The sequence below is a fragment of the Bacillus rossius genome, chromosome 14 (assembly GCF_032445375.1).
Source record: "Bacillus rossius redtenbacheri isolate Brsri chromosome 14, Brsri_v3, whole genome shotgun sequence".
Taxonomy (NCBI): Eukaryota; Metazoa; Arthropoda; class Insecta; order Phasmatodea; family Bacillidae; genus Bacillus; species Bacillus rossius.
This window is the reverse complement of record NC_086341.1, coordinates 27,416,244-27,660,036: the sequence shown is the minus strand read 5'-3', so window position 1 is coordinate 27,660,036 and position 243,793 is coordinate 27,416,244. Positions and strand designations below refer to the sequence as shown.

General features: G+C 36.6%; 4 protein-coding genes across 8 annotated transcripts; 3 read left to right on the top strand and 1 right to left on the bottom strand.

Moving 5' to 3' along the window:
• The first annotated feature begins 228 nt into the window (after positions 1–228).
• Positions 229–9,537, top strand: LOC134538746 (centromere protein S-like). The gene is made up of 4 exons (XM_063380222.1): positions 229–347; positions 6,017–6,174; positions 7,274–7,340; positions 9,387–9,537. The coding sequence occupies exons 1-4, from the start codon at positions 324–326 to the stop codon at positions 9,513–9,515; spliced, it is 378 nt and encodes a 125-aa protein (XP_063236292.1). The 5' UTR covers positions 229–323; the 3' UTR covers positions 9,516–9,537.
• A 3,965-nt stretch (positions 9,538–13,502) lies between these two features.
• LOC134538744 (unconventional myosin ID) lies at positions 13,503–121,441 on the bottom strand. The gene is made up of 18 exons (XM_063380215.1): positions 121,190–121,441; positions 107,504–107,610; positions 92,894–93,089; positions 90,472–90,691; positions 90,008–90,223; positions 68,462–68,665; positions 66,424–66,619; positions 63,444–63,613; positions 56,709–56,818; positions 54,566–54,716; positions 51,272–51,516; positions 44,729–44,891; positions 40,990–41,156; positions 39,231–39,396; positions 34,354–34,509; positions 31,249–31,389; positions 28,935–29,086; positions 13,503–17,085 (listed from the first exon to the last, which is right to left on the bottom strand). Exons 1-18 carry the CDS (start codon positions 121,276–121,278, stop codon positions 16,872–16,874), a joined length of 3,063 nt encoding a protein of 1,020 aa, XP_063236285.1. The 5' UTR covers positions 121,279–121,441; the 3' UTR covers positions 13,503–16,871.
• Positions 121,437–230,627, top strand: LOC134538745 (tRNA endonuclease ANKZF1-like). Of its 5 annotated transcripts, XM_063380217.1 has the most exons (13): positions 121,438–121,736; positions 137,784–138,149; positions 149,054–149,170; positions 151,104–151,307; positions 154,858–155,144; positions 156,189–156,303; positions 156,526–156,680; positions 169,339–169,561; positions 179,388–179,870; positions 186,272–186,482; positions 190,609–190,750; positions 206,238–206,411; positions 227,630–230,627. In XM_063380217.1, exons 3-13 carry the CDS (start codon positions 149,068–149,070, stop codon positions 227,822–227,824), a joined length of 2,292 nt encoding a protein of 763 aa, XP_063236287.1. In that variant the 5' UTR covers positions 121,438–121,736; positions 137,784–138,149; positions 149,054–149,067; the 3' UTR covers positions 227,825–230,627. The 5 variants fall into 5 exon arrangements, with proteins under 5 accessions (XP_063236291.1, XP_063236287.1, XP_063236289.1 ...); XM_063380219.1 differs by lacking the exon at positions 137,784–138,149 and having other exon boundaries at positions 186,284–186,482; XM_063380218.1 differs by lacking the exon at positions 137,784–138,149 and having other exon boundaries at positions 186,275–186,482.
• Positions 121,719–133,190, top strand: LOC134538747 (ADP-ribosylation factor-like protein 6-interacting protein 6). Its single transcript, XM_063380223.1, has 3 exons — positions 121,719–122,155; positions 122,944–123,154; positions 129,412–133,190. The coding sequence occupies exons 1-3, from the start codon at positions 121,969–121,971 to the stop codon at positions 129,506–129,508; spliced, it is 495 nt and encodes a 164-aa protein (XP_063236293.1). The 5' UTR covers positions 121,719–121,968; the 3' UTR covers positions 129,509–133,190.
• Positions 230,628–243,793: the final 13,166 nt, after the last annotated feature.

Below are 243,793 nucleotides of genomic sequence, written 5' to 3'. Positions count from 1 at the left end.
ACAGGTCAAGCTCTTGGATTGCTGTAAATATGTGCCCAACATCCTCTTATGGCTGCCAATTAAGTCACCCTTACTTTTTACATACTCTGCGGTGCGCCTTTTGATCACGGGTGGTTATGTTTTGTCCCCGCCTCAACCTTGTGTGAGTACAGCGCAGCAAGCCGAACACAGTCAGTTTAAGGGAATTTTATTTTGCTTTAAAATTTTGTTGGTGTTACAGGATGCAAAATTTATTTTTAAAAGAAAAAAAAAACCAACAGCGGGATGCATGAAAGATGCTTTAGAAAGTCAATTTTTTTTCTTAACTGTGTTGGTTGATTACAATGGAAAATTTAACTACCGAACAGGTAATACATTGGGAAACTTGGTAAATTGTATGTCTAGGAACTCTTGTTCTGGGTTCGTATCAAGAGAATGGAAATTAGTTTTTATGTAAAATTAATATGAACCTAACCTAATAACTGTAAATTTTGGGTAGATCAGGGACGGCTTGGGTAATTGTAATTTTTTATGACTTAGTAGAAGGCTGTGAGTATATTGCGAACTCACAAGCAAACCTAAATCAAGGTAGTACTGTTGTGATGTCATTCAAAAAATAAAAATAAAAGGAAACGGTAAATATTTACAAGCGCGGTAGATGCCAAAAAAAATGCTAAAAATCCGAAAATACTTTTATTCTATGCTCTTTCACTTCCTCTTTTCAAATCAACCGGCGGAGATAAGAAATTCCAAATACTTTAGGAGATATCGAATTTTTTAATTTCATGATATGTAGAGTCGCGGTAGATGCCAAAAAAAATGTAAAAAATCCTAAAATACCTTTATCATATATGCTCTTCAACTTCCTCTTTTCATTAAAAGCGGCGGAGATAAGAAATTCCAAATACTTTAGGAGATATCGAATTTTTTAATTTTGCAATACAAGACCTGTGGAACCATTCGAGCGGCGCCATTTTTGTTATTTTGCCGTGTGTTCGTGAATACGTGAATCGTGAATGCGTAATTAATAAAATGGTTGATTAGGTCAGGTCAGTTACATTATTAATACTTTCAAACTAAGCCGACATTAAAAATTATTTTGTGAATTAATTTTAATGGCTGTTTAGTTTTAAAATATTTATAATGTAACTGACCTGACCAAACAAACCCGGACAGAGGGTGAACAGTAAACTAAAATGGTCGATTAGGTCAGGTCAGTTACATTATAAATACTTTAAAACTAAGGTGATATTAAAAATAATGTGAATTAATTTTAATTATTCTTTAGTTTTAAATTATTTATAATGTAACTGACCTTACCTAACAAACCCGTAACAAAGGATGTACAATAACAACTCACGTAAATTTTTTTTTTACTTATTACTTGCGCAGCAATATCAAAATAACAAATAAGACTATAAAATTAGAAACGTTAAAAACTCACGTAAGTTGGAGGCGGTAATTAAACACCGTTTTAAACAATAATTGAACTAAATAATCACGGGTAAATATGTATTGTACGGATTAGCGCCAAAAAAAATCGTACAAAAATGAAATAACTTTAATTATATGCTATCTTACGTCCTCTTTTCAGAACCGCCTGCGGAGATAAAAAATTCCAATTACTTTTGGAGATATGGAATTTTTTAATATTCATTTTTTGGCGATTTTTTTAAAAAAAAAATTTAAAAATCCGAAAATACCTTTATTCTGTGCTCTTTAACTTCCTCTTTTCAGTAAACCCGGCGGAGATCAGAAATTCCAAATACTTTAGGAGATATGGAATTTTTTAATTTTCATGCTGTGCACTGATGCGTCCCTTCAGCGGGAAGCCTACGATTCACACGTCCTTCTGGACATACCCGAATACTCACGTTGGCAAGCCTTCTTTTCTTAAAATTAGCAAGAAGTAATTAAAAATACTTTAAAACATTGTGGATGGTTGGTTATATTAGGTAAGTATAGCTTCATTAAAAAAACTGTAAAATCATTTTATGGTTGCTTAGCCAATAACTTTTTAATGTGTAGCTATCCAGCGCTAGGAAACCGTTTACATGATTTCACAGTATTTTTAATGTAGCTATCCTAACCAAATCAACCATCCACAATGTTTTCAAGTATTTATAATGTAGCTAACATAACCTAATTGACCATTAGTTTTCATGAGTTGCATATTTATTTACAATAAACAAAAAAAAAACCGAAGATGCACGATCGGGCGTTTGCCTCTCGTCTGTTGAAAGAAGGCTTGCCAACGTGAGTATTCGGGTATGTCCAGAAGGATGAGTGAATCGTAGGCTTCCCGCGTTCCCATTGTTGCTTGTTTACAAGTATGATTTTTTTTTTTTTTCGCGACGTAGTTGAACGACTACATCACGTAAAAAGAAAATTACGTGAGTTCCTACTGTTCATCCTTTTTCCCGGTTTGTTAGGTCAGGTCAGCTACATTATAAATACTTTAAAACCAAACAACCATTAAAATTAATTTTTATTATTTTTAATGTCCGTTCAGTTTCAAAGTATTTATACTGTAGCTGACCTGACCTAATCTACCTTTGTCCCGTTTTGTTAGGTCAGGTCAGTTACATTATAAATACTTAAAACTATACAAGTAAAATTTATTGATATTATTTTTAATTTCCGTTTATTTTGAAGTATTTATCATGTAACTAACCTTACCTAATGGAAAATTTCTGTTATTTATGCATTCACGCACACACAGCAAAATATAAAATGGCGTCTGTTGAATGATTACATAGGGCTTGTATTGCAAAATAAGAACGGCGATATCTCCAAAAGTAATTGGAATTTTTAATCTCCGCAGGCGGGTTTGAAAAGAGGACGTAAAAGAGCATTTAATGAAAGTTATTTCATATTTGTACGATTTTTTTTGGCGCTAATCCGTACAATACATATTTACCTAATCACGTATTAGTTCATTTGAATTCTGGCCTATCACGAACAATCACGTGACATCATTATCCAATAAAAAAATAGATACTCGTACGTAAACAAGAAACAATGGTGCACGCACGCCACAGGAATGCGCTGGTTTTGTGCTGAAATTTAAAAATTCGATATCTCCTAAAGTATTTGGAATTTCTAATCTCCGCCGCTTTTAATGAAAAGAGGAAGTTGAAGAGCATATAATAAAGGTATTTTCAGATGTTTAGAATTTTTTTTTGGCATATACCGCGACTCTACATATGATGAAATTAAAAAATTCGATATCTCCTAAAGTATTTGGAATTTCTTACCTCCGCCGGTTGTTTTGAAAAGAGGAAGTGAAAGGGCACAGAATAAAAGTATTTTCAGATTTTTAGCATTTTTTTTGGCATCTACCGCGATTGTAAATATTTACCAAGGAAACACCTGAAAATATATTTATTCAGGTATTTGTTTTATTGTTGATGATTCTGTTGAGGCGTATTTAGATATTTTCAAGAACTTCACATGCAATTATTTATTTTTTTCACCTGTGAATAGGCTGCCGCAATGCTTGACTTATGGTAAATGTTGAATACTATTATTCCAGCCACATGTAAAACATGTTATTTTCGGGTTAAGCTGGACTTACAGTGATCCGTCGCATCCGCCCTTTACTCGTATCACGTGATCACATGATCTGAAAAATTTCATCAGTCTATTCGGACGTTAAAAACTTACCAAGCTTTAATGTTCGTAGGAACGACAGATGAAATTATAACCTCAAAAATTTTTGAAAGGCATTATCTTTATTTCAAGGAATAATTTTTTTAGTTGTTTATTTGTTTCCGCATTTTGTTTTTAATTTGCCTATGTACATGTTGACAGTTTGATATTTGAAACAAAAATTGACTGAGAGACAAAAGTGTTATTAATAATGCATAATAATTAAAAAATATCTCTAAATTAATATTATAGAGCTAGTTTTAATAATTTATAGGTACTTAGCGTATGTGATCATCAATTTTATTAAACATTAACAAATACATTTTTCTGAATGGTTTGTTGACGGACAGACGTTGCGACGGATCATTGTGTGACCAGCTTTAAGGGTTGGTGTAAAATTATTTTAAATATTACCTGTCATGTAAATAAATTGATGTAAATGCATGTTATGCTTTAATAGTGTAGCCAAGACTGTTTTCAATGAGAAGAGTCCCCTGGTTTTTGTCGCCATCCTACTGTTTTTTTTGATAATAGCTGCAATTAGATCCTCTGGTTATCCATAAATCCTTATGAATTTAAAGTAGCCAAGGTTGTTGTAAGAAAGACAGGGAGTATTAATGTCAGTGTGTTAAGGCCAGGATCAACCCTGTTTTCCACCTTAATTTTTTTTCCATATCAAGTTAAATTTATTTTTTATTATTGCTCAATATTCTACAATAATCACTTAAAATTGAAAACAAATTAGGGTGAAAAACAGTCTTCGACCCTTTCTATAACATACTGACATTAAACATTCCTGCCTGATTGAAAACAGGCTCGGCTATGGTATATTACTAAAGATCTCTGGATCAGTGTGCAGTTAATATCAAGAAAACAGTGGGACTGCGACAACAGGATCAGGGATATCTCTTGTTGAAAACAGTCTGGCCTACACTATTAAAGCACAAAACAAATTTATATCACTATATTTACATTACAGTATTTTTACACCATCCCTTAACCCGAAAATACCATTTAACGTTCACCTGGATTCGAGTATGGCGTCAGCTGATTTACCGCACAGGCGAATGTAAAATGGTTCATTACATATGAAGTTCTTGAAAATATTTGAATGTGTCTCAACAGAATCATTAGAAATAAAACAAGGAACTAAATAAATCTGTTTTTGGGCATTTCCTTTTTATTTCATTTATTGTAGCACCTCTACACTAGACAATTACCTAAATCAGTTGTTTCGTGGCAGCACAGAGGATTTCCTGTTAAATGCACATTGTTGGTTTTGCTATGTTAGTAATTATTTTTAAGGGGTAATTGGGCCAAATAGTGTTTGTTCATGATTGTGGTAATTTTGTTTTGGTGCAGCTTTTGTGACAATTTTAAAATCTATGGGAATCTTACATTTAATTTTTCTCACTATATGTGATTCTGTTAAATGGTTTTATGATATTACAGTAATTTATCGTTTAAATGTTAGACATCAAAAATATTATATAACGTAATGAACGGATGGTTAGGTAAGGTTGACAACATTTAAAATCATAAATAACATTTTGTAAGACATTCAAGGAACATTACATAAAAAATTTTTTTTTGTAATTTTTTAACAGAAAAACCACACTATGCAGAAATTGTTTTCACTTGGTAACAATATGTATTTGAATTTATATATCTTTTTTCGCCCAGTTATTACGGATGAAAACAAAAAACCAAGGTGTTTGTGTAATGCTGGAATTACAACCCAAAGGGCACGATGCAATGGATGCAAATCATTTTCTGGAATCACGTTCAACATATCTGTGATGTCACAGTGACGAAAATGGTGGTCACAGCAGCTTTTCTGATTAGAAATTAACTAATTACCATCACGTCGCAGATGCAACATTACAGAAGTTAATGTCACTTTTTTTTCTTTCGGAAAATGGTTAAACTGGTGTGTTTGTGAAACTATTATTATTCGTGTATTTTTGAAGTGTTTGTTCTTTAAATTTATTAGTGAAATCTCTGAATTGTGTTTACACATGCTTGTTTTTCTAATTGAATATTAAATTTAATCATGCATGTTAATCTCAAACATGTTGATTTAATAAAAACTTGCAAGCATTAATGGCTGTTATATGTTTGGTGTGTAGGAAATGCGAAGAAACATTTTTTAAATTTTTATGTAATCGTTTATTTTCTCTTTGTCGCGCGGTGAAAACTGCAGGTTCACATTAAAGCAATGTTTTGCGTTTGCATCACATTCTTTGCGCTGCGAAGCCGCTATTTTCGGCGTTCAGTGCTGTTCACGAGAGGCAGCGTTGGGTGGTGTAATCTTCTGACAGTTAGTTGGTACGCTTGTCATGCTCGTGGGAGCAGGCCTGAACGCGCGAGTGCTCCGGGGTTGCAGAAGCTGAAGGCGACGGTCATCTACGACGTGCGGAAGGTGTGCTCCGAGGCGCTGCAGGGCTCCGGCTTCACGGCTGATCGGGAGCTGAAGGATCTTGTCGCCGAGCTGGTGTGGAAGAAGCTGCAGATCATGGCCCAGGACCTGGAGCTGTTTGCGAAGTGAGTCACATCCTTCCCCCAATTCCTGGTTGAACAAATATCGAGTCAGTCTGTTTAGTCTCAAAACAGTAAAGAATTGTGGAAATAATCATGAAAGTCTCGCAAGCGCCCTGCCTACATGAGCACTCATACGGTGTGAAAAAACCACGTGATATTGAAAACTGCTCAAGATATACGAGTATTTATGAAAAGCATTAAAGAATAATTTGAGGTCAGAGATCTGTTAAAATGTATTTTTAGGAGAGTGAAACTGGCTAAAAATGCATGTTTTCAGAATAATTTTTACATGTGACAATCCTGGTGAAGATTCTTGAAACAACTCAAGGGTCTTGCATTACACCTTTATCTTCATTTCCATGCCACATAATATTACGGTAACTGCTCGAAACTCAATGTTGCCCTATTCAGGACAAGAAGACTGTGTGCCAGTTCACAACCTTGCACCGCGCTAGAAGCACCAGCGAGCGTCGCACTTATTATCCCACTCCACCAACACACCTGTAACTCTTCTTCCTGAAACAATCGCAAATTAAAGATTTTTTCTCTTTAGTTGTCTTAAATTGCTAAAATAGTCTAAAAAAAAATCATTTTAGTTCCTAAAGTTACAATTGTACAAAAGGTTCACAATGTCACGTTAACTGTCACCATTTGTACAAGAGGTCAAGAAAGTCACTAAAATTTTAATACTTTTCAATGTTGTCTAATGTTGTGGTAATCTTGATTGAAACGTATTGAATAACCTTATGATAGCAAGTAGTTTAAGTGTCGATGCCTTTTATTTTTAAGTAAGAAGGCAGTTTTTACTACAAATCACATTTTAAAATAGAATTTAAATAAAAATAACAGTTATTTTCCAGGGGGACAGATGCATTATTGATTGCTGATCTTTGCTATGTTTGCATCAGTTTCATGTTTAATTATTTATACATGTAAATGTTATTAAAAATCATTAATTTCTATTCCTGCAATTCTGTAAACATTATGGTTAAGACATGATAGCTATGTTACTTCTGTTGAGCAGCAAGTGAATTATAAAAAAGACTTTTATTAAAAGTTTTAACAAAAATTGTTCATTAATAGTTAAAAATTTTCTGTGCAGACATGGCAAGCGGTTGAAAGTGAACGCAGATGACGTGAAGCTTGCACTGAGAGGTCTGCCATCGTTAGTAAGTACCTAGATGCTAGCCATTTGTAATTTTTGTGCTGTTTTTGATGCGAGGTGGTATTGTTTGTATATACGTGGTAATATACTGGCCTTTTATTGCAATTTTTTTTATGAATCTCTTTTGGAATGTTTTGTTAGTCCTTTTAAGCTCAGTCATGCACAACAAGTTGATTTTTTCCCCAAGGGATGGGCCAGTCAAATCAAATAGTTTTATACCATAAAAATCTCAGTTTTCGAGGAAAAAGATTTGAAGAAGGGAGAATTCAAAAATTCCAACACTAGCACCCATGTAGTTATATTATCCTATTTATCTCTGCAGAAGTTATCAAATATGTAAATGTTTGTGTCTGTCACCAGCTAAATGTTCTGTGAGCATTTTGACACAAAAATAATTTTTTTAAAATCCTGAATGTAAATATTAATCAAATCCTAATACCATTGAGTCTCTAGTATTTGAAAGATATGAGATTTAAAGAATAATATTAGCAGCAAATGTAGTAAATCGAAAAATTCTACATTGACAAGGCTAATTTTTTCCATGTTCATATTATTACCATTCCCAAATATACTATAAATTTGATATTTAATTATCTAATAAAATTGTTATATATTTTTATTCTGCAATATTATTGAACAAACATTTTAAAGGTTGAATGTTTCAGTGCCATAGTTAATATTTTTAATTCTTATACTTTTTTTTGACTTGACACCTAAATTTGGATTCAAGAGATTCGAGTTACTTGTTTTTGAGATTCAAATTATAAAGTATTGGGATTCGACGCAGCACTGATTTTCTTGTTGCTACTATTAATTAAGGCCTGTTTGTGTTATTTATTGTGATATCTCTCTTGCATTTGTTGTTGTCACAATGTTTTCAACGAATATTTACAAAGGTAATAAATATCGTTGGTGTAAGAGGTCGCACAAATGATAATAATTATGAACACTTGTAAATATCAGTTGAAAATATTTGTGACAGAACAAATGCTAGAGAAATTTTGTGTTAAAATTTACAGAAATAGCACTAAGAAATTTCATAAAATGCAGAAATCACCCTTTCCTTGTGAGACCGAAGATTAAGGTGTTTGGGTTAAAATATATTTTTGTCATCCTCACTTACTGCTTCAGTATTTTTGAAGTGAAACGTCTTCACAGCCGATAGTGTGAGTCGAGGCAATGTAAAGTGCAACAATTAGGAGTGGGTTATTCAATGGCAAAGGGGAAAGGGGACACTCAATGCCATGTTTCCATTATAGCATGTTTGCACATTCATATACTTACTTGCATTCATGCTAAATTGCTGGCAGCAATGCACCCATTTTTTTTTTAAAGTATTGTATAGTGTTAGATCATTTGCCTCCCACTACTGTAATTTGGATTTGACTGCAAGTGGTGTTAAATCTTGTAAGTGGAAAATAATGGCGAACATTGTGAACTGCTTTTTTCCCCCCCCTAATGAATCCTAAACTTATCATGCGCAATGACTGTGATATTTATGACCTTGAGATACAGTTAATTTATTCCTTTTTGCTCTGCACTAACTTTGCAGCGAAAAGGGACAGAAGAGGGAGGCTAGCAAAGGAAGAAAGGTCGCACTAATATCTTATGCTAGTTAATGTCAGTACGTCCTTTCATCCCCATATGCAGGTTGTGGGTAGAGCAATCTGTCGGGGCTATCTTCGACTGAAACTAGAATGGACTGCAATCTCAGTGAAGCAGACGACTAAAAGATTTCAAGAGAAAAATCTGAAGCTTCTGTTTAAAGCTGTAAGGTGTGGTTTATTGTTTTGAAAAATCATGTAGAGAAAATGAAAAGAAAAAAATATTTAAATACTAGTGTAATCTGACATGAACTATCGCAGTTCTGTATGTGTAATATATGCGTTCGTACCATAATTATTGTTTAACACTGAGGCCATATTTTATAACTGATTCTGTATACAGCCTTTTGTCATTATTTGCAAGTTGTATTTTAAGTTTCATACGATGTGTTGCAGATAAGTATTCTTAGGCAGCAAATAGTTTAATTCATTACTGTTGTTTCCAGAAAGCAACCATAACCCAAATGGCTGATGAACATGTGAAGAAGAAGCAGCAGCAGTCAAATCCTGCTCCAGAAACATCAAAGGAAATTGAGAAATCTGAAATTAATAAGGATGTTGTAACACTTGATTGAATATAAGTCATTGAATAATGTTTTCAGCTGTTGTTAGACATCAGCAAATTGAAGGTCTTTTTGAGCGAGCTCAAGAGTAACAAATGTGTGGTATCACTGAACTCAGCCCAACGATCAACAAATGGCAGATACAGCCGATAGTCAAACTAGCCAAACAGAAAAATGGCAGGCTCTTGGACAACAGGGCTAGCCATGACATCAATTTGTACACCTCGGCACATTTTTATCATCATGACACTCACTGTCACGAAAGAATTAGTACAGTCCAAACTATTAACTAAAATACCAGCAGTCACTGGTATTAATAACACCATGCGTCATTTAAAAATTTTTGGAACAATATTTTGAGACAGGTGATTTTAGAAGTATTTTTTATGCTGTTGTCAAATATGATTTTACTTTTCCTGTATCACATATAACTTTTAAACAATTGAATTCAATATTGAGTTGTTTTATTTAAGGGGCGTAAGACACCCCTGGCCTTATCAAGTGTTTTCGGATGCTCAGTTGCGCATAACTTCTTTAATACTTTGTTTAAAATGACGATTGTGGCACATAATTTAGATACCAATAATGTAAATGAATTTTTAAAACTAAAACCATTAAAAAATGGTCCGTTGCAAGAGAGAAAATTGCTGAACACTTAAAATTAAGTAGTGTATTTTATAACCCAGTATGAAATTGCAATGTTCTTGCATTACAGTGGACAATAGTATAATATATTATACTCACTTTAAAATCCTATGATTGTTACGAAAACAAAACGGTATGTGACAATTTAATGTTGTCTTCGTTGATTTCATGTCAAGATCTGTCTGACGTGGATTGAAACTTCTCTTCCTCGATTGTCTTCCTTCAGCAGTGCCATTTTTTTAAGCATGAAGCAGAGTAGTTCGCCATCATCTTTACAGCCCACCTTCCCTGGTATCTTTTTCCAAGTCCTTTATGTCCTGGTGAAAACGTTCTCCTTGTTCTTCACTGACATCGCCGGGATTCCCAGGGAAAAAATCATTATGTGAATGTAAGAAGTGAAGTTTCACACTCATGTTACATCCTAATTTCATGAAATCCTCCAACCTTTCTGTAACAATGTAACAATTTTGTACTCTGGATGTTTTTTTTGCTACCTAAAATGTTGGCCACAACTTCTTAAAAAAAAAAGCCAGGCCTTTTATCTACAGGATTCATTGTATTTTCGAACATACTATCTTTCATTAATTTCCTGATCTGTGTTCCCACAAAGACCCCTTTCAGTTTCGCATGAGATATTTTCGGAAATTTTGTTACCAAATACTGGAAGCAGTCACCTTCTTTTGGAAGTGCTTTAGTGAACTGCTTCATTATTTCGATGTTTAATGTGCCTTAATGTACCTTTCTTTGTTGTTGAACAAGTGGTACATTTATTATGTTCTGTGAACCGGGTTGTACAGTTTTCTTTTGGGCCAGTCTGTCTGCTTCCAATGTTTGTCTTTGGCTCTGCTGTACCAATTCACAAATAAAACAGTGCATTTTTGTGTAGCCAGATGTTAGACCAAGTAGCATACCAACAACTTTTAAATCACCGCAAATTGTCCAAGAATGTTTTTCATAGTGCACACATTTGAGTGAAACTATGAGATTTTCATGTGTTTCCTTGAGATGCACGTGCAATGGGTAATGAACCAAAGAAATTCCATTATGTAAAATTATACATTTGAGACTACTTTTGGATGAGTCTATAAATAACCTCCACACACTTGGATTGTAAGTGACGTTAATGAAATTCAATAAACCAGAGTCTTCTTCTTTAAAGAATTTTGTTAATTCCTTCTCTAGTCCTATACCAAGAGAACGAAACTCCAGGTAGTAGGAGATTTTTTTGTTTTCAATCGTGATACAAGAAATTGCGCAGCATCCTTTGTCAGATTTAAGTCATGAGTTTCATTAATTTCATTTTGTGTGAATAATTTGGGCGCAGAATTTTCTTTGGACTTGTAATCATCAGCATTATCATATTTATTTCCTGAACTGCTCTCCAGTAGCACATTTTCGAGGACGGGGGAATTGGGATAGGAAGAGATTCACAATGTATAACTGGTCGTATGGCCGAAGGAATGTTTGGTTATTGTATTTCCTTCTTAGGTTTTGCATTATGACCTTGAACGTTAACCATGCAGAAATAACAGTCTTTAATATGAATTTGTGTCCCCCTCTAAACCATTAGAATTGCAAAGGGCATTGATTTTTTTGCACCAATTTTCCACAGTCAGTCCCTTGACACATGTACGACATACTGTGTGTGGTGCCCAGCTTCTGTCTTGACCACCAAGCGTTATGCCGAAATAAGCATAATAGACATTTCTCTCAAAACTTCTGATAGCTTGTTTTTGCGTAGCAGTTACATAACTACCACAAATATAACGGAACACGTTTGGGTTATTAAAGCACTCGCTGAAACTCATTTCTCAAATATAACCTCACACTCAGCAATGAATTACTGTTTCCCTCCTAAAGCCAGCTGGGCATAACAAGTGTTGCCAACTATTCCCTTTTACCAAAATCAAATTTCCCCTGTAAAATTTATGTTTAATTGTATTAAATCATGTTGCATAGTGACAACCAACATTAAGCTTCACGCACTTCACATTACTTAGGTAGACCTGGCTAAGCAACCTAGAATAATAAGACATTTAAAAATTTATATTTATATACAGTGGTTTTGAAATTCTGTTTTAGGTTTGTCTTATTGCCAACATTGAATATTATTTTTTTTTCTTAAGAGAATAATTAGTGTTTAGTTTTCTTACAATAAGAGTTTTTTTTTAAAGCAGTCTTGTTATATTATTACTTCTTAAATAAAACAGATGCAGATCACAACTTGCACAAGTCCAGAGGATATTTGACACTTATTCACTGTAACTCGTTGCTCAATAACAAAAAGAATTAAAGTCCCCTTGTTTGATGTTGAACAAAGTACAATATCCCGCGGAATATTTTCGGAAGGGTGACGAAAGTCACTCTGGGCCGATTCCGATGCCTGGGGTCGAATTTCTAGTTAAACGTCCAAAAACTAATAACTGGTCCCGACCAGCAGGCGTGAAATTCTCTCTTCACAACTTTATCACATTTTTCGTGAGCTGTCGACGACGCGACAGCACGCGGTGACAGTCGAGCAACAACTGCATAGTTTAACAACGAATTTGTCTTCCCTTACAAAGGGGAGGCAACCCCATGTGTCAACTGACCAATCACAACACAAAACCAGAAATACGACCATATAAGGAATAATACTAGAAAAAACATTTTTCTCTGCAAGTTTGGAAAGACACACCACCACATGGCTCGCCCCGATTGGCTGGCGAGACAGCATTCAGCGAATGTTCTAGTACATTGCTGCACAGTCATGAGCCTATGCACTGGGTTTTCCAACAACGCACTAACTTGCTGCGGACAGTGTCACGCCTGTGTCTTCCTTTCTTTTTAAACCTCCTCGAATGTTACAGCCCCCTAACCAAAATATGCTTTAAAATGGCAAAAATGTAATTAATACAAATTATAGTGAAAAAAATTAATGAAACAAACATCATTCTGCTTTATGTAAAACAAAACCAAACACCAATTAATAATTAAGTACACACAAAATACCTTAAATATCTAATGTCTATGCACAATAGAAGAACATGAAGGCATCAGTAACAACACACTCATTTCATATATTATCAATAGAATGGGGGGCAGGAATAATGCTATGTTACGACATACACAACAGTGTGAGACTTTCTGGCGTCAAACATAAATACTTACCGTAAATACATAATAAATTTTTAATATTCAATTGAAATTTCTTTTTGAATAATCAATGCTGCTTGGTCTTCTTATTGTGTACATTTTAAAAATTTTACCAATAAATCTAGTTGTCAGTTCTAGTTACTGGAAGATTTCTACTGTGAAGGATATAGTATTTGCTAATTTGTAGTTGGAAAGGACATGGAATAAAATGGTCAAATATGATTGGAGGAAATTTTTTTAATTTCATTTCCATTCAATATGTTACACAAAGTGGAATCAAACATGGTTCACACAGCCTTCAACAATTTCTCTACTCATAACAATACTTTAAGTGCACTTTTAAATAAGATGGAAACAAAATTATTTGCAAAACTTTTTACACACAAATGTATAATTTAAGCAAGCTGTCTGAACCTTAAGTACAATATCATTGCTATGTACATGTGGATGGCACATTGAAAATAAGCTATACTAATTTACAAATTTAGATGAGTATGATTGTTATATTCTGATTTTTGTTCATACAATGCAAAAACATTTTAATTGTGAATTTTTATTTTTAACAATTTTGTTTTATTAAAAAAAATGAAAGGTATCATATGTTTGTAAAGATAACTATTGTTTTAGAGGTGTTTGATGTTGCATTGTGCTGTAAATACAATCAAGACAAACTCATGTGCAATATGTTATGCAAATATGTTTTAGGGAAGATGGAAATTAAATAGTGCGACAAAATCGGATTTCACAGATACTAAAAACCACCTCCACAGCTCTGGTGTTATTGACCCTTTAAGCCTCGAACAGTGTGCCATCCGACAGTTTGCTTCAGCACTTGTCAGCATTGTCGGAACAGCTGACGCTACTGTGTTACTGAAACCACTGGTAAGTGAAATTTCCCACCGACTGTATGGCAGCACAAGATGTGCTGAGAGAGACTAGGTAGAAGTACAGGCACACGAATCACAGCCATTCAGTGCAAATGCGTCTTGAATGGCCCAGCCAAATAGGGCAATGGTTTTCGCAACAGATACAATAGTGTCTCTCTTATCCGACAAACTGGCCGACAGAACATCGGATAAGCGAAAAAGTTGGATGATAGGAAGGTGTTGAGAAAAAGCATATTAAATGTCTAGTCCTGTGGAGTTCTTGTTGGCAACTGATACAGTTTTATTTTTGTGGTGGGATGTCAGTTAATACAAATGTCACATAAGCAAAGGTAGGATAAACAAGACACTGGTGTACTAATTGGGTATACAGTACAACAAACTATGCATGCTAAAAAAAATACACTCAGTTGTTTTGAGCAAAAATGACCATAACATTTAATGTTTCTATACTACTTTATAGCCAATCTTGTGTTTTCAATTCCAGTTCATTTGGTTATTAAAATTATTTAATTCACAATCATAGCTTACATGAATACTGAGCAACTGTTTAAACACAGCACATTTTACTGACTGTTAGCATATCATTTGGCAGTCAATTAAAATCAAATTTTCTCCAGTCAAACACACAAAAACTTTACTATTTCTCTTATGTAATAACATTTATACACTCATTTAAATGCAATCAAATTCTAGCTATTTTTCAACAATATAGTTTTAACATATACATACATCACTTTTTAAAAATATATAAATAAATTACAAATTAATTATTCTATAAGTAGAAATATAAAAATTTAAGTAATTATTTATTGTTCGTTTATCTCACTGATACAGGCCATTGTCATGGTATGACAATATTTTAATTTATATATTTCTAGTTAACATAAATTACTGTGGTAGTAAAAAAATTAACAGGTAATATGTTTCCCCCCCCCCCCCCCCCCCTTAATAAACGTGTTCAGTATGGAAGTATCATAGCCTAACTTTTTGAGAAAAACTTTTTTTTTATAAAATTAATACTCATATTTTGTTTGAAATTTGTTTACTAAAATTTACAAAAATATTATGTAACATGACTCATATATTTGAAAATACTCCAATACAACCTTGTACTTTAACTCATTTCTCTTGTATGAGTAAAATTGCATTAAACTTTGAGAGTTCCATGATGAGTCTAAAAATAAAGCAGATTGCCAGCACATATAGTAATGCAATACTTTTTATACAAGATTGTGATATATATATATATATTTCATTGTATGTATGTAGTGGTAATGCATATGACTAATGTTGGATGAATCATATTAAGCAACAGTATGTATAATTAGAGACAAGATTTTACACTGAATTATGATCAAATTATGAAATGATTTCAAAACTCGACTAAATAAAATTTTACCTGCAAACATCTGAAATTCAATATAATTTAGTTTTATTCCAATAATTTATGAACTAAGGTTATTGCGGAAAAAGCTTTGTTTTATTATTCATATATTACCAACATATTATTGTACAAGTTCTTACTTTAGTCTACAAATGTATCTTTATAAAATAAATTCAGTTAACACAAAAATCTTGCAGTTTTAAAACTAAAGTGAGTTAAAAATACCACTACACAAGTCTCCAACACTAACTACCGTGTAATTATAAAAACTGAACTTGCTAACAAAACTGGAGTTTATATCAATGTCAAATCTTATTAAATTTATATATAACATTGTTCGATATTGATACTGTAATGCATTAGCAAAACAGTGTAAAATATTATCTGCACTTGTGATTTAAGTTTATTTTAAACATGTTTTAGCAGTGCAAATACTTATTTTTTTCAGTCAAATGCAACCACAAACACCTAACTTGAAGCACACCTATGTACACATGTTATTTACAATATGATGTACAAAATATTTTCTAGTGCCCGAAAGCTAGGCTACTGCTAGGTAGTGATGAATAAAATTTGTTAAATTTCCGATATTTACAAACAAGATTTAATCCTGTGCAATACCTCTGGTGTGAGGGAATGTTTACAAACCACCAACAGAGGCTTCTAACATAAAATAAAGAACTTTAATAGAAGTAAAGTTAAACAACAAGCAAACATATTATGGTACATTAAACTTAACCAAAAGTCACAATTTTTTTTTGTTAATTTTAAGTTGCATGGTCCATACTTTAGATAAGCATTTCCTTAGTTTGCCAATGCACATGTGAATTCTTTATTTATATATATATAATATATAAAATAATTAATATATTTTATTTTAAGAGAAAAAAAAAGGAGGGGGGGGGGGGGGGGGGGGGTTAGGATACGACAACTTCACATTCATGGTATCCTACGTGTTGGATTATACTTTTTCTGCTCGGGCTGGTAAGCTAATTTAACTGTATGTCTTTGAATTGCAACAAAATATGTTTGCCACAGATAAACATACAACTACTAAAGCTTAACTTAGTAACATAAAACTTATAACGTGTTTAATGATATAAAAATAAATAATGTCTGAATATTTTGCATGGCCGTGACTCATTCCAGAATAAAAAAACTTTTGGTTTTGATAATGAAGCCGTAGCTCATATATAGAAACTCAAAGCAGCGTGCAAAAAAAAATTGCAGAACAATACAAAAAAGTAACAATCATTTAGCCTAACATAATTATAACTGTAAAAATATTTATCATATACATGACTTATTGCATCTGCATCATGCCTTGCCCGTCTTGTTCGAATGCAGCTGTCCGTTCTGCTCGACGACGGCAAAGCTGGGCGGCAGCGTGAACACTATGGCGTCGCCGTCGCGCCTGAACGCGGGCCCCTGCGCGTCGGCCGACACCTCCACGCGCAGTTGGCGGGACTTGTGCCCCAGCATGCACTGGAACCTGCTCGCCACCGTCACGCCCAGCTCCATCCGCCTCAGCCTGGAGCAAGCACCCGCGGTTCACTTTGTTGTCTTTTTCCTTTTTGTATTTGGCGGAAATCCACACAGGAGAAAAACTCATTTTGAGTAATAAAAAAATACTACTTATGTTGATTTAGAAGGATGTCTATTGGGAATGAATTCCTTCCTTAATAATGTTCGCTGGCTTTCACGGCCATTGTCTGAAGTAGCTTGGCTTCTGGGTTGTAGCCACGTCCTTGGCAAATAATTCACCGACGTTTCGGTCGACATTGCAGTCGCCATCATCGGGGAGCAGTTATCTGAGTAGGTAACTGCTCCCCGATGATGGCGACTGCAATGTCGACTGAAACGTCGGTGAATTATTTGCCAAGGACGTGGCTACAACCCAGAAGCCAAGCTAATTCAAATATTTCCTTAGAAGACTATATCGTATATCAAAAATTATTGAACCACCAAAACAAATGAAACACCAACATTATAGAGAACTAGACTGGTTGCGGCGGCGGATGAAACTTTAATCAATGATGTCTTGACGGGAGCCAGAAAATACATAACAAAAAGAAATAGGGCTTGACTTTGAGTACTTAGTTCAAAATCTCTAGTTTTAAGGTCAGAAGGAAAGGAAGGAGGAAAGGAAGTAAGGTTCATAGAAAATAAATAGTTTGAAAATTTGAGCCTAGTGGCTAAGGATCGGCGCGGGCAGAGTACAAACTGCGTTTGCGTTTAATTGGTGGAATGCCAGGGCCAGAAGGATGAAAGGAAGAGCAGCTGCAGTGTCTTGACAAAACTAGAAACTAATCTACCGATGCCAAGTGAGGATATACTAAAAATGAAACTTTCTGGCTGAAAGGCTTGAACTTATTAAAGTAAAATACATATAAACATTTAATATTAAAAATTAATTAAGTTGAATTCCACGAAAAATTACAACTTATATTTGTCACAGCTGACAAATAATTGAATGATTTTCAAAAAAAGTAAATTTACTAAATCCAGATCTAATTAATTATTCTGCTTCTCTTTTGTGTAAACACAGCAACACAACTTCAAATTCAGTTGGTTAAAGAACATGTTTTCTACCATAATCATTGCACATTTTATTCTAAAATCAAGCTTGAAAAGTAGGGGTGCGACAATTATGCGAGAATTTTTTTTTATAGATAAAGTTATTTATGAAAACAAAACCCATTCATGGAAAGTATGTTTATATAAAAAATGAAGTTTAAAGGAGCATGCCAAACAATTTCAATTATAAAGTCGTGCAACAAAAACCTTTCTTCAACTTTAAATAGAAAAACCAAAACTCACATCGCGACGATGCAAATGAATAACCTTTAAAAACGTCTTTAAAAGAAAAATTTACACGTCAGACAAATTTGTAAATACAGTGGAACCTCGTTACTACGATAGCTGACGATGGCGGCAAAAATTCTTGTAACGAGTACTCGTTATAACCGAATATAAAAAATTTAAGTCAAGTTAGATTCTGGACCGTCAAAACAATCTTTAATTTCACACAGTAACTTGAAAACGGTGCACTATAGTGAAAAAACGTGTAGAATAAATGTTGTAGCAAATTAAATTACGAATAGAAAATGTCTCTATGGAATTTTTTGTACCTAAAACCATTTTTGATTTAATCGGGAACGAAATGGCCTGATACAAAGACCGGTGCCGTTCATATCCACGGTGGGAGGGTATGTGAAGCGGTGGAAAAAAAAAAGGAGCGAAGGAATAAAGGAAGGGTGTTGGCTGGTTTTTTTTAAGTTTACCCCTCCACCGACTTAGGAGGGGAAGCAACTGGCGCCGTCAACAGACAGAGAGAGGGAGGGAAAGAGAGAGAGCGCATGTTGTCACCAGTCCTTCCTCCCCTGAACCTTGCTTATACCTGCTAAGGACCCAGTCCATCTGGCACCCGCGTAGCCACGCAGCTGTGTTTACTGTATGAACATTATTTTTGACGTGACGTCTAATAAATCGATGCACGCTGGCTGCACGCACGAAAAAGTGTCCCTTAACGCACATTGTCCCGTTACGCTCATTGTCCACTCGATTGGAACCACCATCGATTTGACTTTTTCGAGGCACATTAAACTTGAAACACTCCTATTCATTTCTTACTTTTCCTATCATCGTACTATGCTTAACAGAATAACAAAGATTGGAAGAAGTTAAATAGCATACACGTATAAAACTTATAGTTAAAATAATCTCTTCGTTAATATAATAAACATATTTGAATGAGTGCAAATAAAAGTAAATTTATCAATTAAATTGTAGATTTCATTTCACTCCTTTGTATCCATACAAAATAATGATAATTCAATAAAAATGATTCAATTTTATTCATAAAAGTATGCAATCATTTCATCAATGTTTTGTTATGACGTCGTCACGTTAAACTATCGTCCGTAAACCGACTTTTCAGACAACCAATTTTTTTTATCAAGACTGTGTTTTTCCTATTTTGATGATGCCATTGAAATCACTCGTACTTACGAAAGGGCCAAAAAGGAGGCAAACGTAATAACCGGTTTAATTTGATATGATTTACGTAGTCAAACTGACAGTGCATTACAAAACTGTCGTAACAACGAAAGTCTCGTAGTATTTCGTACTCGTAATAACGAGGTTCCACTGTAAGTGGTAATGTCCGAATAAATATTAGATTTCTACTTTAAAATACATCGTTTTATACGGAAAAGATACCTACACAAAGCGGTCGGCATCTAATAGCAGGACCAAAAACAACATGCGACGTTTACGTGTGAAGTTATTTTTATCCCATATTTTACGGCCTAAAATATAGGTGCGACGATTACGCGATAAAGGAGGGTACACTCTGGTTATTTACATTTTCATTTTTCAAAAATTAAAGTGCACATTTGTGTATCATTGCTTGGTTCACATCAATCCTGTCAGGCCCCTGATTTTCATTGCACCATTCATTTAACAATCTTTACCATGTGAATCATCTGTTCATTTCTGTTCCGGTATCTAATGTCAAATATATTCCCACTAGTACAACTAACAGCATCAGACTTATATATAACTGTTTGATAGTCCTTATTTCGTACAATTGTGCGCACAGTTGACTTGCTTAAAACTAAAGTGTGGCCTTCATGACAATCTGCATGCCATAATAGAGTTTTGTCTAAAATACTTGAATATGAAGCATTATGCTCTCACTTGGAAGACATGATTCCACTATAATTCCAACTGCAGGCAGGGTTGGCACGTTTAAAACAAAATGTTTAAAACAATATGTTCAAAATTGTTTTAATCAATACACTCTGAATAAAACAAGTTTAAAACACAATGTTTAAAACATTCTTTTCTAAACATGTTTTTTATGTGTATTTTAAAAAAAGTTTTATTTCTTACGAAAATGAAAACTGCATATTGACATTTTCATCGCAAGCATCGCTGTCTCATTGTAAGTCACCAATTGTGATAAATATTCAGACTAGGATGAGAAGTTTTGAAGTGAAACACATTCCTCACGTAAACATAAAATACCAGCACTGCTTGGGGTCAAACCAGTCATACCTTTTAGGGTGCCAGTTCCACTAAGTTCATCTAACCTAATTAAAATCTGTTTTTGTTAGTTAAGTGCACAGAAAACAGTTACAAGTTTGGCAGCCTTCTCTATTCTTAGCCGGTTCCTTACAGTACTATGCACAAACCCGAATGTGGAGAAAAGATGTTCAATACCAGCTGACCAAGTCACTGCACTGTGTAACTGATGTGCCAGGTTCAAAGTTGCATGATGAGTACTTTTCTCCAAAGCCATCCACCATACTAGAGGTTTAATCTCTTTTAGTGTTACAGGACTGAATAAGTACTCCTTGAAAGGTGAACTTTTTGCCTTTTACTTAATAATATCCGGAATGGCTACAGTCAGGGAAAACCGGGCAATGTCAGGGAATTCCATATTCAAAAATGTGTAGCAATATACCTTACACCTGATGGGACTTCTGCTGAAACCATATGTGCAAAACATATTCTGGTGGTTTTGATTAAAATTAATATTAAAAACAAAAAAAAAAAGTTAAACTTAAAAAAAAACTCTTTAAAACATGACAAACTGTTTAAAACAAAAAAAAAAAAACAGTTTAAAACATTAAAAAACATGTTTTTTGATTTTTTTTTTAAAAAAAACTGTTTTTTTCCCAACCCTGACTGCAGGTGCTAATGCACGTACCTTTACCGGCAGACAGATGGGCAGACATTGCTTTGTGTTTGTGCAAGTTCCCTGCCACTGGCTTGACCTAGTTCATCACGGCCCAGTGTGAGGTCGGGAGACAACAGTACGGCACGGCGGCATAAGCGCGGGCGTAAAAACATTTGGTCCTTTACACCCAATAGCCACAACTTAACTTGCCATAGCTGATGTTTGTACAACGGCCGAAAGCGTAGTCAGACCTGCGCGCGCATCTCTTCCTCCCAGTGGCGTCTCGTCAGGGCAAGCAAGGCAAGCAGTGCTTGCCCAGGCAGTTTCCAGACATTGTATTTTTTAAATAAATATTTTATTCAGAATAGTATTTTACTTTGGCTCGTGCAGTTAGGTGTATGTATTTTTTACACTATCTTCTTGGGACCCAATACTGTGCGCTGTGCGCTATAAAAAAAGAACTCGTTGACACAAAAACATGCTGTTTTAGAAGCGTTGCTAGGTTTAGAAGCGCTGGTAGGATCGCTTTCAGCAGGAAGGCTGCCGCAGTAGTTTCCTTTCGGAAGGGGGGTGGCATGGTACAAAGGTTCAGGGAGGGGATTGGCTGGAAAAATACGCGGTAGAAGCTACGAAGGTAACGCTTTCTTGCCGAACTGGAGCGAACATGGCCGAAGCAGACGGTGGAATTTTTCCGCCGACTGCTTCGGCTATGTCCGGTACAGTTCGGCACGGCAGGTGGCGATGTCGCGTTTCAGTCGGCGGTCGTCTCTCGGGGCGCGCGCATCTCTCCCGCGGGCTGTTGGCTGGCAGTGCGTGGGGGATTTGTGGGCGTACGATGATTCTACACTCCCACTTAGTATATAAGTAATGTAGAGTAGGTATTTTTCTATCAGAATAATGTAAGTCAATCATTATTTTTCAAAAATAATGTATTTAAAATAAATGTCAATTTTTCTACCTGTGGAATAGTCAATGTTCAGTTAAGAAAACTACTTAAATAGCACCATTTTGTACCTTGAAATCCATATTTTCCCGGCGGAGGGCCCCCAGACCCCCCCCCCCCACCCCACCCCCAACCACATCATGTTTTCGTGTGAACGGAGTTATTGCTTCCCCTCATGTAAACCTCACGCCTCGCCACTGCTTCCTCCCTTGTATGGCTAACTGTATCCCACGGCACATCTGTTGTTTACGGAAGTTAAAACAATCTTTGTGGCGTCATACCTGACATTTTGTTTTGCCTGCAGAGATTTCGTGCTAACTGAAATTTACAGACATGCTATTCAAGACTGAGGCAGTAAAATTAACATCGCGCTAAATGAATTCACGCAATCTGAAGACATGCTAAGTGAGGGGATTGGTGCATTTTAGGTTAAATCCATAAACCAAAACTAAAAATTAAACTTGAAATTCTTATTATTAAATTACACAAGATAGTACCAAGTCATCGATGGAACTAACTAGTCATTTAACACTTCAGAAGCTTCTTTTTCGTGTACTTCTTGAATACATCTTGGAACAGTCCTTTTTAAACTCCAGCAATAATTTTCCATCATGTGCGTATCCCATTTTATTTGATAGCGGTCCTCCATAATTTTAATATCTCGATGAAATCTTTCACCTTGCTCCTCACTGCTGTCTCCTAAATTTTCAGGAAAACGATGCAGGTGGCTGTGTAAATAGTGCACCTTAATACTCATGTTGCACCTAAGGGATTTGAAATGTTTAAGCATCTCGTTTACCAGTTCAACATGGTTTTCTGCTTTTCATTGGCCTAGAAAATTTCAGATAACTGTCACAAATGAAGTCCAGGATTTTCGTTCAGGCTCATTCATGGAATTTACAAAGGTCCTTACTGAATTTTCTTATTTCTGGGCTGTTAAATATCCCTAATTTAATTTTTTCCTTATAAATGCAAAGCATGTTCTGTCCTTATCAATAGCCTTTACAAACTGTTTCATAAGGCCCAACTTGATATGCAGTAGAACAAAGATGATTTTCTCTCATCAACGGGTTCGTTAATGTTTTTTTTTCTCCAACGACCATGTCTTCTCTCTTAGGCCACTCTTGTCTAACACAGTGGTGTGTTTTGTCTCTGCTATCCCAGAGGCACAAGAAACAAGGATATTTGGTGTGGTCACTTTGCTGTCCGAATTTAAAAGTTTACCATTTTTAAGTGCACACAAATCACCCATTAATAGGGGCATGAACTTTTCGGTGTGTAAAAAAGTTGAAAAGCGGTGTTAAAAAAAACCAAAAGCGGTGAAAAGAATAGCCGAAAGCGGTGAAACATATTTTTGACCATTTAGCAAGAGAAAAATATTACATCAAGTAATATAACTAATAATGTAATAATCAAGTCTTCTGATGCATTTAATAACATAATACAATCAATCTAAAGTTGAACAACATAAAATAAGCAGAATTCACGTTTGTTCACTAACAAAAATTTGCAACTATATAATATAAACTGCAAATTATCAGTATATATAAAACCAATTAAGACAAAAAAAAATGGAATTTTTTCCGCAAGGAACAGATGCTAACAAAAACAGAGAAATGCAACTTTTTAACAATTCATTCATCATTCATGTTGCTCAAATGCCAGTGTCGTCATTAGTTCTGCATTTGTGTCCAACAGATTATGCCTCCTGTCTGTAACAACTGTATTGTATGATGAAAAAAAATCTCTCACTATCTACATTGGAGCATGGAATCCAGATACATTTTAGAAAAGCAGATGCAAACTCGGGGAATTCATTTTTCATAGCAAGAAGAATGTCCACCACCTCCGCTCGCGAATCTCGTGTTTTTTCTTTGACCAAGTCTTTCATTCGTGTGTAACTTCGAGCAATGTCCGTACACATGAGGTTCAAGTCTTTTATTCCTGGCAGAGTTGTGAAGAGCACAGTTAGTTCATTGTTGACCTCATTTAGCAGTATTCTTGAAGGGTCAAACAGCTTTCCCAGAGTTTCAAAAAACTTTTTGGCTGGATCTGTGGCCATTAACAGCTGCAATTTGTCCATGCATAACGATGCTGCACGTTGAAGTCCGTTCTTAACTTCAGCTTAACAGACTTTGTTGTCAATGTCCTTGAGTGCAGCAGCCGTCTCAGTATTAAAGATTCCTGAAGCAGCTAGAGACAAATCTTCTTTGATGAGTACAAGATTGTTGACCAGTGTGTGACTTGTGGCATATGTGGATGCTTCCAAGTGCTCAATCATTTTGATCAAACTTTGAAGATGCTCCTTCACAAAATTAGCTTGCACTATAATTTTTTTGTATCCACTTGTGACAAAGAATTGAAATATTCAATCCCTTAGTTTGGCAAATCTTGAATATCCTCGGAAGTAAAAAACTCAATCATGTCTGTAATATACTCAGAAGAGTATATCACAGATTGAAACCAACTGTTCCACCGAGTCAAGATGGGCAGGGGAAACTGAGTGACATTTTTCTCTCCGTTTGGATACTTCTCCATCAAAAATTTTGAATAGAGATGTTTCCTCTTCCTAGTGTTGAGGAATGCTGACTTAATCTTGCTGATTGCAGAGTTTAGTTCAGTCAACACTTAAGGCAGATGCTGCCAACGATGTTCAATTTGTGTGACCAGCACTGAATATGCAGCATCTGATCACCTAAAACTACAAAGTACTGCACTTTGTCATGTACCGAGCACTGTCACTTACAAATCCCACTACCGAATCATAATGTACATCATACTCTTTCATGGAGTCCAACACTGCTCGAGCACAGTGTGTTGCATTAGCTTGCTCAAGAAAATGTACCCCGGCCACAAAGGTCTTCTGTGTGTCTGTAGGCTCCAACAGACGAAACAGTACAACAAACACACACTTTCCTCTTCTGTCGGTAGTTTCGTCTGCTAAAATGCAAATGGACTTTCCATGAACTTCTTTTTTCAAACTTGCTGCTCTTTTCTCCTTTAATAAAGGGACGTATTTCTCTCTTAAAGTCTTTATAGATGGCAGATCTTCAGAACCTGTGGAAGACAAGCAAAAAATACAGTTGTTTAAAAACAGCATAAATAAGTAACGTACAATTAAAAAAAAGAGAATGCAGAAATATGGGTAAGTTAAGTGAGTTAATTTTTAACAGTTTTCACAAGTTGACACTTTTCATGTCCCAGACATCACATTTAAAATAACTTGCAGTTTAACTAAAATAATTCTTAGATAAATAAATAAGTGTACAAACCTTCAATATATTTATTCATCCAACTTGTAATACTAGGATTTTGTAGTTTTTCTAGTGGGATGTTTGCTTTTACGAATGCTTCTGTGGTTTCCATGGCAAAACAATCAGCATCCGTTTTCCTTTTTTTAGCTAACTGGGCACAGCTACCAATAGTTTGCTGAAGTGTCACAGTAGAATTAGAGGAAATGCGAGACTTCTTGTGTTTTTCACCATTAATGTGTTTTAATATTGAGTCTCTACGATCCCAGGTAACTCTGCAATTACAATACTTACAAAATAAAATCGATTTATCTGTAGAATACAGACCATCAGAAGAGAATTCTTTCCCCCTATCAATAGCAGTAATACCTTTTTTAGGCATGGTGATGCAAAATAAAAATTTACATCCGAATATATATACAGTTTTTATTCACATGCACTTAGGTATCACTCAAATAAACGTCCTGCTTAAACCATTATTTTTAAACAAACAAAATGTTTATGTTCAACCAACTAGTCAACGACCAAATGTTTGTTATTCTACAGACGCGCGCTACCTTTGTGTATGCGCGCGCTGTTTTGCGCTCGCGTTTAATCACATCACAGATAACACGCATGCAGGGGGCTGGTTGTTATTTTGAAATGGTATAGTGGCCTTTGCAATTCTGTAAAAAAATATGTTTGAAATTTCATTTCTGTGCGTGAAGGTACATGGTTGAATATCTAAAATAAATAATTTTACAAAGAATTGTTAACGTTTAAAAACGATTGTTACTGCAGTTAAACCCAACAAAAAGATTTCAAATTGTTCCACGATCTTTGACATGTTTGAAATAATTGATTTCTCTCGCCTACTCTTTGGCATATCCAACTACCGTCACGGCTAGCTAAAATGCAACGACTCTATGGTGCTGCATTGTGTTTGTTTTTGTATTTGTACGATGTAATGTAATGTATTGTATTATAACGATTACTATAGTACTTATAAGTATATACGGTAAGTAGAAGTGTGCTACAATAGTATTAGTTTCCCAATGGTAGTAATATAGCTAAATACATATAACTTTGGTGAATTGGGCGCCGTTGCTATACCATCCAAACGGGTCTATTATGTTGATTATGAGTATTGAACACATACATGAAAAAGAATATATGAATTAACGAATAATAATTAATTTTAATGATTCAGATGTATGCGGCTTGTGATTGTAACATAACACATATTAATTAAATACAAAACGACAACAATGATAACACATACCCTTAACTATAAACAAATACATACACAAACACAACACTTCAACTGAGAATAATCTGTAATTAAAAGGTGTTATTAAGGGGAAGTAAATATGGTGTAGATTGATAATAATGAAATTCTGGGTTGATATGGATTATTGTGGCTTTCCTGGTTATTTTTATGTTGTTTAATTTTCAGGATATACGTAGGCACAGATTTATATTCAACCAAAAGTTCGTCAATTTAAACTTATCATCACTCAAAAGTTCATGTATGATAAACAGTTCAGTGTTCAAACTCTTCAACTTATTTAAAATTATCGTAGCTCAGTGTTATAAAAAAATCTAAGTGCAATAAATATCTTAGAATTTATTTATTATATAATGTTTTCACCTCGGCTGTAGCTCAGGGTTTGCAGGAGTTCTGCTCTAAGACCACTGAGTAGAATGAACTGTAAAGGACACTGAAATAAAAATATTAATTTATAATACTATTCCATCAGATGTTAAAAATGTACTTAATATGGGTAATTAACTTTGCAATAATCATCAGTCTCAACATTAACATTGCATAAAGGTCCGTACCAAGGACGCTACCAAGATCACAATGGCTACCTTTGGCTTATAGCATAAGCCTCAACTTAATTTGTTGGTAACTTATCTTTTTACCGTCTGATACTGCTGCAAACACTCACGTTCGTAGCTATCACCATACCAATTAATATTAAGTCACTGAATTTACTTAATCTTTTAAGATTATGCCAAAAATGCTAATTTAGATAAGGCCGGCGTCGGGATAGGCCCTGACGAAGAGACGCCTATTCTTACTTCTTTTTACATAACATAATTCACGGACGCATTTCCGCCCACGGCGGTATGCTATTTTAGAAGATAGCCTGCGGCTGTAAACAATGCAGCCAAGAACAGACAAAATAATGTGGGTGATTAACAATCACCTCAAAACAATATGTAAACACAATTAAATATAAAATACTTGTGGTGAGACAAAAATTACAATAAATAACAGAAGTGAAATTACAACAATGAGTTAAATATGGAATCAGGTTAGGTTTGATGATCGTATAGTCAGTTCAATGTTTATGAATGCTAAGCTGTAGCATGACAGTTCCGTAGTTTGAAGGTTCGACATATTACATTAGAAGGTTAAACAACAACATAGTATCATAACTAATAAAGAAATACATATATGATAATAAAACAATTAATAAATAGTCTTATGTTGCTGTACGCGGTACCATGTACCCGTACAACGAACTAAAATAAGTTCGCTATTGTAAATTGTTAAAAAGAGACGTAAGTAACTTAACCCTGCATTATCAAACAACAGGAAAATAAAACCAACAAGAAATTAACATACTTCTGAATTCACACGATCACAACATGATTAGGCCTACTTGTCGGTTACAGAGTGAGGTTATGAACAGTGTTACGGACGAACGATACGAGTGTTTACTTTGGCGGCAGAATTTTCTTGTGGCGTTTTCTCTCACTTATTTTATTTCTTGACATTTCGGTGTTAAATCACGGATTTTGAATATATCTTATATCATGTAACAAAGCTCCGAAAGAAGAAAACTAACCAAATTTGTGGCAAAATCGCGACCAAATTGCAGAAAAGGACAAAATTCGCGATTTCTCAAAAAAAAGGTCAAAAATCACGAAATATGTTTCGCGATCGCGAAAAGTTCATGTCTCTACCCATTAATGTTCACGATACCTTATCTTCTCCAAGATGTAGCAAAACACATCAGGTTGATTTACACAACTTATTTTACTGGAACTCATTTTTTTATCATCTTCGATATATCCTGCATGGCTACAACTCACAAACAGACCTCAAATTTAGTAGAAGCATTGAAATGAAGGATGGGATTCTAATCCTGGGGTATCCCTGCAACTAAGAGGCTTGAGTCAAGCAAGTGTTTTATTTATTTTTTCATACTTTTCTCAAAAAGGTAGAGCTTATAAAAAAAATTTCATATTTAGATACAGTGCCCCAAATACAGCTAAAATCAGTTCCAAAATCATAGGCACAAAAAAAAAAACTTTTTTTTTTTCTTGTTGGCCTGTGTGATAGACTACTGTCAAAAAGTGTGTTACAAAATTTTTATTAACAGAAATACGTAAGGGTAAAACACCTTTCATAAGTTAATCAAGAGAGTGTACAATGATTGTAAAGTGGCAGTGCTAGTTAAAGTGTCAAGTTACAGGCAGTTTAACGAGGTGTTGTCCTGGAAGCATACCTGGAGTAGAGGTTGGAGAGAATGGCAACCAGCTCGCCCACCCTGTCTTCGTCGGGGTTCGCGGGAACCAGCGACACCACCAGGTCGTTCCCCGTGCTGGAGTGGATCACGACCAGCTGATCCCGCCCGGGGCTGACACTCACTCCCGTCACCTGCAACGCCACGACTGGTGACACTGCCGCGCTTCCCGTGTCGTCTCAGCACCGTGTGCTTGCCGACACATCTGAGCTCGTCCGACTGCGGTCCCGAGTCAGTGCCCACTGCAGGGTTCCCACACTCTGCTGTGACCGTCATCTGAGTGATTCTTTCAGTACTAACCTCGGTAACTAGCAACTTAATGTGTTCTCGTCTTGTAAATATGAAACTCTGACACTATATTAACCTAGAATTCTTTAAAACAATGCTGAGCGTAATATACAGTAAAAGTCCGTTATAAAGTAAATTTATAACGGCGCCAAAAGTTTATGTTATAGCAAATTTTCGTTATAGCCAAAATTTTAAAAAAAATCTTATTTTTGTAGCATTTTTAAAATATATTATTTCCCACTTGTTTTTACTATGGAAATTCACAACAAAAGTAAAGGAAATATACATAAAACTAACTAAAATAACATTTTTAAGCTATATCAGCACTTGCCGACTGCGAAATGAGACCGCGTGGCCGTGATAAGGCCGTCACGCACATCGTGGTTAAGCGCACAGCTGTTTGTTTACATGGAGACGGGCGGGCGGAGTCATCCAAGGTGATGCCGGCCGCTTCCTGTCGCTTTGACCGCAGTTGGTTTGCTGGAGACATGTGCGCTAAGCTGATGATATCGGGTGCATATTTGCGGAGTTTTGAATGCTTACTAACAATATGTAAACTCAAAGATGTAGTGAAATATTACTCACATTGACACCTATGAAAAATGTCAAACACAAAAATTTTTTTTTAAAAATCTCTAATTACGTTGGACAACCATACAAATTATATAAAATAATTTTTCTGACAGTTGGTCAGTAACACAAAAATAATCACTCGTACAGACCCTTGGAAAATAACAAAAAATTAAAAATAACTTTTTTAAAAAAAATCAATTTTCTTTGCCTTGATTTCACTAGACTTGCGGACAAAATAAATGACTGGACCTCTTGGAAGTTCATAAAATCTTTCATTGAAGCATTTGTATGCGTATAAAAACAACTGATTGTATCAAGTGCCTCCATCATTGCCGTTTTTGACGGAACAGATACGTCACTTGGTTCGTCGTCATTATTTTCATCATGTTCAGATGCCGCTTTGTTTTGATTAGAAGAGACGAGCTCGAAAAGTTCTGTGTTCGTCAACTCCCCGTAACTACACCCATAGAATAAAGACTACACCGTACGCAACGCTTACGATGCAAGTGTGAGATGAGTTATGCTAATTTATGGGCTACAGTCGGCGTGATTCTAATTAAGTAATGCTCGCAGCGGGGCCCTGTCGCAGTGGGTTAACGACACTTGCTTTCGTCGACGCAAGGCAAGCTATGCTCGCTGTGGGGCCCCACCTTGTGAGGTGTTGCCAAGACGGCCACATCATGCGCGCTGTTTCATTTGCTGGACGCGTGGAATTGTGCGAAGCTGTTTCTCATTTATTAAGGAAATTGTAGATGTTTTCTCATTGTTTTAGAGCAAAATTACAGGTGTGTAATCTATCGCTATAGCGAAAATGAGCCCACGCTGCATTAGTTATTTCCTAAATTTTTATCCTACGCAGCATATGCAAAACTGATGGTGCCGATGACAATTATCTTTATAGCGGACTTTACGTTATAGACCGTATTCGCTACAACGGACTTTCACTGTATATACAAAAATTGTATTGTCAGCATTTCTTGATGCTAATCACAAGCAGTTTCTGCACCTGCTCCCAGAATTTGCTGCTGGAACAGATATGCAGACCATTAAATAATTTGATTTTCAGAGAGAAAGATTAAACTATATAATGAAACTGCTCCGATAAAAACGAAAAATACTTGAAAAAAAAACTAAACACTTTCCTTCGACTTGATTTTTGCCAAGTTATTTTATTAAAATACTGCCCATCATGTTAAAATTCACTTAACAGTTAATTCTATAAAGTTTCATTTGGCTTTGTGAACTTTGGTTTGTCCCATTCGCCACAGATAGCAGCACCTTGGTCACACATTTCTGTTCCATGTGACTTCAGTTCCATTTACAAAATTAGTCCTACCAAATACTGTATACCGAGAGTTAAGATGTTACACATAAAGAAGTAGATTTTAAATAAATACAATACAATGCAAATTTTTTATAAACATGTATGTAGTACCTCTTCAATAGGGGATCCTTTTCGCATAGCTTTGAACTTGACGGAATCCAGCTTGTAAATGGCCTTTTCTGTGACTAGAAGCACACGGTTCGCTGACTTGTTGAACCTGTTAGTTTTGCAAATGTACGATGAGAACAATACCTGAAAAGAAAACAAATTACTGAATTTACAATGAAATTAAACATACAAAAATATGGTAATGTTTTACAGACACATGAACATTAAATCAAAATGGTTATAGATTAGTTACTTATACTTATTCCTACATTAAACTCTACAGTTGGGACTTCTAGTATTGGAACGATTCCAATGGAATCTAATTCAGAATACAATGGTTTTGGAATCAAAGTGGATAAATTCTTCCCTATAGTAAAATCTCAAAATGGTTAGTTTTGTGTTATTTTACGACACTTATCAAAACAGATTCTTCAATACTACATTCAATTTAGATTTTCCCCCAATTAATTGCAATTTTTCTAATTGGGCATTTCACTAATTAGTTAGGCTAGTGGGTGTTTTTAATATGAGTCTTATTCTATTTATTTTGTATTGATCATCTATAAAAGAACATTTTCAAATAATTGGAATAATTTTCAGTACCAATATTTTTTTGTTCATAAATGTTTACTGAAGGAAAGCTGTCATTATCGCACTAATTTAAATAAAGTTTATTTATAGCGTTAATGACCAAATTATTACACATGACATTTTCATACTTCACAGCGAAAGTTTTTGTAATTATGAATGTCTTTATAACAACATATTTTACTACAAGTGCAGGGGTGAAATTGGGGGGAGCTAAAATGGCAGATAAATGTTAACATAACGACAGCATTGAGAATTTTCCTCATAATACCTGTCTTGGTCACCTCAAATAAAGGAGTTTTAGCAAATTAAAGATCATAAAAAATTACCCCAGAAACTTAACAGGACAACATCGACTAACCACCATGAGCATCATATCAATAGGGCGCAAGTAGGTTTCAAAGCTGACTTTTGAGGACATTATAAAAAGGTCTGCAGAAAAAAAAAAAAAAAGGTCAGTTAATTTTTTGTCCAAGATGTCTGTGTTTAAATTAATTTTTCTCACACTTTCTCAATAGAGATTAAAAGATTGTGTAAAATCTAAGGATAATACTCAAGATAACAACTTGGGTAAAACCTGCTATTCCTAATATTAGCACTATTTATCATATTTTTCATAATTGAATACCTTGTTCTGTCTGTTGATTCAGCACACACACATATTCCAACATCATTTGATAAACATTTTCATTTCATTTGCATCATTTATGATAAGCGTGAAAGAATATACCAAACATGCTATCCTAAAATTATTTTTCAATTAAATATCTTAGAATTGATTTAGTATTTTATCTAATACTAAAAATTAACTGACTGCAAATACATCTATTTATTTACAATCAAATTGGTGTCAATATAAGGTGCTCCCAGGAAGAGCTTTGGTTTGGAAAAATGCGGTGGGGGTGTGTGGGGGCTAGATGAGTTCTCGCCCTGGGTGAAAACTAGTCTAGTTAAGTGCCATAACAATACAAAAAATTACATTATATTTCTAGGAAGGTTCCACCCGGTAACAATCTAGACCTCAGGCTAACTGACTGGTCAAGACTGTACATATGTAATAACACTCAACAAATTTATTTTAGTGCTGAATAAATATATTCCAAATAAAAAAAAAGTTACTTTAAATAATTTATGATGGTAAAGTCTCTCCAAAACAAGTACTGATTTTAACTGTTTTAAACTGTTTTAATTATCCTTGTTTAAGAATTCACATACCACAATGGCGTCATCTTCCGATCAAAGCATTGTTCCAGATTATCCACCAAAACGTTACCAACAAATTTTGCTGCTTCTAATACAATATCATCAATATTAAAATCCAGTGGTTACACACGAACTCACGGTACATACCAAGGACTCACATGACTAATGGAAAACCCAACTTCCTCCACCCACAAAGGAAGATGGTTACGTGTTCCCCACAACCAATCAAACACAAGTTTGAAACAAACTTTAAAAAAATCAGCCAATCAAGGCACAAGTTACAATACATGAAAAAACTCTGCACATATATATATAATCAGGGACTTTCCCTTTTCTGTCACTTTCTAATTCTGTTGCTACATTTGTCCTCGAGTTCCCACGCTCGGTGAGGAACTACAGTTTCTGTCTCTTTTGCAGTTAACATCACATTGTATCATTATGTTTTTGGACAAAGGATAATACAAGTAAAATAAGTAAAGAAAAATACATGATTATACCTGAAAACTTAACCAACCATAAAAGTAGGTAATAAAAATAACAACTTTCAGCACAAGTTAAACCATCAGAAAAAGTTAAAAACACTGAAAAATGTCAAATATGATCAAAAAAAGCACATTGCTAACCTATAATTATCTTTGAAAAATTATTTAGATGTTACTTACAGTGAACCAGAAATACTACCCAAGTTAGCAAATATGATCAGAAAAGTAATAAAATTATTTATGTCAATGTTTTATATGTTGAGAGGGTAAGGGCCTGCATTGCTACAACCCCAATTTGTAATTTATATTAAATTGCCAAAATGAAATTTTTGTCATGGTATAAAAGTACATAAATATGAATTATGTTGTTATGTTACTTAATTTTTTTGTTGAATATATTTTAAAATAAATTACAATGATTTGAGTTTTATTGCTCAGCTTAAACAACACCACAAACAAGTTAATTTCTTATTGGGTTCTCAGGTAACCTACGCTTTCTACTATTATTATTTGTAACTGTAAAAGAAAAAACATAAAAAAAATTGTGGGCTCTAAAGAACTATCTGGGATAGTAGTAGGTCATGAAAATTATACAGAATTTTAAAATTGACTTTTTATTTAATGAACCACAATTAACTGAAGTGAAACGTCAAATAAAACCTGCTAGAAATTAACGTTTTGTGACTTCCGCAATGTTACTATTTCGGGACTTTTTTGTGTAATTCATTTTCACTCATTACTATTTCATGAACCCAAACTTTCACGACCTGCAAACACCGTGGCCAACTGCACAATCGTGGTCCCTGGGAATCACAACTTAAACGCGGCAACATACCGTTTTGAAGTCGTCGGCGTTCCGCAGGTTGTTGACGCTGGCGGTGAAAGAAGCGCTGAGGGAGTTCTCATCGGGGCAGGCCAGGTAGTTGCCCAGCCACTTCCTGCCCTGGCCCCACGACGCTCGCTTCCCCCCCAGGGCCGACACCGCGATGATCTGCACAGTGCGTACACTCACATGCCGTGAGGCTACACTACGCACTAGTGATGAGTGATGTGGATAAGAATCAATACCGGTCCAACTACAGATACATTTCTTTAAGAGCCAGACACCAGATACAAAACTGATTCAATATTTTTTTGTAAATAATCACAGCACAAGTCCCCTGAAACACAATATTTTTTATGTAATCAGTCAGTGGCTTAATAGAATATTATTTATTATAAGTAGGGATGGGCCGGTCGAATCCTCGAATCCCACCGAACCTCTAGTATTCGAAAGATTCGAAATTAGAGGGAAAAGATTCGGGATTCGAGAAAAAATATTGATGTAAATGTAGTACTTTAAAAACTTAAATGCTTACAATTTACTTGGCCTGTTTACGTTTTCCTTGGAACACATCCTATTGAGGTACAGTAGAACCTCGTTAATACGTGATGGTCAGGACCGAGATAATCACGGATTACCGAATTTCACGGACTAGCGATTAAAAGCCCGGAAGGTCTTGTCAAGCTTCTCAGACACCGGCGTGCAGCTGGTTTAAGGTCGTTCACGGTAAGGGCCGACCGTCTTCGAATTAGTGTCTCGGCTTAAAAAAATACAGCACTGCCTAGCCATTAGTTCACGGTCATTTACAACAGACGAAGAGAGAAAGATAAGATCGTGCTGACCTTGCACCCTCCCCCCTCGCCCACTTCGTACAGCCGAATGCCAGCCAGACACGTCACTCGCCAGGCGCCTGCCGTGCGTTGGCGGGTGGAAACAAACAAAGGGAGACGGGAAGCAGAAGTCAGGACATCCCCCTCAAGTTTAAAGAGTGACAAATGTGACAGCTGAAAGGGGGGCGACACAAAGGGTCGGTACAAACAGCGTTGCAGAGTTTGGCGGCCCACACAGGGCTTGTAGTGTTTGCCGGCCGCCTGCCCGCATGACGTTAATTAATTTTAAGCGCTGACAATTTTTACTTCTTTTTTTTCTTCTCTTTTAAATCGTCCCGGATTATCTGATTCCCGAATTAGCGCATCACGGATTAACGAGGTTCTACTGTATTGTACTTTTAATTCGTTATTATATAAAAAAAATTATGAAGCATGTACTGATTTGGGAAACTTACTTTATATTCATGAACATGGATGCATTGTCGCTACATTGGCATTAAATAAGGCATAAATCACGTATGTATTCTCAGAATATGCTAAAAAATAAAATAAAGCACATTTAGGATCTAGACTAAATATGTAAATATGAATTTTTTTTTTTAAATAACTTTAACGAGAAATCTGTTACTTAGTAATACAACAATAATGCCGACTTTCATCACAAGTTACGGTCGCACATGTAGTAATAACAATGAAATAATGAATGACAAAAATTAATACATTATACAATTATTATTTTAATCGCAATTCAATTTTAAATATTCTGATACACATTCTATGCATGAATTTTTTTAGGACCAAGTTTGGTTTGTGTAGACTATCAATGTTAAAATATGTATTATCTGAGAATTCCATGATAGCCAACCAATGAATTTGTTAGCCAATCATTTTGAGCAACATAAAAAATAACTAATATTAATATAAAAAAAATAATGGGTAAACTAGAGAAAACACCCCGTCACTTTTAACTTCGGGCATATTAATCACTATGCTTTAGTGAGGCTTAATTTTAAAAGATGCACAACAATATTTGTTATCTTTAAAAGATTTGTGCAATGGGAGTGCATGACTTGATGTAAGTTTTTGGACGTACGCCATTGCTAAGAACTTTTTCTGTTGAAGAAAAACTAATAAATAAAATAAATAAATAAAAATACCCAAAAAAGACAAAAAAACACACAAAATTAAGCAAACAATTGCTGTTGTCAACAAGGATATGAACACCACAAAACATTCCGAAACAGGAATATGGTCAACAAACAAAGAAAAATGTACTAAGAGAACAAAAAAAAACCCACAAATGATGACAACACAAAAATATTGAACCCAAAATAATTCAGCACAACAGTTGAAACGAGACAAAAACACGACATAACGAAAAGACAAACAAATACAATAGTTTTACCAAAACAGAAACAAGCGACGTTTCGGGAACTGCTATCTGCTCCCGTCCTCAGGCAGAGACGCACATGGTACGGAAACACAGGTGCGACTCAGAGCAATTGTTTGCTTAATTTTGTGTGTTTTTTTGTCTTTTTTGGGTATTTTTATTTATTTATTTTATTTATTAGTTTTTCTTCAACAGAAAAAGTTCTTAGCAATGGCGTACGTCCAAAAACTTACATCAAGTAACAACAATATTTCTTATGGCCTAAAACCATTGAAGCCAAGATGGCGCCTTTCAGTTTCCATTACATATTTCAGGAAAGTGTTTACCTTCATTTGGGACTTTAAACAAATGTCAAGTTGGTAACTACAAAATATTGTTCCGTCGGATGTTGAATTTCGTTTTCCGATTTCCGTGGATACATGAATCACTGTACTCACAGATAATGCCTGAATGCCTTAAATCCACCAAGTCGGATTCTACAGCAATTGATGAAGTGACCAGATTCTTACGTGATCCTACAGTTAACCCAGAAATAAACATCCTCGAATACTGGAAAACTCAGTCTGCGTGTTCACCCAGGCTACATAAACTGTCCAAAAAATATTTGTGTTCACCACCTGCGACAGTGTTCTCTGAACGTTTGCTCAGCACTGCAGGAAACATATGTGACCAAAAACGGAATCGTCTTGATCCAGACCGTGTCAAAATCCTTGTTTTTTTAAATAAAAATTTAAGGGGTTAAATAATTCTGCATAATGTTTAATTTTTTCTCTTAACTTATAAATTATTTTATAATTAACCCTTGAGAACTGGATTCGGATTCGAGGGGTGGATTCGAGGTACTGTTTGGGATTCGGATTCGAACCATAACTAATTATAAGGATTTTTAGTAGATGACAAAAAAATGTATTTTACTACATAAAATTTAGGCATAGCACAATACACATTATGCCTTTGACTAATTAACTAACACAGCATTCAAGTATAGCCTTAAATTACAGAAAAATTGATGTAAAGAATGCCTATGGAACTATAAAAAGTTAAGTAAGAAATATGAGTGACACTGACTGGTTGAAATTATTGAACTTTTTTCATGGGTATCAGTTTTTGTAACTATTGGTTGGCTACGATTATATCGGAACTCTAGAACATTGGGAATACCGGCTGATGCAGATACTGAAATTGATCACATCGGTACATCGCCAGTACGCACTAAATTTCGATTCTCGATTCCGAGTCATTCCAGTTTTAGATTCCTGGTAATTCTGGTCACATAATTAAAACTACTTAAGAATTGAATGCATTATGTAATGATAATAACATGCATAAAGGATAATTATAAACTCAGGATTAAATGTTCAGGTTTTTTTTTCAACTACCAGTGAAGAAGCATCTTCACATAAAGTTTATTTGCTAGTACTAGGCTGTGCACAAAAATGTTCAACATTTAGACAGGGTTCTTTAACAGGCGATGCCGATAACATAACATCTTTGTTCAAAATGGGTTCAAAGGTAGCACTACTTTTTTTCTGTGGTACCTTTTGACTTGGTTGGTGAGTGCTGTAAACAAAAGTTTACTCTGTTTTTCTGGTAGTAATGTGTGCCGGGATTTCAAATGCTTCATTAAATTGGTTATAAATTGACCACCCCGTGAAATTTGCGCACTACATTGATTACAAATTGCATATTTGTCATTTTCACTATTGCGAAAATGTTGCCAAACTTTAAACATGTTGATACAATATCAGACCATTCGCCACGTAATTTGAAACGACAGTTGGCGAACATTAATTTTACTAACAAACTAGCAATACACTTGAAATAGTTTTAGCAAAACAATATTTGTGCCAAATAAATAGCATAATATTATGCGAAACAATTCACAGTAACCTCAATAGCACGACGGTGAATTACTGTTTTCCTTTGCAAGTAATAAACACGAGCCTCTGTTGGCGGTATGGCCAGAGAATTCTTTAAAATCGATTGCTGCTATCATTATACAATTTGTCCCGTACGTAACGAATAGATACGTTTCGACTTGACTGTTTTATGGGCACCATAGGTTTTGTGTAGGCCATCATCCTTGAATGAATCACAACTAAAATGGTTACGACACGTGATGTGATCTCGTTTCATAACCGTCACTTTCTTCACAAAAAACAATGTACTTTTCTTAACTGTAAATAAAAATTAATCTTTTTACAATTTATTTACTTCCAATACATGAGTGAGGAATAAAGTTCTTCGATCGTGGAGTTCTAATTAGAGGTTAAACATGCCCGGTAACATTGTTTTAATTTTTTATTTTTATTTGTATAAAATTAATATTTAATAATAATGAGCATTATTAGGAATTTTATGTGCATACGGCAGGTAAGATATATTAAAATATGTAAGAAAAGCTCAGACGAAAATATATTACTACTGTATTTATTTGCTTAATTAACTTAACCAATACCTAACCTACCTTGCCCTATTTTAGTACCCGATACTGAGTACCCAAATTTTTTAATAATCGGTGGTATCGAGGAATCGGAGAATCGAATCGACCCATCCCTACACTAATCAGAATACTTTCTGCATCGTGAAGTACAGATTTTAAGATGACCCGGTGAGGCATGTATGATACGAGTATTTGGTACAGCAGAATAAGCACAGAGTGAACCGACCTTGAGCCTGAGCTGCGGCCACTCCTCCCGTGGCACGGAGCGGAGGATCATGGACGCCCGCCAGTGGTTGAAGATCCTCTCGATCAGTGGGACGGCGGGCCTCACTGCCAGCGGTGGCGGCGGCCACTTCAGGTTCTTCCCGTAGTCTGGCATGTTCCTGGCATTCCTGGAACACCACAGCGATCATGCAAGTAAACTATATGTTCGTTGTTTGTGTTTTGATTTGGGTGTTGAGGCGCCCGCCTAGTCATGAGTGTATTTGTGTTAAGTGAGGTGGGATGATTTGCGACACTGGCTCGGTTTCTGGCACGGTATCGCCTCTAAGCACAAGGCTATGAGATTTGAGCGGTAACCATGGTGTGTTAGACTGAGCCTGAAACGCTCTTCGTAATCATACACCTATGATTGTACGGTTTGTAAATGGCACTTCTACACCCGGAACTCTACGCGCCGTTTGGCCAGGCGTACACCTTAAAGTCAGTCTTCCTGAAAGTAACTAATTAAGTAATTATGTTAATCTCTCGACAGTTTTAAGCAAGCTCTAAGGGCAACACCGACATGTACAGCATGTGCTCAGCCGCCTCTGTGTGCATGTCTTCTTGTCATGCATAGGACTATGAGATTTGAGTGGCAACCATAACATGTGCCGGAGGAATGAAGATGAAGGTGTAATGCAAGTCCCTCGAGTGCTATCAAGAATCTCTACCTGGTGTTTCATACCTAAAAATTACTCTGGAAACATGTGTTTTACCCATTTCCACAATCCAAAAAATAAATGTTTTAAAACAAAATAGGGCAATAGAACTACTTATCCACCATCAGCGTATTTTTAAATGCTGTTTGTAAACAGACCCCACTCAGATACCTCAACTAGTTTTTAAATTGCGTGGTTTCTTCCGAGGCTCCGCACACCTTGTGTGTGATAAGGTAGACAAGGCCCTTAACAGAGAAGTGCAAGTGCTCAGGCAGTGAACACTTTAAACATTTCATAATATTCATGCTGCAGTGCACAGGACATGAATTTGAGCTTTTTTTTATGACTAAAAGTAGTGATATTTAGATAAAGGTGGTGTTATTTTCACCAATAATTTTGATCATTTACATCAAAATATTAACATAAACACTGAAAAATTTTTCTTTTTAAAATGCATAAACAATACCACATAACACTTTAAAACCTATAAACAGCATCAAATTGTTTTATAATGAATTATAAAAGCATATGAGTTTTTACAATCTTGATTAAAAAGTCAAAGTTATATTCCCTGCAAATTACAAAATTTGTGTGCATCCTCTACACATTATGTCAAGCATTTGTTTACAATAACAATTAAGATGATCATGGATGATGAATGAGTGTTTCAAGTACATTTACTGATGTATCCCACATCACATTTCCATAACCGTGCAGTTAATTTGGAACTTTGTGAACGACTTTGATGTCAATAGGGTCATTACAGACAACAAAATGGAGAGAAATTAGAGTATCCCAGAAAAAAAAACATACAGGATCACTAAAACAACCCAGGTCTCCTTGGTGGGAGGCAAATGATTGCCCCCTAAACTACTGTAGAACCTTGAGAATGGAAACCAGAAATGTATTTTTAGGTATATACTGGTTGATGCAACCACACTTTGCCTCTCCTCGTGGAGAGGAGAAGAATGGAACAGAGTGAAGGACGAGGAATGGCAGAGTGACAGGGGAATGTTGCAGGCTGATGATGGTGACTGACGATGACCGTCACGGAGGAGGCCTCACCTGAAGGTGACCTGAAGCTGGTTGATGTACTTCCTGATCTTGCACTGGCGGTAGAACTTCATGATCTTGAGGGCAGCCTTCATCTTCCTGTAGCGTATCCTGCACATAGTGCCTCGCCACAGCTTCTGCAGCAGGATGACGATCCCCGGGATCATCTTGCTGCGGGCCTGCACGGCACACAAACCAGTGTCGGCGCTGCGAGGTGAGACAACTTCACACTTTACAATCCGTACTTTGATAGTGTCTACTCTTTTTAAATACACGTTATCTTAGTATGTTTTTGTAATAATTTGCGTTACTCTGGTTTGTGTGTGTACATGTGTTATTTTGTTGTCTTGGTTATGATTCTCTTGTAGTCTTTTAAGTTTTGTCCCTTAGCAGGTGGTGTCTACCTGTATGTTGATGTAGTGACCACCGTATAAGCAGTGTCTGCCTCAAGTTTAGCCTTGTTATTTAGTGTTATGCAAAGCTGGGTGCACAATTGAAAAAGTAACTTTGGGTCGTGTGCACAAGATTTAATTGCCATGTTTTCCGACCTACTGATTCACAATAGCGCATAGGATGGTCGTGTGCACGGAAGATACGTTGGGCGCATGGAAGGGAAATGAATATATTATATTTAAATTATGGATGCATGATGCAACAGCCATGAAAGAAGAGTATGACGCTGTTTTAGTCCGTTTATAATTATCAATAATAATGTGGCAAGAAATTGTCGCGATATTACAATGCTCAGGTGCATTTAATTCCTGCTTTAGAAAATAGTTATTGCTATTACTTATAAAAAGTCACTAGCAAATAATGAAAACAAAAAATAAAAGTGTTTCATGGTTAGAATGGTAGAATAAAAATTTTACATAACCCAAGTTCATTTATATAGCCTATTGAAAAACTGCTTTCTCAAATTGCTGGTCAGATGTCGTGGGATAATCATTTGGTAATTAAAATAGTCATTTACTAACACTACCAACATATCTCGGATACATTGCAAAATTTCATTGGCTGAAATTAACAGCAAGATATAAATTGTGAACTGATTTTGCACAGAACGTGTGCATAGACATGTGCTTGGCCTGCTATGCACTCGCTTATGTTTTTTAAATGGGAACCCAGTTTAACTATTGGTAGGCATGTTCATTAAAAATTTATATAAATATCTGTGAGGTGATGTAAAATAATGGCTGTTTAATCCAGCATGTTTGAAACCACGGCCATACAGGATTAGTGATTCTGGTAGAGAATCGAATATCAATACTATTTTAACCCAAATATTAAATAAAGTTTAATACATACTATAAAATTATATTTAAAATTAAGATTAAATAAGTACGGCTGTTATTGGCGATGCTATATGAATAAATAATTGAAACTTTTTTTTAGTATGTTCTACACAGTCATTATGTTTTCTCTAAATCTAAAATCAAAGCAAGTTTTGAAAATAGTGCATTAGCATTTTATAACTATGCACTTAAAAACTTAAATCACCTGACTTAAACCCCACTGAAAATTTGTGGGACATGTAGGAACAACAGGTAAAACACTACATCAGCATCCTGCAATCTGGTGGAACTGTGCGATCAAATCCTCAGCGAGTGGTTTACCTGGCTGCGATGTTCCTGCACAACCTTGAGGACTCACTTCCTAACCGAATACAGGCGGTTATCAAGTCCAGAGGCGGAGACGCACAGTATTAAATGACGCTTGTAAGGATTTTTGCCAAACGGAAGCCACAGGCAATTGCAAACCAGTTGGCTCTGGAGCCTGCACAGTGGTTGTAAGGTCTAGAGTGCTGGTTTAGTTTGTCATCTCTCTAGTTATATGCATTGAGAAACTAAACTATCACTATGTAACACACGCTATGTACTCACTATGGAACACAACAACGTAACATTGCTTTTATTTCATTTACTTTCTGGAAGTTGACCTGCTAAGTATAATTTTAAATTTTAAATGAATAAACCAAAAATTGAACAAAACTCAATTTAAGATAATTTTCTCAATTTTAGACCCCAAAATTGACACATATTTTTCCATATCGGCAACAACAATTAGTACATACTTTGAACTGCTTCAGTAGGGGCTTTTGAAGTTTTTTATCTTCCGAAGAAAAATAATATTTATATTTAGCATCTAAACGCAATAATGTTAGTGCCCATTGTATCACTGTCAAGACCACATATTTCCGAATCATTATACATACAATTCCTGCCCATTTTATTTTTATTTAAATTACTAACAGCAAAGATTGAGTGCGAAAATTTTTAGAAAAACATTTTGTTCTGAAAATTTTTAAAAAAAATATAACCATGTTATTTTTTAAAAAAAAATTTTGCTATTTTAAATTACCAACATAAATTTACATTATTGTTAATATATGTTAAACAAAAAATTTATTTTCCGCAAATTAGCAGGCATTGTTTAAACAATTTTTTGTTCCTGAGTTAGTAGCAGGTAGCATGGGTCCTTCGCAACACTCAAATGCTAAGTCAGTTATTAGAAGGTAAAGAAAGAAAAAAAATGTATGCATGTATTTTATTTAGTACTGTTTGAAAAAAAAAAAAAAAATATTTTTCTGTGAAAGTAAACTCATTGTAAAAATGTTTCAGGAAATTACCAAAACACATCTCCAAAAATACTTTACTGAAAAACATCTCTACCTCACAGCTTTAAGAAATAAATACACCAGCCCCTCAAAGTAACACCATAATTCGTTCCAGGAAAATACAGCGCTAATCAAATACGTTTTTGCCATAAGAGTGCATGTTATTCATAATAATTGGTTCTCCAGCCACTGAAATCCGTTTGTTTACCATTCCTTATATGACATTTATTTCGTTTAAATGTATGTATGTATTTACATACTGTTAACACATCTAAATACAATTTAAGAAAAATATAAATGCATAAATTGCAATTAAAGTTCAAATAACCTAAAATAATACTATATTTAAATCACAGGCGGCATAATTGAACTGTACATAGCCTACTAACCTCATATTTTCTTACAAAGCACATGTATACGTCACATTTTTTAGTTAAAAATAATAGTATTTTTAAGATATAAGCTCTGTTTGAATATTTAAGAATAGAGAAGAATAAATTTTATATTTTCTATTAAAAAAATTCTATGTTAAAACAATAGCGTAAATAATAGTATAAAACGAGCGCAGCCTATCATGCAAGATGTGAACTAGCCTCGAAAGCTTCCCACTAGAGCTGCTACTGAGTTGCAAGACGGCATGGTATGTATAAACATTAGCTAAACACACACGTAGGTGTCGGAAAATGTATTTACGAAAAATTATTTACTGTACAATTTTAATTAGGCTTTAAAAATATGCGATGGAAGCGAATAACTATTACATAAAAAGGTAATATCTTTTTTAATGTGTATGTTACACAAGTGCCGTCTTATTTTTAATTTGTTGCATTTTGTTTGTTACATTGTGCACGCATGAAAATAAAATAAATTATGTGGACGAGAAAGAGCGCTACTTCGAATATATGACCGTGCTACTTCAAATCATGCCCTAATTAATTGGCGTCGTTACTTCAAAACAGCGCTAATCGAACAGCGTTACTTCGAGGGGCTGGTGTATCTTTACTAGGCTCACATGGATAGGAACAAATCCCAGCTAAGGTTACTTACTATGTGGAGGGCCTTAACCATAGTGACTTAAGTGTTAATTCTAAACAAAAGCAAAATACAATAGTAAAAAAAAATTTGGAGAAGTCCTACCTCTTCAAGCTTCGCCAGAGTAGTCGGAGAGCGAATGAAAATCTTTGTGTGGCCGTACTTCACATCATGAGAAAACCCTCCTTCGTCAATTAGCACTCTCGTTCCATCTTTGTCTGATCCTGCTCGGAAATTCGGCCAAGTGAACTGAGAAATCATTTTGTACCTGTAAAATTTAATCAATTAGAAAATCCGCCAAACTGACGTATTAAATACCTAAGTTCAAAGATTATACATATTAAAAAAAACAGTGTATACAAACTATAGTATCAAAATACAGAAAGTCAACTTATTTGAACAGTACATACGTAGAGCAAACACCAATAACTAAGACCAAATTGAGGAGGAAAGTAGTCAAGTTACTACATGGCTATTATAGGGACAGGAAAATGTCAAAGTTACTCCTAAACATTACATCAGGGTGGCCACTCAATTTAAGATACAAAATTCCAGGTTTTCATTAAGATTTTCCAGTTTTCACAATAAGAAGTAAAAAATAACTTTTTCAAAAATATTTTTGTAATGTATGATAGAAAGCACAAGCACCAATAACCGAGGTACACTGCCAGTATGTAATTGGCTAACAAAACAGCATGAGTGATAATAATTGAGTGATAATAATTGAGTGTGTGCTAGTTTTTTCCAGCTATTGAAAATACAGTGACACTGAAATGATGATGATCACCGCTTCAAAATCGCAGCTACATTGTGTTTAACAATAACAAAACTCTGTACCACAGAATATGTTTCTTAATCACCATGAATGGAAAGTAAAAAAAAATATTTTATACAGTACAGTATCGTTTATCTGAACATCCAAACACGGGAAATATTTAAAATGAGTTATTTATTTATTTTAATTTATTTAGAAGGCTGTATATTTTCGCGCAGTCATCATAAACTCTGCTAGGCGAGAAAGAGAGAGAGAGAGAGAGAGTGCATGGCTAGGTCCGTGACTGGCTGCTGCTGGGAGAGGAAGGAAGTGAACGGGTCTCTGATGACGGCTGTCGCTTGATGGCAAGAAGGAAAAACTGAAAATAAGCTAGTCAGAGTTGTGTGTGTGTGTGTGTATGCATTTTGAGAGTGTGCGTGACCATATCTCGACCAATGCTGATGGGTTCTCCCCCCTCCCTCCCTTTCCGTCCAAAGTTTTATTGCCCGAGAACTGGCAAGACCTGCAATCATCGTGTCTATCTCGACAGGTTTTGTGACACATGTAAAGCGTATTCCATGTGCCCCTCGCTCTGAACTTTGCCTCAACAAAGTTGTCTTTGCGTGTTCATTACCGGGCTATTATTGACAGCATTGCATGCATAACACTGCAACTAATGTTTTGCAATTTGTGCATGTAAAATTCTCCAGTTTTAGCATAATAGCATCCGAGTTTCCCCTCCATTACAAATTTCCGTCAACATATAATTTCCCTTGTGGCAGTTCGGGACAGAAGTGTGCGAGTGCCCCCCCCCCCCCAAATCATTTTGCATAATCTTTAATGTTTCTATTTACTATGGTTAGGCCTAATGTTTTTTTTTAGATATTATATTACTAAATTTAAGTGAACACTGCACTACCAATGCTACAGGTACGTTAATGCCGAAGGTTTTTCGGCCAGCCTCAACACACGGCTGCCAATATACGTAGGAAAGGCGCGATGGTGTGAGTCAGTATGATTATTTGATAGTTTATTGCTGAACGACTGATAAGGGGCTGTCTCACACAGCTAACCAATTGGACGCCACTAGTATAAATTAAAGAAATAAAAGTGCATACGTAAACTTTATCTTTATTACTGGAAGCATTAGCTGTGGCTTGTAAATGCTCCCCTACCCATCGTATCAATCTTGAAACTTTTAAGGCATGTCTAGCATCTCGCCTTGCTTCTGTCTTTCGCATCCTCGGAGGCCCATGGAAACTCAGTCATTGTGTCAGGAATACCTAGTGGACATGTACAGTGTAAGACTGGTACTAAATAGAGCAAGTCAGAACAAGAACGTGCCGTGCCACGCCGGGTGCCAGTTTGGTTCCCCTCCCCCTCTTTCCAGAGTAGTAATGTATTGTCTATGAAACGAGGAAAACCATACACGTCCGGGAACACTCCAGTCGCTGCCAACATGACACTGTATCCCTACATTCGCTGCCGGATTATTTTCAGATACTACGATGTATGTCTAATGTAAAATTGTACAAATTCCACACGCAGCATTTTCCCAGGAAAGGAGTAACATTCCAGACAGTTTCCCCATTTGTTTTCCGGGGCCCTTTCACATTCACAATTTCCCGTTTTTTGGTGGCCACCCTTATCATATTACATTGAAATCGCATTATAAAGTACCTGAAAAAAATCCAAAGTTTAGTTTTTTAAAAATGGAAATGCTTTATACTGAACTGTTACTACTACTACTGTAGGGTTCTAAGAATTTACTTCAAACTAAAGTGAGAAATCCTTGAAAGTGCTGTACTTTGTAATGAGTTTTCACTGTATATCTATAGAATGTTCAAACTGAATGGATACTGAATGCTCTAATAAAATATTTTTTGTTTTCGGAACTGGCAACTCGCAAGCAAGGTGAATTTTATCTGCAAACCTGCATGAATATAGGTATTACTTATTTACAAATGATACACACATAAACTTGTGCTCTTTTTTTTTCTATCATCTAACTGTACTGCCTGAAAAAGATTTTTGCTCAAAATTTAGAGTTCTACGATTTTAGTGCCAGAACTTGGAGAAGACTCCTCTAATAGCCAACTGCACAATTATACTTCAAGCATGAACCAGTTTCTTAAACTGATTTCATCATGGTTCAAACACATTTTCCGTTGCACCATTGTGTTCTGAGTGCTGAATGAAGATCATTGGGAACTTGATGATGAACTTATTGAACAGTGGTTCATACGATGATCTCAGAATAACAAATCAAAAGCAGACATTTCTTGAATCCATACAAATTCCATGTAGGTTATTTTTGTAATTTTAAAAAAATTTGAAGAATGATCTACAAAATTTCAGCTCATGTAAGAATAATACTTTTTCTAGCATTATAACCACTGCAAGTGTTTGCAATATTCATTAGTTTAGTTTAATGCTTTTAATTTTATCCTTATTAATTTTCATATTAAAATAGTTTTTTTTTAACAAGACATATTCATATTTCAGACTGTTAAGTTCAGTAATACCTTTAAAAACCAATATGTAATTTTCAGTCATTAAAAATACAGACATAAGGCAGCAACCTCATGAACTGTCACCTCATCAACAATTTGCTCATTTCAGGATGTCGAAAGAGGCAGCCAACTTCATGCATTTCAAGTACTGACATAAATCAGAAAATTCTTTAACCAATAAAATTGGCTTTTATTCCAGCCAACAGAAATGAGCCTAACTTTCCTCAACACTTTTGCTGCTTTGTACAATTGAACGAACTTACTTTCATACCATCTTTGGCGAAGGAATCCCAGTTTATTTTGGCACAATGTTCGACGATTAATCTTAACATAATTTTCTAACAAAGATCCGCAAAATTCAGTTCAGAATCACAATGGCACAATGACCATAAGCCACTCGATTGGTAGTCTGGCCTGGGAGTTGTCTGGTTTATGTGGAATCCGGTCAGGGAAACAGTCGTGCCGTAGTGATGTAGGCAGTATTACAGGCTGACTTGACTCATGATGGTCTCTGTGTGGTGATGTTCATGATTACAACTGGAGAAGGTGAGAGGGGACTTTCAGATAAGCGACGACAAAGGTAGCTCCTAGCTCCCTGGCAGAGTTGCCGGTGTGATTTGAACACCAAGGGTCTCTATTAGGGGTGCATGATTGGGGTAACATTATCTGATCAAATATGCTATGTCTGGTGTTGCTTCTATTCGTTGTGCACCAGTTCCTTTGCCTCCACGGAAGCCACTGACGGGTTTTAAACCCAAGGAATCAATGTGGCACAATTCTACGTGGGTTTAACAACTCTCAAAATTTGCCAGACAGGATTTTCGTTAAGTCCATGTAAATTTAATATATTATATTAGGAAATAAAATTTTTCGAAGTACATAATATCTGTACAGTGGTAAAAATTTTAAAATTCTGTGGGCTGTTAAATGCACTTCTCTTTAATAAGGACTAAAAAGGTATGGAAAACCTTCTTCCTCTTTTTTCTTCTTCTTAATTTCAAAAATGTTTGTTAGGCCCCATTTAGCCAAAAACTCAAGCGTTTAACAAAAATAAAGTTACTGGTCTTTTTCTCTCAGTTTTGGCACCCTTGCCAAATAAAGGGAATTTCATAGGATCCTAATCTTCACCTACGAAAGAACAACAGGACAAAAATAATTTAAACATCTTCAAAAAAAAATTGTTATTTTTAGAACCATGCTTAACATTCAGCTTGCAACTATCTACTTTGCAGTGAATAAGACTCTCTGAAAGTCAATGTAAAGCAATGGAAAAATACGAGTGCAAAAATGTCCTGTCTAAAGGTACCAGACCAAAAGGATGTGAAGATATGGCTAGCACAAATCACCAAAATGCAGATAAACTTTTATACTAATGTAGGGGTGTGCGAATCCTTGATTTTCAGTTCGGTTCGAATCCGATTCGAATCCCTGACAATATTTTAGATATGAATCCGATTCCGAATATTAAGCACAGATTAATTAAAAATAACTGATTAATTTAAAAATAATGTGTGTTCTCTTTTTTCTAACTGTAACTACCGGCAATTATTTATTACACTGAGATTGAAATGTTTATAATTATGTAAACTTAATTAAAAATAAACACTTTAAAATATGAAAACAAAAACATATTCGATTCTCCAACTCAATTGAAATAAACTGCACGCCACAGGGAAATCACAGTTTTATAAACGTTTCAGCAAACGAAACCATTTTTTCTCCAATAAATAGCCAAGACATTTTTTTCTTGTAGGTATGTAATTGTTTTTAGTTTATAGTTTGCTATACGACGAAATTCGTAATCATAGGTAGTTTAAGCTCTCGAAATCTCGAAATTCTTTTAATGTCACTGTGTTAATTATTTAATTTACATATCTTTCTTTGATACATCATATTATAAATACTTATGTAATAGTAGCCTAATTTTATTTTTCACTGCTAGTATTTTTGAGCCGTATTAAATTAATTTATAACTTTTGTGAATATTCTTAATACTGTTCGAATCCATGTACGTACAATTTCGAGTTCGGGTAATTGTGGATTCGAACCGTACCAGAAAATATCGGGTACTTGCACATCCCTATAAGTTACCAATGCTGAAAGGATAAAAACAACAATTTTCATGCATACACCTGTATCAACACTGTTACAAAACATACAAAAATGTGGGAATGGGACAAAAAAAACTTCTAATGAAACACCACAATGCAGAAGTATTCACAAGTGAGTTGCAATGCATCACCACTCACCACATTTGCAGAATTACAGTTTTCTCGATATTGTGCATGAACACGTTTTTAACTTGTGACATCTGAAAAAGCATATGCAGTAATCAGTTTGGGATGCTAACAGAATGTACCTACATATATCAAATTACTATCCAACTTGCAATTTTCACAAGATATTTTCTGAGCAGAGACTGCCACCTTCCTGCTTTCTGCTCTGGAAATACATAAAATATGGTGTTATTTTCAGAAACAGTGGTATATCACAAAATACCACCCCTACACCATCCAAATATAAATAGCAATAATTAAATGCTGAGCAGTTCCAACATCCCAACCACAAAAACAGACTTGACCTTAGTTTTACAATAAGGGGCATACAGCAAAGCTAGCACGAGGTAGTTGTTACAGTTATTTGTATGACTAACAAATTTTTTTAAAATCTTTTTCCTTTAAGAATCAAACATTTAAGTTTTATATATAATAATAATAATAAAAAAAAAAAAAAAAAAAAAAACCACAATGCTGATAAATAAATATTAAAATCGTGTTTTGTGAATTTCAGTATTTTTAGAACTGAACAAGATGGTCTTTTCAATAAATTTTTAGAAAGTTGTACTCACATTCTGAAGTACCCGGGCTCTAATATTGGCGAAAACACCCTGATTTCAGCTCTCCAACGTTTCCCAAGACTGCACAAGGCAAATTCTGATATGGTTCCGTCTAATAGGACAGGGTCGATTCCTTCACCAAATTCTGACGTGCCACGTTAGTCCGTCTTTAATGATACCATCGGTGTGACCAGATGTACAAAAAAGAGGAAGCGATAAGAAAAGAAAGAGAAGGAAAGAGAGAAGAGTCAGAAGGAAAACACCAGGAGAAAAAGGAAAGAGAATAAAATCTAAGATAAGAGAAATAAAAGAGTGTAGGTAAGAGAGAAGGAAAGAGGGAGAAGGAAAGAGAAAATAAGGGGGAGAGAGTGGTAAAGAGAAGGAAAGAGAGAAAGTGAGAACGTGATCCTCTTAAGCAGAGGTTGCTAATACACCACGCTCCTGCGGCGAGGGTCATCAACAAAACTCTTGGGAGGTCCTGTTGCTGTGCAGCACTGAACCCAAAACAACGAGAGAGAGAGAGAGACGTAGAACGCAACGCTCACCTCTTGAGGAACCTGTCGTAGCGCTGGCGGTACGCGAACCCCGCCCGCCTGACGCGCACGTTCTCTACCAGGCCCAGGTAGCGCACCTGGTGCTCGACCCGCTCCGAGTCGAACACGCTGGCCGACTTCACCTCGTTGGGCTTGACGCAGCGCACATAGAACGGCTCCTTGCTCGTCAGGGTCTTCACCAGCGCTATCATGGAGTTGCGGAACAGGGTGCCCGCAGTCAGGGGCCGCTTGGTCGTCTGCGGGACAGTTGCATGCAAATATGACTCGCCTTGTAGAAATTAAATTAACACTCTCCAAAATGGTTCGGAAATCCCCACAGAAAAGAAACAGGTACATATTTTAAAAGTTTCCATACAGAGACTACTTACAGTGTTTAATCGCATAATCGTCGCACATTTTATACTAAAATCAAGTTGGAAAAGTAGGGGTGCGACGTTTATGCGAAACTTTTTTTTTGTTAAGTAAAGTTATTTATAAAAACTAGTGGTGCACCGTTATGACTTTACCGATTACCGATTATGAGAGCAATAATTGGCAGATACCGATTCAGTTACCGATTATAATGAACAAATTTTTTTAAGTGTAATAATGCACACCAAATTTTTTATTCCCATGTAAATTTAATAACAAGATTAGGTAAAATTGAGAACACAGTTATAACAACAGTATAAAAATATATAAAATACACTATTAAGTCATTGCAAAGTGTCAATTAAATTAACTTCTATTTATATTTGTAATTGTAAACAACTTGAACTACAGTATATTAATTGTAATTTACAATGGGTAAGTTTTTGTTGCGGAAAACTAGCATTATTATTGACTATCACATAAGGTTGCACATCTTCACTAATCATTTCAGCTATAAACTGTGTCAGTTCTAATGCTCTTGGGTCATTCACATAATACAGTATTTTCTTTTCCATGATGTCTTTTTTTTGTTTGAGCCATTTTCATTACTTTTCTTGGAACCCCATCTGTATCACAATCATTTGTGGTTACATTAGCACACTTCTCCACTAATTTATCAGGATGCATTTGCTTGATGTGGTTCCATAGGTTAGTAGTAGTGTATCCCTGCTGATTGGTCAGTCCACTACCACCACCACGAGAAATTACCGGTTAACAATGTAAACATGTTGCTTTATTTTGTTAACTTGAGTTTATAGAAAAATGTTTCCACACTTCACTTTTTTTCTCCCTACTCGCCATTTCACTATAATTATATAAAAATGACACAAAACCAATTCTAGCACATGTGATTTTATTTATGTTGACGGAATATATAAAATTATAAATATTTTATCACTTTTCACGTCACATACAAACAACACAACAACGGATAATGTTACCAAAGATGCCCATAACGAGTTGGTAAAACGCAGTGATAAACTCTAGAAGGTATCGGGACCACAATTTTGAACCGCTACTACGACTCGAAAAGATCGATTGTCATAGTATCCACTGCAACTGCTTGTGGTATTTTGATTGCGTGCCATCTATTTTACATCTCTGGTTATAGGTAATGTACAAGGCCACTAAACAAAAGACGAAACGTAAATAAACGTGTAGGAAAAATGTTTTTTTATTTTTCGAGGCAATGAGATTTATTTAACTTAACAAAATATATGTAATCAAGATCTGACAGAGTTAGATGAATACACAAATATTACAGTATTTCGTCCTAAAATGTGTAAAAAAATATTACACGGTAAAAACCTACTTAATTACGCCGGGACGTAGATAATTGGCAAAGTAATCGTTACGATAATCGCCGATTACGATTAATCGGTATCCGCATCGGTGCACCACTAATAAAAACAAAACCCATTCATGGAAAGTACAGTACGTTTATTTAAAAAGTGAAGTATAAAAGAGCACGACAAACAATTTAAATTAATAAGTCATGCAACAAAAACTTTTTTTCAACTTCAAATAAAAAAACAAAATCTGTGACCTGAATGCGAGCCTGAACGAATGCATAATAATCGTCGTAGTGCACATTTACCACAAAAAAGTGCGGGCCATCAAATGTTGTTAACTCGGTGCTCAACAGGTGAGCGCATGTTGCATGTAATCTGCGAGATATAGATATTTGACTACTTGTGCGCGCTCTAGCCACATAACCAAACATGAATGATGCCAACTAGCGCTGGCTACATTCTTGTAAGTGGTACACCGCGGCAACGCAAACGAACAGATAAAGGTTATAACGTTTAAATACGTCTTTAAAAGAAAATTTACACATCAGACAACTTCGTATTTCTGTTAAATAAATAAGTAAGTGGTAATGTCCGAATTAATATTAGATTTATACTTTAAAATACATAGTTTTTACGGAAAAAATACCTTCACATAACGCTCTGAATCTAATAGCGAGATCAGAAACATCATGCAACGATTACGAGAGAGGTTTTTTTTTTAATCCAAATTTTGACGCCCTAAAGCCTAAAACAGAGGTGCAATGATTATGCGATAAAAATTTTTTTCTTTGTGGCATCTACAGGTAGCTTCTAGCGGTGTGGAGGGTATAATAGGGTAATGTTTCCTGTATGGTCCAAATACGTTATTTACTTAAATTGCCAAGTGAAATTTTGATAACTTATGATAGTGCATGTGATGCATGGTATTGACTGTTACTTTGTTTTAGATAAAGGTACATACACCCCTGACAACAGACTTGGCTCTAGTTTTCGAGTCTCAGCCCCATATATAACTTTATTCCTGAACTACATAACACATACAAAAAATATAAACATATAATAACTAGAGACAAGCTATTATGGTTTTATTTTGAGTCCAATTTAGTTTTTAAAGTACAGGATTATGGTGTAATTGTTTTTATTTTTATAAAAGCTGTTTTATAATTTTTACTCCACTAAAATAGTGGTAAAATTTATATGCTGCACTTATACAATAAAATAATAAGTGTTAAATTGGTCTAAAACAAATACATTCAGAATAAAAATTATTTGCGACTATTTGTGAATGGATTCAATAAGAGATACACAATAAAATAAATTTTTCTGATCCATTCACTTTGGTACAAATTTTGTATGGAAATAATGGCAGTACTTGACTTCCAAACATTAAAGGACTGCAATTTTTTGATTTTAATTAAGTTTTGGTTAAATACTACTTAATTCCATTATTTAACTTGGATTTTGGTACTATATTGTGTATTAACTTGCACTTCGGTGCTATATGGTGTACTGAGATGCTTTTCGGTGTTATTTAGGTTTAATCGCAATTCACTATATAATCTTGTCCCTAACAGTAAGTTACTTTGGTAATGTCCATCGATCCTTCGGGCCACATGTCGCTGATCATCTTGTTCTTCGAGTGGTACAGCAACCTCTTGAAGTCCTGGAACAAGGTGTCCTTATTCTTGTCCAGGAAGCCCATAATGCTGTACACCACATCTCCAGCGTAGTGTCTGCAATGGAGGGGGAATTAAACACACAAAACATGATTATTACAAGTGAACAGTGGGCAAATAAATGGCTTATTGAGTTACTTTTATTGCTCGATAGGATATACACTTTGCAGTCACCAACCCAGGCTTAAAGCGACATAACCTACAAAATAACACTTGACTCCAAACCAATGGGTACTGACTCGGTGCTCATAAATTAAGTCATCAGGCTGCCAACAAATACCTGGTGAACCAATTGCAGGATATTTTCACGACATTTTAATAAAATTAATTTACAACTTTTTTTTATCACCGGATAATTTTTGATATTCATAATAAACAAAATTAAACATAGCCAAAAGTCATTTTATTTTTAACTCATTTCTGAGATAGTTTCCACAAGTTTTGAGTGGTCAGTCTCGAACTAGTAGGTACTTATATTTAATGTGAGACTTTAACCTTGAGGAAAAAAAGACAGATGAGAAGCATGTTTAGTGATTTCAGCAGCACACCTACCATTTTATTTCAGGACTTCATCGTGACTTTCATGATTAGTCATTCAGTTTTGTTACTTTTGACGTGATAACGTCTTATAAATCGATGAACGCTGGCAACACGCATGAAAAAGCATGACTCATTGACACATTCCGCCTGAGTAGAGCGTGCAAGCGAGAGTGCGGAACAAGTGATAGAGAGGAACAATCTGCCTAAGCGTTCAGCTTGTGACGCATCTATCTCTATTCCGCTCGTATGGCGTTTTCAATTAACTCCTTCTTTGTATTATACAAACTAATGATAATTCAGTGATAATAATTCAATTCAATTCATTAAAGTATGCAATTTTTCATCAATGTTTTCTTATGACGTTATCACGTAAAATTATCGTCCGTAAACCGACTTTACAGACAACCCCTCTTTTCTTTCATGACCTGCAGATCCCTCGCCATGTCAGGATTTTGGGACAGAACTCACAATCCTCGTTACAGGATCGCGACGCATTGGCAATCACTACCAAGGACCTCTTAAAATAGCTTGTGAGTTACTGTTCAGGCAATCTTGACTTTCGTGGCCCACATGGTTAACCTAAAAATTTCACTGTCTAGTGACTTAAATAAAATATTTTACAATTACATGCCCAATAAGCACAACACAAGCAGGGATACCACCGTCATGTATTCCTCTTTGTAATCTTACAAAAATTTATTATTATTTGTTTTCATGCTTAAAGTGGGGGTCTCACACGCCATATTGAGTTTTTCAATTACTCGACATTACTGTTATCTAAGGGCTATTTCTGTAAATTTAACACTATACCTCTCTTGCATTATTGTTCTATCACTAATATTTCCAAGAGACATTTATCCAGTGTTACATAATAGGTGTAAAAAGTGATGCAAGTGTTTGTAATTGTTATCACTGTGCAACTTTTTACAGCAACTGTTATTGTGTAATCATGAGGTTGGTACTAGTGTATGTAGACTAGCGGTTCTTGATGTTTCATGGAAGTGTTTATAGGAGAACTATGTTAAGTGTGAGATTAAACAAGTATTAAAGAGTGTGACTTTCAGTCTGCCCATACTCTGAAAGATATCTAAAACAGCAATTACATAACACTTAAAAATATCTCTTGAAAATATTTGTGACAGAACAAGAAATGCAAGAGAGGCATAGTGTTAAATATAGAGAAGAATTTGTAGATGAAATTAAATGATGAAAATGTGAAAAATAATAAATAAATAAACATGGCTAGTGAGATCTCACCTTAAAACACTTTAGCTTAGATTCGGCCCCCTCTACCCATAAATAAATTTTGTATACGCCTACTGTCTGCTGGAACCGAGTGATGAGCGTGGAATCATGGAATGTCGAAGCTCTACACTGGGCATTGTGATGGACAGAAGAAGAAAGAAAGAGCCAGACTGCCTGAAGGAACCTAAACCAAGCCATTGACAGAGCAACATAAAGTCAACCGCACACGTTTCGGGTTCAGCATACAATACAAAGACAAATTACCTTATTCTGAATTCTTCTTTGTGCTTCAACTGCTTGTCCGTGGGCCTCAACTGTCTACTTGTATAATGTTCGTGGTTAGCCAGCTTCTTGTCCATAGCTTCGAGTAACATCTGTAAGTGAATGCAAAGAACAATCAAACACCCTAAATATGATGAATTATACTAATTAAGAGAATGAAAGTAAAATCTAAATGAACACAATATACACAACTTCTAGTAAAGAAACTAATATATTAAATTTAATATACCATAAATGTTTTTTAGTAGATAAGAGGACTAAAAATAAATTACCTCTATGATGAATTATTGGCTCTGAAAAAATATTTGCTACCAATTTATAAAAAGGGCTGGTTAGATACCCTGTTTTACGAACCAATTCTTGACACCTTGATACCTCACCACCGCTACCTTATACTAAAATCAACATTTACAATTACTGCCACAGTATTACAAATAAATAATTGAAACATAATTTTTTATAAATATATTCGAGAATGTTTTGTTTTAACTAACATTTAAATTTGAAGCAAGTTTATTGGAAATTGCGCATCACTAACTCATTAAGGTAACCATCTTCATTTTTATTTACTTGTAGGTAGTTAAACAGTGCCTCAGTTAATATATATATATACATACACACACACACACACACACACACATATACATACACACACACACACACACACTTTGACTGTGTCTCAACACTGAAGATAGACAGATGGAAAACACACAACACGGGCCAAGGCCTATTGTAGGACATCATACCAGCTTTTTCCTGGAAGTAAATATGGAAAAACCATGAAAAACCAGTCAGGATGGCCTAACCAGCATTCAACCCCAGATCCTCCAGGAGTCCAGTGTCTCACGCTTGTGTCACCGCTCTCAACATCAGGTATAAACAATTGATTTAGGTCAACAACACTAGAAGAATTATCATAACACTTCTACATTCAAATAATGCAGTCATTATGTTCAGCACAGTGTAATGAAAAATGATGTAAAAATTATACTAATAAACATAAAACATCAATTTAATAGATAAATAAATAACAAAATATTAAAACTAGAGGTGACGATACTACACTTTCGATACTCGATTCTGTATTGTTTTTTTCAGTTCGATACTTTCGATACTCCAGGGAGAAATATTTTCTCATTAAGTAACAATTATTACAAATAACAAATTAGTTTTAAAAAATATAAATTCCCTCTTTATTACAAAAATACAAACTGCAAACAACTCTAAAGACTTGAGTATAAAAATCAATATAAAAAATAGAAGCAAAATACAAACTATCTTCAAGAGAGTTAGCCCTTTATTTCCCAGTACACATTTTTTTCCTGCGAACAAATGTTATCTGGAATGGCATCAACTTAACAGATACTGAAAAAATTGAAAGTATTCAAAATAAAGTTATAGATTTAATTATTACGAGGAACCTCCCATGCCCCACTTGGACACCCCTGGTAGACCGTAGGGCCTATCATGATGCTCTTTTTGTTCATAATTGTTACATTCATAAATTCAGATGTTCTTATTTTCTTGACAATACTGCCTTAAGAATTCCTCAATTCAATTCCCGCTTACACTCCACTCTGTGTACTCTTCATAATCATAATTATATTATTTATAGACTTATAACAACCTACAATAATCTATATTTGAATTCCAACAGTGTTTAATTATAAATTCTGATTTATGTCTGTCATATCTATATTATTTTTCCTTCAATTCTTCTCTTAACATTTAATAATATGATTTTACCTATATGTTTTATGTGTTATGTGTTATGGTTCTTTAACCTTTGTTAGTGTTTTGTCTGTTTTGTTATTATCACTGCTAGTGTGTGGTACTCTTGCTCTCGTTTGCTGGCCATCTGTAGATGTTTTCCGCCTAAGGTACCGACGGAGGTGGGAGTCCATACACTGGTAGTGATAACTGTGTTCCTGTTATTACATGTAGTGCCCACCACTAAAGTCTACAACTGTTGGTGGGCATGTGACAAATTCCAAATAAAAAAAAAATAGCGCTCTCTTAAATAAAATTGCAGCAAACAATGATAGTTCACGCTGGTGGCGCCAATTTACGTCACTATACGACCGCAGCAATTGAAAACATTCATAATATTGATACAAATCTCTGGTACTTGCCATACTCGAGAGACGAGACATGTACTTACTCTACGATGTTGACTGTTATTACTAGGCGTGTTATTGTTACTATTGCGACGGATTGCGAGTGGAGTCAATTAATGTGAATTTTAAGTGCTCGATATTTCTACAATTTTTTTTTCAAATTTCCTGTGAATTCGTCAGAAGTGTTACGTATGAAAAACGTAACTTCTTGACACGAAACAAAAACAACTTAACCTTACTTTACCGTTTGTTTACTATTGGCAAGTTGCAGTAACGACTTATATAATTATAATTTATTCTGATGTAAGCCTATTGGTTATCATAATTACGGCTAATAAGCTGTTCTAGTACAGTAGAACCCCTGTCATACACTTTTCAACGGAGGGCACAAAAATGGTGTATGATGCGGGAAAGTGTATGAAAAGGGAATGGCAATAATAAATTTTTTTTTTCAATCTAGCATACCAGCACAATGTCAGATTAAACTAAAATACATAATGTGTAAATAATTACATTATATTAATGAAAGATATGAATTCAGCATTATATACATATAATAAAACTACCAGAAATGTAAAATACAGTCTATAATCAAGTAAAGATGACTTGAGAAACAGTGGCCTTACAAAATGTTATGAAGTCCTTTCTTGGGGGGGGGGGGGGGGGGGGGGGGGAAAGTCACCAAGCCTAAATTAGAAATAAAAAAAATTACGCTATTGTAAAAAGAAAATCAGAAATTTTTGCTTGTTTGTTTCATTTTACAAACAACTTTATGCAACAGAACAATTTTCAATAAAATTTTAACTTGAGAAACGTAAAATACAAAACAATCCGATCGTAAGAAAACAATAACAAACAGGTATATTCAGTTCAAAGATTAATGAATGTACAAAATATGAGATCCGTGCCTTGGTAAAGCGCGTGCACCATTTTCATAATCATTGCTAGTTTGCGCCACTAGTCTCGCTTGGTGCTGGCTATAGATGCTACTAGCGAAGTGCACAGTCTTCCTGATACTATCCATATCTACAATGAACGCTTTTCAAAATAAAAGTATTAAAACGTAGTTTATCAGGAGGAATATAACAAAAAAATTGTGAATTTAAGGACTTTTCCGCTTCGTAAAAACGTATGAAACGGGAAATTAATGATTTTATAAGTGTATCTTCCGGGAAAGTAAACCATTGTAAATATAGTACTTTCGGCGGGACCAAAATTAATCGGTGTATGACACGAGAAAATGTATGAAACAGGAACGTATCATCGAGGTTCTACTGTAGTTGTATTTTGTGCGATGGCGACTCAAAACTTAATTCAATACAAATGAACAACCATTCTGGTATCGAAAAAAGGTATCGAACTTACAGTTTCGATACTCGATACTTTGTGATACCGTCAAGAATCGAAGTATTGAAAATCCCATCACTAATTAAAACACTTGTATGTACCATTAAATGCAAAAATTTCATTCAAAAATGATAATTTTATGTATAAAGTAGCACAAAAGTTACAGTATTAAAAGTTCCATGTAAATTATTATTTTTTACTTATATTTGATTTAATTTAATAGTTTGTTAATGATGATTGACTACATATGCAGATACAAAAAAGTGTCAAAATTAGCTAAAACCCAGTCTGCAACTTAGCTTAACAGCTAACGTCCAGCAAGGCAGTGCTTTTACTATTTCGAAGAAAATTTCACAGAATAGTTGAGCTATACTCTAACTTCTAATAGTCTAATAGTTAACAAGGTCATCAGAGAAAGGTTCACATATACGATTAGGAATATTTAGAAATTAATCGGTCATGGCTAGGTACAAGATTATATGGTGAATTGCGATAAAATTGAAATAACGCCGCAAATCATGTCACTAAAACATATTTCACCGAAATGTCAGTTAATACACCATTTAGCATCAAAATTGAAGTAACAACATTAAATAAATCAGTTTTTGATAAAAATTACTCAATGTTTTATCATGATAAAATCACTGAATGTAATTTATTTAGCATGAATTTTGTACTAAAATGTATGACCTAAGTGTGTTAGAAAAAAATTAATATTATATTGGATGATCTTGCATGTTACATTAGAAACACATTTTTTTACATTAATGACGGCACATGTTTCAAATGCACAAACATGTCAGATTAACATTTATTTTCCTTCGTACATAGTTATGTTCTCGACATGCTTATTCTATTACTAATGATTTACTGTACAAATGCATCAGGTGTCAATCCAAATGAGGCTATTTTGGTAAAATATGTATTGAAAATATTTTAGTTTCATATTTGTTGAATAATACACATTTTTAAATGAATAAAGACAATATATAAAAACAAAAATAATAACTCAGGAATTTCCTGTTTTGAAAAAATATATATATATATTCTTAGGAATAAAACCATAAAATCTTGTGCCTAGTCATGGCGTTTAGTAACCAACCATCACAAGGGAGTGATCTCAGGAGATCATAAGATAGTTAAAATCAGGATGGCTTGAATAAGATTCGAATCAGTGTGAGTAGTATCTTACCACTGCACTATCTCAAACTGTTCCAAAGCGAACACTGTTTATCAGTTGTATTACAGAAACACTTTTGTCAGCATTTGTGTTTTACATTTAAAACATGAAAACCAATCATAGAAAAATCTAATTAAATATACAAGAAAACATAAATGCTCTTTGCAAACTTGACGTTTTATTGAAATCCTTACAATTGTGCTCCTATAGATTGAATTACCAATAGAGGTGTATAGTTGGTTCTTAAGTTATTTATCCAAAAAAATGATAAAATTATTTCAAGACAGACAAACAAATGTATGTACTGTAAGTACTCAGTTTTAAAACAAACAACTTTAGGAAAAATAAACTTAGAACAAATGATTTGAGACCATTGGATGCAAGACAAACAGTTTTAGGATAAATGATAGGGTAATCTTAGGCACGAATGGTTTGGTTTTGTTAGCTTAGATTAGCTTGATAACTTTTGTCGTTATCACCTAAAGGAGTTCTTTTTATCTACCATCATCTGTCCTAAAGTCGTTTATCTTATGTTATGATATAATACAGTAGAACCCGTTTATAGTGAACCCGCCTATAATGAATTCCCGTTTATTGTGAATTTCCGTCTCGGTCCCGGCAAAATGATGTGAGGTTATGTATTAATTTATTGGATATAGCGCACAACTTTTGTCAATGTTGATACGTTTTCCCGTGTACCACGAACAAATTTTGCCCACATAATGCACATTTATCTCAAATATTTTCATATAATTACAAGTATTTTCACAAAACGTCTATTCTGGATCACATTAACGTTTTTCTCCGCAATATGCTACTCGATTGTCCACTGTTCATATTATAAACAAGTCGTAATCGAGTGGCCTCGGTAGGCTACGTGTAGCCAGAAATGGTGCTCAGTTTGGTGAAGATAAAAAATAGTTTTCCCTGCATAGTTAAAGAATGGGCGAACGCGTGTACATTTAATAAGTTATCAAAATTAAACATAAATTACCGCCACACAAATACGCATGTACATTATAGCAACAAATTCAATATTTTTCGTCTTATTTTTATCGTTCACGTTTCAGACATGTTGATCGAGTAAGGTTCGTAAGACTACCACTAGATAGAACTCTGTGGACTAAATTTTTCCATAGAAAATAAGAAATTTTCGTTCCAGCTTTAGCAACTGCGATACTAAATGATACGTAGTGATCTTTGATGCGCCAGACTCGTTATTTTTCGTTTATTTACTTTTGACGGTAAAAAGAATTTCGTGTTATTAAGCTGCAAATGTGCTTCAATAAGAAATACGCACATAAAAAAGGGTGAAAAACGCGTTAAAAAACGTAAGGCATTATCTATGCGAGATAAACTGGACATTATTAAAAAGGTAGACTCCAACCCCACTGTCCCGCACGTGTTAATATCAAAGGAACTGAGAATTGCAACATCCACATTAAATACAATATTAAACAAGCTGAACAATCTTCTTTCTCAAGCTGCCGCACATAAAAAAGGGTGAAAAACGCGTTAAAAAACGTAAGGCATTATCTGTGCGAGATAAACTGGACATTATTAAAAAGGTAGACTCCAACCCCACTGTCCCGCACGTGTTAATATCAAAGGAAGTGAGAATTGCAACATCCACATTAAATACAATATTAAACAAGCTGAACAATCTTCTTTCTCAAGCTGCGAATACGTCACAGAGTATTAAACGCCTGAAAAAAGGAAATGTCGAAGAACCATTAATAGAAAGTTTGTACATTTGTAGTGTATTAAAAATAATATCTGCATTTGCTCATAAAACTGTTGCTTTGAGTATTTTCATTCGTTCTTTTCTTGGCTTAGGCCTATGTGTAGTTAAGATTATGCTTTTGAGTATGTATTGCCAATATAAAAGTTTTCCCAGATATAAAGTTTCCCCTCTATAGTGAACATATAAACTACTCCCTTCAGATTCATTATAACAGGGTTCTACTGTACGTTTCAATTCTAGAAAAATCTGTTTTCTTTCCTTTAGGTCAATTATCTCTATTATAGTGTCAACAATTTTTAAGTAAAACAACTTGTGCTCATTCCAATTACCTCATCTGTGATTTTCCCCACGTTCAAGCAAGCCTCGTCCAGAATAGCAAGCACGCCCTTGTGAGGCTCCTCAACGAGATCGCAAATGATCTGGTTGTTGAAGTATTCAACATTTTTCCATTCGATTCCTTCCCGGAAGTACTCTTCTTGCTCCTGCTTCAGGACCAGTTCTAGAAAACAAGCAAATGAAAATTTTTTTTTTTAGAATTCACAGACATCAGTATTACCTATGAAAGAATGATGCTTCTGTAAAGAAAAAAAATAATGGATAGTCTACCAAGGCGACTGCAACTTTGTTACCTCACTGAACATTACACATGTCTTACATCTTGCTTCACACTTGGTTCTCTCAATCAAACGATGTAACAGAATGGACTGAGCTTAACACAGGGTGTCTACCCATGTTGGGTCACGGAATTCCTGTACAATTCCCGTACATTCCCATACACTAATAAAAAAGTTCATGTACATTTACAGCTTACACAATCACTAATTAGAATAATAGAAATGTTAAAAAAAATGTTCACAAAAAATATTTTTACCAAAAACTTGTATTTCAAGAAAATTTGTCACAGAAAAGTTAGGCCTACCTTTATGTTGATAAAATTTAGCTCATTCTAGGTTACTTTGCACTGCAGCCAAACTTTGCCACATGGCAACTGTCAAATTTTTAACTTTTATCTGTACCAGTTTTGTTTTTATTATTTTTGTTTCCCATGTCTGTATTTTTGGTATATTTAAGTTATTCTGTTTGTGTATTAACTTATATTTGTTGACGTGTCCTATACCATTTGTACAAATGTATGTATGGTCAAATGGATGAAAATAAAACTACACGCACCCAAAAAAATTGTGGCAGCAGCGCTGTTTTAGAAAGATGCATGTGACTCACATGACCTTGCGCATGATATGCCACTTGCCAAATGCCAATTTTGCCAACCAAGTTCCTGTCCCACAAAGTACAGTACACCCGCCCCTCGAAGTAACATGGTAATCTATCAAAAGAAAAATGGAGCACTAATCAAATACTTTTTAACATAAAAGAGTGCATGTTAAACAAATTAATTGGTATTGCCACCTTTGAAATATGTATGTTTACTGTACCATACTCCACATTAATCCCGTTTAAAAATTGGTTGTCTGTAAAGTCGGTTTATGGACGATAGTTTAACGTGACGACATAACAAAACATTGATGAAATGATTGCATACTTTTATGAATAAAATTGAATAATTTTTATTTTAATAATAAAGGAATGATAACTTTTCACTTCACTTTATAAACAGTCGAGTGGAAGAGAGATAGATGCGGCGAAAGTGTACAATGAGCGTAACGGGACACAGTGTAACGGAAGAATGTGCGCAACGGGACACTTTTTCGTGCGTGCAGCCGGCGTTCGATTTATTAGACGTTGTCACGTCAAAAATTTTTTTTTTTTGGAAACGTAATGCGCTGTCAACTTCAACTAGCGCAACCTAGCTTAAACATGGCTGTATAAACACGCTCCACGGATATATTAACGTAATTTTATTGCTTGTAAAACTTTTAACTAGACATAAGAAAACAGGCATCAAAAAATTTAATAACTATTATGGAAAAGGGAAAACTAAGGTTTTTTTCTAATTTGTTGTTTTATTAAAATTATACAAGTGCCGAGATTTATTATGTTGCATTGTGTTTGATACAAGAGTGCCGTTGCCTTTATGTGCGCGTGTAAATTAATAATTTTTGTGGACGAAAAAGAGCGCTACTTCAAAAAGAGCCCTAATTATTTGGCGCTAATCGAGCAGCGTTACTTCGAGGGGTGGATGTATACTCACACAGAGCAAGACTGGCTTGCAGCTGTCGCCGGCCGGCGCAATTAACTTTGTCATACGTGCTTAATTTTTACACACACGTGATAATGGTCGCTTGTATACAAAAATAATACGACACGGCATATAATATGATTTTTGATTCGTGACCACTGATATCAGCATAAAATTCTTGCATTATACGCCAGCAAATAGGATATATTTTGCAAGTATGTTGTCTACTTTCTTCCGATGTTCACGAAAACAATTTTTTAATAAAAAGATTTATCATAATAACTTCTGCACACACACAAAAAAACATTATTATTATTACTTACCATCCGGACAAACACTATATAACACGCAAAAATAAACTGGATGAAAATTTAAGCATGAGCAGGAACAACCATTAACGAACGACCACAGTATATATATAAAAAAAAAAACTGGGCGAGTCCACGCGCCTTACGCAAGTGGTTATTACGATTACGTGGCAACTTGTGTTGGTTGATCCCATCGTCTGCATTCAGCACTCTGCAGTAAAGCACTAGTATATTGTAGAGAAGCAATAATCACACGATCCACGATTGTGTGCAGTAAAATCTTCGCTTTTTAATATTAATATATAAATGTTGTTGACGGGCGGGGAAAAGTCAAAAGTTCCCGGACATTGGGATTAATTCCCGCACAATCCCCGTATTTTTCCCGGGCAGTATAATTCCTGTACAATTCCTGTACAATTCCCGTTTTTCCCGGTCTGTAGACACACTGTTAACACCACGTCGACATCGAGGTCATTAAGAGACGTTGAGCAGTGATGAGATGAGGATAGAGCATTCACAGAATCATTGGTGGGGGGAAACAGGAGTACTCTGAAAAAACCCACCGAAAAATCTGGGTTTGACTCCCATCGAGAATAAAACCAGACACCATGGAAATAGAGAGGGGGTAGGTAGCTTTCATAATAAACTCTCTTAAAAATTTTTTTGTGTAATAAAATTAAATTTTTTTGCAATAGATCTATAATTACATACAATTTTTACTATTTTAAAAATTTCCCCGTTAATACGTTATTATTTTTTAATACCTTGAGAAACTGCTTGACAGGGATTTAGTTTAATAAAAAAACTGTCAACTCAAAAGTAAACCTTAAGTTGCGATAATTTCAATGTGTTTATCCCGCTCACCGATGAACAGCTGCTGAAGTTTCTCATTGCAGTAGTTGATGCAGAACTGCTCAAAGCTGTTGTTGTCGAAAACCTCAAAGCCGTAAATGTCGAGGACGCCGATAACGGTGCCCATGTAAGTCTTCTTGGCATTGCCCAGGCCCAACACTTGGTTGATTTTCTCCACGATCCACGAGAACAGTCGATCGTAAACCGCCTACAAATCAAACAGGAGAATCTCACACAACAGTTCAAAACAGTATACATACTTATTCAGACAAAAAAATCCATTAAAATCTTTAAAGACAGTATTTGTATAAATAATTAACAGAATCTTGTAATCAGCCTATTAACTCACTCTAAAAGAAAACAAAGAATTTAAAAATAATTTAATTTTATAAATTAAGTTCTGCATATATAGTGGTAAGTAAACTTAACATTAAATTATTATTAGGCAGGATAAGACCCCAAGTTTGAATGCAATATGAAATCCAAATTTATATTTAGCCTACTTTAAGTTTGGTAAAATAAAATAATTTTCTTTTATTTTGCATCCCTTACATGACAATACTGAATAATCAGGTTATTATAAACCAAAACATCATATTAGCCAATCGAGAAAATTTTTTAGTATCTAATACCCCAAGAAATAACTTATAAGAACTAAAACTGAACAGAGAATCAGAAAAAAGTGAAGCAAACCCATTCCTTATTCATCAAACAACGAAAAAAAAAAAAAAAAAAAACTAAATGGAGATCTAAACAGGTGTATTTGTGATAGTGAAGTGGGCTAATGTGTGCGATGCTCGCTGGTGCTTCTAGCATGGTGTCGCCTCTAGATGCAAGGATGTGGACTTGCACGCAGTCCTCTCGTTGTGCATACGGAAACTATGAGATTTAAATGGCCAAGAAATGAATCTGTATCAGATGGTTCATGCCTAAAATTTATTCTGAAAACATGTGTTTTATCCAATTGCACTCTTCTAACAATATAGTTTTAAAATATAATTCGGAGACAGAACCAAATATCCGTCCTCAGCGTATCAAAAAATGCTTTTCGTAAACAGACACCACTTCAATATCATGATCAGTTTTTAATTACAGTAGAATCCCGCTGATGCGACCCCTCACGGTTTCCAGAAAAACGGACTTATAAAAACGGAATGGTCGCAATAGAGAATTTGGGCCAATTTTTACCCCCCCCCCCCCCCCCCAAATACATAAAAAATTGCCTTTGTTCACATAGATTTTATATTCGAATAGTCTATGGTGTAAAAAAGACAACTTTTCAAATCATATTACAGTATTTAAATAGCATGGTGTCTCCCGAAAAAAACGAAACCCTAGAAAGCAATATTGGAGCTCCCGTTGCCGAGAAAAAAAAAATTCAACATAGTGCAACGTGTCCATTTTCACCATCTTTGTATAGAAAAATCAGACGATTTAGTGTTGAAATGATAACTTTTTATTAAAGGTTTATTATGTCTCTTGCGGGCTGTATTAGTGTGGCGTTTGAAAGGTTGCGTCCCGTGACGCAATAGCAATATGTACGTGACGGGTGGTCTGGTGGCGCTTATCGGTCTGGTCCGTCCGGCTGACGTGCAGGAATGCGAGAAGTAGGGTAAGTATAGGAGGGGAGGGGTGTGGACGGGTAAGTGAGGGGAAGGAGAGCGGAGCTGCTGGCTGCACAGGCATCTACTAGGCAGTCTCTGTCGCCACTGTCTGGCGACACAGACACTTGTATTTTATTCACTGGCTGACGATGGAACGTAGCAAAGTAAATGTGTTTGCCGACTTGGGCAGGCAGTAAGTTGTTTAGGCACTAGGCCTGCGTGTCATATAGGCATGGTCGATCAGCGAAATTTGACTTCGGGCGGGCTCGGGTGGATAATTGTCCGAACTTTACAGGCTCGGGCAATCTCGGTCGGCCTTGAACACTACTTTGTGACTGAGCAGTGAGCATGCGCCGTGCGTGCGCGCGTGTGTGTGTGAAGTTTTGCTTAGTTCCAACAGGGTGTTTGCAAACTGTGTATTTGATGGGAAAGATGAGCTCCGTCACCTTGGCCAGGGCGTCCCGCCCGTACTCGGCCTCCGAGACAGTGTGCGTCTTCTGCATGACCTCGCCCCTGGCCGCGATGACGCGCTCGCTCAGCGCGCGGCTCAGTTCGCCAGGCGTGACCTCGAGCAGGGTCGCCACAGTGCCCACCACCTCCGGGTTGGCCGGGTGCGTCTCCTCCTCCTGGGACTTGAACTCCAGGTTGCCCTGCCGCATCGCCAAAACACCCTCGTTTCCATTTGTTATTTCATTTTATTTGAGAAAACAAGGTCATTAGTACACACACGACATCATGGGTTTTATTTTGAAAACAAATTTTTAAAATAGGAGAGTCTGTGTTGTTTTTTTTTTACAAATAATACACTAAGATATTTATTAATACTATTTTCACCAATATAGTGCCTTTTTGACTGATACAATAAGCACTTTAACAAAAAAAAAAAGTAATTTGTAATAAGTATGTTTGGGACAGAACTATTTGGAATAAATCATTGTAAGTTTGAAAAATATACTGATGTCAAAAATATACAAATGAGCTACTAATAAGAGAGACAAATTCCAAAAAAGTAAAATTAATTTATTCAGCTATACATGTCATTCAGTGTACTATATTATATTAAAAGATTATAATTTTGTGATTTGAGTTGAGTTTTGTTTAAATGCCGATTAATTTAATGATTATAGTTGCATTTTGGTGATTTATGGTGTACAGGATGGGAAAAAGGTGTAAATCAGTTTTGGAGGGCTGTTAAAAAATTCCAGAGCAACTTACAGAAATTAGGTTTATTTTATTGGAAACAGCATACATCCCAATTTTTTTTTTTTTTACCAAGTTCAGAAGATCATATCAGGAAGATGGTGGTTATCACCAGCGATTCATTGACGAAGGCGATTTCGGACTCTTCCGACTGCTTTCCAGCACATTTTGTGGGGTAGAGCAGTGATTTCCTCCCGAATTCACATCTTCAGTTCTTTCAAGGTGTGAGGATGATGTTATAAAATCTTTTACTTAAGGTAACCCCACAGGAAAAAGTCACAAATGCTCAAATGCTGCGAGTGCGTGGGCCACCCTACATCACTCCTCAGAGACACAAGGCCGCAAGGGACTGGGAGACATCTGGTTCCAACAGGGCGGTGCTACAGCCCACAAGGTTTCAATGGCAAAACTAAGACAGGTGTTTGTTCCCTGCACGCCTCGTCTCTCTAAGGAGTGGCATTTGAGCGTTTGTGACTTCTTCCTGTGGAGTTACCATAAGTAAAAAGGTTTTAAAACATCGTCCTCACATCTTGGAAGAAGCGAGTATGTGAATTCGGGAGGAAATCACTGCTCCACCCCTCAAAATGTGCTGGAAAGTGGTCGAAGAGTTCCGAAATCGCCTGTATCCATGCATCATTGCTGATGGCCACCATCTTCCTGATGTGATCTTTAAAACTTGATTAAAAAAAATGGGGATGTATATGAATTCCAACTGAATAAATCTCATTTCTATAAGTAGCTCTGTACTTTTTTTTAAATAGGCTTTCAAAACCGATACGTTCCTTTTGCCCCACCCTGTATTAACTTGCATTTCAGTATTTATGGTGCACTGACATGAATTTTGATGTTATTTCAGTTTTATTGCCATCCACCATATAATCTTGTCTCTAGTCATAAGAGACAGTAACAAACACTCCATGATGCAAGCCAGGGGTTATTATCGAAAAGGAATGAGCCCAAGAACAACCTCAGCATTTGTCTAGAATGATTGAAGTAAACTGCAGAAAATCGAGAAGAAGGGGGCCAGACCGGCATTTAAACCCATGTCCTCCGAGAGCCTTCTCGCTTCATAATGCATATTGATGTCGTCTAATAATCTTACACTAAAACAATTAGCTGTTTTGTCTTGTAGTGACTAATTGTTCTGCCCTGTTAGTGACAGTTGTGTGTCTGCAGTATCTGCACGTATGTAGTAGGCCTGTGAGAAGCTTCGACTAAGCGAATAAATCAAAGCGCTTTTTAATATTAGATTTGACTTTACCCGGAAATCTTCTATTTGTTTTATTTGAAGCTTTGGTTGTGATACAAAGCTTCGCGTCTGATGCGAGTTTTGAAACATTGGAAGCCTAAGATTAGCTCATGAAAATAAATAGTTTTGTATATGTTTTGCTTGAATTAAGTTGGTTGCTTAAAATATCCAAAGGTCGCAGTCCATTTGCTTTTACTAAATGCCCAATATTAATGTTATACATGGTTATTTGGTTAATCACTTAATTAGTTCGAACATTACAAATGTTACACAGCTTTTTTTTTAAAATCAATATTGTATTTTATAAAATAAGAACTATACAGCTTCGCCGAGAAAATACTTGCAATTTGATTCTACTTCGCGAGTATTTTAAAAATTTGATTTGATATTTGCTTCGCACCAAAAAACTAGTGTTTGCACAGGCCTAGTATGTAGTGCCTGCCTATACGCGGTGCCTACCTGCAGGCTGTGCTTTCCCTGCTTGTAGTGTCTACGTGCATGAGGTGCCTGCCAGCATCGGCCATTGTGTACCTGTATAGTCAATATGTATACGTACGCTATTTTATTGCATAATCGTCGCACTCGCATAATTGTCGTACCTTTATTTTAGGGTGTCAAAATTATGATAAAAAATCCTCTCGCGTAAACGTTGCATGATGTTTTTGGTCCCGCTAATAGTTTCCAAGGGCTTTGTGTGGGTATTTTTTCAGTATAAAACAATGTATTATAAAATTTAAATCTAATATTTATTCGGATATTACCACTTACTTATTTAATTAACGGAAATACGAAGTTGTCTGCTGTGTAATTTTTCTTTTAAAGATGTTTTCAAACGTTATAATCTTTATTGGTTCGTTTGAGTCGCCACGGTGTACCACTTATAAACATATAGCCAGCGCTAGTTGGCATCATTCATGTTTGGTTATGTTTTTTCCCTTATAGAGAGAGCACACATAGTCGAATATCGATATCTCGCCGATTGCATGCAACGTGCGCTCTCTGTTGAGTGCCGAGTTAACTGCATTTGATGGCCCACACTCTTTCGTAGTGTGTACTACTACGATAGTTATGCGTTCGTTCAGACTTGCATTCGCATCACAGAATTCGTTTTTCTATTTAAAGTTGAAGAAAGGTTTTTGTTGCATGACTTATTAATTTGAATTGTTTGACGTGCTCTTTTATACTTCACTTTTTAAATAAATGTACTTTCCATGAATGGGTTTTGTTTTTATGACTAACTTAACATTAAAATTTTTTTTCTCTCGCATAAACGTCGCACCCCCACTTTTCAAACTTTATTTAGTATAAAATGTGCAACGATTATGCGATAAAACATGGTATTTGTTTGGTTGTCTATGTTGTACACATCTCAGGAGTTTCTTAACTGTTGGTGGGCATGATACAAATAAATAAAACCCAAAACAATAACAAAGGTTTGTATTGTTATTAACATAAAAAACTTTAATCTTCAATATTAACTACATTTAAGGGCGTTGAAAGTTATTTTTCTCTTGAGGTCCTTGGAATTTAATAATTTTTTAGAGTGCTGAATGACAGATGAATTGGTGTGAATGAATTGTGCGCTTACCGGACCGTGACCATCTAGGTCATTGGAGGGAGACTAAGAGGTGTGAAGCAAAGAGACGAAGAGGCGTGAAGCAATATAAACAAAGCAACGACACAATTTGCAGGTGGGGAGACACAGGCACACCCAGAGAGACCCTACTGGCTAACAGTGATGTCTTCTACTTGTGAAAAACCCATGGATAAATGTTATCTGACCACTCAGTCACTGTGGCTTACTGAAATGCAACTAAAATCACAAAATTAATCAGCATTTATAACCTAAAATTAACTCAAATCACCAAATTCTAATCTTTTAATTCAATAAATATAATTTATTGAGCAGGCAGTTGTACCAAATTGTATATACTAAACATATTGGAAAACTTTACTTTTTTTGCATTTTGCAACTGTTATTAGTAACTCAGCCTTACATCGTGACAGCAGTGGCAGATTTAGAGGGAGCCACGAGGACATTTGCTCACTTACAGAAGGGTGCTGGATAATACGACTTCTGAAGTAATAAACAGGTCATTATACTAGGTCCAGACTACTGGAGCCCCCCCCCCCCCCCTCCGCCCCCTCAGAAGTCAATCCTGGGTCTGTCTCTGCATGGCGGTACATTTTACAAACACACAAATACTTGCCAATTTATTTTTGTTGTTTCAAATAGTTAAAAATACTTGTTAAAAACTATTTAATTGTAAAGTGCAATGTATATTAGTGAAAATCATTTAAGTGCCACATTTGTGTAATAATATTCTATTCTTATGAATAAACAGAATAAAAAAAAACTTTTGAAAACAAAATCACCCTAAAAATAAAACCATATAATCTTGTCACTACTAATAAGTTATAAGGCATAAAAATTATTTCTTTAACTTTATTACGGTAACTATTAAATCATAATTGTGCGATAATTATCAATTACTGCATGCAAGAAACAAAATGGAAGAGACAAATTAACTTTTCACTTGAGTAATGGCAACAGTAATGACTAAAGGTAGTTTATAAGTGCATAGTCAAGAATTTCTGAAATACACTTAAAAAAAAAAATCCAAATGTAACTGCATGATTTAACTTAAACAGAGCTTGGTATGCACATAATTGAGTTGGAAATATCTGTTTTTTTTATCAAATAGCCAATGAAAATGTTTTTCCCCTCTTAAAGTTGTACCTACTATATTTGTGTAGAATAGCTGAGTCACAGAGGAGATAAGAACCAGAGGCGAAATCAGCTGTGCACACCCAAACTCGCCGTGTTGACACATCGTAGGCTAGCCGCCATTTTTGTGGCAAGTATAATTATGGCATTGGTATAGCGTTTTAAACTTTGGGATGCTGCAGAGATCAGTTTTATGAAAATGAATGAGGTTCGTAAACGTTTTGGAGCCACTTGGTGCTCGGCACCAAACTGTTCAAACAACAGTGGTCAACCTGAAAAAAGAAGCTTCTTCAGATTTCCTAGAGATGAAATACTGTAAGTAAAAATAACGTGTCAACCTAGTACCTGTAAGTTCTGCAATGTTGATTCCACAACTTTCAAAATGTGGCTGTTACTTTCCATCCATTTGTTATCTTAATTATCAGTAATATTTTAGAGTGTAATGTGGGTTTGTTAACTTATGCAGTAAACGAATATAGGAATTATCGCGATTAAAATTGGCCTGGCGTGTTAAAATAAAATAGCTGCTTATAGACCTATAAGTATTCGAGTAAAACCATCAGAGTGCTTTAAAACATAAGTGATTGGCTAAAATTTTCATTTATATGTGCTTTTTTCATGTGGGTACATAGTGTTGAGTAATGATTTCATTAACATGAAACGTAATCAGTTGGGTTACCTAACCTGAGGTAAACCTAACCAAACGTAATTATAACCCTAACAAGTAAAAATTTGCAATATAATAATATTTATAATAATAAAAATTTGTTTACCTAGCAATTACGCTAGCATATTTAATTTTACCAATGCAAAAAAAGGGGCAATAATAAAAAAATTAAGTAATATTAGGCGGATGTCTAAAGTTCCAACCTCATAGTGTTACAACACGAGGGATTTTCAAAATCACCAAGGAACAAGTTTTGGACTACCTTATTTTGAATGATCCCAAACAGTAGGCCCTAATGCTCATCTTACATACTAGACAAACATAAGCCTAATATTAAAATAATTGACTACCTACCGCTATAAAAATAACTTCGACAAATTAATTTACAGTTGTTCATCACATTTCTAAAAGGGATTAATTTTTTGCTTAGAGTATTCTTGTGTGGCTAATAAATGAAATAATGAGCATTTGGTTGAATCGTGTTGTTATTCAATATGTTTATGAAATGTCTGCCTGTAGTCTTTGTAGGTTTTTTTTGTATTTAGTTTCTTAAAGCAAATATGGAAATGTAACTGTTTGGTTTAATTTTACTAGGTGCAGGAAATGGGTTGTTGCATGTAGGCGTACCGACCTTGATGATAAAAGTTCAGCATATCTGTACAAGAACTGCAGAATATGTAGCGACCACTTCGAAGAGAGAATGTTTTTGAACGATTTGAAGAACAGAAGACATAGTCATGCTGTCCCCACCCTCTTCAACATACCAAATCCTCCTCCGCGTATTTCTTCACTCTATATTTACATATTAATACATTAATACATATATAGTAACTAATTGGGGCAATTCAGTAAACAATAACAATATTTTTATTTTTTAGAAATAAAGATCTTTGAATCCTTTGTTACAAAACTAAATATGAATCTTTTCGACAATTCTTTAAGAAATTGACAATATCTTATAGCTGTAATTGTATACATGAGTTCAGGTGTTATTGTAATATCATATTGGCCATAAGTTTCCTACTTATGTACTTTATTTCTTGAAATTCATATTTACATAACTTCTGTTTGGTGAAATGTTGATTTTGTAAATAAGTTGCAAAAATGCTTAACGTTTTTTGATAATGTGTATATTGAGTCTGGATAATTTACTATAAGAATGGTTTTAGTTGCAGTGTTCACAGCATAAAAAAATTAATTTTCAATTTTAATACTTCTGTTTAACCTAAATGTTTTCTGTGTTGAACTGGGTTTTGTTATTGACCTCTTGATATTGTATGAACTTTATGCTTTTATTTATTAAGTTAAAGTGTAAATAAGGTGGTTCAATATAAATGTATATTTAGAATGTAGTAATGTACAATTGACTTGCTCCATACTGCAAATACAGGGGTCAAATGTAGTGAACTAAAATAAAATAAAATTAACATCTTTCTTTCAACCTAATTGTATATTGTAACAAAAGTGTTCATGTTTGTTTCTAACTCGTAATAGCCTGCCAAGTGTAATCATCTTGTATGTTCTCCACCTGGAGCAGAATGCTGCTCAGGGAGATAATTGTAACTGTGCTATATTTCTGCATCTAATCTTGAGAAATAAATAAATAAATTAGGTATGTCATATAGCCACTTAGCTCACTACGAAACAACATAGGTTCAAGTAATATTTGCCAGGTGTTTCAAAATTTCAGTAACTTTCCAGTAGCATTTTATGGAAATTAATTTCATTTATATTGGAATAAAAATTTCATCTTCAATATAAATAGCCTTGGTTTGAATTACTTAATTTTTGTTGTGGGTGGAATTTGTGTGCCTTTTAAATTAATGTGTACAAAATCAAGTTAGCTACATTTGTTTCTTCTAATTAAAAGTATCTACATTTCATTTTTATATTAATTTTTTTCTTTAACACAGTTTCAGATGGTTCCATTGGTGTGACAGCAATTTTTTTCTTAAACAAAGCTTCAGATGATTAAATTTTTGTCACAGCAATTTGTCTGAATTAATTTATGTGTACTTTTGTTTTTATTTTTGTAATCTGTACAGTTATAATTTTTATTCACGTAAATTTTATGTTTTATTCGATATAATTTGTAGAAAAAATTTGTAGTAAAGACATGTCCCTACAGTGACGTTATAGTTTTTCGTACATTTCATAAGAATCACAGGCTTCTTTGTTGCTTTCTTGTCCTGTTTAAATGCTACCTCTCTTGGTGTCAGTTGATGCAAACATATCGTTTAGGAGGTAGGCCTAATCGTCTTAGGCTGCAGGTAAGTCTCTTAATTGAATCAGTTTTTAACTATAACATATTAGTTTCACGGTGACTGGATTTGTGTGTTTTAGGTGTTCAAAGCGAGTGTAAATGGCTTTGTAGCACATGTTTCCCTTGGTTTATTATAATTTAGAGAAATCACGGATAGTTGGCACTTTCTTTTCTTGTTCTTATTACATGACTGTGTTAAGGTTGGGCAGATCTGGCCCGGATATGAGCTAGTGTACATTTTCTTATCCGTGATGTCATGTGGCCGAGATGTATAGTGTTGAGTAATGATTTCATAACATTAAAACATAATGAGTTGTTACCTAACCTAAGGTAAACCTAACCAAACATAATTTTAACGTAATAAACTGTAATCTAACCTTATACTTAACAAATGAGGGTAAATGTTCTGTATTGCGTATCCAGGTGTATCTAGATATACCTTTGATCCTGATGGCATGATCCTGTACAACTGAACCTGTGGTACATGATGGTTTTTTTAGCAGTGGGGATGAGCGTAGCGCCAATGCATTTTACAGTGAGAAAGCTGATATAAAAAATAAATTAATTACAAGGTAAATTACATCAGGTTAAGTTAGTTCTTTAGAAAAACAGGGATTTTTTTTTCCAAGACTTTTGCACGAGAAGCTATTCCTGATATTTACTATATAATTTGAATTTATTGCAACAGGTTGACTACCTACTGTCCTAGAACTAGGCCTAATACTTTTCATGCTTTACTCACTTAGATATGTACCAAAAGAAAGGAATTATAGTGTGCACGTCATTTGTGTATTTTTTTTTATATTTTAATATTTCTGGAGGATCAAATGCAACAAATTTGATATAGGTCTTCCCACTATTTTTTTTCTTGTATGCAGATATGGTCATGGATTTTGTGCTCTATAACCTCTGATTTCACGCAAATAAAATATTTCGTAAGTTGCCTATGCAAATACGCCGTCACACACGGACAAATAGGCTCGTCACTTAATTAAACACGCTCTAACATAACAAAAAATCACCGTCTCATAATACTTCAGCACTAGCCAATCTACGCATGAATCGTAACTGAATGCATTCGTTATGTATGGTCCACGCATTAAACCTTAATGGCAAATTGAATATAATTGTGTGTCGAGTAGAAATTTTACGGAATAATGATCCATACTTCAGGAAAACGTAGCAACCAACATGTGTTTATGAGCAGCGCACACGCCACAAACATGGCGGCCAACTTTTCGACTGTCTGCTGTCGAGTTCGCCAAGATCAAAGAGACCGCGCCTCTATTTCGTCTCTGGTTCACTTATATACTCTGTGGCTGAGTGCTTCACACAGGCTACAATCAATAGCAGTGAATAATTACAAGGTTGGTAGGAATGAGTATTTTTAAAACAAATTATCAGTGAAATTCTTGTCCCGAGCTACAATAAAGCTACAGTAAGGGCGCGGTTACACGGGACCCTGAACTACTTCAGGTGAACATGTTTAAGTAAACACGTTTACAAACGCGAAAGTGTGCGGTTACACGGTAGTTGCTGAAAAGTGTGTTTAGCTCTAAAACCGATTGTCTACTGTCAACGAATGACTGTGTTGTTGATCTCTATTTTTTAATTGCATCCAGAAAACGCGGGATTTTCTCACTTGTTTATACAGCAGTATCAGCAGAAATGAAATGTGTTTACATATTGCTCAATATTTTTTTACAAATCGGGAATTAAAACATGCACAGTAAAATTTTTAAACTTATTTATTATTATTTTTTGAGCGAGAGTACCTATCTCAGTTTTAAGAAAATTAAGGTCAGGATAAATTAAAAAATATATGTAATTATCTGTTGGTTTTTTTTTGTTGCATTCGGTAAAATATTACTCGAACTTGTGCCAGAAACACTTTCCATCTAGAATTTCTGCAAAAGACTGTTTATATTCTAACCAGCCAATCAGAGGCTAATGTAGAAGATATGTCGATCTGAACTACTTTGCCAACCTGTTTAAGTTAAATGAGAAATGGCCTCGAACGAAACATGTTCAGACTGTGTGTAACCGCACTCAACAGCTGAACATGTTCACCTGAAGTAGTTCAGACTCCCGTGTAACCGCGCCCTTAAACACCGTTTTAACGAACTTCATTAGAGCGAACAATTCATTAGTACGAACTATGCCTTTGGTCCCGTCAGACGTCCATATAACATAACGTAAATAATTTCACTAGTACGAATTTTCTCGCTCAAATTTTTAAAATATTCTATAAATATTCATTTGAACGAACACTTTTCTGCCCGGCACGGTAAACGACAAACGGATAAAATAGTCGCCATTCACCCACACATTGCCATTAGTGATGGGTCGTTCGTTAACGATTCGTTCAAAAAGAACGAATCTTTGAGAGAACGAAATCTTGCGATTCGTTCGCGATGTAAAGAACCGGCTCTTTGAGAGCCGGTACCTTGAAAGATTCGGTAGAACGAAAATGCGGAGAGAACGAGAGAACCAACCGGCTCTTTGAGAGCCGGTACCTTGAAAGATTCGGAAGAACGAAAACGCGGAGAGAACGAGAGAACGAGATGAGAGAACCGGCCACGCGCCCGGTCTGATTCGTTCGTGAAATGATTCATGACGTCAGGAGTCTGAAGAATTAGTAATCACAGCGTGAGCATGTTCATAAGAGCAAACGATAACTGATCAAATAAAATAGGGTAACATGAAAAGTATCTATACCTGAAAATGTCAACTGTTAAGTAGTGGTTTAAAATTGCGTTTTCACATTCACATACACAAATTTGGGGGGGAAAAAAACATGAATTAAAAATAACAGGGAAAGTAACTACAAATGTTCACACTTACCATTTAGGTGTTAATTAATGTACCTACTTCATTTTTCTCTCTTCATACTGAATCGCAGTAGTAGTATTCAATTTTTGTCTTTTTTTCTCTAAATGTGTTGGTCTACATGTAAACACTTTACTCTCTCTAGAGTGTAAATAGCCTGTATATTAATATTTGTAACTTAAAAAGTAATACAATATAAATAATCTTGTTTCATATACACAACTGTGATTCACTGGCTACGAAAAGCAATGTTCAAGTACTAGCTATAATAGTGCGATTACAAATTAAAGTTAAGAAAGATCACTTTCGTACCTAACATTCTTAGATTTAATGCTCCCGTATTATATAGAATCACTGCATGAAGCATTTGCAGCGATCAACAGTCAATAATTTTATAACAGTCAGTATACAACTAGACGTTTGAAATTTCATTTACCCATGCAGAGTAGATAAAGATAACCACCCACGCGATCCAGCCTCCTCTCGTTATCGGGTCACGCGATAACCAGGGGAGGCTGGAAGCAAACACGTAGCCAATACTCTAAAGGATGAACGAGTTACGACACCTGATAAAAGAGCCAGATCCTATTCACAGAAAAGAACGAAATGACCGAGATGAACGAATCGTTCTGAACGAATCTTTGACGGAACTGATCCGAAAGTACCGGTTCGGTCAAAAGAACCGTTCTGCCCATCACTAATTGCCATCATATTTATTTTAATACGCGCCATAGATGACTGCAGTGGACTAGTGTTGAAATTAATGCACAAAACTGGTGTAGCGACTAAAGCGCTGCATTGTGGTGTTCGCTGACATTACTCTTTGTTCTATGCTCGCACGTGTTCTACATCATAAAGTATTGCTACATACTTATCTCTGGACGTTTCCTTGTTTATTGTTTTGAGAAACGTGGCTATACTACGAGCAGCCCCGTGAAACTTATATGTGCAATTTGTGCACGATGTTGTGTTTCCTTGAGTGACAACTTGGAGCGCTTACTGTCAACGATTTATTATTATTATTATTATTATTTCTGTTGATATTTGAAAATGGCGGGTTTTCATGTTAGGTTAAGTTGAAAAGGGTTAACCTTATTTTCTATTTAAGCGAAATGGAAAAGAATTATTTGGATGGTAGGAAGTGTGCTGCTTTGGGATGTCCATCCAATTTCATGAATTCGAAATTATTTCGTTTTCATAGGAATTCGAAAGAGAGGTAACAAAACTAAATATTTTGTCGTGAAACTCATGATTGTATGTTCAAGAGGGTATAGAGAATAAGTTCACGCATGTGAAAAGTGAATTAATGTTGATTTTAAACCAACTTCGGGGGAAATATTTCCAAAAAATCTGAAAACTGTTTACGTACGAAAACGTATTAGATTCGAATCTAACTTCACCCCAGTTATGTTTCTGTACTTATCGTCAATGCTTTTTGTCGGAGGGTAACACAATATTTCACAGTACTTCTTTACTTGACGTACATTTTATTTCCGGCATAACAATTCTTTGATAGTTATGTTTTTTTTTATTTACATTAGAGATAAAGGTTTGGTTATGTACGGTCAGTTACATTAAGAATGCTGTTGTCTTAAGGTTCGATGAAAAGGAAAAATTGGTGGGTTGCATTGAAATTAAAAATTGTCGGGTTGGGTGAAATCTTCTATTTTCTAGCGTAAGCATTTTATTTCACCTAACTTAAGCATTTTTCCGTTATGTCTAGCATAAAACAATAGCATTCAAATGTAACTGACACTGACTGTACCTAATCAAACTCTTCACTTTAAATACATTAATAAACATGCCACTTAGCAATCTACATCACTTTTACATAAAAAAAAAAGTTCTTTAATTAATGAAGTACTCTAATTATTGCAATGTCCTTTCACCAGCACATTAAACATTTCTGAGAATTTTTTAAAACTTTTATGCTGAAAGTTTTACTCATAAAATTTTACTCCTGTAAATTATGTTTTATGATAATATTGTAATCATTTAACAATGTATAAATATATATTTTTAGGTACCAGAAACGGGCTGGCGTTGCAAAGAATCCTAAACTTGCTGTACAAAGTATGACATCTTCGTACCTTTGTGGGAACCACTTTGCAAGGAAATCAGTTTCGAGACGAGAACCAGACAACTCTGATTTTTGGAGCAGTACCTGTAGCAAAGGACAATTCTGGCTACTTGGATGATGATTTTCTCCCTGCAAATAGTGTCGTCTCGGACTCGTGGACACATTCAACGCCAAGAAACAAGCAAAGTTGTGCTACAAAATTGAAGTGAAAGGTTGGTTAGGTTAGGTCAGCTACATTTTAAATGCTTTGGCATTGTGATAGGAAAACAATATTGGCCAAAAATGGCATTCTTTATGGGTTACAGTCTTAATTTCAAAATGCCATTTTAAATTTTATTTATTTTTAGAAAAGCCACATTTGTGATGTTTTAGCAATTCCAAACACATATTATGTGTTGACCAAAGATTAGTGTTGTCTAAAACAAGTACTAAATCCTTACAATCATTTCTGCTGCCACCAGCTGATTAAAAGACATGGTTTACGTTAATGATATTAGTTACGATTCTCAAAAATTAATTTAGAGTTGAGGGAGGTTTTGCATTACAGGTCTTATCTTATTTTACTTTATTATTATTTAATATTTTTCACATTATAGTACTATCTCATAAACTTAAGCACTGTTCACAAGGATTGATTTTTAATTTTTTGTGTCTCTTATGTGATTATTTAAAGATGCTGAACAGCAATGATAGGTATTGTAAATTATAATTAAAATATTACAGCAGTGCAATGTACGTGATAACTCAGAAGTCATAATCACAATGTAGTGTTAATTTAATTTTACTAGGCGTATGAAAACTTAATACTTTGAAAAAATTTACAGTAGATGTGAATTGTACAAATTGAATACCTATGTAACATCCCACAATATTAGAGTGAAACACTTATTAATCCTATGTTGCAAGCAACTCTCATTTTTTTATCTGCTTTTTTAGAATTTTAGAACATGAGAATCATAATTCTATGTTTTGTGTGTGAAATAGGTTAAGAAAGATTCACGTTTTAAATTGTTTTTAAATGTTTTAGCATTAAAAATCTATTTGTAAAGCAGGGGTTATATTAGTGATTAGAAGCCATCACACCATTCATTTGCCATTGCTTCAAATGATATATGTGTGTGAGAAAAAACATGTTTTTTATAATAATTTAGTAATAACAGAATGGTGGATACTTTAGACTTTAGAGCAATAAATGAAATAACCATATACTAGTGCTTTTGAAGCAGCTAGTTTGATTTAGTAATACTTCTTCAAATTGTTATTTGAATGCAAAGAATTTGCATACCCTTGTATTTTGGCTGTTTTTGTTATGTTTATGCACATTGTATTTTTATTTTTTTAGAATACCTACATTTATATTTCTACTATATCATGTAAACCAGGATGAGTAACAAGGTATTTCAGCACTGTCGCTGATGGGATTATTATATTATTAGCCGATGTCAGGGTCTGCACTAAATGATGCTTCCAAATGCAGCCAATAAGCACACATGATAAATAAACTTAAAGTATCCAATATAACCACAAACACAGATGGCCATAATGTATCTAGTCATTATTTTTGAAAACATTATTGTGGTGGGACAGAACGAACAAATGCCTGTCTTTACAAGTTGTTCTTACTTTAGTTACCATCCTTGATACCACTATTTTAATTTGAATGAAAACAATGTTTCAATAAAACTATACATTTTTTTTATTACCTACCATCAGAATTCAGGATGCACCTGCAGGCACTCAGTTTTTGATTTTGGTTTTGTTTGAGGAATTAACTCAGAACCAATTTATATATACATATATTTTTTAATGTATACTTGTAAGAACCATGTATTATATCACTTGCTATAATTATACCATTATTGTTGAATAAGTCATGCCTAGGAAAACTAACTCTATATCTATTATGGGAGTGTATAACATACCTGTTTAGGGAGTGTTTAGCAATAAACACTCAGCAATGCTACTTCCCTGTTAATTTAGTGGGTAATTTTCTAGAGTAGGTGCTCAACCAAGGAAAAATATTGAAAATTCTGAAAATGGTGTTTTTGTTAACAACTAATGTTCCTTAAGATATTCTGAATCAGGTGTTCTCAAATTTTAAATAGGATACTCAAGAAAGTAATATTGGAGACTGGAGAGAATTATGAAGTCCGAGTAAATTGTGGTGTTCAACATGCACAAATGTTTCTTTTGTATTTTCTTTCCTTTATCAAATTATAAAGCTGTAAATAAATAAAGATTCAAAACTTGTGTTTTTCATTCAATTTAAGTTGTAATAAAAATTGAACGCATTGCTCTTATATTTTTGATTTGTCCAATTTTGAAGATGCAATACATTGACAACATATTCCTGTGATTCATCTGTTTGCCTAGCATAGAAACTTGATACTGGTATATTTTTATCAGTGCTTTCATTTTGTAAAAACAAATTTCCATATGATTTAACCTAGTTATAACCCAGTAATACACAATTTTTTGTTTTTCACAACAATTAATGTAAAGTTTTAATTCAAAATCTTAAATTTTTATGAGGTAAGCTAATAGTAGGTGGCAATTTTTTTATTTGATATTTTTTTCATTTGGTTTATTTACTGTAATTAAAAAGAGTATATATTATAAATTTAGAAATTGAATTAAATGTATGTGTGTATACACATTTTTATATCCCACACAGACTATGTTACAAAGCAAAACTTTTAGAGGAAATTAAACTAACAATTTTACTTTTACAGTTGAATATTCATATAAATAACTATACAAATAGTTCTACTTGTAGAATTGCTTGTTTAGTTTCCTTTGTAAAAGATATTCATCTGTCAAAGTAAATATGTTAGTTGAAATATTTCCGTAAAAAAATTTATTTTAAATAGACCACACATATGTCCACATTCAAATTTCCCGCCACCGGTTTTTTTTTTGTTAGTTCCGCGAGTGACAACTTGGAGCGCTAGGGTAGAACTAGTAGCATAATAAATAGCATTGAGTTTCCCATCTTTCCGTAGGTGGATAATCTTTGACTACGAGTATAATAGTGATGGGCAGAACCACGGTCTAAGAAGGGGAGGTCTGGACACTCGCCAGATAAAAGTGACCACTTACTGTCTCCATAGTTCGTTCGACGTCCGCTATTCAACTCTAGCGCTAGGTGTCTTGCGGTGGAAATATATCATTAGGCGTTATGATGATTTTGTCAATTCTCGTGAAAAACAAACAAGAGGTAAATAATATACGATACAACGATAGTTTAAAATCATCGCCGGAGGACGCACAGTAACGTGATAATCGGGCATAGGGCCACATTTCCGCAACCTAATTTGTTAATGTCTATAAAACTTTAAAAAATACACTCGTTTAAAAAGGTAATTTTTATGCAAATTACTGGAAATATCGCAATGCCGTTTTGCAGAATGATCAGGAATCATGTAAGGAAGTAAAATAAGTTTTGTTTTTACTTTTTTTATTTCCATGGTGGCCCTATACTCCATAATTACAAACGTAGAGAGTTACGACAGTATTTGATGCACTGCAATGAATTTTAATATAATTACACTATATTTTAACATTTAAAATTAAAGGCTGAATCAAATTACATAACTTGGCTGATTTACGTATTTGAATAACAATACCAAACCTGCATTTTCAATACATTATTTGCTACACAAATAAGTGCCATCGTCAATGTTTCGTGTCTCATGTCAAGTGTTGACGCTTCAGCTTGGGTGCATAGTAGGGACGTATTTTTTTAATTTTTTTTATTTACATTGCCTTACAATATCCAAATAAAAAATATATACGTTTTTATAAGTTGTCGAAAACAAACAAGACGCACATACACAGCAAACAAAAATAATTTTGATAGCCGCATGAATGCACAGGTATTGTAATGTAAATTACAAACTGCTATTACTCCTAAACGAGTTTGAATTCCGTATCTGCGCCTTTTAAGATAACAAAGGAAAGTTTAAAGCACTGAATAAAAGTATTTTGGGATTTTTATAATTTTTTTAAGGAAGAGATCGCACTCGTTTTGCAAATTTTGTATTTTAATAAAAAATGGTGTATTGTCAAACTACTTACAAACAGGTATTATCAGGGTTGTGCTGGTCATTAATAAAATTCGACATCATACATTCCATTTTTAAAAAAGTTGGGCCTATACAAAAATAAGTAATCTTTAGACTACATTCATACAAATAATAAAAATTAACTTACTATTCCAATGACGTTTCCGAACTGATCTTTGTGTTCCTTTTTTTGTGAGAATGTCGTCTTCCACAAAATGTTTTTCGCATACATAATGGGATCTTTTAAGTACAAACTTGTCTCATGGAATTGCTTTCTGCCACAATTGCCTAACATTGTCATCATTGGGAACTCGGAATATTGCAACTTTCTCGTCCGACTTTGCCTGATAATTTGTTTTGCACCCAGGTGCAACACAAAGGTTAGGCATTTTCACAATTAAAATAATATACGCTTATTCTCTTTACTAACAATCAATGCTCCTTGCTCACAATGAAGTTCCCGCCAATGCCAATGTGGAAACTATACTTCGTAACCTAATTGACCTAATTTATGAAATAATTCCCAAACTTATAAAAAATAAACACATCCAATTTAATACTGTATCGATATCTGGAGATTAATGCATTTTAAACATTTAAATGAAAATTTAAATGATTATTATGTTGAGTTGTTCATAACAACAAAGCTTAAAATACCACCGCAGAACAACCAGCGCTACACGTCAGATGGTGGAGCGGAGCGGAACTACGGAGACATTAGGTGTGCCACTTTTGCATGCTGGCCAGGTTGGGGAGTGTCCAGACCTCCCCTTCTTAGACCGTGGGCAGAACGGATCTTTTGACCGAATCGGTTCTTTTGGATCAGTTCCGTGGAATGATTCGTTCAGAACGATTCGTTCATCTCGGTCAATTCGTTCTTTTCTGTGTATGGGATCTGGCTCTTTTATCAGGTGTCGTAACTCGTTCTTCCTTTAGAGTACGTGTTTTTGTATTTGAATTTGAACATTGCTTTCCGTAGCCAGTGAATCACAGTTGCGTATATGAAACAAGATTATTTATATTTTATTACTTTTTAAGTTACAAATATTAATATATAGGCTATTTACACTCTAGTGACAAATATATTAGCAATAGCAGAAAATAAAAAAGAACTAATAACTAAAGTAAATTCTATACTAGAGGAAGCAAATAATTGGTTTATAAAAAATAAACTAGTACTAAATTTATCAAAATCCACTATATTACAATTTACACGAGTAAATAGTCTAGCCAGTAAACATGATTTTGCTACTGTAAATGGTAAACAAATTAACATGACTGACCATATTAAATTTTTAGGGCTACAGATAGATAAAAATTTAAATTGGCATATACATATAAATGCCATATACAAAAAATTGTGTTCAATGTGCTATGTTATACATACTATAAAAAAAAATCTGCTCTTTAGAAGTTGTAATGGCATTATACTTTGCAAATGTACAGTCTATATTAACATATGGAATTATTTTTTGGGGAAACGCATCACTGTTCAAAAAAGTGTTTAAAGTTCAAAAAAAGATAGTTAGAATAATAAATGGTAAGACACAAAGGACTCACTGCAAACCATTGTTTAAACAATTAAATATTATGACTTTTCCTTATATTTTTCATACTATACTTTACACAATGCGTAACTCCACAGTAATATCAAATAGTAATATACACAGTTATCAAACTAGAAATAGATGTGATTTACATTTAATCACACATAGAACAAAACTATTTTCACAAGGACCCTACTACAGTAGTATCAAACTAATTAATAAATTACCAACTGAAATTAAGGAAATTGTCCATTTAAATAGGTTTAAACAAGAACTAAAGAAATATTTGGTAAAAAAATCCTTTTATTCAGTTGAAGAATACCTTAGGGTATAAGCATTTTAATATGTTGGTTTTTGTATTTCAGCAGGTATGGTGGTTAGGATAATGACCTTGGGATGTATCAGCAACCTAAATAATATTGCCAAGACAAAGATTGTAGTATCCAGGAGTGTGGTTATGTTTTGTATTTAAGATTTGTGTTTGTTTATATGTTTTAATTTTTTGTTTGTATTTTGTATATTGACAACTCCCTTCTAGTATGTACTGGAGAAAACAGGAGGCAACCAAATAAAAAAAAAATAAAAAAAAAAGTGTTTACATGTAGACCAACACATTTAGAGAAAAAAGACAAAAATTTAATACTACTACTGCGATTCAGTATGAAGAGAAACAAATGAAGTACATTAATTAACCAAAAAATGGTAAGTGTGAAACATTTGTAGTTACTTTCCCTGTTATTTTTTAATTCATACGTTTTTTTTTTTTTTTTAGTTTTTTATTTCCAAATTTGTGTATGTGAATGTGAAAAAGCAATTTTAAACCATTACTTAACAGTTGACATTTTCAGGTATAGATACTTTTCATGTTACCCTATTTTATTTGATCAGTTATCGTTTGCTCTTGTGAACATGCGCACGCTGTGATTACTAATTCTTCAGACTCCTGACGTCATGAATCATTTCACGAACGAATCAGACCGGGCGCGTGGCCGGTTCTCTCATCTCGTTCTCTCGTTCTCTCGTTTTCTCCGCGTTTTCGTTCTTCCGAATCTTTCAAGGTACCGGCTCTCAAAGAGCCGGTTCTTTACATCGCGAACGAATCGCAAGATTTCGTTCTCTCAAAGATTCGTTCTTTTTGAACGAATCGTTCACGAACGACCCATCACTAGAGTATAACTTATTTTTACGGGAAGCCTATAACTCACATAGTTTCGGTTACCTGCAAGAATATCCGAAGATTTTCGAAGTTTTGCGTTTTGGTATTAACGCCACTTCAGCCGCTAAATCAGAAGTTTCCAATGAAAACAAGCATGTTGTGACTAACCTAACCTAACCCTTCGATTTTTTTAATTTCAATTTTTGAGAGAAATCCGAAGTTGCACGAACGTGCTAGGGAACCGAAACTACGTGAGTTGTAGGCTTCCCTATTTTTACAAAGTGTCGGGTCCATTTGTTTTTATAGTTTAAAAAACCGTACTACTGAACATGTCTTCTAGGAAACGAAAGGCGATTTATGTGAAACTTGAAATGTTAAAAGCAGTAGATAAAGGAAATAAAAAGACTGATGTGGCTAAAAAGTTCGGTATCTCCAAATCAATATTATCCACAATTCTCACCCAGCGATCCAGTTGGGAAGACAATAAAATGTAAAAAAATTTTCCTAACTTTTAAATTTTATATTTTTGATTTATTACAGCTTGTCTTGATTCCAAAGGTAGGCTTACTGTTTTGGCAAACAACTTACCTACATAGTATTTATGTATTGTACATATACATACTATACTAGTATGTATGTAGTACTTATGTATCTTGATCCCAAAGTATAACTGTTATAAAATTATTGATGCTTGTACCACTCATATTGGTATTAGATTTTCTACTTTGTTTTTTAACAAGATCGAATTATGTTAAAAACCCCAAATCAGGCAATCATCGTGATTTCGGTATAAAGAACTTCATTATAACAAACTGCCATAATTTTGGTCCCTTCATGTTCTTTATAATGAAGCTCTACTGTATATGTGACTCCACGTACACTGCTGTAAAAGCTCGAGAGTGCTTGGCACGTACATCAGATGTCAGGCAGGCGACACGACACGTAAGATAACACAGCCCTATCACCAAGGACAGCTCACCTGCATGCCGTAGGTCGTAGATAACGCCCTCGGCGACCACAGTAAAGGAATCAGGCTGAACACACAAATTTTTTACTGAACTGTTAAGTTCCACAACAAGGAAACCTACATAACTGTGACCAAAGCTGAACTACAATAATAACAATAATAATAATAATAATAATAATAATAAGATTTTGAAATATTGTTATTAATGCCAGACAAACAAAATCTACGTGTAATATATTAAAAAAAAAAAACATTTAACTGTGGTTACGCATGTCCCTTTCAAACATAAATCGGCTAACACCAATACTGAGCCAAGATATTTGTCTACTACTTCATACTTGTCCATACTGAAATTAAGATGCAAAGCTAAGAGGGAGAAATAGCAAACAAGAAATGCCAAATTGGTTTCAAAAAATTAAATACACTAATATATTTTTTTTCTTTTCTCTAATATATTGAAAATTTACCTTTGTTAAAGCAGAAAGAACACATTAAGAAAATTACACAGTCAATGACCAACTGTCTAAAGAAAAGATTATTACAATTAATTGTAGTCATTAAAAAAAAATTTAATACTAAACACTAATTCTGGGTCGAATACCAATTTTCTCAAAACCAATCTCAAATTAGAATCCCAAAGAGTACCTCGAATATACCCCTCAAATACAAAACTAGGTGTCAAGGGGTAAAAATAAAATGTTGTACAATAAATGAAAAATATTAACTATGGTGTTCAAATATTTTATAAAAGCAAAGCACACAGAATCACGATTGGGCACAAATGCACAAAACCGTCGCGATCGTACACGAGGTGACAACATCAAATGACTGCTCCAACTGCTTCATGAGCGGACAATCTGATGGCTGCAGAGTCGTGCTGTATGAGCATAAAGAAAGTGTCAACAGAGGCATGTTGTAGTGAATTTATAGCTGACAGTGAAATACAGTTTTTTTTATTGTTTCTTTGAGAAAATAAACTTGTAAAATATTTCAAATGATTTTTTTCTCAGCTGGAGTAGGGTGCAGATTGATTAGTATGATTAGTATGTTTATTACAGGAAAAACAAATTTTATATAATCCATCTTTGAAGGAGTATAACAACTACAAATTGATTTCAAGGATGTGGAAAGAAATAACTAAGGAAAATGCGGTGCTGAGGTGTCGCGAGTCATTGTGTGGTTTCGTGTCTGATTCTGTGTGTGCGCAGCCTAAAGTGTCTTCCCCCCAGCTCCGCCGCTCACCAGATGCAGAACGGCAGCCACGATCTTCCAGATGGTGTTGGTCTCGTCCGGCGTAAACCCCAGCACCTTGAACGCGGAGACAGTGGCCTTGTAGTCTGTCCTGTCGCTGATGGCCTCCACTTTGGACGCCTTCCCTTGCCTGGTGTAGTAGTACGCTTCGGGGTCACGCGTCAGCAGCAGCGTCCTGGTTTCCGCGTCGCCCGCTGCACTCAGCAGCTGTAACAGCAGCAGAGTAGCAACATGTAACAACACTGATTCGCAAAGTACCACACATAACACAACTTCCATCATCCTAGCAGTTGTAATTTTTGGAAAGAATAAAAAATAAAAATAAAAATAAACACACACTACAAAATTCTTTATGCAGTGTAAGATGGGGTAAATCGGCGATGGGTTGAATCAGAGGTACAATTTGATTTGTACTTGAGAGGCAAGCTGCAAACGCTGATGGATGCTCAACTCGCCTGGTAGAAGCTGTGGAAATTTCGCTCCCCGGGCTGCTGCAGTATCACCCGAGACTTCTCTAGCAGGTAGTTGTTGATGTGTCCGCCCACAGGGTCGCCTTTGAAGTCGAAATTTATGTCCATATACTTGCCGAACCTGGACGAATTGTCGTTGCGGTTGGTTTTGGCGTTTCCGAACGCCTCCAGTATGGCGTTCGATTGGAGCAGCACATTTTTTACTCTGAAAAGCAAGAAAAAGGATATATTATAAAGAATTTTACCTACATCAACTAGATACATTGTATGTCATCATAAAAAAACTCAGATAACAAAATTAATATTATTAGGTTGAACTACTTACATTCAAACTACTAAAAATAAAAATCTTAAAAATGTGTTAAATACAACATGTATTTTGTTGTATCAAACTAGTATGCATGGCAAGGATTTTCATCCCTCTATACAACATAACAATCACTTATTTCAATAAAAAATAATTTGCTTCATAACCAAGAAATTTAAACAACCCTTTTTGTTAAATATTAAACCCAAATTTTACAAGCTGTTTTTGGAAAGTTCCACTAACTACACAAATGTTCTAAGATCAATTCTGAGCAGTACACCAATCCCTCACTTAGCACGACTAATGCGTTCCTAAATATGTTCATGTTATTCAAAATACCATATTCTGAAGCATTAGTCTTCATAAATAGCAAAGCTAATTTAATTAATGTTACAAAATGTGTAGGGAAATATTCTTTATGTATAAAACACTCAACATGTAGAATAACACACACTGAGAAATATGTCACACCATTAATATTTATAAGCCTACCATTGACTACTTTGTACGACAAATACGTCCGAGCATAACGGGAGATAGGTGGTTATGTGCTTGTCAGTCGGCAGGTTGGCTTGCTCACCCGGGCGTGACCTTCAACTCACATAGCGTACCTTCCCCTCGAACTTTCCAAACCATCCTTTACTGGCAGTGAAACCAATATTACTGATTGGATAGTTACATTTTTATTTTTCAAAAATTAAAGCAGTTTATTCTTGTATAACCGCTTGGTTCACACCAATCCTGTCAGGCCCGTATTTTTTTTTTTCATTGCACCATTCATTTAACAACCTTTTCCATGTGAAATCACCTGTTTATTTCTGTTCCGGTATCAAATGTTAAATATATTCCAGTTAGTATAACCAACAGCATCAGTCTTATAATTATATAAATGTTTGATAGTCCTTATTTTGTACGACTGTGCGCTCAGTTGACTCCATAGTCGCAACTGAACTTGCCATAGCTGATGTTTGTACTACAGCCGATAGCGTAGATAGACCTACGCGCACATCTTTTCCTCCTTCGGTTTGCTAACTGTATGCTAAGGCACATCCGTTGTTTACCGAGTTGAAGCAGACTTCATGGCTTCATGCCCGCCTTTTTTTTTTTGCCTGTGGCAATTTCATGCTAACTGAAATTTACAGACGTGCTATTCATGACTGGGGCAGTGGAATTAACATTGTGTTAAATGAATTTGCGCAATTGGAAGACGTGCTAAGTGAGGGATTGGTGTACTCTACCACAAATGCTTGACAGTGTGTAGAAAACAGTGTAATGGAAGAGTGGAATACATAACTACAAACTTGTCGCAAATAAATTATTGTGTAGTAAAATAATTTTATTTATTAATTTGTTAAAACAGTCACACTTCGTGGCTACAAAGCTATTTCCCACCTACATTAGGGTGACATCTGGCATACTTAATAGCCAAAAATATAAAAGATAGTTTTTTTTAACAGTTTATACAAGAAAAAAATTATATCTTGAGCTTCTGGGTAGTATTCTAGTTCTCAATTAACTCTTATCACAACTATACCACAGGTTATTGAGGAAGAAACTCCAGGTAAACTAGAAAACACTGTTAATTGGTTATGTTCGACATTAGTGATTAAATCACAGTTATTAAATCAAATTATATGAGAAACAGTGAGTAAATTATGACTACTTATGAATTTATTTCCTTTCATCATTCACATCCATAAAAGAAAATCTTGAATTTTTTTTAAATCTATTCAGAAGCCAGGTCTTTTGATCTAAAAGATGATATCACCCTTTCTGCAAAATAAAAAGGAAACTGTTAAGTTAAATAATATTATTAATAACAACAACAACAATAAAAAACAAACGAGACAAACTTAATTACTGAAATTCTAATTTTTATTTCTTCCCAGATATTAGTTTTGACATTTAACACAATATGAATTTCACAACACTTTTGTGTCAAATGGAAGGAAGAAAACAACTTCTAAGTACTTGTACGTCCATTGGTTTCAGAGATTAAAAATTTGTCCATGGAAGATTGTGCTTGAAAAAAGGGTGAGGAAGGTAAAATTAATACCTACACATATCTTTTGTTACAACCTTATTTGAATTTTGACGCACCTTTCAACTTCCTGCCGACCACCAATATTTGTCACAGCAGCAATGTACTTCATGATGATTTTCGACGCCTCCGTTTTCCCACTGCCAGATTCTCCACTGATGACAATGCAGGTGTCGCGACCTTGCTGCTTCATTTCTTTGTGCGCGCAATCCGCAATCGCAAAGATGTGGGGAGGATTTTCAAACATTTCCCTACCTGAAATTGAAGGCATTTTTCAGAAGAAACATATTCCTATAATTACGAAACTTAAAACAAAACATATAATTTAAACCACTTTATTAGACAGGGTGTCTACACAAATGTGTAGTAAAATGTACCTGACTTTCTGTGATCAAAATTTCTGCCTATATTTACAAATAATTTACCTTTTTTTTAAATTTTCTAAACGAAATAAATACATCCAGCCCTCCACCATCCCCGTAATTGGCTCAGTTTTCTCTCCCACCTTTACTGCTTTTTTCCTTCGATAGAACCTTGCAGATACCCTTTTTTGGTGTTTCATTTGGACTAAAACACAATTATGACTTAATCTGTATTGATTACTTCACTATTTTTTTGACGTGATGTCTAATAAACCGATGAACGCTGGCTGCACGCACGAAAAATTGTCCCACTACGGATGTCCCACTACGGATGTGTCCTGTTTACGCATGTGTGGCATCTCTCTGGTATGTTGCGGACGGTACAGAGAACTCGGCCGGCACGTGGCGGCGTACTGGTTTGAGGTTATTGTTGTGCACCGCGCCACGGGAGTATATTCCCAAGGAAATGGCGTTCTTACAAGTACGTATTATTTTAATTACTAATTTAAATCAGTATATTTAAACAGTGTTGTATGAGTATTGTTTTAGCTGTGTAACTAAATATTTATTGCTGGTATGATACTTTTCACGCTTTAGTTTGGCATTGGTAATTATTTGTCATAAGTTATTATTTGATCAACTAAATCACACACCGTATTATAGTTATGAGCCCACGAGCGTGTAAATATTTCGAGTCCAACAGAGAATATGCTAGTTAAAAGAAATTCAAACAAATATCGTGCGTGGAATATTATTAATTTATACCATCTGAAACAATTATTCTCAATATAGTCTCGTGGCCGTGTGATAAACATGGATGACTTCCAATCCAAAGGTTATCGGTTCGAATCTCGGCAACTGCGAATTTTTTTTTGTACTTGTAAAAATAAATATGGCGCACGCAACATTTCAAAAGTAATAAATATATTTGAATTAATGTATGCAAATAAAAGTAAATTTACTAATTAAATTGTACATTTCATTTCACTCCTCCTTTGTATCCATACAAAATAGTGATAATTCAATAAAATTGATTCAATTTTATTCATAAAAGTATGCAGAAGTAGATTTTATCATACAAAAGATAGAAAAATTAAAAAAAAAAATTCTTCCTCAAAGAATATAATATTTTTAATGCCTAAATGGTTTGGTTGCAAAAACCTATTACGGCTCAGTCTCAGGCCGAATATGATATTTCCTTTTCTTCTGGATCAATCATTTCATCGATGTTTTGTTATGACGTCACGTTAAACTATCGTCCGTAAACCGACTTTACAGACAACCAATTTTTTTATTATGAATCCTGTTTAAGCTCTCAATATATTAAATATATATTTTTTTATTCATAAAAATGGTGTGTTATTTAACAAAATGAAACTAAAATATTTCCTAATGCTTATTTTACCAAAATATGCTAATTATGACTGACACATGATGCATTTATACAGTAAAATAATTTGTAATACACATGTCTCTTACAGCACTACTTAGAAAAATAAAAATAAATGGGCAAATTTTTGTGTTAGATAAATATGCCAATCTGATCAATGTAAAATGTGTAACTAATAATAAAAGATGTAAGATCAAACAAATTAAAATAATTTTTTTTTTTACAATCAATATAGTTAATATATTTTTGTATAAAATTCATGCTAAATAATAACATTTAATGAATTACCCATAATAAATGAAAATATTTAGTGGTTTGAATTCAGTTTTGTCAAATTAAAGATTGATTTACTGTGTGTAGTTACAATTTGGAGCTAAATGGTTTATTAACTTGCATTTTGATGTTACCTGTTATATTGAAATGTGCTGCGGTCTTTTTATGTTTTATGGCAATTCACCATATAATCTTGTCCCTAAAATGCATTTAAGGTAACATGAACACTTGTTGAATTTTCTATATGTAGTCTTTCAGCCAAGATGACTTTCAAATCTGCAGCTATTTGTCCTAATATATAGTAAGTTGTAAACAGGTGTACGACCGGCTGAGTGTAATTAAAATGTTTTTGCCATTTTTGACAAGAATGACTGTCAGAAATTGATTCCAAAATGTTTATATTAATCTCATAATGTACTCATACTTGGCACTTGGCAACAGAGATACATGATTGGTGCAGTTTTAAAATCAAGGAAGACTACAATAAAAAAAAACCAACCCATTGAAACTAAATTCTCAGGATGATTCCTAACAGAAACCCAAAACAAATTATGTGATAATACAAACATTACAAATAATAACTAGTAGATACTCAAAAGCAGAAACATTGAATGGTCATAAAACTTTAGATACTTGGTTTAATATTCTATGCCACAGTGTTTTCCTTAGTTAAGTTCTATCAACATGGCGGAGTTATCTGAGGTGGTGTAGATTTTATCTCCTCTGATAAGCAGTGTATTTACAAGGAAACTGATTCAGGCAAAACCAATAGGTTACATTATCTTATCTCGAGATGAAACGTAAATCCAATTGCACTGAAGAACATTCCATGAAGCATCTGAATTGCTAGTGGGCTTCCAACGTTGAAACGATTATTCTAACGAATGGGTCCTGGTTTACACTTGGAAAATCTGCAGTGTCTCGAATTAAAGTGTCCATTTGCACCGGTTACCTAAATACCCTTGTAAAGGTACATTAGACATTGCATTGTTACAAACATAAATATTTAAGGACTATGCCTAGCTGGAGGCTTAATTTTTTTAGACTCAACGAAAAGAAGAACTATTGATGAAGCTCGCTAATGTTACACGACTCGCAATTGTCTCTAATAACTGTCTAATTTTTCATGCAAATAATAATTATGGTTTTAGTCACTGATCCTTGCTATTTTGAAGAGCTCAAATTTTGCGTTTCGCAATCATAACAGACCACTGAATAATGGATTCTTCCAGGGATTCAGGGATAAATGTTATTTCAATAAATGCCTTGCGAACCAAATTCAGGAATCTTTCAGGACCATTAAGGCGTATTAGGCCCTCGGCCACTGGAATGCTTTTCCGATGCTAACACATCTGTGGGTGGTTTACAGAAACATCGGGCAGGAATGAGTAAAGATTTCAGCTGTGCTCCGTAGGATAGCGCTTCAGTCGCACGCCCTTCGGCTACGTCATTTTCTGCCTCCCTTGAGCCTTCCGCCCCTCCTTCCTACTCCCGATCTTCCCCGTTCACACACAGACGTCTAGCTCTTCCTCCGCCTACACGCCACCGCTGATAATCTTTTCAGTCCACCTCTTCATTGTTGCCAAATTGCAGACGGAGCGAGTGTTTGGCTTACAGTCTTCGGCGCGGTTCGTTTTCTGTGAAAATGCCAAAGTGGCGCCAAGGTGTTACAAAAGGGCGAAAACGTTCTAAACGCTCTTTATTAGCCAAGAAAATTAAATGTATCAAAAGCAAGAAGCAGTTGGCAAATTTGGAACTTACAACAACAGTGAAAAAACCTGAGTGAGTAAAAGAAACACATGTTTTTAAAAACATTATTAAAAATGGGCAAAAGGTTTCAGGAATATTGTATTTAATACTTTTTGTAGGCTGGAAGGACAAGAAACACATTTCCGTTTAGTATTGATATACGTATCTCAAAATTATTTTATCCGCGAGCTAATAAGCAGGGACATGCATTTTTCACGAAACAATGTGAACACTCATTAGACCACAATAAGGTATGCCCAGTTGCCGATGCTAGCTGTTTCTTCCTTGAAGTGTCCGTCTGCAAGAGAAGCCATTGTTACCTTACCTGACCAGGTCATTCAGGACGCGTTTACTTCGTACGGAATGGCCGTGAATCATGCACTAATAGCAAACTTGTGCCTGAACGAAACTGAAAAAATTACCAAACATAAACAATGCCACAGCTTTTTTTTTAAAAAAAAACTTTAAGCTTTCTTCGAAATATTTTCACGAAAAATGCATGCATTTAATGTGACAAGTATATTAACACCAGTTTAAAAAGTCTATATTTTATATTACAATGAATGAATCATTAGCTAAAGCCACTCGAAAATAATGACTGATACCCAATTTTTAACATTGGTTACTTACTTAAGTGAGTGATTTAGTATTTCATTTCATAGTATAACACTGCATTTTAATTTTTATTTAGGAATAAAACATTTACTAAAAACTTAGTCTTAAAGGTATCTATTAAATATTTTGTTCACAAGAACTTGATAAATGAAAATAAATAATAAATAACTTTTCCAGTATTCTAGGCATAAATGAACATCACCAAGAAAAAGAACATGAAGCTACAGAAACATGTATTACTGAACAGCTCCCAGTGGAAGATGACTTGGACACCGTGACTCATTTGACAGGTGCACAGAGAACATACTCAAAGAGTGCACCTGTTACTTGTACACAGCGTCAAGCACAAGTTCCGTTAGAGGATAATCTGGAAGCAAGGTAACCTTTGCGTGCACACTTATCTTGAGTTTATGAAGTACGGTACCTACTTACAAAATTGAATTTTCTGTAATAAAAACCTGTTTGTTTAGTTAATTTACGCACATGTATCTATTTATTTATTTCTTATTTTCAGCGATGAAGAGTTACCTCCACTTGTTATTGAAACAGAAAATAAACGTGCAACGTTTGAAATTGAAGGCCGCCGATTAGTAGATATTATGCATTTTATCAGGGAATATGATAAAATTGCAAACCACAAGTCTGTGTGTACAGGGGGGAAGTACATTTTGGAAAGGGAACTTCGGATTGGCTTGATAACCAAGTTACGTTTTCAGTGCGAAATGTGCAATAAAACGAGAATAATTACTACTGTGTCTGAAGAAAGCGAAAAAAACTTTAAACACAGCATTTGTATAGGGTGCTATAGCCACTGGAAGAGGCCACAGTCAAGCAGAGGAGTTTTTCTCTGTCATTGATGTTCCTGTTTTAGGCGCAAAACATTTCATGAAGCACGAGAAAAGGGTAGAAAAGGTGTGTAATATTTTTTTTGCACTCTCAGATTCTTATTTATTCTTCACTTTTTTTAGTTTTATTCCCACCATAATGCAAACTAAATTCTTCCTGAAATATTTTTGGCTTCCCATTCAGTAATTGACTAAACTTTATATATAGAAATTTAATTTATGCATACGTCTGTAGCATATAATTGGTTATCCTAGAAGTTTAAAATATTAATATGGTCACTCGGTATTTTATTTTTTGTGATTCATAAATTCAATGAGAATGTTTTGCAACGGCTCTGCTTGTTTAATTCTCTTAGATGAATTTTATTCGTGGCAAATATAAATCTTATATTTTTGTCCACAGACATGAATGCACTCATGTCTACAATTCAGTGTTATCAAATACATACATAATATGTTGCAACTAGCTTGCATTAAACTAAGGTTTTTCTGACCACTAGCCTGAATCCCATAACATTACATAAATTAGGCCTACACCTGTTTGCCTTCAACACTCCATATAATTAGGACTGCGATCATAGACATAAAATAGTTGATCAACAATTCTCAGAATTGTTTGTCTCCAAATTATATTGCTTTAAATAAAACGACATTTTGAAACAAAATGAAAACTATAAATGTATGTGCACAGTTACTCCTTTATCGCTCATGCATTCTTTCGTGAAACATGATACTAATGAAAATCATAATTTGTGTTGTTAGGTTTGGGAAGAAAAACTAACTAAGAAAATGGCTGAGGTGATAAATGAAGAGAAACGATTAGCAATAGAGAGTGGTGATATAGATGAAGGTTATCCTTTCATTACTGTCGACGTTGATGGTGGATGGCCAAAAAGATTGTATGGCCATGGATTCTCTTCGAACAGTGGGATGGTAAGCTCAGAAAATTTAGTTTTAGTTTTGAACCCCGCAGATTAATTACACATGTACATTATGGTTGAAAAAAGACTGTAATGAGCAATTATATTCGTGTCTTCAGACATAAAAATTTCTTAAAATTAGTTATTGTGAAATTTTCAGTGAAATATTCATCAGAACTTATATGAAGTGCAATTATTGCAAAAATAAATCAATACATAAAATAAATTTATAACAAATTGAATTGAGATCCCATTATAATTATAATTTTGGTGATTTTTACTCTCCTGCAGATAACATACTTTACGATTCCTTTGTTTGTGTATAGTAAAGCTCCGTCGCCACCAGTGACTTACGTAGGCCTATGTATTGGCCGGTTCGAGCTCAGATTCCAGTGTGATGTGCCAAGGTGCATAACGCCATCCTCTATTCGACGTCACGGTGGCCATCTTGGAAGACCTTGGCCATGATTTTTGACCTTCAACCAAAATTCCTAAAAAACTACTCAAAATTTCTTGAAATAACTAATAATTTTCTTAATTAGAGGGAAAAATTACCTTTTCGACTAATATGGACATATTAAATTTCGCCATTTTGTTTTCTATAAATTTCTGCAATTTATATTTTGTTTTCACGTCCACCTTTATGGCGCCATATTGAAAATCTACTATCCAAAAAATAGCAAAAATTTTAAGTTATAAATTTTTTTATTAAATTTATATTAAAAACGCATAAATGTCATGAAGCTTAGACACCTTGAAAATCACTTAAATGTATAACAAAAACATTTGTAGGAACTAACCACTTCTTATATATTCGAAAAATAAATGAATTTCGAAAATATCCGCAATGATAATAACCTTAACACTGTTAAGAAGATAAATATTCACTGTATCAGTTGGTCCACAAAATTTAACCAAAATTTCGGTGCCTTAGGTTACTTCTGACAGTAGTATGTATTGGCCAATTCACTCTAGGTTCCAGTGTAAGGAGCGAGGTGCCGACCGCCATACTGTATTTTGATGTCACGGCTGCCATCTTGGATAACCTTGGCTTTGACCTTGATGCCGGCGGCCTTTTTTGGTGTTAAAATTTATTAAAAACCGCGTGTACATAATGGAGCTTGGATGCGTGGGTTCGATTCAGTGATTCGTATAAGATACAAAAATTCTTTACAATAGTTTTGAGGAAAAAGTCTTATAATTTCAAAGTAAAGTTGTTCCTCCGTCAAGATGTCGCAGTGACAGATAACATATAAAAATAAATTGTGCTTTAAAAAGTATGTGGAGTGTATGTAAAACTTATTAATTTAAAAGATCAAAGTTCAAAGCCAATAGGATATGTTTCTTTGTTTACAGGCATGCATAATAGGCCAAAAAACAAATAAAGTATTGTACCTGGGCATCAAAAACAAATTCTGCTACAAATGTGTAGTTGGAAACGGGACAGAAAAGTTGGAGAAACATGAATGCAACATTAATTACTCTGGTCCAGCTACATCTATGGAACAGTGTGTAATTATTGAAGGACTTAACCATTTATTTAAATCTCATGGAGTATGGGCAAAGTTTCTCGTTGGTGATGGCGATTCAAGCGTTTACGCTCGTGTCCGAGAGAGGGCTCCGTTCGGTTGGAAAGTCACCAAGTTAGAATGTGCAAATCATGTTGCAAGGTGCTACACATCGAAACTACACCAGCTTGCTGCTAATGTCAATTACGACATACAGGCAAGAAAACTGTTGAAGCAGCATATTCCTCGGCTGTCTGCAGCTGCTCGTGGTGCTGTAAGAGAAAATTGTGGAAATCTACAACAACTGAGATGTGACCTTGAAAATGGGCCACGGCACGTGTTTGGTGACCATTGTAACTGTAGAGACTCATACTGCAAAAGGAAAGACACTGATAGTACTAGTGTTTTGCCATTGCTAGTTAATTCAAATCTGCTAGATCAAATTTATCAGTGTCTCGACATAGTGATGCGAAGGTCTGGACGATTGTTGAAAAACACAACTACAAACACTGCAGAAAATCTAATGTCCTTAGTATGTAAGTTTGTTGGTGGTAAACGAATTGATTTCTCAAGAAGTCATTCGATCCCAGCGCCGTTGTTACGGAGCAGCACTCACTCATTCAGATGGACCAAGTTACATTTTGAGTCCTTGGAAATTATTATGCGGAAAAAGTCCTGGGCAAACTGCAAATAACGTAATAATACAACGAGAAAAACGACGTTTAGCTAAACGGCTATGTTTTTCAGATGATAAGGACCCCCCAAGACACCGAAGTAAGAAACGTAAACTTCAGTATGGCCCGGATTTTGACTACGGTCCAGAAGCAGCGGAAGTAGACGTCGATGATGACGAATTGGAGAAACGTAAGACGGCTGTGTTAGAAAAACTGCAGAAAAAAACAGCAAGTGAAGAGAACTGCACGAAACTAGAAAGAAATACTGTAGGGCAGCACGATAATCCTTTGTGGATCGAAGCCCGCAGCAATCGCCTGACTGCTTCTAATTTCGGAACAGTATACAAGATGAGAGAAACCACTTCGTGCCACAACGTAGTAAAGAATATGTTAGTGCATAAGGAAATACATTCCAAAGCAGTTACTTATGGCCGCGTAAATGAAAAGAAAGCTATTTCTTTATACGAAGAGCAGAACACAGAAAAGGTAAAAGAATGTGGTCTGTTTGTGAGAATGGATTTGCCTTACTTGGGAGCTAGTCCGGACGGATTGGTGGGCGATACCGGACTCGTGGAGGTGAAATGTTTGCCATCAATCGGGAAAACCAAAATATCGGAAGCAACAAAAACAGGAAAAATTTGCATTAATACCGAAAAAGGGTCACTGAAACTAAAGAAAAATCATAAGTATTGGTATCAGATACAAGGTCAACTTATGATTAGTCGAAAACAGTATTGTGATGTCATTTTGTTTAGTGATAGTGGAATCGAAGTGTTGCGAGAAACACCAGATGAAAAGTTTTGGGAAGAAAAACTTCTCCCAAAACTGCACAGATTTTTCATGCGGTGTTTGTTACCTGAAATCGCAGACAGTCGCATTCTGAGAGGCATGAAAGTCCGGGAACCAGATTTTATTTTGGCAGCCAAGAAAAACAAAGAAAAGTAATAACCAATACGTAGATGATTATTTGTACAACATAAGATTATATTCTGGTTAATGTGTAGATGTGTAATAGGATAATAAGAAATGTTTTTGAGTTTGTCTGTATTATCTTGCTAAGAAGAATGTTTTGGTAACACATTTTGTCTTTAGTGTTCTACGATTTTTGTTTGTATACTTATGTTATAAATTTGATGTTACTTTGATTTTTGTTAGTGTTAAGAAATAACAAAGGTATTGTTCTAATAGTTCAGTGTTTTGAAATTTCAATGGTTCCACGTTTATACATTTTGTGTTTGTTAATTTAATGATTATGACGGAACAATTACATGCATTTAAGTGAATAGAAATTACAACAATGCTGCCAGTTATCAATATATTATGCAACAAGCATGTAGGTACTTATTACGCATTTAATTCTGTAAAATTATATTTGTAATAATAAGTGTGTGTGTGTATGCTCGGTTATACCTTACTGTTTGTAAATAACTTTTTTCGTTGAGAATACGAAATTTCATGCTATATTGCTGTTTCATAGTTTCGCTAGTGTTTTGCTTATCATATTTTAACCAACATTTGTGACTTTTTTTCATTTAAATACAATTTTGAGAACATTCATTTGTGGCTAGAGTCGTTAACCTATTCAGTTTTGTTAGTTCAAAAATTTTAAATTTCTTCACTAGTCGTCAGCAACTTTGCGTAAGTTTGGAAATATTGTCCTGATTCCAAACGATAGATAAGGAAGTATCAAATAATAGCGTAGCTGTGTGCACAAATGAAATAATGTACATAGGCCCTATCTTAAAATATTTAAATAATGTAAGTTTTGTCTGAACCAATTATATTCGTATTGTGTACGAGTCGTATAAAATTTACTTTCATTGGGTACTATTAAATTGTTTCAACAAAAATTTTGTACCAATTGTTCTTGAGTACAAGTTACAACCTGTTATGTACAATTTAATAATAGGCAAATCATGAAATAATTTATATATATTTTTTGGATTCCTAAATAATTTATTTTTAAGAAATAAATGCATTTTTAAAAGTAAACAGTAATGTTACCTAATATAAAATTGTTATCGAATTATTTTTTCCACATAATTCCACTATTTCACATTAGCTTATTACTTTATATATATTGTCAAACTTTTTCAAACAACTCGCACAACATCCTAAATCTGTGCGTTCTCGAGCTATATTTTTCCCACTTTGCCAATTGGTAATATTCCCCTATAAATTAGCAACAATGTTTCGGTGGCGTGTAACATCATGCGCGCATAGTGTAAAGCCTGTATCAGACGATGGAAAGTTTCGTTTGGATTCCGCTAGAAGCTTCCAACAAAACTGCTAGCTGGCAGCTAGAAAGGTATGTTTCTCTGAAAGAAACTATCACACACACGGCCTAATTCACTCGTGGTGAAATTTAATTGAAATGAAATTAAATAATGTTCAAAAGCCATCACGTTTTAAAAATATATAAACTATGTTTTATCTTCTACCTACAACACATCTCGTAATTTTAATATAGGCCTATGTCTAACTATACGATGGTCCAATTAGTTGAGTATTTAAAATTCACTTCAAATACTCTTATTAACATTCATAAAACAATCGAAAATGGGTGAGCATTTACATTACAAGTTTCAACAACAAAAGTTTTCGAATAATGCTTGCCGTAACTGCTTAGATTTCATTAGAAATATATGTTCACCATTATTTTAAAACAATCAAAACATTTCAGTTCCTCCAAAGTTAATTACAGATTTCAAAACTAGGGGCATTCATTCTGATTGGTTAAAATATTCATCAAGTACGAAACCATCCACATAAATTCGAACACGGCCGATTACAAAAACATCCATGATAACGGCCAGCGCTCTGCTATTTCAACTCCTAAACCATCCATACTAGCTGGCATGGATGACCTTCCAAGGAAACTGCCATCGTGTGATACGGGCTTAAGTCGTGAACATTCTTACTTCTTTGTTCTATTAAAATTGTACTATATATATATATATCATATACACACCCCCTTCCCTTCCCTGTGTCAACGATTATCATAAATAATACTTAATTAAAAAACACTGTACTCAATCAAGATGAATCAAGAAAAGTTTACTGCCATTTTTTTTTTGCATTAAGAGTTCTGAGGTTGTATTTCACTTTGAAAGATGGCGCATGGAGTGACTCGAGTCATTTGAAAATCTGCAAAGAAAAAATGTCCTTTCCAAACTGACATTATAATTGAACTGATTAGTACATATTTTTGTATTGAATGTCTTACACTTTTAGTATAACTAATTCATCTCATAACCATGTATATCTGACGAAGAAATTTCAGATGTTGCTTAGCATTAGGCCTATAGTTTTAAATTTAACCAATAAATACATTTATTTATTTACAGTTTTTGGGCGTTTGTCTCTTCCCTTTCCCCCTCCAGATGGACCCGTACAAGTTTGTAGTTAATAATATCTCAATATCATACATGTCATTACTACTTATCACAATATGTAAAAAAGAAATAACTCTTACAGCAATGTAAAACATAAAACGACTCTAAGCAAATACAAAAGTCGATAAAATTATCGAAGCAAGAAAAAAACCATTGCTTTTCCTTCATAAACTTATTTTTTGTTTGTTTTTGAACTTCAATTGATAACCTAAGTAATGAACGCAATGACTGATACAAAAATTTAATTGGTGTTTATTTAGTTAATTGTTTGATGTAAGCTGTAAGTTGTAAGTTTTCGCGATATCACAAATATTGACTTGTTAATTAGTTCATTATGAACTGTTCTCATTACCCGTTGCAAATTACGACCTCACACAAGATTAGTAAAAACTATTTTATATGCACAACGCCCCGTGCCCAGCATCGCTCGGAACTGCCGCTTGCCTTTCAGCAGTCTAGCCCTCGGCCGTACAGGCTCGTGACTGAGCTGTCCCGCTACAAGGACATCAGGCAACGCTGTTCTGTGCATTCCCTACCTTCCACCCTTCCCTCCAACCCGTCCACACATTATCACAAGCGAACAGAAGAAGTGATTCACCACCACCGACAGCGCGTCATGTTACAGTCTGGCTCCATTAAAACAACCATGATGACGGGGCAGAGGGTGAAGGCGTGGCGAGTCCAAGTAGTTCTTCTCTTTGGCGCGAGAGGGCTGCACTGCACGGTATTTGAATGTTAGATCTGTTTGAAGAATGCAAGCCTTTATCTTAGCATCTCCAGCAAGTAATTGAAGGAATTAAACTTCAGAATCCATGAATATATGTATTCGTTAAATGCTGAAGAATACTCTGAGCTTAAGTTTTTCTACCATTTTGATACATAACTCGTTTTAATTTAGTGTTGAAAGTTGTTGATTCTCAACTTGAAAAAGGAGATTTACAGAGGCATTTAAAACTAGATATTTTTACATTTTAAAGCACTATTTAAAGAAAATCATTTATCTCATGGCATTCCATATACTTTATTCTTAATAAAAATCAAGTTTCTACAAGAAAATTTTTCACCTGCTTAAAGCTGGAGTTTCCAGCAAAATATGAGTCAAATAACAATTAAAATGCTTAAAAAATATATTAAAAAAATGCTAATAAATTTTATTTTGTTAAAAGAACATACACTTTTAATGTAAGAAACACTTGAACGCAAGGCAAGCATTATCTGAGCACATTTAACTTGGGGATCAATACCCCTTAAATAAAATTTCCTTACAATTTTTTTAAACACAGGGTGATTTTTATGTATACATTAATTAAGCAATATTAAACATGAGTAATGGTTACACAAAACAAAACTGTGTTTCGCAGAACCATGCAGATATTTATATTAAAAAGCAATAACATTTTTGGGGATGATTTCTGCAAGATTTAAGTGGACTGTCTTCAAATATTTATATGTAATGTGAGACAGTAAAATGAAATGAGGAGTAAAAAAATCCAGGGTGTCCACATAAACCTAGTAAAATTTTCGTGAAATTTTCATGAACAAAACTACATAATTAAAAAAAAAACAACAGAGTCTGTTATTTCATGAAAGAAATACAAAATAATTCAGCCTCCATCATCTCCATAGCTGGCCAATCTCAAACATAACCATGTGTATAGCATTTTATAGTGTGTATGATTGTAAACCAAAAAACAATAAAAAAAATGCTTTCAGTCTCTGAGTAATGGCAGATGCAGCATGATATTTTCCCCTCAAATTAATATCAGTTGGGAATTTACATGACTTTTCCAGGATTTCAAGTAAATTCCCAGACTTTCCCTAACCGACTTAAAATTCGCTGACTTTCCAGAATGTGGACACACACCAAACACAAGTTAGCAGAAGGCTGCTTGCTGGAAGTTAGAGTGATATGCAGCACCATAACAATTTATTTAGGAAATTATTTAATTCTTTCATGACCAGTCCTTCAGTTTTCTTCGTTTTCAGTGACTTTCTTGAGCTGTAGTCACCTAGATATGCCAATAGACAAAGGTTTCAAATACAAACCAGTTGAACCAGGTAGCAGACATCCAAGATCTTACAGTATACTGTAGCATAGAAGATATGGTATGTGCCATTATATAACATCCTTTGAAAGACAAAATTTTATTTGATATTGGTACTTTAATTTTAAAAAGTCTTTCTACAATTTCTATAACATTATTCAAACATTACTAATGTGTTAATCAATAACCACTATATAATACTAACATGTGAAATATCAATGCAAAAAGCTCTAGTTATGAATAGGGACCGGAAAAATTCGCGGGTTCAATGACCGCTAGGATGAACTCCATAGTTCTACGTACACTCGGTCAAATGCCACCCACTCATTGGCTGCTGTCTTGTGAGATGTCCCAGCGTAGCAGCCTGTGATTCGATAAAGCTTTGGTCGGGTGTTTCTCATTGGCTCAGAGTCATCCAGGTGAATTGTGAGCCAATAGCAGAGGCAGCACTGAGGTGTAACTATTTGTATTTTAGCCTATCGCGAAATGAATTTGCGAATTTTTCCGGTCTCTAGTTTTGACTTATATACAGTATGAGGATCCACTACAAAATTTTTCAAGAATGGCAAACAAAATATATAATTTTTTTGAATAGTTTGCTATGATTTATACTCAATTGCATTATAAAATGCACATGAAGATTGCTTTAATTGAAAAGAAACTTGCATATAATTAATATTTTTTTATTAAATATTAAAAAATTACAAAAATAATAACATGCAATTATTATGGAAAAACAACTCCAGAAATTCTTTCTATTTAAAAAGCTATACTAACAAGTATTTAAAAATCATTATTCAACAAACATACTCACATCCAATATCCCACTGACATAGTTTTTCACAAGATTGCTTTATTGGAGCCTATGGTTTTTTCCCAAAACAATGTCTTACCTTTGTATTGAGAAATTTGTTCCGGGCCATAAATATTCATTGCACGATACGGATTCACAGACACACAAACTTCACCAATGTAAGTGTAAATTCTTCCTGCAGTAAACCTGGAAGAAAAAAAATACAAAAAGGATACCAGGAACCAAACTAGTACATTAGTGCTCTGGAAACGTTATATACTCATCACATTCACATGTAATTATAAACCATTTTCTCACTACAAGAAGGTGAATAATTGGGAGGTAAAAAAAAGTACAAATTTCTCACACCTTTTTAATGCTGTTAATTAATAACAATACAAAATAGAAAATAAAAAAAGCTTACTAAAACATTTAACTGAAAAGGACAAAGTTAATATGTTATGGTTTAAAATAATAAGCCTTATAGTAGTACCTACCATAATCTAAGGCTCAATGGAATAAATAAAAAAATATATAAATTATGACTTGCAGACCACATCATACTTATGTTACAATGCTGTATTTTACATCAATACATTTAAATTAAATGTATGCTAAGAAGTAAGAAAACGTTTACTTTTTTAATGTATTGGAAATGTTCCTGCGACAACTCAAGGACCATAAAAGTGATTCACACGTCATGGAATTTGTTTGTACCGTGCAAAATCTCACCATGAAAGTGATGAAACCACTTGACTCATCTACGGAGGACTGTTGTGCACCTTGACGGAAGGGCACAGAAGGCGTAGCGTAGACATAAGTAAGCAAGCAATGGCGTTCGGATGACAGCATTTCTCATGGCGCTCCAAGTTGCTCACATTCCCTCTCCATCAAATGCATTCCATCTCTCCTCTATTTCATTCATTTCACCGCTCATTCACGTTGCTGGTTTTTATGTCAGTGAAACAAGCTAGAAATTAAGCTGGGCGCACAATTAAAAAAATAACAGTGTCAGTACATCTGGTGCAAAATATTTAAACATCATGTTTTCCAACCTACTGATTCACAATAGCGCATATTAATATATTTTATTTCTGTTACGGACGCATGGCACAACAACCAATGATAGTTGATTAGGAAACTAATTTGGCAGGACTACAGAACTGTTTATGTTTATCGATCATATGGTGGCAAGAAATTGTTAAGACATTACAATGCTCAAGTGTAATTCCTGCTTTAAAAATTAAAGAATGCTATTACTTGTAAGCCACTAGCAAAAATTGTAAATAAAAAAAATTAGTTGTGGTTAAAATGGTAAACTAAAAAACCCTTATTTATTTATGTGTTGAAAAACTCTGCACACAAACTGCTGATCAGATGTCACGGGATAAACATTTGGTAGTTAATATGGTTACCTATTAACACAGCCAACATATGTGTCAGATACATTGTGTAATTTCATTGGCTGTAATCCACAGGTAGATTTCAATGTGAACCGACTTCGCACAGGCCGTGTGCATGGCTGCTGTGCACTCGCTTATGTTTTTTAATTGTGAACCCAGTCTTAATTTTGCCATGCAGCTGCATGACAAGAGCATGCATCCAGCCTGTACTCACTGGAGTTCAGTAATCTGGAGACGCTTGCAGCGCCCAAGTAACGTGTTAAATATTTGAAAAATTAATCAAAGAACATAAAAAATTTAAATAAATATATTGCAAAGATTATTCATTATTTTCTTATGTACAGTTGTAAACAGTAAATTTAATATGTGCACATAGGGCATACACAAATACCTGGTGAAACTATTTCAGAACCATATCAAAAATCTTTCTCAAAATTTTTTTAATGTTAAAGCTAAACTAAACATAATAAAAAATATATCTCAGTACCATCAGCAGGAAAATGCCAATTGTTTTTGTTACAAAACTGAAACTTTTTCAGAAATAACTTCCATATGATTTAAGGTGGACAGTCTGAATATTTTTATTTAATTCATGACTTATCAACTGAAGTGAAGTGTAAAAAAACCGAAATGCAAGTTTGCAAAAGACTTAACCTTGTGTGACTTTTCAGCCCTATTACTGTTTAATTTGGGACTCTTCAATTTTGATACTTTTTTATGACTTGAGACAAATAGACAGGAACGTACGCTAGAGTGGAGGGTTATTTGGGGAGCGGGGGGGGGGGGGGGGGGGGGGGAGATATAGATCCACCCCCTCTAAATCATCAAAAAAAACCTATTGTTTCAACCAACAAATTGAGAGAATTTGAATGCAAACAGCAGACTAAGTGGTTCTGTTCCCTCCTGCTATTGTCTGTCGACACCCTGACAGGCTTGTACGAATACCAGTTTTGATGCGAAGAAATTATGAAATTGAATGTTTAAACATTTGCAAAGTCATATCGATTTGCATTTATTTTTCTTAGCATGGCTTTATTAATTACACTTGTTTTATAAAAAAATGAAATGAAGCTAAAGAAATTTAACATTTGTTAATATTTGTTCATATTATAAAACCATTGGGACCTATAATTAACACTATTCAATAGATATTATATAATAACCACACATAAAATTAGTTTGGTGCATTGATTAAAGCAGACTTGTGTTTTGTCACAAACGCGAAGCTTCACATCAGACACAAATTTTTGCACCACATTCAAAGCTTTGAGTAAAATTAATAGCAAATTCCCTGATGAAGTCAGTATCAAAAAGAGCTTTCATTTCATTTGCTTAGTCAATTTTTCGCATAGGCTTACGGCCTGAATGTATTTAATAAGGTTTCCACAGAAAACGAACAAGTTTATGGTGAAAATAAATACTTAATTTGTTTTTACTGATGTCTTGAAACAATTTAACAGGTTTTGTTGTTTTGTGCTATTAAAAATGTTATAGCCACGAAAACTCAACACTTATAAAGTTGTACTTAACTATTCGCTGTTGCATTAGGCAATTATTTGGCTATTCCATAAATATGGTTATTTGAATTGGTCACAACCTGAATAAGTTTGGATTTGCAGGTCTCCACTGTGCTCTTAATCCAAAACAGACCATTTAAAATACATATATGAAATTTTTTTTAACTACAGTAAATTGATGTTCTTGTTACTGGAAGAAGTACTCGAGTCACTTCAACTAAATTGTACTACTGTAACTTGTGTAACTGCAACTTCTGCATTTGGGCATGGAATACTTCTACACTTGCCCAGGGGGTGGAGTGAAAGGCACAGAAGGTGTGGGCAATAGCAGTCATCTCTAATTTAAATACTGAGTAGCATTCTGACAGGGATTACACATAGCGAAATACGTATTTACACACTCTCCAGTTACTTATTATATGAGAAATAACTGTGGTAATAACTAATTCAAATATAAAAACTAAGTGTGTTACATTAAAAAGCAAATTCTTTTTTACATACATAATTTACAATAAAAAAAATTTATAATTTTTCTTTTATTTTTAAAGAATTTCTAAAATAAAGTAATTTTAGGTCTTTAGTAACAATAACTGTACAAACTTTAGTAAAATAATTTTTTTTTATTAGTATTAATGTTCAGTTGGAAATATTTACTCTCTTTGCACTTTATACACAGGCCATTTTCCCTCTACACCCTGTTCTTCAACCTATGAGAGCATTGCCTTTGTTTGTGTAGCAGGTATAAAGAGAAAGAAGATAGTTGTGGGTGTAGAAAATATAAAGGGTTAAAACTTTAAGTCCAGAACACATGTGATCTATTAAAATAATTTGATTTGATTAAAAAAACTAATAAGCTCTTATTTAATTTTATATTTGAAAAAAATTAACTGAACAATACAAAATGTGTTAAATCTGACAAAGGTCTCATCAGGCGGGTTAGAGTTTTGTAGTTTTCAGTATTATGCACCAATCTTCGAGATTCAAGATAGAAACACTGCTAGGGTCCATATCAGGGGTTGATGTTGCCGAAATGGCTTGAAAAGATTGTTCAATGTGTCTCTTAATGATTACAGAAACCTGCCCTGCTCAAAATAACCTGGATCCTGTACTTATATGTGGTCAATACAGAAGTGGGCTCTAAAGGCATACAAAATGCATTATGCATGTTGTGCCAACTCTCTCGCTTAATAAGGTTAAATGTGTCAAGTAGCTTCTATACTTAGGGGATCCACCTAGCCAGGGGTTTATTTGTGTTAGTGAGGTGGGATGATAAGCGAGATGCTATCTGGTGTTTCTAGCATGGTATTGCCTCAAAGCACAAAGCTGCATATGGCAACTTAGAGGTTTCAGTAGTAACCATTTCATTATATGACGGAGAAATTAAAATAAAGATGTAACGAAAAGCCAAGTGCTTTCAAGAATTTTCCATTTGGTTCATGTCTAAAAATAACTTTGAAAATATGCATTAGAGCCATTTATTTTCACTCGCCTGAGAATATGGTTTGAAAATGAATCATAGAAACATGAATATTCATTCGTCCTCAGCATGTTTATGATTGCTTTTCGTAAACAGATACTACTCTGATATCGTGAACAGATTTGTTAATCAAGTGTTTTTTTTTCTGAAGCTCTGCACACAGTATGTGTGTCTTGGGTGGCCGGGAGGGGGGGGGGGGGCTGTAACACTTATATTTAAAGCACACCACACTATTACAAATTAGTTAAAGCAGTACAAATTTTCTACAAACAATGTACAAGTTTAGTCGAGATACTGGACAATGCAATGTGGTTGGTCGACATATCGATGTAGCAGTCGAAGAGCAACCCGAAACAGGCTAGCCAGGCAACATGCGTGGGAACCCCCGCTAGGTGCAGCACAACATACATTTTTGAGCGTTTGTGTGCAACTAAAATTATGAATAATGATTTATCTTCTACTTATTATGAATTTTATTTTCAACTGTCAATTGTATGGGTAAAGCTAACTTAGCTGTGCATGTTCCTGCACTAAACACAGCTGCAGATACCATGAAGTTGCTGCTCTACATATGTATATTTTATATATTTTGGGACACAACAAAAATATAACAGTAATATTATTATTGCAGTGTTTGGTTAGCAACAAATTTGACCAAAATTTATATAATTATTTGGGTTATATGGTTCCAAAGAGTACTTAATCTGCAGCAGTTGCCGCCTCCCGGGCTAGCAGAGCGCTCCCTTCCCCTCCATCCTTTCCCCCTCTCCACCTTGCCCCAGCCTTCCCCTCCGCACTTCCCCTCCTTTCCCGAGGCTTCCCGTCTTCCCTTCTCCTCGTTTCTCGAACCTTCCCCTCCGCCGCTTTTCTCTATTGTTCTCGAAAGACAGCTCGCCTGTATATAAGGCCGCGAGTTTGCTTAGGCCGGCACTGTCTTCAGTCACTCTCGCTCGTAGGCAGTCCGCTGGGAGGAGGCCGCGCTACTTATGCTCATGGTTGATTAGTTATGTTAGAAGCTTCGCTTTAAATCCACTATGGATCTCTGCCTTGTAATTTCCGCGGGCATCAATGGTCTGTTTGCTCAAGTTTAACTTCTTTCTTACGAGCCTTCTGCTCTTGATTGAGTGGTCTAGATGGGTCTTGTACCTAATTTTGTTGGATGTTCCATTTATCGCCGACCTTAATTTACATGAGTGTTTGCTTGATTATTTGTTTTGCGCATTGGGCTTCCTCCCTGTCGTAATATTTTTTGTTTTAATGTCTTTTAACTGGGGTTCGCGATTCCCATTTAAATTTGCCATGAAAACTTATGTTGCGTGTAAACTTAATGCATAATTTAAAGCCTTAACATTTATACTTAATTTCTTGATAACGAATTTGCTCTGCGTGAGACTTTTATATGACTTTTGTCTGCTTGCTAAGGTCTTTTAAATGTACATTAATTAAAAGAATTTTCCTTATGCGCAGTACTTAAATACGTGTTACGTCAGGCACATTTTCATTGCGCAAATTGTTCATGATGCTCTCTTTTCAAGCATCTGTTTTATACTCATGTTTGTAAAACGATTAATGGGTGTTGTCTGCACATTTGTTATATCTATTTGTACCTTAATACATTATCATTTTTGTTTAATGAATAAAATATATTTTTTTCTACTTTCATTTTTTTTCTAATATAACAACATTTTTACAACTGCTGTTGTATCATACTGGAATGGTACACCATTGGTTCCCACTTAACCTGTTGAAGTTACATCGATCTCCCACTTCCACCTAGCTTCAACATCTGCGCAACTCTGCTTCGGCAGTTGTTACTTTGTTGTTTGTTCTCTGTTACCATGAGCCGCCCTGGAGTCACATGGATCTATCAGCTGCACCGGGATGAACTTGTCCGGTACTGTGAAGAAAATCAACTGCCTGCCAAGTCGGGCGACACTGTCATGACCTTGCGTGCCCGACTCGTTCGGTTTATGCGTGACAGCAGTGACGTCACACCTGTGAGGGGCGAGGTGGAAGCCTCACTGGAAGTAAGTCCTGCTCCCACTCATTCCTTTTCTCAAAAGTTGTTCTTTTCCTCTTTGAAGTGTATGCCCGCTCTTGACAGCAGTGAGCCTAAGCGTGTTCTTGAATTTTTTCATGAGGCTGAGCGCCTCATTAAGCTGAACCTGGTTCCTTCTGAGGCGTTTATGAAGGCGCTCTTAACTAAGTGTTCTGGTATATTTGTGAATAGGCTAACTGAGGCTATTGTGCAAAAGTCGGATTTTCACACATTTAAGTTATCCGTGCTGAAGGGAGTTTGCCCCCCCCCGGGTGTTGGACGCCTGCAGGAGAGACTTAGTCTTTCGCTTTCAGCGCCCTGATGAGTCGGTGACTCAGTACATTGATTCGGTACTTTCGTACGCGGATGTGTTGGAACTTGATACCCCCGAGGCGGAATTAGTTCAGCTCGTCTTAGGTAACTTTGCCCCTCGTGTTCTCAGTCTTGCTAGCATGTTAACTCCTCCTTCCACCCTTGATTCTTTACGAGCCTGGGGCAGTGAAATAGAGGCCCGTTTGTTAGCCGTCTCTAAATACGAGACGGAATTTCCATCGCGTCGTGACACTGATAGTAAGTGGCAACCTCGCGACTGTAAGTGCGAGGTTCGCCCGTTACCCACATTTCGCTCAGAGGCAAATGATAAGGCATGTCATTCTTATCGCCCCTCAAATCCTAGTCGGGGTGCATTCCGGCAACGCATTCAGTCACACAACACTGAACGCATTGGCGCGCCGGCAGCGGGCGCATTCTCCTCGCCTCGTGTAAGTGCTCCCGCCCATAGAGTAAGTAAAGGGAGAGGCGCCACTCCCATAGTAATGATCGTTTGCTTAAATTTGTAAACAAAACCCTTGCGATCATACCATTTCTTTGCAACTTGACAACGAAAAAATTACAGCCAGATACAACCTGAGAAAGGTTTAGCGCGTGATAGTTGGCACCTTTTGTAGTCACCATATTTTATTTTTTTTTTCGATAAAGGATACAGATATTGTGAAATTGCTTTATGTTAGTCCTTATAATGGGACGTTAAACTATTTCCGCAAAAGAAAAAAATTTCCGCAAGAAAAAAAAAAAGCCAAAGTTCAAGGTGGATTTGAACCCGCGAACACCAGGCCTATAATTCCTCGATATATTACGCCCTTACCCGCACGACCACCAGTTCATTTTAGAAAATTGTTATAAGTGTATGTAATTATGAAATATTTTTCTACACTAGTAAAGTCCAAATTATTTAGCCAGATTGAAACTGATGATCGTTTAGTAATGAATTTTAATTCTGTTTATTATATTTATTTTCCACTATTATATTTTTTTAATTTTCGACTTCAAAAACTACAGAAGTAGCTATCAGGTAATATGGAGAACGACAGGCCAACGTCCTCTAATTTTCGTTTTCGGCAATATGCCACGCAGCATCTAGTTTTAAGTGACATTTAAAAAATATAATCTTTCATTTTCAAATCCCATTATTACCACGAGACAATACAAAGATGGCCGTATGTAATTATAACAACTGGATATGTAATTAACTAAAGAGATCAAAATTTGTATTTTTTTTTCCGATGTTGGTGAAACATGGTATGATCCAATTTTTAAGGATTCAGTTCGTCCTATCTACTGTCACCCCCCTGCTCCCGCCCACCTTGCTGCCGCCTCCGCTCTTAAAGCCACAGGTAATGTACAGTGCGATCAAAGAAATGTACGCACTCGCTGTGCAAACTGTTGCATTTTTGGACATATTTCTAAAGACTGCGGTCAGCCATTCATACCGCACAATGACCGGAAATGTTTTTCCTGTAAGGGAACAGGGCATTACCGGGCTAAGTGTCCGGGAAACTCCGTCTGACGGGACGTAAGAGAGGTCGTTTCTGTCGGTTTGTTAAAAAATCCTCTGTGCCAGTCTATTTGCATTTTCTTCCAATTCATATTCAGGAGCATTCTTTTCCGGCTCTAGTTGACACTGGCGCCACCCATTCGGTTATTAGCGAAGGTTTTTTGCAGAATTTAATTAAAATGTTTCCTACTATTGCTTCACATGTGTATTGCAATGATCCAGTTAATATTTGTGTTGCAAATGGTGAATGCATTCGATCTAACAAGTCAGTCACCTTACATTTAAAGATTAAACATTTTTCCTGGAACTGGAAATTCGCTGTCATTTCTGATTTACACCCTGAATTTATTTTGGGTTTAGATTTTTTGGGCAGTTTTAAATTTTGGTCTTCATGAGCTTTCTTTTGGATTCGCACCTACTGTCAAAATCCCTTTAACTTTTGACTCTTCTAAGCCTGTCATTTTTGAATGTCGTGATAGTAACGACTCTCTACAGAAGCAAGCCGTTGCCAACCTTGCGCATAGATTTTCCGATGTCATTTCTCCTAAAATCGGACGCTGCGACATTTTGCCCTACAAGTTTTACTTGAAGGATGAAACTCCGGTTCGCAGTAAATATCACAAGGTTTCCCCTCCTAAACTTCAGGCCATGCATGATATCGTAGATAAGCTCTTGTCTGCTGGCGTTATTTCTCCTTCCACTTCTGATTTTAGCACTCCCACCTTCCTAGTGCGTAAGAAGGACGGGGTTAATTGGCGAATGGTTCACAACTACATTCCCTTGAATCGTAAAATAGCCATGGAGGATGTTTATCCCCTCCCTACTGTAGAAAGTGCCTTGCAGCACTTAGGCAAGGCCAAGGTGTTTTCAATTATTGATTTAAATCAAAGCTTCCATCAATGCCTCCTGGATCCTTCTTGTCGTAAATATACCGCCTTTTCCACCCCGTTTGGCCATTTTGAATTTAATCGCATACCCATGGGGGTTAATTTTGGCAGTCAGGCCATGAGTCGTGTTTTGGATCATGTACTAAAGGACCTTAAGTATAAATTTGTGTTTAATTATGTCGATGATATTATTGTGTATAGCGATACTCTTGACGATCACATTGCCCACTTAACAGAAGTTCTTACTCGTTTACGAGCTGCTCATCTGACGGTTAACCCTAATAAGGTCATTTTGGCAAAGACGTCAGTAAAATTCCTTGGCTATGTCATTTCTCAGGGAACCCTCCTCATGGATCCAGATAAAATTGCACCCATTGTACAGTTTCCTAAGCCTATCAACATTAAGGGAGTTCAGCGTTTTTTTAGGCATGCTGGGTTACTTTTCCAGATTTATCCATAATTTTGCTTCTCTAAGTGCTCCTTTAAATCACCTTCGAAAAAAGAATGTAGCTTTTGAGTGGGGTCCTGAACAAGAAAAATCTTTTCAGGCATTGAAGACTTGTATGGCCTCTCCTCCAGTTCTTATTTTACCCGATTTCAGTAGACGCTTCGCAGTTCAGGTTGACGCCTCTTCTATCGCCCTTGGAGCAGTTTTAGGTCATTTGGAAGAGGGTAAGATCAGACCCATCGCCTTTGCAAGCCGTTCTCTTTCGGAATCCGAGCAGCGCCTGGGTGTGTACGAGAAGGAGGCCCTTGGGTGCCTCTTTGCTCTTGAAAAATTCGAAAATTATTTGGATGCTAACGAGTTTGACCTATTTACCGACAACCAAGCCCTTAGTTGGCTATTTAACCACCCACACCAGCTGGGTAAGTTGGGTCGTTGGATCCTTCGGTTGTCGCGGTTCCGATTTTCCATTCATCACATCCCAGGTAGAGAAAACATTATTGCTGATTCTCTTTCCCGTATGTTTTGTACTGATGAGTTTGAGCCTGTTGATGAGGACTATTCTGAGAGAACTGAATTCCTCTCTGTTTGTAAAATTTTTCCAGAGTCATACTTAAATATTAGAGAATGTCAGAGCAATGACCCTTTTTGCCAGGAGATTCGTAGAGATCTTCATCACAAAAGGCCTGTGCCTTATATTGAAGAACAGGGTTTACTTTACTTTACTGGAACCTCAGGTAGAGCTCGCAAGGCAGTCGTTCCAGCCGCCTTAAGGGCCATGGTATTGGCTTATTTTCATTCTTCACTTCTAGGTGGCCATTTGGGTATTGAGAAAACCCAGCGCAGGATTTCCGCGCATTTATTCTGGCCCGAGCTACTGAGCGATGTTCGTAGCTATGTTCGCTCTTGTGTAGACTGTCAAGTATCAAAGCCCCCTCACAACTCCAAGGTAGGGCTCTATGCCGCCGATCCTCCTGTTGCTCCTTGGCACGCTTTACATATCGACATATTTGGGCCTCTTACCCGGTCCAAAAAGGGAAATATCTGTTTACAAGTGGTTCTGGACATTTTTTCGAAATTTGTCATTCTCCTTCCTCTCAAAAACATGAAGGCTGCTACGATCGTTAGGGTTCTTAGAGAACAGGTGTTTAAATTATTTGGTCCCCCTTGTATCATGGTTTCTGACAATGCTCCTTATTTCAGATCTTCTGTTTACAGTGATTTTCTTTTTGAATGGGCTGTGAAACCCATCTATAGCTCTGCTTACTTTCCTCAGGGTAACATGGTCGAACGAGTAAATAAGGTTTTGAAGAGCATCCTTATATACTTCTATCGTTCTGACCAAACTCTTTGGGATTCCGATTTGGATTATATTAACGTGGGTTTAAACTCTGCTACTCATTCCTCCTCTGGATTTCCTCCCTCTCTTCCCTTCCTTGGGCGTGAGCTCACTCATCCCTTACTTAACCAGTGGGGCCTCCCCCCTCTCGACTCCGCCCTCGATGCCTCGGGCCTTGACAGTGTGCTCGACTCGGTAGCTTGCAATTTACGTAAGGCCCGTCAGGCTGTCGCTGAATCTTATAACAAATCCAGATCCCCTCATGGTTACAAAGTCGGAGACCTTGTTCTCTGTCGCAGCTTCACCCTCCCTTCTTTGGCCAGTAAATTAAATGTGAAACTTTTGCCTCCCTATGAAGGACCTTATAGTGTGCATAGGATTTTGGCCGCTAATACCTTGTTACTTAAGTCATGTAAGTTTAAACATAAGTTTAAGAAGGCTCATGTGAGTCAAGTCAAGGCCTTTGTGAGTTAAAAGTACTTTGCTATTGTTACTTGAGAGTGTTTATTAAGCTTGCGTTTAGATAACTGTTTTATTATTAAGTTTTAGTGTTGTTTGTTTGTTGTGTTTGCTGTTGCGGCTCTCCCTTTTTTTTCTCTCTCTCCTTTTTAGTTTGGCGCGCCATCCTCTTCTCCCCTACCCTCGCTCTGCCGGCCCCGCATCTCTACGATCTTCACCAGCCTGCTTCTTCGCCTCGAGGAGAGACGTCTCTTCAGGGCGTCGTCGTCGTCTTCGCCTCCCCCCGCCGGGACGTGTCCCCCTGAGAGCAATCTTCGCTTCGACTTCTTGCCTGATGGCATGGCTCCTTCGCGGCGCCCGGATGCAGGCCCCCCTGTTGAGGTGACCTGTTGAGCGCCGGCAGTCTCCAGTTTGAACGCCTTCGCGCTCCTGTGAGCGCTCGGATGCTCCAGAGCCCATCAGAGGTGATCCCTCATCTACGACGATTGCCGCTCTGGATTGCCTGCCTCGGCACTTCGGTCTACGGCGGGTTCCGCTGGAGTCCCACCTAGGCCTGGGTGGTTGAGACTCGCGGATTCCCTGCACCAAGCGACACTGATGGCGTCTTCTGCCCCGCTTCTGGACTCGTCAACGTTTCGGCTCGAGCTGCGAGCCGCTAAAGATTTCTTCATGCTGGTGTTCCAGCATCCATGTTTTTGCAGCTTGCGTGGCTTCGCATTGTTCTTCGACTTCGTGATCTTATGCTCTCAGGGTAGGGCCACTTAAGGGGGGGGGGGGGTTGCAGCAGTTGCCGCCTCCCGGGCTAGCAGAGCGCTCCCTTCCCCTCCATCCTTTCCCCCTCTCCACCTTGCCCCAGCCTTCCCCTCCGCACTTCCCCTCCTTTCCCGAGGCTTCCCGTCTTCCCTTCTCCTCGTTTCTCGAACCTTCCCCTCCGCTGCTTTTCTCTATTGTTCTCGAAAGACAGCTCGCCTGTATATAAGGCCGCGAGTTTGCTTAGGCCGGCACTGTCTTCAGTCACTCTCGCTCGTAGGCAGTCCGCTGGGAGGAGGCCGCGCTACTTATGCTCATGGTTGATTAGTTATGTTAGAAGCTTCGCTTTAAATCCACTATGGATCTCTGCCTTGTAATTTCCGCGGGCATCAATGGTCTGTTTGCTCAAGTTTAACTTCTTTCTTACGAGCCTTCTGCTCTTGATTGAGTGGTCTAGATGGGTCTTGTACCTAATTTTGTTGGATGTTCCATTTATCGCCGACCTTAATTTACATGAGTGTTTGCTTGATTATTTGTTTTGCGCATTGGGCTTCCTCCCTGTCGTAATATTTTTTGTTTTAATGTCTTTTAGCTGGGGTTCGCGATTCCCATTTAAATTTGCCATGAAAACTTATGTTGCGTGTAAACTTAATGCATAATTTAAAGCCTTAACATTTATACTTAATTGCTTGATAACGAATTTGCTCTGCGTGAGACTTTTATATGACTTTTGTCTGCTTGCTAAGGTCTTTTAAATGTACATTAATTAAAAGAATTTTCCTTATGCGCAGTACTTAAATACGTGTTACGTCAGGCACATTTTCATTGCGCAAATTGTTCATGATGCTCTCTTTTCAAGCATCTGTTTTATACTCATGTTTGTAAAAACCATAATGATTAATGGGTGTTGTCTGCACATTTGTTATATCTATTTGTACCTTAATACATTATCATTTTTGTTTAATGAATAAAATATATTTTTTTATACTTTCATTTTTTTTCTAATATAACAACATTTTTACAACTGCTGTTGTATCATACTGGAATGGTACACCATTGGTTCCCACTTAACCTGTTGAAGTTACATTGATCTCCCACTTCCACCTAGCTTCAAATCAACATAACGTTTTTTCAATGAAAAAATAAGTATGTGGTTTTATATCGACCTAACTCGATTTTAAACCGGCCGCCGATTTTTAAAATTGGTTAAATTTTACCAAACCTTAGATTGATATCTATATAGATCATCTATGTACCTAGTACGTAAAACTTCTACTTTTCAGATTCGTTAGATAACCATAAACAACCGAACCAAAATATTTCTCTAGCAGATTTAACCTATGCTTCTATTTATGTACATGCCATCATTTCGCGTTATGACTCATCCTACAAATGACATTATGCAAAACCCGCTAGTTCCTTGGGATTATGTACTCTAGTCGTTTATTTATTTGATTCACAGTCACAAAACATCGTCGCTTTGCACAAAACTGGAATTAAAATCGGCAACCAAAAGGACAACAACCACCTGCAAGCCACGCCCTCTACACCACAGTTGCTAGGACACGAAAAATATAAACTGGCCTAGAGATCCGGCGGAAAATGACCGCTAAAATTATAACTTTCGGTGTACATACCTACGATGAAGGTTGTCCATAAATTTTTCGATGGTTATTTCGTCCAAAAGGACGAAATCAGGAATGCCCACTTCAGTTTGCGTCGCCATGACGTCTCGTACGTTAGACGAGCCACTACGATACGTAACACACAGTAACTTGCACGCTTGTGCCCCGCTACAAGCGAAACTGACGGGTGAGGCACAACTTGGGCTTATTGATGGGGGGAGGTGTGGCGTGCGGGGTGATGGCTACGGTAGTCAACAGGCGCGGGCGGCAGTGACTCATTCAGAGCGCTTTCAGAACTACTAACATTTTTTATTGAAGTTTCGTCTGCTTCGCTGGAACGTGACGGAGGGAGAAACTATAACTTGTAACAAGTTACGTAACTTCTTCATGTCATTCAACAAAGCATCTGGTTTATAATAAAACAAAAGTACGAACGTCTATTTAGCTTTTTTTTAAGGTTAATATATTTTTACAAGTTCAGTTGGCCGTGAATTCAGCAGTTGGTGTCATTGAGCATGAGCATTGCATCACCCAACCGACACCCATACTACAGGCTGAGGTGAGTTTATTTTGGTGCACATTCGTCATAAATCATTGGGTATTAAAATGGCATAATGCTCTAGTGCGAAAAGTATTCTGATTTTATATCGTGGCATTTCTGCGAAATAATTTGGTATTGCTAGACAACGGTTATTCTAGTCCGTGTTTTTACTCGCAGTGTCGTAACGCTACAAGTGCAGTGGTGCAATAGGGGTGGTTTCCACGATTTCAATCGGGTGAACTCGGTGATAATGTATCGACGAGAAGAAAATTTCTCATCTTCTAAGCGTTTCCTCAACACTAATATGAATAAAAATAACGAAATTTATTCATTCAAGCAAAATGTGTCACGTACTTTTACTGCAGAAACGAAGATCACTATGCTGATGCTTTGTTTTTCTCTTGGGATACTCTTTACGAAGATTGGGAATACATACGGTAAGTAGAGTAAAAAATAATTGTAATGTCTGTTTGTCCAAAATTTAATTCTTGGATGTCAGGATTTACAGCTGCTGTTGAATAACCCTTAAATGTTTAGTTCTTCATGGTGTGTGTCAACATCCAAGACTTAGGCAGTGCAAAATTGAGTTTGATCTCATCCACTTGCTAACGAGCTCCATATGGTGACGGGAAATTTCCACCACACGGCTTGTTGATCGAGGGAGCCTCCCTCTTTCCATCCTGCAAACTCTTAAGTTTCCGCTTATTACCTTTGTCCTTTGCAGCATATTCCCCTTCACTCCTGAACATAAATAATACCTTTTACAGATTTCTTCACTTCCCCCCTCTCCACCCTTCATCCCTTTAACATGCCTTCATCCCTTTAACATGGCCTGTCCAAGGACTCCAATCATGGATGGCCTCTCCGTATACAAATTTATGCTAGAAATAAAACTCCATTTTTTAAATACTTACAAATATACAACTTAACTATGTATTTTTTTTTTAAGTATTATGGTAGTAACACACTTTGCTGCATGGTTTTGTTGCATTTTTCCCTGTGTTGGTAGCGTATAGCTGTACTGTATTACCTAGTCTCTGTAATACTTCAGGGTAGTGGAAACTGGGAAATGACACTTGTAGTAACTAAAGTGCTTTGTATTTGTTAATATCTTACATATGTATATTTACAGTTAAAACTGGCTAAGTTATAAAGACTATCTATTGTAAAGGAAGCAAAATTAATCATATCTCAAGAGGTTCAAATTAAATGAATTTAATTCCAGGCCGTACAATCAGGAAGTTATCTCAGGCATGGTGGCTCAGACTCGAAGATGTGGTGAAGGTCCTCGTGGAACTTGTGGGCCAGTCAAGCTGGATCCTGGTGCCGTTCCTGACGGCAGTGCTGATAGTTGTCATCTCCTGGCTGGTGATATACATGGACAGCGCGGTTCCCGGGGTCTCGCCCCCCACGCCGCTGTCCCCTAAGCGCTACCGGTGAGTTGTGATCTATAGCTGGGTTCCAGCAGACAGGGAAAATCTGGTAAACAGGGAAATTGCCAGTATCAGTAATTTTTCATACTACACGGTATCTCAATGTCTTAAAACTGAACATATTTTCTTCATAAATACATTTGTTGCTAGTAATCCATATCCTATTTTTACTAAAATTAAGTTTAAGGGATACAAACAACTGAACTGTGTGTTAATTTGAAGGAGAATCAAATATTTGTAAGCATAGTCTTCAGTTAAACCACAATTGATAATGTATAGTTAGAAAGTTAGATCAAAGAAATGTATTCTTATATCTTTATCAGGTAAATATGTAGTTGGGCGATATGTGTTAAAAAATTTTTTTAAATCCGAAAATACTTTTATTCTATGCTCTTTAACTTACTCTTTTCATTAAACCCGGCGGAGATAAATTCCAAATACTTTAGGAGATAACAAATTTTTTAATTTTCATCACTATACCTGTGAATTCATGTGGCGCTCAACATTGTTTCTTGTTTAAGAGTATGATTTTTTTTTTTTATTGGAGAATGTTTTATTTGTTATTTGGATATTGTTGTGCAAGTTATTAGTAAAAAAAATACGTAAGTTCCTACTGTTCATCCTTTGTCCCGGTTTGTTAGTTCAGGTCAGTTATATTATAAATACTTTAAAACTAAACAACCATTAAAATTAATAAATATTATTTTTAATGTCCGCTTAGTTTGAAAGTATTTATAATGTAACTGACCTGACCTAATCGACCATTTTAATTAATTAGATATTCATGAACACATGGCAAAATAAAAAATCACGCCGGTCGAATGATTGCACAGGTCTTGTATTGCAAAATAAGAACGGCGATATCTCCTAAAGTATTTGTAATTTCTTATCTTCGCTGGGTTTTATGAAAAGAGGAAGTTAAAAAGCATAGAATAAAAGTATTTTTTGAATTTAAAATTTTTTTTTAACAAATATCGCCCAACTACATATTTACCCTTTATCAGACCAACTGTGTTGGTTACGCAGTGTTAGTCAAAATGACAACAGGACAAACTGTTAGTTATTTAGGAAAACATTTTATAATAAAATTTTTGTGCATGTTTGTTTGTTGAAACCTGTTTTGATAGTAATTTTAATTTCAGTATATCTATTATTTGGCCAGATAGACCTATGACAGGAAAAATTATCTTATATGGGACAGGAAGAACTCAGGAAAATAAGCTAAAGGAATACTATGCAAACCCTGCTATAGATGCCATGTTCAAAGAAATGTTGACAAATGTCTTTTGAGAGTTTGTTGAATACATATTGTAGTTTATAGGCGATCACAGAGTTATTCATTCATGCAGCAAATTTAATTTGGCTCAACAAGTCCTATCTTACAAGGAATTAGGGGCCAGACTTGCGTCCCATCAAGATGGTTTGGATTCGATCACCGAGCTGGGTCGAACCTGGATGTTTCATAAATGGATAACATGGCAGACGTTGCTGTGAGCCGCTGGGTTTTACTGAGGTACTCTCGTCCGATCACCCCCAATTACCTCTAGTCTAATAACCTCGATGTCTGCAAAACGTTAAGGTGGGGCTCTACAAATACCGGGCACCAGGTCGCCATGACGCCTAACTTTTCCTTGCTGGCGACTAACTTCTGGCAAGATAACTGAGATATAACTATACAGTGGTGTCAAAATAATCAGCAAATTTTGTTGTTAAAAAATCTTGTTTTGAAGAAATGACTTGGTCCGGGCAACGATGCATTTTTACAGCTAGCCCACAGTGCAACATGAAAACTTCTAGCATCAGGTGCGGCATTGCACTGGAACTGTGCTGCATGAGGTGTCATAAATATGTGATATAAATAAGCGGAAGACTGTAAGACTGGCTTCTAAACTTTCAGATATTTACAGAGGTCTGCGTTCAGGATTTATTTATTCTTACCGGAAATAAATCACTGTTCGTAAAAAAGAATTGTTTCTGTCTGGGAAAGTTTTCACCACTATGTTACTTTAACATTTTTTTAATGCAGATATGCTGTTAATGATTAATAACCATGCAATTTGCATGGATCTGAAACCAAGTAAGAACCTGATGGTCGACATTTGCCACCAGGAGTTTTAAGGCAGGGCATTTTCCGTTTTCGCCTGGCTGTACGTCATGATTGTTGGCGTTGTGTTTCTGCAAATTGTGGCGAGCTGCTGAACTTTCTCTGGGTACCCTCGTCTCCCCTGTACTGCAGCATCCTGTTTTCGCTCTGTATCCATCTCACGTCGTGCATTCTCCAGGTTTGGCTAAAGCAGTGGCGTAGCGTGCCATCTCGGCGCCTGGGGCGGGAGACCCATTTTGCCGCCCCCATTCTATAGGTGCTTAGTTAAAATTAAATTTCATATGCAATGATGTACCTTTTATTGAAGTTAAAATAGGATGAGCGGTTTTACAAGCGGATTCTACGGGCCTTATGAGCAGCGAAGTCAGAAATAACTTTGTCAAAATCAATATTGACAGCCAATTCTTGTTCTATCGACAATATAGCCAAGTTTGATAGTCTAGCGGAGCTCATAGTAGATCTGAGGTAATTTTTTATTAGCTTCAACTTTGAAAAACTTCTCTTACAACTTGCAACACTAATCGCCAAAGTCAAATATATACGAATCAAGATGACTATATTTGGAACCAAAATTCCGAGATTCAGTTATTAAATGAACTGGAGGAGCTCCAGTGGTCCTTTACCACTTATATCTTCCTCTGATTCAGAACAGGCAACAACAACAAACTGCTGAAGACGCTTCCGCTCCATCTGAAACTCGTCCTTGTCGATGTCTTCTAATACATGGGAAAGATCACACTCGAACTTGCTGTCCAAAAGTTTCGCTGGCATCAAAAATCCGAACTTGTCCGATATTTCTTGAATTTGCTGGAATCGAGTCGTCATTTCTTGAATGATCTTGTCGAATGATGCGATAATCTCTCGACGGATTTCCTGTTCGTGAGACAAAGCTGCATCTTCAGAAGATTCATCGCCATGCATGCGTTTTTTCCTGCGAATTCTTCTCGTTTTGAGTTCGATTCCGAGTTTTTCGCAGAGAGTCTTAGCAAAGTCAATTGCTTCTTGCACGAAACGGTCTCTACTTTCGACTAAGAGGGTTTTCAAAGCGCAGAGTTTCTGAGCACACTTATCCACACTTAGTCCTCGTTGCTGCAGGTAAATCTGTGCGTCATCTACTTCAGGTAGCACTGCAGCTTAAAAGCCAAGAAAAGTTAGGAAGTTAAATGACTGCATGGCTGTCAGGAGAAGACTGGCTCCCGATCTTGTTTCGGAAGTTTGAGATGAATCTGTTAATTGTTCCAGTACCTCAAGAACTACCTCAAACTTATTTTTAAGCATCTTGACAGCTCCATGTTGGTAATCGCTGCGCTAGACGGCGTGCGAGCAGAACAGCTGATTGTGTGACGTCAGGTGAGACGGGCGAGCGGAGTCGCCTGGTAGGCCCAGGCGGGCGCGCACGTGAAGTAAAACGCGGGTTGGCCATGGTGATGGTTCCACATCGAAGTAACTGTATACGAGTGTTCCTTTTTGAATATGAACGGGGTTCATATATATATAATTTAGAACGCTTTGGTACGATGAACGCGATTGGTTGGTGAGGCGTGTGTGAATATCGCGAGGATTTTCCAAGGATCAATTATGTGCGCCGAAATAAACTCCAAGACGGTATGGCGAAGGATTCGTCATATCCATACAATTACCTGCAGCTACGGTAACGTATAATGGCAAGGGTTTGCCATTAAAAACACTCGTGAGCAAACGAGTGTATTTGGTGACCAGACATCACGACGTCAAAAAGCCAGTAAGTGCCAGCCGTGCCACTGCCCCGTTGACCCCTTTGACCCCTGGTGCGAAACTATAATTTGTGGATTTTTGGGATTTAAATTAACGGACTAATAAAACTGAAACTGGGATTTTACGTTCAGCGTGTTTCACCCAATCCCTGCCAGACCTAGAAGAAAAAAGGCGTAGACCGTTAGAAAATGACTTAACTGAGAAGGGCTTGTAAACCCATAATTTGTAATTTGCTTAATTTTTGGTATATTTATTTGCATGTTAAGTTGTGTCAATTTTTTGCTAGATTTCGCCTATGTTAATTGGTATTTACAGCGGTCATACGCCCGGTGCGTATCTATTTTTGTATTTGTATTTGTATTAATATGTTCTTATATATTTTTAATGCCTTTTTGGAAATTATATTTAATTTTCGGAGCTCCGAAGTATATGATCAAATTATAATTTTTTGGGGGAATGGTTAAAGTATTTTTTTAGTATTATTATATAGCTATTTTTTTATAAGTAGTAATAGGTTATGTATTTTATGATGGATGCACCGATTTGTGATGAAACGATTTTATGATATATATATTTATTAAATGTTGTCATATAAATTTTGCGTCTTTTTAACTTGCTGCCTCCTCTCACTGTTCGCGACCTTATTAGTATTTTTAAGCCTGATATTAGTTTGGGTTTTAAAAATTTTTTGGATTTACCTGCGCTCGCGGTACGGGGCAATATAGGAGTTTTACTGTGTCCCGGTTTGCGGAAGTTGTTTGGTTTGCCCTGGGTTAAGGTCAAACTTTACAGTACAATGCGTAGTACTAAATTCAAAGAGAGGCATCGACACGGGCCGACGCGTGAAACAAAAGATTTTGTATGAGTAATGAACATAATAAGGAGTGCCGCTCAACTCGGCTCGCGCGCGCCGGGCGGCGCGGCGTGAAGCGATGTTGCCGTTCGTATGTAAACAAACAAACGTTATAAAGAGCTCTGTCAATGATTTTGCAGTTTTTCTTTTAAATAAATATTAAAAAATAGTTGGTGCGCAAAATTTTAGATAAAAATGGAACATTATAGTGTGTCTGACACATGTAATGAATGAATCATAGATCAGATCTCAACCCGCTTCACCGGCGACCCGCCCCCGCGGGCTGCCGCCCGGGGCGGGCCGCCCCCTCCACCCCACCCAAGCTACGCCACTGGGCTAAAGATAACATTTCTGTGTCTTGCGTGAGCTTGTTGGCCTTTATTCACCTCAGATTACTCTTCTTATTTTATTAATCTTCTGGGGCCTTCATGGCAGTTGGCTGACGTGGTGGCAACAGTCCTGATCCTCGGCGGGACCTGAGACCCGATTTAGTATCCGATTGTTTTGGAGACATATTGATTATTCTGTTAGAATAACTTACATCACGTGGCTTTGGAAGTATATTATTAATTTTTATTAATTTTATTTACAAAAAAAACACAGTTGCACTTATCAATTAACTGTAGGAATGGGACAATCAAATTCTCGAATACTCAAATATCATCATATCCTTAGTGTTTCATATTCAAGGAAATCAAATAAATTAAAAATTCAGTACTGATAATCTCTGAAGTTTATTTACTAGGTCAATTTTTTCTTCATACCTATCTTGTTTCCATTACCTAAGATTATACTTTTAAAAATGTATTTATATAAAAAAATTACAATATGTATTGATTCTGGAAACTTAGTTTGTGAAGAAAAAAAACACTTAAAGTGTTATTGAATGTTTCAACACCATTTCTGGTACATTATTTTTATTTTTTACCCTTGAGTACTAGATTCAGATTCGAGGGGTATATTTGAGATACCCTTTGGGATTCAAATTCAAAATTGGCATTTGAGAAAATTGGGATTTTCCCCATCACAAATTTATTGCATTAGTTAACCCTTTTGTTCTATTCGTCCACTGAAGTGGACAATTTATAACTCAATGAATGATACATGGAGTTTATCAAACTTTGAATGTGTTGTCATTATTGTACATTCTAGTTAACTTCATACTTTATGGCTATGTAAATAAAATTGTTTTACAATTTTATATATTGTAATATAATTATATATCAATGTTATAATTATAGCTTAAGTTTATTACTACGTAAAAAATAAAAAGAGTGTTAAAAAAAATTAATGTGCATATATTTGAACTGATGCATAGTGTTACAGATTTTTATTCATAAAATAATTACCAGCCATATTCATAATTTCTTAAATACTGACAATGTAGATTTAAGATTATTCTATGTGATATGATGTTTCTAGGTTGCACTCATTTGTTACTTTTTTTTCTCGATAGTGAGACAATTTTAAGTGTGTGGGTAAATTTCACTACTATTATCAGGATGAGTTAAGTTCTAAAGTATTTTTTGCAATCACAAATATTAATTATGTATTAATTTTATTTTGCAGGGTTGAATCTGGCCATACATTGCATTCTGGATATGCATTAGCAATCATTGGAGGTGTGATCATCTTCATCCTGATGCTGATTAACTGGAGCAGTTAGACTGTCAAGAATGAAGCCCATGACAGTTACTGACAACATGTAGCAGATTGGTGTTACATTCATCTATGTTTACGTACATAAGCTTGTTGGCATAGAATTGGTTATTTACTGTTTCTGTGTTGTATACCACACATTGGTATTTTTTTTTTTTAACCTCGAGTAATTTTGGAATGTCAACTATCCTAAAAGACTGTATTGTGTGTTCCCCACGTCATCGTCACATTTTAATTTTGTAAATTTGAACTGTCTCTGGCAGCTTTAATTTCAAGGTGCCAGCTATCAGATTTTTGATTACGTCTTGCCATGCTTATTTTTTTAAATTTTTTCGTCATTACATTTATTTAAGGGATATTTTTAAAAATCTTAACTCAATACCTTCCTTGCATATGTTGTTCGTTTACAAATATTTTCAACAGATATTCATTAATGTAATAGGTGTAAAAAGTTGTGCAAGTTATAATAATATTGAAGACTGAAGTGTCCTTTTACACTCATTATATTACTCTAAGTGAATAAATAAATGTTGAATATAGTTGTGACCGAATAACAAATACAAGGGAGGTATTGAGTTAGAAATTGTAATATGCCCTTAAAAAAATTATGACTAAAAAATAAAAAAGATCAACATGGCATGTGAGAAAGGACCTTAAGAAATGTTTCCTCTCCTGTGTTAGTAATTGTATAATGTTCAATGTACTTAAGGTTTATTTAGCTCTAGTTGATCGTTGCAAGAGTGCTTTAAAAGTGCAGAGTTGACGATTAAGGAACAGCTGTGTTTATAGTGGTCAAATCACTTGTCTCCCACCATGTTTGATTTCCGGCGGTCTAACCCGAATTTTTTACAAGTGGAAAACTTGGAGTCAGAAGTTTGTGAAATAGATTGCCTGAAAGCTACACCTTCGAGGACCTCTTGAGGCAGTGTTGCCCCCTTGACGGTGGTTGTCTCGCTAAATAAATATTTAATTTTAGTAAACACATGTAGAAAGGTACCTGTATTTAAGATTTCCCAGTACCGTTTCGTGAAAAATTTGATATTCAATACAAAATTTTGTTTTTGATTAATTTTTTTAGTTATTTGTTACCAATAAATAGGCCTGCACCATTTGTTACTCATTCACAAATATTTATTGAAAAATATGTGACATAAATATTTTGCTAAGATCTTTTACTGAGATGTTTAGATTTGCTAGTACATGCATGATTATTCACACATTGTTTTTATATTTAACAAATAATCATTGTTTAAACTAAAATTTTACTGGTTTAAGAAGATGCATTGCCAGGTTTTTTTAATTTGCCTTAAATTTCACACCTGTTTATTATGGTTCTATGTATAATACCTACTCTCTTTTTTATTTTACTATATCTTGGATCAATTTCTCTTGGACTTGCGTGAAGTGTGAAAAATAAGTTTCACTGTATGTTAAAATTTGAAGAAAAAATTTTTCAATGTTCGTGAATATTGTGATATTTGATTCATAATTTGTTTCAAAATTCAATTTTATTGAACAAAAACAGTACTCACAGAAGCCTAGTGGGTTTTCTTGAGGTGATACTCCATTTTTTCCACTCGGTCATTTAGTCAATGCTCCAATCTTATCTCACCCTTCTTTATCTCTGATCAATGAGACTTATAGTCCTATTTAATTCATATACTATACACCCAAGTGGATGATTAAGTGGCAGTATAGTTAGTTTAAGGTTTTCATTAATATTTTTTAGGGGAGACTTTGTTAACAATATTAAGAGAGGAGTCTTGATAGCGCTAAAATTATCTATTTTCAATGTATCATGTTTTAATAAAACCATCCTCCATTTTTCCACTTTACTGTTAAAATTGATGAATATGAAATAGTGTTTTGAGCCGATACAAATGGAATTAGTTGTGTGGAAATTTTTTTGTGATTGGGGATTATTTGATGGCAGTATGAGCAGTATAATCTAAAATTAATAGAATTTTTTTTTATTAAAACAATTTTGATGGATTCCTACAAAGAATAAATTCTTATATTTATCTTTGTTATGAACTGAAGTGAGTTTAGTAATTATTAAAAATTATTATTTTTCATCACATAAAAATTGAAACAGAGTACATCTTCCACTTTTTTCTGGAAGAGTAGGCATACTGTTTTCATTGTGAATATTAGACAAACCTATATTTAAAACTTAACTATCATGCTTTTCTTTCTACAAAATGGGTGCATTAAAATTCATAGCTTTAAGAAACTATCTTAACTATAAAGTAGATTGTAGTGTAATTTTTTAAATAGTGCCAATAGTGGCAATGATTTATTAGATATGAGAAAGTTTATACCAAAAATATATACCAATATTTGACATTTAGTGGGCTCAAGTCATCCAGTCACCCTAAATAAAAGGTTTGGTACATTTGAATATGTGTGCGATGCCACTAATTTTTGTATGTAAACTTCATACAGAAATCATTAAGGTACTGATAGGTACATAAGTTTCATGCAAATTAATAAGATTAAATTACTTTTGTGTTTGTATTCACTATTTCTATTTATGGCTGTGGTGAATCCTATTTAGTTCTCAATATTAGAGTTTTTAAGATACAAATATTTTGCTTTTTCTTTAGAATGTAACTATCATGTATAGTTAATTGAACAATCACCAGTTCTAATAATTGGTTGATCTAGATCTGAAGACTAGATTTCTGATCGAAATTGATTGACTTGCTGCTTTAATAGGTTTTTTTATGTAGTCAGCTTACATCCGACAATGATATGCTGATAACATTTTATACATTTACCAAGATTCTTCAAGACAGAGCATTATTATACTTGATTAGTGGTCACTATTTTGTGTTAACATATTTTTTTTTTTTTGTTTTAAATGATCACTGTAATATTATGAGTACATATTATGTTTTTTTTTATAGTTATAACAGTTGATTATCAGAAAGATACATATCTGCCATACTTAGACTAAAATTGGCTGTCATCTGACTATAATTGGCCGATAAAAATTTCAGACTGATACCACACAATTTTGTAAATGAAATATGTTAGTATAGTCTACTTTATGTACAAATTTTTCCAGATGGATTTAAAATAACCAAAAAATTAGTAAAACCTTATGAAATGAGATAAAATACAGCCAGCTATATTTTACTCACAAGATACAGGCTTTATATGAAGCTGGTATGTGATGTCTGAAATTGGAGATGTTTTTTTTATGATTGAAACATTTTTCAAAATTGTTATGAATTCAGCTAATAACTAATATGAATTTTTGTTCATAGGCATACACGTATTAATTTAAAAAAAAATGTTATTTGTTTAAAACAACTTAAGTTCTTTTTTTTATAGATATGAAGGTTTATTTTATTGATATGTAAAACGTTATGTAAATGTTAGCATTTCAGTTCAAATCCAATCCAAAGGAATGCTATTTAGAATTAAGCAGAGAAATTCTCAGTAGCTACATTTCTTATAAAGAAAGTCTACCCTACTATTTGTAAATGTCAATTCAATAATGTAGCACATAACTCTGCTGTTGTTATTTTTTGCATGATGTAAGCTGAAGGGTTAGTTTGCCTGTTTTTTAAAGTCTTATTATAGTTAGCATGCTTAAAGAGTGGTGGAGGTAGTCTTTGAAATAAAAAGTATTATCATGAATCATACTCATTCAGGGCCGCAACTAGGTGGGGGGGGGGGGGGGGGGGGCAAGCGTGGCATACGCCCCGGGCGCAAAGCTGTGGGGGGCGCCGAAATCACTTGCATATTAATTCCTACTACAACTGGTAACTGGTAAAAAGTTTTTGCATGGAAGTTACAGTAGAGCACAGAAACTGTTACATGTAGGTACGAAAAATGCTTAAATAGCACCATTTTTCCGTGGGAAAGCCCCCGGACATCCGCTTTATTGGTGTGGTATGTGCTAAAATAAGAAAGGGGGGGGGGGGGGGCATGAATCCATTCATGCCTCGGTTGCCAGAGAGACTAGTTGTGGCCCTGTACTCATTATTAAATTAGTTATAGTATTACAGTTCACAAAATGTATGGTCGAAACACAGAGGGGTTAGTGTAAATGGAATAAAAACAAGGAAATGTTTTGGACTGTGTGTAAGTAGCTATCTGTGCTACAATGGTATGCTCCATTTACTTCTGTAATTGATAGGTTTGGTATTTAGGTAATACAGTTTTTGAAGGGACTCACAAAAAAAATTGTTAAAAAAAATTAAAGTATGTATGCTGATCAAAAATTTTGTCCAGTACATTGTCACAAAGATGTAAGCTCTTCAAAAAATTAACATACACCATATTTATAAATTACTTAGGACAAGTATTTAGAGATCATTATTAAAATTGCTACCATTAGTAGAATGGCTTATCAAGTTGTTGCTTTTACATCTTGCACCAACTTACCGCCTAAATGTTTTATTTATAATATTACCAGCCATTATAGATTATGATAAAATAAATTAAATTAAAACCTTTAAACACAACACCGCTTGGCTTTCTTATGTCCGGACAGCTGATTAAATATCTTTGTCTTCCTCACTTCTAATTGTTTTTATCTGCTATCAACAACAGTAATGAATGCAGAAATCAGCATTATACATGTATATATCTATAGGTCAATGGATGAACTTTAAGATTTTACTAAAAAATGCTTATTTTGAATTTTATACTCTATAAATAAAGTAAACAAACTATATATAAGTACTATCATTGCTGATTGGATAAAGTATTTAATTGTCCTCAAATAAAATTATTTTCTTCATGTCAATACACTCAAGCTGATTCTACAATGAATCGTAGGTTGTAACAGCTGTGAAAGTTATTGTGATAATCTGAGTGCATTAAACGAAAGGTTTAAATTAGCTGGTTCGTAAGTATTTACAAAAACCAATAAAAAACCGGCAAAGCCAATATTAAACTAAGAATCATTCTTGCCTGAAAAAAATGATAATTTTCACAAGTGCTGCTGCTACATAACACAAAAACTAAGTTTAGTAAATTGTTTTGATCCTCATAGTGTCATAAGAGTGCTGATTGGCTAGTGGTGGCAGTCGTGGTTGTAACACTTGGATTTTATCCAAGTTTTGCGACAATCATTACGTGACTTTGTGAACCACCTTGCAAAACTCCTGTTGTGACCTTGACTGTGACCTACGACTCATTGTAGAACGAGCTTCAATTTTTAAGAGGAAGATAAAATATTTATGTTATATTTTTATCTGCAAATCACTGCCCAGAGTGACGTTACCGGCTTAAAGGATATTGAGTCCAACAATTATGACATCACAGTAGGATGTTGAAAGTAGTTTGACTTTTAAAGCGGACATGTTATCGAAGAATTGTTTCTTCTTTAGTAGTACGGATGTCTTTGGCTAAGAAAAAGGAATGGGTCATATCTCATATCTCGTGACAACTGCTGAAACTAGTGTTTGCAGTTTCAGTTTCAGTTGGTTGAACCTTTTGGTTGGTCCCACATAAGCAGAGATAGTGTACTTATTGCAGTATTTCAGGAGTCAGTGGTCACTAACCAAACTGGTTTAATGACAATATTTCATACTTATGTTGTTTTTCAGTGACCTCTTTTATTTAAATAAATAATGAACCATTTTAAATAAGTGTCGTTATGTACCAAATACCAAATACTAGTTTGTGATCTGATCATTGGAAAATACACACTTGGTGAAATAAAACTGTATATTAAATTGAAATAACTTTATATATAAATATATTTTTTTTGTTGTTTTTCTAAATTGTAGTTTTATGTTATTTTTAATTGTAGTTTATGTAATTTGTAACAATGATTTTTGCTGTTGCTTTTGACAAATTGAATTCATAGAATTTTTGATAGAAAACTTCTTTGAATTATGATCTATTGACTATTGTTGTAATTATTCTGTTTGTCTTTTTATTAACCTATGGCCTATTATTATAATCACAGACTGTTTTAGAGGCTATGTAACAGGTTTAGTGTTGTTTCATATGTAATCATGTTGGCTGCTTTATGTTTGGGAGCTAAGCTGTAATAAGCATTTATTCTATGGCATAAGACTAATTTGAATGTTACTAGATGTTATTTATTGTGTCTAAAAGTTTTAAAATGATTTGTGTATTGCTGTATGTATATGTATATTGTTATTAACATTCCGTTTGTGTTTAGTTTTCATTCATATAAACACACGTGAAAGGTGGTTGTGATAATTAGTACAAAGTTTAAGTCTGAAATTTATTAATTTTGTGGCAACTGCTTCTATTTATTTGTAACAGTTAGATTTTTATAGTTAGTTGAAGGGGAAATTTAAAAAAAAATACTTCAGTGTGTGCAAATCAAAAACATGCATCACATTAGGGGTGTCCAAACTACGGCCTGTAGACCAACACTGTCACGCGAGCACCACCAATCTGGCCCCACCGTGATTGTACTGTATCTCGGTGTGATGTAGGATTATTTTACAAGGAACATCTGTCTTAAAGATTTTGTTTGCTGTTAAAAAATGTTATTTCCTAATTATTTTTTTTTAGAGCAAAGTGGAGCAAAATAACTATTGCATAAAGATTTCTGCTGCAGCAGCTTAATTTTATAATACTGAGTTGCTCATTACAATCGTAGCTTTCTACCAAATAAATCTGAAGTGTTTTGTGGATTGAAGCAGTTAATTAAACAAGTTTCATTGTCACACATGTTTATTTTTATTGATAATTTTTTTATGTTGTAACTAATTAATGTTTGTGTGCCATGTTTAACACTAAAATGTGTAATAAAGACTTTTTTTTTAAATTTTTGAATTCTAAATCGTACTTTTTGTACCTGTAATGTATCGATGCATTCTGTATAGATATTTAGTTTTCGTAAATAAATGGGTAACAAAAGTTAAAGCCTGTGTCAATCTGTTCACAACGTGAGTAGTTGTTCTTGAAGAGAGTTAAAATTAGTGATGTGCGAGTCTCGGCATCATCGAGAACGAGTCGAGACAGAAATTTTCTCGATCTCGTCTCGAGATAATTTTTTTGGCTCGGAATTTTCGAGAATTTTTTAAACAAGAAATAGGTTAGGTAATATAATATATTGAGGCAGCATTTTGCGTTGCGTGTTGAAATAATTAACATATCTTCAACGTAACGTAGATCGAATAAAATAAAATATACTTGTTACGATAGTATACACGATAAGTTATTAAAAAGTTAAAAACTAACAACTTCCGTTCACAAGTCACTACATGAAACGGTAAACGTAAACAATGAATTGTGCTGTGGTTATCACATTAAATTACAGAAGAAAATGATTATTTTCCGTTAATAAAACCAACATTAAAGTTAAAAATAAATCATTTTCGTTATCAATATCAAGTATCAACGTAAATCGTTACGGTAAAAAATAAAAATATAAACATGACTGCAGAATTCTTCCGCGATTGCATTTTGTTTTATGGCCTTATGTTATACACACGGCCAGCAGTATATAACAAGCAACATGATGTTTAAATTGCGGTCCGTATCGATAGTGACATATCGATAGTGGTGAATGTTCAGACTTTCATGATCAAGTACCGTCCATGGCTCAAGGAAACTGTATAGACTATGGAATCAATAACGTATGTTTACAATTACATACGACAGTAGGCAAATAAACTGTTGAGTGTAAAGGTAAAGTTGTAGTTGCAATTGCAGTTGTGGATACTTGATAAAATGTATGTATGTTTGTCAGATTATTGAGTTTTACTTTTTTGGATCATATTATCCTGTTAACTAAAGTACAGATTTCTCGATCTCGACTCGATTCTCGAGAATTTTTAAATTGCTTTCTCGATCTCGTCTCGAATTCAAAAAAGTCTTTCTCGCACATGCCTAGTTAAAATGCCTACCAGTGGATTTAGTATCCAGATCCTTGTGGGTGGATGTAGTCGAACCTTACAGCCAAATTAAGGTGGGGGAAACAAACAATCAGTCGGTTTCTGCTTGGTGTCGGTTCTCTAACGGTCGCAACTTTTTTGTCATAAAAAGCCTTCTGTATTCACCCATGCTGTTGGCGTTGAGTTGTGCAGGTTATCTATTTAGTTAAGATTCAGTATTTGAGGAAAAAGATTGAAGAAAAATACTAGAGGAAATAAAGTAAATTAAAAAATGAACACTGATAAACCTCTGGATTTTTCCTTCATATCTTTCCTGTTACCATTCGCCATGAGATGGGGGGGGGGGGATATATTATACTTAACATATAATTATTTAAACAACATTACATTAAGTATTGATTGTTGTAACTTTGTGAAACATTTTGAATTCGTTCATACTAGGGTGCCAGGTGCATAGCATCAACCAGAGATGGATCTGCTTTACGATTACTTTGCATACGTCGATGACATGGACGAGGACCTCGAATTTCACGATGATTGCATAGAGCAGGAACTCTCGCAACAAGCCGAACAAGGCGACCAGCAGAAGTCCGAAGGATGAGGCTGCGAATACGCGCCCCCAACGGCTTCAACACAAGAGGAGGGAGCGCCAGCTAAGCGGAAGGAGTTACCCGCTCGAACCGAAATCGCCACGTGGCACACGGGTGACATGGGTGTCTGTGTGGCCTGCCCGGTGGGACGCCACCAAAAGAAGTATTGATTCTTGAAACTTTGTGAAACATTTGCAGGGTTCAATGTTTTGACACGGTAGGTAAAATATTAATTTCTTGTGCATTATTTTATTTTTATGACCTTTGACACCTAGATTCAGATTCAAGGGGTATATTTTAGGTATTCTTTGGGGTTTGAATTCGAGATTCAGATTAGAGAAAATGGGGATTTTTTCCATAATTTTATCGTTGAATTCGTCTTGAGTTTCACTATCTCTGAGGTTGTAGTTCTGCTGCCTTTACTGTCTTTGCTACTGTATCTACATTGACAACATTTTACAGGAGCTGACTGCTTGCTATCCAGGGTTTTTTGTATTCATCTTTGGTGTCCATTCTATAACTTTTTTCTATGATAACCAGTGTAAAGCAGAGGTGCCCACCCCCCCCAAACACTATGACTCACCCCCCTCCTAACCTAATGATGCGCCCCCCCCCCCCCCCCCACCGAAATTTTTTGTGCCATTTTCTCAATTATTTACTCAATTATTTTATATTATACTTTTTTAGTATTATATTTTGTCACATTTTGCATTAATTAAAACTTATTTTCTAATAATAATTTTGGTCTTATCAGGTAATATTTCCATCCTGAACTGCTTTTGTTGAGGAAAGTGCGGGGTCGCCAATTTGATATACAAGATCCCTTTCAACTATCAAAGCACCAGAAACGTATTTTAATATTAGAAGCTATAAGTATGTAAATAATATATACATTTTTCTCGTGTTTTAACAACCCCCCCACCCCCCACCCCCCCCTGAAATTTTAATGACGCAGTCTGCGTCGTTACCCCCCCCTTGTGGGCACCCCTGTGTAAAGCATCAGTGGCGTATGTACACGAAATTACTTCAAATAATTTTCCTCATTCCAAGAATTATTCAAAGAACATGGACATAAGTACATTGAGAAAATACCACGCATCACACTAATTTCACGCAACCACTATAGCCCTGGAAACAAATGGGGCAAATGTGATTCTCGGACACCGTGGGTGCAGTTCCATTCATGAATGATTGTTCTTACGTGCAAACTACTGGTAAATTTCTAACTTTGTGTTTTTTCTGTAAAAAATATATAAATAAATTAAGATTTTTTTTAAATACGTACTATAGAAGTTTCTCTATTTACCCTGAAATATTGTCAAAAATTCCTACTGGTTTTTGAGGAATAACTGTTGGTAGTTTACAAGAGGTAAACTGCACAATGATGTGGTTGTCGCCATGTTGTGCTTTATTTTTTGTTAGTGTAGCCAAGACTGTGATCAACAAGATATTGGCCTGATCACTTGTGTTTTCTATAGTGACGTAAAATTATTTTGTGCTTTTTTAGCATAGCCGAGACTGTTTCCCAGGAGGGATTGGCGTAGGGTGAAAAAAAGAAGTCTTGTGCCCAGCCATAATGTACCAACATTAAACATCCTTGCCTTTTAGAAACCAGTCGTGGCTATGCTGTATTCCTAAGGATCTCTGGAGGACTATATGATCAAGTTGCAGCTAGTATCAAGTAAACCATAGGGTGGCGACAATAGCATCAGGTATATCTCTCGTTGAAAACAGTCTCAGCTTCTCTATTAAAGTACAAAATGAATATACGCCACTATAGAGAGCACAGGAGATCATGCCGATATCTCGTGGAATACCGTTTTGGCTAAGCTTATTATAAATAAAGCACAACATGGTGATGGTCGCATCATTACGCTGACTAACTAATGTAACCTATGAACAATAATGTCTCAGAAACCAGTAGGAATTATGGAAAGCTCTTTTCAGGGTTAATAGAGGTACATCAACATCTGTATTGTTCAAAGAAACATTTGGAATTTTACTATTTTAGTCACGGAAAAGCCATGACGTTAGATATGTACCATTTCTAATTAAATAAAACATAAAAAAAATTTAAAAAAACTCCAACACTCTGTGAAATAAAGAAAGTGGGAAGAGGCCTAGGCCAGTTTTAGGGGTGGTGGAGGTTGGATTTCCGTTATTTCAGAAAATTTCAACATAGGTAAATTAGTTAAAGAAAAAAAGAAAGGTATGTGGTCTTATGTACATCCGTTAGAAGTTGTACTTCTTTTTGATTTAAGACACTGAACTTTTTGAATTTTACTGTAACAAAAATTATTTAAATTATACGCAGTATTCAATATTAATACAATCTTGAATATAAAGTTAATTATTTAATTTATTAAAATAAAATTTTTATGCTGAATGTTTATTATAATTGATTAATTATACTTATAAAACGATACGTGAAATAGTTTACAAACATAATATCTATTACTAATTACAATAAATAAATGTTTTTAAATGTATTTACCATTATTCAATATCACAAAATTTCTGCGACACACTCGTAGTTCCGCCCCGCCACTATAATTAGCAGCTGAGCCATTCCATTTCAATTCAGGCAGGAGCGTGTCAGGTCACCATCTTGGATTTGCTTTAAAAAATTACAGCAGTTACAACCAGTGCAGACAAGAAGTATGCCAAAAGGATTTTGTCCCAAAAAATTTTTTCCCCATGTTATAGCCTTTTGAAGTTGGTTCGAAATCAAAAAAGGTGGAAAAAGGGGTGTTTTTTAAATGAGCGACATTTCAAAACTATTATACTGATTTTGTTGATTTTTTTTTATTTTGTACCTATTATAGTGAACTACAGAGTGGAATAGTTCCAATGAGCCCAACGACAATATCTTTAAGGGGGGGAAACTAAAGAATTTGGCAAAAAATTTGAATTTTTTTGAATTTTCAAAAAACAATTTTTATGTGGAATAATCAATTTTCATAAAAAGTAATTCTGGTAATATGTGGACCTATTACAGTAGTTTTACAGGAAAAATTGTTTTTAATTCTATGATGCATGGAATTATTAAAATTTAACTTTAAAATTTTCAAAATTTGACAAAAGTGCCATTTTTGATTGAAAATTACTCAAAAATCCCATATTTTAAAAATCTGAAAATTTGTAACTTTGTAGTCCTCACCTTTAGTAATAGCATGCACTTTGTTGGATAGTGTGTTTTTGCCTGTAAACATTTCTAGAATTTTTTGAAAATGTAATTTTCTTACATTTTCTAAGGTCTGCACACTCAATTAACAAATGTTTTGTTAGTTTCCAAAAAGTGAGATGTAATTTGTAAATTGGGGAAACCTTGGGAATTACAAAAGGAGAGTCTGTGTATACATTATCACATTAACATAATATGCACAATACATATACACACATATAATACATATGCATACTCTTTAACTTGCATGAAAACCAAAATTTCAAAGTAAAATTGAAACCAACAATATGTACCTATAATTAATTATATGTAGACTGCTTACCCTTCCTCAACTATATGTAACATATATTGACAAACTTCCTAAAATATTATTTGGCTGATTAAAGACAGTAGATCTGCTGGATCTTCATCAACTCAGCTTTGTCGAAAGTGTGGAGTCTTGCTGATTGTCCAAGTGGAGTAGGATTGCTTACTGCTAACAAAACATTTTGTAGTGGCACCGGACATTCATCCTTCTTCTTTCCAGATTCCTGTGGCCACTGAAACCCTTTAGCTGGACCATGGGGATGCATAAAAGACACTGTCATGTCGTTCAACTCTTTAGATATACCAGTGATCTGTCCCATCCACCAATTCTGATCGTATACACAAGCAACGAACTGGCCTACTTGGAAATCATTTATTGAATAATGTGTTTTAATCTGGTTAGATTGTACAACTATTTCTATTTTATCTTTAATTGTGCGTCCCATGTATGTCTCATTTTTAATCAGCCAGTAATGTTTAGATTGTATTCCAACAACTGGTTTTACAGTAGCCCATTCTTTTTCCTTAGATGACCTATACGTTTGAATTGTTTTACTTTCAAGAGCCAATAGAGTTATCTTTGGTACAAGGTTACCTACTTCAGCAACAAATGAAGCAGAATCTCTAATGGCATTAACACACTCTGCCCGAAGATTGAACTTAGTTGCAAAGTGTTTACACAAACCACCTATTGCATCACATGCACTTTTGCCATGCCCTGTAGCAGAAAAAATCCATTTTTTTTTTCAACAGTTTGAGTATTTTTACATAGTTCATACAGCTGAAACCTATTTTTGAAATGTCCAGCTGCCCCATCTGTAATGTACACTATTGAACTCAAAAGTTCTAACTGACAAAATTTTGAAATTTCCAGTTTTATAACCTCTAAAGCACAGAGAACGTGAGCAGAGTCGTGAGCTATATCATCAGATACTATAACAAAACTTCTTATTTCCGCACCAAAGTATGCAACACAGGTAAACAGTGAAAGCTGATCAGTTTGCCAGTGGTAAGTTTGGATTTCATCAGGCAATACAACTGACCAGTTCTCAGCAAAATCAAAATGTAAAACAAGAGCATTATTTTGTTGGACAGAACTTCTTGCTTCAGCTATTCCTTCCCTTTGTATTTTCCTAATGTAACTGTGAGGAATAGCTTTTTTAACCCAATGCCTTACATGTTCCAGAAAATTATTTACAGATACAGTTTTTTTTATGAGGTCACCATGTTCCCAAATCGCAAATGTAACTTCTTCCCCTTCATCCAAGCCAAAGTTTTCAACAGTTAATGTTTCTGTGCCAGGACAGTCACCACACTCCTCGAGCCAGCAATCTTCATTCATTGTTTCGTCACACAAACACTTCAGTAGAAGATAGTCTTCATCAATTTGGTTATTTGTTACATTTCGAAGAGCTACACAGATAAGTTGCATGTTACTGCAGTAAATACAAGAACACACAGTCTGTTCTGGCTGAATTTTCACCCATCTTGGTCGTAAGGCATAAAACTTTGAAAGACTAATTTCTATAAGAGGATTATCTTTTTTGAATGCTTTGTATGCCTCTTTGATGGACCTTGTCATGAATCTTTTAACCTTTTTTACTTTCTGGCCATTACCATCCTTAATGCAAATAACATCTTTTTTGTTTGGACTTTCCCTTGAACAGTCTTTACTATCTTCTAGGTAATATGATAATGCTAGATCTTGTACCTGTGTAGGTAAAGGATGTCCACTATAGGGGTCAGGTTGAGCATAAATTCCCTTATTTTTTATAACTGTGCGACATTTATCAATGAGGTACTTTGACACTGAAGGTAATTTTTCCTTCAATACAGTTTTACTAAATGTTTGTGGTACCAATGTTAGTAGCTGTACTTTTCCATTGTAGTTACAAGTATGAAGAGCTGAGTCAATATTCGAAAACCATAGACTACAATTGACACACACAGGCATTTCATCATCAGACTCACTTGAAAGATGCACGTGATATATGTCTTGTAATTTGTTCACAGCAGAAGTTTTTAACTCATCAACTAATTTTATCTTCTTTTTCCTCGCATAACCTTCTCTCCTATCCAATCTCACCTCTGAAGGGGATTTCAATGGTGATACTTCTACATTTAATGTTTTAATGAGACTGCTATTTAAAACACTTACTAGTTCATCCTCCGGAATAAAATTCTCTGATGTGGATGTTTCTTCTGCATCTTCAGCAAGTTCCAGAAATTTCTTTTTATAAAAAGTAACACAGTTGCTACACAAAATATCATTTTTATTTACTGAAACAGATACACCCACAAACTTTTGAATATCATCTGCTAAATCATTCACCTTACACATCCTCACACATTTACTTTTATACACACTTTTTTTGTGCCTTTTAATGTAGTCCACACATTTAATTCTCTCCGTACTATGAAAGTCAGACATGATTTAGTTCACTAGCTGAACATCACCCATGAACACACACAACACAACTGTAACAGCAAAAGTTTGGGAATTCCCTTGTAGTCTTGTAGTTGATTCCCCCTATGGTCACCAGGGATTTCCCTCAAGCTACCAGGGATTCCCCTTACAGCAAGCGCCTGGGAATATTCAGATAGGGACTCCCCCTTCATATTTCCCAAGGTTTACCCTCATACAAAACCAGTTACAAATTATCACATACTATTTAGATACCAACAAAACATTTATTAATTGAGCATGCACAACATACAAAAGGTAATGACATTACATTTTCAAAAAATTCTAGAAATGTTTACAGGCAAAAACACACTATCCAACAAAGTGCATGCTATTAATAAAGGTGAGGACTACAAAGTTACAAATTTTCAGATTTTTAAAATATGGGGTTTTTCAGTAATTTTCAATCAAAAATGGCACTTTTGTCAAATTTTGAAAATTTTAAAGTTAAATTTTAATAATTCCATGCATCATAGAATTAAAAACAATTTTTCCTGTAAAACTACTGTAATAGGTCTACATATTACCAGAATTACTTTTTATGAAAATTGATTATTCCACATAATTTTTTTTTGAAAATCCAAAAAAATCTAAATTTTTTGCCAAATTTTTTAGTTTTACCCCCTTAAAGATATTGTCGTTGGGCTCATTGGAACTATTCCACTCTGTAGTTCACTATAATAGGTACAAAAAAAAAATCAACAAAATCAGTAAAATAGTTTTGAAATGCCGATCATTTAAAAAACACCCCTTTTTCCACCTTTTTTGATTTTGAACCAACTTCAAAAGGCTATAACATGGGGAAAAAAATTTTTGGGACAAAATCCTTTTGGCATACTTCTTGTCTGCACTGGTTGTAACTGCTGTAATTTTTTAAAGCAAATCTGAGATGGTGACCTGACACATTATCTTGCTAACTGCCTGAATTGAGGTGGAATGGCTCAGCTAAGTCAACTATCAAATCATTTGATTTGCAGAGCGAAAGGTTAAACTATGTAATGAAATGTCTTTGATCAAAATGAAAGCCTTGAAAAAATACTGAACCTTGGCTTGGACCATATTTTTGACAAACAATTTTATTAAAATACTGCCCACCTTGTTAAAATTCATTATCATAATTGAATACTGTATAGTTTCCGCACATGTTATATAACTATAAATTATAAAGTGTTAAAGGGTAGTAGTTCTATTATAAAGTTTTATTTTTATTACATATGCAAATCATGGACATTAATTTCCTAACAAATTTAATGAAAAGTAATATTTCTTTAAGTAAAAATAGAGGATATAGGCCTACCAACTATGAAATAAATCAATCCAAAGGACTGAGCTATGTATTTTATAATATTATAGCAATACAATAATCAAATATAATTTGTTCATACATATTTACTTAAAGCACAATTTATATAATCCTGTAATATGTAATTTAAAAAAGATAAAAAAAAATTTACTGCCAGTTTTGAACCACGTTCCTTTCATTAACCGCACACTATAACCACTGCGCTATGAAGCCGAACAGAAGATTGTAAGGAGAATATGTATTATAATTGTTGTAATACCAGTATTGTTAGTTTATTTTATAACTTGAAATTACTCTTTACTATGACTTTTTTAGTTCATCAAATATATTCAAGGGTAGTTTCACTATCATAAAGTTTCTTTTGGCACACCAATAAATTTGGTAGGTATGTCCCCTAATTTTTTATGAAAGTGACTATGGGTTTATGTTCATACACGTTGGTCTGCCATCATCCATTGAAAATTTTGTTGCATGTTGCGCTTGCATTTTTCGATAACACGCCTAAAGAAGTACCTATAACTTCAAAAAATTACTCGGGGAAATTGTAATGCAGACACTATTTTAAACAAAACAAATGACTGAATGACGCATAGTTATTCTGGATGCAAACAACTGAGTGTGCTGAGAAGTATAAACGGTGCATTACACGCTGCTAGCAACGCAGAGTTGGGGCATCATTGACATCACTTCCCAGACCCACAGTATGTCCGTTTCTAGGAAGCGCATACTATCCTGGTTCCCTGCCTCGTACCTCTCGTCTAGTGCTTCTGACATTAACGTCAAATATAAGAAGTTTGGTTGGGTGCTAAAATAATGCTTGCAATCTATATTTTAAAAAAAAAAATTGAGATTCATAATTATAACTTAAAATGCAATTGACTGCAAAAAAAGAGGGGGAAGTGGAGAGCATCAAAACATATTTTGGCTTGCTCATTCTCTAATCTCTAACTTTTATCTCTAACAGACTGACAAACGTGGATGATTCTATGATTAATACTATACTACTATTTTAAGAACTGTTACATGTGAAATTATTTATTGAGTTAGGTTCTCTTGGGTTTTGGTGCCCTTTCAACAATTTATATACACACTGAGTTAGAATTTGACAGACAGATTTTGCAGGTTCATCACAAAGAAAGAAATAGTATTACACGTTATGGTCCGAAGTGTTCTCCAATGCTGGTACATGCATGGTACATACATACATGTACATTGAAGTTTGAACCACACAAATTTTTTTTATTGAAAATAATAGAGAAAGTATATTTAAAATGGAACACCAAGCATCTCGATAATGTGAATCTCGACAAATCTCTCCAACCACGGCAAAACTTTAAAATTCTTTAAATTATTCATTTGAAATAATTGTGGGCAACACCATTATTTCCCATGCATTTTTCTGAATTGTGTTTACCTCCATTTATTTCAAAGAAATCATTTTACGACAGCGAAAAGTTTTGCGTGGGTAGTAGAAATTTGTTTGTTTAAACATTATCTAGACAATAGGTGTTTCATCTTAAATTCTTTCTGTATTTGCAATAAACCATTTCAATGGCTCCAATGATGGGAGTAGATCCCAAGAGGTCTGGAAGGGCCCGGGCCCCCTCTCATTGTGGGGGCCCGCTCGCGCTTCCAAAATCGTAATTGTGAAAGATTTATGAACATTATTCCCCCTTCCCCCTCCTGTGAATCTTACAGATTTTCACCCCTGGCTCTAACTTCAAAGGTGTGTACCATTCTTAGGAAGCACTTCAAAACATCATGATTCATAATTTATGTTTATATTTTTTTTTCTGTAATGAATCTGTAGTTCAATTTTGTTTGTTGAATGGTGACTCATTCTGTATGCATTTGAAGTAACCCCAAAAAAATTAACTTGTAAATGCAGATTGTGGAAGCCAGATTGTACAAGTGTGTATACATAAATGCATTCATGTTCTCTCTCATTTTAGGGCATAAGTTCTGTCCTCATTTAGTTATTGTAACATTTTTTCTTCTTCTTATTTTCTGTATTTCTGAACTCAATAAACATGTTGGAGCATAATCTTTTATTTGCACTTGATCATTGATATCTCTTTGCTTTTATAGTAGTGTCTGTTGCCTGGGTTTTACTTCATGCATTATCTCAGGATGGGCCTCGTATAATGTGTTTTCCAGTTAGTTTGCTATGCTCTGCTAACCGACATCTGATAGCACAGTCTTGTTAAAACCAGTGTGCTACTTTTTGTCCAAGTCACACATTTAATTTACAGATTTAGTATGTCATAAACTGTGACCGCAAGAACATTTTCATTCACTTAACTTTTCACCAAACTGACACATAGTTATACTTGTAATGTTATTCCAACAGTTGGTTGCTTCTGGTTGCTTGAGATATGTATTTAGGGCCCTCATAGCTAAGGTGAAATTTGTGCAAGATGAAGTAGTAATATGGTTGACCATGTACCATGTACAACCAGGCTGTAAGACTGCAACCTGGATATTAATAGCAAGTGATGTTGCTCTATATTAAAAGTGATGACCCTATTGTGTTAATGTTAAAAAAATCATCACAATTTGTAAGGTTTCTCTAAGATTTATATGTGTAAATATTTGTATATGTAAATTAAAAAAGGTACTTGGACTATCAACTATACTATTAAAATGAAGTTCGTGGATGAAAATTAAGATTCTTAAAAAAAATTCTTGCAGTTTTTTAATGAATGGCATGTGATTAAGACTTTTTTTTCCATTGAAAAGATGAAGTAACCTGAATAGCATTTTTTAAAATTTCAAATTTCCTTGTTTAATGGTTAACTGTTGGAAAAACAGTTGCAACCAACCCTCAAAACATGAACTGGCTTGTAGAAAATCTAGCTTTTGTGTCCTTTGAACATGTCAAATGTAATAAAAATAATTTATTGCAGAATGTAGTAAATGCCGTACGTACAGCTCAAAGTGGGTAGAGCTTCTGGCTGGTGGACCATAGGTCCCGGGTTCGATTCTGGCTGGGTCTGGGATATTTATATTATTCATATACTTTTTTTGACGTGACAACGTCTAATAAATCAATGAACGTCGGCTGCTCGCACGAAAAAGTGTCCCGTAACGCACATGTGTCCTGTTATGCTCATTGTACGCATGCGTGGCATCTGTCTTCCACTCGATTGGAAGAACCATCGATTTGACTTTTCAATCATATTTTCGTCGTTTGAATTATTAATATTATTTAATTTAACGATCGTCCACCAATTTTCAGCACAATCAGTGCGGTTATTAATTTCCCACCTACCACTATAAGAAATAAACATGGCGGACTACATACGTTTTTAAAACCTCCACAATAAAAAACAAATTTTTTATAAATATATATATAACATCTGAAACAGCGTGCGGTTAGCATCGCTGACTACCAATCCTAAGGTTGACGGATTGAATCCCGGCCGCTGCAATACTTTCATTTTTGTACTTGTAAAAAAAAATATGGTGCGCGCGACACTACAAAAGTAATAAATATATTTGAATTAATGAATGCAAATAAAAGTAAATTTATCGATTAAATTGTAGATTTCATTTCACTCCTTCTTTGTATCCATACAAAATAGTGATAATTCAATAAAAATGATTCAATTTTATTCATAAAAGTATGCAGAGGTAGATTTTATCATGCAAAAGATAGAAAAATTAAAAAAAAAATGTCTTCTTCAAAGAATATAATATTTTTAATGCCTAAACGGTTTGGTTGCAAAAACCTATCAGTGCTCAGGCCGATATATTTCATTTTCTTCTGGATAAATCATTTCATCAATATTTTGTTATGACGTTGTCACTTTAAACTATCGTCCGTAAACTGACTTTACAGACAACCAATCTTTTATGTTGCAGCAAGAAATTTAAATATGGATTACAAAACATACAAGATTTATGATGGTGAGAAGTTTGTGGATGTAACACGCGGCATTAAAGTGGCTCAATGCATGAAGTCTCCAGAATCCAACATAAGTAAGTGTATTTTAGTCAACTATGGTTTATGTAAAGCTAAGTATGATTGATTTTGTACTTTATTATGATAAGCATAGGCTTGTCTGCTAACAGGAGTTTCTGATTGGAACTTGATACTTTGAATAAATAAATATCTGGACATTATAGTATCCAGTTAGGAAGATATGAAACTTGGTTTACAGTAACACAATAATAAGAAAGAAAGTAAATGAAATATTTAATTCATCATTTTCATGATATTGATATCTTAAAGGCGCAAGATGTGTTTACGGATGCATTTGTAACAATATCTATGGATATAGATAGTTATCTGTAGATGTTGCATTTTTACAATAAAATTCACTGCTTATAGTGTAAAATTACTTTACTGTTGCATGTATTTAAGAATAAAAAAATTATAAGTATTTTTCTTATAGTTGGGACCTGCACAAATTGATTTCTTGCCCCATAAAACTGCTTTTCTGTGAATTTAACAGAAGAGCAGTTTTTAAGAGAGCTAATACATATACAATAATTACTTGTTTACTAGTCTGGTTATGGTATAATTGGAACATCTTTGATTAGCTTTTGTTTTATGATGCAGAAAACTTAGAAAACTCTTTTTTTTTTACGAGTGTATGGATTGTTTAATAGTCTCTAAAAGCCTAGCACACGGATGCGCTCATGTGATGAGGCCTTATCAGTGATGGTATGCATGCACTCTACTTTCAGCGTGACTCTTGAAGGTCATTGAGCACAGAACTTGTGGTCAAGTGGTGTTTTCCAACCCTGCCGCCATCATGGAAATTACCTCACTTTAAGCCTTTCTGATGATACTGACCGTGCACAATATTTCGTCTACCCTTTTAGTCTAGTGACAAGTGACTGGTGATTCAAAGTTCATAGGTTTGATTCCCAGCCATCTGGGAAACAGGGAACACTCAGGGAATTCAATAGGTGTCTTTAAGAGCTGGAAAAACACAGGGAAATTGTCAAAATGTTGTTACCAAACAGGATTAAATTCCTTTACTGTAAAACAGTATGTATTATAATCACAATTCCTAGTTTGTCTGAAAATCCATCTGTTTAAATAATTAATTTTAAGAGAAACAATCTATGAATCAACTATGTATTGATTTAATGATTTGAAGCACAATCAATTGTGGATAGTAATGCACCTGGTAATATTAGATCGCTAACCTCCCACTGAGTGATTCGAGTTACTTTGCCAGCAGGGTCCGACCCAGATTGTTTTGCAAGTGAGAAATGTGGCAGATGTTGCAGTGAGCCAGTAGGTTTTTCTTGTAGTTCTCACCCCTTCATTTCGTCAATGCTTCATCTTGATCTCATCACCTCTTGTGGTCTCTAACTAGCCTGACGTCATTGAAACGTGAAGCCATATTCCATTAATTCCTTAAATCAGCGATGGTCAACTTAACTCTTTTTCAGGGCCAGATATCATCCGAGAACCAGACAGTAAGAATTAAATATTAAATTTATTACAACAATTTTTTAATGTCACTGTTTTCCTATGCAAACCAATAAATAAAATGTGTGATGACGAAGTGAAAAATAATTTTCTTAAGTATAGCATCTACAAAAAAAAAATGGGATGTAGAACAATATCTGGAATTACAAAAATATCAATATTTATTTGAGAATATCATGGCTTCATAACAGTGTCTGCTGACAACATATTCTATATACAAAAATAAATACGGTTATCACATGGCAATATACTTTATGGTATTTCTTTGTTGACTGATTGTTGAGGCAGGCCGTGCAAAATGATGTTGCGGGCCGCTGGATTAGACATCTCTGCCTTAAATTCTTCGTTCATTTAAAATTTATTAATATGATATACCATTCATGTGTAGTTAAAATTATTCTGGCTCAGTGTTTGTACTTTGTGTTGAACATGGCAGTATTTTTGACGTGCTCGCGACTCTGTAAGGCGAAGGCGACGCAGCGAAAGTCCTGGCCAAGCTGGAGGACCTGAGCGTGTCGGAGACGCTGTTCTGCTCGTTTTGCGACGTTGGCTTCGGGGACCAGTCGCAGCAGCGGCTGCACTACAAGCTGGACTGGCACCGCTACAACCTGAAGCAGAGCCTGCTCGGCCGCAAGCACGTCTGCGAGGAGAGCTTCCTGCAGCTCGCCGGTGAGCTCATTGGTCCGCCGTCCCACGGCACGTTCTGCAACGGTGTTTGAAGTTATACTTCTAATGCTACTTCCGACAAGGTTGCGTTAAACGTTTAATGCTACCATGGAGGGGGTATGAAAGCACTGTCTATTTGTACGCGGTATTCTACAAAACTACTATACGAATTTTAATGGGGTTTTCAAGTTAACTTGAGTGTAGCAGAGAAAGAAATATAAGCTTTATATCATCAAAATTGGTTCAAGGAAAGAAAAGAAATGTTAATTTTATGACACAATATAATCATTACAAGAAGCCATTAAGTTTTGCTATTGTAAGGAACTAAGTAGAGAGTAAGAAAAAAATAAAGATCCTGACAGTTTGTAGTGTCGCCATATTTGTTTCAATTTTCAATACCCTTTTTGTATATTACAATTTAAATTGCAGAAAAAAAAACATTTTTCATAGACACATAAATAGTGAGTGTGTGTCATTTCTCTATGTCCATGAGGTCTCGCCGCTTCAATTTTCTCCTTGGGGCGAACCCGTCCGCTTAATTAAATAAACAGCTTTTATCGTTGAATGATTTCATGATTTATTTCATGAAAATCTGCTGTCATAAAAAAGTTAGTTTTATAGACATTGAAAAGGACTCTCTCTCTCTCTCTCTTTTTCTCTCTTTTTCTCTCTTTTTATCTTTCTCTCTTTCTCTTTTTTTCTCTCTCTTTCTCTCTTTCTCTTTCTCTCTCACTTTATCTCTCTATTTCTCTCTCTCTCTTTTTCTCTCTTTCTCCTTCTCTTTCTCTCTCTCTTTCTCTCTCTTTCTCTTTATCTCTTTCTTTTTCTCTTTTTCTCTTTCTCTTTTTCTCTATTCTCTCTTTCTCTCTCTCTCTTTCTCTCTCTCTTTCTCTCTCTCTCACTCTATTTCTCTCTCTCTTTCTCTCTCTCTCTTCTCTCTCTCTTCTATCTCTCTCTCTCTCTTCTCTCTCTCTTTCTCTCTCTCTTTCTCTCTCTCTTTCTCTCTCTATTTCTCTCTCTATTTCTCTCTCTATTTCTCTCTCTCTTTCTCTCTATCTTTCTTTCTCTCTTTCTCTCTCTTTCTCTTTCTCTCTTTTTTTTTTCTTTCTGAATATCAATCTATGAATCATTATAAATTTTTTTTTTTTTAGTTTGATTTGATACAATATGATTTTACTAAAAATCAATTTCTACCCCTTCCTATTTTCATTTCCACATTACTAAGTTTCACTTCTTCCGCGCGGAGGGACTCCACGCACTATTTTTGCATGCAATTAAAAACTATTTTTTAATAATGCCAAAGAAGTATAACTTCTCACGCGCGTACCTAAGTGCACTCACCCATTTTTTATTTTTATTGTTAGTCCAATTTAATTTTTAAAGCAGAATATTTTAGAGTTATTGTTTTTATGTACAGATATAGATTATATTTTGAAGTATTTATTAAAAAATAAAGTGTAATGTTGACTTGCTGCAGTTTTACGAATTTGTAATAATGTGACTAAAAACAGATACAGTCAGATAAATAAAAATAAATCAACAAGTATTTTTATTATAACTGTGATTCAATAAGAGATGTATGGTAAATAAATATTACTGATCTATGTGGTATGATTCAAACTTTATTTGAAAATAATGACACTCCTGGAATTTCAAACCATAAAAGATAACCTTCTTTGCAAAGTTAATCAAGTTTTGGTTAAATGCTGCTTAGTTTTATTTTGAACTTGCATTTTTGTGCTATATTGTGTTTTAACTTATGTCATACGGTATATTTATATGCTTTTGGGTGTTATTTCATTGAAGACCAATGCAGCTTATTACAATTTGTTTTAAGTACCATTTTAATGTGCATTAATTTTTCTTTGATATTCATGTTAAAACTGTATTGGCATTTGATGATCGAGAAAAATCACTCATTTGGCATGACTGAGTATTCAAACGTTTCAGATTTTAGACCTTCCGCTGCGGTTTGTTTGTCGACGTCGTATGGAAATGGAACCAGGTTCAGTTCCGCTGGTGGCGCCCCTCTTCTCCTTGATAGTTTCATGCCCATGAGTTCTTGTTACCAGGGATATGAGCGTTCCACTAGGAAGGTAGCTAGTGTCACGCCAGGAGTGACCGGGGCAGGAGGTGGGCCGGAACACACTGCCATGACCCGACACGACTCACCTGGCCTTGACGCTGCATGTAATCTTATAAAAAGACTCCGTAGAAGCAAAAGAGACAAGCACCAGGTGACACAGCTCACAGGATGTGTGCTTAGAACTTAGTCGAAGAGATGGCTTACAAACTTTGTAAGGTACAGTTGGTTGAAGGTAGTGCTGTGCAATGTGTCGACACTAGGTTGATATCATTTTGTTATTTGGTTCAATGTTTTAAGACCATTTTGTGGAGACATGTGCAGAGGTTTACATTTTGGAAACTGTCACCGATATTGAGGAGACTACATCAAATTGTCATAATACCTCCCACCCCCTCAAAAAATGATGATTCTTGTAGTAGACCTGATTGCTTTGCCATTGGCCTTCACTCTTCATTCCAACTCGCTTCCTGAATACCTTTTTTGTAAATTTCACTCACCAGACATGAATATTAATCCTCAGAAATGAGAGGTATAACTGATCCCGAATGGACAATTTTGCAGAATTAAAAGAAAAATAATAATCCAACATTAGAATCAGCACTTAATGAATACATGGCCACAGAAACAAAATATGAGTACTCAGATTTTTTAATTGATTTGTATGGTGTCTTATTTGTAAATTGGTTTAGTAAATGACTATTCAAACCAGATGATTTTGCTCATCATTAGTTGAAAGCCCAGCTTTAAACCTGCTTTCAGCTAACTGCACTTTTAGCTGCATGTTAAATTTGCCATCGCCCTAATTACCAAGCACGATTACAATCTTAACTACTCGACTCACATTTGGGAGTACCAGGGTGTCTGCAGGTCATGGAAGTCATGCAAAAGTCCTGAGATAAACATTAGTAGTGCTGCAAGTCACAAACTGAAATTTCCAGCAGTCTTGTGCTAACTGGTATTCCCTCCCTCCCTCCCCTCTCGGTACATGCATTATTAACCAGTAATTCTGACTGTTTCAGTATTTTTATACTCTTGCATTCCACCATTTCTCAACCTAACGTACGCACATCTGAAGAACTTTCGCGTGTTTGCTAGCTGCAACAAATCATACAGTTAGCTTTGAATCAAGTTTCAACTATAAAAAGATCTACTTCTGTAGATTTTTGTGAGCTGTGTTGAAAACACCAGTTAATGTTTGTGATAGAATATATAGAAGACCAGATGTCATGATACGTTTCTGAGATATGTGTGAGAAACTAAGAGGACCAAGGATACTTATATGTGTGTGTATGTGTATGTGTGGCGCAGCCTGTGATGAGTGGCGTGGCACAGCATGTGGTGTTGTGGCGTGGCTTGGGTGTGGTGTGACAGCATGTGTGTGGTATGGTAGCGTGATGGCATGTATGATGTGTGTGTTATGTGTGTATTTTTTTTCCCAATGCTCTTTAAAATCACGCGTTGTTTCAGACGACGTCTCGAGTATTTCGGGATCTGAATCTGAAACCGAAAGCGAAGATGGGACGGCAGACAGCTCTGGTGGCATGGGGCAGAGCGCCTTGGCCGGGAGGCAACCAAGGAAGAAAAGCAAAAGGATCCACTTGTCGAGCTCGTCAGACGAGGAAGGAGAGAAGATCGGACTCAACGCCACCGAGCGACAGACTTATAGGCACCCATCGAGGCATCCAAAAGTATTCTTTGAAAACGAGGATGGTAAAATATTCTCTTTGTACCGATGCCTGCTGCATGGGAAGAAGGTATGTCAGAGTGTAAGGCATTGTTACTTTTTAAAATGTATTGACCGACTTTCTTTCAGACATCATGTTGGTATTACCTTAAGGGGTTAGTATCCTAAATTATTTTTCTTCTGATATAGTTTTTAATAAATTTATAATAAGCTGTATTTAATTGTATTTGAAGGTTTGTTTCTAATAAACAAGTCCTCATTTAAGGTTTTTTTTTATGATTTTAATGAAATATTTATGTCATTGCTAGCATTTACTGAAAGCATGGAATCATGTTGTGTATAGGTTTTGATTAACTATTAATATGTAGCCTTAGTATTTTTTAGTATTTCATTTATTTAATCAATAAAAATTAGGTTTTCCAAAAACTATAGAACTCTGATATTTAAAAGTTTAACAAACAATTAAACATATTTATATAATGAAATTATTTAAAAAATTACCAGTAAAAATGTGAAATATTATAAGCCATGTTGATTTTTAGGTTGGTTTTTCTTTAACTGCATATTTTTATCAAAATTGGTTTTAAAAATGCATATTTTAGCCAGCTGTGTAAATGCAGAACATTAACTTTTAGTGAGTGATCACAATGCTGTTAATTTGTTTAGCAAAAATTTCTAGTTATGAATTTTTGCCTGATTTTATTCAGCTGTCAGTTAGTTTACAAAATCCTCTACTTCAAATCCTTGAATATGAACATTTCAAAAATTACTCGGCTTAGCAAAGTTGGTAAAGATGTTATTCAATAATAACGTTACAAGAATAGTTATCTCTGGTATCCTCCAAGTATATGGGAAAAAATGCAAGGTTGTATCAAAGCACTTAAATAGGCTGTAAACAGATGATAATCTAATATGAAGAATTAAAACAGAAGTTAAAATTATATTTAATTTGAAATATCACTACTCAAAATTACACACAACACATTTTTTATGTGAAAATTGTTTTGTTTTAAATTTTTTTTGGTACTTTTCAGGAATGGTAGTAGTATTTTTGCTATGTCATTTTATGATTTTGAAGTTTTATGTGTGTGTGTGTGTGTGTGTGTGTGTGCAGAATGTTCAGGAGAAAGATGACGCGCTTGTTTCGTTAGCGCTTCAGAGGTACGAAAAAAGCACCTGGCTCATCATTATGCTGGGAGGCGGGCATTTTGCCGCGGCTGTGTTTCAAGGTGGGTGCAGGTCATAGCCACGAGAGGAGGGGGTCGTATCGCGATAGTTCCCCACCAAATAGAGTTACTCTTTGCTTCCGTAGTGTTATTTCAAATACTGTGAAGTTAGCACAAAATACCATTCTCCTACCCTTTTCAACCTGCATAAATAATCCTGGCTTTGCCCCAGAATGGCATTCATCTTCAGACTGGCTGATCAGAGGCACTGTAACTGTTTTGCAGGCAGCCTCGTGCTGGCCCACAAGACATTCCACTCGTACACGGTGCGCGCGAGCCAGGGAGGCACGCAGAGCTCTCGGGACGCCTGCAGCCGGGGCAGCCACCCCAAGAGCGCGGGGGCCAGCATGCGCAGGTACAACGAGATGGCTCTTGCACAGGTGAGCTTCTTTCTGTTTGTCGAGCCGCGTGCTGCTCCTAAATCTTTTTTTTATATTTTTTTTGTTCTGGAACAGTTGTTCTTAAACTTTTTTTTTGAAGTCCTACAAGGTGCACCATATAAAAATTTCTGTAAAATTTGACTAATGTAATTTTTTTTTTATATAAAAATTAACCAATAAATAAAAAATAACTTCAGAAATCTCTCATTATGTTTTATAAAGTTTAAAATTAAAATGAGCAATTCAAGATAAAATATAACATTGTTTCAGAAAAAAATCAATGATAAAAAAGTTAAAAATTAATATTTAAGGGAAAAAGATACAAGTACATCTATCTCTCTTCCACTCGATTGGAACAACCATCGATTTGACTTTTCAATCATGTTTTCGTCGTTTGAATTATTAATATTATGTAATTTAACGATTGTCCACCGATTTTCAGCACAATCGGTACGGTTATTTAAAAGTAGAGGTGGGACGATACCACACTTTCGATACTCGATTCTGTATTGTTTTTTCAGTTCGATACTTTCGATACTTAGATACTTTTGATTCTCCAGGAAAAAATATTTTCCCATTAAGTAACAATTATTACAAATAACATAAATTAGTTTTAAACTATATAAATTCCCTCTTTATTACAAAAATACAAACTGCAAAAAACTTTAAATACTTGAGTATAAAAAATAGAAGCTAAATACAAACTATCTTCAAGAGAGTTAGCCCTTTATTTTCCAGTACACTTTTTTTTACCACGAAAAAATGTAAATAAAAAGAAAATCAGAAATTTTTTCTTGTTTGTTTCATTTTACAAACAACTTAATGCAACAGAACAATTTTAAATAAAATATTAACGTGAGAAACGTAAAAAACAAAACAATCCGATCGTAAGAAAACAATAACAAACGGGTATATTCAGTTCAAAGATAATGAATGCACAAAATATGAGTTCCGTGCCTTGGTAAAGCACGTGCACCATTTTCATAATCATTGCTAGTTTGCGCCACTAGTCTCGCTTGGTGCTGGCCATAGATGCTACTATCGAAGTGCACAGTCTTCCTGATAGTGTACTATCCACATCTATGGTGCGATAAAGTTATTTTTCTAAGTTTGCAAAGGTAAACAATGAACTTTTTCAAAATAAAAGCATTAAAACGTAGTTTATCAGGAGGAATATAACAAAAAAATTTGTGAATTTTAGGACTTTTCCGCTTCGTAAAAACGTATGAAACGGGAAATTAATTATTTTATAAGTGTATGTTCCGGGAAAGTAAACCATTGTAAATATAGTACTTTCGGCGGGACCAAAATTAATTCGCGTATGACACGGGAAAATGTATGAAACGGGAACGTATCATCGAGGTACTACTGTAGTTGTATTTTGTACGATGGTGACTCAAAACTTAATTCAATAAATGAACAAGCATTCTGGTATCCAAAAAATGTATCGAACTTACAGTTTCGATACTCGATACTTTGCGATACCGTCAAGTAACGAAGGTATCGAGGTATCGAAGTATCGAAAATCCCATCACTATTTAAAAGTAATGTTAAATTTTCAAATACGTTTTTGTACGAACAATGGTGTTTTACAGTTACACATAATAATTCAAATTACACCAGGGATCTTTTGCACAATGTTTTAAAAAATATTGTAACACATTATTTTTAAGTTTGGTGTATTTAAGATGCATATTTGTTATAAAATCGTATTATAGAAACAAAATATTATTCCCCGACGGTGCTGTCATCTACGGTGACGGACGCGAACCGAACGTATCGCGCTATCTACCCGCAACTGCAAGGGCATTTTTATTCAATTCTACGTTTAATTAAACGATGAACAAACTTCGTCGTTAAATGTGTAATTGCAAAAAAGCGTAAAACATTCTCAACGATCTTGAAGTTAAATAGCAAACATGTATAAAAGTTATAGTTTAATTAATCTCTTCGTTAAAGTAATAAACATATTTGAATTAATGAGTGCAAATAAAAGTAAATTTATCAATTAAATTGTAGATTTCATGTTACCCCTTCTTTGTATCCATACAAAATGGTGATAATTCAATAAAAATTATTCAATTTTATTCATAAAAGTATGCAATCATTTCATCAATGTTTTGTTATGACGTCACATTAAAATATCGTCCGTAAACCGACTTTACAGACAACCAATTTTTTTTTAAGTGGCCTTTCAAAACAGATACACACATTTTTTATTTTTAATTTTCCAGAAAGAATAACTACAATTTTTGAAAGCAAATGTTAAACTTTCTCTGAAATTGTTTTATGAAATGTTTGCCAATGGAATAGTCTGCGAAGTTCCTATACTCTGAACTCCGTTTATCCGAAAATCTGGCTGATTTCAAACAATTTTCAGAAAAGAAATTAAAAAATTTGAATTGTTTTCTATTCTAAAAAAAAAATAATTTTGGTGTGTTGACCCAATTATCAACAGTCAGTAATTTCAAGCTTTATAAGTGTTATAGACTGTGTTACATGATAACTTAATGCTTATAGAGACGTATTTTTCAACATGCTGTTCCATTACAGTGATTTTTTTGCTAACCCGAAAATATGGTAATCCGAACAGGTCTCAGTCCCAATTAGTTCTAGCAGGATTGTACTGTTACAGAAACAAAATAGGATGAAATAAAATGGACCATGCCATAAAATTATTCAGGCTTGTTTACAAACATTTAAGAGTGACTTCAGCACAGTACTGAACTAAACAACTGTTCGAGTAAAACCTGTAGAACAATTCAAATACATAATGATATGTTAACAAAAATAGTGGTATATGGGTCATTCCATGAGATTTCAACCAGGGTTGGTTGCTGCACATTTTTTAAAAATTCTGAGGATTTATACACTCATTGGTACATGTTTTGAGAGATCAAAACAAATTTTATAAAAATTTATTTCCTATAATTTTTGCGTAGGCACCTGTTTGAAGATGGTGGCGTGTGAAGATTTCAGCATTTTCAAGCATTTACGAAAAATGCTGTAGCTCCTTCAATTTTTATCGTAACAACTTTTTAAAACATACATTTTACTCAGCTCTAAATGCTGTTTAATTTTCGTTATAAGCATTTCCTGCTGTGATAATTAACATATTTTCTGTTATTTTTCAAAGTTTATCAACAAAATTGACTTTTCTTCCAACTTTAAGCCTAAAACCTTCCATGAAGGACATAAAACATTCCAATGATTTCTTGTATGTGTATACTACAGTATTAGTATTATGTGGCAGATAGGTGAAAATTGGGGTGTTTTGAGTCCTTTCATATTTACAGACTGTTAAAAATTGAATATTTCTGAAATTTGCAATTTTCACCGTGATTTTTTACGGTGTGGGACACATGTGAAAAATTTAAAATTTACACAGAATGTAGTTCTATTGAGGTACTTTAACATACATAAAATTGGTGAGGGTGTTTTGCAAATTAAAACCAACAAAAAATCTTGAATTTAGTAAAAAAATCAATATTCACAATACTCTAAAACATTGTGGAAGATCTCGAAATAGACAACACAATGTATTTAACTCAATAGAAAATCCATAAACATAGACCCTAAATAAAATTGTTTGTTCATATTCTCATTATGTTAGCAGTGTGTATAACGTTTTAGTCAATTTTGACAAGTCATAATGTTATTGCCAAACCTAGGAAATGTTCATTAGCACAACTTTAGGAAAACATTTGTTACCAGTCTATTTCTTGAAATATTTTTTTCTGGATTGTAGTCTGTGTGCCAAAACTTCAGTCACTTCATTTCCAACATTTGCATCAAGGCGTCTTCCTCTTCCTGTCATAACTGAAAATTCACAAACTGTTAAAACACGTAGGATGTTGTCGAAAGGCATCCGAACTTGGTCGTTTCTCGATTTAAAAAATGAAGCAGCTGGACCATGAGGATGGTAGAAATGAACATCACAGTCGTCCTCATCCATGTTCACTTGCACAACCTCGGCAACCCACCAGTTTTCATCGTAGATGCATGCAACAAAAGCTCCTTCTTTAATTCCCTGTGGTTTCACCGGGATGAACTGGGAGTCAAATGTATGCTCGACCTTCACATCCTCGTATTTGACTGATTTGGATGTGATAAAACATCTAATACATCCTCGAACTTCAAATGGTAAAAATCTATGCTTCTGTCTTGTTCCTGGGACTGTTTTAGCATTTTTGAATCTATTTTCCAAAAATGCCTCATTTGAAACTATTTCTTTGTTTTTCACATATAAGAAGGCAATTCCATTAATATTTTCTTGACAAAATGCGAACATATCTTCTGCAGTTAATATCTGACCCGTTGTGGTTCTTTGCAAGGAGGCCTTTGAAACAAGGCGTTTGACGGTCCCGCCAATGCCATCGCATGGACTTTTACCATGTGATGTACCAAAGAAGTTCCATTCAGCTTGAAGGTGGAAGTCAATCTCATGATAGCAGAGGTTTATAAGGTTTTTTCTATTTTTGTACTGGGCCCCTGCACCATCCGAAAAGTATATAATTTTATTTATTTGTGGAAAATCCTCTTTCAATTTAGCGATCAGTTTTTGTTGAAAAGCATAAACAGTAGCTGTTGTATGCTCCAAACAGTCACTTATGAAGCAAAAACATTTGGATTCCACTGAGCCTTTCATCTGATCCCTGTAATATAAGATAAAAGGGTGAAGGGTAGCCTGATCATTCACCCAATGGAATCCTTGAATGGCATCTTGCACAAGAAAGGAAAAATTCTCTGCAAAATCTGCAAGAACAATTCCTTCAGTCAAATCCAAGTTCTCTATTTTGGTTTTGAGGTAAGCAGATTGAGTTTTTGCTACAAAATGATGTCTCTTTAGGTTCGTCAGCTTTGTAATTAGATCCTCAATATACTCATCATTAGTTTTAGTAACACTTATGAGATCTGCCCTGTCTGTGTTCACCCACTGTTTGTAAGTGTAAGTGACACTCTCTATAAAGTCATCATTATTGCTACACTCACCACTTTTTTCTTCATCTTCACTTCCACTAAATTCAGAGCCTTCATTCATGGCTTTCAGTTCCATTTGCAACAAATCTGTTAACACCTCTGGTCCAGGGCAGCTGTCACATTCACTAAGCATGCATTCTTCCTTTTCTACATCACACACAATAGATTCAAGTAAATCCTTGTAATTTATGTTGAGCTTTGCCCCATCTAACATCAACTTAATGTTCTGATGAGCAAGGCAGACACAGACAGAGTGAGTGCCACTTCCACCAGCCAACACACACCACCTAGGCCTAAGCTCTGCAAATTTAGAAAATCCAATTTTGTGATTTGTGTATTCACTGCGGAAGCTTGCATACAGCTCTTTCAAGTTACAAAGAACTAGCCTTTTCTGTTTGTGCTCTTTTTGTCCTTGCTCATTTCTTATGGAAATGTACTCTTTTTTACCTGAACAGATTCTGCTGTTGTCATTCTGTTCGTAGAAGTTCACAACCTCTTTGACTGTTTCATTAGTTAGTCTGTTACACTTCTTGTGATCCGTGCCAGGTAGAATTCCATGCTTCTTGACAAGTTTCCTAGTAGTTTTGACAAGGTAAGGGGTAGCATCAAAATATTCACATGTTTTAGCAATCGACCAGGATTTTGGTGCCAAACTTAGAATCTTTACCTTTTCAGAAAAAGAGGATGGTTGCTTGAACTTTTCTTTTAAACAGTTCAACAAAGTACTGTAATCGTCCTCTGGTGGTAGTGTTTCACTTTCCTCCACTGTGCAGATTTCAAGAGAAGTGGAGATTTTTTTCTTGAAAGCTGAAGAAATTTTGTTGGCTTTTGTGTCTAAGGCTCGAGGTCGGTTTTCAATGCTGAGTTTTTGTATTTTAACAGGTGACACACCCAATGTCTCGCAGATCAAATTTGCCTCAACTAAAGTTTCTTCAACAGGATGATAGAGATCATCTTCAGATGATTCCTCTTGACATGTTTGTAAATCCACTATTCTTTTCTTGCAGGAAATGCACAAACTTTTACCAGGAATCAATTTTAGACTTGGATTAAGTATTGAATACCTTGTTGAAAAATTCAGAGATATTTCTTTGAGACCCTTAGAAATGACTTTTTTATGTACACTGAATGGATCTGAACAAGTTTTCCCAAACAGGTGAGAGAATTTTTCCAAATACTTCTTCTCATGGAAAGTACAGATTGTTTCAATGTCACATTGTTGTAATCTTAGATTCAAAAGGCTTTGATTCTTCTCACTTAACTCACTAAACCTTTTTAAATGGTCTGTAATATTTCTACCATAGTCTTTCTTGTGGCAGTCTTCACTCAAATAATGTCCAATTGAACACTTCATTTTAACACAATCATGTAAAATAATAGAAAAACTCACTGTAGGATTTTCATTTCATACATCATCCAAAACAATGCACCTATAGCTATATAAAAAACAAAACAAACACTAATATCATAGATTAAGCATTATGTAAAAGAGTTGCGACAATAAAAAATTGCAAACTTTCATAGAGATTACATTCCTCAACTGGCATTATTACTACCTCACACTTCTTATTTTTTTTCTTTCTGTTTGACAATCTCATTGCTTTGCTGAATGAGAATAAAAACACGCCCTATAGCAATATTTTTATATTTGAAGGAATAACATCACTTATTACAGAGCCACTCCTGTTGTAGAAGTTTTCCTTGTGTGTTAATTACCAGTAGCTTTAGAAAGATTTTACAGAAGAGACATTATGCATTCTCATTAGGTGTTTCAATTTTCAGTGCAGATAACATTAATTACTGTTATTATTTTATTTATACACTGCATTGTATATAAGTGTTCGCAGATCATCTTAAGCATTGTGTTTTCTTATTTGTGTATTGTTAAATTAGCAATTCCCAATCTAAATAAATTCTAATTTTGAGTCAGTGAATAGTGATTTTCTGCTAAATTCAAAATTTTTTTTTGGTTTTAATTTGCAAAACACCCTCACCAATTTTATATATGCTAAAGTACCTCAATAGAACTACATTCTGTGTAAATGTTAAATTTTTCACATGTGTCCCACACCGTAAAAAATTACGCTGAAAATGGAAAATTTCAGAAATATTCCATTTTTAACAGCCTGTAAATATGAAAGGACTCAAAACACCCCAATTTTCACCTATCTGCCACATAATACTAATACTGTAGTATACACATACAAGAAATCATTGGAATGTTTTATGTCCTTCATGGAAGGTTTTAGGCTTAAAGTTGGAAAAAAAGTCAATTTTGTTGGTAAACTTTGAAAAATAACAGAAAATATGTTAATTATCACAGCAGGAAATGCTTATAACAAAAATTAAACAGCATTTAGAGCTGAGTAAAATGTATGTTTTAAAAAGTTGTTACGATAAAAATTGAAGGAGATATAGCATTTTTCGTAAATGCTTGAAAATGCTGAAATCTTCATACGCCGCCATCTTCAAACAGGTGCCTAGACAAAAATTAAAGAAAATAATTTTTTATAAAATTGGTTTTGATCTCTCAAAACATGAACCAATGAATGGACAAATCTTCGGAATTTTTGAAAAACATGCAGCAACCAAATATTTTTTATTTGGTTGAAATCTCATGGAATGACCCATATCTGTAGCAAAATGGTGTAATAGAGTAACTTTATTAATTTTTATCCGCAACCGTCCAGAGTGCACCAGTGTGCTCTGGACTTTCTTTGATGACTACTTTTCCATATCATAGGCTCTCGTGACCTGGTGACAAACAGCTTCTTGGCTGCCATGAGACAAGACTCCTATTCTACTCTGACCAAGCCCATTGTAGTGTAAATAATTTCAAAAACAGCCACAAATTAATCAAATGAATAACATTAACAGAGATGGGTACAGATTAAGTAGTATCAATTCTTCGTTCCGCCATGATCATTAATGGTCACCGTCTAAGAATTGGCCACAGTCAAGCCTGCTACACCTACTAACAAGTCGTGTGTGCCAGCCTTCTGCAAGGAAAGCCCATTTCTTATTTAGCGGTTCATTCAGGACACATTCCTTGCTTCCTCTTATAATTGCTGTGATTCATGTACAGACAGCACCTAAAAGAAATTTGACCTTCCACAAAACACTCACAATGCTTCAGGGTCATTCCATGTCAAATCAACACACTTTTAATAAAATTTTTACCTCACCATCTCAGATTTTGATGAAATTTTGCACAGATGTTACCTTCATACAGACTAACAAAAGTATACAATTTTAGAATGATATATCCATCCATTTTGAAAATATTGCTTTGTACATTTTCGAAAAAAAACACTCAAAAACGCAGGACAGGCATATTTTAAAATTACCATAACTCTTCTCCAAATTAAGTTAGAAAGGTGAGACAGGTGTCATTTTGCAGCATTTGGTATGGCCTTTCATGTGATATGTAACACAATAATGTCTAGAAAAAAAATAATTTTCAAAATAATTTTTAAAATTTAAATTTAAAATTTTGGAAAAAGTGCATTTTTAATTTTTTTCAAAAAATTCTATAAAATTTTTTGTACAAATATTAAATTGTCTACAAAGTTTCAAAGTGGAGAGTTAATGGTTTATAGTAAAATTAATTGGTAATTGTAACCATATTTATACTTTACTTTACCCAATTATGATATTTAACCATTTTTATGATTATAATAAGTTATTTTGAAAGTATAAACACATGAAATTGATTAAAAATTACTAATAACACAATTGTAATTAATTCTAGTGCTACACTTTGCTTGTCTCTGATACAGGATTTCAAAGATTAGTTCAGACAAGCATGATGAACACTGGGGATTCCCCTCAATTTGCTTTGGGATTTCCCTAGATTTGGGATTCCCCTTACTTTGGGATTCTCCTTGCATTGCCTTGGGATTCCCTTAGCTCTGTGATACTCTTGCTTTGCCCTGGGATTCCCCCCTAGCTCTTTCAGAGTACTGTACAGTAGTGGTTTCAGCTAGTTTATGCTAGGAGTCTGTATTGTTCTGATGTAGTATCAAAGTTGTTAGTACAAGTATCAGTGCTACGCCTATATAAAAAGTGACCATTTGATTCATATTATTAGTGGAGTTTATGCATTCTGAATTGAGAATGTTGATATTTATTTTAAAAAAGGTAATGTGTTCATCATGATAGTGACTGAAACCCTATGAAAAGGTGGGCAGTTTACGGTAAGAAATGGCCCTCAGTGAAAGGGAGCAAAAATTTGTGATAGCTGTAGAATATAAATTACAACATTACAAACTGCTTCTTCTTCTTATTCTTCTTATACTCACCAGGATAACGAATCAAGTTCAGATTCTGATAAAGATCCCAGTTTTTCTGCATCCTCAGAGGTGATTGGTTCATTAAATATTTCACTACAAGGGCTAGGAGAATCTCCTATTAATAGGAAAAAAATTCAAATCAAAAAGTTATGCAACCAGAAAAATTAAAACAATTGACTCCACAATCAGAAGGAAACTTTTTGAGTTGCCAGATAATTTCTCTGAGGATGATAGTGAAGATTTAGAAGAATCAGTTTTGCAAAACCTCAAAGCCAATTTCTTGAGTTCTACTAGTAGGAGCAAGAAGTTAATGATATTAACCTGTTTACCACCGAATTGGGGAGTTAAAAAATTAATGCGAGAGTTTGATGCGCCAAACTGAAACTACATGGTATGACAATCAAAAAAACTCTTGGCTGAAAAAGGAATGTTAGAAAGTCCTAACCCCAAACCAGGCAAACACCTCTTAGAAGATGTAGTTGAAGCTGTCCATTTATTTTATGAAAATGATGAAGTCAGTAGAGCGATGCCTGGTGTTAGAGACTGAACCTAATAAAAATAAATCAAAAATATCAAAAAGACTTATTTTGTGCAATCTGAAAGAGGGATACACTTTATTCAAGGAGAAATGTCCAAATATTAAAATAGGTTTTTCAAAATTTGCGGAGCTTGGTCCAAAGCATTGTATTTTAGCGGGTTCTAGTGGGACACATGCAGTGTGTGTATGTACATTCCATCAAAATGTCAAATTGATAATTGAAAATGCAAGATTAGGTGATTTAACAAATGGAGATTTCAAAACCTACAAACATTGCCTACCAAAAATGGTATGCAATCCGCCAACAATAGATTGCAATATTGGACATTGTACATATTGTGCTGGTACTGCAGCAATATGGACCGTCCTTGAGAAGTCAATTGAAGAGCACCTGATATAAAAGATCACATTTCGGCAGTGGTTTTCAGTTGACCGTTGCAATTTAGAGACACTGCAGAAATCATCAGCAGATTTCATAGATTTACTCTGTGACAAGCTGTCACTCTTAGTCCACCACGACTTTATTGCAAAACAACAGACCTCTTTCATGAATAATTTAAAGGAAAATTTAAAATAATCTGAATTCGCCATCACACTCGACTTTTCAGAAAACTACAGTATGGTTGTACAAGATGAAGCCCAGACTTACCACTGGACTAAGGGACATGCCACAGTTCACCCGTTTGTGATATATTATAAAGGAGAAAAAAGAATTGAACATTTGAACTACGTTGTAATTTCTGACTGCCTAGAGCACAATACAGTTGCTGTTTACACATTTCAAAGAAATTTGGTTGCTTTTTTGATTACAAAATTTAAAAACGTTCCTCATAAGTTCTTTTACTTTTCAGATGGGTCTGCTGCCCAATATAAAAATAAGAGAAATTTCATCAATTTGTGTTTTCACAAGCAAGACTTCAACATATCAGCTGAATGGCTTTTTTCAGCCACAGCTCACGGTAAAGGACCTTGCGATGGAGTTGGAGGTACGGTTAAGAGATCAGCGGCTAAAGCTAGCTTGCAACGGCCCTACGAAAACCAGATCTTGACCCCTTTCAAGCTTTATGAATGGGCAGTAGAAAATATTTCTGGTATTAATTTCACTTTTAGTACACAAGAGGATTACATAGTCAGAAATATTTTTAAAAGATCATTTCAATCAGGCAATTACCATCCAAGAAACTCAGCAATATCATGCATTTATACTCAAGTACATCAAAAATTACTGTGAAAATATTTTCTGGAGCTACACATTCATCACAAGTAACTGTTACAAGATCACTAGACAAACCGCAAATAGGAGACGTAAAGGGCTATACTGCAGTTGTATGTGACAAGAACTGGTGGCTAGCTTATGTTATGGAGAAAAACGAAGAAATTGTTGAAGTGAAAGTAACATTTCTCCACCCTGCTGGACCATCACCATCCTTTTCTTATCCAGGGCAACCAGATGTATTATGGATTCCTCTCACAGATGTGTTATGTACAGTAAATCCTGTGACACCAACTGGAAGAATTTATGTGCTATCTGAAAATGACACTTTAAAAACCAATGAGGAATTTTTCAACTGCTGTAATTGAAAATTGAAATCAAACATGTGAGTGCTAATTTCCTTTCTTCAATTTATTTCTCATTTTAAATTATTGTGCAGGGGAATCTTGCATATATTGTACTTCAGCATAAAGTATTTCTCATTTTAATTAAATTTCCTGTAAAATTTAACTAACAAATTGTTCAGTTTAAGATACTTTCAGTGTACAGAATATATTGATCTGATTTTTTTTGTGTATTTTACAACAAGATTTTACTGTGTTCTGTTATGCTTTCCTTTGCTGCCAACATTTAATCTGAGGTTTGACAAAAACGGCCTTTGTTTTCAATTAATTTTACTATGAACCCATTTACTCTCCACTTTGAAACTTTGTAGACAATTTAATATTTGTACAAAAATTTTATAGAATTTTTTGAAAAAAATTTAAAATGTACTTTTTTCAAAATTTTAAATTCAAATTTTAAAAATTATTTTGAAAATTATTTTTTCCTAGACATTATTGTGTTACATATCACATGAAAGGCCATACCAAATGCTGCAAAATGACACCTGTCTCACCTTTCTAACTTAATTTGGAGAAGAGTTATGGTAATTTTAAAATATTCCTGTCGTGCTGCTATTTTGAGTGTTTTTTTTTCGAAAATTTACAAAGCAATATTTTCTAAATGGATGGATGTATCATTCTAAAATTTTATATTTTTGTTAGTCTGTATGGAGGTAACATCTGTGCAAAATTTCATCAAAACCTGAGATGGTGAGGTAAAATGGGTGTGTTGATTTGACATGGAATGACCCTTCAGTGTTTCAACACACATCAGTTTTAAAAATTTTTTCGCAAAAAATACGTACTCCTATTCTGCGAATGCTGTTTTTTAAATTCAAATTAAATTTCAAATCAAATATAAAATTATTCATGAATATTAATTTTTTTTTCATACTAAACAGAAGAAAAATTTGATGGAAAATCCAGTAAAATGAAAAATAGAGAAATATAGGGAACAATATTAGATTGGTGTAACATGGAAGAAAATAAAATAACATGGCAATGCATTTTTGTAATACAGTGAACCCTATCAAGCATATTTTTGGTTTACTTCCAAAAGTATCCTAGTTAAAAAAAAATGGCAAAACTAAATAAGTTAACTCCAACAATTTTTGAGGATTGTGATATTGACTTGGACATTTTTCGAGTTACACTTCTTGCCTTTACTAGGCGGATGGTAAGTTACTCATTTTTGCCACTTTTTTATCTAGGTCACTTTCAGCAGTACACTGATGACATGTTTCCTGCGCAGCACATCCAAGATATCGTGGAGCTGTGGGCACCTTACCTGGACCAGTGCGAGCTGATATTCCACCGGGCGGTCGGCCACAGCCGCAGCGTCCTGTTCGGCGGCCGCAGCCCGCTGCTGAACAAGGCAGACCCCAGGCTGCGCAGCATCCCTTTCCCCACGCGCAGGGCGACCTTCAGCGAGGTGAAGCGCATCCACGACGTCCTCTCCACTTTGGAAGTTTACGGTACGGCGGTGTTCTGCGCACGAGTGCCTGTTCAAAAACGTCGAGTTGTCTTCTCAGCCTGTCGTAACTCGGAGAGCAGTAACCATGTGAGGTTCTGGTAGGCTGCGAAGAGCCCCTTCTAAAATAAATTACCACTGTTTTAGTAATTTTTTTACATTGACTCAAAGTATTTTTTTTATTTGAATAGAATATCAAATAATTTGTTTTACCCCTTGCCCACTGGGGACCAAGGCGGTACAGTTTGGACACCTGTTGGAGAGCAAAATTAAAAAATGTGAAAATGCCAAGAATTATTATCCTTTTTTTCTGAAAAGGCAGAAAGGCATTCCCTAAAGCAGATGCCCTCAACGTCAACAGCAGAGAATTATTTAACGAATTTTTTACGAAGAAACCATGTTGGAATTATTGAAAAATAAGTGCATGAAACTTAAAGTTGGCAAAATTTTAATACTGACCAGATTTTTAGTATTTGAACAGGCTCGTACATTTTCAGGTGTCTCGCACCTGCTTAAGAATTGCACCAAGTATAACAAAACTTTACTACTAACAAATTTTACTGGGGGTTATTTATCACAAATATTTTTAAGGAGAATATAAACTTTAAATACACTCAATAAATAAATGATATCATTATTGGCTTTCATACTTAGATAGTCCCGACTAAGGCTTATTTGTACCACTAACAGCCACTAAACTCATCATAAAGTTTACACACTTTTCTCGTGCACCAAAGTTTTTGAGTATTTTGCAATTTTCCACTGACCAAAAGTTCAATGTTTTAATTCGCTGATTGAGTTTTTTTCCCAAGGGAGTGGTGACATTTCAGTCTAGGTTCAGGGGTATTTAAAACTTTACCAAAAATTCCCAGTAACTCAACATCTCAAGTTCCAACACACCGGGTTGCAAAGTTTTTACATTTAGCGCTTATTAACGTAACTTTATGCGGCTCACATATACGACTCGAGTCACTGTCAAAAAGGGTTGCTTCCACACAAGTGACTGGTGGGTCTGCTTCGCCCCAGGCAGGGGAACATGATGGACCTGTTTCACTTACTTGCATATCGTCGTGACATCACAAAGGGGATTAGCCCTTAAACGAGCCAGTGGACTCATTCTTCAAACACAATTTCTTCATAGACAGTCCCACAAGCCTACACCAGGCCTGCACGGTGATACTGACCATCGTGCACATTACGTAATAATAAATTCTGTTTTTATAATATTTAATAATTATCTCAGATGTTTTGTTAAAAGTAAATAATATTTTAATAAATACAAGTACAAATTTATCAATAAATTTTCTTGAATTTGTCGCGAGGTAAGGTGGCTTCTTACTGGAGCGAGTCCCCTCCCTGCGCTCAATATTTTTTTGCTGTGCTGCCTGACCTCCTAGTGCAGTCCCCTTGGTGGGGTTGGCGGGAACGGCTTGATGAGTGCTGGTGGTTTGCCCCACCGTGGAACGCCCTGTAGGTGGTCGTCGCCCCTTTTCTGGTTGACGGTAGTGGGGGCAGCTGGTAGCCTGATGGGCGCCGGGAAGAATACTGATATAGGGGGTGTTCCTATCGTCTGCCTCCTCTCGGCTGCTGCACGGTCCCGAGCCCTTTCATAGACCCAAGGGGCGGTGTCTACTGAATCTCCCTCCACAGGGATGGGTCGAGGATTGCAGGGGGGAAGACAGCATCCACCAGACTGGCCCCTAGGGGGTTTCTTCCCTGTGCCTCTGTGGGAGTAAGGCATCTGCGGCTATACTCACGGGGCTCCTGGTGGGTTGTCAATGCGTCTTTCTTGGCTGGCTGGCTGGCTGGCTGGCTGGCTGGCTGGCAGGCTGGCTGCTGGCTGGCTGGTTGACTGGCTGGCAGGCTGGCTGGCTGGCTGGCTGGCTGGCTGGCTGGCAGGCTGGCTGCTGGCTGGCTGGTTGACTGGCTGGCAGGCTGGCTGGCTGCTGGCTGGCTGGTTGACCGGTTGAACGACTGGGTTCCCGAGGAGTCCCCTCACCCCGAAAAGAGACTCTCGAATATGCGGTATGAATTTATTATTCTCACTCGTGGTCGACACCGACAGCCTCCCGATATACACTGGCTACTCGCGGACTCGATTGTCGGTCTTCTGCCCTTGGCTGGCAGGCTCGGCTGCCAGCGAAGGCGCGGTGAGCGGGGCTCGGCTGCCAGTGGTGCCTCTAGGACACCAACTGACCTCCTGGCCCAAGGGCCGGCCTTATATACCCCTCCTGAGGGCCAGGGCGTGACGTAGGAAGGGCCGAGGGTTCCAAGAATCACGGGCGCTTCCAGGAATTCCAGCCGGCCTATGTGACTTGGACGCAAGGTTACTAGAGAGAGGGAGGTTGCGCCGATTTGAAGGGAGAAAGTGGAAGGGGGAGTGACCAGGCCCTGTGACGTAGCTGGGAGCAGAGTCCGGCTGTGTGCTCGCGCTGGGTGTAGCTTCGCATGCACAATGCACTGCGAGCTAGTATCGCTGTTATGCGCTGTTGGCTCATTTTATAACAAAATACACACATTTCAATATTAATGTAGTATTATCGACATTTAAAGTAAAAACATATTTTTTTCTTCTATTGGCACGCATTTTTATACTGCAGTGCAGGGTTTTAAATCTTAAAGACTTTTTAAGGATATGAAATATATTTTTTTTACTTGAAAAGTAAAGTAAGTATTTATTGAAAAATTTATTTTATTTCTAACTCACAAAATAACTAGTAACGCATCAAAAATGACTGAAAAATACTTTTCATAGACTCGTATACAGCTGCTCTGATTGAAGAAGCGTAAATCTATCAAGTGAAAAAAAATCGTTTTTGAGAGTGTTCCCATTATTTACAACCATAGAGCATAGTAGCATAATTTCACACCGAAGTTATTGGTACAAAATAAAGTAGTAAAAAAATAATAACTGGAAAAAAATGGGAGTATTTTCAAAAATAAAGAACAGAGAATAATAATTGTTTATTTTTATGGGAAAAGTATGAAAATCTGTGATCTATAAGAACGCAACATATTAAATTAGACGTATAGAAATTGATTAATTACGCGCATGATTAATAAAATAAATGATCTAACATTAACCAAAACAATTGTTAAACAGTGGTTTACATCGAACATACGTATAAGCAATATATATATATATATATATATATATATATATGTGTGTGTGTGTGTGTGTGTGTGTGTGTGTTGGTGTGTGTGTGTGTGCATACACGTTTAGGAAGTCAATTATTCTTACTTACGTAAGTTATTGGGTGAACTGCTTCTTTTTTCTCTGCTCCCTTTTTGCATTGCTGTCTTGTTCTGCTCTTCTATTCAAATGCCTTAGTCGAAAAAATGTCCTAGTTCTTGCAAGCTTCATTAAAACGTTAGAGTTTATTTCAGGAAACTTCGTCACCAAATTATTAAAAAATGCTCGTATAATTCTTGGCTGAGAGTTTATTCTTTTACCGTGAAGACTCGTAAACACTTCTTCCGCTGATTTCACTGCATTTACGAATGCCTGGGATGGAATCGTCAAACCGCCTCTGCTAATTTTTTCTATCCATCCATCTGCATAAACAAAGCACATTTATAAATTAACATAAATTTTATATAGCAATATGTTCAAGGCCGTGGTCTTTCATTTCGATAATTGTGAGGGAAATAATTGTTTTTAACATTAACAGTACCCAATATTGTAAATTGTTGTTTTGTCCATATTTCTTCAAACTGACTCTTTGATGCTGTCATAATATTTTGAGACATTATAAACAGTTTGATGTTAGCTAATTACCTTACTAACACAATTTAAAATAATTATTGTTTACACAATAACTATAAAAACCATTTTTTTGCTTCAAAAAATAGTTGTATGTAAAAACCAATGAATCCATTTACAACAATATGACCAGAACCAATAATTTACAATATCAGCTACTGTTTGTGTATAACATTTATAACATTTGCATTATGCCCTCTCTCGTGTTGAATAAAAGGACACTCACACCTTGATAATAAAACAGCAAGTAGCGGTATTTTCAAAAGTTTGACATACCTTCGTTTACAGCCGAATCTGCAATGAGATTTCCGTCATTGGTGCCATGGGCCAAGTAGCCAGCAACGTATCGCAGTGCCTCACTTTCCTCTGTTGTCATATCAGAAAAGGACTTGTCGGAAGATTGAAGTGTTGGGGTCGGGATTTGGGCACTTTCTTCTTTCGCAGTGTTTAATGAAATAAACATTTGGCTTGTCAAATACGGTTTGTCAGCCAAACTTTCATCAGTGACACAAGCACCAGCTGGCAGAGGTAGTTCACATCCTAAAAGCAGCAAACGTAGACGATACTTAAAGTCTGCAGGTGTCGGATTTTGATTTGCGTGTCCAGCACTCCTAATCCGCGAAAAAAAACCTTTCCAAAACATCTTGATTCAGACGAGACGTGAGAATTAATTTCAGTGAATACTTAGTGTTCAAAAAATTGCGTAATTCACGAAGCGAATTTATTGTTACCAAAATTCCTTTCTGAAATGGCATGAGGCCTTTGTGTTGCAATATTCTTAAACTTGATATTTGATGTTCCATTTCTTGTAGTATGTTAAGCTGGTTGTCAATATTTAGACCAAATGCACTGTGCCACGGTTTTTTCGAATCTCTGACAAATCTGGAGTTCAAAATATCAAAGAATTTGTCAACAGTTTCGAAAAAATTTCCGATTTCTGGGTGATCTTTGTAGTTTTCCAGAAGACGTCTAGCAGTACTTATGGTGTGAAAAAAGTTGTACCGCATATTTAACTTTCTGTTTTGTACTTCCTTTGGCAGTTAAAAGCAACTCTGTCAGTTTAGGACACAACTTCCATTCCTTGTCTTCTATTATGTCATTTATGTGCTGTTTGAGGATTACTGTTCCATTACCTAGCCGTATTCCAAAATCAAGGAAGTTATTTCTCAGTAGCTTAATGAGATGAGGAATGTCGGCGAAAACCCATACGTTTCTTTTTCCGTCCGAAGGGTTTGGAAAGGAAACATTTTCCGGTGATATGTTTAAACTTTTCCAGAGGCCTAGGTTACTGCCTCCCATATCACTCACTATTGCAACCACAATAAACCCCTTTGTTCCAGTTTATTAATAACTTTAAAAAGCAAATCTTGAGTAATTTTGACATCAAAATCATAAAAAACTGGCTGCTTCCATTTAGAAGCCAGACCTCTGGCCATTATAACTTGTGCATTTTTGCTAGGACATAAAATTTGGTCTGCTGTTTGGTCATAACAGTATCTTCCATCTACTTTCATTTCATCAAAAGATAATACTGTAAGCCGTTCAGTAAGCATCATTGATCCTGATTTTGCATGCAAAACAGTCAAGACTTCTTCAAGAATACCTGGAGAGCATTTCACGTTCCTTGTCCATTTCCAGAGAGTTGATAAACCAGGTAAAGGAATACCGACTTTTTTCCTCAAGTAGAGGTAAGCTTTGCGGGAAATTGAACGTAAAGTTATTGCTGCAGCTATATCCCCATCTTCCCACCACACTTGTCTTTTACTTTTATTTAAAAGCCGTTCTATTTGCTTGGGAGTAAAAATATTTTCTAAAATCTTTTTTAGTTCATCCCTAACAGACCTCTTGCACTGCCTATGAACAATTTTCAGTGACAGTAACTGAGATTTCAGAAGCTCATTTTGCTTTTGTAATTTTTTCTCCCCTTCTTTTCTACTTTCAATTTGTTTTTCCAGAGAGAGAATCCGCAATTGTAGTAAATCTATTTGTTTTTGTAAATGTATATTTTGTGTAAAATCATGATAGCAAGTTGCCTCAGTGTTTGTATTGGAGCTTTCAATTTGAGAGTTTTCACAATGAGAACTGTTAAGTAGTATTTCCTGTGATACGGATACATCGACAACAGACCGCAGCTGTTTTGATTTAGATGTGTTCAACTCGTCAACAAGCTTTCGTTTAACGGTTCTAGACTGAAGTCTATCGCTCCTCGTGGAATCAACTGCTTTTTTGTTTGGCAAATTAATGTTTGGGACTGCATTATGTTTAAGCAACCTGCGCCTTTTCTCGCCCATTAATTCGGCACGCAAGTCTCTTTGATAATCTTCATCGGCAAAGTGTTCGGAACAAAGTCGTACTGTTTTGTGGTCAAATGTATCCTTCCTACCACACAAAAAAATCCACTTCTTTAATAAGTCATCGAGTTTTGGAAATCTAAAATAACTTATAGCTGCGCCTGTCTTGTCTTTATAGTTTCTACAATTCTGCACTGCACATCCGGGCATCTTAGAAAATTATAACTTGAAAAACAGCTATTTACATACCATACTATGTCACAATTCAGGGAAAAAAAAAAAAAAAGCTCAAAGTATTATCTGTAACTGAAGTATTTACACCGTACTTTTGTTTTCACTTATTTACGTTTGATGGGTTTCGCAATAGGTTCTGCATTATAAAGTAATTATGTTATCATCAAACATTAGAGCCTACTTACAGTTTGTACAGGTACCGGGCAAGCGTAGGCCGCGTTCCTCGAGCATGGGCAAGTAGGGATGTTGGAAAAATATCGATATATCGAAATACCGATATTTTTCATACGATTTATTAATATATATCGTCGATATTTTATCAAAGATATATATCAATATCGATATTTTTCTGCGATATTTTCATTTGATATTTTCATAAATAATGAATACAGCCAATAATGTCGTTAACTGCATCTACCGTTTGGAAGTTTTTCAAGAAGATAGACTCTAAAAGTATATTGTGTAATTTATGTGGGAAAACCTACAAAACGAGTGGAAACACAACAAACCTAGCAACACATTTAAAAAATAAGCACCAGCACACATTCGTTCAACTGCACAAGAAAAGTAACGATGCCAAAACAAAAAAAAAATTGGTTGTCTGTAAAGTCGGTTTATGGACGATATTTTAACGTGACAATATCATAACAAAACATTGATGAAATGATTGCATACTTTTATGAATAAAATTGAATCATTTTTATTGAATGGATACAAAGAAGGAGTGAAATGAAATCTACAATTTAATTGATAAATTTACTTTTATTTGCACTCATTAATTCAAATATGTTTATTACTTTGACGAACAGATTATTTTAACTATAACTTTTGTACATGTTTGCTATTTTACTTCTTCCAATCTGTGTTATTCTGTTAAGGATAGGACGATGATAGGAAAAGTAGGAAACAAATGGGAGTGTTTCAAGGATGATGTGAAGGAGAATGGCTTACTCAACACCAAGATGCAGTCAAAAATAATATATTTTGCGCCACGGACTCTGCAGCAATGCTAGGAGGAATGGGTTAGCAAAGAGCAATGAAAATGTTACATTGTAATGCATGAAAACAGAATTACGCCACGGACTCGGTCTCAATGCTAGGCGGTTCAGGTTAGCAAAGAGCAATATAAAATGAGTGTAACGGGACACAGCGAAACGGGTACAATGTGCGTAACGGGACACTTTTTCGTGCGTGCAGCCGGCGTTCATCGATTTATTAGACGTCACGTCAAAAATTTAGACACACAAAAATTATTGATTAACTGATTTTCATATGAATAAATTTTTTAGTTCAACATTCCATCTTAATCCACATTTATATCGATAATTTGTACCAAAAAAATATTGGGTTTGTTAATTTTTTTATCTCTAATACGAGATTGAATTTATTTTGGTTAGTTTAAAGTTATTGATACTTTTGTCGTGTAGCATTGTTATCACATCTGTGAACACAATTAGAAACTATTTTTTCACTATATGTCTGTGATTGCACAAAACAAAAGATTTCCATCACTATTACATTTAAAAATGTATACAAAGTTATATTCTTCAACCTTACATAGCAAAATGCAATAAATCAATGTCGTCTAATTTTTTTTGGCGGTTGTAAGCTTAAAATTAAAAATTTAAATTATTTTCGAAATACTCGATATATCAAAATATCGATATATTTTTGCGATATATCAAAATATTACTTTGATATTACTCAAAATATCGATATAATATATATCAATATTTTTGCCCGATATCAACATGCCTATGGGCAAGAGACTGCTGCTCCGAGCTACGTCACAGGTCCAGGCGGCCAAGTACCGTTATTCCCAGCCCCTAAATCGGCTCCCCCCTGACTTGGACGGACCTCGGCTTGGAGGGTGAGGGGAAGGCGGGAGGAGGTGGCTGGGCAGGCGGAGGTGGGTGAGGAGGGGGAGGCTGCGCGCGCACCCGCTCGACCTGGTGAGAGAGGGGTAGGCGAGGGGTGGCGGCCAGTAGGCGGTGCTGGGTGAGGAGGGGGAAGCTGCGCGCGCACTCGGCTGGCCTGGCGAGAGAGGGGTAGGTGAGGGGTGGCGGCCGGTAGGAGTGTGCGCGCGCACCCAGCTGGTTGGCATGGCAACCAAGGACGCGGCGCGGTCGCCCTGGCAACGGGCGACGCGGTGGTGGCCGGACGGTGACAGCTGTCGCGGCCGTCAGTGGCGGCGGCGCGCACACGTGTTTAGGAAGGAAGGGGCTGACGGCTTCGTGATTATAGACGTGCGCGGCACGTCGCACGTCAAATTCATACATGTTACACTCTTGTATTTTTTTTTTTAATGTGTCCCACTTGTATCTATTGGAAATTAATTATCATAAAAATTATTGGATTTGAAATGTCAAATCATAATCACTTTATTCAAGAAGTTTGGAACACTTACTAACCCCTATTGACTTGCACACTTTTGTTTTTATTTATTTTATTTTCAGTATAGAGTAGTTTTTGTTTGCTGACTGATTATTTGTCAGTACAAATAATGTGTGTATGTTTGTGGGTTATTTTTTTCCTCCAGATTTTCTTATAGGAAATCAAATGTTTCTTTGCATCACCAGTTATTCATACATGTAATTTCAATGGATAGTTTGAACTAAACTAGGATTTGGTGGGGATGAATGTGAAAGAATGGAGGGGGAGAAAACATTTTGAAAGATAAGAAATTGCTGTATTGAAAAGACCAATTGCAGGCTTAGTTAAGATCACAAATATATGTTGATGACCTAATGCGAAGAGGCATAGAATAGTGTTGATATAGCTTTTGTGTACATTTTTTAAGTTAATGCTGGTCACAATTAGTAAAGTTGATGTGTGGAATAGTTTTGCTTGGGAATCCAGTGATTTTCAATTTTGCCAAGAAGTAGTAAATTATGTAAGTTTTTTTTAATTTAATTTTATCTCATGAAACTTATTAATTAAAATTATATCTTCTCTTTTCCATCTTTTTGCACATGCTCATCCAAGTGGTTGGTTAGGTTTTTTTTCTAACCCATATCTGATAAGAAAAGATTTAAAAAAAAAAGCTTAGATTTCTTTATATAAACTTGAGGATTTTAATGGCGTATGAATGTTTCTTGACTTTTTGTTTTGTATTAATTTTCTAAAAGTGAATGTTTCTGTGGATTTGCTTAAAGTGGCTGGATGTAGTACCATGTATATAAATAACTGCTAAAATATAAGTGTTGCAAAATGGCATTTGCAGCACATCACAACATTGGTGTTATACTAAACACATGAATTTGTGTGTATTTGGCGAAAATAGTCAAACTGCCTTAGACCAAGATAGTGTTTTTGTGCCCAAACGGAGAATATATTCGTAAATTTTTTTTAACCAAACGTTAAGGTTTGAGTACTCATTCAAACTACCTAACTATATGAGGCTTGAAAAAGCAATTACTTAGTTGATAGCATATATGTTAATGTATTGTAACAGTTTCTGGGAGATATTGAGCATGCATTCTTTAATAATTATAATCCAAGTTGAGATTGTGTGAAACTTGACTGCTGTAGTGTTTGTACAGGGTCTGCTGTAGACTTCCCCAAGACGTTCCCGCAGTCGCCGCGCAAGAAGTCGTCCTGGACCCGCCCCGCGGCGGACTCGGACGCAGAGGTGGACGGCACTGCCAAGAGCGTCGAGGCGATGAGCAACGGGAACCCGGTGGAAGGCGCTCGGGCTCCTGCAGACGAGAAGCCGGTCGAGGCGAGCGAGGGGAAGGGGGAGAAGAAAGGGAGCCCGCGGGGCCGGCCGATAGACCGGGCCAAGGCACGCAAGTCCCCGCACCGGCCGCTGCCGGAAATCGTCATGCGGCTCGCGGCCGACTCCTCGGACAGTGATGCCGCAGACTGCGAAGTCGGGTTCTTGGACGATACTGAGATATCATTCGGTGACTGTCTGCAAGAGTTCGGGGACACTGTCCCCCAGGCAGTGAAGGATAGGAAGAAAGGTGTGAGGAAGTGCAGCAGAAAGAAGAAGAAGAATAAGCTGATCAATGACACTGTCAAAGGTAAGCTGCAGTGATGAAATTGATTGGCCACAACAGGGCAAATATGTACAAATAACATATTCACTCGAATTTAAGACACCATTGATTTTTCTTTTGATTCTCAAGTTTTTTCAAAAGAAAAAATTGAAAGTAGTTGAGCCAGCAAAGAATGTGGTGACAAATGATAGTCTGGTTGATGGTTTTCTGGTATGGAGTGCCTTCTCTAGCAGCCATTGAAGAGAATAAGAAAGAACACCTCTCCTTCATCCTGCATTTATCATCTGTCAGGTTTGTCAGAGGTTCAGGAAACCCTGGACAAAAGTGGCATAAGTAATGGATAGAGCCAAGATTATATGGTTTTATGCGAAATCGCGAATTTTCACGCGAAATTCATCCCAAACCGCGAAAAATGCGAAATGTTTTCTAATCACAAATAACACTTCAATATTGATTAAAATCGTTAACTACCGACTATTGGTTGATTGACAAAAATTCCGTATCTGTTTGTAGAAGAAATGGTTGTCATCCAACTGCAGTGTGGTTATTTAATGCGTTAATTATTCATCTTAAAAAATTACAAGATATGTATCACAAAAATTGACGATTTCACGAACAAAAAAAAAGCTCCTTATCGGAGTTAGGTTAGGGTTTTTAAACGCATCTCTACTAGAGCCACTAGAGATCACGCAATATTAACAACTGACGATCGTAAACTAAAATTAACAAGTTAACAAACACGTGAAAAATTTCAGCGCCTTGTTTGCTGTATCCTTTGAAAAATACACGTGAACAAAAACTGCATTCATTAAATAAATACGTATGAAAATAAAATAAAAGCGAACGTTGATATTTAATGATCACTTGATATTTAATGGAATTTCACTGTAACGTAATTTTGTGTGCTTGTTGAATAAGAAGTTTACCGTGAAGCCTTCATTTTCATTTCACACTTCACAGGCGAGAGAGCCAAAATCGTAACATAATCGAAGTTTTCCGATCGCTAATGAAAAAGTACCTTATTGCAAGGATATATTTATTTTACGATCATTAAATATTTTAAATGACGCTTACCTACCCAACCCTCCCGGAAAATAAATAAAAACATTTATTTCACTGACCTGACATAACCTAACCTTTTACTTCGGGTTGAGTATATGGCTCTCTCGCCTGTAAAAAGTAGGCTTCCTGCGGTTTATTTTTTCTCTACAACTTCAGTAAATACTAGTTTTTGGTACCTCCGGGCTTTGTTTACAAATGACGTGCATAAATGAAAGCTAAATTTCTTAATCATGCCGAAAAATAAAGCTACTGCGGCATCACGTGCTGAAGAGTTAATGAATGAGGGATTATACGTCAGTGACGGAAAAATACTTTTCTGTAAATATTGTAATTGCCGTTTGGAGCATGAACGTAAGGACACGGTAAACAAGCACATAATTAGAGACAAACATGTAAAAGCTAAACGATCCCCATGCACTTTGAAACGACAGCTTTCTATCCCAGAAGCAGGAGTGGCGCAAATATGCGCAAAAAAACAAAAGGAAGATTTTGTTCTCGAAACCTTTGTAGCTGCAGGTATTCCTCTTGAGAAACTTGACAACAGCAAGCTGACTGCATGGATGCAGAAGCATGTAAGTGGTGCTGGTGATCTTCCAACAGTGGATTGGATGAGGAAAAAGTACATTCCCCTACTTAGAGAGAAAAAATAAGTGGAAATCAAGCAGCAGCTCTTGGGGCAAGATGTGGTCATACTCGCAGATGAAACCACTGACAAGAGTAATAATTGTGTTTTCAACATCTTGTTTAAAATTCTGAAACCAGATGCTGAACAAGATGTTATCTTAGGGGCTTCTTGTGTCCTTGATACAGCAAATGCTGTTTGTTGTTCTCGGGCAGTGATTGATGTATGCTCCAAATATGAAGTCAAGGAAGAAAACATAATTGCGTATGTTGCAGATAGTGCCAGGTACATGACAAAATCTGCTGGCACCCTTGAAGGTGTATTTGGTGACCACATGTACCACATACAGTGAAACCTCTTTAATACAAACCTGAAGGGACCTAAAATTTTGCAGTTTGTATTAACGAGGTTTGTATTAACAGGTGCATATGCTCACATTAATAATAATTGACAAATTCAAGTATTGATTTTTTACTCGAAAATTAATCAAATAGAGAATTAAAGAGGCTTGAAAAATTCATTGATTTTTTTCTGCACTTTTTTAGTTGCATAAATGTCCTTTACTGCACTGCAAAGTTTGTCGAAGGAAGACAAGACATCAGTGTCTACATCACTAGCAGCCAGAACATTTTCCAATACAATTAATGCTGATGAAGCTTCTTTTTTGCTTGGAAGTTCGTGAACGTCGTCATCCACATCATCACTCTCTTCTTCTTCTCCATCTTCACATACAACTGGAACAACTTTGTCCAGCTCACTTTCACATTCATTCAGTGGTGCAGCTTTTGTATACACATTATCATCAACATGAACATAATCTTTGAAATTGCCAGAAGCACCATGTTGCTAAAGTTCTTCCCAGCCTTCCACTAGGTCTGAACTTTCATCTTCGGGACTTTCATCTGTTTTGCCAAACCCACTTTTGGCAAAACAGTTTTGGATTGTTGCTGTTGATACACTGTCCCAAGCCATTGAAATGTTCCTCATTGCATCCAACACATTCCACCTTGGCTGAGAAGACTTCTGTAGCTCAAGCTGCCTAATGAGGTACTTCACTAGACGTGTCCTGTAGAACCTCTTGACTGTGGCAATGATGCCCTGGTCCAGTGGTTGCATGAAGCTGGTTGTATTTGCTGGCAGGAACATCAGTGTGACATTATTCAGCTGTAGCCCATGAGCTGTATGTGCTGCACAACGATCTAACAATAGAAGAACATTTCTGTTCAGAGTTGCCATCTTCCTGTCAAACTGGATTAGCCACGACTGGAACAATTTACTCGTTACCCATGCATATTCATTTGCTTCATAATCACAGGGCAGTCGAGCAGTATCAATACCCTTGAAACATCTAGGTTTCATTGACTTTGAAATTACTAAAGGTTTCAGCTTTGTGCTACCATCCTGGTTGCAGCACAACAAAACAGTGATTCGTGCCTTGCTATGTTTGCCACCATGAAAAGATTCTCCTCTGAAGGCCCATGTCTTGTTCGGAAGCAAGTTATAAAAAATTCCGGTTTCGTCCATGTTAAATATGTCGCGTGGCGCATATTTATTCAAAACTGGCTGCACAGAACCTAGCCAATCAAGTGCAGCATCTTTGTCCACAGCTACACTCTCTCCACAAACAGCTTTATAAACCAAATTATTTCGCTCCTTGAATCGCTGCAACCATCCATTACTGCACTTAGTCATCAATTTTCAGTGTCAGTGCAAAATAATCTGCCTTTTGTTGGATCATTGGCCCGGACATGGGTATGTTACCATCCCGCATCTGATGAAACCACTCCAGTAGCTTATCTTCCAGTTCCTTGTGTTGAGGACCACGCATACGTTTTTTTCCCTTTGTACAACTACCACTCGCGCACGCTGCTTCTAATTTTTCTCTCTTGCTCACTATCGTCGAGAGAGTCGACAACGGTATGTTGAAGGCTTTCGCGATTTCCGTTTTAGACTTACCGCTATTGTCGATGCTACTTAAAATTTCCATTTTTGCTGACAAAGATAACTCGTTCCGTTTACGCTTCGCCATTTTACAGCACGCTGGTTAGTTCAACAAAAGTAAACAGATAAAAAAAAGTGTCAGAGTGACCAACCCAACATCATGCACCATGAGTCCCGTATGACAGCATGTTCACCTCGGGGGACGCGGTATTCAGTTGGAACAGCAGCAGCTAACGCGAGCAGTTCATTGGTGTAAAGGGAGCCATGTTCTTGGAACAGCCCATGCGGCGTGTGGTTACGGTTTTGTATTGTAACTCTCAGGTTATTGTGGGCTTCTACTTGTTTGTATTCTGTTTTTAAAATGCGTTAAATTCTTTAAATGGGAAATTTATCTTTCAAATAAATATTTTTCTAATCAAGGTATTAATTTCAATAAAAGCAATTTCCTTTAAATAGCCGCGTTCATTCTAGTGCGTTTTCTACAGTTTGTAGCACTGCACTATTTTCCGTTGTCTATGAAAAATATGGTTGTTAACAAAACAAGACGTGGTCGTAAAATGTTTGCTGTTCGAAGTAGACCATTTACCGTACAAATTATTTGCCTTTAAGAGAATTATAGTGAAGCTGCGTGCACGTGATTAAAGTGTGCGATTCTTGTTCTAAAATTTAATTCGGTTTATCCGATAATAAAACAATAGTACACTACGTGAGCGAACGTGAGGTTACTTCGTAATACATAATAACGAATATTTCATATTAACCGTATTGATTGACTTTAAATATGCTATCCCAGTCTGAAGGGGAATTAAAAGTGTTCGAATAAACGCGAACTTTGAAATAACCGGTATTTTATTAACGAGGTTTCACTGTACAATGTTGGGTCCATAAAGTAAACATTGTTGGGCAGATCTGGCAAAAAACTTGGAAGAACTGAACCTCTTCGTTTGTAAGGTAAAGATGGCCTTTCTTAACACCAGAAAGAGGAGGCATGCATACCTTCAATTTCTTCTCCAGAAACATGGAGAAAACAAGGCTCTGGTCAAGTTATTCCCCATGCCAGTTGTTACACGGTGGAACACATGGTTTGAATCTGTATCATACCTCGCACTCCATCTGCACGACATTGTGGAATTCTTTGAGCAGCTTAGCGAAGATAACTCTGGTGTTAAATATATCAAGGGACTCCAGAAGGAAGAGTTACAATGTCTTGAGGCCACTCTTACATTTGTGGCTCAAAACTGTAACACCTTTGTAGAGCTAATTAATTTTCTTGAAGGAACAAAGTATCCTACTGCTCATCAGTTGTGCACAAAATTGAGTAAACTGCAAACTACTCTTGATGTCTTGGCTAAGGGAATATTTCCTGAAAATGTTGAAGACATTTTGGCTGAAATGAAAACTGTCAACTCTGCAGCCCTTAAAGAGCTGTTCAAGAACACAGCTAAACTCAGTCTTATAAAACTGATTGATCTGGTGAACACTGATCCATCTCGTCAACTATTTCTGGGAATCAGCACTATAATGAATCCTCAAAATGTAGGAAACATTCGTGTGGAGGAAAAAGAATTCCAGAAACATATTGGGAACCTACCTTTCCTTTGCAAGGTGCAGAAGACCTCTGTAGCGACAGGCTACATAACACTCCAAAACCAGGTTTCCCAAGAGCAGCAGAAACCGCATGTGAACTACATAGACATGGTGGACATACTATGTAAAATGAAAGCGGATTATCCTGAATTTGCAGCTGCTGCTTTAAAGTTAATATGGATACCTGCAACAAATGTGGACTCAGAAAGATCTTTTTCTAAGTATTCTGTAGTTGTGACAGAAGAAGATCTCTAAAACCAGAGAATGGTGGCTTTTTCCTGAGCTTAATTGTATTGCATTTATAGAACAAAAGTTTAACTGTAGTTTCTATTTTAATTAGTTTAGACTCTCTCCTGAACTCAGGAACAGTACCTGCATAAGAATACTGAATATTTTAGTTGTTAATTTTTTATGTACTCTCAACATAGTATTGTTTAATGTGCATATTTTAAGTCTCTAACCACGAATTATTGAAGCATTTGATCAATGCAGCTCTGCGTGGTTTGTATATGTTATTACATATGTTTTAATTTTTTATGACGATAAAGACGAAATCCACAATTCTTAATGACGAAAAGTCCTTTTTCATAACACCATAAAATCTTGGCTCTAGTAATGGAGTTTACAGGTTAGTCTCAACTAAGTGAAGGCAGTAACTAACAGCTGTCTATAAGTAGCATAAGTGACACATTAAGACGCAGAGCCTGTAGTATTTCAAACAAACTGATCCCAATGGCAAGATACTAGTTTGCGATTATAATGCGACCCCCACTGTTAGTGTCTACAGTTGTATTGAAAATCATATAATTACCTATTTTCAGGTAAATATGGTACATTTAAATTATTATAAAAGGCTTTTTCTACCAAACAAGTCCTTATTTAATGTTTTTTCTGAACTTCAAGGCATGTTTTTATGTCAGTACTTGCAAATTCTGGAACCGTGTGGTTTTGGTTTAACTGTTAGTATGTAGCCTTGGACTCAAAAACTTATTACATATTTTTATTATATCATTCATAAATCAGTGTTTCCTGAATCATAGAAACATTAGTTTTTTGAGGGTTTAGGGAAACTTAGTTTTAATAAATTTAGTAGACAGAACACTTTCATAAACAATTAAATGTCGGTATGGTATGAATTTATTTTAAAATCATCTCCAAAAACAGAAAATAATAAAAGAAAGTTAATGTAGGGTCCTACCCCCTTCGAGTGTAGCAGGTGTTCCAGAGGCGGAGCCGAGCGCGGTGTCGCGCGCGAGGAAGGCGGTGTCCGCGGCGTGCTCCCAGGGCGACCCGGAGCTGCTGGTCGCCGCGGTGTCGTCCCTGGGGCAGGAGGCGGTGCTGCAGTTCCTCAACGACCCGGTGGCGGACGGCGGTGGCACTGCCCTGCACGTGGCGGCTCGTTGCGGCCACTGCAGCGTGGTGAGGTGAGGCCGAGCGCCGAGCTGAGACCTCGTCATGTTCTGTTCTTGGTGACTTTGGCGATTTAACCAACCCCAGAACCCACAACTAATAACTAAGGGACAAGGTTTCATTGCTTTTTTTTAAGGCATTTTCATTTTAAAAACAAGAGATTATGTTGTTACTGTTTTTATGTTTATAAATTAATTTCATTCAATATTATAGTGTTTTTTTTTTCAACTATTAATATACTCAGATATGTCTTGATACTAATTTCACCAAAATGGTGCACTTTTACAATTAAATAATTGGGCAGAACTATCTGGATTAAAAATAAATCTGCACGTGATTGTGTGTTTGGAAAATGTGTAGAGCAGATGTCATAAATGTAAGTTCAAACAAAGTAAAATTAATTTTTTCCATTCTATTTAGATTAATTTTGGTACGTACAAATTTATTGCTGAAAAATTCAGATAAATTTAATATATATATTTTTTTGTGACTTAGGTATTTTAGCTAAAATAATGGCTATTTTTGTGATTTTAGTTGAATCTTGATTTATTATGGTGTAATAACTTGCATTTCGGTTTTTAATGGTGCATTGACATGTTTTTTGGTGTTATTTCTATTTTATCACAATTCACTATGAAATCTTGTACCTACTAATAACGTAATAACTAATATTTGCAGTGTAATCGATAACCTTACAACTAAAGAATATGAAACTTTGATAGTTAAGCAAATTTTAAAAGTTAAGTGAGTGAATACAATCTTACGGAAGTACCGTATAAACCCACGTACCACCCGCCCGCGGGTAAGACCCGCACCCTTATTTTTAGAATGCCATGGTGGGAAAAAAATGTTTTTATTGCAAATCTGCATGGAAAAAAAAAATAATTTAGTCGTAATTTATTTTCCTTTCAAACAGTAACAAATCGTAAAGAATTACCAAATAAGTACAGAAGGCAGGCAATTGCAATGTGGCAACATTGCGCAAGTAGAACGTGGCATCGGCGCGTGCGATCGATAACAACACGCCGTGTGTGCGCGTGACCTTGCCCAGCTCCCAGCTGTTTACAGTTTCAATCTTCCGCGTCCATTATCGTGCGCTGGGCAATGACCTCGTTCAAACAAACGATAAAGCACGCGAGTCCTAGCGACGCATAATAAAAACTATTTTTATTACATGCATAATAAAAAACTTTGTGCCTAAATGTGGCATATTCTACATAAAAATTTAATTAGCTTAACACAAATACGGCATTAATTTAGGCTTAATAAAAGTGAATTACAAAATCACACAGACAATAAAATTAACAAAAGAATACCGTATTTACTCGTGTATAGCGCGCCCTCGTGTATTGCGCGCACCACGATTTTTGCAACAAATTCCAAAGAAAAAAACCTTTTTTCCCGTAAATAAATTTTACTAACATTTTGTGGTACCTGTTAAGTAATTACGTATGAGAGAAATGATAATTTAAATTGATGTGTGGTGATGCGTCAGGAAAATACTTAAACTCTGCTGTGTAGACGGAAGATAATGAAGCGCTGTATCGTCACAACTAGTGATGGGTCGTTCGTGAACGATTCGTTCAAAAAGAACGAATCTTTGAGAGAACGAAATCTTGAGATTCGGTCGCGATGTAAAGAACCGGCTCTTTGAGAGCCGGTACCTTGAAAGATTCGGAAGAACGAAAACGCGGAGAGAACGAGAGAACGAGAGAACGAGATGAGAGAACCGGCCACGCGCCCGGTCTGATTCGTTCGTGAAATGATTCATGACGTCAGGAGTCTGAAGAATTAGTAATCACAACGTGCGCATGTTCATAAGAGCAAACGATAACTGATCAAATAAAATAGGGTAACATGAAAAGTATATATACCTGAAAATGTCAACTGTTAAGTAGTGGTTTAAAATTGCGAATTGCGTTTTCACATTCACATACACAAATTTGGAAAGGAAAAGGAAAAAAAAAAAAAAAAAAAATGAATTAAAAATAACAGGGAAAGTAACTACAAATGTTCACACTTACCATTTAGGTGTTAATTAATGTACTTCATTTTTCTCTCTTCATACTGAATCGCAGTAGTAGTATTCAATTTTTGTCTTTTTTTCTCTAAATGTGTTGGTCTACATGTAAACACTTTACTCTCTCTAGAGTGTAAATAGCCTGTATATTAATATTTGTAACTTAAAAAGTAATACAATATAAATAATCTTGTTTCATATACGCAACTGTGATTCACTGGCTACGAAAAGCAATGTTCAAGTACTAGCTATAATAGTGCGATTACAAATTAAAGTTAAGAAAGATCACTTTCGTAACATTCTTAGATTTAATGCTCCCGTATTATATAGAATCACTGCATGAAGCATTTGCAGCGATCAACAGTCAATAATTTTATAACAGTCAGTATACAACTAGACGTTTGAAATTTCATTTACCCATGCAGAGTAGATAAAGATAACCACCCACGCGATCCAGCCTCCTCTCGTTATCGGGTCACGCGATAACGAGGGGAGGCTGGAAGCAAACACGTAGCCAATACTCTAAAGGATGAACGAGTTACGACACCTGATAAAAGAGCCAGATCCTATACACAAAAAAGACCGAAATGACTGAGATGAACGAATCGTTCTTAACGAATCTTTCACGGAACTGATCCGAAAGTACCGGTTCGGTCAAAAGAACCGTTCTGCCCATCACTAGTCACAACTGGTACGTGTGCGGGAGGGAAGGAGACACAGGAACGGGACGCGGAGGACTAGATGACTCACCGGTAGCAGCTGCGACAAGGAAGCGAAGGAAGTGGGAGGGGGAATGGCGACAACATTCTCTCTCTCTCTCTTTTATTTTTGTAGCTGCTCTGGCTTTCTGTAGAGGGGGAGGTCTAAAAATAAACAAAAGACGTGCGAGCTTGCGTGCGCACGTGTGTGTGTGTGTGTGTTGTGAGCGTGTGTGTGTGTGTGCGAGAGACCAGGTTGCGTGCGTGCGTGTGTGTGTGTGTGTGTGTGTGTGTGTGTGTGTGTGTGAAAGAGAGGCCTTTTTGCTTGTGCGTATGTGTGGGGGCTGGCCAGAAACGTCACCCGTCACCCGGCAGTTAACGACTTCCACTCCTCCTCCCAGCCTCACCCCATCACTTTTTTTTTCCGTGTATAGCGCGTATCCTTATTTTTTTCCTTTACTTGAGGGGAAAAAAGGGCGCGCTATAGACGAGTATATACGGTAACATGATGTCACAGCCGTCAGCCAAGAACGGATTTAAACTTCCTCACAGCTGTATGTAGTTGTAGAGTTTTTCCTCTATCTCCGGAAACTTTGCTACCGCACCACGGAACGCACGTCTATCGCCACTGGCCGAAAGCAGTTTGTCTTTACTTTTCCTCCAATCCCTCACACATGATTCGTCGACATCATATTTTCGCCCAGTGGCACTATTACCGATTTTTTCCGCTTCACTGATTATTTTTAATTTTTCCACAACTGTGAAAGAACGCAACTTTTTACGATTCATTACAATACTACAGCCAACACACGTGTAAAACCAAAAGGTACTTAGCAAATGAGGATAGGACAGTGCGTGGGAGCACGCGTTTGTAACCAGCGAAGCTGCAGTGTGACCTTGACTGTCTGCCGCTTCCTTCTCATCCTATTCCCCTACCCTCTTGCCTATCGCAGCAACCTCCTGTTGCGCCGGCGCTATTTTGTCACCGTGCAAAAATGGCCCAAGACCCATGCAACACCCGCACCCTACTTTTTCGAACCTGATTTTTTTTAAAAAGGTGCGGGTGGTACGTGGGTTTATACGGTATGTATTAGATGTAATTCAGTTACATTTAATTGCTTATTCCTTTAGTTCGTTTTGAGGCAGGCTCCTCCTGCAGTATCATATTTGGATTACAACCCAGAAATGAAAGAAATGCATTTGATTTTAAAAGCTATGTATGTATATATTAAATATTTGAAGGAAAAAAAAACCTTGACTGTTTTTGCTATTACATGAACTTAAAAATTTAACTGGCAATAGCTGCCTCCATACAAACATTTTTGAGAATCCAATCATTCATTTGAACTGATTTGTGCACCCATTTTTCCACCTACTGACTGGACTGTAAAAAATTAATTAATATTTGAATATTTGTTTTAGGAAATTACTTGAGCTTGGCTGTGATCCATGTAGCAAAAATGTGAAAAATCAGCCACCGTACGTGGTAGCAGTGAATAAAGAAACTCGGAACGTCTTCAGAAGATTCATGGGAGAGTTTCCTGACAAGTATGATTATACCAAGGTGAGAATAAATATTGGTGGTCCGTTATTAGTATTTCCTTATGTAAGCTGTATGTATTGATTTAGTAATGGTGGTTTTGTGTTTGGTGTAACTTCAATTTGGTTACAGTACATTATATAGAGTTCTTGCAAAGCCTAAGAAGACAACAAAACTGAAACTAATATGATTTTAATCATTCCCACGAATATAATCTTGTTTTGAAACAACTTATTTATGTAAAACATTTAAGTTTTCCAGTACTAGTTAAAAAAATGTTGGTTACAGCATCATACAATTAAAAGTAAAACATCTACAGGTCAAATTTTGTAATGAATTGTATTAAGCACTGAAATGCATTGTTTATCTGAAGTTAGTTTTTACAGTAGAATCCCGCCGATGTGACCCCCCTCTGATGCGTCCATTCCGTTTATACGACCGTTTTTTGAGAAACCGTGAAAATATTTAGCAGAGAAAGTTGAAAATTTGAGTAAAATCGGCTGAAAAACAAGTCTGTTAAACTTTGTTGGGCGCTGTGTGATTTCAAGTTTATCTTGGCGAGCACTGTACTGTAAGCAGGCAGACAAAAGACGGCTAAAAATAGATACCACCCCTCTAGACTGTCCACGCTAGCCAATACCGGTAAACTGCGCGCATCACCTGATAGCATCTACGCGCGCGTCTATTGCCGTCCCGGTCCCGGTCCCGTTTGACGATTGTGACTCGTTTTTCAATTTACACGGACTCGTGGATTCGTGAAAATGAGTATAAAGTGAGCCAGTTTGTCGCTAATGAAAAATTATGAGATTATCCAGCAAGTGGATAAGAAGACAATTTCCAAGACGAAGATAGCACAGAAATATGGCATTCCGAAGTCTACTATCTTCACGATTCTTAAAAAGAGAGAAGAAATTATAAATGCAGTACAGAAGGAAGGCAGCAATTTGAAATTGAAAAATTTGAGGGGCGCGACGTATTAGGTGCTTCAAGTGTGCGTGAGACATAAGATAAAGAAGGTGAAGAGGGCGAGACCTGCCAGCCAATATATTTGTGGGAGGGGGAGACAGAGATAAAAGAGAGAGAGCCCTGCAGTAAGCGGAAGTGGTCAAGGTCGACATTTACCGTCACTCTCGCTAGCTAATGATGCTGCTGGTCGCCAGCCTCACACACACACACACACACACACACGCGCGCGCCGCCGCCAGAGAGTGGCGACTGGCGAGTAGATGCGTGCGCAGCCAGCAGTTCTGCTCTCCTTCCCCTCACTTTTCCGTCTACACGTGTTTTTTTTTTTTTTTTTTTAACGCTGTGAAGGGATGTGGAAAAATTAATTGCTTGAGCTGTCAAAATAAACATCGCCGACGGCAAGGACGGGAGCGCATCCTGTCGGTCTGTCGCTGTGATTATCTACTCCAAAAACATGTCACAGCATTTCAGGATAGCATTGTTCTTATATCTTTCGTTTATAGCCGAATGTTTTCTACCTGATCCACGCAAGTTCCTTCGCCACGTTTTGAACGAAAATAACAACAACCAGCCGGCTAGCATAGCCAAACTCGCGTGACGCAAATTCACTTTATAATTGGGTGGAGGGGGGGGGGGGGGGGGTGTAAAATTGGCCCAAATTCTCTATTGCGACCATTCCGCTTATAAGTCCGTTTTTCCGAAAACCGTGAGGGGTCGCATCAGCGGGATTCTATGTACACTAGAGTCCCGTTATAGCGAGGTGTCACGGTTCCGGGTTTGATCCTCGCTATAACCGAATTGGACAAATTTTGGCCCCCAAAAAATACAAATTAACCGAAAATAGCATAAAAATGTGTTTAAACCTGTATAATTGGAAAATAACAGGTTATATTAACGAAATCTTAATTTCTGTGAGCAGATGTGTGAATTCTCTTTAAAACGATACCCCATAAGTACGGATGCGATCACCGATTGCGTCAAAATAACCAGAATACCCTACCACGCCACGTAAGTATAGCATCTCAGCCCGCGGCCGACGCAGCATTGTCCTGCTATCTATTGCCGACGCGGGCTGTCTGCTGGCGGCCATGTTGGTTCGGGATGTAGCTAGCAGGTGGTGCTAGTGTAGCGCGACGATTTAATTCCTTACAAAATAGCAGGAGTGCGGCTGCGGCAACGCACATAAGCCTCAAACGAAATAGTCGCTGGAAAACTATACTTTTTCATTTAAAGAAACCTGTCAACTTTTTTAGAAAATAAATTTGGGATTAAACTCAAACCATCACCACCCCTTTCCCGGACAAATACCCCAACAACTGACCGAAACAAAAGTTACAAGAAAACTGTCCTAGCGATTCGGAAATAAATACGGTAGTGCCTACTAGAGGTGTAAAAGTAACGAAAAAATGCGTACCCATATGTATTCGTTACTATAACAATTAGTACTCGTTACTATCGTTACGTTACTCGTTACTTCTGATACCGCATAATTTGCTGTTATGTTGCAGCAACGAATCCAGTCGTATTGCGTACGCGTACAGTATGACGTCGCGTAAATAATAATAAATAGAATATAAACAATTAATAGTTTTTGTTAACCAAGAAACAATTAAATCTCATTAGAGCGGCTTTTTAATATTATCTCTTTTAAGATAACAACAAAAAAACGTGAAAATATACGCGATTATAAAAACAAAAACATACATATTTCTAATTTGTAAAAAATACTTTCTTACGTTGTTTCTGTTCCAATATCAAACTTTGTCTACACACGGTACAGATAACTAACGGAAGTTTGATAAAATAAAGAAAGGACGGGATTCTATTTTTAAAGCCACGCACTTAGGTGGTGACTGCACGGCTGAAGAATGTGACAGGCGTCAACGGCAAGATGTCTAGTGGCGAGCGAGAGGGGTGGAGATAAAGCAGACAAATAACAAAAGCGCGCTTCAAGCTCTCACGCCGTAAATTCCTCAAAAATACCTCGTTATAGCCGTGTTCTCGCTATTACCGTGCTCGCTATAACGAGATTTCACTGTACTTTGAAAAGTAAGCACGGTGCAAGGATGTTATGTCAAAAGTCGGCCATCTTTGTACATGACATGCCACAACACAACCTACATCACAGCTAGATCTATTTAAAAGTTTGAACACTTAAGTACTTTTATTATATTTGTTCTCCACTGCAATGTACAAATGAATATAACTTTGAAGGGGAAATGTAGAAACTGAAGCTACAGTATGGGTTTCAAAGATTTTTGTGCCATAACAATTTTTAAATTTTTACCTATTCACTTTTTTCTTTCATTAAGACAAAGATCTTTTTTATTGACAGTATTATTAAAGTTGTACGATTCTCAAAAATTAATTCTTCACTAAACCAATAATTTGATAACTTCACATGGAAAACTATTTGTACCAACTACAGTTCCTGTTTACTTTTGGCATTCTACTTAATTATATACCATGTTTTAACTGAGTCAAATTGTGAAAATTATCAACAACAGTAATTGCTAGGACCTAAAACCTGTTTGAAACCAAGATGGCATCATTCTGTTCCTGTCTTTCTCATCCTTAAATTGTAAAGACAGACTTTACTCGGATGTAGCTACAACCTCAGAGCAAAGAACAGAATGTGGGTGTTTCATTCAAGGGAAGCTCCCAGCATTTTGAAATATCGAGTACGGTTGTAAGCACCAATTTACAAAATATGTGACTTACCAAAACAGATTGCAGCTACAAAGTTTTGGAACACATCCATCATTGCAAGATTGGGTTCCTTGGTCTTCACGCATCTGTCCACTAGTTAAGTCGTGGTGCACTTAGTCACACAAATTTTATTGTAATGAGTTATTTACTTTTTAAAGAACATTGTTAACTATTATTTGAGTAGCCCATATGCAAAAGCCGTTATCTCCATGTCAACAAAAATGTGGATAATAGAGAAAAACGTATAGGAAATGATACAGATATCTCATAACTGTCAATGTAATTGTGAAAAATAAAAAAAAAAAAAATAGTTTTTTAGCTAACAAATCTGTATAATATAGGATATATGAATAGTTTTTTAATTTACAAATCAATTATGCACATGACAGGTTTTGCACCTGAAACATGAAAATAACAGGTTTTGGAAATGTTATATCAGCCATTTGCAATTTCATATCAGTTACAAAACATGTTACATCTAGTGTTGTGCGAGATCTCGAACCTCGAGAAAAATTTCGAGAAATATTCCATTCTCGAACAGCGAGCGAGAAAAATAATTTCTCGAAAAAAAACGAGAAATTTTATTTTGGTACCAGTAACAACTCAATTTGGTATGGAAACTAAATTTGATATTGATAGTTGTATTTTTATATGTTGAACATTACACAAACACTGCCATTATTTTAGTTTAAATGTTTTAATAATACCAAACGCGTCTGCCTGTTTGGACGAAAAATGATTTGGCGGAACACAAAGCAAACATGATGCAATCATTAAGAGATATTAGACTAGCCGATAGTCAACCATCCAAAATCTTTATCAATAACCGAAACTGTGAATAAACACTGTCTTATGAAATTCCAATTTATCCTGAAAGAAAAACTGCCGTATTTAATTTCTAAATTACGTAAGCGTAATACATAATAAAATACGTTCGAACCTAACCTACAGAATTGGTTTTGTTTACATACACATTATTACGGTAAAGTTATTAAAAGCATTACCTTTAATTTAGTCATAATATTTTATTCGGTAATGTTTAATAGCATACTGAAATGTTGAATATTACGGCAAAATACAAAATTTACTTTTTAACGAACAAAAGGGAATGGTGGTCATGCTGCCAGACCGAGTGTGCTTCGCTGTTCCGTTTCTTATTTCAATTCCAATAAAAGACTGCGCAAGTCATGTGATTATTAAATGGACTGGAATGTAAAGGAATGGATTGAAAACGCAGAACAATTCACGCCCTTGTATTACGTAAAATTACGTGAATGTGTGTGTTCAAACCCGTTGAAAAGGCAGAATAAATAGTATGTTTATCCCATTTCCTTTTCCACCTTTGTTTCACTCAGTCGTAAGACGTCACGAGTAATGAATCCCGCCAAAGCCTCCCTAGTATAAATTTCTTTGTTTTCATTACAGTACCAGAGTTTCCCGTTTACGCGAGCTACACTGCGGGTATGATAAATAATGTGACGCTTGTAAAATGTTATTAGGAATATGAGAATAATTTCATAATACTGCTTTATCTCTTTCTTAACTGCGGCGTAACCAAGTGGAAAAAAAAGTGTTGCGGGAATATAACAGTTTAACAGAAGTAAACTTTGTTGTCAAATTAAACTTTGATTTTTACGGTAAAATGGAAGATGTGGACATATCAGTGTGGCAGTATTACCTTTGAATATATATACTGTATAGAAGTCGCCAGCCCAGGTTAAATTTCTAATACGGTTTTGAGGTAGTTGGTTAATTCACCGCTGCAATCGCCACCATCGCTAGGGCATCGACTTGTGGTGGTCCCTAGCGGTCAAGTTTCGAACTCTTCAAACACCCCTTCCCCCTCCCGTTGAACGACGTTGAGCTGCAGTGAATGATGGATGAGGGGTGCGGGGAATGACAGCGGGCGACAGCGCTGCGCTCTAACGTGTAAATAACAACTAAGACGATACAGGGCGTTACGGCAGCGCACTGCAGCGGTGAAGTTCCCAAGCTGCTCATCATACGCTTTTGAAAAACGTAGAGTAAATCCTATCCACTCGCGACTTCTATACAGTATATATATTCAAAGGTATTACACAATAAGTGGCGATAAGTCAATGGAACCACAATTTACATGTTAGCTACTAGACTTTTACCTAAGTAAGTGAATGTTTATTTATAATTTAGTGTAGGCTTACATAACGTGTGGTGCATGTCAGTTGTGCACAGGCAACTAAATTGACATTCTATATGATAAACAACAGTTTTATCTACAGAACAATATATTTTGAAAGTGATATCTACAGTAAATCTTGATTATTTAAAAATTTCTCATTCTCGTCTCGTTTCTCGCGAGAAAAATATTTTCTTTCTCGAAAATTTCTCGAGGTCTAAATCTCATTCTCGCACAACCCTAGTTACATCCAATGACAAATTAACACTTATGAATATGACACTCACATAGTTTGAATTATACATTGTAATAACAAAAATAACTCAGACTTAAGATACTGTGTTACCAAATTAATATGTTGGCATAACAACACTGACATTAACATACAGCCATTATTTGAAAACATCACTCGGAAAGTGTTCTGTCCTATTAACAGACGTAGGTACACTTAAGATATTTCAGTACCGTTGTCCTACATCAACTCAAAATCATTCATCTCATCTTCATCTGCTTCATTCCTTGCTGTGGCTGGAACATTACCTGTAGTCTGCTGTTGAAACACAAGAGTATAAAATGTGAGCTTGGCATTTTCTTCCCACTTCTCTCTAAAGTGAAGTGACAGCAATGTGCGCACATAGTGTATTTTGGCATCCTTCAGTTGCACCCCTCTCACTACATCTGGGATCTGAGAATCCCTAAATGTTTTACCCTTTTTGCAAATGGTTTTAGGTTCACCACTTTCAAAGTTATAAAATGGTTCCCCTTGAACCAAAATGCTTTTTCTAGAGTGGCTTCTAGTTAGCACAAGCTTCTTGTTTTTTGAAACTGGAAGTTCCATCTTCCTGTTGGTTTCAAAATCTCCTGTGAATATAACTTCCAGTCTTTAACTGCACAGTCCTCTCCAAGATTATTTACTTTACCGAACTTATGAAATACCTGGATATACTTTTCTGGATTTTCAATAACACTTTCATGTCCTAACTGTCGTTCCAAATTTCCAAATACCCTATCTGGGGGTAAAAAAGAATGGCCGACAACTGGAAACAGGAGGATGATATCTTTCAAATGTTTCGGTGCTTCCAAAAGCATCCAATGTGAGAGCATGCCGATCATAGATAGATTCTTATTTTGGCCTCCACAGCCATCGGAAAAGAGTCTGATTCTGGTGACCTCATCAAGATCCAGGTTTTTAAGCCTGTGATGTAATGCTGATGCTATTTCTTTCAAACCTTTCGCATAAGCATCTTCTGTCCACACATAAAAATATGTGTTTGTCGTGTTTTGAGAAGTGGTTGAAACACCCTCGCAGATAGTAAAATTAAAGAGATACATTTGTCTTTTGTAATATGCCGCTTGGTCAGGAAGTTTAGGCAGCAATAAATTCTTCTGATAATCGTAAGTGAGGACCAAATCACCATCGGTTTTCTCCCGGAGGTGTTGATAAAAAGTATCTGCCCTTTTTTTGTGTGCCAATAACTCAATTTGAAGAGTGTGTTTTGCTGCCTGGTCCTTTTCATCGTTTATTTTGTTCTCGAGACTCAAGCATGTGGAACATTTATTGGTGTATGGGGCATCAAAGCTTATATTGAAATTCTCATTTAAAACAGTTTGAAAAAACTCGTATTCAACTCGCAGGTTTTCTTCTGTGTGTTTCTGGAGGTACATTCTACATTTCCCACATTTTTTTCACATTTAACTGGCTACTAAAGTACTGATGCACAGTGTTTTTCCCCCTGCAATAATGGGACTGTATTGGCTGAAATGTTTTTATGAAATCTTTCACTGCAGTCCTTTTCAGTTCATACTTTTCGACCTGGCGGGCTCCTCCACGAGTTTCAGGAGAAGTAACACTGAGGTGAAGATATTTCTTACACAGTCTTTGGATACGATCACAACTCTCATTTAAAACACTTAAAAATGCTTTTCTACACACTTTTACATGTTTAATAATGCCTTTCCATTGCCCTGGTAATGTATAACTAGAGGCACGATTATATGGTAATGCGCGATAAAACGAAATAACACTTAAAACCGCTTGAAAACACGAAATAAAAAGGAAAATGTGCGAAATCCGCGCTATATTACGAAATTTTGTCTATCCTGATTATTTACGTTTTTTTTTTCCATTCTGTAAGGACAATTCACTATCTTCAGCACAATCAAATATTTCTGACAGTAACTAGCAGCCATATATATTATATGCGACTGTGATTCATTATAGATTTTAAAATGAAGTCTCGGAATTAACGTAATTTTTTCTTTAAACTGTAATCTTGTGTACCATAATAATTTAAGATGTTGATAACTATGATACAATGGCCGCCGTTCACTTTCTGTAAATACAAAAATAACAAACGTCCAAAATATGTTTTTCTAAGATTACGTTTTTAATCATTAAAATAAAATATCACACTAAAGCGCATTGCTTTTACTGTTCATTTAAAATAAAGTACGTAGGGTACGAAAATAAAATTAACCCTGCTTAACGTAACGATTGTAAATAATAAATAGTAGATGTTTATGTCGGTATTAATTTTCACGTTGGTATTCGGTATGCGTTTGTATTTGCATCTATTCTCCATTGTTTTGATCTTTCCAGCATGGCAAATTTTTGCGTATTAACAGGTTAAATTCTTCCAATGAGATTAAAATTTTTTGATAATGCCTAAAACGAAGGTTTCTGCCAGTGACCGATCGAAAGAATTTTCCAGGGAAGGATTTTATTTCAGTGATAAAATTTTAATGTGTAAGTTCCGTAACTGCAGGCTAGACTACGAGAGACGCGATACGCTTGTGAAACATGTCGCGAGTGAGAAACATAAGCGTTTGAGGCAAAACTCATCTGTTAAACGACAAGTTTCCATAGTAGAATGCGAAAACTTAGCGAAAAAGGTAAAGGACGACAAAGAAGAGTTTTTATTAAAAACGACAGACGCTTTTGTATCTGCCAACGTGCCAGTGGAAAAGCTGGATCATCCAAAACTAAGGGAGTGGTTCAAGGAGTTTGTGAAGGGTGGTGGTGATCTCCCAACCGCCGACTGGCTTCGCAAAAGATACATACCAGTAGTAGCAGATAAAAAACGAGAAGACATTAAGACGGCAGTAAAGGATAGCATAGAAGATGCAAACCTACAGAAGTCTCTGCATAACTTGCCTTCTGTTTCCCATCTTCCCATTGATTTATTCATACATGGCTATGTTGCTTTCAAAAAAATAATTGAGGATGAACTTTCACTGCCAGAAACAAGCCAAATTGATGTTGAAAAGGTACTTTGCTCCCTTAAAGGGGACTACAGTGAATTTGCTCAAGCCAGTTTAAGGGCAATCTGGTTCCCAACATCAAATGTTGATGCAGAACGTTCATTTTCCAGGTACTCACTGGTAGTTAGTGACAGAAGACAACGTCTCACTCCAGAAAATGCGGAAAATTTAACTATGATAGCATTTCAATAAAACCGTCTTAATAGTAACTTTGGAAGTGCTTAATTGTGTAATTTTGTAGTGTATGTGATTGTAATTAAGTCGTGAAATGTTTAGTAGTTATTTAAAAATTTGAATTTATGAATTTGCAAATGAACTTAATTATCTATGAATTTGCAAATGAACTTAAACAATAAAACCTCATGATTTAATTAAAATTATTAATATTTGTTTTAATAAATTTGCATGTCGTACAGAAAAGCAAGAAAATTTTGCCATGGGTATTTTCAGCAAAAAAATAAAACCATATAACACCGAAATATTTATTTCTTTACACCGAAATTTGTCTTAAAATAACACCACAAAATCTTGCCTCTATGTATAACATGTGCTTACTTGTCATCTTGATTGTCCTTCTGGTACACGACTTCTTTTGGCTGACGAGACGGTCACATGCTGCAGGATGTAAGTTTTCTTGGATTCCAGATCTGGATTTGCATAGTACTTTTGGTGGATTCTTCGTACGTCCTGCATTCACAGCTGATGACACTGAAAACGTCCCTTCATCCGCAGGAAGGCATAACAGGAAATCCCTTTGGACGATGTCTGAAAAGAAAACATACCCATTGCTGTGCAGAATTATATGTATTGCCTATACTTATTTTCAATGTCTATATTTGTCGTAACAAAAATTAGCCACCATACTACATGCAGGACATAAAATTATGGCAAATATTAGGCTGATATTAAATCACCTTCTAACTTACCTAGCCTTCTTTGCAACATTTCGTTTCCAGGTCTCCGGCCTACGTTTTCGTTTTCTTGATTTGTGTGCAGGAGTCTCTGCTACATTGTCACCAGGACATGCAGATGCAATCTCTTCTTCGCCATCCATTATTACAATTTAGCAAAATGTGCCTACTCGTAACATAAACCAACCCCTAACACAATCGTCTCTCGTCTCACAACTCACAGATTACATTAAGATTTTGGCTCCAAAAATTTTGTTGAACAGCTGTTTCATAGAATGTTGTTTATCATTACCAACTACAAAGCAATAGCCAACAAAATGATGTGAAATACACTAGAGTCCCATTATAGCGAGGAGTCACGGTTCCGGGTTTTTCCTCACTATAACCGTGTCCTCGCTATAACCGAATTGGACAGATTTTGGCCCCCAAAAAAATAAAAATTAACCGAAAATAGCATAAAAATGGTGTTTAAACCTGTGTAATTGGAAAATAAGATGTTATATTAACGAAATCTTAATTTCTGTGAGCAGATGTGGGAATTCTCTTTAAAACGATACCCCACAAGTACGGATGTGATCACCGATTGCGTCAAAATAACCAGAATACTCTACCATGCCACGTAAGAATAGCATCTCAGCCCGCAATCAATTACTCGACTTGGCCCGCGGCCGACGCAGCATTGTCCTGCTATCTATTGTCGACGCGGGCTGTCTGCTGGCGGCCATGTTGGTTCGGGATGTTGCTAACAGGCAGCGCTAGTGTAGCGCGACTATTTAATTCCTTACAAAAAAGCAGGAGTGCGGCAACTAGAGGTGAAAAAGTAAGGAAAAAAAGTGTACCTGTATGTATTCGTTACTATAACAATTAGTACTCGTTACTATCGTATCATTACGTTACTCGTTACTTCTGATACCGCATAACATGCTATGCTATGTTATGTTGCAGCAACGAATAGAGTCGTATTGCGTACGCGTACAGTATGACGTCGCGTAAATAATAATAAATAGAATATACACAATATACAATATTTGATAATTAACAGTTTTTGTTAACCAAGAAACAATTAAATCTCATTATAGCTGCTTTTTTATATTATCTCTTTTAAGTGACGTGCGACGTGCCGCGCACGTCTATAATCACGAAGCCGTCAGCCCCTTCCTTCCTAAACACGTGTGCGCGCCGTCGCCACTGACGGCCGCGATAGCTGTCACCATCCGTCCACCACCGCGTCACCGTTGCCAGGGCAACCACGCCGCGTCCTTGGTTGCCATGGTAACCAGGCAAGTGCGCGCGCACACTCCTACCGGCCGCCACCCCTCGCCTACCCCTCTCTCGCCAGGCCAGCTGAGTGCGCGCTTAGCTTCCCCCTCCTCACCCAGCACCGCCTACTGGCCGCCACCCCTCGCCTACCCCTCTCTCGCCAGGCCGAGCGGGTGCGCGCGCAGCCTCCCCCTCCTCACCCACCTCCGCCTGCCCAGCCGCCCTTGCATAGTAGAACTTCTACCACGCCCCACTCTTCTTCCAGGACCATCCTTCTATTCCTGTAATCCACCTGCTTGTAATAATGCATGACCTTTGCATCCCGCATGTATGTGCCCAGGGTTTTCCCTCTGTCTATGGAGGTTTTACCTGGGCCCAACTTATCTAGTTTTAGTCTAGAATTAAGAGTGAGGGGAGTTAGTCATGGCGAAAACGTCTGCCATGGCTGGCCAATCCCCTCCTAGCACATGATGCACGTGACCTTTTCTGCATGGTTAAAAACCTGCATGTTTAGAGCGTATAGGGCTTGCCCTGAGACGCACTTAGAGTCTTCCCTACCTAGACCCCTCCCTTACACACTTAGTTTTAACTTAGGTTAGGAAAAAAAAAAAAAAAAATGCCTCCTCCCGCCTTCCCCTCACCCTCCAAGCCGAGGTCCGTCCAAGTCACGTAGGCCGGCTGGAATTCCTGGAAGCGCCCGTGATTCTTGGAACCCTCGGCCCTTCCTACGTTACGCCCTGGCCCTCAGGAGCAGTATATAAGGTCGGCCCTTGGGCCAGGAAGAGTCGGTGCCCTCGAGGCACCACTGGCTGCCGAGCCTCGCTCACCGCGCCATCAACCGCTCACCGCGCCTTCACCGGCAGCCGAGCCTGCCAGCCAAGAGCCGAAGACCGACAACCGAGTCCGCGAGCCAGTGTGTATCGGGAGGCTGTCGGTACCAACCGCGAGTGTGTGAAATAAAACTCGTACCGCATATCGGAGAGTGTTCTTTCGGGGTGAGGGAGAACCTCGGGGACCTATCCAACCAGCCAGCCAGCCAGCCAGTCCGCCAGCCAGCCGCCCGACTGCCAGCCAGTCCGCCAGCCAACCAGCCAGCCAGCCAGCCAGCCAGCCGCCCACCAGCCAGCCAGCAAGCAGGTCAGCCCTACTACTGCAGGGAAAGGGAGACCGCAGCAAGTAAGTGGGCATCAGACGAGGGACACTGAGAGCCACTTTCAGGGCATCCCAAGGTGGGGGAGAATCCTACCTACCCCTCTTAGGAACCTCCAGCCAGAAGTTACTCGCGCCAGTCAGGCCGATCCCTTCTTATTCAGGCAGCACAGTAAAGATTGGACGCAGGGAGGGGACTCGCTCCAGCAAGAAGCAACCCTCACCTCGCGACAATTAGTGGCGCCCAAACGGGCCACTCCCTACTCACCCAGGCAGGAAACTAAGGATTGACGCTTTAGGCCTCTCTGGAAGAGCCAGAGGAGCCAACACGCGACATAAGATAAGAACAAAAAAAAAACGTGAAAATACATGATAATAAAAAACAAAAACATACATATTTCTAATTTGTAAAAAATACTTTCTTACATTGTTTCTGTTCCAATCTCAAACTTTGTCTACACACACAATAGCTTTAATAAACAGTAAAAAACTTGGGCGACGAATTTCCAAATTATACTTTACTTAATAAACAAACATAGTTCTTTGTAAAGTAAATTCATCGAATATGCGCGCGCATGCAAAACATACGAAAAATGTGAGTAACGAGATGCAGCCGTGTGTAACGTTTCGTTACTTGTTACTAGACGGCACACCCGTTACTCAATACCGAATACATACGGTTTGCTACGTACGCCTCAAACGAAATAGTCACTGGAAAACTATACTTTTTTTCATTTAAAGAAACCTGCAAACTTTTTTAGAAAATAAATTTGGGATTAAACTCAAACCATCACCACCCCCTTCCCGGACAGATACCCCAACAACTGACCAAAACAAAAGTTACAAGAAAACTGTCCGAGCGATTCGGAAATAAATACTGTAGTGCCTACTATTTGTCAGATAGTAAAATAAATAACGTGACGTGTTTGTAAACGTGTCACGACTGAAATAATTCCAAACAAGTTTATAAATATTTGTGTATTATTAGCACGATCAATTAGCAACAAGTATAAAGATGGCTCAGACTTTTTTGTCCTAACATAGTTATTAACAATGTTATTATTCGTTAATGAAAATGTCCCAAAAATTAATAAGAGCATTTGTATTTTAAAAAAAGTGCACATTGTTATGTTTAATGGCGGGAAAAAATAGATTTTTGTCTATTTTCTAAATAATAAGAAATGCGTACAAGTATATGTATATTCAAAGGCTTGGTTTATTCGAGTCGGGCATACCTTGGCCTTGAAGCCAGCCAGTGATGCTGTGACTGTGAGTCGCAGGCACGTCCTGAGTATGGGTGTTTGGATGATAGCCGGCTTATCTTGTAGCGACGTAGTCAGAAACGAAACAAAGGGACTGCATTCTTTGTAGCCTAGCGGTTGCATTAAGGCCCGTCTACAATAGCAATGTCCTAAACTGTGTCCGAAGGACACTCGTCTCTGATTGGTCCACGTGACCCTCTGACGTCATGCGTCAAGTGGGCAAAGGTCCGAACCTACCTGGTCCGAAGACATTGGTAAATTTGAACTTTTTGTCCTAACCTGTGTACTTCGGACACAGAAAAAGAACAGAACACTCACGATATTTGAATTTCCGGTTCCCGTTTGAAAACGTGGTGTTTGTTTTTGTTATTGAAGGAAATGGAAGGTGTTGTAAGTCACTTATAACTTACATAACTTTCGTAAGTTCAATCTCAAACTACAAAGCATCAATACAATAAACAAAAACATTTGGTTTAGCACATTTGGTGTGCTCTGGTAACAACTTTAGAAATCAATACATTCGGACATCGGACATCGCAATTGTGGACAGGGCAGTTTTCGGTGAGACAATGTGACGTCACTCACATTCGGATAAGGACATGGACCACGCACAGGTTCGGACTATTGTAGACGGGCTCTTACACACGCACATATCCCCAGCACGTTTAGCATTTATTATACTGAGTTCACAGGAATAGAATAATATTAATGAACAGATAACTAACGGAAGTTTGATAAAATAAAGGACGGGATTCTATTTTTAAAGCCATGCACTTAGGTGACGACTGCAAGGCTGAAGAATGTGACAGTTGTCAATGGCAAGATGTCTAGGGGCGAACGAGAGGGGTGGAGATAAAGCAGACAAATAACCAAAGCGCGCTTCACGCGTTCACGCCGTAAATTCCTCAAAAATACCTCGTTATAGCCGTGTTCTCGCTATTACCGTGCTCGTTATAAAGGGATTCTCCTGCATCATTTTATATACAATTTAATGTGCATGTACAAGGAACCACCCTGGTTATAACAGGTATTGCAAATGGAAACATGTTCTGGTTATCATGGTGGTCATGGATATAGCGGCTATTGACATTTCCAGTTATTGTTTTTAACAGGTTTTGTATCTGTTGTCATGAGTCACTTAACAGGTTTTGCAACTGACCTCACTTTTCTCTTCAATATTTTGATGGGTTTTAGCGTGGTTTCACACTCGTTCTTCACACCATTATGAAGCCAATGAAAAGACGAATCCATAGATACTATAAACTCATTTTCGATAATTTTTGGATTTAGCGGGTTTTGCTAAAAATCATCTCATTGACAAATAGTCAGTAAAACACTTTTGAAGGAAAATGGCATGCAGGACATATTTGCTATCATGTTTAACACATTTTGAGATTGATTCTGTTTTAATATATGTTTTGGTTATAAGACATCACTTTTAGAACAATGCTTCTAAACATGTGTTAAAATTATTAGTAATTTATTATGAAACATCTCATAGTTTAATTTGTAAACAGAAAAAAATCCTGATTGCATTGTGTGCCGTATGAAGGTCATTTTGACTACACTTGGTGAGCAGCAAATTTGTTTTCATTTGTTGTTTGTTATTTCTTTTGGCAGCTGTGGGATTATCAAAGACATCATCTGACTGGAGTAGTTTGAACAGTTTTGAACTACATAAAATTTATCTGAATTTTTTTCCACCATTTGGTGGTGATCCAGGTAGATGCAGAATTAGTGTTGATTTTTTAGTTTTACTTCTCATGTTAATACTAACTGGCTCTCAGAATAGTACCACAGTTGTTAGCAAATAAATTTTGTAATTTTTTAAATTTTAGTCTCAGATATCCAGCCCCCTGTCAGATGAACTAGAACAAAAGATGGCGGAGAAACGGAGAGAAATGAGGAAAGTAAAACGGGAGAAGGACAAACTCAGGAAGCAAGAAGAAGATAAGAGACGCGAGGAAGAGTCTGAGAAGGAGAGGTTCCTCAGGCTCAGCGATAGGGAGAAGGTAAGATTACATCCCGAAATACAAACTTGAAGTTTTTGACCATTCACTTTTATGCTGCGATATCCTTACCTTTTGTTGGAGGGTTGATTTTGCACAAATATTTATTTTATTTGGGTTTTCGCTGTGATATCCTTACCTTTTGTTGGAGGGTTGATTTTGCACAAATATTTATTTTATGTGGGTTTTCATGACATCAGAGGCAGCCGCTTATAACTTGTGGTATTATCTTTGAAAGATTTGTGCAATGGGAGTGCATGACTTGATGTAGGCTTTTGGACATACGCCAGTGCTAAGCAATGGCGTATGTCCAAAAGCCTACATCAAGTTATAACGGGTACACGTCGTTTGTCCTAAAATAGTTTGTCCTAAAGCGTTTATCCTAATTTCGTTTGTCCTAAAAATTAGGACAAACGACTTTAGGACAAACGACGTTAGGACAAACGACTTTAGGACAAACGAATTTTAGGACAAACGACGGAACAGCTTCAAAATATTTTTACTCTGAGTTTTAGGACAAACGACTTTAGGACAAACGACATTAGGACAAACGACTTTAGGACAAACGACTTTAGGACAAACGACTTTTAGGACAAACGACGGTTCCAGTATCGATAAATCCTTACTCTGAGTTTTAGGACAAACGACTTTAGGACAAACGACATTAGAACAAACGACTTTAGGACAAACGACATTAGGATAAACGACTTTAGGACAAACGACATTAGGACAAACGACTTTAGGACAAACGACATTAGGACAAACGACATTAGGACAAACGACTTTAGGACAAACGACTTTAGGACAAACGACTTTTAGGACAAATGATTTTAGGACAAACGACATTATGAAAAACCAAGTTAGGACAAATGACTTTAGGACAAAAAACTTTGAGTCAAACTATTTTATTTAAAAACCACAGAGCATGTGAGAACTTACAGTAAAAGAAAACGTTTGAAAAAATAATGTTATATACTGGGGAAATACTTTACATTCTATGTAAAAAAAAAATTCAGCGTTTACGATCGTTACAATTTTTAGACATCTAGGAATAAAGACTACGGTTTCAACGACCTAAATCTTTTTTTTTGCCATCTTGGATCCGCCATATTTAAATAGAACGCCCCACTCATTATGATGAAATTTTCTTCATGACCGCCATATTGAATTTTTCTGTTCCACTGGAGGCCGCCATCTTGGATGCCGTCGACTTTGTTTCTGTTCTTTGTTCCTAGATAGCGCCAGCAACGCTCTTGATTTTTTTTGTTCTTCTGTAGGCCGCCATCTTGAATACCGTTGACTTTGTTTCTGCTGTTTGTTCCTAGAGAGCGCCAGCCTAGCTCTTTTTTTTTTTTTTTTTGTTCTTCTGGAGGTCACCATCTTGGATACCAAGGACTTTATTTCTGCTGTTTGTTCATAGAGAGCGCCAGCATCGCTCTGATTCATCACATAAGGTCGATGTTCCATTACCTACCATAGCTATTATGGTCCTTATCGACATATTAAATTTAAATTTTTTAACAAAATACATTGGAAGCGCTGTGATTCGAACCATTGCAGCTCTGATCTCTAGGTTGAACAACATACGCCTTTAACCGCACGGCCATCGAGACATTTACCAAACTGAGAATAAAATAAGGTATATATAAAAATAACATGCATATTCGGATTTGTAATTTTTTTGATTTGAAGTAATAATAGCACCACCTGTATTAAGACGTAACTGTAACAATTATCGTTACGGTCACAATATTGAATATCCGTAATGGTTTTGTTATAAAAACGGGAAAAATATTAAAAATCATTAAAAAATTAATCAATCGAATTAAATAATAAAAATCTTAAAAAACACCGTTGCAATTTTCGTTACGGTCGCCATCTTGAAAATACATAATTTTAATGCTGGAGATTCGAGAAAAAAAATTACTTATTAGAATACTGATTAATTAGTTCGATTCCTGTCCTTGATTCGAAACTATTAGAACAAAAAAAAACAGATCCTTCCTCCACAGAAACCACCTACAGATTGATCTCCGCCACCAATAGCAAGGTATATATATATCGTCAGCTAGTATGACGACATGTCTGCCATCTTGTCTTCATCCGCTGGAGAAAACCATCTTGTTATCGTCTGCTAAAGTGTGCTGATACCATGTTAGTATAAAATTATGTTCACCATAACTTTGTCCTCAACTGTTGGCATTGATAATTAACCTTGACCTTGAAATTTGACCTTGACATTGAAATTTGACCTTGAACCTTGAAATTTGATTTTACCTTAACGACCATCATGGAAACACCATTTTGCGTTCAGTACATGCTACCAGGAGCTACCACCTGCTAGAGGTCATTGCCACCATCTTGTTTTCGTCTGCTGGAGGACACCATCTTGTGCGTGTACTCGTCTTATAGAGTACATTACCATCATACTTGTCTAAGTTTTACCCGCTAGAGTGCAGTAATCATTTATTATTACTGAATTGCCTGCCATCTTGATATTTGGGTGCCATCTTGGAATCGTGTAATTATTTAGCTAGAAATTCTGGAAAAAATTCCAAAATTCAACAAAAAATTCACTTATTAAAGTAATGAGTGATTATATCAATTCCTGTTCTTGGTTCGATCCTTGGATGATTAAAAAAATAATTTTATGGAAAAAATAATAATTATAATAAATTATTATCAAAGTCATAAAAGAGACTTAAAATCATCTATTACCATCATCCTTTAAACCATTACGACCGCCATTTTAGATATTTGGATTTATTGACTTATTAGTTCGGGAAAAATTCCAAAATTCACCGAAAAAATCACACATTATTTTACATATTGAATCGAAACTTTCTTTGATCTATGAACGAAGCTGAAAATAAATTTAATTTAAATACCAGAAAATTGTCAGGTTCGAGAAATAAAACACCGCAAGTACTTTTACAAACATAATATTTATTACATAATTTCTATCCTACTAAAGGATCACTTGCGAAAGCCAGCAATCTTATAAACATTAAGCCCTGCATAGACGCGAAAAAAACTAATTCTTAGCTCCAACAGCTCCAACTCCTCCAAATGCTCTAAAGCTCCAACTGCTCCAACAGCTCCAAATGCTCCAAATGCTCCAACAGCTCCAAATGTTACAAAGGCTCCAAATGCACCAAATGCTCCAAATGCTCCAACAGCTCCAAATGCTCCAACAGCTCAAAATGCTCCATATGCTCGAAATGCTCCAACAGCTCCAAATGCTCCACATGCTCCAACAGCTTCATCATCTCCAAATGCTCCAAAGGCTCCAAATGCTCCAACAGCTCCAAATGCTTCAAATGCTCCAACAGCTAGAATGCTCCAACTGATTTCAATTACTTTTTTTTATCGAACTTGACATGATTACATGCATTACTTTATTAGTAAACATTTTGGATGTCAGTGGTGACTTTTTTACACCTTTTAGTTATAAATTTATTTAGAAATGAGATTTCGAGAAATGATAAAGTACATTTTTAAAAAATCTTAGTTTTCTTCAAGTTTATACACATGCAATTAATAGAAACCATTATTTTATGTAGCTAGCTTCCCTCAGTTCTTTAAGTATGAAGGATATTTCTTTGATGCTCCAATAGTTTCCTGCACAAAGCGAACCATGTAGAAGTCTTAGCCTGTCAACCAATATGTTAGGATCTTCCCATGAGGTATAATCAATCCCTCTGCTACGTTCATCTTCCTTGTATGTTTATAATAAAAATGATTATGCCTGGTGTCTTCTGTTTCAACACCAACCACAAGGTCACTTTCGTCATCGAACCAGTGATTATCACAAGCTTGATTAGGATAATTTATTTTGTGCTGGAAAGTAGGCATTACGTCACCTTTTTTAATTTTACTAAAATTTTACATTTTTTTCTGAAAATCTTATTTTTTTTTTAAATTTATCTGGTTGTTAAGGGGGTGATTTACTCTTTGTTAGCCGCTGTACACCACGTGTTTAAACTTTGTGCCAGTGGACCGAAGACCCTTTTCCCAGGGGGCCTATCTGATTTTTGCTGTCAAATGTGGACGTGGGCAGCCCAGTTGAAATTTCTCTCGCCTGCAGTCACGTCCCGAGTTTGTAATTTTATTTCTCTTCATGACCAAAATTGCATAGAGTGGCTTCTGGGCTGCAAGCTGCTACTTCTTAGAGGCCTGCTGAGAATAGCAAGTCTCGTCACGAATGGGTCTCCAGTGGACCTGTGTTCCCACCTTAGTGGCTATTTCTGTCCCCCCTTCCTCTCACGTCACCTCACATTTGTTCTGAGAAATCAAGTCGGGAGCAGAGACCTGACGTGAACTTAGCCAAGACGATGGGTTAATTCAAGGACTTTCTCCCTGGTCTTACAGAGACGTCCACATCTAGCGGCAGAAAAAGTAACCGCGGGCCTGGTCGCCAGCATGTAGAGCACACTCTCGTGATACCTGGTGGCAAGTCAGCTCACCGCCTCAATTAGATCCACTTTACGCCGCTAGAAAGCAGCATCGCAGCGCCATAAGGCACTATGTTTATTCTCGCGGCCAGTAGAAGTCGATTGTTTGTTGCCTTCTGTACTTGCCGGTAGAGAGTGCGCATGTCTGTGTTCTTGTCACGACCGCCTCGGACTCCTTCGCATGTTTTCGGCTATGAGCCGAACCTTCCCCCTCTTTTTTCCTAGGGCCGACCACCCGATTTAATTAGTAGCCATGACCGTCATCGCCAGGACTCAGTACTCTGACCTCGGCTGCTGACCACATCTTCTCAGCGTCCTCTGCGCTAAGAGGCTTTTCGTGGGAACGGCGATTTTCGGTTGCATAAAAGATGTAGTCAGTTGCTTAAGGGGTGTGATCCCATTTGTACAGTAGCCAGGCAGATGTAGTTTTTAGAAAAAGTCATGTGTAGTTAAAATTTTTATTTTTTTTTATTCTTTAAAAATTAGTTTTCCTAACGCACATCCGCGATTTCATGGTGCACGTCATCCTGATGTCGGCGCGAGACACCTCGGAGGCCCTGTTTCCACACCCTGTTTGGTGAGTAATCCGTTTTTTCCCCCTCCCCATATTCCCGTTTGTTGGCATTTCGCGCCGACTGTTTATGACTGTCTGGAAGCAGGTCTAATTCGTTTTGAATTTGACTTGTGTTTCAGACAGGGTCCAAGTTTCTGGGGAGAGAAATTGCTCCCCGCATGATCTTCGGGACCTCCAGCTGATTTCCCCTTTTACAAGAGTTTTCCTCTCGGTCCGACGTCATCCTGGGAAGACCCGGGTGATATGAGCTATATATATTTTCCGCTTGCATGGAAGGAACTAAATTCATTAAAAAGATACCAGCGAGCAGTGCTTTAAATCCTCAAGAACATGTAAAATCAAGAAAACTAATATATATGTAATCGTTGGGAGAATCAAATTTTGGTGCTATACTTGAAATTTTGTTAATGTAATAATTTGTTTGTTAAGGTGTAATATTTATTGTTTTAAATAACTTTGTTAATTACCAAGATCTTTATTATCATGTCGAAATAATGCTAATACAAAACCTCTTAATGATAAACCAGGAAAACCTATAGACCAAATTATTTATATAGTGTATTTATTTATCATATACCTTCTTCTACATAACGATCCACGAACTCCCAAGTTACTAGACTGCAGGGAGTGTAAATTTTGTCGTGTTCACCGCCTCGTGTCCCCTCTGGTAATTAACTTTAATTTTCTTAATATTTTGCCCAGCAGTTTCCAAGGTGTTTTTAATTAATTTAAAATAATATATTTTTTGGGCACGAGGGGCGTTACAATTTTATTACGTCATTTCCATCGTTTTGATCTCAAGCCACCATCACTGTCTTCGCTCTTGACCGCTTTAGGTGCTTCAGCACAGTACTCAATTATGTCAGCATCACAAGCTTGATCAGGAAATTAATTTTATTACGTCGTTTTCATCGTTTTGGTCTCAAGCCACCATCATAGTCTTCGCTCTTGCATGATTTAGGTGCTTCAGCACAGTACTCATTCATGTCAGCCTTAGATTTGTCAGCACAGTCATCGATCATGTCAGCCTCAGATGTGTCACCACAATTTTCAATAATGTCAGCTTCAGATGTTTCATCACAGTCTACGGTCTTGTCAGCTGTGGTTCTCCATATTTCACATTTTCATGGAGACGACTAAATATTGATGTAAATATATTTTCATTTCTAATGAGGTTTCTACTTTCTTCGTTTTTTTTTTTTTTTTTTTGAAATTATTGTCTTGATATATATCAGTGTTTTTAGCATTAGCTTTTATACATTCTTCATAATCATTATTGTCGTTTAATATTCTGCCTTTGTTCCTCTTCCACGATGTTGAAACACAGTCTTCGTTATCTTTATTCATCTTAGTTATACAGTTCTTGCAATGTATATCCAAGTAATATCTTCAACCAAAGGATTTATGACACTGACTGCAATTATATGGTTTTTGACAAGGACCCAAATTAAACTCCTTCTCTCATGTCGTTTAGCATTCTTTCTCAAGGTAAACATCTTGCTGCAGTATCTACAGTGATGTAGTTTTGATACAGCTACAGGCAACGAACCAGGATACTTGTTAGATTCTGCGACTAATGGCAGATGCAAACTAAGAGTTTTAAATTAAAACCATTACTTAAATAGAATTTTTTAAATATTTCGTCAGCGAGAGTTAAATTATCTCATGCAAAAGTACTGGTTGTAAGTAGTTATTCTTTTCAACAACAGATTATGCCACATGTTGCTGCAGGTAAATAATATTTATTTCTTTTATGCGGGATGCGGATGTTCACTAACGATCGCAAAAGAATGACGCCCCCGTAAGCCCCAAGGGAGAGTCGCAAACCGCGAACAAGTGCCGGGAATTACCTGGTATAGTGTATCGCCATCCGACATATCAGAAAAATAGGTTACGGCACACAGTTCACCAAACCTCTCAGCAATCAACACGGGTATAAAAAAAACAGGGCTTAAATTAAACAGCGAAAGAAAGGGATTTGCTTGAGAAAGCACAACTTTTGCGGCAAGTACGACAAAACATTATTTATTAATCTGAACCTCTGAAATCAAACTATTACAAGCATTAAAAGAATATAAGCATTCGCCGGTACATATTAACTAAATCGGGCCCGATGCTATATACTATATATATATATATATATATTTTCATACCCAGCACATGATAAGGAAATATAAAAATCCCCTAAACTTAACATCAGTTACAATAGACACCTTATAGTGATTTAAAATCTCTGATAAACCAAGTTCGAGCTAGTTAACACCTTCCTTGTTACGCGACATGCTCAATTGTTCAGGGGACGGGTACCCTTAAAACGTTCAACGCGAGTCTCTACCATTTGAATTTCATCATAAGTTTCAATTATTTACTTCACGTGTCCATATCATAAAGTTGTTAAATGTGGCTGGGGAGAAACAGACCTCCGACGTAAAATAACACTCTCAGGCTTGACGTAATTATTTCTGCCACCAATCTCTTGCAGCATAACCCCGTTGCACAAGGGGAATCACAAGGGAAGTCACTCACGTATCGGCTCGTCGTCTCCGTTGGATTAGCGAATCCTCGCTAAACCCCACTGGTCCTCAGGCCAGTCGGTGCTGACGGCTATACTAGCCGGAAGGAGCCTCGTTCCACCGCGATAGTACCGCGACTATCTTCTTGACGAGCTTTACAGCTACTCTTCCACACAGATACCAACGAGTTATTCTGCTGCCCAAGCCGGCCCCACACTCGCAAAAGTCTTTTTTTGCGAGGCCTCTTCCGCGGACCACCTCACACACCGGCCCGTCGTCCAGAACAGCTGATCGCCTGCCTCCCCTCCCTTCCTTCAAAGAAGGGAGGGGAAAAAGTCTGCCTCCCTCGCGCGCATGCGCGCTGTGCTCGTGATTTGTTTCATTTTACCCCGATCACCACTTGTCCAACTTTGCTATGTCGCATTAATAATTAAAATAGTTTTATACAAATATATAACTACATTATAAATATAACTAATAAACACAATTAATTAATGATATTCTCACTAACTGTTACCAGGTGCTCCCGGGCGACACTAGCGCTGAAAAACGTTACCAATATTTCAAAAATACCGCCGTACGGATAACACCAATACTCAAATAAACTATACTAAAGGAAAACTATAATATAAACTTCCTTTTAATTTCCTTGTAAAACGGTACCCCGAGAAAGGGGTACAAGAAGGATGGCTTTGCTAGACTCAAAGGAGAAGGAAGTTTGTTCATCCAGTTAGTGTTTCTCAGATTTCTCAGGGCATATTATTATTTGACTGAATAATGATTTTTTTTTAAATTCCACCTGATAAAAATATTGCAAGTGGTGATTTAGTAGCAGAAATTCACTTATTAAATTTAACCTTGAATATAATGACATGACTCATTAAAAGTAAAACTCCTTCATGGAGAGATTGGTTTCTCATAAATAACCAGAATCCCTTTGAGAAACCACAGGAATGATCGCAAGCACACGGAAAAAACCATCACAATATTGACAAGAATAATTAGGAGCACACGGAGAACACCATCAAAATATTGACAACGATAATCGGGAGCACACAGAGAAAACCACCACACATTTTCTTTCATAAATTACAAAAAAAAATTAATAAAATTAAACAAAAATTACAAAATATACAAAAACTGATTCTGGCTTGGACTAGAACTCTATATTTTCTCAATAATGAGAATTTCATAAGCTAGCAGAATCAGTTTTTTTATATTTTGTAATTTTTGTTTAATTTTTTTTTGTAATTTATCAAAGAAAATGTGTGGTGGTTTTCTCCGTGTGCTCCCGATTATCCATGTCAATATTATGATGGTTTTCTCCATGTGCTCCTAATTATTCTTGTCAATATTTTGATGGTTTTTTCCGTGTGCTTGCGATCATTCCTATGGTTTCTCCAAGTGCTTCTGATTATTTCTGAGAAACCGATCTATCCATGAAGGAGTTTTACTTTTAATGAGACAAGTCATTATATTCAGGGTTAAATTTAATTAGTGAATTTCTGCTACTAAATCACCACTTGCAATATTTTTATCAGTTGGAATTTAAAAAAATCATTATTCAGTCAAATAATAATATGCCCTGAGAAATCTGAGAAACACTAACTGGATGAACAAACTTCCTTCTCCTTGGAGTCTAGCAAAGCCATCCTTCTTTTGCGATCGTTAGTGAACATCCGCAACCCGCATAAAAGAAATAAATATTATTTACCTGCAGCAACACGTGGCATCATCTGTTGTTGAAAAGCATAACTATTTACAACCAGTACTTTTGCATGAGATAATTTAACTCTCGATGACGAAATATTTAAAAAATTCTATTTAAGTAATGGTTTTAATTTAAAACTCTTAGTTTGCATCTGCCATTAGTCGCAGAATCTAACATGTACCCTGATTCGTTGCCTGTAGCTGTATCAAAACGACATCACTGTAGATACTGCAGCAAGATGTTTACCTTGAGAAAGAATGCTAAACGACATGAGAGAAGGAGTTTAATTTGGGTCCTTGTCAAAAACCATATAATAGCAGTCAGTGTCATAAATCCTTTGGTTGAAGATATTACTTGGATAGACATTGCAAGAACTGTATAACTAAGATGAATAAAGATAACGAAGACTGTGCTCCAACATCGTGGAAGAGGAACGAAGGCAGAATATTAGACGACAATAATGATTATGAAGAATGTAAAAAAGCTAATGCTAAAAACACTGATATATATCAAGACAATAATTTCAAAAAAAAAAAAAAAAAAAAAAAACGAAGAAAGTAGAAACCTCATTAGAAATGAAAATATATTTACATCAATATTTAGTCGTCTCCATGAAAATGTGAAATATGGAGAACCACAGCTGACAAGACCGTAGACTGTGATGAAACATCTGAAGCTGACATTATTGAAGATTGTGGTGACACATCTGAGGCTGACATGATCGATGACTGTGCTGACAAATCTAAGGCTGACATGAATGAGTACTGTGCTGAAGCACCTAAATCATGCAAGAGCGAAGACTATGATGGTGGCTTGAGACCAAAACGATGGAAACGACGTAATAAAATTAATTTCCTGATCAAGCTTGTGATGCTGACATAATTGAGTACTGTGCTGAAGCACCTAAAGCGGTCAAGAGCGAAGACAGTGATGGTGGCTTGAGATCAAAACGATGGAAATGACTTAATAAAATTGAAACGCCCCTCTTGCCCGAAAAATATATTATTTTAAATTAATTAAAAACACCTTGGAAACTGCTGGGCAAAATATTAAGAAAATTAAAGTTAATTACCAGAGGGGACACGAGGCGGTGAACAAGACCAAATTTACACTCCCTGCACTCTAGTTACTTGGGAGTTCGTGGATCGTTATGTAGAAGAAGGTATATGATAAATAAATACACTATATAAATAATTTGGTCTATAGGTTTTCCTGGTTTATCATTAAGAGGTTTTGTTTTAGAATTATTTCGACATGATAATAAAGATCTTGGTAATTAACAAAGTTAAGGGGGAGCCCCTACATTATTTAAAACAATACATATTACACCTTAACAAACAAATTATTACATTAACAAAATTTCAAGTATAGCACCAAAATTTGATTCTCCCAACGATTACATATATATTAGTTTTCTTGATTTTACATGTTCTTGAGGATTTAAAGCACTGCTCGCTGGTATCTTTTTAATGAATTTAGTTCCTTCCATGCAAGCGGAAAATATATATAGCTCATATCACCCGGGTCTTCCCAGGATGACGTCGGACCGAGAGGAAAACTCTTGTAAAAGGGGAAATCAGCTGGAAGTCCCGAAGATCATGCGGGGAGCAATTTCTCTCCCCAGAAACTTGGACCCTGTCTGAAACACAAGTCAAATTCAAAACGAATTAGACCTGCTTCCAGACAGTCATACACATTCGGTGCGAAAGGCCAACAAATGGGAATATGGGGAGGGGGAAAAAACGGATTACTCACCAAACAGGGTGTAGAAACAGGGCCTCCGTGGTGTCTCGCGCCGAAATCAGGATGACGCGCACCGAGAAATCGCGGATGTGCGTTAGGAAAACTAATTTTTAAAGAATAAAAAAATAAAAATTTTAATTACACATGACTTTTTCTAAAAACTACATCTGCCTGGCTACTGTACAAATGGGATCACATCCCTTAAGCAACTGACTACATCTTTTATACAACCGAAAATCGCCGTTCCCGCGAAAAGCCTCTTAGCGCAGAGGACGCCGAGAAGACGTGGGCAGAAGCCGAGGTCAGATTACTGAGTCCTGGCGATGACGGTCAAAGCTACTAATTAAATCGGGTGGTCGGCCCTAGGAAAAAAGAAGGGAAGGTTCGGCTCATGGCCGAAAACATGCGAAGGAGTTCGAGGCGGACGTGACAAGAACACAGACATACGCACTCTATACTGGCAAGTACAGAAGGCAACAAACAATCGACTTCTATTGGCCGCGAGAAGAAACATAGTGCCTTATGGCGCTGCGGTGCCGCTTTCTAGCGGCGTAAAGTGGAACTAATTGAGGCGGTGTGCTGACTAGCCACCAGGTGTCAAGAGGGTGTGCTATACACGCTGGCTACCAGGCACGCGATTACTTTTTCTGCCGCTAGATGTCGTGGACGTCTCTGTAAGACCAGGGAGAAATCCTTGAATTAACCCATCGTCTTGGCTAAGTTCACGTCAGGTCACTGCTCCCGACTTGATTTCTCAGAACAAATGTGAGGTGGAGTGAGAGGAAGGGAGGACAGAAATAGCCACTAAGGTGGGAACACAGGTCCACTGGAGACTCATTCGTGACGAGACTTGCTATTCTCAGCAGGCCTCTAAGAAGTAGCAGCTTGCAGCCCAGAAGCCACTCTATGCAATTTTTGTCATGAAGAGAAATAAAATTACAAACTTGGGACGTGACTGCAGGCGAGAGAAATTTCAACTGGGCTGCCCACGTCCACATTTGACAGCAAAATATCAGATAGGCCCCCTGGGAAAGGGGTCTTCGGTCCACTGGCACAAAGTTTAAACACGTGGCGTACACCGGCCTAACAAAGAGTAAATCACTCCCTTAACAACCAGATAAATTTAAAAAAAATAAGATTTCCAAAAAAAATATTAAAATTATAGAAAAAAAGGTGACGAAATGCCTAATTTCCGGCACCAAATAAATTATCCTAATCAAGCTTGTGATAATCACTGGTCGATGACGAAAGTGACCTTGTGGTTGGTGTTGAAACAGAAGACACCAGGGATAATCATTTTTATTATAAACATACAAGGAAGATGAACGTAGCAGAGGGATTGATTATACCTCATGGGAAGATCCTAACATATTGGTTGACAGGCTAAGACTTCTACATGGTTCGCTTTGTGCAGGAAACTATTCGAGCATCAAAGAAATATCCTTCATACTTAAAGACTGAGGGAAGCTGGCTACATAAAATAATGATTTCCATTAATTGCATGTGTACATGAAGAAAAATTAAGATTTTTTAAAAATGTACTTTATTATTTCTCGAAAGCTCATATCTAATTAAATTTATAACTAAAAGGTGTAAAAAAGTCACCACTGACATCCAAAATCTATATTAATAAAGTCATGCATGTAATATTGTCAAGTTCGAAAAAAAATGTATTTGAAATCAGTTGGAGCATTTGGAACTGTTGGAGCAGTTGGAGCATTTGTAGCATTTGGAGCATTTGGAGAATTTGGAGCATTTGGAGCTGTTGGAGCATTTGGAGCATGTGGAGCATTTGGAGCATTTGGAGCATTTGGTGCATTTGGAGCCTTTGTAGCATTTGAAACTGTTGGAGCATTTGGAGCATTTGGAGCCTCTGGAGCTGTTGGAGCTGTTAGAGCATTTGGAGTAGTTGGAGCTGTTGGAGCTAAGAATTTGTCGTTTCACGTCTATGCAGGGCTTAATGTTTATAAGATTGCTGGTTTCGCAAGTGATCCTTTAGTAGGATAGAAATAATGTAATAAAAATTATGTTTGTAAAAGAACTTGCGGTATTTTATTTCTCGAAGCTGGCATTTTTCTGGTATTTTAATCAAATTTATTTTCAGCTTCGTTCATAGATCGAAGAAAGTTTCGATTCAATATGTAAAATAATGTGTGATTTTTTCGGTGAATTTTGGAATTTTTCCCGAACTAATAAGTCAATAAATACAAATATCTAAAATGGCGGTCGTAATGGTTTAAAGGATGATGGTAATAGATGATTTTAAGTCTCTTTTAGTACTTTGATAATAATTTATTATAATTATAATTTTTCCATAAAATTATTTTTTTGCATCATCCAAGGATCGAACCCAGAACAGGAATTGATATAATTAATCATTACTTTAATGAGTGAATTTTTTGATGAATTTTGGAATTTTATCCAGAATTTCTAGCTAAATAATTACACGATTCCAAGATGGCGCCCAAATTTCAAGATGGCAGGCAATTCAGTAATAATAAATGATTACTGCACTCTAGCGGGTAAAACTTAGACAAGTATGGTGGTAATGTACTCTATAAGACGAGTACACGCACAAGATGGTGTCCTCCAGCAGACGAAAACAAGATGGTGGCAATGACCTCTAGCAGGTGGTAGCTCCTGGTAGCATGTACTGAACGAGAAATGGCGGATCCATGATGGTCGTCAAGGTAAAATCATATTTCAAGGTCAAAGTAAAATGTCACGGTCAAGGTCAAATTTCAAGGTCAAAGTCAAAGTTCAATGCCAACAGTTGAGGACAAAGTTATGGTGAACAGAATATTATACTAACATAGTATCAGCACACTCTAGCAGACGAAAACAAGATGGTGGTCTCCAGCGGATGAAGACAAGATGGCGGACATGTCGTCATACCAGATGACGATATATATACCTTGCTATTGGTGGCGGAGATCAGTCTGTAGGTGGCTTCGTGGAGGAAGGATCTGTTTTTTTTCTTGCTCTAATAGTTTCGAAGCAAGGACAGGAATCGAACTAAATAATCAGTATTCTAATAAGTAATTTTTTTTTTCGAATCTCTAGCATTAAAATTATGAATTTTCAAGATGGCGACCGTAACGAAAATTGCAACGGTGTTTTTTAAGATTTTTATTATTTAATTCGATTGATTAATTTTTTAATGATTTTTAAATTTTTTCCCGTCTTTCTAACAAAACAATTACGAGTATTCAAGATTGTGACCGTAACGATAATTGTTACAGTTACGTCTTAATACAGGTGGTGTTATTATTACTTTAAATCAAAAAAATTACAAGTCCGAATATGCATGTTATTTTTATATATACTTTATTTTATTCTCAGTTTGGTAAATGTCTCGATGGCCGTGCGGTTAAAGGCGTATGTTGTTTAACCTAGAGATCAGAGCTGCAATGATTCGAATCACAGCGCTTCCAATGTATTTTGTTAAAAAATTTAAATTTAATATGTCGATAAGGACCATAATAGCTATGGTAGGTAATGGAACATCGACCTTATGTGATGAATCAGAGCGATGCTGGCGCTCTCTATGAACAAACAGCAGAAATAAAGTCCTTGGTATCCAAGATGGTGACCTCCAGAAGAACAAAAAAAAAAAAATAAAAATAAAGAGCTAGGCTGGCGCTCTCTAGGAACAAACAGCAGAAACAAAGTCAACGGTATCCAAGATGGCGGCCTCCAGAAGATCAAAAAAAATCAAGAGCGTTGCTGGCGCTATCTAGGAACAAAGAACAGAAACAAAGTCGACGGCATCCAAGATGGCGGCCTCCAGTGGAACAGAAAAATTCAATATGGCGGTCATGAAGAAAATTTCATCATAATGAGTGGGGCGCTCTATTTAAATATGGCGGATCCAAGATGGCAAAAAAAAAAAAGATTTAGGTCGTTGAAACCGTAGTCTTTATTCCTAGATGTCAAAAAATTGTAACGATCGTAAACGCTGAATTTTTTTTTACATAGAATGTAAAGTATTTCCCCAGTATATAACATTATTTTTTCAAACGTTTTCTTTTACTGTAAGTTCTCACATGCTCTGTGGTTTTTAAATAAAATAGTTTGACTCAAAGTTTTTTGTCCTAAAGTCATTTGTCCTAACTTGGTTTTTCATAATGTCGTTTGTCCTAAAATCATTTGTCCTAAAAGTCGTTTGTCCTAAAGTCGTTTGTCCTAAAGTCGTTTGTCCTAATGTCGTTTGTCCTAAAGTCGTTTGTCCTAATGTCGTTTGTCCTAAAGTCGTTTATCCTAATGTCGTTTGTCCTAAAGTCGTTTGTCCTAATGTCGTTTGTCCTAAAGTCGTTTGTCCTAAAACTCAGAGTAAGGATTTATTGATACTGGAACCGTCGTTTGTCCTAAAAGTCGTTTGTCCTAAAGTCGTTTGTCCTAAAGTCGTTTGTCCTAATGTCGTTTGTCCTAAAGTCGTTTGTCCTAAAACTCAGAGTAAAAATATTTTGAAGCTGTTCCGTCGTTTGTCCTAAAATTCGTTTGTCCTAAAGTCGTTTGTCCTAATTTTTAGGACAAACGAAATTAGGATAAACGCTTTAGGACAAACGATTTTAGGACAAACGCCGCACCCCCGTTATAACTTGTGGGCCTAGGGGTAAGCCGATGCCGATTGCCAATTATTAAGATCGGTCGATTTTGGTCATTTTTGTCATTTGCATGATCGGCTTCATGCATGCCGATCCTTTTTGCCGATTACCGCTTTCTGAAGACAAAAAAAAAAATCTCTACGTAACACAAAAGCGCCGACATATTTTTTGCTTCAGAACTGTTGCCTGACGTTTTAAGTAACATTTACGTTACATTTACGTTTTAATCTTTTCTGCAGAAAAAAAAATTAAGTAAAGTTATTCTTAAAAAATAAACATATTCATGAAAAGTACGTTTGTTAAAAAAGAGTAAACAAAAGCACACCAAACCATTTAATAAGTCATGCATAGGGGCCTGTTCTTTTCGCGATCGCGATTAAACGACGATAAACGCGAAATCACCGTAAAATACAGTTTTTACGTGAAATCACAGTGTTTTTAAGCAAAATTTAAATACTGGGTAAAAGACTTGTCTCGTCACTGGTAAACAAACACCGCAACATGGCCGCCACTGAACATTAGTCATTAATGCACTAAAGCAAACAAAAGCTTACACACGCTCACGTTATAATGTTAAACTCAAAAATATACTGTAAAAATACGTAAAACTACGGCGTTTATTTCCTTTCCGGCATAATGTTTGGATAGATAAGACAAACAGGCAAAGTTTTAAAGCCCACGCACACCGCTCGGGGCACTGACGTCAGCTTGGAACAGCGACACCCGATAAATACAAAAGCAAGCAGATGATTGGGCGAACAGTGGCGGTTTTTGGAACAGCCTTACGTGAGTGGCCATACGACATCAGCCGGGGGCGCTAGCATATAGTTGGAACAGCGTCTTAATATCAAGCAGAAAGCATTTTAAATCGCGCCAAAAAGCGGAAAAATGTAAACATTTATTTTCGAATTGTGTGACGATGATGATTAGTTGGTCAACAGTGTGTTATAGATTTTGTTAAAGGGATTAATAGATTTACAGATTAGTTTATGGTAACAACTAATAATCAGTGTCTGAATCAAAAGTTTGTCATATAAATATATGTAACCTATTTGTTTAGGGTATTCAGTAATGAGTAGTTTCAAGTAAAATTATTTAACTTAAGTTATTTGGAGCATATTTTACAACCAACTTAAAAAAGCACTAATCGGTCAAAAAAATCGGCATGATCGGTACCACATTTCTGGCATCGGCATGATCGGCAAATGTGGTGATCGGCTCACCCCTATGTGGGCCATTTCATGTCACTGCCTATTTGGACAGTGAATAGAAACTTTTGATGCGTAAGATAACAATTTTCTTGAATCCAGATCTCAAAATTGAATCATAAAAGTGTATCCCTCAAATTCGAATCTAGGTCTGATGTGTCGAAAATAAAATACTGTATTGTACAAAGAATAAATTATCTTAATTTTGGTATTCGTGTCACAAATTAGGTTTTCTGAATCAATACATATAATTTGCATAAATAATTACATTAAAAAATAAATTGGGGAACAGTTATAGACTTCATAGTTGTGAGCATGGGCGTAAATCCAGGGAGGAATCCCCCACTGAATTTATAAACTGTGAGGGCCTACTTGCACTTGCAACTATGAAGTGGAAACGATAAACTTAAATTCTGCGGGCCCCATCTGGGAATGCGACAGATTTTTGTCTCTGATGGTCAATGTGTAATTTTTTAATTTACTTTTATTATCTCTAATATCTTTCATCTATTCTTTTTCCTTTAATATTAAATCTATGTAATGCTAAAAATTTGATGGTATTTGGTAGGCCTGTGTGAAGCTTTGACTAAGAGAATTAATTGAAGCTCTTTTTAATATTTCATTTGACTTCGCTAGGAAATTTGCTATTTGGTTTATTTGAAGCTTTGGTTGTGATGCAAAGCTTCCCATCTGAAGTGAAACTTCACATTTTTTGTTACTTATATATTTTGCTTGAATAAAATTGTCAATTAAAATAAATTAAAAGAAGGTGCTCTGTTTGCTTTTATGAATTTTCAATATTATTATTATTATGCATGGTTATTTTATCATTTTAATGAATGCTGTAATATGTAGGGTCCAATTGGTTAATCACTTACTCAGTTCAAACATTAATATTTTTACTTCCATCCTGTATTTTATAAAAAGTGTAATGCAGCTTCGTCGAGAGCAGTATTCTAAATTCGATTTTACTTCATGAATATTTTAAACATTCAATTTGATATTCACTTTGTATCAAAAACTAGTATTCGCTAACCAGTATTTGATTTGGTTTTTAAAGAAAAATCATGTCAAAAAGAGCCACCTTTTTACTGAAATACTAATAAATGACTGACTTGGTGTTAACTTCGTTTAGACATCAAGGTCATTAGAGGCGTTTGACGGGTGCAAGGGTGATGTGGAGTGGCAATGGAAAGCATTTTGTGTGTGTGTTGGGGGGGGGGGGGGGGGGGAGATTCATTTCAACACCATCATATATCCAACTTGCAAAATCTCGGGGTTTAAGAACCCTTGGGATTTGTATTTGAGATTCTGAATCGTGAAAATTGGGATTCAACCCATAACTAATTATTATATTGTAAAAATTGACTCATTGATGATTACAAATGAATTTAAGACAAACCAAACATTCAAACATTACTTTTTAGAGTACAAAAGGTATGTATGACCAGACCGAGTTTAAAACGAACTAAACTAAAGATTCAATCTGGGCAAATCTCAGTATTATAAGTCAAGATCTACAAAATGTCACTCAAAATAAAAATAATAAAATAACATCTTAGATTTCAAAATAAACATTAGTGGGGGGGGGGGGGAGGTAGCAGTAGAGCTGGTACAGGGATGTCTAACCTCCTTAGGGTGTCGTGGTTGACACCCCCTGTGTCACACCACCACAAGTCAGACACCCGTCTGGGAACAGCCTTAAACACTCCACGTTTCAAATTATTATTTTGCGCGCTGCTCCAATAAACGAGTGCCCCAAAATTCTTAAGTAAATTATTCAAAGACCTTTTGGAAAAGGAAGAGAACAGAGTAATAGTATTTAAAACGAAAAACACGTAATTACTTGCAATGCCAACAACTTTAATGGGACTACTTGCGCATGAACATGGCAGGCAATTTAATTGAAAACAAAATCTCAAAAAGATTACAATAATGCCTATAACCTTTTGCCCTATAGTGCTACAGAGGCTTTTAATAGAGCCACGTTTTAGTATATACCAATAAATAAATACTGTAATAAAATCAAACATTGATGACAAGCAGCTCCAAAAAATATATATATATATATATGTATATAAATAATGAATTACAATTCTTTTTAAATAAAAGTTAATAAAAATAAATGTCACTCCAAAATGTCTTAATTACACCCGGGTGATTTTTAATTTACGACGCTTCGCGGCAAGCATGATACAAGGTTCGTTAAAAATGGGTACCACGATGGAACATACACTCGAAGTTGTAGGCAGGGTCTTTTGGCAGAAGTTATTTTTCGGATTATTCACTCTTATTTTGGCAAAGTCCAAATCAACGCCCCGGGGTTACAGGGGCAAAAGTTCGGAGCCGGAATCACTTACTTGGATGAACGATGTACGTCGAATCACACCCCGGACCTCCTGGCCCGGAGTTTAGCGGGCTGTAATTTAGCAGAGGTGCTAAATGCTTCATATTAACTCTGCATTCAACGGAAAATGTAGCGTGAACTCTTCTTCTTCTTGGCAGCACCCGTGACGACGTAAGTATTCCCCAATGCTCAATACACGTCAGCTGATTTTATTTAAAAAGTATTCGCGAGCTTGCCCCGGTCCAATACCACAAGCCATCATCACGCCCGTTACGCCCGAAGCGCACACGCGCCACACGGCGATCAGCTGACGACTCACGCACAGCTCATTCTGTCCTCCCTTGACGTATTTCCCCCACCACCTTATAGCCTTGGAACAGTCCATTTGCATGCTCACGGGGGAAGCGTCGCACACAGTATTATGATTAAAAGTCCAAAGCGTTATTATTAAATATTAAGAAACTAAACCATTAACATAAAAAATAACATAATATAAAAACATATTTAAAAATAAGATTTACAAAACTTATAACAAACCAATACTTTCTTTTAAAAAAAAGGAAAGGGGCAAATATTAAAACTAAAATTACGTAACAGCCATAATTCAAAATTACTTAAAATAAATATAACATCAAGTGGCCATGCCGCCTATGGCCACAAGGGTGTTGACTGGAATAAAAAGTATTATTCATCCCACATCGTTTCTGGTTTATTTCCTGTAAACTATGACCAACACATAAGTAAATAAATAATGTAAATAATGTAAATAATGTCAAACTACTCAGTCAACAATAAATAAATAAATAAATACTCCTTTGAAATAAATAAACAATAATTTATCCTCTTCTTAGCACGAGTATTAATTTTTAAAATAACATGATCAATCTCAACACACACCTCGACCCATCCTTAAGCTAAAATTAACGAAAGAAATTTTACATTACTGGATTCCCAAACTGCCTGCACTCATGGAAAGAATGTAAAATTTAAGTCATCCTAACACAATTTAAAATACGCCTACAGACTTTACAAGAGGTGACGGAGAATTACGAGTTCGCCATTACTTACAACACCTTCTTCGAACAGCAGCATGCAGCTACCCGCCAGGCAGGGGCTCCGACAGACCTCAAACACCTCAACGAGAAGAACCACCCCGGGCGCACCCAGGGTGGCCCATTTATTAATTCACCCTTACATCGTCATCACGTCGAGAACACTCCACGCGAAAGCAAAAATCCCGGCCGCGATTTCACAACACAAACGCGATGCTGCCGACCGACGCTATCCCCTCTCCACCGGTCATGCCAGACTCTCATTTCTTCCGCCAGGTTGCGACACCAACAACAGCGCGCCTGCGCGAGAACACCAACGCAGCGAAACCAACCAGGGCGGCCAACGCTCCCGGAGATTCCAGGCCAGGATGTCGCAACCGCCCGCGTAGCTGGCCAGGCCCTCGGGCGGCGAAACATGCCACCGTCCCAGAAAAACAGAGAGCGTTAGCAATCTACCGCGTCAGGAAGACAAAATACAAAACCCGAGTGTCGCAAGCAAGCGTCAGGAACTCAAGCGGACTCACAAAGCACTACGTGCGCAAAGCCAAGTTCAATAAACCCTTCACGTAAAATTTTACCGCGTGACAATAACATTGTTTTGGTAAAATGGGTATCGCAAAACATTAAAGTCCTAAATTTTTTCAATAATATCTAATATGCTTTCATAAAAAATAAAAACAATAATACTGAAATCTCATTTTAAAAAAAAATAACCATAATATCTTCTCTCTAATTATTTTTTGTACACAAAGGAAAATGAAAATACAGTCTGATGTGTTCATGTATTCCTGGCACGTTGCGGTAGTGTCAGACATCATGGGGTGTGCCAGAGTGTTTGTGTGTTCTTGTGTTCCTGGCTCGTTGCTGTAGTGTCAGACATCGTGTGGTGTGCCAGAGTGTTTGTGTGTTCTTGTGTTCCTGGCACGTTGCGATAGTGTCAGACATTGTGTGGTGTGCCAGAGTGTTTGTGTGCACATGTGTTCCTGGCACGTTGCGGGGTGTGGGTTCGCAGATGGCTCTGGCAGCAGAGCGACGGATGCTGGACCAGGCAGCACGGTTCGGTGGCGCCAAGCCGGCGGCGGTGCGGTGCTTCCTCTGCGGCGCCGACGTGACGGGACGCGTGCCGTTCGAGTACAGCGGCAACATCTTCTGCACCATGATCTGCCTCAAGGCCCACCGGGTGAAGGGCAAGCCTCACAGGCTGTGACGTCCCTCTCCATCTCGATCGCATCGCGCTGTGCATGATCCAAGCTGAAGAAACTGAGTACAATGTGTGTGCAGAGAATATACCTACCAAGTTATCTGTGATTATTCATCCTGCATATTGAAACTCTTAAATTATACAATCAGTTAATGAATATTCATAGTTCCAAAGCATTAAGCAAGTACGTAATTATAACATTTTTGTGATCATCTTGAAAGGTATTAGTATTACATTTGAGTTTAAAAAAAAATCATATTCTCTCTTTATTAAAAAAATTATGAGTTGACTAGTGAAGCCTTATAAAAGTCTTATTATTTATGTTTCCATTACTTTATTATTCTTAAGTCAGAAATCTGCAGCTTCAAAAGATTTTGTACAAAAAAATTTGTTTTCAGGAGTTAATTTAATTAAACAATATGTATATTTCATTTGGAATTGTTGTAAAACTCCTAAAATGTGTTGATGGTGCTTGTACTGGTATATTGCCTCGTTTTAAATTTTCCGATAATGTTAAATTATAATTTAGTGGTGCACCGATGTGGATACAGATGAACCGTAACCAGCGATTATGGGTACTTTCCGATTAATCGTAATCTGCGATTATCTTAACGATTACTTTGCCGATTATCTACGTCCCGGCATAATTAAGTAGGTTTTTACCGTGTAATATTTTGTTACACATTTTAGGACGAAATACGGTAATATTTGTACATATTACAAAATTAATCTAACTCCGTCATATCATAATTACAGATATTTTGTTAAGTTTAATAAATCTCATTGCCTCGAACAATAAAAAATACATTTTTCCTACACGTTTATTTACGTTTCATCTTTTATTCTGTCTTTTGTTTAGTAGCCTTGTACATTACCTATAGCCAGAGACGTAAAATAGATGGCACGCAAAAAAAATACCACAAGCAGTTGCAGTAGATTCTATGACAATCAATCTTTTCGAGTCGTAGTAGCGGTTCAAAATCGTGGTCCTGATTCCTTCAAGAGTTTATCACTGCGTTTTACAAACTCGTTATGGGTGTCTTTGGTAAAATTATCCGTTGTTGTGTTATTTGTATGTGACGTGAAAAGTGAAAAAGTATTTATAATTTTATATATTCAGTCAACATAAATAAAATCGCATGTGCTAGAATTGGTTTTGAGTCATTTTTATATAATTACAGTGAGATGGCGAGTAGGGAGAAAAAAAGTGAAGTGTGGAAACATTTTTCTATAAACTCAAGTGAACAAAATAAAGCAACATGTTTACATTGTTAAACGGTAATTTCTCGATGCAACCTTATGTGATAGTCTATAAAAATGCTAGTTTTCCGCAACAAAAACTTACCCATTGTAAATTACAATTATTAGACTGTAGTTCAAGTTGTTTACAATAACAAATATAAATAGAAGTTAATTTAATTTACACTTTGCAATGACTTAATAGTGTATTTTATATATTTTTATACTGTTATTATAACTATTCTCAATTTTTCCTAATCTTGTTATTAAATTCACATGGGTATAAAAATTTTTGTGTCCATTATTACACTTTAAAAATTTTTTCATTATAATCGGTAACTGAATCGGTATCTGCCGATTATTGCTCTCATAATCGGTAATCGAATCGGTAATTGGTAAAGTCATATCGGTGCACCACTATAATTCCTTTGGGTTTAGAGCAGTAACTTAACAATCCAGTCTTCCTGGTTTATTGGAGTTTTAAGATGTGTTATCTTCCCACTTAAGTGCTCTTTTGATGACTATGAGGTGAGTTTTCTGATTTGCATTAGTTTCCCCCTGAGTAATTGAAAATTTATGAGAGTTTATGAAAGTTGTGACACTTACTACTACAGTAGTGCACCCCTCAACCGGAATCATTGGGGGGATGTCTATTCCGGTTATGGGAAAATTCCGGGTAAGGGGAGTTGCGGTAGGGCCAGCCTCCAGGCCGGTTGAATTACCTTCATTCAAGCAAGCTGGCAGGCACGTGTTTCTTATCTCTGTGGGTGGGTGCGTGCGTGAGCGAAGAGGTTGATAAAGAGGGTTTGGGGGAGGTAGTAGGACTACAGCTGCAGTGTTGTGTTACTTCTGTGTTGACGTGCTAGTGATTCACACTTCCTGGAGAGTGTATAATCACTGCCACGCACAGTTTACATTTCACACACACAAGAATACATAACACTTCAAGCATCTCGTTTAAAAACACAGAGATAGAGAAATACAGGTAAATGTAGACTGTTTAACCATATATTAACGTATAAATATGTACATAATACATATTTGTACACTAAATTATTGTCTACAAACTGAAAGCATCACACATTGGAAGTAAATGTTACTCGCTATTACGTGTGTCAGTGTGTGTAGTGGGAGTCAGTGTAGATACTCTCGGGCCGGCTGGAATTTCCGTTTACTTGACATAGTGAAACAATAAAACTACTTATAGCATAATCATCTTTATAGTAATTCACGTATGACGCGAAAACCAATGGTGTATTTACACAATTCACGGGAAAGACTGGCTATAATTAGCTCTCTGACAGACGTGCGCGCACGTGCCTACAAGACATGTACAGTCAGGTAAAAGCAAAAACGCCTCGTTCCAATGCGGAAATGTTTTGGAGATGTTTTGTAATGTTTTAATGTTTTTTTGGAAAATTAGTTTCGGATATCGGGAGTTCCGTTTGTGGGAATTACGGTTGAGGGGTGCTCTACTGTACTGCCGTATTTTATTTTCCATGCTTCAGTATGTGCGTGCTACATGTTACGTTTAGAGAATTCTGTACTTAATAAACAGTCTCAAAAATTATCTAGTGGGAGAAAATTTGGTTTACTACCTATTGATGATAACTTTGATCATACAGGCTCATATTTCTCATGTTCATAATATTAGTTTTCTAAGTTTTCTGTTTGTTGGGATCATCTTTTCTTAACCAGTATATCATAAAATAAAGGGTATATTATTGCTAGAAGTACAGTTTAATTTATAGGCATTTAAGGTAAACTATAGGCCTGTGCGAATTTCAATTTTTTAGTTTGAATCAAATACGAATACGAATTTCAAATTATTTTCGAATACAAATATTGAATTAAAACTTAACCTAATCAACCAACCAACCTTTCATTTCAATTCCTATTCGCCTTATTTTTCACAACCTGCTACTCTGCACATTGATTAAAAAAATTTTTTTAAACAGTAAAATACAGTAAAATCCATTGAAATCTATTTTACGAAAAATGAGAATCTTTTTTTAAAATACTGTATTCCCAATTAGTGATTGAATAAGCTTATATTTACATATTTAAACCCTAGTTATTCTTTAGTTTTCCTTAACTGGCACTAGGTAATTTGTATTTTAGTTCAGCAATATTATAAACACAATTTGTGCTGATTTCATCTTGAATCATAAACCATTATTTACCAAAAAAAAAATTTTATATATTGCTATTGAGTCGCAACAAATATCGTAATACGACAATATGGGAAACACTGGCCAGTTATCATTCGCGAAGCGCGAGACAATTTACTGCATTACTTTCAGTTATTTTCACTCTAAGCTGTTAGATGCCATTACTCTCACCCACATAAAATACATTGTAAAAAAATGCAGTTACACTCCATAAAGCCAGGTTCGCTAGCATCACTTGTGTCGAGTATTTCTTACAAGTTTTCTATATTTTCCGTATTACAATATTTGATCACATCATCTGTTTTGTCATAGATATATACAGCAAGTAAGCTGCTACTGTATCACATGGTGTTAGATCGTTTCTGGCTATCCATTTACACGGTGTTGAAACAATGACTATTACTTCTTTTAATGCCCATCTCAAGAGTGTCATTGTGGTGTGGTGGTGTTGTCCATGGTTGTTGATGTTTATTTTTCCCCACTTGTAGTGCATGTGATACAAATAATAATACAAATAATTATATGTTTTCAAGTTTGAAATGAAAAACATGCCGTGTTTTGAATTGTTTATGCATTTTTTCTGTTACTGTTTAGCGAGATCTTTGAAAATATATATACTGTATAAAAGTCGCGAGTGGATAGGATTTACTCTACGTTTTTCAAAAGCGTATGATGAGCAGCTTGGGAACTTCACCGCTGCAGTGCGCTGCCGTAACGCCCTGTATCATCTTAGTTGTTATTTACACGTTAGAGCGCAGCGCTGTCGCCCGCTGTCATTCCCCGCACCCCCCGCCTATCATTCACTGCAGCTCAAGGTTGTTCAACGGGAGGGGGAAGGGGTGTTTGAAGAGTTCGACACTTGTCCGCCAGAGACCACCACAAGTCGATGCCCTAGAGATGGTGGCGATTGCGGCGGTGAATTAACCAACTACCTCAAAACCGTATTAGAAATTTTAACCTGGGCTGGCGACTTCTATACAGTATATATATTCAAAGGCGAGATAGTGGCAAAAAAAACTTTTAATACTTGTTGCATGTTTACAACGTCGCTTGTTCATGTTTTTAATTCTTAAATCCAATAATCATTAAACAAAGGTATTTATATCACACAAATGACTTAATCTCACCAGTGAACTTTTTTTTATGATAAACTCACGAGGTATACTATGTCGAGTATTCGTAAGCAAACAAATATTCCTTATTTCAAAGTGTTAGTATTTGAGGTCGAATCAAAACAAATATTTTGTTATTCATATTCGAAAATTTGAATATGTATTCGCACAGGCCTAGTAATCATACATTTTTGAGTATTACACTTTCCTGCTCAGAGTAATGTCTTCATAATTTATGGAGTAATTAATTGTTTCTGCTGTGTCAAAAAATTTATTTTGATAGCATTAGTTATGAAATTCACATCACTCTAAAAGCTGTCTATTATTTTATACATAACAATTTTAATATTAATCTGAGTACTATACTGGTAGATTTATTGATGTTGTGGTTCTGTTGTATTGTAAATAAATAAGTTATTTTAAATTGCTGTGTATCTTTTTATGTGTACCAAATCTGGTTCTACACTAGGGGAATGCAGCCTTTTTGCCAAAAAAGCAGTCAGAAATTATTTGTTTGTCTAGCAAAATGAAAAGATTTAGTTGTAAAAACTACCACAGTGCCTACAGACTACAGTGCCTACAGACTGTATCACTTATAACATTTTTGAACGCTGTGCACTGGCCAACCTTGGCATTGGATGCAACACGTGACATATGCAGACCTGCCAACATTCAAATCAAAAAAATCATGAGGTCCTTGATAAAAATTTTCAGACCCACAAATACATGTTAGATATAATAAACAACAAATGAGAATCTTTAAATTTAAGTGACATACCTGTACGTATTTTACATGGTCTCTGCTTCAAAATTTATTTCAACAAATTATAGGTTGCAGATTTTGCAGCCTTCAAAAATTTTTCATCGAAGAGTTTTTCGTAACACATGCCCTCTTGTGCAGATTTTACTTTTAGCAATGTTTCAAGCAATTTTTCCGACAATGACGATCTGAATTGTGTTTTTGTCTACCTGGCTGAAGATCCTCTCACACTCGGCGTTACTATGAGGAATGGATAAAATACCTAGCATAAGTTGAGCTAACTTGTCATACTTCAAACTCCCATCTGTAGTCTTCATCTGTCCAATCAATGACCACTTAGTCAATTCTTTCCTGCTTCAATATTTCCTCAGGAATATATCTTCTATTTGAAATGAAGAAAATTGTGACTCCAAAACATCAATTGCAGCATCTATATCCTGTCCTTCCATAATAATATTTGGAAATTTATCAACAAAATATCTTGCACTAGAAAATGATGCATGGGCATGGCTCATGGTTCCAATGCATGCTACTTCTGCATGAGCTAGAAATGTACTTATCAAAGGAAATTTGTGTACTATGTAGTCACATGCAGCCACATATTACTGCCTAATTGAACTGTAAAACAATTTGCCCTGTTCATCACTCAAGCCACCCACAATTTTGAATGCTGCACTACCAATAACCAAATCTTTATCCTTTTTTTGATTTATCATGAGTGATAATCAATCTCCAAAAGAGAAGTAGATGATTTTACTACATCAGCACACACAAATTTTGACATCAAGTTTCGCAACAGGTCGTAAAGTGTGGATTTCAGTTTCTGAATCTGAGGTTCTTGCGACTGTAGTAGTACATTGGTCTTGTCGAACATAGGGATTACGTTTAAGAGAAACATGCAAAATGCCTTGTTTAAATCACTAGATAAAAAAAAATGAATAGCCTCTCTTCTCTAGTAAGTTGGGATGACATAGGTATACCTTTTTCTGCACGTACCTGAGGAACTGATGTTTTCATTTTAGGTCTGTGTGTTAACTTGATTTTCTTTGAGCTGGTCACATCCATTTTAGAACTGCGCTTCTTTGAACTGTCAGATTTAGGGCCGCTTGCAGAGTCCCGCCTAAATCTCCGAGATTGGTGCGAGTGGAGTGTGAGTGGAGTTCAAGATAGAATTGGATGATATTACTCGAGATTTCTCCGTGCATTGCACAGTCGTCAAATGGAGGTTCCTCGAAGCCAAGTGGAACTGTTACCACACGCCCACGGGGAAAAATATTTCTCTCGATGTTCACAGTCTTGTAAATGTAATTTTTGTCTTTGTTATGTTGGTGATTTCATCTGAAAAATTGATAGAGTTTTCCCGCTTCACTCTTTGAATTTTGAAAAATGGACCCGATGGGTATGAGAAAGTTTAGTACTGAAGAAAAGGATCTATTGTGCAAGCTAGTACATAATCATAAATGCCTTGAAAAAAAGCGAAGCGATGTCATGTCACATCACATCAGTGACAGCCAAATAGAAAGCCTGGGAGCAAGTTGTGACGGAATTCAATGCACAAGAATTTTTGCAAAAGGTAAAATTTAGGTTCAATAAGGATGCATAATAAAAAATCGCCAGGTTTGTACGCAATTTTAATCAATAGTTTTATCGGTGGTTAAAACTAAAGTATCTGAAATAATTTTTCTCTAATAACCTAACTTCACACTACAGAAAGGTATGTTTGTAAAGTAATACTGCTTTTTTTCAAACATGTGTATGCTACTCAGTAGCGTATCCAGAGGGGCTAAGGGCCTCAAGCCCCCTCCAAAAGCATCTGGGTCCACTATTGTCTTAGTTTTTGCCTTGATAAATCCTAGCCTCAGCTGGGTCAAGCCCCTCCCAAATCAAGGTTTTTAATTACAGAACCCTAAACTTGGTAAAAACAGTCTCCTCCTCTAGACATAAGGCTGGTTTAAGGAACAATAATTAAAAAATAAGCAGGGCTACCTTATTCTGGATTCCTACACACAATGACCGTGTTTGTGAGTGTGTTGATGCATTGACGATTCAGGGTGACAAGATCAAGTTTTTAAATTACAGAACCCTAAACTTGGCAGAAACAATCTTCTCCTCTAGACATATAGCCAAGGGTAAATCTGTATTGTACGGATTAGCGCCAAAAAAAATCGTACAAATATGAAATAACTTTCATTATATGCTATCTTACGTCCTCTTTTCAGAACCGCCTGCGGAGATAAAAAATTCCAATTACTTTTGGAGATACCGAATTTTTTAATATTCATTTTTTGGCGATTTTTTTAAAAAAAAAATTTAAAAATCCGAAAATACCTTTCTTCTGTGCTCTTTAACTTCCTCTTTTCATTAAACCCGGCGGAGATCAGAAATTCCAAATACTTTAGGAGATATTGAAATTTTTAATTTTCATGTTGTGCACTGATGCGGCGTTAAGCGGGAAGCCTACGATTCACACATCTTTCTGGACATACCCGAATACTCACGTTGGCAAGCCTTCTTTTCTTAAAATTAGCAAGAAGTAATTAAAAATACTTTAAAACATTGTAGATGGTTGGTTATATTAGGTAAGTATAGCTTGCCATCACCCGGGGTCTTGAACTCGATACCCGGGGTGAGCCTAGTAGTTGCTGGTGTTTCTGTTGAGGTGTTTGTTCTCCGGGAGGGCGCCAGGCTAGTCTTAAAGCGTCTAGCCGTTGTTGTGGTGGGTCGTCGGCCCCAGCGTGCACTACTAAGCTCCTAGGCTATATGGTGGCTGAACACAATGAACACACGCACGTTTTTGAACGGATGGGAAACGCGGGGAACGGCACGTCTGTCCTAGTTGATGACCCGTTGTCGACTGCCCTTGACCGCGGCCGGCCTAGGAGGGGGGGCGGCAGCGTCAGCCTGCATAGGCTAGGCTAGGGGTGCGGTATCACAGCGGGGTAAGGTACTGGCGGGGTGGAGACCGGGCTTCACTGTCACAGGCGGTACGACGTCAAACGCCCCCCCCTGGAGAAGCCCGGTCTTTCCCTGCGAACGGTACCCCGCAGCATGGTTGCACCCCTAGCATTGGCAGCAGGTCCAGGCTGGAGGCACTTGGAGTGGCAGCAGCTGGTAGGGCCCGCGCTCTGCTCACAGGTCATCCCGCTGTGTGAACACGGGGGCTTCTTCAGCATACCGGGCGCCCCGGATTGTTCCCAGGTGATAGTCTGCGAGGTATCTTGGTGGCCGTCTGACCCGTTGGGGCCGTCCGGTCAGGTTGTCATGTTGGCGGAGGTCAGTTTGGGTAGCTGACGTGGTCTCTTCACTTTCTGGAATCCCGGGTGCTGCCAGACCACTCGAGTTCTGGTTGGTTCGGTCCTCCTCTGGTTCCATTGCGGGTGGTGACAGCGCGTGGTCGCTGCTCCTATCAGGTGTGGTGTCTGCGCCTGTGAACAGCCTTGTTCTCATTTTTCGATGCATTTGTTGCTGTGGGGTCATTGGCTCATTGAGGCCATTATCATCCAGGTGACACGGGTGCTGGGATGGCCGGCGGGGCTGTTCGTTAGCCTCGTCGTTCGGCTCGATCACATGGACAGTGAAGCGGGCATCCTCCAGGGATGCCAGGTGGCCCCAGGCACCCCGGGTCAGTGACACAGGTGCATCGGGTTCAGTCTCGTACGGTTCGGTCACGACCGGTGGTGTACTTGGTGCCTCGTCTGCATCGAATGTCGTTTCATCCGCCGAGACATCAGTGATAATTACTCGTGGTAATCGTTTGCGTCTGAACCGTCGGCGTGAGACTTGCCCACCGTTCTGGTCCTCGTCCCCCTCACCCTCAGGGGTGGTCGGATCGTCCAGTTCTCTCCTGGGTGCTGGGTGTTCTGGTGGAGTCAGTGTTACAGGCGATTCTGGGAGCCTGTCTCCCGGGAGTTTGGCAAGGCGCAGGTCATCACGATGAATCTTCTTCACCCGCCGTCCACCTAGGCGCACGAGGTATGTGGTCTGGCCCAGGCGTCTCTGTACTGTGTAGGGGCCTCCCCAGCGGGGGGCCAATCCTGCACAGTAATTTCGTGGTGTGGTCGACAGGGGATGGACACGCACAAACACTTGGTCTCCTGCTTGTACGGTGGGTGGCATGTGGTTCGTCGTTGGTGTTATTTCCATCGTGTAGACTTTTTGCCGTTGGCGTGCTTCTTCGTGTGTGGCTGTGCGGCGGCGGTCTCGCTCTTCCGGTCCTTCTGTCGGGTGTGGTACTCCATGCGTGGCCCATTCACCGGGCAGGGGTAGATTGTGTCCCTGAACCATCTTGGCAGGTGTTCTACCAGTTGCCGCATTCACCCGACGGCGCGTGCAGAACAGGGCATCTGAAATGTGCCTGTCCCACTGCGCATGGTCTGAGCTGAGGCGTATGCGCATCTGTGCCTTCAGCTCCTGGTTGCGGCGTTCGGTGGGGTTTGCCCGCGGGTGGTATGCAGGTGTGGTGTGGTGCTGTATTTGGTGGTCGTCGCACCAGGTCCTCCACTGTCGGCCCAAGAACTGGCTGCCATTGTCGGAGAGGGCTGACTGCGGGTAGCCCCAGCGCGGCAAGAACTCTTGTGCCAGGATCTTGGTGATGGTGGCGGCTCGCACATTTCGACAGGGATAGGCCTCTCGCACATTTCGACAGGGATAGGCCTCCGTCCACCGGGTGAACAGGTCAGTTACTACAAGCAAGAACCTGTTCCCCCTCGGTGTTCGTGGATATGGGCCCATCACATCCAGTGCTATTGTCTGGAAGGCTGTGGTGGGTTCCCGTGGCCGCTGCTGCTCCTCCCCATCTCGCCGTCTTGCCTTCCGTGATTGACAGACTTGACATTCGCGCACGTACTCGCGTATATCGCTGGCGACTCCGGGCCAGTGGTAATATTGGCAAACAGCCCGCTTCGTCTGATCGGTGCCGGGATGGCCGGCTAGGTCGTGGTCATGGTAGAACCGTAGTACAGCTTCCCGGGCTTCAGGTGGTACGTACGTCTTCCAGTCCACTTGGTGTCCAGGTGTACGGCACCACACTGTCCCGTCTCGTACACACCAGGTGTCATGTTCCCCCATCGTCGCCTGTTGGCGCCGTCGATTGGCCTCTGGTGACGTCCCTTGGGCTTCCAAAACTCGGCGGTGGACGTCGGCTGCTGTACTCGGTGGTACGTTGTCTTCCTGGGCATCGGCTGTAATCCGCGTGCATGTTGCATCTGGTTGGGCTTGCCTGTTTTGGTGGCTGGGTGGCAGCATATACTCCCAGTCTTCATGGTCGGCTAGCTCGCTGTTCTCATCTGGCTCGCGAGACAGAAGGTCGGGCAGCTGGTTGTCTGTTCCAGGGACATGTTCGACTTCAAAGTCAAAAGATTGCAGGAACAATGCCCACCGGATCAGCTTGCCCTTCCTTCCCTGCATGGTGTGCAGCCAGGTCAGGCACCTGTTGTCGGTGCGGAGCGTGAATGGTTTTCCTTCCAGGTGCGGGCGGTACTTCTTCACGGCCCACACGACAGCCAGGCACTCCTGCTCGTTACTGTGGTAACGACACTCTGCCGAGCCGAACTTCGCACTCGCATAGTCGATGACTTGTCGGTCTCCATTTTGGTCCAGATGGAACAGTACAGCTCCCATTCCTAGGGCACTGGCATCGGTTTGCAGGTACAGGCGGCGCTCTGGGTCCACCCGTGCCAATGTGTGGCAGCTCATGAATGCGGCCTTGATGTGGTCAAAGGCATTTTGTGCGATCGCATCCCACCTGTAGCGCAACTGTGGTGATAAAAGGTCTGTGAGTGGAACAATGATACTTGAAAAGTTGGGTATATAGCTCCTTAACCAGTTAACGAGTCCCACGAAACGTTGTAGCTGTTTGCGGGTCTTCGGCACCTCAGCCTCCGCGATTTTCTGCAGGTGGACTGGTTGTGGGCTGTTGCCTGCCGCATCCACCAAGTGCCCTAAGAACTCGACTTTGAGCGCCCCGACATGACACTTGGCTGGGCCTGCTGTTAGGTGATGTGTCGCGAGCCGCTCTAGGACGAGGGCAAGGTGGCGGATGTGGTCCTCCCATGTCTCGGAAAACACAATGACATCATCGAGGTAGGCTATGGCAATCTGTCCCACATACCCCTCTAGCACCCGCGTCATCATCTCCTGGAAGGTGGCTGGTGCGCACTTTAAGCCGAATGGCATGGCCCTGAATTGGAAGCGCCGCCCATCTGGTGTTGTAAAAGCAGTTTTACCTCGGTCCCCAGGCCGTATGGGCACCTGCCAATAGCCAGCCTTAAGGTCAAGCGTGCTGAACACTTTGGCTCGTCCTAAGCTTGCGATGGCGGCCTCGACACTGATCTGGGGCGGAGGTGAGCTGATGGTGATGGCATTCAGGGGCCGGAAGTCCACACAAAAACGCAGCGAGCCGTCCTTTTTCGGGGCCAACACCACACATGAATTATAATGGCTATTGGAGGGCTCGATGACGCCATCCCGTAACATTTCTGATACCTGCTCTCTGATGGCGCTCTGCTCTCGGAAGCCATATCCCCTGGGTGGTTCATGAATGGGTTGATCATGCATGGTTGGGATCCGATGCTCTGCCACTGTGGTGCGTTGCAGGGGGTTGGCAAGTGCAAACACATCCTGCCTCTCTTGCAGCACCTTTTCCACAGCTGCCTGATACTGCGGGGGTACATCGTGATGCAGTTGCGCCAGTGTAAGCGGTTCGCCAGGTGGTTCGGGTGCGAGCCCCGTGGCATACACTGTGTATCGCTCCCAGGTTCCCACGTGGACTCGTGCAGCCTTCAGCTCCACCACAGCATCATGCTCTGCCAGCCAGGGCTGTCCTAATACGAGGTCTTCATGCAGGTCCTCCACAACAAGGGCAAGAACTGTGGTCGACATTTCCCGAAGGTTTACCTGGAGTTCGGCTTGGCCCACTGTCATCCCTGGCCGTGTAGTGGTCGCGAGGCGCAGCTCGGCACGGTAGGGTTGGAGTGCTCCCGGGGGTACCAGGCTTGGGGTGACAAACACATGGCTCGCACCTGTGTCGACCAGTGCCGCCGTCGGCTGGCCATTCACCTCCACCGGGATGCGCAGCAGGTGGTCGTGTGGCCGGAACAGTTGGCCCAGCGTTGGTGTGGTACCTGGCATCATCCTGATAGGTGGTGGTGCAGGTGGCATTGAGGGCATTGGTCCTGTGGCCAGTGATGCCGTTGGTAAGGATGGTGCCAGTAGCACTGCTGGTGGTGTGGCTGGTGGCACCAAGAGTGAGGTTGCAGCAGGTGGTGCCCTGGCTGAGGTCATGGCAGGTGGTGCCGAGGAGGGAGTTGCGGCAGGTGGTGCCAAGGAGGGAGTTGCGGCAGGTGGTGCCGAGAAGGGAGTTGCGGCAGGTGGTACCGAGGAGGGAGTTGCGGAAGGTGGTGCCGAGGAGGGAGTTGCAGCAGGTGGTGCCGAGAAGGTTGTGGCAGATGGCGCCATTCTCGCGGGGGGTGGGCCCCTCAGTCCTGCACCCCCGGTGGTCCATTTCCCGACTGCGGCACTGTCTGCTGCTGGCGTAGTGGTGGGGGAAGTGGGCATTCACTGTGCCAGTGATATGCCCCAGTGGCGCAACCCCGTTGGCACTGAGGTGGCCGCTCATGGTTGCGTTGCGATTGGTTGTCCTGGTGGCCTGGCTGTGTGGTGATCTGGCGTGACGCCAGTCCATCCTCGATGGCCCGCTGCCGCCTGGGTGATGATTGAGGCTCACTCGGCCTTGGTGGTTGGTCACTGGTGCGCCCGGTAACGCTAGGCTGTGGTACCCCCGGTCTGTCATTGATGGGTTTCGGCGCCACACTATCTGGAGGTTTCTTTCAATGGCCACTGCCTGTTGCACATAGTCTTCTACCGAGGTGTGTCGGTAGCAGCGGAGGAAGGGCTGAAGCTCATCACGCAGCAGGGTGGTGACAGTCGGCAGTGCTGCCATTGGTTCTGTGTTCGGCATGATCCGCCGAAACAGCTGCAGTTTGTGGGCGACAAACTGCTCCACTGGTTCCCCGTCTCGCTGCTGTCTCCCGTAGAATTGGGAGGTACACTGTACTACCACCTCTCCTGTGTCAAAACGCTGCATGAACTTGGTGGTGAACTCCGGCCACAGCATTCCGAACTGGCCCCAGAGGCTCCACCAGTGACATGCCACGCCCCGCAGCTGCTCACTCGCACATTCTGCCCATTCGTCAGATGGTATTCCCGCCCTCGCTAGGCGCACCTCGCATTGCCGTAGAAACTCGCCCGGGTTCTCCTGCGGCAGTCCACTGAACTCCGGTAGTGCTGCTCTACCCGTGTTCGTCACCATTCGCGGTGCCCCCCATGTGGCGCTCAGGTCGGTCAGTGATGTGTGTTCCCGTGCCTGCCTTGGTTTCTGCTCGCGCTGTGCGCAGTTTGCACACTCTGTTGTTTCTAATTTATCTGATGGGTTTCCCGTGGCGGTGTGCGTGATTGGTGCTGTGGTCACTAGGGCAGGCGGTGCAGTTGGTGGTAGCCCCGCTTCGTCCTTCCCTGGCCACACAGGATTCCATTGCATTTCCCATGTGGACTTTACTGTTTCCCGCTTGATCGGGAATTTTAAGGTGTCGGGTGCGCATCGGCATGTGTTATGCCACGGTAGTGTCCCTGTTAATAGGTCCATGCCCTTAGGTAGGTAGCAGTTTGCACAGACTGTGGTTAAAATGTGTGGTAACATTTTACCGGTGAGCAATTGTGTTGTTGATGTCACTGGTAGGTGTCAGTTGATTTGGTGTAGCTAATATAATTTAGAAGGATTCGGTCGCGTAACAATTTTTACCAATATAAAAGAAATTCACACACAATGTCCGGTGCTGTTTGGTGTAGTCGGGGTGCGGAATCGTGCGCGCGCACTGGAGGGAGGGGTGGCGCGGTAGGCCGCTGCCCGGACGACCGCACAAAGAGTAGAGCGATAACTTCGGCTGGTGGGAGAAGCAGGGTGGGCCGTAACGGAGTTTTCTCGTGGTGCGGGGGGGGGGGGGGGGAGGGGTGTGGGCCGCTGCCTGGACGGTCGCACAAAGAGAAGAGCGTTAGCTCCGGCTGGTGGAAGGGGGAGGTCGGTCTCGCTCCTTTGGAATGTCCAGAAGTGAAAGGGAGGGGAGCCCTTTGTCCCTGTCCTGGTCGCGCCTGTCTGTCTTACCCCAATTCCTTCACACGCACGAGATGGCCGTTTCACGCGCACTGGTTTCCTTGGTGTTGGCGGATCGCGGAAAAACACTGGAATTATTAATTTTTGTCACACACATGGGCGCCAAATGCCATCACCCGGGGTCTTGAACTCGATACCCGGGGTGAGCCTAGTAGTTGCTGGTGTTTCTGTTGAGGTGTTTGTTCTCCGGGAGGGCGCCAGGCTAGTCTTAAAGCGTCTAGCCGTTGTTGTGGTGGGTCGTCGGCCAAGGGCGCCCATATGATAATTTGTAGGGGGGGGCCAGACTTAGGGGTATGAAGTATTTTTAATCTTTTGGAAGACTTGCTACTTGTTACTAGCCATAAAATAGTTCCAGTACTGACCCTGTTAAAAATTCTTGTCCTGTTACTAAAATACTAGACCACAGTACTCATTCGCCATAAAAAAATCTTTATTGGCTACTTTACTAATTAAATATTAACTATTTTATTGAAACAAATGAATTTTTAGCAACAAAAATGCAGGAATACAGTCCTTATACTTTTACAGCGTACAAGGGTACAGGATACAAGGATATCAAGAATACAGTCCTTCAACTAATTGCTCTCTTTACCCATAAATAAATGTCGCGTACAAATTAAATTAAAATAATTATAAAGTTGAAAACGTGTTGGTCAAAAGATTCAACTTTGGGAGAGAAACAATTTAAATATGTTATCACAGTCAGAAAACAGTTGTTTTTAAATGTAACACCTGAAATACGCTTATAATTATAGTCAAAAAATGTTTCACAATTAAATGAATATTACTATGTTTCGATATGAATCATAATTACTTATCATTTAGAATTAGCACAGATGGATTCAGTAGTCGAGGACTATAAGTTTATTTAGTGATAGTAAAGCGCAGAAAAATTTAGTTTATTATTAAACTAGACAATTTAACCAAACAGTATTTAGAGGTTAAGGAATTAAGTCAGTGGCGTAGCGTGCCATCTCGGCGACTGGGGCGGGAGACCCATTTTGCCGCCCCCATTCTATAGGTACTTGATTAAAATTAAATTTCACATGCAATGAGGTACCTTTTATTGAAGTTAAAATAGGATGAGCGGTTTTACAAGCGGATTCTACGGGCCTTATGAGCAGCGAAGTCAGAAATAACTTTGTCAAAATCAATATTAGCAGCCAATTCTTGTTCAATCGACAATATAGCCAAGTTTGATAGTCTAGCGGAGCTCATAGTAGATCTGACGGTAATTTTTTATTAGCTTCAACTTCGAAAAACTTCTCTCACAACTTGCAACACTAATCGCCAAAGTCAAATATATACGAATCAAGATGACTATATTTGGAACCGAAATTCCGAGATTCAGTTTTTGAATGAACTGGAGGAGCTCCAGTGGTCCTTTACCACTTATATCTTCCTCTGATTCAGAACAGGCAACAACAACAAACTGCTGAAGACGCTTCCGCTCCATCTGAAACTCGTCCTTGTCGATGTCTTCTAATACATGGGAAAGATCACACTCGAACTTGCTGCCCAAAAGTT

What these genes read in the sequence shown, in the direction of transcription:
- LOC134538747 (XM_063380223.1), top strand. Translation starts at nt 121,969, where the DNA reads ATGTATCGACGAGAAGAAAATTTCTCATCTTCTAAGCGTTTCCTCAAC. An exon ending in GAAGATTGGGAATACATACG is followed by an intron (nt 122,156 to 122,943) that starts GTAAGTAGAGTA and finishes ATTTAATTCCAG; the next exon opens with GCCGTACAATCAGGAAGTTA. An exon ending in CTGTCCCCTAAGCGCTACCG is followed by an intron (nt 123,155 to 129,411) that starts GTGAGTTGTGAT and finishes TTTATTTTGCAG; the next exon opens with GGTTGAATCTGGCCATACAT.
- LOC134538746 (XM_063380222.1), top strand. Translation starts at nt 324, where the DNA reads ATGGAAAATTTAACTACCGAACAG. An exon ending in AAAATTTAACTACCGAACAG is followed by an intron (nt 348 to 6,016) that starts GTAATACATTGG and finishes CCGGGGTTGCAG; the next exon opens with AAGCTGAAGGCGACGGTCAT. An exon ending in GACCTGGAGCTGTTTGCGAA is followed by an intron (nt 6,175 to 7,273) that starts GTGAGTCACATC and finishes TTTTCTGTGCAG; the next exon opens with ACATGGCAAGCGGTTGAAAG.
- LOC134538744 (XM_063380215.1), bottom strand. Translation starts at nt 121,278, where the DNA reads ATGGCGACGCAAACTGAAGTGGGCATTCCTGATTTCGTCCTTTTGGAC. An exon ending in ATTTCCACAGCTTCTACCAG is followed by an intron (nt 90,224 to 90,471) that starts GCGAGTTGAGCA and finishes CTGCTGTTACAG; the next exon opens with CTGCTGAGTGCAGCGGGCGA. An exon ending in TGGGGAAAATCACAGATGAG is followed by an intron (nt 56,819 to 63,443) that starts GTAATTGGAATG and finishes ATTCACTTACAG; the next exon opens with ATGTTACTCGAAGCTATGGA.
- LOC134538745 (XM_063380216.1), top strand. Translation starts at nt 149,068, where the DNA reads ATGGATTACAAAACATACAAGATTTATGATGGTGAGAAGTTTGTGGAT. An exon ending in GGCCACTGCAGCGTGGTGAG is followed by an intron (nt 186,483 to 190,608) that starts GTGAGGCCGAGC and finishes TATTTGTTTTAG; the next exon opens with GAAATTACTTGAGCTTGGCT. An exon ending in GGCTCAGCGATAGGGAGAAG is followed by an intron (nt 206,412 to 227,629) that starts GTAAGATTACAT and finishes GTGGGTTCGCAG; the next exon opens with ATGGCTCTGGCAGCAGAGCG.